The sequence below is a fragment of the Lycorma delicatula genome, chromosome 1 (assembly GCF_047948215.1).
Source record: "Lycorma delicatula isolate Av1 chromosome 1, ASM4794821v1, whole genome shotgun sequence".
NCBI lineage: Eukaryota > Metazoa > Arthropoda > Insecta > Hemiptera > Fulgoridae > Lycorma > Lycorma delicatula.
Window position 1 is genome coordinate 207,707,849 of NC_134455.1, and position 288,358 is coordinate 207,996,206.

The following is a 288,358-nucleotide window of genomic DNA, read 5'->3' on the forward strand; positions in this document are numbered from 1 at the left end:
TGTACAAGTTAAAAAAAATATTTTTTAATTGAATAACTAAGCGAAGGAACTGTATATAATCTATTCTTTACCTTCAAATAATACAAAAGTTTACAATAAGATCTATTACGTTCAGTTACAGAAAATAATACCACTTAACAATTATTATTTCATTTAAAAAATGGAGAGGAAAAATATGACAACATACATAACAGTGAGCCTGCCCCATTTAAAATTATTTTAACTTAAAAACAACAAGTTAGAGATCAGTCTGGAATAAAAATATAAGATAAATTTCTGAAGCAAAGAAAGAAATACGACATTAATTTTATGACATTTTATATGATTTTTTCATTCTTTAATTTCCCTTAGATAATTCAGACAGACCTAATTTCTGTAATCTATTTTTTAAGAAAGAGATTAAAAAACTAATATCAATCCTGATACAATAAAGGAAATAATGAAAAAATTAAAAGTACAGGAATCAGCAAAAGTTATATTTAGTCATCATATATAACTACGTATGATAAATAACTACTAAATAAAATATAAATTTAAGAATATTTTATGATAAAACAACAAAATTATTCATCACAACGGCAGCATTTATAAATATGGAAAGAAAAAAAATGGTTACAACAGAACTGACAGCAACTATATTTGAAAGCAAAACTGAATGCACTAGTAATTTAAAAATAAAAATACTTTATGTACTCCAAATCAAGATATGACACAGGCATAAATATATCTTTACGAATGAAGAAAAAATATTTTTTATTTATATATATATATATATATATATATATTTTTTTTTTAATAACACAAATTATGCTTCAAGTAAAGCTGCTCCTTAAAAAAAATCCTTAATTCCTTAAAAAAAAAAGCTTATTATTTAATAACAGAACAATAAACTATGAGTACTAAAACTGCAACAAATCTCACTTTTAATATTAAAGCATTAATCTCCACTAAAGACAATTATATCTGCACATCCATGCAATTATTTAAAAAAATAAAATAACTAAAAAAAGGAAATAATAAAATTTATAATAAATAATAATTCATTACTATAATTTACTTTCAATTATATTATAAGCTGTTTTTTCCATATTTATTTTACAACAAAGTGAAAAAAGCCTTTCACATAATCCGCAAATAAAATATATATATATATTTTATTATAATGATTTTAAATTAAATTTTTACAAATATTGTACATTATTGAAGGCACCATCTTGTTTTGCTGTTAATAGCATAAAATACCTCTGTAATGTAAAATAATTTGAATTTAATTATACAATTTGAAATATCTTCAAATAATTATTGAAAAGGGTTGTTTTATTTATCAACAATTTATAATTGTTTCAATTTAAGAACAAAGATATCAGCAGATTATCATCAAACTAATTAGAAAAAAAATTATATATGAGCATTACCAAAATTTTCAATTAGAAACACAACATAATAAAATATAATTGCCACAATCCTTCTTAAGAAAATACACTTTTATTAATTGTTTTTAAATTACGTTATTCTTTTCTTCATATAAGTAAAAATCATAATCATATAAATATTACCCGAGTTAGAAGAATATATTGTACTGTATATGCTCGTCTCTAAATTTTAAAATACATAAAATTAAAGAAATAATTATATCTGGGAAAAAAATTAAATATAAACTTTAACCAATAACAGTTAACATTAAGATAATATTAAATAAAAAAGGTACTCAAATATAATATTCATAACCATTAATTGTGATTATTATTAAAGTAATAACATTAGATAATAATGAAAGATACATAAAGAATAAGAATGAAAAGAATACCAATGGCCAATAAAGGTAAAACATGATAACGATTAAGATACATATATATGATGATTATGATGGTGGCAACTTATTACTTTTGTTATACAGTATTATACATTTCAATACAAACGGTCTGCCGCACCTTCATTTATAAAATGTTATCAGTGGTTCAAGGTGAGGTTAACTGTCATCTTGTTTCTCCACATGTTGTTCCAAATTATCCTCTTAGTTTATCCCAATACCTCCATACATTGGAAGGCCTTATGTAATATTCATTTCAGCCATGGCTTTTACATGAACTTTTCCACTTACTGTGGAATGACTCTATGTGTTCAATACTAATACCTGAAAAGTAAATTAAAAATTTAATTTCAGAAATGTTAACACAATAGCAGTTGTGCACCAAATAGCAATGGTGGCAATCAATGACTTAAAATACTACAGAAATTGTGTTTCGCATAAAAACAATATAATTTAAAATCCAACGAATATTAGGAACTAATTTTAATACAGTTAACTGTTGTTTGAACTCCCAATAACTGCTTTACATTAAGATTGATGATCTACATAATATATATTGTACAAACTACTGTCAAAAACACACCTACACTGCTTGCAATCTTATTTAATATTTAAAAAAAATAGTTACTTATTACTTAACAACCATTACAATGAGATATTAAAAAAACTGACCAGCAGAATTAACTATTCCTAGTGGACTGAAGCCAGATGTGTTAGAACCAGTGAGCAATGTGGGAGAACCGGTTAACAATGTAACCAATCCAGAGTCCTTACCACCACCTTGGCTGCTGAGGAAATGACAACATTCAACAACTTGGAAAAACAGCCTACAAACAAAAACACGTATTTCATAAACAAAGTTTAGAATACTGAAAGTGACACATTACTTACAACTAAAAATGAAAAGTAATTCAAATAGATAGAAATATTAGCAAATACTGTAAGAATAATTAAATATTAATTATTGGTTGTAATAAGTCATAAGACAAAAAAATCAGTGTTGACAGCAAATTAGTTTAAGTAGGCAAGATATATAGTCTAAACAATCTTTTTTGTGATAATTTCATTCTAAAACGTTTTTGTAATCAAACAGTTAAAATTATTAAAATTGCATTTGTATAATCCATTTGTGAATGTATCTACAATAAGCAAATATCTCTTTTAATAAGTAATTGAAGATGTAAGAAGTTTGGGTTACTACACAATAGTAACAGATGCAGGTATGCACAAATACAAAAATACTATTTCACAAAAAGATTGAATTTCTGTTCTTTTTCTAGGATCTGCCATCTTATGAAATTTAATTTTTTAAATCAAGATGCTCAAATGATACCTGATTTTTTTATAAAATCTGTCAAGAAAAATAGTAATATTTGGTAACTACATCTTTTTCCTGAGATATCAGAAATCAAAATTATGCAAGAAATGAAATAAGGTGTACACATTTTATTGTTTTAACCTTTAGATTATATTTAATAACATACTTGTAATAGACTTTATGTTGTAATAACTCAAGAAAATATTAAAAGATTTTATTTAAAAACTTAGCACCATTATTTTTAAGAATTTTGTGAACTACTAATATTATGCTAACGGAAAACTTTCTGTACTGTTATCTTAACAAATATCTGCAATCTATGAGGGAGAGTAAAAAATTATTTACACTTTTCGTTCTACAATTTATTTATAAGGTAGGGGTTCAACAAATACATCACTGACAAGGAAGTCATCTACCTTGTCAATGCACTCGGCTCAGTGCAGTTGGTTGCAAAGTCATCGCTTCCTGCATGTCTAAGTTTTGGAAAATCGGTGACCTCGCAGAGCATCCTTGAGTGGCCCAAACAGATGAAAGTCAGAGGGAGCAGATCTGAGCTGTACGGAGAATGTTTCAGTACTTCAAAATTCAACCTTTTCATGGTTTGAATGGTATGGCAAGCCATATGCGAGGAGGTGTAATCATGCAACAACAATACTCTTCGACCACATCAAAGCATTTGTTGTAAATGGCTTCAGCTTGTTTCCAACATTTAACTATAACTTGTGCTGCTGATTGCAGTGCCCTAGTCTTCCAGTGTAGGCTCTTTTGTGTCCCAAAAAATAATTAGCATAACCTTTCCAGTCAATGGCTCAATCTGAATTTTTTCTTCATCAGAGATCCCAGGTATTCCCAACTCCATACTCTGGGGTTTCGAGAAATATAATATTTAATCACTGGTGATTAAATATGTGTTGCCTTCCTTGTTAAAATGTCTGAGTAAGCATTGGCATATATTAACACATTTGAGCTTGTGTTCTGCAGCAAGCTGTCTTAGTACCAAACATGCACATACTTTATGCAAGCCAAGCTCATCATGGATGATTTAATGGGCAGAACCATGACTGATGTTCAAAGAAAAAGGCTACTTCATTAATGCAACTCAACTATTCGCCAGAACAATCTCTTGAGCTAGCTGAATCTTCTCTTCTGCGGTGGAGGTTTGACGAACTTTCTGTTCCCTCTTCAAGCGCTACACTCGCATATTTAAACAACTTTTAAACTTCTCAATTCACAAAAAAAACACTTTTATGTGATAAAAACTGACCTCACATTGTGATAAAATTCTACAATGAATTTCAACTCCTTTCACAGCCTTCGATCAGAGAAATTGCATCACTGCTGGCAGTTTGTTCTTGGAGCTAACTTCTAGGGAAGCAGATATGTTTACACTGCAACAGTGTTGAAAGGCAAATGACACAATTGGGATCAAAATTTACAAACAACTGCAGTTGTAGCAACTCTAAGCATGCATGCACAGAAGGCAATATGACAACCTTGAAGATGTGTTATGTTGAAAGTGCTAGATAATTTTTGACTCCTTATCTAATGAATTTTTCTCACTGATGGCAGATTTATGTCTCTCTCAAGCGGCAATAATCAGGTACACTACTGACATCTTTAAATCATTTTACTATCTTTTAGCCTACTGACATTCATATATGTTGGGAAGTCTGTTCAATGAATTACATACCTCTAGTAAAGTTGTATTTGATCACTACGCCAGTACATCACTAACAAAGTTATTCTTCAGTTTTGATAAGAAAAGATTTAATCCATAACTATATAATAAATTTATGGAATTTATTTAATGTCATATCAAGAGTATTTACAATCATGTAAACTGTAAGTTATTGAATAAAATGGTGAATATTTTTATTCGTATTTAAGTTATTTTGGAATAGTAAAAGTACAAACAAAAGTACATTTAATGATGGTGATGTGAAGGTAAATGCTATAAAAAAATATTCCCTGTTGTGTTTTGTATTTTGGCAATTTTGATTGCTGATATCTCAAAAACATGAAGTTGTTAAAAAAAACAAAAAAACAAACAAATCAGTTTCACCATAATTTTTATTGCAAATTTTAAATAGAAGTAATGAAATACGTGACCATAGTTATTTAAAAAAATAAATTTGGGTCTACGACAGCAAAAAGAAATTTCATACTGTCTAGTATAGATTTTTACAGTGTACACATGCATTTATGCATTTATTTCTACTGATATGTCACATTAAACTTTGTAGTATGAAATGCTAACAGACTTTTCTAACAAACTGCATACCAAATTAAAGGCTGTGTTATATTATTTTACTTTATTAAGAACTTTTTAAATGTCAAGAAACATTTTACATTTAAGAAAATTTTGGAAGAACTTAAGTTTTACTCCCTTTGAATTGTTTAAATGAGGTAATCTATAACCAAACAAAAAGTTAAGGATTATTATAACATCCATAATGTTATTATAATAATTCATATAGGGCCTAAAATACATGATAGAAGTGGATTTATTTTTCTTTTTGTACAAACCAATATGTTGGTTGTAAAATAATGAAATATCATAAAATTATTATTAAGCAATTTTCATAAACTTTAAATTAATGTGAAACTTCTGTAAAAAAATTATTTGAAATAAACTAGAGGTATATACATGTAAAATTATAATAACTATCAATGTAAAATAGAAATAGATTATAACATAGTGAATATGAATACACATATGCTGTATGTCCAAATAAAATTACATAACAGTTAAATTTCTTTCAAAGCTCACTATTTCTAAAATAATCACTGAAATGACCTAACTTTGATGGGTAAATATAAATATCTACAAGGTCTGTAAATGAAGTAATGAGACTGGTTCAGAAAAATGTTTTATTTATAATCCAATTATACATCGGCTCTTATCACCTTCGAGTTCCCTTGGGAAGCCACACAACACTTCAAAAGATTTTCATACTCTTAATAGCAGTGTTGGAACTCAGAAACTGGAATTATCCTTCAGATGGTCAGTTACATTTTGTTTAATGTTTTCTACTGTTCCAAAATGTCCTTTGAGCTGTTTCTTTTAAATCATTTACAGGAAAAGTCACAGGGACTCAAGTCAGGTGAATAAGGTGGTTGAGGAACTACAGGAATGTTTGTCTTTGCCAAAACCTCATTAATTGAGAGTGGTGTGACAAGGTACATTGTCATGATGCAGCATCCAGTTGATTTTGATGGCTGGTCTCACGTGGGCAACTCTTTTCCGCAGTCTTTCACGAATTTCTCAGTAAACATATTGATTTACAGTCTGTCCTGTAGGCAAAAACCCCTTATGAACAATGCCATTACTATAAAGAAACAAATTAGCATTGGTTTTGATTTGGTCATTTTTGCTTTTTTGGGACATGGTGAGTTTGAAGTGTGCCACTCCTTGCTCTGGTGTTTTTTCTGGGTCTTACTCAATCATCCAAGATTCATCACCAGTAATAATATTTTTTAGAAAATCAGGATCAGTTTCAATATGGCCTAGAAGATCGCAGCACACTTCCAACCTGATTTTTTCTCTTCAACAGTGAGGTTTTTTGGGACCAATTTTGCACAAATGTTTTCATGTTAAATCTGTTTGTCAAAATTTGACGGACTGTGATATGGTTCAAATTCAATTGTTCTGCAAACATTCTGACAGTTAATCGCCAATTGTACTGTATCAAGTCTCTGATTTGCTCAACATCATCGTCACTTTTTGACATTAATGATCTTTCAGAGCGTGGATTGTCCACAACTTATTCCCGGCCATCTGAAAATGCTTTACAACACCTAGAAATTTGAGTTCAGGATATAGCGTCATCTCCATATGTCCTGTTCAATTTTGAAAAAGTTTCAGTAGTATTCTCACATCACAGAGTTTAACACAAAACTTGATTGCACAACGTTGTTCATAATTAGTATTACTCATTTTTGTAATGCACAACAAAAACTTGTGGGAATAATAGACTAAAAATATTAATACCCAATAATATATCAGCTGTTCATATAACCATATGTTTACAATAGTAAACATATGATGAAGTTACATATAGTGAACACTGTGAAGTTAATAAACTTCACAGTATTGCCACTTTGGCTTCCAAAAAAAAACAAACTAGTCTCATTACTTTATTTACAGAACTTGTATATTAAGATATATTATGTTAGTTTTATATATATATATATATATATATATATTACAGAATTATATATATATATATATATATATATATATTTTACAGAATTGTTGGGTAAAAGATACATATAGTTTGAAAGTTGCATTTACTTAACCATGGTAAACCATAGAAAACTGTACCATAGAACAAAACTTATACTGTTCTACGATTTTCTTTAAATGTGAATGGTGCAGTTCTATTGTTCGAACAAGTTCTTGATAAAATAATGTAAAACAAAACCACTTTTTTATTTGATATAAATAGACTAATAAATTAATACTAGAAGATATAATTACCAAGCTTCCTTATCTTTTTTCTTTGGATACTTGATAAGCGGCAAAGGAAGATGTTCATTGGCACGCTGGGCACGTAGGAATCTATTACCATCTCTAAACTGAGATTCTAACCAACGTATAGTATCACGTACACGACCACTTGATCTTTTCTGTTCATCTAATGCAGACACAACTGAAATAAAATATCACAAAAATAAGAAAATTAATTTTTTTCATTTTTAAAAAATTTATTTAGCGATAATAAAATAAGCCACTACAGTAACTCAGAAAACTGTAGAAAAATTATTTACTGTATTCTAATTGAGAAATAATGAAGTCTATCTTTAGCACAATTCTTTTATTTTTATATTGGATTTAATCACTATTATTTATAAAGTTGAAGAAAGACTCTTCAACTCTCTTTTAAGTAATTTTAAAACAAACACTTTTAAATTCTGATAATAATTCTTCAATAACTGTTAAAAGCATAAAAATGATCATTGTTCTAATATATTCTGATACCTTTCCATGAACATCTAACAGTTATATTGTAAATTCATATAAAAGACAATTTGTTAAAATTTCAACATAAATATATGAAATACCCACCCACAGTAGGTATAAGTATGATGAATTTTCTAGCTGCAGCAAGTTGTTTGACAAGTGGGCAATGCAATGTTAGTGCTTCACAATCCAATACTAAATAAGGAGGAAGATGTGATGCTGTTTTCTTGACTTTAGTTTCAAGTTCTTTAACTTTAGCTCGTAACCACAACTGTCCCATATCTTGCATTAATTTATCGTGCTTTAATGCAACACCATCCTGTAAAAAAAAAAATGGAATAAATTTTTTGGCAATTATAAGAATTAATGAACAGATTTTTTTCTCATTTCAACAATCAATCATAGTACCTATGAAAAGTTTTTCATTAACCTGATAAATATTTTCAATCTTATTTACATTGAAGCACAGGTAGATTTGACGATTATATTATTCTCATTAACCTCAACTCATTCACACTAGAAAACCCATTCACAATAAATGACAGATATTGAACAAAAATTATTTTTTTAATAAAAGAGTTTAAAAATGTCAAGGCACTGGCACATTTAGTACAATGACAAATTGGCTGCAAAATAAGTGACTCCATAAAAAGAGGAGGGTGAACCGAACGGATCTGATGAGTTGATAAGAATTCACTTATAAATAAATGAATGGAAATGGAAGGAGAGAGGGGATATATGAGAAGCTGCTCAGAATGAGAAATGTAGCTACAGAGAACATTCGCTGTTGGCTACAGAAAGCAATGAGAAATGGAAGATGAGGTAAATGGAAGAGAATGATGAAAAAGCAGCAACAGTAGAGGGTGGAGGTATGTGAGCAGCCCTTCAATTAAGTCTTATAAAGTTTGTTGAGGGATGGTGCAGTTAACACTCTTCTGATGGGGTTATACCGTGAGAGAAAGAGGTGGGATGCATGAACAGGCGGGTAGCCGTGATTGGCAATCAGTGAATCAATTTCCTAGCCTATTCCTTTTTACAGAAGAGAGTGAGTGGTTGAACGAGAGGCAAAACGAGAGATATCAGCCCATGAACGAACTGAACCGAGCAACAGACAAACGAATGAACGGGCAAATGAATAGATTGATGGTAAAAAACATTGACAGGGGCGTTCCACAACAGACAGATGTGACATCGAATAAATCTAACCACCATCAACCTACCCCTCTCCCTACATTTGTTCGCTCATGGCTGCTATGGCATCAATCAACCAAATACCTATCACACATCTCTCTCTCACTTTCCCTCTATAGTACACAACACTGAAAGATTTCAATTATATACACTCACTTTATACTCCATAATTAACTTTTTTTTTTAATTACTAAATGCAAATATAATTACTGCTGGCACTCTCCCTAACTCTATCTTTCTGTTTCACACTAAATGATCAATTACTTGTTTTTATTACTTCATTTTTGTTCATTTTCATTTAAACTTGTGGTACACTATGGAAACATACAAACACACTTTTACACAAATGACATTCACAATATACATATAAATAAGTGTTATTTAACCTAATACAGAAGTTTATTTAAGTTATCCTAAATTGATTAATTAACTATATTATAAACATTATTATTTATTTTAAAATAAAATAAAAATAAATAAATAAAGCTAATTATAAAATAGGGGAAATAAGTATGAAAGAAAATTAAATATATATTTCTTAAACATGGTTTCCGGTGATATGAATTAAAATAATTAAAAAGTGATAACCAGCAATTAAAACAGACAAGTAAGTAGATAGTTAGTTAAAAGTTAAATAATTTAAATTTATAAGCAGGTCAAGTAAACATTATCAAGCATGCAGAAAATATATAATTTCAATCATTCAAAATGGAAATGGATTTACAAGTGTCATATAAAAAGACAATCCACAACATCCTTGGTGTAATCTTATTTAAACATCCCAAACTTATGGCTTCTCTAGTTGAGTAAAGTATACATTTTTAAGTTCGGTTATGAACTGTATCTTTATTAGCTCTATTATGCATACAGAGTTAAACCAATTTATTTTTATAAATATTCAGCTGATTAGCAATGTGTCATGTGGAAGACCTTATCATATTGCAAATGGTTATTTTGACTGTGATTATCTAAGTCTTTTCAATAACTAAAATAAAAAAAATATACTATACACATGATAATTTTGAACATACATCTGTTCTCAACAACTTCAATACACCTGATAGTTTCTGCAGGGTTCCTAGCTTTGAAAATCAAACGTTCAACTGATTGATCTAACCAGATTAAAGCAGCTTTGTGAAACAATAACTGAATGCAATTTGGCAGTTTGGTTAGCCAATGCTCACAAATTAACTTAAAGAAACTATTGGTGTGGAAATAGTCAGTAGATAATAGTAGTCTTGAAGTTGACTGCTGGTTACATTTGGAGCACCACCAGGATAATACTAGCTGTTACTTTGCCTGATGAAGCTCCATTCTGATCCCTATATAAGTGGAATGTTACCATTCATTAATTTTCTTTGACTTAATTTATTTTTATAAAATAACGTGACAGAAATTCAAACTATAGATATTCTTTTAAAGTTATTAGATCAGTGTCAGGATTTGCCTATTTATTATGCAATTTTATTAATTTTCTTACTTTATTGGAACCCCTTAACAACAATTCCTACTGGATTGATGTCAGATTGTTTATATATTTTAAATCTGTTTTTATTTACAGTAGTGTTGTAACTATCTCTTTTTTATTTTATTCTGGGTTGGTTTTTTTACTTCCATTTATTTTCATTTGTTCATATTTCTGTTTTGGTGAGGGTTCCTTTACAACCCATAGTGAATTTTCTTTTATAATATATGCACATTTATAAATCACACGTAATGTACAAAAGAAAAGCTAGAAACTTTCAAGAACTTTATTGTACTTCTGATAACTACAGAATAAAAACAAATGATCCCTGGACTTTTAATTGGTTTTAATGTCAGCTATCAACAGAGTTGTATTTCTGTACTGAACCTATGCTATTCTACAGGATCTGAATGATTTTCATATTATAAAGATTACAAATTAAGTCACAACACACATCACCCATGTTATACGTATCAAATTTAGTAATAAAAGATACCATTTTATGCTAGGATTACTTTTCCATGCAAGTGAAATTATTACTTTTCCAACTTCATTCTCTTCAAATTTTTAAGTAGCCTGAATGTGATAAAGTTGGGATATGTTCATAAAAACTACTGCACTATATTTTGAGCTAATTTACTAAAATGAGTAGTTCTTCTTTATGTTAAATTCGATGAATTTTGGTAGCATATTTAGATTTATCTAAATATTTAGAAACAAAATCATACATGGATAATATTTGGACAAATTAAATCAAATAATTTGGAATAATAAACAATGTGTTCTGGATAAATAAATAAAAAATGTTTAACCGATACACCTACTAATTTTAACAATATTTAAGTATTTAATAAAAGCAGAAGAATTATAACTAAGAGAAATATTAAAATTTGATACAAACAATTAAAACAACACCTAACAAGGAATAAAGATTACAGATAATAATAGGATGGGCAACATGTAAATATAATGAGTGTGCAAGTATGAGAGGCTGTTACTACAACCGATGTAGGGGATGAGGAGAGAGAATAAATAGGTGGTGGTTTCGAACCAAGAGTAATTGGGTTTTGAGCAAGCCATTTGCATTAATTGCTTAGAGAGGTTTGAGGAAGAAAGATGAGAGGAGGCAAAAAAGAGGGAGAGTAGGTATATACAAAGCACCCTTCCTTAATATCTACCCTCAATTTTAGTCGTATTTTAATTTTCCTTCTTGGAAATGACACGATGGCCTCCCCTCTCCATTCTGCTGACTGCCTGGGGTGAATTGGGGTGTAAAAAGCAGCAGCAGGAAGTGAATATAAAGGGTGGATAAGCAGAAGATACTAGCCGCTTAGCATTCAAATTATTCCTTTATGAATAGTACCCTTCACCCTTCCACATTACATTACATTACTTCCCTGTACAGTACTATTCACTTGCATACTTGGTGGGGTAGAGAAGAGATAAAATACAAAACTGGATGATAATATACTTATCATCTAATAGTTCAGTTTATCTTAATTCATATAAACATGACTGGCCAAGCACTTAATATCATAAACTGTACTAATAAATGACAAGTATACAGACCTAAAAACAGATAGTAAAAGAATTGTTAATAATGGGTCTTAAGTAAAGAAAGTAAACTTTCTTTACTTGTTTATCTCTAAGATATTTCAAGTATTGAAATATTGAAGTATAGTATTGAAAGCAAGAAGTAAAAATAAAATATCAATGGCCAAGCCAAATTTAATAAACAAATTTCTCTAAAGCACTAAAGTTGAGTGAATTTGCCTACTTGCTGCTGGAAATTATTAATGATATAGCAATCTGTACCACTTAAAAATAATTAAGTATGTATATGCGCTCATAAGCATTCAAACAAAATTATTTATGTATATTTTATAAATGATACTAAAGTATAATTTCAGCTAGGTATTAATAATTTAAGAGAATAACCTAAATGAAGATAAATACCAAATTTATCTGCAGCAAAAAAATACTGAAATTTAACTGACAATGTTTTTTTTTTTTGTCAAACATAATTTTTTATTTTTTAAGTTATTTTATTTAAACAGAAAATACAACTTGTTTAATAACATTTATGTAGCTCTGATAGACAATCAGTTAAAAATTATTTAATTTCAGTTTATGTGAGATAAATGTACTGTTATGACAGACACATTTAATTGTGACCGAGCAGACAATAAATGTATCATGCAATTTAGCATATACACAGTATATATTCTTGTGTGTATGTATGAACGTGTGCACATTTAAATCATGTCGTGAAAGTAGGGGAGAGTACCAATTGATGGAAAGAGAGAACAAGTGAACAATGTGGTAGAGTGTGCAGTGGAATGGAAAGTTAGAGAAGGAAGGGGTAATGTAATATTTGAAAAATGTGACCTCAACCCTCCCGCATCCATATCCAATGTACACTCCAATCTCGCCCATGAAAGGGATGGGTTGAGGGGCTAGTAGATTATTATCGCAAGTGACGCTTGCTCACTGTAACATGTGTTGAATATTTATTACCTCATTCTAAAATCACAAAAAGATACGTCATACACACACCAATGCTACATTATGCACTATTGGTTCCAGTAGCGCAGTAACAGTTTTTTTTTACAACAATGGCACCAATTATAGGCACCAATTTATAGTATAAATAATAAATATGTAAAATTAAGAGACATACTTAAATAATTTATTTCTATAACATACACATTTACAATTATAAACTATCTAATAACACTGCAATTTAGCCAAAATACTTGCCGAGTAAAAGATAACTTCAACAAAAAAGTAACTGCATTTTGGATCTTATGAAACTGATAATTGTACAATGGAAAAAAAAAAGGTACAAAGAAAGATGAAAGGAGCTGTCATTTAATGATATACCTTCATTTATGAGTTTAATGACCAAGCTAGTTTTTTACAAGTCACTTAGAAAAAAGTCAAGAATCTTACACATTTTTATATATTTTAATCACAAACAATTTGTTTCAGTCAAATACATAAAACATTTGTACGTTACCTAACTTAATTACACAACCAAAATTTAAAGTAAATCTACTGAAATTACCTATCTTCAGAATATAATTGCCACAAACCATATCTGTATAATTTAATATGAATGAATTGTGTTATTAATGAGGACAAGCACAAGATTACAAATGTATGCACATACAGTATCAACTGTTGCTTCCTAAAACTAATTTGTATACAATGAATGTACAATGTTTGGTTACTATTACAGTTAGATAATGTTTGCACCCTTAAATCTCATATGATATCAATTGTAATTTAATTTCCTTTCACAAATCTCACAAAAATACCAGTAGGTAGGTTAGGTTTTTCCTATCATGTAAGTTTATTAACATTTTATTCATCAATTTGTAAACAATATATGACCCTCATGAATAATAACATTCACAAGGATGATATTTATGTAGACTGTTATTGGTCTAAAAAAATAATTAAAAATTCATATAAACTGCAATTATACTGTGTAAAACAGATAAATGACTTCATCATCAAATTATTACTGATGTGGAAAAAAATACAGTCACGATACTTAGAAATGTCAACTTTAAAAATCTGTAAAAACAAAAACGGGTTGAGATAATGAGTAAAAAATGTTATTACTTATTTGTCAACGATCCTATATAAAAAGTGATTTTTAAATTATCTGGTGGATATTTTAATAGGACTGTATATTTTGCAATAGTGTATATGTCATGGAAAGAGTAGCATTTTAATTCTTAGAACTTTATTTTAAAAATAAATTAAGAGAAGTATATTAATAATGGGGATGTAAAGCATTTAACCTACATTAAAAAAATGTGATTTGATTGTCAGACTTCTTAATTGACAATTTTTTAATTAATTTTAATTAGTTTTTTTATAAAAGTGTACTCAATTTCCCAAGTAGCAGATTACAAAAAAAAACTGATAACAATGAAAATTAAAACTACTTATGTGAAGAAAAAAAGAAGCTGTTTGTTTTACAAACATATAATCTTTAATTTTTAAATTGATTTAAGTATTAAATATTATAAAGTTATATCAGTGCTGTAGGAAAATTTTAATAAGTCTTTATTTTAACATAAATGTTTCAACAGTTCTCTTTTAAACAAGATGCTATTTTATTTTTTAAATATAACGCTCAACAGCTGGCCATCATTATGATCTATGCACTCTTATAGTCTTAAATGAAAATTTTTCATTACTCACCATAACATGGCCAGTGCAATGCGTGCAACTTCTTGAATTTTTAATTCCCTTAATGTTTATGGTCGCTAAAAATACACCTTGCTCTTGAGTAACTTTTAAAGAAAAAAGTCACATGTGAACAAATCACATGATTTGTTCACATAAGTAAGTAAAAAGTTTACTTACATAATTTTTTATTCCACATGTCCCCATTTTTGGATATATGGTTTGGAAAGAGTTCTCTTAAAGCAATACTTACAACTAGCATAACTTATATACCGTCTTGCTGGAATCATGTAAATTTTGGTGATTGAATGAATTCTTGCCTCAAGAATGTTGTGAAAATGATTGTGTGATCACGATAGTGTTTACATGATAGCCTTGGAAAAAGATTGGTCTAATAATACCAGATGACTAGTGCAGAGCAGACTGTAACCTTCAGAAAATGCAACTTATCTAAGTATCGACTATTATGCTTATTTGTACAGACATTCAAGTGAAAATGAGTTTCATCTGACATACACTAATAGTGGATTAAGTCTTTATCACCATCCAAACAGTGCAATTTATTGACAAAGATCCATATTAGGAACCACATAAGTAAATTTTAATTTCAGAACAGTTTGAATTTTATAGGGATGAGAACTGAAGTCCTTCTATAAGATTTGATGGTTAAATATGAATCCAATGCTAATGCATGTTTAATCAAGTAATGTTTTTGTCTGCACGTTATGGCAATTTTAGCTCTATAAATATGGATGCCGCATTTTGCTGTCTCTTCAGTTTTAAACTTACTATGGACCCAATTTCTTCAAACTTTTTAACCCGCTGTATCAACAGATGGCTCCTGTCCATAATGTGAAATAATGAACAGATTGTGAAATTACCTTCATATAGTTATTACAGAGTCAACATTTTTATAAAACAATTTAACACAGAAAGCATGATATGCACCTGACCAATGTTCCATGTTTACTATATGACAATAAATTCAGCACCCTCACCCAATCAAATGAATAATCAAGCTGTTAAATTATGCTGCTTTTCTAATGTGCCCTATATAAAACTATTTTTCTTAATTATTTGTAATTTATTATAAATCCAAACTTATCTAGTCAAAAGATAGAAAATATAAATTCTTAAATATTTATGTACAACACATATTATATGTATTTATGTACGTATTGGTACAACACGTTTTTTCAAAGTTAATAAAATCAAAATTTGATGGTTTTCTAACAGAAGCTGAAAATCTTAAATAAAGCTCATAAAATTACATAAAAAATAAGGAATATTGAAACTAAAAATTTTATTTTTTAATTATTTTTTTCTGTTTGATAAAGGTTAAAAAAGAAAACAATAACTTTATCATTCAAAAAATCTAAAAATTTCATACAATTAGGGATAATATATTGATCTAACACAAGTAATTTAATGTTTTATCTAGAAACAAATAGATTTTGATAATACTTTAATTTTTATAAATTTAATGGTGTAATATACCAAAATAAATTTTTCTACAAATTAAAAACTTAAATACCTCTAAAATAAATTAGATAATCTGCTGTTTGTTTATAGGCAAATAAATGATTGAGCATTCTTTGTGCCATATTTAAGTTAAAATGCAATCCACAATATCTCAAATCTAGATATTTATAATATCAAAACTTATTTTATACATAGTAATTCTTAACAATAGAAAATGTGTTAATATTATGGATGAAAAGGAAATATAAATATAATGCGTTAATATATTGTAATGTGTGATTTTTTATATTAGCATATGAAATTAGCAAATAAAAAAAATAATAGTGAACAATAATTTTAACACTCATTATTTAAAACAGCATCAGCACATCTAAATATATAGATTATGAACTGAATGAACAGTATGGGGTGACAAGTAAAATGAGATAAAACCATTTATTTGTTTTTTCCTACTATAAAAAAAGAATAATAGCAGCAACAGTAGTGGCATACATATGATGTGATGTGACCTATTCCAACCGAGTGGTAAATTGTCTATCTTCCATCTCACTGTACTGCTGCATCCCCAATCAGCTTTCACAGTAGGGTTTCACTACAACAGAATGGTTCTAGTGGATGGGGTTGAATAATAAAAAGAGTGAAGCGAATGCGCGTATGAAGAGGCCAGAAAAAGTAGGAAAGTAGGATGAGTGTGAGATAGAAAGGGAGAAGGGAATAGAGATATCCGGGAAGTATCAAAGAAACATACAAATGAGGGTGTACTGTATGATAGAACAGGAGGGTGGCTGCACAGTGCTGCACTCTACTCAGGCTCCTCTCTATTATAAAAACATGCTGTGCTTGTGTTTGCCCTCCATTCATGAATATTTATCATCATTCTATGTGCGTGCATACGAGCATGCACCTGCACACACAAAAAAGGATAGGCAAGGGGATGTACATACAGAGAAAAGAGTAGAAACGATGTGGCATGGAACAAGAAAACAAAGCAAGACAACTAGAAAAAGCTGTTTAATATAAAGCATGTGCACGCGCGTGCACACACACACACACACACACACACACACACACACACACACACACACATACACACATTCACACAGAATCAGCAAACATAGCATCTGTTCAGTTTTTCATCTTACTGTCTTGTACAATACAAATAATATTTTATAGCAATTTTAGAATAAAAAAAACACCAAGTTAAAAAATAAAAACAATGTAACAAATCATTATAAAATATTAACAATGCACACAAAATCTAACAATTATATAAATTCAATACAAGAATTAAACTAAACTATCAACATTTCTAAGTACTCGCAAGATGAGTACACTTCAGAATTTACAGGAGTGTCTGTCTGAAATGACTAATCTAATCATTGAAACCAATTGTTTCAAAATGTTATAGATAAGTTACAACTAATTTTACGAAGTATATGGTAATAATCCTACTCTAATATTATGTCGGTTAAGAGTAGTGAAAAGAAAGAAAGGGAAGATAAAAGAAAGGGTACAACAATAAATATTCTACTAATAAATATATTTGAAGTTAATTGTAACTGAATTCCTTTTTTATTTTTATATACACTCATGAGTGCTTTGTTGTGATTGCTACTTCATTAGGTGCATTTATAAATAAGAAAATTAAACTATTATTTTTAAAAGTAATGGAAACATCAATTTTGTCCCATTTGTCACATAAAACAGATTACATACATATATATATATATATGTATATATATATATATATGTATATATATATATATATATATATATATATATATATGTATATATATATATATATATGTATATATATATATATGTATATATATATATATGTATATATATATATATATATATATATATATATATATATATATATATATATGTATATTATTCTTACTGCTAGGATGCATTTATAAAAATTATTCATCAATGATAAATAAAAGCAAATTGTATATAAATATATCCTAACATTTAAAAAAATGCTTACAGCTACCTTCAACATCAGACTACATAAAGATTTATATTTTGAGGGGTTAAAGGTCCAGCTCAGCAGATAGAACTTAGTCACTAGTGAAATTTTTTAATTTTTTTTAAAACTTCTTGGACAGGAAAACACAAGTCCCAACACAATCTCATAGGAACTGTATGTTTCCTTATTGAGCCCTGAGTCTTGATGTGGCATGGAACCAAGGTGGGGACTAATACAACTCCCAATGTACCTAACCAAGAAATAAGAATGAGGAAAGGAACATCCAATCTTTAGAGATGTTGCCTCTGATTGGGATAGTTAGTCTTGCAGGTATGCTATGCTGAAATAATCCATCAGCATAAATTGAAATAAGGCCAGCTAGAATAAATGTTTTTGGTAAACTTTTTAAAAGAGATTTTGTTACTTAGTAACAGTATGAATCCTTAACAAATGATTATTTTAATGGTATTAGTAATATAATTTTATTCCAATTTTGTTTATTTGCAATTTATTTTACACAATAACAATGGCTATTTTCAATTGGCGTACAAAAGTAAATTAGACATATATAGATGGTTTATTTACTAATTACTTTTTCATCATTTGTCATTTTTTAATCCTTTTTTATATACACATTAATTAATAATAAATAACTTAACAGAAGTTTAATTTTACTTCCTTTTCACACACGGAATCAATATTACTTACTTGTTAAGAAATAAAATTAAAATGCAGCATTAGTGAGAAAGTTCATTGCTTTTCAGGTTTGTAGTTAGTAACGTATAATTTAGATAGAACACAATTTTGATTTCAATGCTGAACTCAAAAATGGATTTCCTTAAAAAAAATTGAAATAAAACCTCCCTGGATATTTGACAAAATTGTTGATTGTTCTAGTACTTTGCAGGAGTAAAGAAAAATTAGGTAAATTACTAAAATTTATATTAATATTTGTTACTCGTTCAAGTTTCAGTTTTTAAAAATCTTCTCAGAAACCATGATTTTCTCCTCTCTAATGTAGTTAAAAAAAAAAAAGGCAAATGATAGACAGCTGACAGTTTATGAAGAACGAGGATGTTGTTTTGGCATTATAATTTAATTTGAGTTTTTTTTATGGTGTAATAGCACATCAAACATAATGCTGTGGGTACTATGTTATGTAATATTTAGAGAAAATGTGATGACTACTGTTTGTAATACTGAGGGTAAATACATAATTAAGTTTTAGATGGCAAATTAAGCTCCAACTGACTTCTAACACACAGATTTCCTTCATGTTTTCTGCATATTACATTTAGGCTGTGTTATTAACATTTGATTATGTTTACATATGATCAATAACTAATTATAAATTATGCTCACAAATTCTTAATTCATTTTCCCCATTTCATTAACATCTGTGGTCACAAGGTGATTAATTATATAACTTATAGTACACTGGATAAAAAATATATATTATAAATAAATATATACATTTTTATCAAGTAACTAAAAACAAGTTATCTGGGAATATATGTTTAAAAAAAATATCCAGTTTTCATGACAATGTTCCTACAAGACAATACAAAATAATTTTCAGTTTCTGTCCTAATTCCATCTTCTATTTGTATATATGAATTGTATAAATATACACAAAAAAAAAACTGACAATAGCGTATCAATTGATCACAGGAAAGAAAGACATCTAAGAACAGGAAATCAAACGCTCTGGATTTTATAATATTTTCGTGTTGGAATATTATATTTTTAGATTGTAAAATGAAGTTTTTGTAGCAACAATTTTCTCATTTAGCATCTTTCACATTAGTGAGACTTTTAGAAGAATAATACATCAGTAATTCAGCTTATTTGTAGGCAGACGATGTTGTAAAAATATAACTTAAAAATCATTAAAATAATATTTTTAGAAATGTATAAAGCCATACCAAATACTTAAATTTATGTGTTGCATAAATGGATATGTAGTTCATGTCCACCCACATAAATAAGCGAGTACACACACCACTTTCATTGTGATGAAAATTTTTCCACAGAGTATAATGTATATGAAAGCAAGTACACATGCACATGCAAACATGTGTATTACACAACACAGACTTTTTGTTTAATTTTACATTTGTTCAATGATTTGATTAAAAAATATTTCAACAAATGGTTTGCTATTCATGTTATACACTAGAGACAAATACTGTTTACATTTATCAGTGAATGAAATAATTATTATAATTAAACAGGTGAATTTGCTTCAAGTGTTTAAAGAGGCACAAAACGTGATTTGAATAAAGTATTAATCACAAAGACTTCTTTACATTATTGGATAATGTATAGATATTTATCCTTTGTAATATATCTACTACTTATGAACACTTAATTCCCAAAGATAAAGTAAAAAATCATTTTACATATAAATATACATATATAAAACATAACTGTTATTTCTCAAGCAGTACTCAACAAACTGAAAAAATTACTTCATGATATTATACTGCATTTTTTCAGTATTATTTCACTTGCTACCTCAATAATGAAATAATTATAATTACAATAATATAAATTTGTTGTTTTCAACAATTTAAAACAAACAAATGCAAATTATCAAATTTATCATAGAAGGGTTATACAAATTTATCATAGAAATTATAAGTAAATAAATAAATCCAAACATTCTAAAAAAAGTTAATGTGATATGATATTGTCAACACCACTAAGTCATCACTAACTGTTAATAGAAAAACAAAGGCAGTAAAGCAGAGCAGTGGCACAATCATCATATCCTTAGCTGAGCACTATTGAATTCATGATCAATGAAACTTGAAACTGTAATGTAATACAGTACCTAAACTAAAGCTTTCAATTTAATTTTGAACAGTACTAATCTTTTTTTGCAACTGAAGCTTTTCCAGTGGACAAAAACTTGTGGCAGATTATATAGTGTGTATGTGTGAGGGAAGGGAGATTTGTTTAAAACTTTTGCTCTTTTGTCTAGAATTTTATAGATGTGGGTGGTTAAATAAAAGCAAAATCATAGTATCTGATTCTCAGATTAACTGTGATCAGTTCTGTTCCTTGCAACACACAAACCAGTTCTCAGATCTTTCTTGGTACATATTTATAATATACATTTTAATTGATTATTAATAAATTTGGCTGTTCAATCATACAACATTTAATGACCAGACTCAATATAAACAAGTTGTACATACATTAAAATTAAGACCTAAACAAATGGAAACAAAATTAAAGCAATTGAATAAAACAGAAATAAATCGATTACTACAACAAACAGACATTGAACTGGTAAAGAATTAACTTTATGCGTTAAGAAGTGTCAGTAGTGTTACAATAAAATGTATTCAAGAACAAGAAATGAGGACACTGGGATTGGTTAGAAGGGGATGAAGACCCTTCCTTGAACGATGGCAGGATAAACTGTGATCTGTCACTCTCGATCTCATCCCTAGAGTATACTTGAGGTCACACTCCATTCACACAAACATACATCTCTGAATAAGAAAAAGATTAAAACATTCCTTTCTCCCTGCTCTATATCTCTCTCTTTTATGTTTCCTCTACTATATCAAATAACACATTGAGTGGTACTGCTCAATTAAGATTTAGTATATGAATGCAAATTTAGTTTTACTTTTAGCTTTGTGATATTAACTAAGAGCTGTTTGCTATTTTACTTTACAATTATTAATTTAAAATTTTTCATATACAATAAAGTGACAAATCTTTAATAGTAGGATTTTCAAACCTTTACTTTAAACTCCTTTTTCAACACAACTCAAAGCAGATTTTGGGTGCTGTGTACCAATCCATTAACGTTTTTTTAGTAATGTCAATAAGAAAAAGTGGAAGCAATCAGATATGTGTTTTAGTTGAAAATTTTGAGGAGGATAATGGGATAGAGTTTAGTGGTAAGTTTTTGTGTATTTGAAACTACAGAAGAGGTGACTGATTTTTATAATAAAATAAAATGTTGAATGATTAATTTCAATTTTTAAGATTGAAAATGGGTATATGAGGATTTGAAAAGAGAAAAAGGTGGATAATGGACTCCATTTCCCAAAGAAAAATTCAAAATATTTTTAACTAATGAAGTGGAAAAAAATGTAAATTTCTAAAGAAATTATATTAATCAGTAATACCAACCTGTTGCTAGTAATATGAATAAATAAATGAATTTATTACTCATGTAGGTCTACTTAATTTATCTGATTGCTTTGAACTTCTGATGACCTTCAGGGCAGTGTTGAAATAAAATTATTTATATAAGACATCATAATCAATCTCTTAAAAAAATTTAGTTTAAAAATATTTCTGTGCTAATGCACTATCCTCTATGTTAAAAACTAGAAGCCATATTAATTTGCAAACATATTTTACTTCCTTTTTAAAAAGCTTTTGCATGGTTGTTTTTACTAAGTTTTGCAATAAATGATTGGTTAAGCAGACCTACTGCAAGCAGTAAATTAATGTAACATTTTATATTTATTTAAACATGCAGGAAATATTTAAATAAAAAATGTCATGAACAAGGTTGCTATCTAATCTTTTATATCATTTCCTAATGGAATGCTATAGAACCCTTCTATCAGAAAATATGTAGCATTCTTTTTCCTGTTCTTTCATAATAAAAATAATTTATTAACTGTTTATATAATTCCCGAGTGTGTTGATCATATAATAAAGGTTGACCCTAAAGCGAGTTTCTTCATATTAGGACATTGTTAATTAACTTTAACATCCTACTAAATTATTTGTGATTTATTCTTTCCTTCATGATCAATACAATACCACAGATTAAGTTATTTTACAAGCTTCAATTGTGGAATAACTAAAAATATAAAGTGAAATATAGTTTTTTAATTAGTACAGTTCCAAAAAAGACTTCCTGGATTAATCCCCCAATACTAAAACACTACTGTACAATCATTTTATGACAATAACTTTCTTCAGTACTCTTGTATGAATCGTGCTTCACTGTTTAAAAACCACAACCTACATAATGATGACTGTTCCTTTTATTTCAGGATTTGAATCTCGATCAGGCTTGGAATTTTTAGTAACCAACAAAATTAATCTTCCATAAATAGCTTATTTATGCGATTAACTATTTTTTCATTATTACCTACTTAAATAAATTGATTAAATTTACTTTTAAAAATTAATAAACAAAATAAAAAGGTTTGTAGTGGTGAGGACTTATTTTCATATAGAGCTTAAAGCTGAAAATTATGATCTATCTATTGTTATTAAATAGCTTATTTTTTTTACCAAAAGAAAAATTCTAGATTTACATCATTTGAAATATACATGTGTACTGCAAAGGGGAAAAAAAATAAAAAATATAATCTCAACTGAATTTTAAGCTGCGATATATTTTTAAAAAAGATAGTAATCAGCAGCAGTGCAATTTTTAATATTTACAGTGATGAGGTGATTAAAATTTATGGCAAAAACAATATAAAAATAAAATTTATATTCACTAACAATGATTGAAATCATTTTAATTGTATGTGAAAGGAGAAAAGACATAATGTGATAACGTTTTTGATTAAACCTTTTTTAACAAACTGGTTAATCATAAAAAAGAAAACAATTGTAAGTGTACAAGCAGAAGAGATTCTTAAAGAAACCTGGTAAATACATTTTTCTTTTATTAATATAAACATTCATACTATGGATTTGCTGCATAATTCATTTGTCTCAGATACAATTCATTGTTATGTACTATTCTTTAATTATAAATAATTTTAAATAAGGATACTTAGGTAATAAAGTTTATTCATTGTAGTGATATTGCAGAATAATAAAAATTCTGCCTATTTTAAGAATAAAAATTATATGAACAACATTTAAACTTTTTATAATTTTAAATCTGGGGCCCCTGCATGAAAGGTGGAGATGCTACCATGGTGATTTAATTTTATATTTCACACATATAAGCAATAATTTAAACAATTATATCATATATTCACAATATGTACAATCACATATAATCATTATTATACTATTACGTAAAAGTACACTTTATTAGGTATAAGTTAAAGATCACATTCTTTTCATTACTTCTTATGTATTATAAACATAATATTATATAATTCCATTTTTACTTATTTTTGACTGTTTTTTTTTTTACCTAAGTATCAGGACACTTTACACAATACTTTGATAGTAATCATAATGAAAAAAGAATTTCAAAATACAATTACATAAAACAAGACATCACCTAAATGAATCTGAGAAAATAAAAAATTCTACATTGAGAAAGAGGTTTGAAAAGAAATTACCTAAATACTATCAGATCAAAGACACTGTTGGTCTTAAGCATCAGTTGAGTAAAATTCGCTAATTCACGGGGCTTAGTCTCAATCCAAATAAAACGTTTCTTACATGCTATCTTAATGAAAAAATATATTATTAAACTAATACTAAGAAACAAAAATGCGAGTATTATCAAGAAAAAAAACTGGTATTAACCATGTTATTTTAGAATTTTAAAAATATTTCCCAAGTTAATTTATTACAAACTAGCTGTTGTCTGCGGTTTCATTTGTGTGGATTTTGGATTTGTATAAATTTCCAAATTTTGATAAAATTGTACCATCAATTTAAAGGTAGATATTTTAGTGAGTGTATTGCAAATTTGTCTATTTATTGCAGTATGGATTTTGGTCTTATCAAATTGTTTCTACTGTTGGCTTTATCCTAAGAATGTTTGTACACTATGTACTACAGACTATGACCAGTGATGTTTAGTGTTCATGGACAATGTGTCCTTTTACATATATATACAAAATACTACTAAAACAACTTCCTAAAGATCAATACTGATTATTTAATTTCTACTTCACAATTTTTCTATTTCAATCTTGTCTACTGATAATGATGTAAACACTCAAGTGCCAGTTCAGCTTGTGCACTTGCTGACACAAGGTTTCATGAGTATTTGAAAACATGAGTATTAATCATGAAATTAATCAGATATTGTAATTTATTAGATAGAGAAATAAAATTTAATAAATTAATCTAATCATTTGATATTACTACAAATTTAATGAATTAAAACAAAAATATTTTAATCATATACTTATAAAATTAAATTTACCAGATTTTTTACTGTATGATATTATAATTTTTGAATTCATCAATAAATGGCACAGCAAATATAATTTGTTATCATACTCATATGTAAATACTTATGACTTTGAAACGCACTGTTGAATTACTCAAACATTGAAAACATTATTAAACAGAAAAACATAGAGTAGTTAATACACAACTTGTGTATATGCAAAAATACATTGAGAAAAAGTAACAATATTTTGCATTGAATTTAAATGATTCAACGATGAAGACAGTGAACCAGAATCATCTAGAAAACAATCATTATTCATTACATATTGAAATTTAGAACTTTTGTATAAAATTTTGATCCGCCCAAATAGGATTTTTTAAAAATGGCCTTTCTGTTCTCAAAGGAGTGTGGAAATACTAGTTTTCAAGACTGCAACACCTTTGGTTCCTGAGATATAGAATTTTTATTAAGCAATTGTCTCCTCTTTTCCCCTCCTTATAGATTGAGTTTTTTAAAATCCTTTCAGTGAATGCCTGGCTATGTTATAAAAATATGTTACCTTTAAAAATTCACCCACATAAATTAAATGGGTTGAGCTGAGCATTAGTCAGTCAGGCTCTTTCCTTTATATATATATATATGAAAACACTAAAAACTATATATTACATTAGTTTCAGTACATTTGTAGCTGTTACGATCTTATTAAACATTTTAGTATTTCCTAGAACTTCTGAGAATATTCTTTAAGTTCAACTATTCCATTAAAACAAAAGTTAAATAACTACTTTAAAAATAATAAAGAACTTAGACATTTGTTGTATACCTTTATCTCATTTTTCATTACTTTTCTAAACAAGCAATCTGAATTATCATAAATTTCAATTCTTTGATATATTATGTATTTTCATTTCGGAAGTGCAAATGATTGGTTCATAATTCCCAAATTTATGTGTTTTATATGCTAGTTTATTAATTGACTTAATACTGGCCTATATGGTATGGCTTGATTGCAAAGAGAACAGAACAAATATATTTTTAAATTAATCATTAAACTGCTATAAATGCAACCAATAAAAACAAAGATAGGTAGAATAATCTAGTCACATATGCATATAAGAGTGAATAAATATATGGCCATTCATGTAAATACTAAGGTGGAGTTGAGAAAGGAATGGAATGGGAAGATACTGAGAGGAACATCTGACCTATTCTGCATCACACTCCAGTAAACCTAAACCTAAACAAATTAGATTCATGTGCTAGTAGCACTAAAGCAAACAACTGACCAACAAACCAACCAGTACTTCACTTCACCTCTCACACTATGCAGATTTCTACATTTGTTTAATGTCATTGCTTTTAATTCTATTTTCAATTTTTAGAATGAGTCAAAATAACAATTTCCTGAAAGAAAAAGTTTCATTCTCTGAAAACTAAAAATTTATGATGAATAATGGAATGAAGTAAAAAGATTCATTACTTCAACTGAAGTATATATTACTTACTACATTTATAATGTTTCTTTAAAAATGTTGATATTTCTTTTTTTAGACTTAAATAATTTCATGTTTTAATTGATAAGAAAAACAATAGTGTTGTATAAGAAAACATTTTGGAAACCCATCTAGTCTGGTGACAATTACATACTAATAATTTATGATAAAGCAAGCAATATTTTAATTATAAAATTTACGTTCTTTTTAGAATATTATAATACAAAAAAGTATCTGTAAAAGGGTCAGAAATTATTTTTATTTCAACTGAAATTATTCAAAATTAGCATTCAAATGTACTTGAATTTCAGTCCACATTAGTCCTAATGAGTGTTTTGTAATTCTTAATATCTAAAAAATCAACTTAAAAAAAATTACACTTCAGTTATCAATCTTAAGTTGATTTTTACATATACACATCCATGAGTGATAAACAATAGTAGAACTCTATCAATTTAAGGTTTAATGGATTAACTGTCATGCACGCCAGCTGATTTCAGAAATCAGCTGTTCATCACTAAATTTTGGATTATAAAGTCAGTACCCAATGAAGAACAATCACTGAAAATTTCCAAGTCTTTTACGAGAGAAAAAAAAACACTATTTTCTATTTTTCAAGGCAATTCTTTTGACGTCAGATTTATTATTATCTATGAAAATTTATTTCATTTTGTATTTTTTTAATTGAAAGTATAAATAAAAAACAATGTATACAGAAAAATTCATTTTTAAGAGAGGTATGAAACCAGTGTCTAGATAAAAAAAAAATAAAATGTAATATAGAGAAACAATACAATATATACTATTAACTACCGAACATAAACTAAGGCTCTTTGTAAGGAATATGTATTAATTCTTTACTCTATAATTCTGGATGTATATCTTTATACAACATTACAAAAAGCAATAATGACAAAAAAGAAGAGAACAATTTTTCATTTAAAAAAAATCATCCACCTAAGTTGAAGTCAATTAAAACCTTTTTTTTATCTCCAGGACTACCATTAGGTATTGCTTCAGAGGATGAGATGAATGTTTTAGTAGTGTGTAAAAATGCCATGCCTGACCGGATTCAAACCCTGGACCTCCAGATGAAAGGCCGAGATGCTATCACTTGCACCACGAAGGCCGGCAGCAGTTAAAACCTGACTAGAATTATGACTTAAAATCCGAAGAAATCAACCTTTTGTTTTCAGTTAATTTTAATCTTGTTATAGTTATCACTACAAAATTTCTTTACACAATAACTTTTTCTTAAAGATAAGCACATTTCATGAACTGTTACAAATTCATTCCATATCAATGAAATCTTAACATTGTGCAGAGTTCAATCAAAAAAACTTCATCTAGCTACTGTTTGGTCAGGTGAGGAAGGGATTCCAGGTTAATAAATGAATTAGTAATTTCTGGATTATTTTAACATAACAATGGGGTTATTTATAAATATTTGTGGAAAAATTATGATGTTAACACCCATATATGTTCATAAAAATATATCGCATAGGATCAATTTGTTTGCACTCTCCTTAGCCCAACCAACTGTTCTACAGAATGTGCCAATCACTGAGCAGAAAGTTTTCAGGTACAATTCAATAAATTTGGATAATTAAACATATGATATGATTCTTGCATTGGTTTAATCAGAAAATTTTAAAAATTAACAGTACATGCATAAAGGGATAATAAAAAATTATAGAGTGAATGGTGACCTTGAAACAAGTTAACCAAAATATCACAAATTTTTATTAAGATAAATTATGTAGGTAATATTTATATAACTTATATAAACATTTCACTTAATAAAAATAATGCAAATTAAAACATGCTTTAATTCATCATACATAAACACAGATTTCAATTACTCTGCCACAATGAAATATCAGTTTAATTACTTGAATTTTTCAAATTTATATTCTGTGATGTTTGGTTAAATATCACCAAATATGGTGATAAACTAGAAATAAATTTACAGATTTGGGTGTAAAAACTGTACCCATGTTACATTTCATTAATTTATAGAAATCAGTTTATTATGCTGGCTTTTGTTGCTTTGCTTGCATCTATCCTTATTCTACCTAAGTGTCTAAGATAATACTCCACTCCTTTATATTGAAAAGAGCTAGGTGTTATAGAACAAGGTTTTAAAAATAACCATATAGTTTATTGTGATAAATCATTATTATCATCAGGACTTCTGATTTATGATAGGTGTATTATGTGAGTGCTGTCTCCATCCATCTCTGTCCCAAGCCTTCTCCTTCATATCCTCTTAGTTTCCAATTATCATCTCATCTATTAACTTAATACTTTTTCTTTGCTTCCTTTCTCCTTCTATAGATCCTTTCAATGCAGTTGTCAAAATTCCACTTTCTCTAACTCATTGGTTCTCAAACTTTTTCGCCCACCGCCCAGATTGAGAATAAAAAATTTTCTAGCACTGCAAAATTTTTAAACTTACCATCTCTTAAAAATAATAATTGCAATTGCTGTTTTTAAGATGCGCTCTTAAAAACAGCAATTGCAATTATTGTTTTTAAACATGGCATATCCTATTTCTGAGTTAAAACTTACATTTTAATGAGAGCAATTAAAATGCACATTTAAATTATATTTGGAAGTATTTTTATTAAAATTGCTTTCAAAAAAATTGCAATTGCATCTATATAGTTATATAACAATAGTGATAGTGTATTCAATATAACAATACAATAATTAAAACAAAACTTTCAATTGAAAAATTACACTTGCAATAATGTGAAGGATGAATCTGATGTGCTTTAACAAGCTTGTTAATATCAAGCTCAAATTTACTTTAAAAGAGCCATAAGTTGCCGCGTTCGGTAATATGCAGCTAATTTCTCTTTTTGGTTAGCAACACTGCTACAACACTAAATAAATCCATGTTCAGACAAATATGATGATGGATGCTATCAAAAATTGTTAAACAATTACCATAATTATGGATTGGCTTTTAGAACCAAAATTCTTGGTAGCCATTCTTGAATTTTATTTTTATTTCTTCGTTTGTTAGTTCCATACGTTGTTCTTCTAACTGGGATGATCCTGCTGCGTTGACATTTAAAGAAGGCTCCAACACCCAGTATGGTATGTCCAAATTTAAAATGTCCTGGACTCGTTCTTTGAGTTCTGGTCGTGGAGGTTCTCAAAGTGTTGACAGCAAACAAGCAAGTTGTCATTGTTGGAGGATACTGCTGATATATTAGGCAAGTTATTAAATTCATGTCTGCCAATATTTCTCTTGTGTAATAGCAGTTTGGCCACCAAAGCAGCAAAAACATTTTTTATTTTAATAAAGTTCAAGTTGTGGCCTTGCAGCTGGAGATTAACATCATTAAACAATGTATATGTCTGTCAAATACACAATATCATTCTTTGATGTAATGAGGTTGTTGCGCAGCTCTGTGTCCATTTTCCAGAACTATATCACAGAGTTAGACAGATGGCAAAATTGAGTCAGATAAGTACCTTTTGATGGCCAGCACACTTCTGTGTGAAGCAGCAAGTGGTTGAAATCTTCATCATTGGTAATGCAAAGCTGAATAAGTAATCAGTCATTTACTGAATTGCTTCTGATTTTATTAACTGCTCTGATAACATATTGCAGTGATGTATGCAGGTGTTCACTCAGGTTTATCGCAACTAAATGTTGGTAATGAATGATGCAATGGACAGCAAACACATCTGGAACTTTATTTTTTAAGTTTGCTTTGAAACCTTTGTGATGCCCTGTCATATCCGGAACGCTGTTGGTAGCGATTGACATAATATTCTTCAAAAGAATTTTCTTTTTGTCACAAAATATTTCCAGTGTATTATATATGGTTTCTCCCTTTGCATCAGTCTCTAAATTTTTAGCAAATAATAGTTCTTGACCTATTTTCTCATCTTTCATAAACCTCACGTATGACAACAACAATGCTTATTAGTTGGTAAAGTGGCTTTATCCAACTGAATTGAAAATTTGCAAGTCTTCAGATGATTACACATGATTCTTCAATCATCTCATCAATTCCTCTTTGTACAGAACTGTTGCTCAAAGGAATTTTTTGGATAACATCTGCCGTTGGTTTATGGATCACAGTGGTTATTACTTCTTTTACTGCTAGCAAAATTAAATCTTCCCCAATAGTGTGTGGTTTGCCTGTTTTAGCAATTAACAATGAGATATCGTACAAAGCTTGATGTTCGTCAACGTCTTGCTTGGAAGCCACTGAAAAAAGTTTTGATTTAATTGGCTGCGCTACATACTTTTCCAACTCTTGAAAATAGGCCACATCTTTGTCTTTCTTATTTGAGTGCATTATAGCCTGGATGGCTTCATCACTTCATTTGAAAAAGTTTTTTGATAAATAAGGCTCATTGGTGATGATTGATTTGTGGGATTTCCAATAAATCTGTATTTAATATATTCCTTACTGTACAGTCATTTCTTCTTTTTGCTTCCAACATGGTTTTGACTTCACAACGTGAGTTTTTCCTGATTGCACAGGAAAAAGCTAATAAAAATAAAAAATATAATTACTGCCTTTATATAGGTTTAAAATGCAACACACACCGACAGGAATAATAATGCGATAGAATTTGTACTGAGCAAGTTAGAACAAGGACCGATAATCCTGTCAATTCATGCAGGACTGGACAAATTGCGTTGTTTAACTCATACTGACCTAAAGTCATATAAAAATTCACTTAAGCATTGATGACTTACATTTTAATACGTTTGAGAAATGCTACATGATTCATAAATTAAATGGCATTTTAAACAGGAGACATAAGCTGTAATTTGGTATAAAAACATATAATATCTGATAATTGGTTTGTTATAATTTGTGTTCAAAAATTAAAAATATGTTTATTTTTTTCTACTTCAATTTTATTTTATGTTATATATGTATTTCCTGTCACTTTTTCTTCATTTCTTCATTGATAATTGAATAATAATGTTTTGTATATAATATAAGTAGTCATCAAAATGACACATTTAGCGAGTGCTACACAGAATGAAATACTTGAACTTGTATTTGTTATGCGGCAATATAACAAAGAATATAAATCGGTTTTATTTTTTTATTTCGTACTAATGCTACAGTATACACTGGTACAAAAAGTTATAGGGGCTCTATATATTGTGATAAAAAATGATAGTATTCAAACTGTTTTAACTTTGCAACACAGGGGCTTAGAGACAAATAAAAAAAATAAAATAAAGCTTAAATATATTCTACATTTTGACAGTGCACTTCAGATTTCAAAACTCTATCAAATTAAAAAAAAAGGTAATTTTATTAACAGTGAACTTCTCTTTTATGTGATATCAAACTTTTAATTTCATTAATTAGAGAAATTTTTATTTTAGCTGTAGAGAACTGTGATAAGACAAAGTGAGATGCAATTGGTAGTTTTATAATTTATACTACCATATTGTTATTGTAAGAACCCTTCCATTTTATAAAAATGGATTATGGAATGTTCAATTGGCTTATAAATTGAAACAATATGTCACAAATTGACTTACAATAGATCTTCCGTATTGCACGATATTCTAGTTTACTAAACAGCAAATACAATTGATATCTTTAAGAAATGGATATACTGAAACAAAAAAATCTGTATTTTTTATAAAACCGAATATTTAGATATTTTCTTATTAATGGGAAAAGTTGCTCTGACCCATTTAGCTGTCACACTAAACCAGTTAAGAAATCTCTTCGAGAATACATTTGTCACTTTCAACAAGTAATTCAAATTTGAAATCAATTCCAGACACAGCACTGTGTAAAAAATGCTTAAATAAAATACAAAAATCACAAGATGATACAGAAAGCAAACCGGAATGTCACGATATATTTGAGCCTCAATTTGTTATAGTAGAGTTGGTGAATAAAGCTTGTTCAGCACTTGTAATTTCTCCCGTTAAGGTTAAAAAGTTACCCAGGAAAAAATTAATATTAAGTTTATTACCAAGCATTCAAAAAATTCAAAATGAGTTTAATGTTACTCAGTATTTAGTCCATCCATCCGAACAATTTTTGCCACAAATCTGCAAAAAGAAATCCAGTCACACAATTGATGAAAATCTTATTAAATATGTCCAAGATTTTTACCAGAATGATGCCAGGCCAGAAGGATTGTGTCTTAGAAGAAGGTGACAGAAAGAAAATTAATATTCATATCTTATGTAACTTATCTTGTGTAAAAGAATTAGAATTATAATTATGTTCATATCTTATGTAAAAGAATTGTACACACACCCTTCAAAGAAAAACATAATTAAAAATTGGTTTTTCAAAATTTGCTGATTTAGGACCTTCTGTTCTGGTTGGTGGATCAGGTATCATTCTGTGTGTCACCCAACAAAATGTAAAACTCATGTTATCTGCTCTAAAAATGAAATTTGATTATAAAATTCCTTTCAACCATGGAATGTGACATAGAAAATGAAACGTGCATGCTGTCATAGTGTGGAAAATGTCCAGGCACTAATGAAGTACTCAGATTACTGCAAGAGAGCTGGGATGACTTTGATTCTGAAATTATCTTCTAACAATGAGTTTCTGTTGACCATTCTGAACTAACTACACAAATTCTTCCATTTCAAGAGTACTTAGATAAGCTTACTGAAAATTTAAATAATCAAAAAGGGCATCATCATTTTGTTGCAAAGAAACAAGCTAATTTTCTCAACATTAAAAAGGAAAACTTGTTAAGAAGGTGAATGTATTGCAATGGGTGACTTCTCTCAAAATTTTCCTTTTGTGATACAGGATGAAGTTCAATCATATCACTGGTCAAAAACTTATGCTATAGTACATCCATTTCTCATGTATTTAAAAAAAAGAAGGAAAATTACAAAATCAAAGCTTCTGTGTGATTAGTGAGTACTTGAAGCACAATGCTATATAGTACATCCATTTCTCATGTATTTAAAAAAAAGAAGGAAAATTACAAAATCAAAGCTTCTGTGTGATTAGTGAGTACTTGAAGCACAATACATCATTCTTCTGCTTACCAAAGCAAGTTATAAACAAAGTAAAAATACTGTTATCACAAGTTAAATAATTTTTTTATTTTTCTGATTTTTTTTTTTGTATTTAAATTTTACAACTAATTGTCTTGAAGTTCTGGATATAATATAATATAATATAATATAATATAATATAATATAGTATAATATAATATATATATATATATAATACAAATCCACACTTAAAGGTTGCATACTTGATTGCAATGCAAATAAGTAAAATGTATTTTCACTTGTCTAATGTCCATGATTTGTTTATAAAAATTCTTTTACTGGTGCAGAAAAAATGTACTAAGAGAGCAACAGAATTCTTTCTACAAAATAAAAGCAAGAAATATTTTAAAACCTGCAAGTGTTAAAAAAAAAGTATAAGAACGTCCTTCCTTTTTCTTTATGGCTAGTTCAATTTTTCATTTAGTTCTCTTGTTCTGATGAGTAAATCAATTGATCATTTTGTACAAGCCCCTACAAATCATTATGATGATGTTAGGTATGTTTGGGTACAAACAAGAGGAATATCCTTGTATATCAGTTTATTAAAACTGAAATGAGATAACAGCAAAATTCAAATGTAAAATTCTATAATATTGGTAAATTGGATTGTATATACTCAGGTAATAAAGAAATATTTTTATAACTAGGGTAGACAGTTAGAAATGCAAACACCCTTGTTCAACACAAATGATAAACACAATTGTACAGGATTTAGTAAATTTGAATAACTACATACACTATATTGTAACAGATAAACAATACACAATAAACGATCAGATTCAAAGCTCTGATGTGGACTGTTCACTATGCACTTGCATTTACCCAGCAATAAAAGCAATGTAAACAGTTTACACTGAGATTCAGCAACGCTAATATTGCCGTTTGACACAGTTCGCAAACTTGTATTCTTTTCATAATAATTCAGCATGCCCTCTTCAGAAAGAACATACTGTTTAAACATACCTCTCTCAATTTCCCAATTATTTCCTCTATGTTAGCATATAAAATGAGAAATTATCTGGTTGTATTATTTGCTATCATATTAATTTACATATTAATAAGACACAGCGAAGGATAAAGAATGTATGCTGTAGGTAGCATCCATTTTTTTTCTTTTAATGTAACATCTTTAGAATATAAACTATTGTTTACCTAATTCTAATAGTTGAAAAAAGTACATAAAAATGCTAGAAAATTCCTTTTATTTTTAAGAGCTGTTACATTTAATCCTACAAGAGTCGTAATAGCTAGAAATGAATTCCAACATAAAGTACATTCTGCACAATTTACCATTGTATAAAATAATAAGAATGAGTTTTGGTTGGTAATAATTTTTTTATATATACACAGTTTAATAGAACATAATTAAATAGCTTCATTCAACAAAAAATGCTACTTTTCATTGAGTAGTTAAACAATAGCATTAAGGAAAAGGAGATTTAAAGTTACATTCAGTCAATGTAATTAATAATACATTGTTTAAATGTTGGATTTTTTTTTAAGAACTTCAGTTTCTTAATATTATATAGTCCAATCTTAGTAATCTGAATTCTGGTAATCCAAACCTTCCAGTTACTGAAAGAGTTTTGAAAAATTAATTATAAACATTGTTGCACTTAAAATTATCTCTTAAAATATAAAATTAATATAAACATTGAAAATCATGGAAAAATTGTAGTTGCCGATTGTTTTCCCAAATGATAATAGCTATGTAAACGACAATGAAAACAGACATAGAAAATTAATAGTGGAAATTATAACTTTAAAACAGAAAACTAAATTCTTAAAATTAAAGACTAAGATTGTATTAAAAATAAATAGGAAAATAATTTTAAATTGTAGGCCCACAGAAAAGTTCTTAATGGAATACTTCTGGCAGTGAACTTTGATATGATGAGGAAATATAAGAAAGCCAGGCATGAAAAACAATGCAATTTAAATTTAGGTATTCAATATTAGCTTTGAGCGAGTACTTGAAATTGAGATGATGACATCATAATCAAGTATTACTGCTGCTATTATTAATTCAAAAGAGGGTTATAGGACTAGAAAAGAGTCCTATAGAAAAAGTAACAACTTTTTCTATAAAAACAGGTTTAACAAATCAAAAGAAATAAAAATTTCTTATTTTAATTTATATAATTAATTTAGATTTATTTTTTACAAAAAAAAAACAAAATTAATGTTTGATAATGTAACTTCAACAATTTATTTAGTAAGATATCTTATGAAGCCAACTGGTTAAGTGAAAACTTTTGCAAACATTGCAAACACACAGTAGCAATATCAAATTAAGTACTGTTTTTGACAGTACGTTCTTCTTCTAAGCCTACTTGTATGATTATCAGTCATCAAAAAGTATAAAAAATTATTATATAATTAAAAACATGTGACTATAATATTTTAAAAATTAAAAGAAAACAAATTAAAAATAAACTGAGTACTGAAATTAAATTTTTTTGTATTGTATTCACTAAGATATATTTATTATAATTTTAAAATAAAAAAAAAAATTTTTTTACAAATTTTAGAATAAAAAAAAAAACATTATAAAACATGATTTTTCCATAAAAATAAGAACTTCACAAATAAAAATCTGGTTTCTATTTCTTTATTTTTTGGATTGGGTGGTCAATACAGGTAAATGAAAAATTATATAACTTTTTAATCTTCTACAAATCAATTTGTAATCAGCAAAATCTTTAAAAAAAATTATAACCTACGAAAAACTTGAATAATTATGTAAGGTTGTTCAGAATATATTACTTGAAACTGTATTCAAGACAACATGAAAATGATATGAAATAAACTAAAAAATATTTTTATATAAAACTAAGAAAGTAGATTATAAGAATAGAGAAAAGATTAAAGATTGTAAGAATGATATGCATATGTCAGTATTAGCTGGTCAGTTAAAAAAAAATTCTTTTTTTAATACCATACGGAGAGAATATAACAGAAGTATTTATTTCTATTTCATAATAAACTGTAATTTTTCACGCTGAAGTATTAACTGTTGTCATGCCATAAGGGAGATACTTACTTGCAGGAGTAGACTGAAGAGTTATCAGATAAGATGAAAAAAGCAATTGATTAAATATTCTAATACCTTTTTGCTTGGGAATGGAATAAAGAAGTCAACTATAACCCAGCCAAAATCTCACTAAGGCTTAGTAGAATACAATATGTATTAATAAAAATAAAGATCTAAGCAGTTTAAAGGTTGAAATATTGCTGCTTCAAAAACAGCTAAGGAGTATTACTGGTTTAGAAATAAGAACAGCATATGAGGTCTGTTCAGAAAATAACCAAACCTTTTTTTTTAATCTTTATTATTAATTTTACAGATTAATGGTTCTTGTCTCCTACAAAGTTCTCCTCTTCCCTATTCACACACTTTTCCCGCAGTGTTTTCACTTCGTGAAGCAGTTCTGGATAGGCTAATTTGAAATGGCCTTTAAGGTCCGAGACAAATTTGCTTTAATGTCATCAACAGTCTCAAAGTGTCCTTTCATCACCAATTTTAATCTCAGAAGTAAGAAAAAATTGAGAAAAAATGTTAAAGTCTAAAAAAGGTTCGGTCAGGTGATTTTAGAATAATTAACTCAGTTTCAAATAATGGGCAGGCAGGAGTAGATTTCATAATGAACAAGAAGATAGGGAAGAGAGAAGAGTATTTCAAAATTCATAGCGATAGAATCATTGTAATAAGGATAAAATCAAAACCTAAACCGACAACGAATGTTAATGTCTGTATGCCTACAAGTGCCCATGATGATGACTATGATGATGTACAGTGTGTATACGAAGAAATTGACAAAGCAATTAAACACATAAAAGGAGATGAAAATTTAATAATAGTTGGAGATTGGAATGCAAGCATTAGAAAAGGCAAGGAAGGAAATAGTGGGTGAATACAAGCTGGGTAAAAGGAATGTATGAGGGGACAGACTTATAGAGTTTTGCATGAAGTATATTTTAGTAATTGACAACACCCAGTTTAAAAATCATAATAGAAGAATATACACATGGAAAAAGCCAGGCGATACTGCAAGGTATTAGATAATGTATTGGTTAAGCAAAGATCTAGAAATCAACTCATTGACTGCAAAACTTATGTTGGAGCAGACATTGATAGCGACCATAATTTAGTGATAATGAAATGCAGATTGGGGTTTAAAAACCTGAAGAAAAGGTGTCAGATGAATTGGTAGAACTTAGAGAAGCTTGTGGAAGGGGAGGTAAAGAAGATTTTTGAGGAAGACATCGCAAGAGGTCTGAGTTTAAGATAAGGTAGAAAATGTAGAAGAAGAATGGGAGAATGTTAAAAAGGAAATTCTTAAATCAGCAGAAGCGAACTTAGCCGGAACAAAGAAAACTGGTAGAAAACCTTGGATTTCAGACGATATATTGCAGCTGATGGATGAATGTAGAAAATATAAGAATGCTAGTGATTAAGAAAGTAAAAGCAACTATAGACAATTAAGAAATACTATGAACTAGCGAAAGAAGAGTGGATTAAAGAAAAGTGTTCAGAATGGAAAGAGAAATAAACATTGGAAAAATAGACGGTGCATATAGGAAAGTTAAGGAAAATTTTGGCGTACAGAAATTAAAATCTAATAATGTGTTAAACAAAGATGATACACCGATCTATAATACTAAAGGCAAAGTCGATAGGTGGGTGGAATATACTGAAGAGTTATATGGAGGAAATGAATTAGAAAATGGTATTATACAGGAAGAAGAGGAAGTCGAAGAGGATGGAAGGGGAGAAACAATACTGAGATCTGAATTTAAGAGAGCATTAAAAGATTTGAATGGCAGAAAGGCTCCTGGAATACATGGAATACCTGTAGAATTACGGTGTAGTGCAGGTGAGGAAGCGATTGATAGATTATATGATTTGGTGTGTAATATTTATGAAAAAGGGGAAGTTCTGTCAGACTTCAAAAAAAGAGTGTTGTAGTCATGATACCAAAGAAAGCAGGAGCAGATAATGTGAAGAATACAGAACAATTAGCTTAATTAGCCATGAATCAAAAATCTGTACAGAAGATTTGAGAGGAGAGTGGAAAAAGTGTTAGGAGAAGACCAATTTGGTTTCAGAGAAAGTATAGGGACAAGAGAAGCAATTTTAGGCCTCAGATTAATAGTAGAAGGAAGATTAAAGAAAGACAAACCAAGTGTGTTGGTTTGTTTTTCTTTAATCTTTAATCTTCACACTTGGCATTTATAGACCTAAAAAAGGCATTTGATAATGTAGACTGGAATAAAATGTTCAGCATTTAAAAAAAAATTAGGGTTCAAATACAGAGATAGAAAATGATTGCTAACATTTACAGGAACCAAACAGCAACAGCAATAATTGAAGAACATAAGAAAGAAGCCGTAATAAGAAAGGGAGTCACACAAGGATGTTCCCTATTCCTGTTACCTTCTAATCTTTACATAGAACTAGCAATTAATGATGTTAAAGAACAATTTAGATCCAGAGTAACAGTACAAGGTGAAAAGATAAAGATGCTACGATTTTCTGATGATATAGTAATTCTACTTGAGAGTAAAAAAGATTTAGAAGGAACAATGAACGGCATGGATCTCCTATGCAAGAACTATCACATGAAAATAAAGGAACAAAACGAAAGTAATGAAATGTAGTAGAAATAACAAAAATGGACCACTGAATGTGAAAATAGGAGGAGTAAACATTATGGAGGAACAAGAATTTTATTATTTGGGAAGTAGAATTACTAAAGATGGACGAAGCAAGAGCAATATAAAATGCTGAACAGCACAGGCAAATGAGCCTTCAGTCAGAAATATAATTTATTTACATCAAAAATTAGTTTAAATGTCAGGAAAAGAGTTTTGAAAGTATATGTTTGGAGCGTCGCTTTATAAACATTTATGAAACATGGTGCTATTGGAGAATGTTAAAAATCAGATGGGTGGATAAAGTGACAAATGAAGAGGTGTTGCGGCAAATCAATGAAGAAAGAAGCATTTAGAAAAATATAGTTAAAAGAAGTGACAGACTTATAAGCCACATATTAAGGCATACTGGAATAGTAGTTTTAATATTGAAGGGACAGGTAGAAGGAAAAAATTGTGAACGCAGGCAATGTTTGGAATATGTAAAACAAATTGTTAGGGATGTAGGATGAAGGGGGTATTATACTGAAAAGAGATAGGGAACTAGAATTAGATAGGGAATCTTGGAGGGCTGCATCAAACCAGTCAAATGACTGAAGACAAAAAAAAATTTATTTTACTTCATGTAATAATAAAAAATGTAGATTATTTTAACACCAAAAAATTGCATATACTTATAAGTAAAAGATAATTTTAATACAAAAATAATGTTAATAATCTATCCACAATAGGTACAACTCAAGATTGATTATAATCATTCCCTTTCATCATGCGCCTACACCAACCTAATTTTCTTCCAAATTTTCTACACCTTTTTCTTCAGCAATTTCACAGCCTTTAATCATGATTGCATCTCTTGTAATACAAAAACTTTATTACTATTTTCTTTAATGAATTTGACAACTAAATCATCTACTTCTTGAAAATGGCCTACCTGTGATCCTATGAAAGATTTCCAGGAAGTTATTGTGGTTAGTAAGGAGTCTTTCTGTTTCCATTTTTTTTTCATTGATGCAATATTTTCTGGCTGCACCACAATTAATAGACTTTTCAGCTTCACTTATTAATTATAATTTAAATTTTGTGTCAAAATTTTGGTGAAAACCTTTTACATTTCCAATCACATCTGGAGTTAAAAATTACAATAAATAATGTTTTTACAATGGGATGGTATCTTCAAGTCAAATAGTTACGAATGAAAACCATATTTATATTCACACAAGACAATAGAAAAACTCTTATGTACTGCAATGAAACCTGTTTAATGGACACCTCTATGCAAACTACAATTTCAAAATTCTGAAACCCAAGTATAAGGTTTTAATGTAACAATCTTTACGTAAAGTCACCTGCTTTTATCTTGTACGTTCTTTTTTCCTGTTTAGCCTCCAGGAATCACCATCAGGTGTTACTTCAGAGGATGATATGTATGAGTGTGAGTCTTGTTCAGTCTCAGGTCGACCATTTCTGAGATGTGTGGTTAATTGAAACCCAACCGCCAAAGAACACTGGTATCCATGATCTAGTATTCGGATCCGTATAAAAGTAACTGCCTTTACTAGGATTTGAATGTTGGAACTCTTGACTTCGAAATCGGCTGATTTGTGAAGACGCATTCACCACTAGACCAACCCCTAGAGTTTATCTTGCATGTTCTAATCCTAACGTTCATAACCCTTAACTGTATATGCAGATACATAAATAAGAGATAATCCTTGTATTGAATCACTATATCAAGATAAAAAAAAATTATCAAATTCTCAACAAAAATAAATGTTTAACTATTATTTGAAGAAAAATTGAAATAAATGAAATTAAAAACAGTTTCATGAAAATGGGAAAATTAAAAACACTCTTGTTATATACTCATTAAATCACCTCTTTTTTTAAAGTTTGAAAATGAAATTCTATATTTTAAATTTACCTAATTCTAATTTAAAAAAATTTTATGAAAGTAAGAATTTCTTAACTAGGTACTTTTATTAATAATAATCATCTGAAGGTAGTAATTACTATAGATATAAACTGTAAAATTGTCATTTCCCCATCATGAATATAGAAATGAAAATAAACTACAAAATAACTTAAAAGCCTAGTCAAATCCAAATGCAAGTTGGTCCTGTATATAAACCGACCCCCATTTTCAAAGAGAAAATTAAGAATAAACCATCAACTTACATTTAGGCAAATACAGTATTTCATAAAAATAAATTACTACATCAACTGTTCAAATTATTCACAAACAGCCTAGCACAGTTCAGCTCTGTGAAATTCCAATGAGATTACATTCATCAATATTTTTAGGTTTTTCTTCATTATTTTAATGGCAAACATAACTATTTGTAAACGTTTATTAACATTCTGACTTCTAGGAATACATTAATTAGATTAGTTCCTATAAAAAAAGGTTTAGAAGATTCATACAGGTGATCTAACTGGCCATGGATATGGTCCAGAACAACCCAATTAACCACTTAGGAAATGTTCATATAATGATTGAAAAAACAATAAAAATGAGATAAAGCTCCATCAAGTTGAAAATACTTGATTGAAGTGCAATTAGTTGGACGTCTAATAAAAGTTGTGGTAGCGCTACTAAAAAAAATTTACATAACCATTAACCTGCGAGTCTACAACAAAAATGTGAAGTCTGATCAGAACATTGCCTATCATCACATCAAATATTTATTAAAAACACTGGAAATTACTCTAAAAGATTCAGTAATATTCAAGAATATTGTTATCATTACAGAAATTTGTGTTTCTTATATTTGTTTACACAGTTATGTTTATACTTGTATAGGTTTATTCTTGGTATTGTTTATACTATCATACAAACATTTTACCTCCAAGAATACCTATGAGGACAAAACATTATTTTCTATTAATCTCTGACAATTATTCAGCAGGTAATTTTATAACCACTATTATGAAGATGTTGAATAGGTTCACAATGATAAGGCTACAAGCCAAAATGATGTCTGTATCCATATCATATTTCTGCCAATATTCATATGCTAATAGTAGTAACATACAAAGTGAAATTTACAATTGTCTGCAATCTTCAGTATTACTAGTTTGACTTCCCTGTACCAAATATCTATTCATGATAATTTTTCCTGCATTCTGATGCAATGTAAATGATCTTTTTTTGCTGTTTCCACTGAATATTTATATACATTTCCACTAGGAATTTTCTAAATGGTGATAATATTCCTTAATTTGTGTAATATTATGATAACCATAAAGGAAATGAATATTTTTCTCGTTTAATATGATATGGCTTGTTCCTTTTAGTAATACCCTACTATTATAAACAGTTTTCAAAAAACAAAATTACAAAGGCAAACTCACTAGTGAACATTTCTTATCCATAATCAATTTTATATTGAAAGTTAACTTATCAATAAAAAAACAATATGTTTAATAGCAGGATTTTATCAGTCACTACCACAGTAGTGAAACATCACCGAAATACTGTAGAAAATAATACTGCTAATTCCATGCAGAATTATAGTGTCTCTAGCAGCAAAATAAGGTACTAATAAATCTGTGATAAAATCAATCTAAGCAGACAAACAAACATCCATCATCCTTTTGCTGGTATTATGTTCTTATTTACTCTTATGACCATGTGTACTATATCGATTCTTTTCTACACAAATTTGTTCTGAGTTTAAAAAATACCCTAAAAGATTTGAAGCAAAACGTTTTTTAATTTTCTGCATTTTTTTGTAGTCTAGAATAGCCAGAATTGACTTAAGATTGCCTCATAAAAGAGAGTGCTTTTCAGTAGTGTGTTTTGGAGTAAGAATTAATTCACAGTTAGTGTTTCACAGTTCTTAGCCCCATAAAATTGTCTATTAACAGGTCTAGTGTAAAATAATGGTTCTTTGTATCAAATGAAGTTGGGCAAATGTCACATGGAAGTTTGCAGATACTGACAGGAAGAGGTGGGATACAGCTGAGCAAATCATTTTGGAATATTTGTTTATATCTAAAAAGAAAATTTTATATTTTGTAAATGACTGATGAACCATAAGAGTAAGAAAGCAAAGTCACAATTATTGGTAAGAAAGTACACATCCAGCTAGAAAGCTACAACTGCAACATTTGGTTTCAGTTATGATGGATTCCTTTTCTGACCTGTAAATAAGAAAAAAATATTGAGACACATACCTGTTTTGACTGAGACTCAGTTGTATTGGATATATTGGTAACCGAGGCAGTTGTGACTGTAGCAGGAACAGTAGAATAAACATTTTCTGAGGATGTTATGGTTGTTGGTTCATCTGTCATCTTACTTGCACTAGAAACCTGTACATCAGTATGTTCAGTTGAAAACCAGTCATTTTCTTTATCGAACTGTAAACTAGTTGTCTCTTTTTCATCAGCCAATCTAATCCCAAGTTTAACTAACTTGCATATTCGTAAGTATGTCTGGAAAAAGATTAATTCATTATAAATGCAATTTTTCAAATGGATCTAATCAAGCCCTAACCATGCAAGGCCTAAATCTGAGTAACCTACATCTCAGCTGTACTGATGTACACATGTTGTTAGAATACTAGTATTGAGGATTGTAAGTGGCTTGACTTTAAGTGATGTGAATTTGATGTCTATTGTAATCACTTTGGACTCTCTCTTGTTCACTAAGTGATATGTTGATAGCAATGTTAGCAGGCTGCAGAGAAAAAATTAATACAATAAAAAACTGTTACAAAAAAGTTAAAAAAAGATGTAAATAACAAAAGTGGCTTACAAATATGGTAAAGGTACAGAAAATCAATCAGCCAGCTGATCACAATAAATTCTCATAAGAAACTACGTGTTGTAATAAAACACTCTAAAGGAAATATTACTTTCATTCAGAGGTCCCAGGTTCAAATCCAAGGCAGGCATGGCATTTTCACACATTACAAAAATTGTCATTCATCTCATCCTCTGAAGCCAATACCTAACGGTGGTCCTGGAGGTTAAAAAAAATTACACAAAAATAAAATAAGCTTCATTTATGCAAAAAATGGTGAGAGACCATCAATGATTGGCATGATTAGGTGACAATACTTTTATTTATTTAGTCATTAAATTGGAACAAAAAAAATTTTATATATTAAAAAATAAAATGTTTTAATTTTTTAAATTTAAATTTAACTTTAAAATTAATTTTAATTCAGTTTAACTTCTTTTTATTTAATTTTATTACTTGAACTTATTAAATTTGGTAATTTTCAAAATTCAAATTGATCTATCATACAAGAGGTATTACCATTTCAAATATTTGAGTTACAACCCCTGGGCCACGCCCAAGAAGGGTTTCAAATTCCACTTCTTGTCAAAAGATAAAATAGTTGAGACTGATCCTTATCCTGAAAGTTACAGTATTCTATCTGGAACGATTTTAAAGTTGCTGAGGAGTTTCCATGCTTCTGACTCATTTTGTGTAAGTGAAATGAGTTTTGCTATTTTGCTAGCTATATGAAAAATGAGATTAAGCTCAGATGAACATTTTATAATCTGTCATATCAACTGAGAATGCTCAATAGCATCATCATCATCACATTCTTCAAATTTCTATTCTATGAATCTCACAAGGGCTTTCTTTTGGGGAGACACTTGGTGTAGTCTTACAACCGTTTGGTTGGTAAAATAGTAAAACATTGTGTAGTAAAACAAAACATAATTGGCTTAAAATGCAACAGTTGCAGAGATTTACTCATCCACTGCAAAATGCAAATAACTTCAATTAGCAAGCTAAAAAACTATAAAAACACTAATAATCAATATTTTACACCTAAGGCATTTTTTCCAAGACGCAAGTTTGTAATATTTTACATTTATCTAACAATACCAAATATAGCTCTCCAAAAGAAATTTTTCTACAGTTATAGATTGAAGATCAATATTTCTCTATGTAAGAGTGAAAAAGACATGAATTTGATTTCTAGAAATGGTAAATATCTTCAATGTTAACAAAAAAAAAAAACTACTTGATGATTCTGATTCCTCATACATCATTCAGATGGTACAAATCAAAATTTTCTGCAATAAAAAATATAGAATTAATTAAAATATATTTTTTACAGATCTATAACACAGTGTTGAGTATATTTTTTCTGATATCTTCTTATTTAACTCTTAATACTGAAAATATTTACATTGAGATTAATTAATTAGAAATGTATTTTCTTTTAAAAAAGGTGATAATTACATTTGAAGGCTTGGAAAGGAGACATTTAACTGTATATAAAATGAAAAACCATATGAGAAAAAAAGAAAAAAATTGGTTTGATAATCCTACCTTTATAAAAAGTATAATGTACTAATTTTCATTAAAATCAAATAGTAGATATTGTAACTGGTTGAACCAACGTGAAAAGATCTCAAAACAAACAAAAATCTACATTAATTGGGCTACTAGGAAGAGACAAATGGTTAAAAGGCTAGTAACTAGGAAAGGATAAGAAATGAATATGTATTTCAAGTAAGTTATAAATATCAAATTTTTGGACATGTGAACATATTTGAATTCTATTAGTGGAATGAAATTCAATCTTCCTGTCTACGAGAATGATTATTGTGGTTATTCTACATAAATAATTTATGTTGATGACATTATTTATTAAATAAATGCAAAACTTTGTGTAAAATCATTATTTCTCATCAATCTGACTTTTCTAAAAAGAATTCTTAGACTTAACTGAAATACAAGTTCACAACAAACTACACTCTACATGTTCAAATACAATTATACCTCAACTAATATTTGAAGAAACAGTAGATGATACTGGAAATTTAGCTAATAAGGACTTTGTCTACTACATGTTACACTCTGGATATTTTACAAACTCTGGTTCCTACAGCTAGGGAAAAAGTAGCGCTCTACCTGAGAGATTGAGTTAGCTCCAGTTACTTATAAAAAGAAGAAATCATAAGTAACAACTTTGGTTGTAAAAGGAGAAATTGGAAGGGAACTCCAGCTGACACCGAAGATTCCAGTTCTGCAGTGATGAAATAATTACCACTTTTGCTTTTGATTTTAATGTTTTTCAACTCGTGGAGTACAAGGAAGTTAAATATTTATAGTAGCCTTGATTTCATTTTGTTTTAGATAAGATAATGTTGAAAAGGTAGTACATCAAGAAGCAGAGGAAACTAGATCTGTTTTGAATTTACAAAGCTTCTAAATAAGATCTTAATGTTTAACTAAAACATGTGCAAAATACCAGTAAACATGGCTCACAAAGTAAGTGAGAAGGATGGTCCAACATTTCATTTATCTACAGAAAATGCTGATCTGCAAAACATTTCTGAGATCTACCTACAAAAAGGAAGATTTGATGATTCTACTCATGAGTGAGCAGAAAAGAAGCCTAAGAACATAAAATGTAAATAACACTTGAAAAAGGAGAAAATAAAGACCATGCTCCAGCTGAAAGTAAGCAACTGGAGTTGTAAATAAAGAGCTAAGTGCTTACTTTTCCATTTATTAAGCAGGTAGTGATGGTTGAAAAAATGGTCGTACTACTGACAATTTCAGAAGACTGTGCCCTGGTTTGAAAAATATAACTTTTAAAAATTATACCTACGTTAGCTTTAAAATTCAATAAAGCATAACCGAGATTCAAACACAGGCATAAAATATGTACTCCGAGGTGCTTGATGAGCAACTTATGAGAAGATGTTTTTACCTAAGAGGAAAAAGAAGGAAGTGAGAATCCCTAAATCTCTGGTTATAACATGTTATGAGAAACCCAACAGCAAAATGATTTGTTTTCATTGTTAAAACCTAGTTTACTCTAAAAGCTGATTTTTTGTTATTGTAACATTAACATATTTTTTGTGAAAAACACAAATGGGAATAAGACTGTGTATAATACACATATTCATAAAAGAACAATCTAAAAATAATCTAAATAAAAAATGTATGCAAACCTCTTGCTCACGAGATATTCTTTCTAATACTATCTTTTTCCATACTAATTTTGAGTGAGCTGAAGAAAGAGCAGGTATTCCTCGTAATGATAAATCTTCTGGTAAAGGTAACTTTTCAATTTCATCAAAATTATAAGCATCAGACTCACCAGTTTTTACCTCTGATTTGCTATTGTCACCTGTAAAAGAAATAATTCCCTGATAACAATAAAGTAAAAAAATTCAGCAAATTTTAAATGTATATATTGCCATAAAATATTTCATTTAAAGTTGACTTAATGATTTATTTTCCACATATTACATAGTCTAGGAATCATTTTTCCTGGAGGGAGACTATTATTGTATCTCATTCGATACATCTAATCAGATATTGTAGTTACTGGAGAACCTCTTAAGCTTTAAGTAGTAGATAGATATACTACAGGGTACATGTAATTGTTACGATGGTATGTGTCACCACAAAAGATGAACAATATCTGTTATGTCTTCATTAATAAAACTTTCTGGAAGTAAAAAATTCCTTTAGTTGGATTTCTGGATGAAAGCCCCTCAAAAAGAGGTAATTGGAGAATAAAATCAAAATATACTGAAATGCTTAAATTTAGAGCATGAGACATTTAAAAAATTAAATAAGGGTGGTAGGCTAATTAATTTATACAGAGAAATGGGTATTTTTAAAGATTATATGGTGCAAAAATTAGTGAAATAAGATAGGAAGAAAGCAGGATTTTTTTCAGGAGGTACAGAATAATTAACACAATTATGTAGGAATAACAAGAGATTAAGATGATAGGACGCGTTGTACGAGGTGCTACCCAAAAGTTTAGGGAATTTGAATTTCATGCGTCAACCATTGCTGGTACGACCTGCTGCCGCTAGATGTGGCTATACTCTTTGTGAATCAGTGTTCCAACATCTGTGATGGTGTGCGGCTGCATTGTTGACTTTTGTGCGGTTGTGTAACATTGTGTTTTACTACTTCGGCGAAGTTCTAAATGGCAGATTTTAAAGAGCAAAGAACCTGTATCAAATTTTGCTTCATGCTTAAAAAAACTGGTGCAGAAACCCATCACATGCTTGTGGAAGCATTTGGTGACAATGCTATGAGTAAAAGTAAAACTTTTTTGTGGTACAAATGATTCAAAGATGGATGAACGACAGTCGATAATGAGCGTTCAGAAGACCATCAACAAGCGCAACACCAGAAAACATTGCAAAAGTGCGAGAGACTATTATTGTTGCAGATCGTAGACAAACAATCCATGATGTTTGTGCAATCGTACAAATGTCATATGGGTCTGTGCAACGCATCTGATCGGACAATTTGAACATGAAATGCATTGCTGCAAAATTCGTACCGAGACTGTTACAGAACTGATTCTGGTCGCTGTTAACAGTGACCAGAAACAAAATCGCGTAGCTTCTGTAGTGAATTGAAAAATTTAGCTAGAGATGACCCTAATTTCATCTCCAACATCATAACCGGTGATGAGACATGGGTGTACGGGTATGACCCTGAATCTAAGTAGCAGTTGTCGCAGTGGAAGTTGCCAAGTTCACCACGGCCAAAAAATGCACGCCAAGTTCACAACAATGTGAAGTCCATGATGATTGTTTTTTTCGACATCAAAGGCATTATCCATAAGGAATTTGTTCCTCTTGGTCAAACTGTCAATGGGATGATGTTCTATTGTGAAGTTTTGAAGCGGTTACGTGAAAGCATTAGCTGCAAACGTTCAGATCTGTGGGATAACAACAGCTGGGTTCTGCACCATGACAATGCGCCCGCGCACACATCGCTAGCCGTTTGGAATTTCTTGGCTTCTAAAAAGATGGTAGTGATTCCCCACCCACCCTATTCACCTCACCTGATTTTTGCAAACAATTGTAACTGGGGATAAAAGATGTTGCTTCACGTATGATCTGCAAATGAAGCGTCGATCTGTTGCTTGCTTGAGTCCTGGAGCACAAAGACCGGTGGAGTCGGGCAGCAAAAATCAACAGTGAAAACGATGTTGATTGATTGCATTCTTTGATTCAAAGAGCCTCATTTATCATGAACTTGTCCCAACTGGTCAAACCATAAATTCTAAATTTTATTTGAAAGTAATGAAACGCCTGATGCATTGCATTCATCAAATCTGGCCTGTGTACCAGGATCCGGGCAGCTGGACAATCTTGCATGACAATGCCCCGGCACACATGGCATCAGTCTTAACATGTTATTACGCTGCAAATCAAATCAGTGTCTTATCCCACCCACCCTATTCACCCAACTTGGCTCCAAGAGACTTGACTATTTTCTGTACCTGAAACTCAAGTTGAAGATGAAAGGCCACTTTTTCGACAAAATTCTGGCCATTCAAAGGGCTTGCACCGAGCAGTTGAAGGCAAGCCCATAAAGCGATTTCTCCAGAGCATTTGACGAGCTCTACTGGCACTGCAATGAATGTATAACTAGAGAAGGGTTCTAAGTAGAGGGCTGATGAGAGAATTCGTTTATCTTTAAATCTGTATTTTTATTTAATTTATTTCAGGAACTTTTCAGACATACTGTGCATTTACAGCAACCTCTTCTCTTCAACATACAATTAAGAAACATAAACGTTATTAAAAGATGATCTAGTCAAATACGTAAAAGATGATTACAAATATAACATTAATGGGAAATTCTACTGCCATAACAATTAAAGTAGGGGAACAAAGAGATTACAGAATGGTCAGTAATTATGGAGCACACCGATTCAAAGAATGGATGGGATTTATTTCAAAGAAGGAAAGACAGACTTGTAGAATTTTGTGCTAAGAATAAGTTTGTAAATACTAAACCCATTTTAAAAATCATAAAAGAATATTCTGATACTTATTATAAAAGACAATATAGGACTACTTACAAGGGAAATTATAAGATAAACTAAATTACAGTCAGAAATTTGAAGAATAAATTATGGATTATAAAACATATCCTGTAGCAAATTACAGTTTATTAATGACAAAATGTAGGTTAGTTTACAAAACTGAAGCATTAATTGTAGTCAAAGAGGTGGGGATACAGTCATACTAAAAGAATAAAGAGAAGTTAAAATGTGAAAAAAAAATTCATGAAGAACAAGAATAGACTCGGTAAAAAAGACAGGAACAGAGACTTTAGATACCTTGGAAGTACACAAAAAAGTAAGATGATAAAATGATTAAACAGAGAACAGTATAAAAATAAGAAATGAAATTAATAGGTAGAAAGTGCTAAGTAGTACAGGAATACTGCTAAATGGACAGGCAATATATACAAAATTGAATAAAATTCAGATATGTAGATTTTTTATATTAGAAAATAATAGAAATTGAAAGAGAAATGAGGGTTAAATACACAATATAAATGACAATATAGACAAGACCCACTGTTAGGGAAACAGAAGGGCTAAAATGTGGCAGGACGTCTAATAGGAAAAAATATATATTTAGAGAAGTTCTACAATACTATCAGAGGTATCAAAATATTTATTTAGGAATTAGAAAAAGTTCTCAAAAGTATTAATAAAAAATTTAATATTAGGTGTGAAGAGAAAATTTTGCATGATTAAATAATCATACTAAATTTAAAATGTGTTATGTTGTTTGTGATTTCCTATTTTTAATAAAACATTTCTGGATAGCACTTTCTGCTATAGTCTTCAGCCAGCAATCTTAAAACATTTTGGAAAGCAACAAATTCACTCAAGGCATGACTGGTAAATATACCACATGTGTAAATATGAAACCGGAATTTTTCTATAGAAAGTACACGTTTATTGTATGAAAACAATAAAAAATATTTTATTTGAAACATTGTCCATTGCTAGCTATACATTTTTCCCAATTCTCTGACAATTTATGAATTCCAAACCAAAAACACTGTTGCTCTTTTGAGGCAAAGCAGTCATTGAGCCATTTTCGTACATTTTCATAAGAAGTGAAGTGCTGCTCAGCAAGTACATGTCTCATCGATGCAAAGAAATAGTAGTCGGATGGAGCCCAGTCTGGTGAGTAAGCCGCATGCGAAAGTATTTCCCAACTGAATGCCTCAATTGTTTCCTTGACTGGTTTTGCTGTGTGTGATAATGAATTATCATGAAGCAAATCACTTGGTGCTGCTTTTTGATATTCTGGTCGTTTTTCATGCAATGCTTGATTCAAATCGATCATTTATTGTCGGTAGCAATCAGTATGGTTTCACCAGGCTTTAGCAGCTCATAATAGATCACATCTTCTGATCTCACCAAACACAAAGCATTGTCTTCTTTCCATAGCAATTTGGCCTTGAAATCGATGTCTAGGGTTCACCAAGAGTTACTCATGATATTTTACGCTTAGGATTCTCAAAATATATCCACTTTTCATCACCTGTCACAATTCGATGGAGAAATTACTTTCTTTTGTACCTGGTGAGCAGCATTTCGCAAGTGGTTTTTCAGTTTTCTTGCTATCTTTCATTCAGTTCATGTGAAACCCATTTTCCCATCTTCTGGATCTTTCCCATAGCTTTCAAACGTATGGAGATGGCTTCTCGTGTTACATTTAATTGATCTGCGAGTTGTTGCGTCATCCTCATCCAACAATGCTTGGAATTCACTGTCTTCAAACTTTTTCAGTGGTCTTGCACATTCTTTATTTCTCACATCAAAATCGCACTTTTGAATTTTTTTTAAACCACTCAAAGCACTGTGATTTACCACGAGCATGCTCACCATAAGCTTCAACAAGCATTCCATGCAATTCTGCAGCAGTTTTCTTTAAATGGTAACAGAAAATGAATGGTGTCTGCAAATTGTAGTTTGTAGGTACAAAACTTGATGTTCAATGCTAATTAAAACTATGCTGTTGTATGAAACTTGTATTATTGTGAGTTGAAAATCTTTGTCAGCTATCAAAGAAAGAAAATAGCGCCAATGATGTGATTTGATGATAACTACATTGACAGCTATGGCCATCTGTGGGTAAATTCTGGTTTCATATTTACACACCTGCTTAACACCATGTTCACCAGAAATGCCTCAGTGCAAATGATGAACATGAAAATATGTTGGATAAATACAACATAACAGGATCAGTATAATGGACCAGGGTAATGAATTTCTTCCACTTAAGGAAGAAAGAGAAAATAATAATATGAAAAGAAGAATCAAGAAGGAACTAAAAGGGATTCTTTCTCAAACTAAAAGGTCCGTTTAATAATCTGTTCTGTATAATATAGACAATGGCATCTCCAAAAGCTGTGTTCGACTTCAACCAGAAGGGTTATCTAACTGAAATAAGAATTTACAGTAAAACTAAAGGGCATGGACAATGAAAATTATTACGCTTCAACAGTTAAAAGGAACAGGTGGATATTGATTCTGCAGGCCAGGGGTTATAAATACTGCCAGGAACAAACAGAGAGGGGCAGTAGTTCGGCGAGTTCATAAGTGATAACACATCAGTAGTTTTGCAAGGCTGTGTTTGGGATGGTTATAATAAACGATAACAAAGTAGTTTCACAAGCCCGAGTTACGAAGTAGTGGTGACAACGACATCAGTATGCGACTGGTAGCAAAGAATGAGAAGTACGTAACGAGCATTCCATTGTGGACAGTGGGTGAATGAAGGAATTAGTTCGGTGAGTTACTGGTAAACAGTAGTTAAAGTGACAGTATTCTACTCATTCATAAACTTGTAGTGTAGTTCTATTGTAAACAATAAAAGTAATAATATTTATAGAAAACTGAATTGTATAAAGTTAGACTTTTATAGTGCTGTTAATGCAATATCATGTTCTTGCGGCCTATAACATTTTTTTAGTAAATTAGACTGTATTCTGGTTTTTATAATTTCACAGTCTTAAAAAAAATCTTTTTCTTTTTGAATTACTATTTTGTATGTCATACATTTATTATTAATGTTATTATTTATTATTGTCTTTTTTTATTTTATTTTCTGTTTTTAAAGTATTAAATTGTATTTATAAGAAATTTTTAGTTTGTAGTATCTCAATATCCTGGACAAACTGTGAACATGTGACAACATTTTTGCAAATTTTTTAAACAAGACAGAGTGCATTTAGTGCATTATCATGCGAGAAATTTTCATGAATAGTCCTCTTATAAGTATAGCTATTGCATTTTAAAATTAACTTTAAGAAAATAACATAACGCTTAAATAATATCCTCTGTTAACCACACTACATCATAATAAAAGTTCATGGAACACAATTCTGGTGAAAAAATTAAAAAATTTAGTATTTAATTAAATTTGCGCTTTTTTTGTCTTTTCTAATATGGGGGCTTCCATTGAGATAAGCCGAGTCTTTGATTGGGAGACTTTGGGACTGGGACATTGGCTATTAAGTACAATTCATGTGTGTAAAACTTTTGTAGAAAATACTACTAACACTCACAAAAGGCACAATAATCTGAAATTTCATAAATGCTATTTTAAATTGTTTTTAGTAGAGTGAATTTTTGTTGAAAACTGTTGTTAAAAGATCTAGAAGTTTGTAATTATTTTACTGTAAGTTTTAATGATATTCAAAGTTGGAGTGTGGTATTTTGGTTCGATTAAAAATATTTATTTACATTCTCATCTATTCCCAGGGGGGAGGGGTTTAGCCTCAAGTAGATTTATGCTTGGTGCTATCAATTCCATTTTCATTACCACTAGGTATTAATGTTTTTTTTTTTTCATCCTATATCTATCAAACAAACCCTCATTTACTTCTTACTTTCTCTAATTATATTATAATTACTTTATAAAATGTATTAATACATAATTCATTGGATACTTATTAAATAACTGATTTACACAACCTAATCAGCTACAGTAAAAGAAATTCTCACTGGAAAGCAATTTCGTACCATTGAAACACATCTTCAGCTAACAAACATTTAAAAAAGTCTGTACATGACTATACTTAATTTATGTGTCATACATATCATCCTCATCTAATTGGGCCATGGGGGTTATTTATTGTTCACTAGTTGAACAGATTGCAATATACACATTAGGAATAATAAAAAATAATAAATATTTAAAACATGTTGTTCTTAGAAGAAATAATGAGAAACTAATGGAAATTGAAAAAAAATAAAAAACAACAATTGGATTCAGGATTCTGGAGGTCTATTTATTTAATTTGTGTAAAGCAGATCATGCAACCAGCTTAAATATTTTTATGGTTAAAGTTTAGCAGAACAGGCTGGTAATAGTTGGGAAATATTACACATTGATAAACATCAATGAATTAGGTAGATAGGGGCATTCTAGTGAAACAAACAATTGTAAAGGATACAAGTAATGCTGCTGAAGGGCATCATTGAATCTGAGCAAAAGGTTCACAAAGAACACATAAGTCTTCAGATGTTCTGGTTAAGTGTGTTTTGAGAAAGTAGAGAATGTTCATGTGGAAGTTGTTGGATGTAGATTAGAAAGGAGAAACAGTAACTAGAAGCAACTAACTATGGTTAAGATGCAGCTAAAGTTTCTCCATGAGGATAAACCTTTACATCATTCTGGAAGTTTATAATAATAAATTAATTAGAGGAAAAATGTATAATATATTGGTTTAAATATCTGGCTGACAACAGATATGTTAGAATTAAATATTATTTTTTTGAACTGTAAAGGCATTTCTAACATTTATGATTTAGAATATGCTACAATTTTCAGTAATTGTAGTACCTTAGTTTTCAGTGAAATATGGGTGGTAGTTGAAAAATTATATTCATTAATTGTAATGTTTTTCAAAAAGAAACAAATAAATGAAATGTAAAGTTAGTGGTGGTTTGTTAATGTTGATTAGTAAACAATTATTGGCAGTTCATTGCTCAGTATTTTGTTCATGGAAATAGGAATTTTAGGCTATTAATTGGATTAGTTTTTGAACCAAGTTATGTTTTGAAGTACTTCAGTTGGAATTATTTTTAAGAAAATAGCTGATTTCATTTAAACTTATTGTAGGACACGGTTTTGTTGTCTATTGCAGGTTCCTAAATCAATTGGTAGAGGATGCTTTTTTCAATTTTCTTATTTGCAGGTAAAAAGGGGTGATATATTTAAAGATTCAAAAGGGAGAAAAAGCTACTTGATATAATGGAAAACAATTTATTTTGTTGATAAATGGTTGGAGTTCCTAAATCAATTGGTAGAGGATGCTTTTTTCAATTTTCTTATTTGCAGGTAAAAAGGGGTGATATATTTAAAGATTCAAAAGGGAGAAAAAGCTACTTGATATAATGGAAAACAATTTATTTTGTTGATAAATGGTTGGAGTATAAATGATAACCTGAACAATGTCACTTTTTTCAGAGTGAATGATCGCAATGCAATAGAGGCTAATTTGGGTTAATCTTAACTGTTCTGTTAATCATTATACAAATGATTTGGGTGTATCAAACTTTATTTTATGCTCAATCATCTTTAATTCTTAAAACTGATTAAGTTCTTTAATGTAATTACTGACAATTTTTTCTTTTGCTTGATCAATTTGATTTGTACCTTTTTGAAAGGGATGGTAGGAACAGAATTATGTCTTATGTTCATATCATGTAAATAAATATGAATTGATATACAAAAACTATATAATGGAGTTCACAGATTCACAAATTTAATTGATACTCTTGATGTAAATAGAGGTTATGATAGCCTCTTAAATGTGATAAGAAAGGGGCAACTGGTTCTGATATAACTTCTATGCCAATTGACAATTTTTAAAAATAAACCTTTGATCAGAAGTGTAACCAACTCAAGAGAATTATAAAGAAGAAATATAAGCAGGCTATAAAATTATTGGTAGTTATTTATGGAAGAAGAAAAATTATAATACATTTTAAAATTAAAGTAGATTAAATATGTAAAAAAAAAAAAAAATTCTGGAGTATCGTAAGAACATTACGAGAACAACTGTTTATAGTTAAGACTACCAGATCAATTGCACACCTTTTTAGACAAAGAAATGGATGTTTGTAGAACTCTAAAATAATAAAATCAAATATTAAATGGGTAGAAGAAAAAAATGAGGGGTGATAGTATACAAGGCCCTTCCACTGATATGGAAAAAAAACTATATTTTGAACAAAAAATAATTAGAGAGAAATTGCCTGAAGAATGTCTTGTATAAAGATGGTTTTTTTATACACAAAAAAACAAATTTGATGGATCTGTGTAATTTTTTGAGTATCACATTAATTAACACAACTATAAAGATTTTTACATAGATGAACATAATGGCCTGCATTAAATGCTGTGTTACCCAAATTCCAGGGTAGTCTTTGGAAAGGTAATATCTATATCAATAATCAATAATAATGCTTTTATTTATCATAAATCTACCTCCCCACCCACCAGAGCAGCTGCTATTAAGACAAAAAGTTTGCAATATTTATTGAACTTTGTGTCAGCATTTGATTCAGTGTCTGATTATTGACAGTACAAAAACTATAGTATTATTTAGAAGTTTTTATGACAAAGCAAGTTTGTTTACAAGAATAAATGGTGACCGATTTTATTTATTTTATTATTTATATTCAGAATATAAATAAAAGGGATTTTACAGGAAGATCTGGTCAATCTCCTTCTTTTTGAATTGTACATTTACAATAATCAAAATTTTTTTATAGCTGGATTTCTAAGACATACATGTGGACAGCAGGAATGATATATTAATACTGCTTTCACATATAATATTTTAATTTTGGCCAGTATAACTTTTGACGTTAAAAAATAAACTTAAATGTCTGAAGGAATATTCAGCAAAATGAAATTTGAAAGAAAATACCACAAAAACTAAAATACTTCTTTATTACAAAGGTAGATAAAAAATTTTAACGTTTTATAATGAAGTAAAGACTAGATAATAGTTATAAATATTTAGGAGTAGATTACAGTGGTTCTGGAAGGTTTGGCTGAATTTTTTTTAAAATTATTTTTATCATACAAGTGAAAAAATAATAAAAAGAATACAATACAGTATCAACCAAAGAAAAAAAAGAAAATTAGATCAATGCACCAATGAGAATTCAAAAATCAAGTCATATTACAGGATTAGCAATCACCTATGATGTCCTGCAATATCTTATTTAATAAATTCTTAGAAACACTAATAGATTGAACACTAACATCTTCAGGCAGTAGGTTCCAAAGATTAACCACTCTTACAGAGAAAAATGCTGCTTTATAGAAGTATAAAATCTTTCCTTAGTAAGCTTAAATGTGTGACCATGAGTCCAATGGTCAAATTTTTTTATAAAGAATGGATCTGAAGTTGAATAATGCCCATTTAAAATCTTGACGTTTTGATGACAACTTTGAAGTGCTCCAATGTGGTAAGATCCAGGGAATGAAGGCAATTGTCATACAGCATTTGTTTCAAAATGGGAAATAGTTGCGCATCTTTCGAGTGCAAGTGATCAATATCTACCAAAAACTGAAAATTCCAGACTGCAGCAGTGAATTCCAATTTGGGAAGAACAAAACTAATGAAAAGTTTACAAAATAAATTATTTTTCCTTGGTTGAAAAGCTTTCAAGATCAGCTACAAAAATAGATTAGCTTGTTTAATAAGTTGGCGAATGTGAAATGCCATTTTTTAGAAACGGTAACGCTAGATCTTTAGCCAAACAAGTAGTAATCACAAACCTTACAAATAGTAATTATGGAGGATGTTATTCCATCAAAGGAGTAAAACTTAATGAGACATTCAATCATAGTATCCACTCTTCAGACTGTTTTGAAGTACAGTCTAGATCAAATTTAATGTTGGCATGTGATAGATCCAAATTGTACATTTTACTATCGTCTGCATACATACCAAAGCAAGACATCAATCCATTAATGATATCACAAATACAGATTATAAACATAATCAGGGCAATACGTGTTCCTTGAGGAAGTCCACTGGCAACTCAGAATTTATGCATCTTAGCTGTGGGTAATTTGAGAAAGAAGACAACTGATTAAGAATCCCTTAATCCATTGGCAGACATAGCTGCAAATTCCAATTTGTGGAGTTGTTTAGCCTGACGGACTCTGTTGAAAGCCTACTCAAAGTCCTGGAAAATAACATCTATTGAGTGTTGCTTGTCAATTACTCAAGCCCAATCATACAGAGTGGTCAACAGATTGGATACAATAGATCTACCATGAAGGAAACTGTTGTCAGTGCGGAATAATAGCATGACTCAAAATAAAATCTGTTATTTGCTTTGCAACAACTTCCATAATTTTACTTAATGAAGACTGTATACTTATTGGTCAGACTGCTTATCACCTGCTAATATAGTTTGCAGGCAATAAGCACTCTCCTTTCCTTATGTAAATTGGAATAACAGCTGAGGTGCATCAAGAAGTTGGAGTAATTGCCACTCTTGATAGATCTGTTAATCCAAGTTGTGAGAGGTAGCAAGAACCTAAGAATAGGTTACAGTATAAGTGACTGTAAGTACTCAACCAGGCCAAAGGTTGAGTTGGCGTACCCATAATCCAAGAGTTTTCACATAAATTCCTCATTGTATTCAACTGAGGAAATTGTCTCATCTAATCTTGTCTCTGGAGGTAACAATGAAAGGTCCAAGAGATTCAATAGAAAACACCTTAGAAAACTCATCAGCACGATCAAATCTTCTTTTTATTTGACAAAGTCAAACAACTGAGCATTCATCAATGTTGTTTAAATTGCACTCTATTTTTATTGCAGAAATGCAATTAATAATTTCATAGAATTTAGACCAGACCAGCTCATCATCCGTTGTGTCAGTTAGAAATTAGTCTGGTCTTTTTCAACATGTTATTTATGAGAACATAATTTCCTCTTTTAAAGTGAAGCCACGATTGGCCAGTTGCAGATACTGATAGGACAACATTCTGCATATGCATCATGATGACAATATGACTGCTCAGTCCAAAAACTGTAAAAATTTAATCTTGTTAATGAGATCTGCATGACCTATTAATAGAAGGCCAAGCATGTTGACTTGTTAAACAGATCATGACTGTTATTAAGAGAAAAGTCAGTATTAATAATATCATATCATAATATAATATCATATCAAAAATTTTGATATGATATTATTATTAAATATCATTAAATTAAGGTGAACTTTCCACCAAGCATCTTGAAGCAGTGTTTAATATAAACACAGAATCCTCCTCCTCATTTATGAGCAGGATTGATGTGAAACAAGCTATATGTTAATGATGCAATGCTGTCAATGATGTCTGCATTAATTCATGATTTGGTTATCAGTATAACAGTTGGTTTTATTAATTGGACTGTAACCAGAAGTTCATTGAATTTAGTGCAAAGAGAAAAGATATCAGTATAGGAAAACATAAAATCTATAGTAACTTCCCTGTTAAACCTACTTACTTTTTTTGATTGAGATACAATACGAAGAGTAAAAACTTAAAAATAATTAAAATTCTATTTGCTGCTATCCAACTGAGCCTACAACTGTTGTTGTATGCAAGATATTGTCAAAGAAAATAAAAGGTGTAAGAGAGTTGGTTATAGGAATATGAAGTGTGATTGGAAAGTTTTAAACACGTGCCACCACTGATCAACAGGATCGGGGTAGATCTGCCCGTGGGTGTGGAAAGGGGAAGCTTGTTTTGTCACTGAAATGTCCTGAAAGGATCACTGCGATATCTTTGTTCAGTAGAGAGTGGCATCCTGGTAAGTGAAGATGTGTTTTTCGTTCTTGGCGGATCATTGATTTTGCAAAGTGGATGAAAAACAGAACAATGAGTTTAAGACAAATTTTGTCTAAAAACCAGGAAATAAGCTTCAGAGACTTATGAACTTTTCAAGGATAAATGTCTGATGTAAAAGTCAAATGTTTTTATCTGTTTTTTCAACAGATTCAAAGACTGTCGTGAATCAGGCTAAGATGATCCCTAGTCTGCTTTCCTCTTCAAAAATAAAAAAAAAAAAAAACTGTGAAAGTTTGTGTGTATCAGTGCGCTCTGACCATAAACTTAAAATTAGGGAGATAACTGATGAATTAAGTTTCTATACAGTTCAGCCAATTTTAACTGAAGATTGGAACATGCGTCCAGTGTCTGAGAAATTCATTTCTAAATTGTTACCAAACCAGCAGAACACACTGACTTAAAGGGTCCCAAGAACTGATTAATTAGACCAAAGCTAACGCAGATTTATTAATAGGATAATTACAGGCGACAAATCATGGGTTAACAGGTATGACCCAGAAACAAAGGGACAATACTCACAGGAAGAGTCCAAGTTTGCCACAACTGAAAAAGTCTGTCGAATGTGAAGACAATGTTGGTGGTATTCTTTGATTATTCTAAAAGTATCCTGCATCTTGAATTTAACCTTAGGGGGCAGAAAGTCAACCAGGCATACTAAGAAAGTGTTCTTCAGTGTTCACCAGAGTACAGGCCACATTTTTGTGGCCTGTACTCTGGTGAGACAAGAATGGGTCCTCCACCACCACAACATACTGGCTCATCAAACTTTTTAGCCAAATTTCAAATTCCTGTGCTTCCTCAACCTCCCTATCCCCTGATTTAGCCCCTGCTGACTACCTGTTTCCTAAATTGAAATTTTTTCTGAAAGGGAACCAATTGACTTTAAGACATCCAGGCAAATAAGAGGGTTCTTACATTATTAAACACGAAAATTTCTAGGAATGCTTCCAAATTAAAACACTGTTGGAATCTGTGTGTTCAGTCAGAAGGGGTCTACTTTGAAGGAGATCAATCACAATAGCCTGTACCATTTTGAAATTACAAGTCCAGTTTTAAAGCTTTCCAATCACATCTTGCATTACAGAAAATGTGGCCCAAGTTCATAGGAGAATAAAATGGTTTTGTGAATAGTTTGATTGTTGAAATGTAAGGTTCAGAAGTTTGCGGTATGAGTAACTTGAAGGTAATAATATTGCTCAGGTATATTTTTAGAAATGTTTATTACTAATGAATAAAACCAACCCCGAATTAGATATATGTGTTAACTATCATATACTGTGTATCAAAGTCTTATTAAAATAGAAATCCTACTCCTACTATTTTTTTTACACATTAATCTGATCTCATGTTTATTTTGGATAAAATTAAATGGTCAAAAGTAGGTCATAATAATTTTGATAATATATATGGTTGATGTGAGCAGATAGAGAATGCTAGGCTTAATGGCAGAAAAATTTTTCTGAAACAAGTTAGTTTAGGGAATATATATCATACGGTTACATGTGTGAACGTTGAAAGTGTTATCAAATTTAAATTATTGTTACTAATTAATAATATTTAGAAACAATATAATGGTCAAAGTTCTGATGGGTTACAGGTTTATTATAAAGTAAGCAAACTTGTCGGGCTGGGTTTTCTGGGTAATTTTGGTTTGTTTAATGTAAATAAAAATGTTATAAGAAATGTTTGTCACTGAAATGGTATACAAGAAATATTTTTAGATTGAAATCATTTATTGTAAAAGGATGCTTATTTGTAAAACAAGCAACTTTAATTGCATATATTTAATATCTGCAGATAAATAAAATTGTACTTATCTAACTAATTGAACAATGCTCAAGCAAGATACAGTGGGAATTACATTTTATTCACTAGCTGATTTATCTTTTATAATTTTCTTTAGAACCTAATAATACTTACTATTCATATTTGAGTTCATTGGCAACTTCTGCTGCTGTTGCTGTGTTGTTTGTATGCTGACGGAAGAAGAAATGTTAACATTTTTTATGAAAACAGGCATAGGTACTTGGATCAGATGATTTAAAAAAGTTGCTGTACGATTAATTAGAAGTTTACAAGCTTGACTACAGCATCGTAACACCTCCATGTTATTTGATAACCAATCAAAACATACCTGTAACATATCAAAACAGCAAATTGTGAGAAAAATCTTTTATTCAAGGAGCTAAATAAATTGTTTTCAGGACTTCAAATTGTTTGTTGTTCAAAACTGTTTTAATAATCAAGATAGATAAGTTACTTTGAAATAAATAATTCTATTAAATACGAATTAAACTTATGATATTTGTCAAAAAATCTATTTTAAATTATAAACTAGAAAAAAATTCTTTTTTTCTAGTCAAAGTCTACCTCTACAGTTTATTTAAGTGAACTAAAGAAGATGAACTTCATACAGTGGCAAATCTGGTGAACAGGCTGAGTATAGTGGGACTTATTAGTTATTTAATTCATGTTTGCTATGTTGTTAGGCTAAGTGTAAACAAACATGATCAATGCAACTGAATTGTACGTTAACTCTGCCTTTCTCAATGATTGCAAATTTTTAATAACATTTACAGAGTTTGTATTGGTTGTTTCTTTAACCCCTTATCGGTTTTTGATGAAATAACTCGTCATCCACTTTTTTGCTGAAAAGTGCCTCTGACGAATGTAATTTTGAATTGATCTGTTTTATTCTGTTTATTTGACACGTTACTGCCAAGTGTGCTCAGGTATATATTTTTAAATTTATATTTAAAAATAATGCATCTTTTTTTTAACTTTGAGACCACCATTAGGTATTGCTTCAGAGGATGAGATGAATGATTTGTAGCATGTGTGAAAATGCCATGCCTGACCGGAATTCGAACCCGGGATTTCTGAATAAAAGGCCAAGAAACTACCATCGTGCTACAGAGGCTGGAATTTTTACTCTAATTTAACGGTGAAGCGCTAATAGCATATCGGTTCTTTATTCTATATGTCTTGTTTCGTAAGCTTCTGAACAGCTGTTAACAAGCATTATTTTCGTTGTTTTGATCATTCCTTAAGTTGTACAAGTGCTAGTTTTATTATTTCTTTGTGTTATTGTTTACTTTTATAATTTTACTATTATTTTTGTAGAGTTTTCAGTCATACTTTTATTTCCAACTGTTTGTGTCTGTGAATGTATGTAAATAAGAAATAATACTTGTTTATTATAACCTAACTTTAGCAATTTTTTTTTGTGAGCAAATGTGTGTGTTTATCACGTATAAATGATATAATTGAACTTTTAAATCTTATTTTTTAAATTGCATGATAAGAAAAGTATATAAATAAATCCTTCATTTTTGACATATTTCATTGCACAGATTAAAAATATATAAAAAAAGAATGGGCAAAATGACAAATGTTTGGTAAAAACAAAAGGGGTAAATAATACAATTTTCTGCTACAATAAAGACCCGTTAAGGGACTAATAGTTGCTTTACTGTCATTTCATATCTACATCCTAAGAGAACATATACAGTAAAACAGCAGAAGTAGAGGTTCTTTTATATGTTGACAATTCATTATATTTTTTCTTCATATGTTTTGATATTTTACAGCGAATCCTGGTAACTTCAGTAAAAAACCATATGAATGATAATCTTCATTTTATTTTTTAATTGCGTGAATTTTTTGTTATAAACTACTATACACGGTTAAACTTGATGTAGGCTATTAGTATTCTTTTAGTGTTATCTGATATAAGAAAAAATGATATTTCAGTGTCTTTAAAAAGTTTATACCTTCGTACATTTATTTTTAAAAAACAAACTCATTTCTTTTTATCACAATTTTATTTTACTTATTTACAGTTTTATAATCAGTGAAGTTTTCAATAAAAATATTTTCCCATTTCTATATTAAGGAAACTATTATTTTGTAAATAAAAAAAACCCAAATTATTACATATTTGAAACAACCTACTAACAGGTACACTTATTTTTTATTGTTTTTTTTTTCATTTTTTTATAACTTAAAAATTTATTTACATGATTGTAATATTAAATAAAAACATTGAAACTGTAAAACTATTATTATGATGCTCCTAAACTTTCTTGATCTTTCAACCAGAAAATGATCACAAACTTGTTAATTGGATGGACTGGATTGATGAAAGTTCTTGTCTTTTCTTCATCTACTTAGAAGATGTAACAATTATTCAGGTTTTGCATAATACTAATTTTGGATTGTTATTAATAATTTTCTAATAAATATGCTGCTTTTTATTTGAAAGAGATCTATATTTACAAAATATTCAAAGAAGTAGCAATAAAAATAAAATATATTGAAATAAAAATATGGTCATATACATAGAAACTCAGAACTATAGCAGAAATACTGAAACATAAGCCTACCAATGTGAATTTTTCTGTTTCATTAAAGACATCTGATAGCACTTTTGAATTTTTTTAATTCTTTGAAATTCAGAATATGATAAGGCATCTCACAAACCAATCTCATGTCTTGAATGAATGAAATTGTACATGTTCAGATACTGGCAGTTGCCAGTCTCAGAACATGTTGATTGAATGAAAGAAAGTTGTATAAGAAACTGTATAAATCAAGTTGTATGAGTTTAAAACTGAGAGTAGTGATCAATGTTTATGAAGTTTACACATAAATGTTTTAAATTACATATCCAATCCAATTTTTGCATGTAATATAAGCAATTTATAACGTAGTTATGTTGTCAGATTTTGCTTGCGCATCCTAGATGAAATTGATAAAGTCAACTCTTTTGTATAAAAAAAAAAATTTAAGTGGCAGTCTTCCATATCTCTGTTACTTTTATTATCAGAATTGTTAGATTTAGGATACAGAAAACCCTCATGAAGTACAAGAACAATAACGAGAAAACATAAACTTCAATATGTAATGTGCATTGGCTGAAGTTGAAATGATCAGAGCATTCTTTTTTGCTACGTTTACAGTGACTACAGCAACATACCTTGACATTTTAAGAGTTATGTAATCTAAAAAATTGAATAACAACTAAACATTTCCTTCCAGAAAGGTATTACATTGATGGTTAATTGCTTAGGACTACACATACAACTGAATTGACCATGGTGGATAGATTCCTTGGCTACCTCAATCCCTTGCAATTACATTCCTGGATTTCTTTATTTGGGGGTTTGTCAAAGATGGGATGTATGTAACAAAGATTTGTGATATTGATAAACTAAATAGATGAATCAGTGAATTTTAGTAAAATAATTGCTGAAATGGTTATACAATACATGGCGTGAAATTAAATACTGTCTGTATGAACACATGGAGCTCATTTAGAAGTTACTTTAGGTGGTAAAATATTGTATAAATAAAAGTATTTAATAGGGCCTATTAAAAACAACACACATGAGTACTTTACTTTGTTTTCTTCTATTCTTTCAAAGAAAACCAGGGTTTCCCCAAATCCAATGCTTGGTGAATTTCAACTTGATGATCATGTCTTGTCATCCATGTCATCTCTTGAAACTGCCACAAAGAGATCAAAATTTCAAGATCAGAAAGCCATAATAAATGTAACCATGAATCAAGATGAATTCCATTCCTTATAAAAAGAAAAATAACACTAACATCAAAATCCCCAAAATTAATAATTAATAGAGAAGATAGAATTTCAAAATAAACTTAACACAACTACAAATTGGACGATGTCACTAAAAATTTAATTTAACTTGCCGAAGAAATTGCACCCTTAAACTTTCACAAAAAACACATGCCTGGTGGAACAAAGAATGTGAAAATGCAATTAAAGAAAGACTTCTAGCACGGAAAAAAAAGAACGCAAACAAACTCAAGAAAATCTAGAAAAGTACAAAAATTAAGAAAAATAGCAACCAAACATTAACAAAAATTAGAAGAAAACAAATAATGAAAATGGAAGAAAAATTCAAGAAAAACGATACAAGACTATTTTACAGGGCATTTAAGAATAAAATCAATGGTTACTTAGCTCCTTAGTTTTTACAAGAGAGTTTTTACTAGACTTGAACAACAAGGAAAATGAGATCCTGGCTGAATATTTAAAAGAAGTTATTAAACTGTGAAAAACCTAAAGAAAATCTGATCTTAAGCTTCACAAAACAATCCTGATTCTAATCCACCAGACAACAAAGAAATTAAAAATATGGTCAGCTCCCTCAACAAAGATGAAAAATTTCAGATTATTGGCTTGTCGCATTAATTCATTTATTAAATAAAAAAGGCACTAAAACTGATGTTAATAGCTATACAGGAATCTCATAAACACCTGTCATGTAAAAAATATTTTCCAAACTACTTCTTAACAAGAGATCGATTCAAAGCTTGGCAAATATAAAGATGGGTTCAAAATAAATAGATCTTGTACAGAACAAATCTTCAGCCTAAAAATGATATAAAAATATTACAACACAAGGCCAAAAGACATCTTTATTTCAGTCACTGATTTTCAAAAGGTTTACGATTCAGTAGAGTGAACCATATTTAACACATTAAGAATACAACGTTGACCAAAAAGTCATAATTTAATTAAACTCACTTTAACCAACACTGTCAAGTTTCTAGGTAAAATCAGTGAATCATTCCAAGTAAAATTCCAAGACAAGATGGTTTCACGAATGCTTTTCAACTTGGTTTTGGATAAAATAATGAAAACCATCTAGGAAAATAATGACAAATGCAGAAATAGGAACAAAGGATCAGAACGCAAAGATTGAATGTCTAGCTTTTGGCAATGACTCAGCACTCTTTGCAGAATCAGAATGAGCAGTTAACAAAATTACCAATTGAAAGAAGTAGCAGCTGAAAAAATAGGATTGAGATCTCCTCTTCACAGACAGAAATGATGACAAGTGCCAGTAAATATCCCAAAAATACAATAGAAACAAAGTATGGGAAAATTAAGATCACGGACTATTTTAAATATCTTGGAAAAATAATTATTAATGAACAGATAAACTAGTGACTGAGACCAAAAAAAAACAAATTAGAAAAACTAAACTTTTACACAAAAAGTATTTACAATTCAAAGAACCTTTTTATAAATGCAAAATTAAGGCATTTTAGCACAGTTATAACACCAGTAATATATTATATGGCATGGAAACTATAAACATAATTGGAATAGAAAATCTACTCAAAATAAAAAGAATTAACGGTCCAAGAAGAGCAAAAGGCCACAGATTGTGATCAAATAGAGATATACAATAAAATTGAAGACCTGGAAGTAACAATAAGAAAATGAACTATAATTCTACGGTTACCTGATCCAAATGAACCAATCAAGGCTAAACAAACACATTTTCAACAAACTCTGGAATTATAAAGGTTAAGGTGGTTATGTTAAACAGATAAAAGAGTTAAAAAAGTTCAACATAACAGAGAATGAGTGTCTATATCAGAAAGAATTAAATTTTTTAATTAATGGTTCCTGTAGGTGAAACTCCCTCTATGAATCATGAGACCTTACCGATGGTGAGGGGCTTGAGTGCTCAGTGATACAGAGTAGTTGGACCAAAGGTGCAATCATATCAAACAGGTATCTCTTGAAAGCCAGACTAAGGAATGATTCCTGAAAGAGGGCAGCAGCTCTTTCAGTACTTGTTAAGGGTATAGGTCAAGAGGACTTAAACGGCTATATCAACATCAATCTTCTGAGAACTCGCAGCTGAAAGTAATGGAAAACTAGCTATTTTTTCCAAGAAAATTTAGCTCTCTGCATTTTCATGTAACAACGATAAAGGCACCTTCCTTGGTAAAATATTTTGGAGGTTTACTAGTCCCCCATTCGGATCTTCGAGTGGGGACTACTAAGCAAGGGGTTGGACCGTGGAATGTTAGAAGTCTTAAAAAGGTTGGTAGGTTAGAAAATTTAAAGAGGCAAATGGATAGGTTAAATGTAGATGTAGTAGGAATTAGAGAGGTTTGGTGGGAAGAGGAAAATAACTTTTGGTTAGGTTAAAATCAAAAGTCATTTGATTTTATAATAATTAACTCAGCTTCAAATAAAGGGCAGGCAGGAGTAGGTTTTATAATGAACAAGAAGATATGGAAGAGAGTAGAGTATTTCAAAATGCATAGCGATAGAATCAGTGTAATAAGGATAAAATCAAAACCTAAGCCAACAATGATTGTTAACATCTATATTCCTACAAGTACCCATGATGATGATGTAGAGTGTATATACGAAGAAATCGACAAAGCACTTAAACATATAAAAGGGGATGAAAATTTAATAATAGTTGGAGATTGGAATGCAAGCATTGGAAAAGGCAAGGAAGGAAATATTGTGAGTGAATATGGGCTGGGCAAAAGGAATGAAAGAGGGGGCTGACTTACTGAGTTTTGCACGAAGTATAATTTAGTAACTGCCAACACCCAGTTTAAAAATCATAATAGAAGAATGTACACATGAAAAAAGCTGGGCGATAGTGCAAGGTATCAGATAGATTATATCATGATTAAACAAAGATTTAGACATCAACTCTCTGACTGCAAAGCTTATCCTGGAGGAAATATTGATAGCGGCCATAATTTAGTGATAATGAAATATAGATTGGGGTTTAAAAACCTGAAGAAAAGGTATCAGATGAATTGGTGAAATTTAGAGAAGCTTGAGGAAGAGGAAGTAAAGAAGATTTTTAAGGAGGACATCGCAAGAGGTCTGAGTAAAAAAGGTAAGGTAGAAAATGGAGAAGAAATATGGGAGAATGTTAAAAAGGAAATTCTTAAATCAGCAAAAGTAAACTTAGGTTCAACTTAGAACTGGTAGTAAACCTTGGATATCAAAGGATATATTGGAGCTGATTAATGAACATAGAAAGTATAAGAATGCTAGTGATCAAGAAGGTAAAAGGAACTATTGAAAATTAAGAAATACTATAAACAAGTGAAAATTAGTGAAAGTAAAGTGTTCAGAAGTGGAGAGAGAAATGATCACTGGTAAAATAGAGAGCATAAAGGAAAGTTAAAGAGAATTTTGTGGGTCATTTCTACAGTGGGTCATTTCAAACTAGTGACTGAGACCAAAAAAAAAACAAATTAGAAAAACTAAACTTTTACACAAAAAATATTTACAATTCAAAGAACCTTTTTATAAATGCAAAATTAAGGCATTTTAGCACAGTTATAACACCAGTAATATATTATACGGCATGGAAACTATAAACATAATTGGTCATTACGTATGTTCTATATATCTGTTAAACAGAGATGTACACTGATTTATAATACGAAAGGAAAGGTTGATAGCTGGGTGTAATATATTGAAGTGTTATATGAAGGAAATGAATTAGAAACTGTTGTTATATATAGAGGAAGAAGAAGAGATTGAAGAGGATGAAAAGGGAGATACAATATGGAGATCTGAATTTTATGAGAGCATTAAAAGATTTGAATGGCAGAATGACTCATGGGATAGACAGGATACCTGAAGAATTACTGTGCAGTGCTGGTGAGGAAGCGATAGATTATTCAAACTGGTGTGTAATATTTACAAAAAAGGGGAAGTTCTGTTAGACTTCAAAAAGAGTGTTATTATCATGATACCAAAGAAACCAGGAGCAGATAAATGTGAAGAATACAGAACAATTAGCTTAACTACTCATGCATAAAAAATCTTAACTAGAATTCTGTACAGAAGAATTGAGAGGAGAGTGGAAGAAGTGTTAGAAGACCAATTTAGTTTCAGGAAAAGTATAGGGACAAGGGAATTTTAGCATTCGAATTAATAGTAGAAGGAAGAAGAAACAAACTAACATATTTGACATTTGTAGACTTAAAAAAGGCATTTGGTAACTTACACTGGAATAAAGTGTTCGCATTTAAAAAAATTTAGGATTCAAGTATAGAGATAGAAGAACAATTGCTAACATTTACAGGAACATAACTGCAACAATAATAATCGAAGAACATAAGAAAGAAACCGAAATAAAGAAGGGAGTCCGACAAGGAAGTTCCCTATCTCCATTGATGTTAAAGAACAATTTAGATCTGGAGTAACAGTGCAAGGTGAAAAGATATAGATGTTACGATTTGCCAATTATATAGTATTTCTTGCTGAGCGTAAAAAAGATTTAAAGAAACAGCGAATGGCATGGATAAGGTTCTATGCAAGAACTACTGTATAAAAATAAACAAGAACAAAAAGAAAGTAATCCAAATGTAGTAGAAATAATGTAGTTGGACCATTGAATATAAAAATAGGAAGAGAAAAGATTACGGAGGTAGAAGAATGTTGTTATTTAGGAAGTAGAATTACTAAAGATGGACGAAGCCGGAGCGATATAAAATCTGAATAGCATAGGCGAAATAAGCTTTCAGTCAAAATTATAATTTTACTTACACCAAAAATTAATTTAAAAGCCAGGAAAACATTTTTGAAAGCATATGTTTGGAGTGTAGCTTTATATGGAAGTGAAACTTGGACGATTGAAGTACCCGAGAAGAAAAAATTAGCTTTTGAAATGTGGTGCTATATGAGAATGTTAAAAATCAAATGGATGGATAAAGTGTCGAAGAGGTGTTGCAACAAACTGATGAAGAGAGAAGCATTTGGAAAAATATAGTTTAAAGAAGAGACAGACTTGTAGGCCACATATTAAGACATCCTGGAATAGTTGCTTTAATATTGGAGGGACATGTAGATGGGAAAATTGTACAGGTAAGCAACATTTGGAATATTAAAACAAATTGTTAGGGATGTTGATTGTAAGGGATATACCAAATGAAACAACTGGAACTAGGTAGGGAATCTTGAAGAGCTGCATCAAACCAGTCAAATAATTGAAAACAAAAAAAAAGTAGGTAAAAAAAGAAAAAACTCAACAAAGGATGGACTAAATAAAGAACTAAACAGTCCAAAATAATGAACTTCTGGAAGAAAAAGGAAACTACATGAAATGATATTTACGTGCTCCTTGAAGGTCTATCTGCAGAGAAAAACATCCTAAAAATCATTCATATACAAGAAAAACATTTTTAAGTGTCAGTATATCACACATAATTCACTTTTTCAGTGAAGAAAGGCCAGGTTTTGACTATGTTTCATATTGAAAAAGTTAAGATTAAACCAGAACCATAAAAAGCTTAAGTAATGAAGTTAAAAAAAAAAAAACTGTTAAAAACTTGAATTTAATAAACTTTTTTAAAAATAAATTTGAAATACATAAAAAAATTAAAATGTTTTAATTATCTATTCAATCTCAAATGCAGGTTCAGGGCTTTTGTACATAGTACATGTAAGTAAAACAAGTAATGTTATTGCTGTGATTAGTGGCAGTAATGGTCAAATCAAGTCTTGTCCCATCCAATACAATTTTAATTTTTTTTGATGTCGTAAAATTATTGCTTTAAAAACTATCATACACAGTATATAATATAATATCAGTATACATTATATACTGATATTATATCTTAACTATTATATATATATATATAACAAGTTTCTGTCTTCAGTAAATGGTTATTCAGTGTAGGAAAATAGTACAAACTACAAACCTTAATTGTTTGAAAAAGATATCCTTGATGCATCAAACTGTGAATGTGTTGAAAAGTTGCATTTTCTTTTTCTAAGTGATTCCACAGTGATGTAGACACCTGCATAGCTATTTCAGTATTAGTATTGAAGTTGGAATTTTTATTAGACTCAGAATCATCATTTTCATCCAGTCCATTCTCACTACCATCTTTTCCATTTGGTAACACTTCTGCTTCACTATCATCACTATTATGTTCATCAAACACTAGTTCTTCTTCACTAATATCAGAGTCTGTACTACTGACATATACAACATCATCACCTACAACAAAATTTTATTGCAACTCATGAATTGTTTACTCTCAAGTCCTGTAATCACATAATTAATTAAATTTTTATTTCCAGTAAGATTTAAAAAAAAAAAAAGACTTGTTATTACAATCATATATAATTATATAAATCAGGATGTTGGTTCTCTTTGTCAGTTATTGTTATATACAACATCATCACCTACAACAAAATTTTATTGCAACTCATGAATTGTTTACTCTCAAGTCCTGTAATCACATAATTAATTAAATTTTTATTTCCAGTAAGATTTAAAAAAAAAAAAAAGACCTGTTATTACAATCATATATAATTATATAAATCAGGATGTTGGTTCTCTTTGTCAGTTATTGTTGTAACACATTTACTGCTAGTTCTGTCAAAGAAATCATTCTATTATGCTAATAATAAAAAATAACCTTAATATCTACTTTACATGATTATACTATTAGTTTAACAAAAAATCCCTTTCGGTATGGCAGAAGGCAGAGATAGGTATCACTGGTGCTAAGCAGAGGATAAAAAAGATTTCCACCTTAAAGTTAAGAAAAACTTCAAATTACTCATTACGACAATGGTCACATGTTTAGCATATGACACCCGATCTTCTTACAATTCCAGCAACAATTTGGTCATCCCTTGCCATAAGGGTTGGTCATATCAAAAATTGTTTCAGATAGTTTAAAGTTTTAGGTAATGTTTAAGAGGAGTAATGACCACTTTAAACTGATTCGATACTGTGCCTATTAAGATAGGTATGATTTTTTCTGTCTTCAAAACCTGTTGGTTGGTGATATCAAAAAACTTTACTTAGATAAGTTTTAGGCACTTATCTAAAGAATAGTAGAACTTTAAACAAATTCAATATTTTACTTAACAGCAAAGTTATAATGACATTTTGTTTTTTTAAAGCCCTCCTAATTCTACCCCCATGGTCCAATTTTGCCCATTAATGAACTCAACCAAGATTTTTGCTGTTATATTTTATGCATCAATTTGAAAGTGATTGGCGGAAAATTACAGCACTTATCATGTCTGCAAGAAAGTGAAATATATATATATATATATATATATATATATATATATAAATGTATATGTAAGCTTTTGAACTGACGATGATTTTGAGGTCTGGGGCATGTGAAATGCGAATATAAGTCAAAATTTTCCAGAAGTCGAATCATGGTACCTATTACAATAGGTAGCTTTCTTATGAAATATACCTAATAAGGCACAATAGTAAATAAACTATATGTAGTTGGGGGTCTGTGAATAAAAATAAACTTACTATCTATCAAACTATTAGTATGTTAAATAATCCATCCATCCTGTGCTAGGCAATAATTGCCATTTCGTTTTTATTGTAAATAAGCCACTGCATATCTATTTCCATTACTGTTAATCATTACAAAGCTGAGACCACTGAAGTCATGTTCATTAAAACAAATTAATTTCTACAAAGATCTAAACCTTTTTCAGCATCCTACAAATAGGTTGAACATATTGAATGATCCCTGTCTAATAATTACTAACAGTAATTTGATACAGAATTATTATTAAAAATAACATGAATATTTAACTATTTATAAAACACTCACACAGGCATATACAAAACAAGCATGATATAAACACATAAATGTAAATGATTATGTTTTAGATATGTAAATATTACTAACTTTAAAACTATACAAGGTTGAAAAGTTCATAAAATGAATGAAAGAAAATTTTGATTTAAATGCTGTAAGATAAAAAAGCAACTTTGTAATGTTAATAAAAAAAAAAATTTCAATGAATGAATGTGTGTAGTAAACAATAGATTTACCAGTTCTTACAGCAAACAAAAGAATTATAAATAATATGATTGCATTCCACAAAGTTTATTGAGTCAACCAAAAACATGCATGTACAACCTAAGCTTGATAAGGACATAAACACTGATGGGTAAAGTTAACAAAAAACACACAGCTCGTATTTGCCAAAAGAAATTGGACTTTAATTATGTAAAACAACTGAACACAACCTTAAATTAAATGAAATTAGGAAATAAACATAACTTAATTTTATATAAGAAATATCAGCATATCAGTAATAATAATATTAAATGAGATTTGCCAAAAATATACTTAAAAAAAACAAAACATCAATAAACATAGTAAAACTGGAAAACTATTGCATTACTAACAAATGCTGTAATATTGAAAATTAGCAATGAACAAATGTCATTAACTTAGAAAAATAAATTACAGTAAATCTTAATTGGCACTCGCCTTTCCTGATTTATGAACAACAAACTTAGCATTAAATAATTCAAACATGTAATTCTAGTTTAATGTAGAAAAAAGGCCACAATAATATTATAGTACAAAAAGAGTTAATTACAATAATCAAATTAAAATAAATAAACATATAAATAGAGTTCCTTTACTAGTAAGCTTTCTTGAAAATATAAAATTACAAAGAAGTCCTAAAACATAACGGCACATCAGGAGTAATTTGCTTTAGGTTAATTTACGAGAAGTATTATGAACACAGTTCATGCGTAGAAAAAATTAATCTCGGCGATCAACAAGTACAAGATTAAATTATGGAGTTAATTACCATAACAACAAATTGCAATAATAAAGCACGTAAAATAGGTAAGCCACCTATCAGGATTGCACTCAAGTGAATAAATGGTTTTGTAAACTAAACTTGAAAATGAAATTTGAAAGGCATAAGGTAAAACGAACTGAATGTTCCACAAATTTTAGTGATAAAATAACTGTTTAACATAATAAATAATGAAAATTGAACTTGCCTGTAGCACATAAATATTAGCAAGAGACGAACTTGTGAATGAAGGTAAATGAATACATACAGTAATCCTGGGCATAGCCTGCAGTGGTGTATCAGGAATGCAGGGGTGAGACGTGATTTAGAGGTTGAGCAGGACGAGGCGTCTCAAAAATGTAGCAACGAGTTTGGAGAGATTCTGCATCAATGAAAATGTAATCAGCAGCTCGAGAAGATTCAGCGTCGATAGAAATGGCAGTTTGTAGTAATTGAAGCACTTTCAGCATAGAAGTAATATACAGAATTTGAAGATTAAACTTGACAAAGAAACGAGGCAAAAACAAAACATAGAGATCGGTGAAATAAAGGAACCACTGACGGGTAGAACTAGAGATAATTTTGACAGAGAAATACCGCAACGTGTATGCGAGTAAGAATGCGATGAAGATATTAGCACAAAGTTGGAGAGCGAAAAGTCATAGACGACTCTACATGGTGAAGGTCTGATCTACTCTGACGAAAAGATGGCGTGAACAAAAAGAGGGGGAAACCAAGCCTAGACAGTGGACAGGAGAGAGTGTGTGTTGGCAACAAGAGTAGAGAAAACGTGAGGAATTCGAGAACGAAGACATAACAAAAATAATTTACAAGCAAGCAGACCACTAAAGAGTCACGTAAGGCTGATAAAATAAATTCTGAATACGCAAGTTGAAGAAATGACATCAGAACCGACAAAGAGAAATAGACTTCTAGAAACTATGACAATATTGAAATTGGTTGAGAATAAAAAACACTAAGCCTAATATATACATTAAGACTAAACAGCAATGAAATAATGCGTGATAGAAATAAGCTAACACCAATATGATGATGCAACAGTCAGTCAAGCTGGAGCCTGAGAGAAATGATATCGAAAACAAACCCAAACAACCTATTTTAAAATTATACGTAGATAAGCCTTTCAAAAAATGCAAAAATAACAATTATCAAGCCTGTAAACTACAAGACTCGACCATAACCTTGAATTCATTGGAATAAAACGACTTTACGCAAATGGCGTAAACAAACACGTTTCCCATGCACACGGTGTATACATACATGTATACATATATAGTACAGAATGAGTAAAATTTGTATGATTTGTTTTAAAACATTTTCCTGGATAAAAAACAGCGTTCTTGAATAGTAGAAAAAACTATTTTTTCTTTCCCTACATTTTCATACCAAACAGGTATTCCAATCATAGATATAATGTTTGCCCTTGTCATCACACCTTTCCACCTTATCAATATCAGAAGAAAAATATATATATATATATTTGATACTTTTAGCCTAAGACTGGTTTTTGAGATTTAAAATATTTTTTAAAATCTAATCACAAACTTAACAACACATTTGTTCTGTCAGGAATAATAGACAAAATGTGATACATTTACATATAAATAATAAATATATAATTGGACAGCAATAGTGCTGTTGTCCAGGGTTTGAGAATTTATGACTGGCAAGGATTTTTTTTAATTTTAGACCAATATGTTCGACATTGTGTTTTTAAACATTTTCTTACGGCTGTCCATCTCTCAGTTGACAGTTGACCTTGGAGCAAGCGCTGATGTCGATTTTGACAGAGGCATGGCTACTGGTCTCGCCACAACTTTTTACTTAATGTACTAAGTAAACTTTTCACTAAGTTTTAGTGTACTTAAAAAAAAAAACAAAACTGTAATGACTAATTATCATAATCTACACTTGGGCTGGTTGGAGCTAATTTAGATATACAAAGAAAATACAAAGTTTTTTAATAACATAATCAAGATTTGTTGAACTTCTTTCAAAATAAAAGTCAATTTAGTTACTTGTAAATAGTTTCAATAAAAATTTAAGGTTTCATGTAATGTTTTTTACACTTCAAAAATAATATTTAGATAAAAACTTCAATAAAATTAGAAAAAGAGTGGATTAATGAATACACAATTAAAACATTTTTTGTTCAACCATTGTGTTTATATATAATTTAACATTTCCAAAGTACTGCTCAAAAAGAAAAACTGTGATTTCATCCTTTTTCATTCCAGTATAATAAATTGACATTTTCACTGCTTCACTTCTATGCCTAACTTTGCGAGTAATGTGAGCCCTTTCCACTTGCTACACCTGCAATTCTATGGTCTTATTAACCTCTAACTTTTGAGCATTAAGGCAATTTAAGAATTATTCTATTGTTACACTAAAATGTTAAAAAAGTCAAATTTTTATTATTGGTGCAAATAATTTTTATTATATGGCTTCTACATACAGTTTTTCAGCGAATTTTTTTAATTTTAATTAAGAAATTTGATATTTCTCAACATATAGGCTTACCATACATCTGGGATAAGCCCGGGCAGTCCTGGTTTTTTAGTGCTGTCCGGAGTTTGAGAATTTTATGACTGGCAAGGATTTTTTTAATTTTAGACCTACATGTTCGACATCGTGTTTTTAAACATTTTCTTACGGCTGTCCATCTCTCAGCTGACCTTGGAGTAAGCGCTGATGTTGATTTTGACAGAGGCATGGCTACTGGTCTCGCCACAACGTTTTACTTAGTGATTTAGTAACACAACAGGGACAATGTGTTTATGTTGTTTTCATGTGAAGTAATTAATCTACACATTTTGATAATTTTATCTCTATCTGTTTTTTGTCTCATTGTTAAGCAATGGGGAAAAGAAAATGTGTGTTAAATGTTAATCTGCAACAAGATTACAAATTTTTGAAATTATATAATGACAGTAACAATGAATGTATTTATTGCACACTTTGTAGTGGGCAATTTTCTGTATAAGGAAAAGGTGATTATTTTCTATATAAAGGAAAAGGTGATACTGAAGACCATGTGAAAACAGCTAATCATAGGGGTGATATTAATGCTATTGCTTCAGCAAACATAAGAGTTTTTTTAAAGCCAAAGATGGGAATAACAATAACAGTGATCTGGAAAAAATATGGTAAGCCAATAATTGTGAATTTTTTCTTAATTAAAAAAAAAAAAAAAAAAAAAAAATTAATTGTGGGTTAAATCTTTTTCATAATTATGTTTGTGATATTTGTTGATTAGTATAGTATACATTTTCCTCAATTATATTTTACATTTTTAACATCTCACAATAATACAATAAGTACAGCAACAACAGAAATATTACAATTTTGATTTCCTATTAATTATATTGTTTATAATTTTACATAGGCTTTTAAAATTAGGTCTGCTATAAGTGAAGATGAGGTACATTGACAATTTTATATATGCTTATTTATATAGAATACAAATTTATCTTAACTAGAAAAAAAGACTCAATGAATGAGGATGCTTATAATAATAACTGTGAAGCAGAAAACTTATTAAGGATGAAATATATAAAAGTTATTTAAGTCTTGGACAGAAATAACAGCACAATCCTCAATCTTTTTTTTTTGAGATTAAATAATTTAAGCACAAATGTCATCTTGTGTGGAGCATGCTATACACCACTGTATAATAACAGGTGAAATGAATTTACACAGTAACAGTATAATGTCCACTACTCGTAACTATATATGTATATATAAGCTTCAAGACAACCCTTCACTCTATATATACCTTGAAACTGTGCTTTTAAATAAAGTAAAACATCTTAATTAGACAGTTAATATGAAAAGTAATATCGGGTAAGAAGTACCTTCACTCAAATCTGAAGATCCTTCAGAACTACCTCGTCGCCGTCTTCTTCTTCTTCTACGTCTTCTCCTAGACAAGCCATTGGCATTTACATTATTAGCATCTAACAGAGGTACTGGAGGTGATGGTACTTTGGGTGGTGGTAACACTTTTTCTAATTGTTGTAAGGCTTGCTGTAGAAGTTGTGATATAACAGCAAGCTGGAGGGCTATTACTCTCATGAACTCTTCACTGCCTGCAACAGAACAAAATACCCATCATATACATATTATTAAGTATAATAGCTTAAGTAGTACTATCCTACTGTTTTTTTTTTCTGTTATAGATATGTATATGAACTTTATATACCTTTCTTTTCCAAGTGATGCATACACATTAACAGAATTATAAAAATTTTAAAAATCATATCCTCAGTTAAAAAATTTGGCTGCTCATTTAAATGTGATCTGTTTTGTACAATAACCTCTAGATCATCTATCTCCTGCTGATGTTGAGTAGTATTATTTGTAACATTTGCTGCATCCACATCTAAGAAACACTTAGGCAAATCTATCAACAATTCATCACACACCTGGAAAGAACAAATTAAAATACATTAGTAGGAATGCAGCAACTCAGAAATTTTATAGGTAAAAATTGTGATTACAAGCACAGCTAATAAAAAAAAAAAAAAATAATAATATTCACTTTATTCATTACGAAACCTTAAACATCAAGGTAGCACGAAAATGCAAAACACATCTCCATTGATGGTGTTCACTAGGAATACACATTTTACTAAGATGTCTTACTTTAAATTACAAAATTTGATGCTTCATTTTAATAACTCAACAGATATATACGAAATGCACTTAAGATAAATGTTTTGGTTATATAGACAAATAATATTAATCTGATCTAATTTATCTATTTCATTTTATTAAAAATATTTGTATAAAAATTTACTTATGAAAGAAAATTTAACCAAAAATACATTTTGTTTGTACAGAAATATTTCCAGTTTTTCTTTTAATCTTAAGTAAGCAAAATTTATGCTGATGCATTTTCCTTCTCACAAGAAACAAAATAAAAATAAAATTAAATGATCAACTTCTTTATTTTTTAACTTGATACATTTTGCCCATCACTACTGTAATATCTACACGTTCCTGTAAAATGAAGTCAAAATCTGCAAAATAGTAATTTCATATACAATGAAAATATTCTTCCTTTCAAGTCATTTTCTGAAATTTAGAAATAGAAGGAAGTAAGTAAGGGATAACAATTTAAGATACTTGCTACAACAATCTAAACTTGTTTATGAATTTGGCCACTGGAACCATAGATCTGAGGTAGCCCTAAGATTTATTACCTATATACTACCAGATATTGTTGTGATTAAAGAGGGCTTCTTCTCAGCAAGATAGGTTGCTTTTCCACAATTCACCCTTAAAGTCGAAAGCACATATGCCTTTCTTTTTTAGTACAAATTTTGCACAGTATGTCTCTAAATATCATAATTATAACTTCTTCTGAAGATGCAGTGGATTTTGTCTCCTAAGGAGCAAGTTCTGTTTCTTCTCTATTGTTTCAACTAATCCTTTATTATGGGGTGTAACAAGCTTCTAATTTCCAGTCACTGAGAATAATTTTATTGATTTTGTTTATCAATATTTGGTAGTCACCTCATTTGAGAATCTGTAGTACATGTTCAAATAAGCATCACGTAGTGCTTGTTTTCAAATGTTCAACAAAAATCATTCAGGATTTAGCAATCCATAAATAACCCTGGAATGAATGAAGTGAAGAGTTGTCAAGAACAGCATCAACTTAATTGTGATTGGAGACCACCCCAAAACATTGAGGCGGTAAGGCAGTCTTTTTTGTGATTTCCTCTACACTTGGCATGCAAGCATGCAGCTACCCTTTTCTTTTTTTTTTTTTTACAAAGGCTTGACAAAATGGATGTTGGGGATGTGTGGTTTCAGCAGGATGAAGCCATGACACACACAGTACGAACTGCAATGCATGTTTTGCGAGAAAACTTCCCTGTGTGCATGATCTCAGAGGGGCTATCTTCACTGGCTGGTGCGCTCACTCGATGATTATTTTTTATGTGGACTATTTTTTATGGAGGTATCTAAAGGACCCTTGCTGAACTGAAGGAGAATATTCACTGAGCAACAGCAAACATATCCCTTGCTATGCTGGAAAGAGTCGACCAACACTTTTGAATTATGGTGTATCACCAATGGGGGAGTGCCACTTGTTGGATACAATTTCAAAACAGTGTAAATTTCCAATGTAGTAGCATATGGTGAAAAAATAATTACAATGATACCTATAACACATCTTTGTTTTTATTGACCTTTCAAATCAGCAAATCATGCTGCCGTATTCTGTATGAAAAAAATAGAATATAATGTAGACTGAAATTGTGAGATAGAAAGTTGTTTATTTAAAAATTAACAAATTGATTCTATTTTAAAAACTACCCAGTGTTTTTGTCACACTGAATAAAGTTGTGCCATTAAGAAATAATTCTTGCACATTATCTTAGGTCTTTTTATGTTTACAATAAATCTAACATACTAACCTTATGAAGAGGCACGAGCGATGTTTTACTACAAAACCAAACACGTGTTAAGTATAAAAGCCGAGCAATTAAACGACTAACTGGAGCAGCTGATTCAACAATACCAGCTCTTCCTCCACCTTCCAACCAGCGTGCTGTTTTGTCTAGTGCATGCAACAGATTACCTTCTGCACCTTCAAAAGTATGAGGGCAACACATACATCGCATATAATGGTAAACAGCATCCAAAGAATAATTCTGGGTTCCAGCCAATGTACCTAACTGATTAAATGGCATACCAGCTTCAGGTTTTAACATCAAAGCCTGGAAAGAATCACAATAACTACATATATTTGGTGAACTATAGAATTATTGTAAAATTGAAATGTGTATGGTTATAAAATTAAAAATGGTCATAAGAATTGAAAAACAAGGAGCACGAACCCTGAACACAATCATAATGTTTAAACTTCAAACACATTTTTAATATGTAACATATGAATATTGTAATATAAAACATAAAATAACAGATTATTTCACATTCTTTGGAAAATAAATATTAGCATAAAATACACTCGATAACTGGCAATGAAGCAAGTCTGGTATACTGTACTCTAGCTCACTGCTGTGGAAACACACTTCCACCCAGAAATAAACAAAAACCACTCCACTTAATAAATTCTTTTGAATTCAGAGTAAATACGTTCTGTCATTATATATCACTATGAAGACAACTGTGTAAAATGTTTATGATAGTGATATATCATTCTGCTCTTTAAACTGAAATTACTTGTTTAAAAATCTAGTAGACACTGATATTATGCTTTATTATTATTCAAAAATCAACAAAAAAAAAAAAACATGATTGTGTTGACGAGAAGATAATTTTTATTTCCAGTTTTGTGCAAACTGTACAAATTTCGATTTCCAGATTTCAATGGAAATATCCATTATGACCATCCCTTCATCCATTTTGATTAGTTTTGGCATGACGTCTGTATGTATCTCACGTAACTCAAAAATTATTAGCCATAGAATGTTGAAATTTTGGATTAAGAACTGGTGTAACATTTAGTTACACCCCCCTTTTAGTTACCTTCCCTTTTGATTGCAATAGACTGAACAAAGTGTCCAAAAAAAAAACCAAAATCCCCAAAAATTGGATTTTGGACTTTATCTTAACTGCGTAATAAGCCCTCGTTGAGAGCTTTTCAACAATATATCTTAAATGGTATTTATTTTCATTGGTTACAGAGTTATAGCCAAATAAAATGTTAATGAAATATTTGGATCTCAGGGGAAGGCACATCAGTTCAAATCAGACTTCATCACTTTTTTTTTAATTTAAATATATTGATTTTATATTTTTTATTTTAAATATATTATTAATAAATCAATAATTACAAACCTCTAATTGTAAAATTTTTTACAATAAATAATAATTCAATAATAACAAAAAAAAAGAAAAAAATATCAGAAGTTATTAATGAAATAAAATTTAATGTACTGTTAATTTAAAAAAAAAATGAGTAATGTAATTAAATAGGCGTATAAGGAAGTCCACATCAGATTTTTAAAAGAGCTTTTCTGTCTTAATTAGTTAATATTCATTTATTTCTAACACCATAATGTAATTTTCATTAATGACTTTTAAATTCTTTCTTTATTTTTTTGTTAACAGTTTTATGGATTTTTACCACTTCATTTTTATTTTACACTTAATTCTGTATTTTATATGATTTGATCAATATTTTGGTCCAATTTCCCTCGATCGTTCCAGGTAAATCCTGAAACAGTTCTTTTTAGGTAAATTTCAAAAGAAACCTACCTATTGTAATGGGTACCATGATTCGACATCCGGAAAATTTCAACATATCTTCGCATTTCACATCCCCCCAGACCCCAAAACCACCGTCAGCTCAAAAGTTTAGATATATATCCTTACTAATATTATACTTCGTACACATATTCTCAAAGGTATTGCGAAGAACATAGGGCACTCTTTAGTTAAAAAAAAAAAAAAAAAAAAAAAAAAAAAATTTTTTCAGGAAGGTAAAAAAATTTATATTGGTAGGTATGATCATCCGACAAAAAATTTGACCTAATTCTACGCCATCTGGCATTCCAGTAAGTAAATAAAATCAAGTGCCAATCCAACACTGTAATACCGACTGTCAAGTCACTATTCAATTGAGTATAGTGCTTCTGCTGTTTTGAATCCTTCTATATTTATTGCTATTCTTCTGTCACTTCTAAGCAATACTAAAACTTTTCCAGTTTTTGAGGTTAGGTGCCTGTTTATTGTTTTACTTCTAACGCTATTTTCAGTTTTTACTCTGTTTTTTTTTCTAAAATGCCTCAGAAGTGCAAATCTAATCTGTCCAGGGATTCATCACAGGCCCGGGTGGCAAAAGTTGCTCAAACTCAAGAATCTTCCGCTCATGAAGAATTAAAACAACAACATGCGAGGCGACAATGTGCTTTGAGGGCTGGTGAAACAACTTCTAACAGACAAGAAAGGTTAAATGACCAAGCTACCTTGAGCAGCTGAAACGCCAATTCAAACACAAATTCATTTAGAAAGACAAGCTGAATAGCAGGTAGCTATAAGAACTCCAGAACAATCGCAGGTGAGAAATGCAGTTCACGCAGAAATGTAAATCGCATGCCATCGAAATTTCATGTGTAACAATTGGTCTTGTATTTAATAATTCTGGATTTCAATATGATCCTTCACTTGAATACCATAAGCATTCTTTAATTGGTATTCGGCTCAATGAATAGAAAATGTCAGCATTGCGATGCTTTGAAATGGAAAGATGAAACTGCTGGAATGTGCTGTTCCAGTGGTAAAGTTTCCCTTCCTTTACTTGGTGAACCAGAGGAGCCTTTGAAAACTCTATATTTAAGTGTTACAGATGAGTCGAAGCAATTTTTAAGTAAAATCGGAAAGTATAACTCTAGCTTCCAAATGACATCCTTTGGAGTAGATGAAGTGATAAGTGATAAGAATGCCCGGATTTTCACCAACTTTTACTGTACAAGGACAGATATATCATCAAATTGGATGGATCACTTCTTCCAGCAGATAATGAACAGCATAAATTTTTGCAGGACTATTTTATGGGTGATGAAGAAAATGATGAAGTAAACCATCATTGTCAGTATATTGAAGGAGTCAAAAGAGATATAGTATTGAAGATTCAATGAATGTTACACAGCCACAATTTGTTGGTAAATACCTTTAAAAGTACAATAGAAAACTGGCCTCCAGATAATTACATAGTGGTCACTCATGCTGATCGGACTCCACATGGCGAACATGAGAGGCATTATAATGCGCCGATGATCAATGAAATTGCTGTTTTGGTTACTGGTGACCCATGCTCTCCATGAGACATAGTGTTACAGGCACATGCTAATACACTGAAACACGTAGCCGATACTCATAAATTTTATGATGCTTTGCAGTACCCGTTAATTTTCAGTAAAGGTGAGCCAGGATATCATTTCAATATTCCAGTCATTAATCCAACAACAAGACAGCCAGTTCCCAATAAAAAAGTTTCCTGCATGAATTTTTATGCGTTATCACATGATGCTTCGAGAGCACGACTGCAATCTCCTTTCGCGGTCAAGGCAATTTCATCAATTCTTGGTAGATATGTACATTAAAGTAGAGAGTGAACGCCTTCGTTACATTTCTATAAACCAGACGAAATTACAGGCTGAAAATTACATTCATCTACAAGATGTGATTAGCGCAGATAGAAATATTAGACCTAATGACATATGCAAGATGGTTATTCTGCCTTCTACTTTTGTGAACAGTCCCCGTTATCTGCATGAAGACACTCAAGACACTTCCGCTTATGTACGAACTTAAGGCAGGCCTGACCTCTTTGTAACTTTTACCTGTAATCCTTCATGGCAGGATGTAACTAAAGAGCCCGGGCAAAAGGCCACTGATTGACATGACATAGTTGCTCACGTATTTTGTTTAAAGGTTCACCGTGAGCGAAGCCGCGGGTAAAAGCTATATATATATATAAAATATATTTCACTTTCTTGTGAACACGATAACTGCCGTAATTTTCCGCCAATCACTTTCAAATTGATACATAAAATATAACGACCCAAAATCTTGGTTGAATTCAATAATGGGCAAAGTCGGACCATGGGGATGGAAATGGGAGAGGACTTTTTTGGGAAAAAAAAAAAAAAGAAAAAAAAAAAAAAAAAAAAAAAAAAAAAAAAAAAAAAAAAAAAAAAATCGCTATAACTTTCCTATTAAGTAAAATATTGAATTTGTTTAAAGTTCCTACTATTCTTTGGATAAGGGCCTAAAACTTATCAGAGTAAAGTTTTTTGGATATCACCCAGATATTGACCCAGCAGGTGGAAAAAATGGGGTTTTGAAGATAAAAAAAATCATATTTCCCTTAACAGTAACAGTCGATACTCTTCCTATTACGGGAGGAAAACCTATGATTTTTTAAGGGAGGGAAACCGATGATTCGATAATCATTGGTTTAAAGTGGTCGCTAGTCCTCTAAACATTACCTAAAATTTTTGATATGACCAACCCTTATGACAAGGGATGACCGAAATACTGCTGGAATTGTAAGAAGATGGGGGGTTTGTTGTATGCTAAATATGCTTGTTGTATGTGAAACTTTTTTTCACATGCAACCATTGTTGTATTGAGTAAATTTGAAGTTTTTCTTACTTTAAGGTACAAATCTTTTTTATTCCCTACTTAGCACCGGTGAAATCTACCTCCGCCTTCCGACATGACGAAAGAGACTTTTTAATCCATAGATAACATACCTACCCATTACTGATTTGATTGGTCTATTAATTATTATATACTGATCAGAATATAATATTTACTTAATTTATATTCTAAAACCTAGAATGCTCAGGGACAAAGCAAAGTTCTTTATGTGATTCACACACTGCAAGAGAATATTTAGATAATGAATTTGATAACAAATTTTTATTAAATAGCATAATTAGTGAATCTAAATTAAAATCCATTATTTTAATTTATTTTCCAAAGCATTCTTTCAATTGAGTGACGGAGACTAACACATTTGTTCAAAATTAATTTTAAAACATACCAGAAGTCTCTTGAACATATTTTCTGTGTTCCACTAAAAAATAGTACCTTGTTTTGTAAAAGAAGGCAAAATGATTTTTATGGTGTTTATCTTATTATTGACAAATGTCATAATTAATATACATAACCATAATTCAGGCACAATGTTTAAACAAATTAACATGTGATGAATTAATCATAAAAATAGCTTAATAGAAAGGAAACATTAGCTACATAATGGATAATCCATATGTCATGAACTTCACTTTGGTTCAATGTACCACCAGTTCAAACATACGTTTTGATTTAGTTTATCCAAAAAGTGCTTGCTATCCTCATTATAACTCCAGGGTTAGAAACCAACCACTTGTTCAAGCAAAAATTTTCTGGGAGCATTGTATATAACATAAATATCTCAGAAAAGAGATGAGACCCTTTTAAGTAGCGAGTTGCCATTACTCCCTGCTAAATATCACCCAAATAAACATATTAGCAGGGATTAACAATGGTTCATAATCTAATTAAGATAAAGAACAATTTAAAAATCATGTCTACATTGTGGACCTGTGAAATTGGGGTAAGTAAGAAGTACTATCTTTTTATCAATAATTTCTTTTTGACAGTAAGAAGAAATATAAAATATCCACCATCACAGATAAAAATAAAATTCAAATCAAAGAGTTATTACTACTATTTAGAGAAAACAGCTCCAAAAGTATGTGTCCTATTAGTAACAAGTTCACTTCTTGCAAGATAGAAACTTATTGACTACCACTCATAGAAAAATAGCAACAGTAGTCTAACAAAATATTAAATTCCTAGTACATCATATACATGGGAGAATCAACACCACTGATATGATGCTATATATCTACATTCATGAAAGCTGATACTCTAGCATTAAAAGAAGGTATCACTGATAAAATAATTTTAAATCCTTTCATTTTGAATAACACAATAAGGAAAATAATACAATACCAAGATATCTACACAATGTAAAAATTGTAAACAGCTGGTTGGAGAATAGTTGACTATGAAGGAAATTCCAGAAGATTCCAGGGGTACTGCTAGTTTCTGGAAAATATCAGACAGGAAGAAATCAAAGTGTAATGATTCAAAAAAGGACTTCCAAGAACTTTGTGAAGCTACAAGGAGAATGGCTCTCAAAGCCTGTAGTTAAGCTTGATCCACACAAACAAAGAATGTTATAAAAAAATTTAGTTTTACATGGAACTGAATACATATGCATATATTTTTTAAGAAATACATAGGCTTACTTGTAATAAATAAAAAAAAAATGAATTATTTTCTACAAGCTTTATTCTGATTCAAATCCAATCATTTTTTTCAGGGTTTTTATATTGTTAATATTTTTCTTTTTAATTTCTTAAGATTATTTCTAAACTTTTTCTACAGTTTATTATTTACTGATGAAAATATTTCAATATTTTACCACTTGTTGAGAGTAAGCACATTTTTTTATAATTATAGGACAAGAATTAAATTTATTACAAACACTTTAACAAACATAACCTATAAAAATAAAGCTTGACCATTTAAGGAATTCTAATATATAAAGTAGCACATCTTATAAGGGTAGAGAACTTCCAGGGTAAAAAAAAAAATTATGAATTTTTCAATTCATTCTGTAATTCTGGGTAAATTTAGTCCATTTTTAAATCTATGTAAATAGTGATAAGATTAACATAAACAATTAGTTGGTAAACAATAATTCTATAAAATATTAACTTTTTGAAAGAGAAAAAAATAAAAGCCTACTTTTTTTTAGCTAAATAGGAGGGAAATCTCTCTCATTACGGCTCGTGAACCTGTGTCGTTCATGGCCACGCTAGTAATGTACATACTGCATTGTTGTCTGTAAGGTGTCATGTTGTAGTAACTTTGATTATGTGTAAGTTATTACATTACAAAATGAATAGGAAAATTAATGTTGCCGCCGATTTTGAAATTCGTGAAGTCATATGTTTTTTAAACCATCATATCATTAAGCCGTCTAAGATTCATAGGCAGTTGGTTGCTGTGTATGGTCACAGTGTAATGAATGAAAGAAATGTTTGAAAATGGTATGAAAAGTTTTGAAATAACAGAATTAATGTGCATGATGAACGTTTAGGGAGGCCCTCGATAATCACCAAGGACTTGTTGAAACACGTCAATGATGAAATCAGAAAAGATTGTTGCTCAATGATTTCTGAACTGACCCTTCTTTTTCCTGATGTTTCAAGATCTGTTATCAGTTGCATTGTTCATGACCATCTCGGCTTCAGAAAGGTTTGTGCACGTTAGGTGCCACAGGTCTTAACGGAACGTCACAAAAAAATCCAAATGGGATCGGCTTTGGAATTTTTGATGTGCTACACAGAAAAAGGTGATGAGTTCCTTAATTCAATTGTTACCAGCAATGAAACATGGAATTCATACTACACGGCAGAGAGAAAACGGCAGTCAAGTGAATGGGGTCATCCTCAATCACCAACCACCAACAAAGGTCAAGCCAAAGCTATTTGGATGCAAACTGAAGGCCACAGTTCTGGGATCAGTTTGGCATACTACTGATTGATTTCATGCCACGTGGAATGACTATAAATGCAGAAGCCTACTGCAAAACTCTACGTAAGTTATGGCACACCATTCAAAATCGGTGATGTGGGCAGCTGACCGACGACGTTGTCCTAATGCATGATAATGCAAGTCCGACATGTGATTTACTGAGAACATTAGGATGGGAAATTTACAATCACCCACAAAAAAAAAATAAAAAATAAAAATATAGTCCAGACATAACTCCTGATTACCATTTGTTTGGGAAATTTAAAGAATTTTTGTGTGATAAAAAATTTGCAGATGACGAACTTAAAAATGCTGTTAATCAGTGGCTAAATGGACTGGTAGCAGTAGAATATACAGGGGTATATTGAAGCTGATGTATTGCTATGATAAATGTCTTAATTTATGTGGCGATTATACAGAGAGGTAGTATAAGATAAGAAGTTTAAGAGAAATAAAAAATATTTATGAAGTTTGCAGAATAAATTGTTTTACAATGAAACAGTTTTTACTTTGGAGAAAACCTCTCGTATATAAATTTGATTGTATATGGTCTATTTTTTGTGTAATAAGCAATATCCTGTCAGTATAAGCAATATTTCTCAAACTTAAAAAAAAATCTTGTGAATATACTATTTTAAATTGTACACAAAACTATAAACATCAATCTATGTAATTAAAAGTAGTATCATTATAAATCCATTTATATATGAGGTTCGGCCATAAATTTTGCACATATATGTGTAGCAAAGGAATGAAAAGAAATATTGAAATGAAATAAAAAATGAAGAAAAGTTCAGTATCTTAGCTACAAAATACATTATTTATTTTTCAATATAATCCCTGTTATCCTGATACTCTTTTTCCTGTGTGACAATTTTTTGCATTCCGTCACTGAAAAATTCTGAGTGATCTTACTCGTATCCAAGTGCTTCCACTACCTCATTGTCAGTGGTGTAATGATTACCTTTCAGATCCCTCTTCAGATGAAGGAAAAAGTGGAAGTCGCATGGAGCCAAATCCAGCAAGTACGGCAGATGCAGAATAAGCTCAAACTTCAGCTTGTGGAGAGCCAACAGAGTTTGCATGGTACACATCATATACAAATTTTATGGTAACCAATTGGTCAATGATATGGTCTACTCATTCTTTAGATATGCCTAACTGAATAGCGATGAATTACTGGGCGATTCGTCGATCACCTTGAAGCAAATCATCCACCTCCTTTCAATGTTTTTAGTCACAGAAACTGGTCGTCTGCTGTGAGGTACACTGTCAATTGTCACTTTACCAGGTTCACATTCACAAAATTTTAACGCCCACCTATTCACAGCAGTCCTGTCAACAGTTTCACTACTGTAAATCACTTTTAACGATGAAAAATATTTGTAGGATTCACATTTTCTGCTGTTAAAAATTCCATCACTGCGTGCTGTTTTAATCATGTTGACATATTGGCTGTAATCAACTCCATTTTAACTGCTACTGAAAACAAACCAGTAAACTGATTTCAATGCATTATTGCAGGTTTTTAAAGGGGGATTTTAGCTCTCATGTGCTGCCACGCCCAACTTGACCTTCTGGTGCCTATGGTGACCTGTCACCATGCAGCACGGTAATGTGCAAAATTTATTAGCCAATCCTCATAAATATTAAGTCATTAATTTCAATTATGACCAGTATGTAATACTTATGAATAAAAGAGCTCATCATCAATGACTCCAGATTATCTACATTCTATTACTTCTTAATTAGTTACGAAATAAATCATTTATTACACACTGGTTTCATTACTTCTTGGTTAAAAAAGAAAAACTGGAAAAACCAAAAATTCATCAACTATTTATCCAATTAAAAATTTCTGAACAGTAAGGAACTAAATAATTTAGAGTACGTATATTATCTAAATATATCATACTCAAAAATTTCAAAATTATACTTTTTTTATCAATCATACAATTTTTTTTTATGCAAACACATTCTAATTAAAGTGCAGGTGCTCAACTTAAAAAAGATTCCACCACTCAGTAGTTTATACTAAATGTAGTATGAGGTGTGTGAGAAAAGTAATGAGGCTGGTAACACTGCGAGCGATCTGGCAATGCTGTGTCTAACGGTCTGTGCTAGACCGGTTTGTCCATCCCTTCCACACGCTCAGTACAAGTTTCAACTCTGTTCAGCCAACACATTATTTTTGACAGCACAATCAGTGAAGTTGTGTTTTTGTTGTGTAAATTACCCCCTACACCCTAAATCCCTAACAATTTGTTTTACATAATCCAAATGTTGTCTACCTGCACAATTTTTCCCATCTACATGTCCCTCCAATATTAAAGCGATTATTCCAAGATGCCTTAATATGTGGCTTATAAGTCTTTTAACTATATTTTTCCAAATGCTTCTTTCTTCATTAATTTGCCGCAACACCTCTTCATTTGTCATTTTATCCACCCGTCTGATTTTTAACATTCTCCTTCATATTATATTAGTCAAAAAGATGGAACAATGTGAGTAGTTGGCATTCTCAGTCTAAAACATTTTTTTTCTCAGCATATTTACTAATAATTTAGAAGAATGTGAAAAAGTTAAATTCCAAGACTAACTGGAAAATAAAAATATTTTAATTATTCTGGTTTCCAGAGGGATAAAACATACATAATTTGTTTTTCTTGTTTTTATTATGGCAGCTGCAGTTTCAATATTATAACAATTAAAAATAAAATTCAATGCCACAGCAAGCAGTGTTTTTGTTTACATGTGATGTTTATGTTACAATGTATTCTTCTTATTTATGTTTTTGATTGAATACACTTTTTCTTTTTTCTTTTTTACTTCTAACTAAATGAAGATAAATGATAGTATAGTCTAAAACAATGGTAGCGAGTACAGATTGAAGTGTAATACTTGTGAATGAGAATGGAAAACAAATAACCGAGTCAACAGTAGTAAAATATGATTAAAACAAACCACGTGACTATTAGGAAGGAATAATTCAATCGATTCAGAAAATGTAGATATAAATGATTATGACACTGGAAAAGTGCAAAAAGCACATGTAATATTATAAATAACTGTACAGACACAGACATGAATTTAAGCTTCTGATCAACCTCCTGATATTTTGTTTCAAAAGAGACATGACACTTATCAAAGTAACATTTCTATTGGCTTTGAAAAAAACAGAAAATAAATATTAAGATTCCATTCATCCAGAAGTAGATGTCTGTCAAAATCTCCTTGACAAGTAGTCTTTGGAATATTTATCAATATCAAAAGAAATTTATAATTACGCCAGTTCTTCAAAATAATCCAGAAAATAAAATAAAATGTTAATGAAGGACCAATACATGTCATCTTTATATTTTTATATTAAAATGGTAACATCTGTCATTTAATAATTTACAGTATTTACCATTTTTCAGATAAAACCAGCTACCCTTTTGCAACCTCATATTAATTTTAAGACTTCTCTAATTGCAGCTGTGATTGCAACAGATGGATTATTGTAATCTATAAGACACTGCCACATGAAGTGCGCATACTATTAAATGAACTTTCTGTACATGTTGCAAAGAAGATTCCAGATTCTCATTTTGTAGAACAGAGAAAACCAACCTCATCATAAAAGACTGTTTGTACAGAAGAAATATGGTATTAAATGTAAGAGGAGGTTTATTTTTCAGTAACCTAGAGGTAAGGGAATGTCAATTTGGAAAATAATTTCATTATAGATAAAAAAATCCAAAAAAAAAATCACTATATTAGATAAAATATAATAACCTAAATAATTTAATTCTAAATATTTAAAAATAACATATAATTGCTGTTCTAAGGTTAGAGCCATTACCAATTAATAGGTAGTGCCATTTTTATTTATAAAAATAGCCCTTTGTACTGTAAAGGTTCAAAAACCTAATTTTTTAATAAATATTAATAAATTTTTTAATAAAAATATTGGTTGCTAAGGAGGACAAATGTTTATTGAAAGTAAAAATCCAATATGAACACCTTGCAGAATGATCATTTGCATATACAATTCTGTTTGTATTCTTAAGTGTGTTGACTTTCAGATGATAATTTATACAATATTACTTCTGTATACCATCTAACACTAAGATGGCATGGAATAATTTACTCTGTTATAAAAAAATACAACCAGGAGGATTCCAAAATTCTTACTCCTCAATTAAGAGGACTCTCTCTGGATCTACCACCTCCATTATGAACCAATATGTAAATAAAAAATGTTCCTTTTCTATCAAGTGATACCACAAGATAAGTTTGGTTGAACAGGTACAAAATGCTTTTAGAAGGTTCTTTGATTCTGAACAGGATAATGTCATTAATTCTTAGCGAAAATATCATTAAATTGATTTTTAAGTTTTAATTGGTGCAATATACATCAGTATATTAAAGTAAACGTATGGTAAGCAAGTTCAGAGCTTATAAATGCACAAATCTTCTTTTGGGGAAGTACGTAAATAAGATACAATAATGATATTTCAAGTTGTAGATTTTACAGCTGAAGCTTGTGATTTTTATTCAATTTTTTCTTTTTTTCATTTAAAAACTTTTTTTGCCAATATTAATCTAATGGTAAAATAGTAAGTTTACATTCTGCTTATTTAATATGGTTTTGAAAAGTTTGGGGTACTCACTTCCTACAAAAGATAGTCTTCGCAGGGAAATATCATTCATAATGTACAATGCATTTAAAAAAAAGATGTATGAATTAGTTACATCAAACCTGTGTTACCTCTATAATTACTTTACATTTAAATTTTAGTTGTGATTTTTTTTTGTACTTGCATTAATATAATAATATTTCTAAATAATGTGAATAATTTTTTCAATAAACAAATAAGAGAAATTAAAAATTTTACTGAACAACAACCGGTTTGGTCCTACATTTGAATATTTAAAGAAAAAAATAATTTCAATATGCTGGTAACATGAAAACATCAGAAAGAAGAAAGCTAAAATCATTATCTATTTACCTGGGTGTAGTAATGAGCTGGTAGTCCAAAATCCCATCCAGGTTGCAAATCTAACAGATATCTGCAAAGATCACCTAAGTAAATAAGACACCGATGAGCAACATTTTCTGCCCAGTCTAAATTGCTATTACTTTCAGAATTACATTCACCAGTACCTGCACCTGATACAGCCTTTGTTCTCCCGTTTACAGATGCAGTACTACTTTTACCTGTTTTAAATCAATAAAAGAAGTTTAAAATGAAATATTAATCAGTTTATTATACTAAGTTAAAACATTTCAACTCAACGATAAACTGGGTAAGTTTACAGACTTGTTTTATTTATCTTCATTTTACTCACAAGAAATAATCATTCCATTCAGAAATCTTTTTTATTCATTTATGTAGATAGTCAAACAGAAGCAAGCAATAATTTCATAAATTGAAATCTCATGCATAGAAAAACTGCACTTAATTAAATTTCTGAATAACAGATTGAAAAGTTTTCTAGAAATTTTTTCTAGAAATGTTATGATGCAATCTGTAATTATCTAGATGAACTGTTAAACTGGTCTTAAAGACAACACCAAACAATGTTTTGAAAAGATTAACTAATCAACATTACATAAAGTAAATAAAAAAATAAAATTAAGTAAATTAGATCTTACAAAGAAACACTAGAAGCAGCCTCTCTTCATACTTATGAGCAGCCAAGTATAGAATGTCAATCTTATTGCAGTGAATAGCTAGCATGCTCGCCATTTACTGCAATAAGCTGTGAGCACATTTTTAGAGCAACTACTCCTATGATTTTTATATTTTCTTACAGAAGCAGTCAGCTCAGCAGACTCCACATGTAATGATTTTTTCTCTCTCTGAATTCACTAATATTAATAATCTTTAATCTCTTGTTCTCCCACAAGAGACTATCCTTTGCATACAATATGATGAAACTATTTGAAGTCACTTGTTGAATATGAACAAGTATAAAATATTTTATTTTTTAAGGGAAGTTTTGGATTCAAGAAAGAAGTACAAGTGAGAGGTACTGTAAGTTAAGGTGTGTAGCTGATATTCTATTTAAAAATTTACCTGTCTATCTTTGATTACCTTATTTTTAAGTGTAAAACAACTTATTTTTAATTATTATATATTAATATTATTATTATGAATGCATTGAACTGTTTCACTGTTCAATTAAAGGAATTGTATGTAAAGGAATTATAGTAAAGTAATATTAAAGGAATTCCTGTAAAGGAATTACTGAATATTTTGACATTAAATATCTGAAGGCAGAAAGGATAATTTGGGTTAATGAATTTTATGGAGCATATTAAATGGTTTTATTAACTTTGTTTTATTTGAAACTTTACTGAAGAAATAGAAATTAATAATTTGTAAATAAATTTGAAGGTAATTTAATAAGTGGATTTTTTTTGCAAGGCATCAATGCAGTGGAGGCTATCCTCTCAGAAGGGCATGTTTATGTATTAAATTTGGTTAATCAAGTATGTAAGGTTTATAAAATTTTTAGTTTAATTTAGTTGAAACAAGTTTGTAAATTAAAATAGGAATAGATTATTAGAACATCTTGTACAATTTTTTCTTAATAGTAATTGGAAAAGTTAATCAGAGATTTTTAATAGTAGAATGACAAGTACAAAAAAAAATTCAAAAAATTATGTTAGTTATAGTCAAGGGTAAGAAAATATTATTGATGTTCTCAAGATAATTTTGTAAAGACAAATGATGTTACTAATTACTTAGTGATTTTAATTTTATTTAAAACAGTATAGCAAAAAGCAAAATTTAATGGGGGAATAGGCTTTTATTAATACAAATGGTTTTTCTGTGTGGATTATCTATATCAAGATTTTAAAGTGGATAATGAAATCTACTCTGTCCATATGGAGTTTGTAGTTATGATGATTTTTGAATAGAACAAAGGAAATGATCACATCTTTTCTCTTTGCTTGAAATTAAGTTAGACATTCAAAGTAAAAATAGCTACCACCATAAGTTACAAATAGCTATAAATTCTGAAGAAAAAACTAATTCATGTGAAATTAAAAAGACTATTCAGATTATAACCCTCTCTCGTGGAAATTTAAGTATAAAAATGTACGGTTTGATAAACTTTGTCAGAAAATCTGTAAATATTTTTTTTTTACTTATCTTAAGAAGGATAAAATTAGTGATTTATTGGAACATAAATTATATTTGAAATACAATAGGTAAAGAAATATTTATTATATTAAAAATTTTATTAAGAAAGATACTTATGTAACTGGGGTAATGACAGCTACAGAGTAAATAGAATATCTTGTTAAACTGCACAGAAATCATATTGAATTTGCAATATTCAATATGCTGAGCCATATTTATATAAAGAAAAATAAATCTTTTGTCGTGGAAAGATTACAAATTACCCTCCATAAAGCCAAAAATGGGAGGGTGCTAAGCCTAGATTTCACTTCTGTAGAATTCTTCAAAAATACACTGCACGAATTCCTGGTTGAATGCTTATTAAATTTTAATAGAATATTTGTATAAGCTGAGAGAACTTAATTCATCAATTGAATTAATAGTGAAAAATATAATGTAATGAAGTTTAAATTGTTGGGGTATTTCTTTTAATATAGTTTGTAAGAAAAAGAGACCACGCTAATAAAGATACTTGAAGATTTTCAAGCAGGCTTTAGAAAACACTTTTCCACGTTAGGTATATATAAGACAAAGAGCACCAGTACTGTTTTACTGTGCTGTGGCAGTGATGACAAGGATTTGCATAATTTTTTGGTAGTGTGTCTTATATTGGGAAGAGTTTAGGACAAAGCTTTTTTAAAAGGGAAGCTGTTTCTGGATTAGAAATAATTCATTAACCTTTTCAGATCAGGAAGCCAGTAAAATGGCTCTGTGCGGTGACAGTTTGAAAACGCTGTTACAAAATCATTTTATGTGGGATCTAAGTCGGTTATTTTTTTTTATATTCACAAAGGAATCAGTTTTATTATACAATTTGAACTATGGTTATACGAAGTAAAATGTTTTATTTGGATAAGAAAGAATATGACCATTTTTTTCTCAGAAATGTGCTTGTGTGTGTGTGTGACTAGTGTATTATAATTGCTATGAGGGTTACGGATTTATTTATTATTTACAAAAATAGCTAATTATATTAGCAACATAACGATGTATTGAAACACATATTAAATTATGTTATACAGCACACACAAAATAAAAAGGAATTTGTGGTCATAAATGTGTCACTTTTATTTGAGGCCTAATAAATCTTTTCTGACAAAAGATATCGGCATCAATCAAACACATACAGATTCGTAATGAATAACAGTATACAGTAAAAATGTTTTTTTGTCAATCTGAATAGCCTTTTAAGTGGTGGGGATTTTTATAAAACGTAGTTTTCTGAATCTCTTTCATTTATACTAACATATGTTACTTTATTGTGTGAGTGAGTACGAGTGAACTGCAGTAAGTAACTTACTATCGCAAACCGGCGTTCCGTTGGTAATATATTATTTCATTATTTTTTTCACATATTGGGCGTTTTTTTTAAATTTGTGATTTTTTTTATTTGCCGTAATTTTTTTTTTTATCGAGACAATGAATGACGAACAGATTAGCTTTGCTCTTGACGAAGGACTTTCAGATTATGACGAAAATGACAGTGACGACCTTGAGGGCTTGGACGACATCAAAAATACTGAAATTAGGAGTATCGATTTTTCGGAACTGCATCTCCTGAATTTTAGTAGCGACGATGATGATCCAGGTCATTCGATTAGTGATACTGATACAGAACAAAAATAAATGTAGCCGGTTCAGTTCTACATCCACATGCTGAAGGAAACGGTAATATATTTCATGAAATCCATTATCGTTCTCCAGTGCAGTTGGATGTTGAAATGCAACCAGCTGTTGATTTTCCTCTCCAAGATGAGGAACTTGACACGGCGGAGTTACAAGAAAATCCAACTGACCGGGCCCAAAATGACGAAACAGTTACAGATGACAAAGGTTACGAGTTGGAAGGTCGTCTGCCGGTTCTTGGAAATCCCTGGTTAGTTTGTACTGATAGGTGTAAATATGAGTTTGCCTTTTACGGGTCCGGAACCAGATGCATTTGTAAAGAATCCCGACCTTTTGGCTAAATCCGCTCCTCATAAGAGAGGTCGGCCTAAGAAGCGTCGAAGGAATTTACAGAATGTGCCTGAATATATTCATGATCCCCATATTCATGGGCAGACGCCGTTTGCCGTATTTATGTTGTTTCTTGGGGCTATCCTTGAAAAAGTAACATCAGAAACTAATCTGTATTTTCAAAGCCGTAAACCTGATAGACCATTACCTAAGGACAGAATTCAAGGTGACGTTAGTCTTGACCAGATGAAACGTTTCTTTGCAATCATCCTGGAAATGGGTCATACTGTAAGACACACTTTACAAGAATACTGGTCAACTGACAAGGTTTCCCATATCGCTTGGTTTGGGAATACATTACCGAGAACTGTCTTTCTTCATATTTTGAAGTATTTACACTTCACTAACCAGGATCCACCAACAGAATCAGAAATGCAAACTGGTAACTATGACCGTCTCTGGAGAGTGCGCGAAATATTTGAAATTGCACGTCAGAAATCTCGTGAACTCTGTAATCCACGACAACAAATCGTAGTTGATGAGGTTTTATGCGCCTACAAGGGTAGAGTCTTGTTTCGGCAGTATATACCTAGTAAATGAAAGCGCTTTGGGATAAAGGTTTACAGACTTTGCGATAATTCTGGGTACACATTCGATATGAGTGTATATCTCGGGAGACAACGAGAGGAACTAAATGTAAACGAAACGATTACTGAACGTACAGTTATCAATCTAATTGCAGGTTATGAAAATTGTGGATATCATTTGTATATGGACAATTTTTTTTCATCCCTGCAATTATATAGACGACTGAAAGATGTGGGAATTCTAGCTTGTGGAACAGCTCGATCCAATCGTGCTGGAATGCCAGCTGAATTCACACGAAACAGACGTAAACAATTAGGTTTGACCAGACCCGGTTAGCCTGTCGTACGACACTGGATGGAATATCTTGTATTCTATTCAATGACAAGCGAATGGTAACACTTCTGTCTTCTATTCATGGGCCTGCTGAAGAGGGTAAATACAGTGTAACAATTCGCGGTACAGAAAATGTCGTTAGACCTGTAATGATTGTAGATTACAATAATTACATGGGGGCTGTTGATCTATCTGATCGTCTGTCTTCAAGCTATTACTTACATAGGCGCATGACAAAATGGATGAAAAAACTTTTTTCCACATTTTTGATATGCTCCTTGTCAATGCTTATACGGCTTACAAGTCAGTCAATAAGATGGAGAAGAACCAATCCTTCAGATGGTTTCGAAATGAGGTTTTGAAAGGGCTTGTTTCATCATCTCCTACAGGATTTTCTGCACGAGGATCTTATGTAAGAAATCGTGAATTGTTACGTCTTGAAAGTTGTGAAGCAAGACATTTTCCTAAACGTGAGGGAACAAACAGTTTTAGACAATGCGTTGTGTGCTGGGCAAACGGCATTCGGGTAAGATCAGTCTGGAGGTGTGTGGCTTGTGAGGTACCACTCTGTATAGACGGATGCTTTCTCGTATATCACACACGCCAAAATATCACCAACTAGGGGTAAGTGCTTTTTATTTATAAGTTTATTACTTCATTTAATTGTTTAGGTTATTTATTATTTGTCATCTATTTCGTTCTTTTGTTTTTTTGGGGAATCTCCTATACAGCGATTTTTTTATGTGTTGGTGTAAAAACTAGTGCGCGCTCGTAATTTCTTATTTATATATTATATATATAATATATATTACGATTTTATATACATAGTAACATAAAAAATACCTGTTGTTTGTACCGAATAGCTTGTAATTACTGGGGTAATTATTATGCGTTTCATGAACACTATTGTACCCCCCTCGGCGTGTAACAGCAATACTCTGTTGTAAAAAAAATTTTTTCACGTAATAAATGCTCTTAGGAAGTCTTATAATTTTTAAAATAAATTTAACATTATATGTAATGCTAAGAAAAAATAAATAACTATAACAATTTCTCGAAACTGATATGCTAATTAATCTGTGATTTATGACACGGGTTTTTCATCATATTTTGCCCAACTTTTAACCGATTTTCTTGAAAGTATTTTTTTTTAAATCAGCAAACTATGTTTCATAAACACAAATAAAAAAAAAAAAAAAATTTTGCTAATAAAAAACGCGGTAGAAATGCGCAAAAAAAAATTATGCAATTAAATTATTGTAATTTTTGTACGGTTTCAATTTTTTTGTTGTTACAGGCATAAAAAATATCCAATTGTAAGGTTTTTTTTTTTGTCAGAATCTGTTAAATCTCGTTAATATACTGCAATTTTTTGAAATTTTTTTCACAAGAGGGTAGCATAAGACTATGAAGGGAAGGAATCAGATACCAACATATTTTTGCGGAGCGCTAAGAAGCGTGGAGCATTGTGATGGGAAAAGGTTAAATGGGGAAAATTTGTCTTTGTTAATTATAATAGATTTGATTTTTTGTAAAGGGAGAAGTTATAAGGGAATTTAATTTTTAAGATGAGCGAGATCAATAAATGTGTTAATTTTTTTCAGTATAATATTTATGTTTAGTATAAATAAAGAGAATAAATTTAAAATTACAGTTTGTGGTATCTAAAAGGAATACTGAAACTAGTTTGTTTGTAATAGTCTTTGCTTAATTTGTAACTCAAAAGTACAGGTTATACTTGTAAAGGCATTGTTATTTCTGTTATTCCACTCACAATTGATCAAGCTGCTGGTATTTAGGTTTTGTTTTGTTTTGTTTTACAAAGAAAATGGTATTTTTGTAATATTTTTTTTTAAATGTAAATAAAGATTATAATTATTTATGAGTACTGAAATGTAATGAATCTTTTTTTAATAAGTTAACCCATCAAACACTTTTTTTTTTGAGAGCATGTGCTTCTGTCAGTCAGGCAGTTTATAAGTCCACAAATGAAATAGAAATTCTCCTTTGATTTTTTTAAAAATTAAATGCTACACTGAAAATATTGGTTTAATGAATCAGTAAGTAAAAATTCATTACTAATAATTCTTTTAATTTTACTTTTGATGTAATCTAAAAGTTGTAACCCAGAAGCAATATTTCTATTACATTATCACGACTTATTATGATAGTTATTATTATTATAATGCAAGTCCTACAATACAAATTAACATATTTGCAGTGAAACAAATAGCCAGTGGGAACACTGTAAGAGAACCTTCACCATTAAATTATTTATTACAATTCAAATTTAACTAATAAACTGATTCAAAGAATAGTATTAAAAGAGTTATTTAAAAGAACACAGTTTAATATTTTTCTAAATAATAAGCATCTTTGTCTGATATAAATTTAAACGTATAAAATATTTATTTCTAATAAAAAGGGAGATTAAGAAAATATTATGAAAATTAAAAAATGCAATGAAAACTTAAAACCTTTTTTCAGCCCTTCATCAAGCTGTAACACAGGATTATCGATTATTCCTCTAAGATCAAGGCCACAATCAAATTGCAGTCTAGATAACAAATGGTGGTACTGTCCAATTCCAGCTAGTACATGGTGATGAACTAATGCTGCTTCATCAGGCATCCAACCCATACTGCTTCCCTGCAAATAAAAATAAAATGGTTTAAATGAACTAACAAAAAAACATGCACATATAATATAAAAAAAAAAAATAATAAGCTATACCAACCAATAAATAAATTAACCCATTGAATCTTTGAATGTGCATGTACAAGGTGTTAACTTTCAGTTTAAAAATCCAATTAACATTTTTTTTTTTTTAGGACGAAAACCCTTTTGAATTAACATCACTTAGACACAATATATTTGTTGTAAATAACTAACTGTTAAAAACTGATAATTAAAATTAATTAAAAACTAAAACCCAGCAACGTAAAAATAATCTTAAAAGGAAAAAAACTGTAGCATATGCTAAAAGTAAAATAATAACAAAGAGTTATTTCAAACTATTTATCTCAAGTAAGATAATAAAATTACTATCTGCTTTACAGCAAATGGCATAGATAGCTGAAACATACTATAGTAATTCAAATATTTGAACAAAAATAGACAACCCTAAGAAATTGTAAAATATAAGATTACTTTGTTTTATCCCCTAGAATAGTTTGCATGTTAGCCCCTAGTTTAAATTTTTGATGCAATGCTGCATTAACATACAATCCACAAGGATGTGGTAAACTGATAGTTGGCAGTTGTAGCAAGCACAAAGGGTACATCTGTTTGCATCATCAGATATCCATGAGTGAGCCTAGTGTGGCCTATTCACAAACAACAAATAATAACCTCATCTTGATGGTTATTTCTGCATGAGGAGCTCCATGGTGATACAGTGTTCTTAATATGATGAAGTTTATTGTAGCATCTCATTCACTTTGCCACTCATCATAAACCAACACCCACTTAAGAACAGACAAGATCGTTCAAAACATAATTGGTCAAAGCTGTGATTTCTGGAAACAAGCCTCTTTGCCGTATTATCAGCACACTCATTGTCCGAAATTCCAATATAACTTGGAATCCAGCAGAAGCTCACCGGTTATTAAGTCTAGTCATTTACAAAATAACACACTGAATCTCATAGACAACAAGGTGACTGGAGTACACGTCAGTAACTGCCTGTAAGGCACTCATGGAATCAGAGTAAATAAGTAAATGTTGAGATGTTGGGCTAATTATATTTAAGGCCTTATTAATAGCAAAACAGCTCGGTGATGAAAATATTGGTGAAGCTGGGTGGGAGGCCAAACATGTACGTTCTGTTCCCAACCACAAAAGCACAACCAACACAATTAAAGTTTTTAGAGCCATCTGTATAAACTGTACAGGGTTGTTAGTAATATTTTATTTGAAAATTTCACGATTTTTAAGACATTTAAAAGAAAATATTCCATGATTTTCCAGATATATATTTATAACGAAAAGAGACTTAATTTAAAGAAAATTATAAATCAATAATTTGGTGTTGTTTATGTACATATTTTATTCTGAAAATAACAAAATTTATTATAACTAACAGTAAAAATATATAAAATATAAAGAATAATACAGTATTCTGTTGATTTTTAGTTAAATAAAATTATTTTGAAATTAAAGATATTTCTTGATCAATTAAATTTAACTTTTATTGAAATCTTCCATAATTTTTCTTTTTTTTTGCTTCTAATTCTTGGGCAATAGTTTGATCCTTTTATCTTCTTTTTCTTTTTCTAATGATTCTTTTTGATTTTTTAATGACTTTATATCGCGCGTAAGCATTTCTTGCACTTTGAATCATCCTTATATTAATATTTTAAATTCCATCTGCAGCCTTTATTGCACTGTAAAATCATCTCATGTTGACTAGCAAAGTTTCAGTTTGATTTTCAATGACACACTGCTTATTAACAGAGAAACCTCTTTCAATCTGAGAGTTTCCGTGAAAAATCAAGAGTGTCATTTGAATAACTAATCTTAATGCCTTGAATTCATTTATATCATTCCTGAGTACAACACAACAAAATTCATCCAGTCTTGATGTTTTGTCCTTCAAGAACTTTTGGGTATTTTCTTTAAAACTAATATTGCCTATAATGTTTTTAAAATTGGTGTCAACATTTTCATTCTCAACACTAGTCAAGTGTTTTTTTTCCATAAAAATTTCAATAGCGCTTTTTAAGAGAGACAAATAGACTTTTTCATTACTTATTATAATATTTGGATCACAAAAGCTTGCTGCCTTAACAACCTTATATTTAATAACAGATTTTTCTATTATTTTTTCCACAAAATTCCTAAAAATAAAAACAGTCTTTTAAATAATAAAATATCTTTACGATTAATATTTTTATTTATTTTTTCAACTCCAATTGAGTACTATAACCTATATTTATTTAATTGATGGGTATAAAATTATCATTTAGTTTGAGTCAATTTTTGAGATTACTGAACTTTCGATCACTTCTCTTTTAATGAATCTACTCCATTAGGTTTACAAGAATGTTGTTCAATTCAGTATACAAATACAGGGAACATAGGCTCATCAGTTTCGAATTTTCATAAAAAGAGCTGTACCTCATTAGCTAAAACAATAAAAAAGCACAATTTTGCTTCAATTTATCTACTAAATGATTTCCATAATTTTAAAACTATTTGATGTAATTTTTCTTTTTTTACACTTTCTAAATATTGCTTAAGGTTAGGTATGATAAGTTTTGCACGTTGGGGGACTCGTATATTTTCAACACATTTTGTTGAACAAAATTCTAAAGGAAATATTGTAGAACTAGTAAACTCGGTATAATCTGATTTTCATGCAGAAGAATTATTGAAAACATTATAGATTGCTCTAAGAAACTGTCAATATATACTGTCTTGAAACCATTGTGAACAGTATGAATACCACAGCTTCCAGTATCAGATAAATTAAAATGTTCACCTTGTTCATCTTTCAAATCTTTTGTCAACTGATTTAGAAATTTAAAATTAATATTTGGCCCATCAATTGCTATGTTAATTTATTTAAATCAATACCTTTTAATTGGCTTTTAAATCCATTAGTAAGATCAGAGGTTTTGGTATGTCCAAGGAACGCTGAACCAATATAGCGTGTTTCTGGGCTATGCGATAGTTTAGACCAAAATCTTACCCTTGTATCTTGCTGCTCTTTCTGAGATATTGAATTTAAGACTCGTCGAAGCTTACGCAAAAATGATGGCTATCTCTAATTTCATCTAGCAATTTACTTTGAAAATAAGGACCTAAACCATATGTTATGGTGTAAGCTATTTTAGTACGTGATAATTTCATCGCTGCAGCAATCTCAGAATTGGGAAACATCAACTTCATAACATCTACTGATTTTCCAGCAGCTGATTGGGTTAAATGGTTATAAAGTGTTAAAGCAACAAATAATTTCAGCTTTTGTTGTTTCATTCCTGGGTGTACAAAATGACACAGTCAAAGTTTTGGTATTATTTTGAGTTAATTCTGTCTTATTAGTAACATTTTTGGTTAAATTTAATTCTGCATTAACAACATTTTCTGCTGGTATCTCTTTTTGTTGAGGATTAAAAGCTTCATTAGAGAAAAAAATTCTTTGATTAATTGTATTTAGTATAGCTTTTTATGTTTTAAACTCTTTTTATGACTAATTATTGCATGTTTTGTCATATTACTCAAAGAAAAAGATTTTTTGCAATATTTGCAAAAAGTATCATAAATACTTTTATCACACTTATCAAGCCAAGGTTTGTACTCTTTATTTTCAAGCCATAATGGATTGAACTTAGTTTTAGCCATGGTTTCTGCAATGCATTATTATTTGAATAATATATATTATTTTGTATAATTTTCATTAATAGATAAAAAAAATTAATTTAACTTTCATAATTTTTGACACGCGGATAAAAAAGCATGAAAATATTAGCTGTTAGGCTTATTTAACTCTCATTATGTGTGGAGATGATTGTGTTGTGATTTGTATAAACAAATCACAACAAAGTTATTTATGCAACAAGGGCGTGAAGTAACTTTTCATGCACAAGCTTAATTCTGCGCACGAGCCTACTAAGTTCATGCACAAGTTTAATTCTGCGCACGAGCCTACTAAGTTCACGCACATGTTATATACATAACTTTTTATAATTTTGTGCGCAAAAGTATGACAGATAATTGCATTTAAATAAAATTATAGAGAGTCAAAATACTTCAAACTTTTGAATAAAATTTAAATTGATATATAAATTGCTTAACTTGTAATGAGTTTTAATTAAAGGTAGTGAGTGACATGTACAAGAAAAATGTTAATGTGTAAAAATATTACTTCTGTACAATACTTCTGAACACTAATGCCAGAAAGTGGAGTTCTGCCACTGGGCACAATAATCAGAAGTACTACTTTTGCGAACGTGATTATAAAAAGATATTTTAAAATTTCCAGAAACTTCTCAAATTTTCATGATTTTCAGACCCAAATGAAATCCCATGAGTTACCAGGTTTTCCAGACTTTCCAGTCATGCAAACAACCCTGCTGTAACATCAGGATTCAGGTTATTTATAATAAAATTTATTTAAAAATAACCAAATCTGTGTTCTTTTTATTATACTGACAAAGATCAAAGCATTAATTAATGAGAGAAGGCTGCCAAGGGGAGGCAATAACATGGAGCAACAGTAAGAACTGGAGGTAATTATATATTTAGAGCTGAGAAAAGGTGCTGTGCTCTGATGTGGAGCAGTAGATCTCACCTGTTCCTGGTATTGATTAACATGCTGGTTAGAGAATATCACATCATAGGTTGAACGAGGTTAAGCTTTAATCCAAGTGCATATCATTTGCTTCAGTCTAATCCAGAGAAATGGCTCACCCACAGTCCACAGGGCTTCAGCAAAAAGCACTCGTAACAAGACAGATGAATGAATGATGGACTGTATCGAGCATCTTTATAACGGTGGCCTGCACCAATGAATAAGCTACGCAGCTTTAGTCAAGCGGGAATGGACAAGAGCTCAATAAAAGTGCAATATGTAGAAATGTATGTATGTAGAAAATGAAAGTGTAGTTTGATTTGACATCTTGATTAGGATCACAAAAACATTGACTTTTAAAAAAATTATAAAACAATATTTATTAATAGGGCTTATAATAGAGAAAAATTAAGAGCGATACCCATACACTACATGCAATCCAATAACACTTAAGATCTACTTCCTTGGCATGGATCCAACGAGCAGTGAGGAAAGAAAGGATTAAGGGATAGGAATTTTATTTTATCATCCACATGTCCGAGTTTTGGAGATATAAAAAATGTAACAGTTATCACCACAATGATGGCAGTGAACAGACTTTAAACATTGGACACGGATAGGATGGATCAACTGCACGGCAAAAATAAGAGAATTTGAAGAACAGTGCTACAGATACTGGGGCATAGGGCATGTGTTGGCGAACTGTAGAGGGATGGATAGATCCCAGTTATGTTTTAATTGCGGGAAGACTGAACACAGAAGGGCACAGTGTGAAGAGCCATCAGTATGCACTTTTTGTGGTAAGGGGTCCACAGGTCATTGGCATATAAGGCACCAAAATGAAGTTCTTACAATTCAACATGAATAGAAGTACATCGGTGATGTACCTCTGCTGGGAGGTGGCGGATGTAATACTAATGTTGGCACCAAACGTCTCAAGGGTGGCGGGGGAAATATGGAAAGTAGACCAGCTAACGGATGCAGCGATAATATTCCTGGCTGCCAATAGAACGACAGCTCCAAGTGGATTGGCAGAGGGCTTTGTGTGGGCTGACCTAGGTGGAGTGGTAGTATTTTCCTGCTATCACTCCTCGAACACAAGCATAGAGAATTTTGTAACATTTCTTGATGAGTTAGACAAAGAAATTGAGAGGCATAGAGAAAGGAGTATATTATTGGAGGAAACTTTAATGTAAAGTCTCCCAAATTCTCAGGAGGAGCAAGCAACGTGCAAGGTCTATACCCTAGTGATAAGATCAATGCATGGGGTCTGGTGTGTGGTGGAGAGGAAGCGACGTTTGAGCGGAGGGAGTCTCAATCATATATACAGTTGGCGTTTGTGACAGAAGAACATATTAGTTTCTCTCAAGGTTAGAAGGTAATGGACTTAGAGAGCCACTCTGATCATTTGTTTATTACATTTGATATGAGTGCGAAGGTAGGACAAGAGAAGAATCAGAGGGTAGTAATATCCAAACGATGCTGTGCACAGTTTGCCAGAAGGATACAACCTAGACTTGTAGGAGTGAACTTGCCAGAGGAGCTGACAGAAGTAGTATCTGATGTATGTTTATGGTCCAGAGTTGGAGTACACATACTAGTGAGATGTCACGTGTATTGGTGGAACCAAGAGTTAAATCAATTGCACCAAGCAATCCTGGATGTTAAGGAGGGTCTTTCAGTGAGAGTTTAGAAGGAATGATCAAGAATGTAGTAGAGAGGAACAAAAGAATTATACGAAAGCCAGAGATGTATATAGAACAGCGATTAAGAAAGCCAAAAGGAATAGCTGGAAGGACTTATGTGAGAGCATGGATCAAGACCCCTGGGGAAGAGGTTTCCTGTTAGTGACCGGAAGGCTGGGCTACAGGCTTCCTGCAGTGACTGAGGAACGGGTGCGAGACTGCATTAAGAGTTTTGCTTCTGATGCAGCAAGAGCCAGAAAGGGAAGAAATAGCAGTGGATAAAATAAATTTGAAATGCACAACCTGATAAGTGCGGCAAAGAAAATGAAACTGCATAAGAACCTGGGTCTGGACAGCATCCCTGTGGAGATCTTCTGGATCCTAGTGGAGGTAGCCCCAAAGAAGTACTTGATGTGATGAATAATATGTTGAGCAATAAACATATTCCCGAAAGCTGGAAGGAAGCACAACTGTTGCTGATTAAAAAACCCGGCACAGAAAAAGCACCTGAGTTCTATAAACCATTGCAAGCCATGTCATTCATCGTTGACATGGCTTGTCATTCAAGGTGGGACACGTCAAGTAAGGGTAGTTGGACGTACCAGCTGATAATAGAAGTAGGTCCATGGGTTGGGAGAGGATTCGGCGAGCTAAATCTTTGATTCACCCAATTCCTGACCGGCCGTGGTATGTTCAGAGTATACCTGCATAATAGGAGGAGGGCAGAAGATGACACCTGCCCTTATGGTGGCAAAAGAGATACTCCGGAGCATGTTGCCTTCGAGTGCTGGAGGTGGATCGTGCAAGGGGAAGACAGGAAGGCTCTAAACACATAGAATATAGTAATCTACAATGCTCACAAGACCAAAAAACTTTGATAATATCAAAATATATAACAGGGATATTGAGGGAGAAAAAGCAGGAAGTGAGGGGAGGATAGACAGCCAGCTATAGTGTCGCGATTTGTCTGTACTTGCATGGATGGACAGCGGTGATGAAACAGTGGGACTCTTGAAACCCTGAGCTGTTAAGACAGAGTCCCGGCAGGGGTTTTCCTGTTTGAGGTAGGTGCAAAGGACAGACCCGGCTTCCAGGGTGGGACAACTGGGGTTTGGAGGCAAAAGCAACCCTCAGGGTCATGTTTATGTTTAAGTGTGGGTCTAGCCCTGGGAGGAAGGGGCAAAAAGGAATAGGAATAAGAGTATATTAGTCCCAATATCCAAGTATTGAATGTTCATCCTACCCAGAATTCCTAGGGAGATGTCATTTTGTGATGGACCAGCTCAAATGCAACAGAGGCTGCTTATCCCTTAGATACTAAACAGTTAAGTTAGGATAAGGGTTTGCTCTACTGCCCACCCTCAGAATTGAGATGGGTGGAAGATTCCAACCAATCATTCTATCAGATCCTCACTGATGGGGAAATTATAACATATTTCCTAATATTAACTATAAAATATCTGAATTTTCATAAGAAAGCTTTTTCAAACATAGAAAGTTAATTTTTTTAATAGAAAATTGTTTAAGTATATTACAGGACTCTGGAAGAATCAGTCTGTACTAAAAACTCTAATTCTTAATACATTTTCAATATTTTGATCACATCACAATCTGTGAACCAATTATGTGAAATGGTCAGTAACAATGTGTAGCAAGAGACTGTGCATCTAGTTAGTGCAGTATAATCAAAACCAAAAATTAATAAATAAAAATAAAATATTATTGTTAAAAATAATTTTTTTAAATATCATGCTGTCCAAGAAGGTAAACTTTTTTATTTTAAATAAATTATCCATTTCATTATCCATGACTAATTGAATTACTGTAAAACGTATTCAAAGGTGGTTCCAAGACAATTGACTCAAAATCACAGTCATTCAAATTCATGTTTATAAAGATATTAAACAATGATTTTAAGAAGGTAATAATTTTTTTAGATTACATAATTTGTAATATAACTTGGATTCATCATTTTGAGCTACCAGTTTAGGAACAATGAGTGGATGAAGAATGGCTAGACAGCAAGGTAACAATTAATTACTACTGGAAGTTCATAGAAAGAAGGGAAAAGTGCCTAAACATAATGGGAATTATGTCAAAAGGGATTCAATTATCATTGAATAAATAATAATTTTTCTTGACATCTGTCTCTCATTATTGAACAATCTTAGATTAACATTTTTGTTCAAGACCAAACATACACTACAGTTGTCTTTTTGTTCAAGATCAAAATAAACAAAAGAATAAGTCAAGTAAACAACCTAAAAAAATAAATTTTCTTTCTAGAATGCATTTTTATTTGATATATGCGTATGTATGTATATATATATATATAAAAATTACCTTTCTTAGTCGTTTAGCAGTTGAAATAACTTCATAATAACCTTTCCTCCATAATAATTCCTCCGCTTTACGTCCATATCCTGACTTGTCACAAAATATTAACCGTTCACAACAATCCCTTAATCTCACCTGCAAAGAAAACAGAATATCAATAAGTAAAAAACTCACTTATTTAACAGCCCATACATTTTTATCATCATGCAACTGTCACACTAAAAAAATTAAATAGACATTGGCTCCATTTATTTTCAGGTTTTATATAAATGAAACCAAATCAGGAAAACTGATGTGAATACAAGATTTATGAGCAAACTCAAGGGAAAATTCTTAGGGAGATTTGAAAATTCAAGTATTTCACATAATAAAAGAATGGTTAACTGTGTGCTTGGGAAGGATTTTTCTCAAAAAATATTTTCTTGGGACATGGATTTGCATCCTCATCTTTAAGACCTAGTGTACTTCCTAATTTATTCAGTAAATTCCAGAAAAATGGGGTTCAGTAAAATTTTCTCAACAACTTTCTTAAAGCCGATCCTACTTATTTTGTTACAAATATCTTTAAGTCTCTTCCCTAACCTTGATATTTATGGTTAAATTATGATAAAGAAACTAAGAAACTGATCTACCGATACCAAGGTAACAATTCAATACTACTGGAATAAGAAAGTTCATAGAAAGAAGGGACAAGTGCCTAAATATAATGGGGATTATGGTCAAAAGGGATTCAATTATCATTGAATAAATAATAAATTTTCTAGACATCTGTCTCTCATTATTGAGAGACAATCACATTAGGACCTAATGTGATAGGTCCTTAACATCTCATTACACAATGCTCATTGTGCGTGCACACACAAATTTCTGGCAATTTATTTCACAAGCTTAAAATGCTACATTTTGGAAAGTATTTATTAGAATTTTCTGTTCAAGTATACTTAAGACTTATCCACTAAAATGTCTTATTTACTAATGTTTTAGTAAATCTGTAAGATTGACTTATAGTCTTTACTGTAATGTCACATCACAGCTTGTACAAAAAAAACTCCACAAATGCTTCAAATATAGTTAGCCGATTAGAAATTAACATTATTCATACCTCCCAAACCTGGAATTACCTGACTGTGGGTAATAAATTCCAACAACTATTACAATCATAAACCTTTATGAAGCAGTATAACAAGCATTTTCAATCATAGCAACCAAACAATCATAAAATATATATGACTTTATCCAACAAACTCTTTTCTCAAAGTATAATTAACAATTCTAAGGGCATTATGAAGTATATCCAGAAAGTGAGTTGTTTAATATTTTAGTAAGGGATTGATTTCATTCTTATTTGTTTGTCTAGATAGTATGCTTCTTAAGTGTTTATAATGTTTAAGAAACTGAGACACACCCGCCATGTGTGAAATTCAGTCTGTGATCTTTTTCTTAAATACAAGAAATATTAACCTGATTGAAATTTATCCTCGGATTTGTGACACTTATGGAAGAAACGCAATGAGTAAATTCCATGTGAATATTTGTGTAACTATTTAATGAAGGACATGATAATAACGGCAACCATCATTAATTATTGATGATTTGGTGGGTGCGATTGATGACAAGATTAAAGAGAACAGATGTCCATCACATTTCTTCGTATGATTTTTCAGAAATTTTTTGAGTGTTTCTGCATGAAATTGCGTCTGAAAAATGGAATTAATAGAAATTGTTTGCAAGCTGAATATTTAAGATGCTAATGGAAAATCACAAATTGAAATAATTGGGTCAGCATTGGAATCTTTTGCTTGGTACACGACTTCTTGTAACATTAATCACTGCAGATGAGACATGGGTGGGTGTCATGTAACACCGGAAATGAAACTACCTATGTAATGGTGACACACTTCATCAACCAGGAAGACAATTTGCAAGCCTCTGTTTTTCAGTAGGAGGATCATATGCACAGTGTTTTGAAACAAAAAAAAAGTTTTGCTTGTTGGTTTTTTGCCTCTGAGTTTTACAATTGATAGAAAAAATTACTGAAAATTGCTGAAAAAATGTGACATGCAATCCAGATGTCGCTTGCACAGCTGGGGTATTGTGTTTATTTACAAAACAGTTCCATGACATCTACAAGGTTAAACAATTCTTAGCATACAGCAACATACAATGAAGCTCTCTCTCTCTCTCTCTCTCTCTATATATATATATATATATATATATATATATATATATATAAAACTTCTGGTCCCCTGGCTATAAGTGCCTCAACAAAAGTAGGAACTACGAAGAAACATAGAGCAAGATTTGTACTTCAAACAGTAATAAATATTTCATGCAAGTATGTTCTTAATCTCTTTTAATAGCTCTTTAGAATTTATTTTTTGAATAATCTTTTGTATGTATACCATAGCATTTCAAGATGTCTTATTACATCACAAATAAGTACATATGAAATCTAAAAAATGCTTAATATGTAGACATCACGAAAATTAATAAAAGAGAAATACCAACCCGTTGGGTATCAGCAACCCGTGTAAAAAGATTACCCACATTGTTTGCTCTTGCTCGGATATCATCGAGATTGTGTACTGCATCTGAGATGTTCCTAAAATAAATAAAATGAAAAATCCTATTATATCATTATTAGTGTAAAATTTAAAAATAAATTAATCTAAATATTAGCAAAAAGTAAGAGTTAATAGAAATTATACTATTTTATTTAAAAAGAAATTTCTTAACACAAAAGAAGAAAATCATCAAAAACTAGACACTTTTGGAGAAAATTGGTTAAACGTAGGCAAATATGAGAATAAGATTAAATTCACACTCGCTTAGTATTACATTTTATATCAAACTAATTCCCTATCCAAGGGCAGTTTCATCACAAACTCTTCCAAAATAAATTATTTTTACAACTATTATATGCAACCTCATACACTGTACAATTAAAGGAAAAATTATATAAAAGGTGAAATTATAAGTAATGAAAAACTGTAATTAAAATTCAAATGCTTTTATTTGCATTTTATTGAAAAAGGGATAAGAACAGAAATCTGCACTCAAATGAGAAAATCGTTACTTGAATTTCATTCAAAGAAATAATTTTTGAGTTAATTTATTATTCAAATGATTTCAGAATTTAACTTAATGCAAAAACTTCTTGTAATGAACATTCCATGAATTCTTCCTTTTATCTTCTATCTTGAGGAGTTTTGTTGAATCTTTCTACAGAAACTATATCTGTTGTATGGAAGAAATCACTTCATCATGTGGTATTACTTTAGGAATGCAAGATAATGACATTACATATACATTATATGATGATCTTTCAGATATTTCGAAAAAAAAATTTGTTTAGTTGATCACTTTATAGTTTATAATTTTTGTTTAGTTTGTTTGTTTAGGACTAGCTCCTACAATCCAGAATCACAGATTTAAATTAATCAACTAAGTAATTAACCAATTAGTTACCAATACTGAGTTGAAACAATGTATATAATCCACTATTCTACAACAGAAAGGAGTATTAGCTGCATTCCATCAATCACAATCTCTCTTACGGCTGAAACACATGTAAGTACCTGGAGTTCAAGAAGTACCAATCACAATTGTTTTCTCTGACAGAAGTAATGGTACTTCAGGAGTAATCATGGAACATCCAGTCCCTGTTGTGAACAGAGTAAGTGGCTGAATATCACTTGTTTTCTGGTGAGATTGACATGATATGAAAAAAACATATATTTGGCTCAGTGGAAAGCATTTCACTCTTCCATTTCCAAATATGTAAAGTACGAGATGCTTGTTACTCCTGAGAATGATTATCATTTTCTTGAGCGACTTAAATTATTCATGTCAGGTCACTTATAATCATAATAGTTATGGTACTTTACAAACTATCAATTGGAAAATCCTTAAGTGCTTTGAACATTCCTTTTACATTTCAATATTTTATAAAATGCTTCCTCCTCTATGAATCATGAGACCTTGCCGTTGGTGAGGGGGCTTGAGTGCTCAGGGATACAGAGTAGCTGGACCGAAGGTGCAACCATATCGAAGAGGTATCTGTTGAGAGCCAGACTAAGGAATGATTCCTGAAAGAGGGCTAGTCGTTAGGGGCGTGAGTCACAATGACTTAAACGGCCATATCAACATCACTCAGTCCTCTGAGTACTGCGCAGCTGAAAGCAATGGAAAACTACAGCTGTTTTTTTTCCAAGAAAATGTGGCTCTCTGCATTTTCACATCACAATAATGGAGGCGCCTTCCTTGGTAAAATAGTCCCCCGTTCGGATCTCCGGGTGGGGACTACTAAGGAAGGGGTCACCAGAAAACTAAAAAATAACATTCTACGAGTCGGAGCGTGGAATGTTAGAAGCTTAAAAAAGACTGGTAGGGTAGAAAATTTAAAAAGGGAAATGGATAGGGTAAATGTCGATATAGTAGGAATTAGTGAGGTTCGGTGGGAAGAGGAAGTGACTTTTGGTCAGGTGATGTTAGAGTAATTAACTCAGCGTCAAATAATGGGCAGGCAGGAGTAGGTTTTGTGATGAACAAGAAGATAGGGAGGAGAGTGGAGTATTTCAAGACGCATAGCGATAGAATCATTGTAATAAGGATAAAATCAAAACCTAAACCGACAACGATTGTTAACGTCTATATGCCTACAAGCGCCCATGATGATGATGAGGTAGAGTGTGTATACGAAGAGATTGATGAAGCAATTAAACACGTAAAAGGAGATGAAAATTTAATAATAGTTGGAGATTGGAATGCAAGCATTGGAAAAGGCAAGGAAGGAAATATAGTGGGTAAATACGGGCTGGGCAAAAGGAATGAAAGAGGGGACCGACTTATAGAGTTTTGCACGAAGTATAATTTAGTAATTGCCAACACCCAATTTTAAAATCATAATAGAAGAATATACACTTGGAAAAAGCCAGGCGATACTGCAAGGTATCAGATAGATTATATCATGGTTAAGCAAAGATTTAGAAATCAACTCGTTGACTGCAAAACTTACCCTGGAGCAGACATTGATAGCGACCATAAATTTGGTGATAATGAAATGTAGATTGGGGTTTAAAAACCTGAAGAAAAAAGGTGTAAAGAAGATTTTTGAGGAGGACATCGCAAGAGGTCTGAGTAAAAAAGATAAGGTAGAAAATGTAGAAGAAGAATGGGAGAATGTTAAAAAGGAAATTCTTAAATCAGCAGAAGCAAACTTAGGCGGAATAAAGAGAACTGGTAGAAAAACAGGCTGTGTCATACGCCTTTTTTATATCGAAGAAGATAGCGACGAGGTGCTGGCGATTGAGGAAAGCGTTTTGTATGGCTATTTCTAGTGACACTAGATGGTCAATGGAAGATTGTCCTTGTCGGAAACCACACAGTTCTGGAGATAGAAAGCCATGTTTCTCCAAGTACCATGTAAGCCTGCGGTTTACCATTCTCTCCATTATTTTACACAAAACGCTTGTTAATGAAATAGGGCGGTAGCTTGAGGGGTTGGTTTTGTCTTTACCAGGTTTTAGTACTGGTATAATAAATGCTTCTGACCAGCCGGGTGGGAAGACTTGTTCGGAAAATAAACCGTTGAAAATATTCAAAAGTTGTTGTAGTGCTGAATTAGGAAGGTGTGAAAGCATGGAAAGGCGAATGTTGTCCGGTCCAGGGGAACTGTCCCGTGAGTTTTTAAGTGCATGTAACAATTCCTTAAATACGAATGGAGTGTTTAATTCACCAACCGAATCACCAATGTTTAACGATAATACTTCTATTTGTATCTTGTACCTTTGAAAATCGTTATTATATGATGAGGTAAGAGACACCGAGCGGAAAGATTTTGCTAGACTATTTGCCACTGCCGAAGGAGATGAAAGGAGATGAAATAAGACCGAGAATAGATTGTTTCGGTGATCCGAAAATTGCACGAATTTTCTTCCATACAGTAGATGTGGGAGTAGTGCGTGAGATAGTGCTCACGTATTTCGTCAATGAATTCCTCTTAGCGTTCAAGAATACCCGATGGCACACCGCTCTAGCCCTGCGGTATAAATTTAGATGTTCTGCTATAGGCCTACGATTAAATTTGCATAGTGCCTGCTGTCGATTCCTAATAGCATTTTTGCAATCATCGTTCCACCATGGAACGAAAGGACGTCTAGGATTACCCGATGTTTGTGGGATATATCTGTTGGCATTCTCAAGTATCATGGACGTAAAAGAGGAACATTGGTCGAGGATGTTCGCTCCATCGTCATACTGCAATTGGAATGCTTTATGGTATCCACTCCAATCTGCCTTTTCAACAATCCATCTCCGTGGCCTTCTTTTAATCTCGCAGTCTACACCGAAACCAATAATAATTGGTCTATGATCACTGCCGTGAAAGTCATCACAAACAGACCAATTAAAATGAGGGAGTAAATTCGGCGAGCATATGGAGAGATCAATGTTAGATACAGTACCAGATGATGACATGAATGTGTGTGATCCATGATTCAGTAGACAAAGGTCCAAGTCTTGTCTCACTCTGTTTATCATATTTCCTCGAGTGGAGCAGAAGATTGAGCCCCATGAAATATGATGGGCATTGAAGTCTCCTACTATTAACGATGGAGATGGTATTTGCGTGAGATTTGAGACATCTAGAGCACTGAACTCAGTGTTCGGTGAGAGATAGTGTAGAAGTTGCAGATATGCAATTTGAAGGGGATAGAGACCTTTACTGCAATAGCAGGAATGACAGTGGATAGTTGAATTCTTGTAGCCGACACCCCATTCTTCATGAAAATCGCCACTCCACCACTCTCCCTACTGTCTACTAGGCAGTCGTATCTTTCACAGAAGTATCCTCCGAGTGTAATTGGGTCATGTTGTAGAAGGTGAGTTTCTTGGAAACACATGATTAGTGGATCATGTGCGTGCGCCAGTACTCTAATGTCTTCAATGCGGGACTGAATACCTCGAACATTCCACTGAATAATGTTCATAAGTGTAAAAAAAATAAATAAAAAAATTAAATAATTAAATTTCAGAAATTATATAAAAATTAGCTGTACGTGATTCGGTTTTTATTTTTTGTATTTTTTTATTTTAAGGAACTCTGATACCCTAGTGTCGGGTGGTTCTTCAACCATATCCTCAAGTATATGAGGTGATGGTGAAGGAGATTTATTTGAGTGGGATGCTGCAGTTGACATCCCAGAGGAGATACTTATGTGGGTTCCCTTTACGGGGAGCTTATTAGGTGACTTACTGCCAGCTGTGATAGTCGCTACTCGTGTCGGTAAGACTTTGGGAACAGGAACTTTCGTATGTATCACACTGTTAGATTCACTAACTGGGACGGAGGACTTTTTATTCATTTTTGTCAACTCTGAGATAGTGGCTGTAAGTGAAGCTACTTGATCAGAAAGCATCTGAACAAGTTTTTTAAGCTCATTGCAGGATCCGCACTGCTGATTATTAACATTTGTAGGAATTTGTTCAGATGTAGCGGTGACAAAAGATACATCTGGTTTAACCAGGTTCCGTGAATTGTTTATCTTTTTATATTCTCTACGTGCAGCCGGGAAAGATAGTTTTTGCTCCGTACAGATTTTGAGAATTGCCTTTTCTTCTTTAAAAGTTGGGCAATCTCGGGAGCGGGCTGTATGTGGACCACTGCAGTTTGCACATTTTTCACTTTCTTCGCAGTTAGTGTCGTTGTGACCTTCTTTACCACATCAAGCACAGATCTCAGTTTTCGTGCAAGATGTTGCAGTGTGACCACAACCTTGGCATCTGAAACATCGCCGTGGGTTGGGTATGAATGGTCGTACCCGAACCGAGAGGTAACCCACTTTAATCTTCTCTGGTGGAACAGGGAGATTGAATGTTAGTATAAGAGAGGTTGTCGGTTCTTCTGTTCAGTTCTGCCGTTTCACTTCAACAACATGGTGGCAAAGCTCATCAACTATTTCAGAGATATCTATATCTAAGAGGTCTCGACAAAAAATTACACCCCGGCTCGTATTTAACGTTTTGTGGCTTTCTGCACTTATATTTATACCACCCATATTACGGAGATGTAAGATAGATCGACTCTGTTCATCGTTGAATGTTTCGATCAGAATCGATCCGTCACGTAGTTTCCTGATATTCTTCGGGGAGCCACTTGCACCTGTTATGGTTTTGTTTATTAAGAAAGGTGAAACCTTTTGAAGGGAGCCACCTTCCTGACTATTTCTGAGAACAACGAATCTAATATTTTTAGAATTCGATTCTAATAAGTAATGGTTCTCTTCAGTAGGACTTTTATCCTCGTCAGACAAAGCTGACCGAGGTCTCTTCACAAGACTGGATTTGGTTGGTTTTTCAGATGGACCACCAACCATCATTGTGTTTATTATTGTAACTGAAATTTTGGTCCCATGAGTACCGGTGAAAAATGGACCACTCCAGGAGAGCGCATGCGTACTGGAGCTAGAGCTAAATACAACTGGGTTCGCCCTGGTGCCCAGAGGACATCGTTCGAGACTCACTACGTAGAGCCATTCACCCATCGGTACGATTTGTTCCCACCTTGGGTTACGGTTGCGTTTCGTAAGATTCGCAACACCACCAAGTGTAAATGTAAGAAATATCAGTGTAGGTTGTTGTTGTGTAATTGTGTATGTTGTAATTTATGTAGTGTTCTTGGTGTAGTATATGTGTATAATGTAAAGTGTTCTGCAGCTCATTGTATAGTGGGAAGAAAAGCTGCAGAGGCTAGGCCCGTGGGGACGCCAACCCCTAAAGTCTTAAAGAATAAGACTCCCCGTCGGGGAAAGCTACCAATATAAGTGTCGAATCTAGAACAGTGAGAACCCTCATTACGTTTGACAAACACAATGCGATGAAAAATAAACAAAAATGATGAAATAAACCTGAAAATTTGGTAAATGCAGACTGCTTATGAAGTAATAAGACCATTCCTCTTTGCCGAGCCAACAGCAATTAGCGCCAGTTATCTAGACTTGTTACAGGAATATGTAGTTCAACAAACTGAACATCAGCAACCCAACATTTATGTTCAACGTGGTAAAACACTACACTGGAGTTTACATGTTAGGGACATGAACAATTTCCTCAATATTAGATTGGCTGCAATGAACCATTTCCCTGGCCAGCTCGATTTCTTTGATTGGGGGTTTGTCCATGACAAGGTGTACACAATTGTTAGCCGTGAGGTGTAGTGCCGTTTTGGATGAGCAAACATCACTGTCAACAGGATGGCGACTGCACAGCTGAGGGCATGGATTCTATGCAGCCGTGAGGTGTAGCAGCATCTCAACAACGGTAGAAAGAAAATACATATCATGCGGGACTCTGCAATGGAGCTAAGTGAGAGTAGGAGGTCTGTCAGCCTCTGCCTTGTAGACCAGACCAGAGTCTGTAAATTAACCTAAGTCTGGGTTATGAACTAAGTTAGTAGTTCACTAAGGGAACTAGGACTAAATTTCGTTGTTATGAACAACATTTTGGTGGTACGTTATTTTTAAATTTGCCTTGAATCTATGAGACATTTACAATAAAGTGGCTCACTAAAAGTAGAACTAGGTGTGTGGTTCGTGCTTCCGTGAACTCGGTTAGCTAGTTCAGAGGGCAATGATGTTCTTCTGGACATCTTGACGTTCAAGATGTCCAGACGAGGCCTACAGCGAAGGCAAAAGCTGAGTTTAAGAATCACTGACATAAATGTCTACTGAGGCATTGGTGGCATCCCAGTGAGGCCTGGCTTATTATTGTGAAATGTAAAAAGTTAGAGGGCAAAATATGACTTCTGTTAAAGCCCATCAGGCTATGAACAGGGAGAGCGGTGACCGGAAGTGTCACAAGGTGGGTGTCTTCCCTACGGGGTTGGGATGTACACAATTGCTGTCAACATCAATGAACTAAAAAAAAATCGAAAGTCTGATTAATGGAATAACTCCAGATATTTTTCACAATGTGCCTGACATTTTATGCAGCACCACAAAAGGTGCTCATGTGGAACTTGTTTGAAGTTAATGTCTGTTGTAGACACAAAACTGTTTGAAATGCCCTGTTCAATAGAAAAACATGCATCTATAAGTACATTCCTTTGTTATTTTATTGTTAACACCTAAAATAAAATGAATAATTTGTCAATAAACAGTATATGTCAATAGATCACAGATGACTGCCTTATGTTTTTAGCAAAATTCCACTTTTTCAATAAAAAGTTGACAAAAATATAGTAGGATTAAAACTTTATGCTCCTAAAAATGATGTGTATGGTTTTCTTGTTTATGAATGAGTAACATTCCAAAACTGTTAAGCTATCAAGAAATCACAATACAACACAAAGTTCTAATCTAACTTTGAAGAATGCAAATTTTTGGGTCTCATACATGGGTTAAACAATTATGAGACTTAGAATTCTCGTTTAAAAATTCTTGATTAATGATGTGTCATTGGTAACACCATTTGCAGGATGTATTGAATATTACGCTTAAATTCAAAGTAAAGCTTTGTAGAAATCTCAGTTGTACTCTAATTTGGTTGGGAATTACTCTGTGAGATGATTGGCTTTGAGAATATTGGATTTCATCCATAATAACTTTTTCTGAGTTATAGGTGCATTTCAATCTAGTTCTGCGGTAAAAATTGCAGTAGAGAATAGCGAGTCTTCTTTATACCAATGGCAGGACCAGGAAGTAAGAGCTTAAATGGAAATCATCACTGTGTGATCAATCAGTCTACGAAGTTACTTTATTTTCATTTGACAGACTATTTAAATTTCTAACATCTATAAGCTTACTGACTAAATTTTAATTGTGCATTTTAGTTGTTATTCATGGTTATAAGATTACTTACATTTATACATCATTATTTGCAGGATACATATGATGAAATGTTTCATGCAATGAGACTTTTTAATTTAAGTCTGTATAATTGTCAGAATAATAACAAATACACGTTTATTACTTCAAAAACATAAATAAAAATTCTTAAATTTTACATCCTATTATGCTTTTCAGATGAATGCATGTACCAAAATTTCACTCTATTCAATTTCTTATTCAAGCTTTTTATATTGCATTGCAGTTACTGCATTAATGAATTTAGATTCAACATTTTTTCCTACGCTGCAGTTTAATGTAAATGAAATAGTTCAAAGAGAAAAATGTTTTGTTGCCATTAAGGAAAAATACACTTATACACAATAACACAGTAAACATGTTATTTTATACCGTTAACATTCCCCATATTAACAATACAAGCATTATTGCTTATAATTATGGACATAAATTATAAATATAATCAACCAAACTTAACCTACACTCGCTAACCTCAACTAATTAACAGTACTGTTTTGATTTAAATAATAAATAATTACAATAATTACTGAATTTATTATTTAAATATTCAAAACATTACTATTAATTACTAAAATTGGCAATTTTAGTAAACAAACAAGTGAGCGTAGGTTAAGTTTGGTTAGATTATAAAATAAATTAATATAAATGGTCATATCTGGATATTGGGTTATTTCTCCGACCTGGTTATTATTAATATCAATATTTCTTGCTGCATTCAGTTATCTCTCCAGATGAAAAACTTGCAAACTTTTGGGGGGCTAAATGAAAAAGTACCAATTTTGATTTTTTTATTTGGAAACGTGCACATTCCCACCTAATTAAACGAAAACAATACGTAGAAAAGTTATTGGAATATATATGAAATTAAAATTGCAAGATTCATGTATTATCACAGTCATAGAATTAAGTAACTATTATTAATTCATGATATCAATTGTGGAGCTCAAGATGAATAATCAATAAGCACAGCGATGTGGCTTAAGATTTGCATGTTGTTAATAAGGCTACGTGAAATGACAAACAAAATTAATTATGGAGTTTCCGAATAGAAATTTCCTTTATCTCTGTTAATATTCAATCATGGAGTTTTATACATTATCTCCCATTCAGGAAATTAATAATAAAGAAAGGCCATTGAATTTCTCAGAAATAAAAAAATTCTGCATTTCACGAGAGTTTGTAAAAAAAAACCACCAAATGAATTTAAAGTTGCATAGTAAAATTAATCGATGGATGTGTAAGAGACAAAGTTGTCGCAGTGAAATACCACTGAAGAAAAATACGTGTCTTGAAAACACTAACTTAACATATGAAAAGGTGATTTTGCTTATTTATTCTTGGGCAAATGAATATACCACAACATAGTTCTGCAGAAAAGAATTAGATATGGAAACAAAAGCAATAACAAACTGGAAGAATTATTTTAGAGAAGTTTGCACTAATCATCTTTTAAAAAATCTGAAGAAAATCGACGGTCGTAAAAGGAAATCGATGAGTCATGTCTTTCACAACTAAAATATAATAGAGAAAGGATGCTGCCAACACAGTGAATTTTTGATGGGATTTGTCAGAAAGCGGCAAATATTTCATGTACATAGTTACCAATCGTACCAATGAGACATTGATTGCTAGCATAAAATGTACAGAAAAAGGAATTACAATTATTTCAGATATGTGGAAACCATAAGATGTCATTTTTAAAATGGAGGGTTTGATAATTATTATCATCATCATACTGAAAATTCTGTTGATTCCACAACAGGAGTGGATACCCAAAGGATTTAAAGTAAGTGGGAGGCTTGTGCGAAGTGCTGTAATAGAAGAACGTGGTACGCATCGGCAGCTTCTGGATTCTTATTTATGCAAGTTCTTATGGCATCAAAGATATAAAAAAGGAAGACCAATTTGAAGTGATTTTAGAGCATATCAGTGAATTTTTTCCAGTGAAATAATTTCTGTAATCGACTAATATTTATTGATTTTTGCTATGATAAGAATAATGAAATTTTCTATTTTGTTTAATTATCTGTTTAAAATATTTATTATTGTTTTATTGTTCAGTTGTTATTATTATTTGAATGATACTGTTTGAATACTAAATTCCCCTATAACAAATTTTTCTTTCAATATATTTTGTTTACATTGAATTTTTATTTTTTATTTTGAAACTGGTATATTCCCACCTAATTCTTACTGGATATTAAAAATACATCGATTTTTGGACATTTGGTTAAAATTAAGTGTTTTTTTTTTTTGAGGGGGGGAATTCTGAAAAAAATCCAAAGATTGCATGTGAAGGAAAGAGAATTTGAAAAACAAGGAACATATTGCATTGACATTTCTTCTCTTTTTGAAAAAGGATTGCCAATTTCTGGACTATTAAAGGAATAGGTATTTTATTTTTAATGCAAACTCCAGTAACGGGAAAGATTTTCTGCCAGTGTTGATTGGACAAAAAAAGTTACTCACCTATTAGATGAAAAACTTTCAGCTGAAAATGAAAGTACTGATTCATTAGATAAAAAATTTGAAAGGGTTGTTCTAAAAGAGATTTACAATTGTGGCAAGATGAGTCTGAATTTCAGAATGCTTCCAAACAAAAGCTTAGTTCATACAAAATAAATTAGTGCTGAATTTTAAAAAGATAAAAGAACAAATTACAGTTTTACTTACATTTGGTAATCACTAATTACAGCTTCTTGAATAGGGAAATCTAAAACACCTACGGCTTTCGAAAACACTGCTCTTCAAGGATTATTAGTTTCCTATTTCGGTAAAAAAAAAAAAAGGAATGCCTGGATGGATCAAAATATTTTTTTAGGAGCCTGATTTTCAATAAATTTTAATACAAGTTTCTAAATGAAAGAAAACTATCTCAGAATTCATCTTAATTGATAATGCTCTAATGCTCCATCACAGCAGTTGGGAAGTTACCGTGCCATGATGTCATTTTATTTCTCAAAGTAATATTTCTATTACCAAATATCACTAATTTTAGCCACCCTATGAACAATAGATCATTGAGACAATCACATCTATAAACAAATAAAGCTTATGTATATGCTGAGAGAAGATAGTAAAAAATGTAACAAATTGAAGACTTTTTGAAAAAATTAACGTACGAGAAGCCATTAATTGGGATACTGGATACTTTGTGTGAAATTACAATAGAAACCCTAAAAATCCATGGAAAAACATTTCTTTTGAAGATACAGAAACCGTTTGTGAAATAGTACTACAGTTAAGGGTGGCTTGAATATTTTTATATAAAAAATAAAGGATGAGAAAACATAACCGAACAAGAAATTAAGCAATGGCTAGATTCTGACATCAAAGAAAAAATGGCTGATGATTACATGGAAGAATGGTGGACCACCAGGTAACAATTGACAGATAGCGGGAGGGAAGCCAAAGCTGATAAAAAAAGTAATGCAGTTGGATGGTCTCATTATAAGCATTATATGCTATCTAGAAAGCAGCCTGAAGTAATGCCAAGCAATATTTTATTTCTCAAAAGATGGATCATATTGTGCAGCAAAGAAAAGGAGTTACAAAAACAAAGAAGTAAAAAAAAAAGTTTATATTAATTTAGTACAGCCTACAATTATTAAACACATAGCAATTACATATTAATTAAACATATTAAAAAGTATCTTTCTACAATATAATAATTAAATCTGGCTTTTTAATATTGGTGGCTTAATACCTTTATTTTTTAATTTCTAATAATCTAAGACATCTAAGGTTACTGTGGATCTACAGTAACATTTTTATAGTTAAATTTATTTTAAAATTATACTGGGAAAAAGCATAAGCAGCAATACTGTTTTTATTTAAGATTAATGTATTTTAAGATAACTAGAAATAAAATATTTTAGTTGAAATGTAATCATGAGTTTAAAACAGTTCTTTCTTTCCAATAGAGAACAATAGATAATATGAATAATATAAAACCAGCCTTTTTTCATATTCAAGGTCCTAATATAGGTTTTCTGTAAATGACCAGCCAATATTTATCCAATTGCTTGTCAGTTCTTTTCCTTTTATTATTATTGTCACGTTAATACTATTATCAGATATTATTTACATTTAAATCATTACTGAACTGCTAGCTTAAACCTAACAAACTGTTTTAAGTCAGAATCATCCAATGGATAAGAATCAAAATTACTGGATTGTTCAAATTTTCACAGCAAAGTTTTACAACCTATGTCAGTTTGCTCTTGAAAAAATTATCAAGCTAGTTTCAAAGTCAGAATCATTAAATACAAAAATAAAATATCTGTCACAGTTTTGTTGGTGTCAGATCAATATTCCCAATTTTACACAAAAAATAACTGATAATCTTATTTTTATATAAAACAAAGGATAAAAATAATATCAGTCACATAAAACAAAGTAATAATAGCCACAGAATATGTAAACAATGACTCTAACCTTATCCTAAATTTAGATGTGTTCATCTTTATTTAAAGTTTTAAATAATATTCAACAGTATGAAGGAAAAAATTGAGAACCTAACAAATAAACAAGATTGATACTATAAACTATATTATGTGTATATGAAATATTAAATTTTTAATGTAATTAACATGATTTGCTGGTTGTATAAACGGTTTTGATCAATGTAAAAAATCTACATCCACAATACACAGCTTTGGTTTCCAAATGTTACAAAAACCATAATCATGTGGTTGAGATAAAACCAGGTGATAAAATTTAACAGCAATAGTATCCATGAGCTGTTTACAAATTCAAAGTTGCTTTAAGTTTTAGATAGGGGACAGTAGAAACATTACTACTATTGTGGTCAGTTAAAATAATAATTAGCATTTATAATTCCCTTTATATATTATTCAATAACTGGGCAGCAACTAGAACTCTCTCCCAGATTTCATATTAACTAAAACGTTAAATATTTAACACTTGAAATTGGTCTATGACAAAAACAGAATAACATTTTTTAACAAAGCTTCATGTTTTACACTAACATTTTTCACAATGCAAATCATATTTTTTTGAACCCTACAGTGAATAAAAAATCTGCCTGAAATTTAATTCAAATACCACTTTTATTAATCCTACAATACTAAAGTTATGCTACATGCTACAAGCTTTACTTCATCTAGTGAACATTACTAACTCAAAAAAAAAGTGATAAGGGAAAAAATTATATAATTTCGTAACATGAAGCAATTAATATTCACCTCTTAAACACTAAAATTTGACAAATATTCTTCAATACCGAACACAACAAATGTTTTTGCAACCTTCAAATAACTGCGCAACTGAAAGTAAAGAAACGTTGTAAGGTTAAAACTTATGAGAACGAACATGTAGGATCAATGCAGCCTACATGTAGATTTTAAATATGAATTACTTACCTAAAAAGACGTTTCGTCAAGTCCACAGTTTCATTTCTTACATCCGAGATCGGGTTGTAGCTTTTCTTCATGCTGTCAACTCATCTTCATTAAGAATAATTCAACTAAGGTTTCTACCATTTCTTCATACGTTGTGCAAGAAAATACTATCACCTTCAACGGCCATGTTTGATGTAACTGATGCCAAATCAAGAAACCAGTACTATCGTGTTGTAATGTATAATTTGTTGTAATAATTGTCATTTTTAAAATTTAAAAAATAACTTGAAAAAAATTATACAAAAAGAAACTAATTTTACGAAAATTAATATTATTTAGGGAAAATGTATTTTTGTATTAGCTGTTTTTTCCCATTTTTTTGTTGGCGGTTTTATTCGTTTATGTGTTGTGTTCTGTTGATACTAATCCGCAATACTACTGGGTGAAGTGAATAAAAATCAGTAACTACGTTAACTGGCTGCTTTTTAAGAAATTTCTTATGATTGGGAAAATAAGTAATCAGAAATTACTGTACTTTTATCTTATCAAGTATTTCCTTTTCTTATAAATAATAACTGATAACCACACTCAAATACTGATCCTGTGTAATTAATTTCTTAAAAGGGTGTGAATAAAAGGCAGGCAATACTTACTCTTATAAGAGATTACTGATCAATTTTCAAGGTACCTCCAGACCAACCTTAAATCAATTATAAATGTTTGTATGTGGGAAAAATTACAAAAACAGACGGTATATCAGTCCAAGTCAATGCAAAGAGCTATTCCGTCTTGAAGAAGAAACTGTTAGTCATTTATGTGATCTTTTTTTTACCAGAAGTAAATGAGAAAAGGGTTGGAGCCTTGTCATCAAAGCAGAAAATGGAAATATTTCTTCCATATCTTGCAGACCCAAGCTTTCAGATTGGAGTGGAGGAGGATTTCAGTGTTCACCAAACGACAGTAAGTAAAATGCTTGATTATGTTTTGGACAAAATAACTGCAAAAGCAAGTGACTAGATTCATTTCTCACAAAATTTTCAGGATTTAATGAAACCAAATTTACATGGAGTTCATGGTTTCAAATGCCATGTGTGATAGGTGTTGTAGATTGCACCCTCATTGAAATTAAAAAAATTGACACAGTGCAGATAACTTGTGGTGCACACAAGAAGATAACCAGTGTCAACGATTCATGGCCTGACAGCACCCATGATAGTTGTATATGGAAAACACCAGAGATTATGATGAAATATAGTGGAGCTGCTTGTCTTTTGGAAGATAGTGGGTACATTATTAAGCCATAGCTGCTTATGCCATTCAGAAATCCTGAAAGTAATGAAAAAAAAAACTTCCAATAAACAACTAAGCAAAGAATGAGTAATAATTGAGAGAGTTTTCGTGCAAGTGAGGCGGTGGTTCCCATTGTTGGAAAACCTGGTTTGAGTAAAACTGGAAAAAGTTCCAAAAATCTTTCTTGCGTCATTTAACACAATTTTGGAAAACTGATGAATGACATATATGAAATAACAGATGAAGGTATTCATGCTGATGAAGAAATTGTGGAAAAAGATGAAGCAGAGGAAGAGTCAGATAGAGAAATAAAAAGAAGAGGAGAGCAGAAGAGAACTGAACTAATGGGTGTACTTACAGAATTAATTAATAATTGGAATAAAAAAACTAATTTTTAATCCTCTTGTCCAATGTGTCTTTAATTTATCCTTTTCTTTTGATTAAAATAAATAATTATTAATGTTATTTAAAGAATTATTAGTAAAAAAATGATAAATAAATAAAGATAAAAAAAAATGGGTATTATTAAAAATATAATTAATAAATAAATAGAAATTTAATACAAATACAAAATTTTATTGGACGATCCAGACATCTCTCATACATATATGTATATGGCTCATACATATACGTATCTCCTACATATGTGGTGAAGTCCAGCGCATAATGTATGCACTTCAGTTATTATTTTTTTAATAATTAATTTATTTATCTGATTTCATTTATTAATTCATTTATTTTTTCCATTGATAGGATGTGATAAAAGAAAAGGGAGTACGTTAAAAAATATTACAACTATTAAAAAAATAAACGTCAAATTGTTTACCAATTTTGTCACTGGAGATGCAAATAAAGTACTGTCATTTTCCTTGCCAGCTTCCACTTCTTTTTGCAATTTTTTGAACTCCAATAATTCTTTCTGCAATTTGATTTCTTTTATTTTAATTTGAATTCTGATGAGTTGTAATTGTTCATTTAGAACAATTCTCTGTAATTCATTATTTGACAAGGGTGCCATTTTATTAGTGTCACTTGTTTTTCGTTTCAAAGTTGGTTCGGCATTATGCACAATAGTTAAAGGTAGTACTGGTGTTTCATATTCTTTTGAATGGGGTTTTCTTTTTGATCTTCGATGTCCAGCATTTACTGCAGCTGGTACTTGTTTGAAATTGGGATTTTCATATCTTCTAAAAGGCCTAAGAAATCCTTCTCCCAATTTAGTAACTTATGGCTTTGTTGCCTGTTTTCTGCTTGTATGTTTTCTTTTTAATTTCATGCTTCATATTGCTAAGCATTTTCTTTATTTTTCCCTGTGACATTTTCTTTCCTATAGACGTTCAAATTCTTGCAAAAGAATTTTTGCAAAATTTTTGCCCATGCTCTTTCTTTAGCAAAAATAAATTTAGAGGCCAAAGAGTTATTTAAAACAACTAAGATTTCTCAATATGTTTTTTAACATTGACCTAGCATCGGCAATATTGGTGTCATCTGAAACCAGCGAAAATTATGTTTATTCTTCACTCGACTTGTTCAACATTAGTGAATAAAATGGGTTACGTGATATAAAGAGTTAACATGATCAAATGAGATTATCATAGACAGACATGAATCATGTTCATATAAATAAAAATGCATAGGTATCACTTTCTTAATATTAAGTAAAAATTATACTTTAAGTACACTACACAAAGATACTTTTGACTGTTATTTTCTTTTAAATAAAAGAATTCTTTATTCATCTACTTTTAAGAAATTACTGATCTGAATCAGTAATACCTTTTGTTAATCAGGTATTACTGATAATCCACCTTAATTTTAAATTTCAAAATGAAAAAAATATTAATCTACAAAAAGAAATTGTTTTTAATTTTATGCCAGCAAGCAAAAGCGTTTCATGTTTTTTGTTATGTTCTTGGGGTGTGAGGCGTGTATCAATGTACTTTATTCATATTACCTTGTATTCCTCGTAAATTCTGTATGTGCGGCAGATTTTCGAATAATTTATAACTGAAATAATATATTACGCTATTATCACTTTTGTGAGTTTTATATTCAGTTAATAATTGCGATCAGAAGTTACAGTTTTGATCAAAAACTTATTCAAATTCAGTGTGTTTTTTGTATATGCTAAATGTTTTTTTATTGATTTTTTTTCAAATAGTAATGGTAATGTTAATAGTAGCCAAAATTTCCACTGACAAATCCTGTGGAATTCACAAATCAATTTGATAACTGCAAAAAGTAGAAAATAAATATCAGTATGTACAATCAACTATATTAGAGAGAAAAAATTGATAAAAACTTTTACATTAAATAGGTATCCAGAAGAAGCAATATATAAAACAATTATCTATATTTATAAAATAAAAAAAATAATGTAATTTTGCTGTAAGTAATCCAAACTAAAACGTTGACTTGCAAGGTAGCCTACATTTCCAACTCTGTGTGTGGAAGAGTGGGGACAATGCTTCATCCTATTTATTTGTGATGGTTAGTTGAGTGACAAGTTTAGGAGTTTTAACTGCATTGTAATTTAAAACTTTTCTTTCAGCTTGGACTGATCTCTTATCTGATCAAGAAATATCACCTATCGTTGAAAACAAAATGTTTGTAATAAAAATTGGATCTTTCTAAGCAGTGTATTTCAACTTTAAAATAAATATAATTTTTTCCAACCTTCTAAAGTGGATGTAAAGAGAAATACTTAAGCCCACATTATTATTGTGGAATAGCATACATACAGAATCAACATCTGCTACACTTACATATTTGCTGGCACAGCAGTGAACATGTAAGGCATTTTCTTAATTATTTTGTTTCAGTAACTATATGAATAATTCTTTCTTTGTTATTGTTTTTATTTTTTAATCCACAATTACTTTTTACTGTGAATGAATTTCTCTTATGAAATTAAGCATAAATAATTTTATGTTTTTGTTTTTTTTTTTTACCTTCACACAGGCCAGTCAACAGAACACGTTGGGAAGAACAGTTCAACAGTGTTAACAGTAAACAACAGTTTGAGAAAACTTTGTATGCTGACTGATGTGCACTAATACATATAAGTAATCGGTATTATATTATAATATTATGTGCTCTTAATATGTAATAAGAAAAATCGAAACCTTAAAATTAAAATTAGGACAAAAAACTGTCATAAAATAAAATTAATGTAATTTTAACAATTCTTTATTTATTTATTTTTTTATTTCGTCCAGTAATAAGAAAAAGTTTAAATTAAAACTGGAAAAGATGACAGCAAAAATGTCCCCCACAGCAAGCAAAATCTTATTAAAAAAATCCCTTTTGGCACATCGGAAGGCGAAGGTAGGTTTCACTGGTGCTAAGTAGGGGATAAAAAAGATATCCACCGTAAAGTTAAGAAAAACCTCAAATTTACTCAATGCGACAATGGATGCATGTGACAAAAGGTTTCACATACGACAAGCATGTTTAGCATATGACAAGCCCCATCTTCTTCCAATCCCAGTAACATTTTGGTCATCCCTTGCCATAAGGGTTGGTCACATCAAAAATTGTTTCAGACAAAACTTTTAGGTAATGTTTAAAGGACTAATTACCACTCTAAACCAATTCAATACTGTGCCTATTAAGGGAGGTATGATTTTTTTTGTCTTTGAAACCCCATTTTTTTTAACCCCCTGGGTCAATGTTTGGTGATATCAAAAAAACTTTACCCTGATAAGTTTTAGGCCCTTATCCAAAGAATAGTAGGAACTCTAAACCAATTCGATATTTTACTTAATAAGAAAGTTATAGCGATATTTTTTTTTTCGAAAAAGCCCCCCCCCAAGGTTTGATTTTGGCTATTAATGAACTCGACCAAGATTTTGGAATGAATTATTTTTAAGGAACAATTTGAAAGTGATTGGCGCAAAATTACGGCAGTTTTCTGTTCATAAGAAAGTGAAATATATACATATAAACTTTTGAGTTGATGGTGGTTTTGGGGTTGGGAGGATGTGAAACACAAAAATATGTTGAAATTTTCCAGAAGTCAAATCATGGTACCCATTACACTAGGTAGTTTTCTTATGAAATTTACCTAAATGTATAGTTTAATTTTGTTTCAAAATCTTTTATTTTATATCTCTAAAAATTAACATTATCTTGATATCTAATTACAATATCTATACATCTTAGAAAAGATGTCATAGTTTTTTTTTATGTAGTTGTATAAAAATTTCTTAAATAAAAAAATTAAAAATCTGAAACTCAGAATCCTATCATTATAACTAAACGTGCAGTGAGTAATCAGCAGAGATAAAATAAATCCTTATATTTCATAGTTGGAAGCTATAACAGTTAGTGAATATCACTTTCAACTTGGAGCCATTTCTGAGTAAACTTCATTTAAAGATTTTTAAGTGGTTTTCAAGTAGCTTATTTGTATATTTATGGTCACAGCAACAGCAGCTGAGTGATGAGCATTCAAATCTCATGATCAAGAGGGTTCAGAATCTTGATTTTGAACTTCCATGTTGTTTTTTAGCTTTTATTTTCACCTTACATATACACAAATGTAGATGATTTTTTATTATATAGCATTATTTATTTTATGATTTTTTTTTTTATTGACTTTTTGAAGAAAACTACAGTATTACGTTTGGTTGCACAGTAGGATTGAGGGGTGAAATTGAATTCTTTTTATGTTTTGAGGTATGAGAAGTATGAAAATACCATCCACTTAAAATGTATTTTGCTGTATGTATATATTTGTATAGGGCCTGTGTACAAAATTTGTAGCTTGAAAATCTCAAAAACTAGTAGATTTTATTGAAATTACCTAAATACAGTATACCTAATACTGTAATAGTGTATCTGAAGTTGTGCATATGAAAATTTGATGAAGATGGCTAAGTTGTTTTTGAGTTATGCTCACTGTAAGGTTGACAATGGTGTATTTTTCATACATGCTTAAGCAGTGAGTTAAAGTGATGACTGAGTTTAAACTTGATGCTTGTATGTAGGGTTTACTCAGTCATCAAATGGATATAGTGTTTCTGACTGTGAAATAATGAGGGCACCAGAATCAAAAAGTCAGTCTTGTGCAGAACTGCGCAAGAGTTTTTTTTCTAAATTCTGATAGATATTATTATTGCAAATACTGTCTAATAAAAAAATCACCTGTGTTAATAAATAGCTAAGGAAAAAAATAAAAGTTTAAAAAACGATAATCAAGAGGTTGAAACTCTTGATAGGGTGAGTCTCCTTACTATTTGGTTGCTTCCACTTCTGTGACCATAGATTTACAAATAATTTACTTGAATCACTCAGAAATCTTTAAATGGAGTTTATTCAAAAATGATGACAAGCTGCTTTGGGATTAAAATCGTGGCTTCTCTCATATAACCCTGAAAAGGTGCATCAATAAATTTCATTATTAGCTGACCACTTGTCCTTGTTAGATATTATTCATATGAGTTTATAGACAAAAATAGTGTCTTTATAGCAGTTATGGACTTAGTCCATAACTGTCCTTTCTTTCCTTGTATTCAAGATTGATCAACTTGTCAAAGTATTTTACTTTTAATTTCTTTGTTGAACACATGAAAACAATGGTTTACTCTAGATTTAGGAGCATTATGTTATCAACTGAGCATTTATGAATTCCACTGATGTCACTGTAGAACCATCTTTACAATTTACTTTGGTTCAAATTTTGACATCATCAGCAAACTACAAAATCTTTGAGGGAATTCCAGCAGTAATGTTGTTTACGTAAAGATCGAGAAACAGAGGAACCAAGTTTGAATTTGGGGAATACTGGATACAGTACTAAACATACCAGAAATCCTGTTAGTATCATGAAGTTTGTTAGAAGTTCTATAGTAAGAGTCTGCAGAACTGGACGGACGGAGATGTCAACGAACTATGTTTACAGTTCTAAACATGATCTAACCTAAAAGTGAAATGAAAATGACAAAAAAAAAGAAAAAAGTAAGCATGAAAACATTATATTTCAGTTCAGTTAGATTTGTAATGAAGAATACTTTCAAAAAATATCTCAAATTTTGTTAGACAACATTTTTTTTTCCATTTGATGAACCGCGGGACTTGAATATGTAATTTTTTTCATTATTTTAAGGTGACTTTACGAATCACGCCGCTAGATAGCAGTACTTGATAGTACTAGGTACCGTACAAAAACTTGATAATGTACTTGAAATAAAATTTAAAAGAAAATATACTACAGCTTGTTTTAATAGCAAATGCTCTTATGTGAATGAAAGTACTGATGATGAAACAATTTTTTTAATACCTATCACTTCTTTAAAAAAAAAATAAAAGTATTGGTTTAAAAGAGATTATATTAGTTTTATTAAAAAAGGAATAAATAAAACAGAAATAGATTCGATTGGTAAAGTTTTTATTCTACAATTAGAACTATTTGATTTATTTGATGGAGAAATACAAAAAAGTTCATTTAATCTTATATAATTATTATATGATATAATTGTAAATGAATGTTTGTTTGTTTGTCCGTTTTGCATTCCTATACCATTCATCTGATTGCGATGAAACTTCCGTGAGTTGTGTGCATGCCCGCGAAGCTTTCTGAATAGTTTGTGCCTGCTTGGTGGCACTGGGGGTTGAGATATTTCAAAAAATTGTATTTATGGTCCGATTTGGCTCATATTCATAACATATATTAGTTATGTGAAAATAAATATTTTTTGCAGAAAATGGACCCGCTAGGTGGCGCTGGGGTTGAGGTATTTTGAAAAATTGTATTTATGATATGATTTGGCTCATATTCAGAATATTAATTAGTTACGTCAAAAGAAATATGTTTGTGAAAGGAAAAAGAAAAAAGCAAAAAAGGGTAAAAGAAAAAGAGGTGAAGAGGGAAGGGGAAAGAGGGAAAAAGGAATGGTTAAATTTTGTGATGTTCTGTAATGTTCAGTTTTTAATGTTTCATCAAACTTTCATATTTGTTCATTTAATCTATATATATATATATATACTCAAATCCTGCAATAGTGAAGCGTTGCCAGGTCAGATAGTAACAATATAAAAAAGTGTGTCCACAGATGGTAAAAATCAAGGGTTACACTTACAAAGTAATAAGTGCAATATTACATCATGGATCTTCGATTGAGTTCCACGCAATAAGCAAAAAATTGAAACATTTTTTATAAAACTTACCGGCTTGATTTCATTTATTAAACAACAAATAATCATAAGAAATGTGATATGGATTACATATAAATGAAATTGGGCTGGTAAGAGCTTTGTAACAAATTTTTATATTTTTTGCTTATTATATGGAATGCTTAAACATTGTTTATTATCTATTATTGTATATCTATTGTCTATTACATATTTTTAACAAGTATTTCTTTTTTTAAATTATAAATTAAGAACAGATTTTGAGAATATAAATTTAGTATCTTACCTTTTTTGATATCAGTATCATTTTGTTAAAAACAGTTTTATTTATATTACAGAAATCTTTGTTTTTTTCAGCAGAAGAAACAATATCTGTGATACTCATACCATACGGTTTACAATTTCATTGTATTTCTTTTTGAATTTTTTTGGATTTTAACTAACTGCTCAGAATGGTAGGACTCTACTTGAATATCATAATGCTGTACTTTTAATACAAAATCGAACAAGATTTAGTAGAAGTAAGTTATGAGGAACCTTGTCAAAAGTCTTCTGAAAGTTAAAATGATGCCTACCTTTGGCCTCTGGACCTACAAAAAGTACAGTGATCTTGTTTGAAAAATATGATTTTATATACGTCTATGATTCAACAAAACAAAAAGCTGTAACATCAACGTCAGGAAGAAAAAATACCATCCCATTCCTAACACAATTATTATCTAACACAATCATAAAGATTTGAGTAGTCATCCGCATGAAAATCAAAAGCAGACCGCTCAGAATTTGATGAAACTAGTTCTCAGCTGTTATAGAAATATCAAGGATTGTAATATTCATTAAGAATCACAAAACAATCAGCTCTGGAGCAAAAATAACCGCAATGTTAGAGACACAATATCAACAATATTTTTACCACTCTCTGGAATGTGGAAATTAAACTGCTTCATGTTAAGGTCATTCATTAAATGGAACAGTAGTTAGCTTTCTTTTTGGCATAGAGCTCATCATTAGGTTTAATAAAACATATTCATATCTACACAATAAGATTTAATATCAATATGGTCAGCTACCTGTTTACAATAGGACTCATGTACTACTGAACAGGTCAGGACTAAAATAACAATTACCCACCAGGAAATTACTGCTATATTCCATTTCTTACTTCAAACACAAACTAAATCACTTCCATGAAAACTTTGAATTGAAGACCGAACAGTGACCAACGAACTACTCTTACAAAAATTATTAACAAAATTTCCTATTGCAAACCCGACAGTCACCTTTGGGCTATGAAGTGGTCTCTCGTGAAGCTGATGTGGGTTTCTTTCTGCCCAATATCGGCAATTGTGTTTGTTGACGAAGCCATTCAGATGAAAATGGGCTTTGTCACTCATTAACAATAACAAATTTTCATTTTCTTCAAAAATGGTAAGCATTTGTCGACAAAATTGTAATCGCTGCTTGAAATCTTGCTCGTTTAACTGCTGCACGACGGCTATCTTGTAAGGATGGAAATGCAGGTCTGTATGCAGAATTCGTCTTACCGTACTTGTGCTCATTTGAAGCGCTGCTGAATGCCTCTGAATAGAGCGGCGTGAGATTCTGACAATGGCTTCCCTTACTCGTTCGATGTTCTCCGGAGTGCTAGCAGTTCGTCGGGGACCCGGTGGTTTTTTCTTCAATATTGAACCACTTGTTCGAAGATTGTTTACCCATCGCAATATTGTGTTACGAGAAGGGACACTTGCATTATGATGGATAATAAACTAACGGCGGAAATCTCGCTGAACAGCAGTTACGGATTCGTCACTTCGCACAAAACTGTCATACGCGTACAGGCGTTGGTCTAGCGTCCACGGCTCCATCTCAATGACTAAAATGTAAATGCTATGAACAAAGGAAACTTCAGACATCAGCCACGTGCCCCTCCCACCACGAACGCCCGAGTACAACCCACTTCAAAAACATCCGGTTCCCGTGTATGACTCTGTATAACAAAGCAGAGTTTGTGTCTGTTCCCTGCGGTAATTCTTCGTAACAATTCTACTGAACTGATGTGAAACATTTTACACTGTTTTAGAACCTACTCATCCTGAGCATCACAGGCTTTATTATAATTATGTAATTCCTGAATGCTGCCAAATTTGTCTCCTTTGATACCCCTTCATGACAATACGATTAATGATATAAATAAAGTCTAATTGAGTAAAAATTGTTTTCTAGCTTGGGGTGATTTTAATGGCTCATTTACCTTCAATACTGCAAAGAGAAAGCCAAGTTACTCATTTTCCCACATGCTATGCATTTTGATTAATTTATTTTTATTTTTTCTAAAAGGTAAACTTATCCATTACTCACAGAAGTACCACATTTCACTTGATGTGGCCATATATTACCATTACACACAGAGGCAGTAGATATTATTTCCAGAAAAAGTATATAACACTCAGAAAATGTATACTTGGGTAAGAATTACCCAGGTAAAAATTTGATAACCCACCGGCTTGGTCTAGTGGTGAACGTGTCTTCCCAAATCAGCTGATTTGGAAGTCGAGAGTTCCAGTGTTCAAGTCCAAGTAAAGTCAGTTATTTTTACATGGATTTGAATGTTAGATCATGGATACCAGTGTCCTTTGGTGGTTGGGTTTCAATTAACCACACATCTCAGGAATGGTCGAACTGAGACTGACTGTACAGGACTTCATTTACACTCATATATATCATCTTCATTCATTCTTCGAAGTATTATCTGAAAGGTAATTACTGGAGGCTAAACAGGAAAAAGAAAGAAAGGTAAAAACTTGAAATCATAAAATGTTTATTGCTACCAAGAAACATGACTTTCTGAAAAAGGAAGATTTGAATATCCCAGCTTTTCAACTTTGAATTCAACTGAGCTAGAGGCATTTAGAGGGCAAAGAAGACTGAACCATAGGGACAATATTATGTGCTTTTGTTTTTCAGAAGGTACAATTGTTTAGAGCAAATATCCACCCATTCTATGTGAAGTGCATGATCAGCATGAATGCATTCGAGCTATAAATTTTGCAACATTTATAAGACAATATTTTTGAAAATTTTTTTTTTTCAGTTATCTTTAAAATGGTTGTTAGTTTAATATCTACCTGTTGGTTATTGCTCTTCACTAAATTTAATTTAATGATGTCAATATAGTAGATATTGATATTAAAGTGTAAATGTATTAATACTAAAAAAAAACATACTTCATCAAGGTAAAGCTAAGTATTATGGCTAGAATAAAAAGAATATGCCAAAGTGTATTTTAAAGAAAAAGACAACTATAAGTCAATCAGATTTATTGGATCAAGTTTACAAATCCCACAGTGGATGTATATTTATTGTTACATTACAGTACAAACAACTGTGGGAGTCGCAAACAGTTTATTATATAAGTAATTTGTTTATAAATATATCAGTTGAATAGCTTATTTCTTAATTTATAAATAGATAAATAAATAAATAATTAACAAACAAATAAATAATACTAAAGCTATGAAAGGTACAAATAATTTTATATATAAACAATTAATTCAATGAGCTTAAATTTAAATCCATTTAATTTTTACATATATAAAATTTTCAGATAATTTTATCACTTATTGACATTGCTAAATGATTATAATTATCCATGTAAAATAGATATTACCAAATGAGATATTTTTTAAATCAAATTTTATTGGTAAAGTTATTGTTTTTTTAATGTTACTTATATAAGAGAGAAGAGTATTAATTAACATTATATGTACAACTCTGAATTGGAACTAAATTTTATTAAAAACCACTTAAGAAGTAAGTATGTTATTACACGCACAGATGCACACACATTTAATTATTTATTTTTGTAAATAATCACAGTTAATTTAATAATTTATGTGATTTGAATTAAGTAGCTAAATCCTCCAAAATATAATACCTATTAGCTTTATAAATTTCTTTCCTAATAATGTAGTTTATGGTTTTTGAGAAAGGAGTAAACTAAACAACCTTTGCACCAACAGTATAAAATATTGGTGCCACCAAGGAAAATTAATAAAGTTATATTTTGGAAAATAAGAATGGTCATAAACAGACAAAGAGATTTTCTTTTATTTCATACATTTTGCTCTGTTATTACTTTGTGAACTTTATACACAATTTATTTATAATTACGATAGATGTACATCATAATTAATACAGTCCTTCTTAATGTTAATATACTCCTTAATGTGTTTATTCTTCAACTAATTTTAATCCCTTACACTCCTTATTATGTTAAATTATTTATGATCTAAAATTTGATATAAAAACATATCTCAGAGGCTATTCATAATACTGTTTTATAACTTATAGAATACCTTTTTTTTTAGTTGATATGAATATATAACTTATTAACTGCAGAAACATTTGTTTTATATTTAAATTAATGTCAATAAAAAAAAATATCTCTGGTAATAAAGCATATGTAAATATAACTGCCAAAATGGCATACCCGTTACTCCATTTTGGTATCTAATAAACAGTACTTAGAAAATTTATTTATTCTCTATATGCTAGTGCATAGGTATCTAAATCTATATAAATAAAAAATACAATAACTGAGTTTTATTAAAACTCAGGAAATATTTCAAAACTTGTTTTTATGTTTATTTACTTATAACTTGACAATTCTGTCATTAAATTTTCTTATTATTCTTATCAGTAAAAACTTGAAAATCAAAGTTGTGATTTATGGAATCATTTACAATACATAAAAAATTCAGTTGAATAAAAACAATACTTTCTTGATTTTACATATTAAGTAAAATAATATATAAACTAATTACTTGTACCAGAACTTAACTGCAATCAGAATTAAATTATTAATTTAATTTAAAATATTTGATAATTTAAGAGTTCTGAAATATAAATGTCTGAAATAAATTAAAAAATAAAGTAATTTTATGTGCATTATGGGCTGCTAGGTCTAGATATCAATAAACATAGTATTAAATTACTGACATGACCAAGCTTGTGAGTAACATGACTAAATATGAAGTAGTCAAGTGATTATGTATGTGTTGTAAGGGTAATGGATGTTGTCAGAAAACAGTCATAAATAAAATCTGTGTTAACTCAGCAACTAAATTACTTTAAATTTTATAAAATTAAAACAAATTATTTATTATTTCAAATATTTATATCTAAAAGTAAAGTTAGTGAATATCCAATTTTAGATATAAAATGGGCCACAAGTAAATAGTATCAAATTAAACCTTACCAACTATAGATTTGCCCAAAATAATTCCATTTAATCAAACTGTAAATTATAATTATTTTACTTCTAATTAACTAAAGGTGAAATAATGAGTAAATAATGCTACTTATACCATATTTAAAAAAATATTATGTAACAATTCTAAGCTGTTATAATTAATATGTAGTAATTTTTCTTGCTACCAATGTTAAAAATAGATTTACATAAAAATGACTATCCAATTTATACTTCAATAAAAGTGTACTTTTCATTATGTACAGCTCAATAAACCTAATTGTAAATTAATAGAAAAATTATTTTAAATGAAATTAATACTTTCAATTTTTTAAAAGCAAATGCTGAAATTTATAAATATTTAATAATTAAGATATAAAAACACAAAAAGCAGCAACACTGTTACTGAATATAATATGGGTGAGTAAATCTTACATTCATTGAAAGGTTTTTATTATTGTATGTAACAATAATTTCATTAATTTTTAAATATTTTTGTGTAAATAAAATAAATAAATTTTTTATTCTGTTGAACATTTTTTGAATTATTTGGTGTTTTATTATACTTACAAATACTTCCAAGTATACTGATTTTCTGAAACAAAATTACTTAAGTGTATACTTATTTAAACAATTTAACACATTTTTTATTGCAAAAATTTCTTGCTGTAAATAGATCTTACTTTGTTTTTGATCATGGGGTTTGTTTACTCTACTATCCATGGTATCAAGGCTGAGTAATATAAAATGGTGTGTGTTATAGCATTAGTTTCCTCATACATAGAAGATAGAGTATGACAAGAATGACAGGCATGTTGAAATACTTATTTTAAGCTATAAATTCCTTTTACTTATCCTCCTGCTGAATCTATCTAAAATTTGCTTGCTTTTGTTTTGTCCTCTACTTTTATTCTAAAATATATAATACTTTAATCTGTTAACACTGTTTAATTTTTTAATCTTTACTAATAAATTCTTTAAAATATAGTACTTTAATTTTGTTTTCAAAATAGTAAAATGATATTACAGCAACCTTATTATCCAAATTTTCTTATAATTGTTAGTTATTTTATTAACTTTAAAAATTAAATATTAGAAGATACGCGTTTTGTTTATTCATTTGGTTTAAACATACATTTATTCTATATAATATGCTTTATTATTATATGATAAATAGCAATGCATAATTTTAGAGATGAAAACATCAGATTTAAGTACAACTGTGTATCTTAAAATTTGAACTTATTAATTATCTGTAATTTAAAAAAACGTTTTGCAGCTGTACAAAGTTGATATATACATACCATGTATTGTGGTCCATAAAAACCCTTTGGTTTTTAACAAAAAAATAACTGTTTTTAGTTGACTTTGTGTAATTTTTCACTCACGGACTCTATCTAATAGTTAATATTAATTATTAGTAATATTCTGTTGATACTACAATAAACCATGCTACTATTTTTTTCTTATGAATGAGTTCCAGATAACTAAGTTGTTTTAGACTTCCTTCATTCTAAAATGGAATGATTCTGTTCATTCTTTTCATTCTAAAATGGAATGATTCAAGTTTTGTTCACTTTTAGTTACAGTCTGAAATGACTACAAAGGAAAATGTCTAACTGTGTTATTTACCAATAAATGTTTAAGTACTTAAACTTACAGTTAAATTTATGTGTTAAAATATAAATTTATTTTTTTTTAAGACAATGGGTTGTGACAATGAAAATAAATTTTCAAAGTTCTGTTGACTTTGTTAAAAAAAAATAAATACTTGAAAACATAAGGTTTTCTACATTTTTAAAATTATAAACTGATTTACTTCCAACATTTCAAATCTCTGCAATAATTTTTTCTTTATAAATCTTAAATGAAAATCTGGGTTCTTCATAAATTTTAAAACTGAGTAATTTGAATTTTCAGTGATTTGAAAATATTTTTTATTGGAAATAATGGTTTTTTTAATGACTATTAAAGGTTTTACACTTCATTCTATTATTCATTGTTGAAATATAATTACTGAACAACATCCACATCTTGTAAGACAGTACTACTTGAGAGCATTTTTTGATCTTTATTTTAAGGAAATCTGTAATTCTGATTTATTTTCTGAAATAAATCATATTTTAAATTATAATATTTATGTTTTTGAGTGTGCCATGAGCAGTAATGTAAATAAATGAATGTACATAATCTATAAATTACATTTTGTTTTTCTTGCCAATAGTTTATATTTAACTACTGGCAATAGTTTATATCTACTATGCTGGCCTCCGTGGTATGAATGGTAGCATCTCAGCCTTTCATCCTGGAGATCCCAGGTTCGAATCCCAGTCAGGCATGGCATTTTTCGTACGCTAAAAAATTCCATTTCCATATCCTATGCATAAGCTTCAAGCTTATGTGGTGACATCAAGCAAAAAAAAAAAAAAAAAATTCACTGACTTCTATAAACTAAAATATTGTCTGTGTTTCTGTCACTGAATATAAGATTGCAGTTTTATAAGACTGGTACAAATAAATAATAAAGTTAAATATTTTATATTTTTATTTAACAGAAAGATGTATTCTTTGCCGTAACTTCTATGACTGACTCAATAGACTGATTTTGAAATCAATGTTACAGTATCCATTACATGAAATATATGTGCATATATTTCCATGCTATATTACATATTTAATGTATATCTGAACTTATCTATTATAAACATTTGTTTATTACAAATGAACGCCCATGTTACTACAAAAAAGATTACAATCTAATATTTTAAATTTATCACTATGATACTGCAAATACAAGAAATTGCTTATAAACGTGTGATTATTTAATTTTTATAAAAACTACATGAGTTACTGCATGTTTATTGGCAAGCTTAATCAATTATTCATGACAGTTTTATGAGTACACAAATTGAAATTATGATACCTATATTGTTTTTATAAATCATTTCCAGTATTTAGTTATTAATAAATATTTTAATTAAATACTGTAATTATACAATTACATTTACAGCATCTTACATTTGTTACCTTTAAGTTACAATATCAGTAACACAATATATTTCATTATAGAATTTTCATGATCATCACATTCTGATTTAAATAAAAATATATATTTGTTCATTAACAACTGGTATCACAAATCACATTATTTGTAGATAATATCTTCCAAGACTTAGGCACTCTTCATAATTTTCTTGAGTTTTTCTAACTGTATCTTCACTACTGATTTTCAGTCATCATCAATATTTATTGTTTTCATCATTTCATCGACTTTATACCACGGGAATTTAGGTACAGGATCTGAAAAAAAATTATATATATGAGTGGATAAACAAAGTAAAAGTAATAGAGTGAAATGTGAAAATTAAAACAAAATATTTGTCAATTATTGAGTGGAGACATTTTCCTATTCCTCTGTTGAGAGAAGATATTGTAAACCATCTTACAGAAAGAGGTACAGGCTTAATTTATTGCCTTATATCTGTTATTCTTTCTTATACTTAATATGTAAAGCATCTGAAGTAAAAAAGTCATCAGTTGTAATTCCTTCTCTTTAGTAGTATTGCTTGTTATAAATCAGATCTTGTGGTGAACAGAGAAAATGTAGGTGTCACATATAGTGCTGAATGTCTCCTGTAATTTGGTTGGCTTAGCATATTTATATGTAGCAGTATATTCAGCTTAATGGGGAAGGTAACAAAATCACTTCACTCTTCATTTTTCCTCGTAAGCTATTACAGGTAAGGATATTTGTCACTCTAGAATGGTTAGGTCATTTTTCGATGTTGATTTTGGCTAATGTTTCATGTCATGTATAGAACTGTTTTTCTTTTTTTAAGGCAGATAACACATGTGGACAAAACAAACATACATATTATAATATCTAAAATATTTTATAAAATTATATAGCGATTATTTATTTATTTATTAATATGCATTACATAAAGTAAATCATTTAGCATTCAATCATTCGAGTAGAAAAATGTTAAATCTGTTACACATATTTACATTTATTTTCATTATTAAACTCGCACCATGTAATAATAATAACATTCGCTAATAAAACTTATCACTAAAATAAAAAAAAATCTTTGATATTTGTTTTGTGTTTATTCTACTTATTATTTAACCTTAACTTCCAATCTCATTTTAAAATTCAAATAATTTATATGGTAAATTAAAAGCAGAATGGGACATAATAATAAGGATAGGTGCTAAGGAGACAATCCATTGATTTTTACTTCCTTATACGAAGTAAAGGAAGTATTGTAATTGCAAAAAATTTCAGTTTTCAGATTTCCGTGGAAATATCCATTTTGACCATTCCTGAATCCATTTTGACTAGTTTCGGCGTGATGTCTGTAGATACATACATATGTATGTACATGTCTTGCATAACTCAAAAACGATTAGCTGTTGGATGTTGAAATTTTGGATTTAAGATTATTATAACATCTAGTTGAGCACCTCCCCTTTTGATTGCAATTGATGGAACCAAGCGTGTCCAAGAAAGACCAAAATCCCAAGAATTTGAATTTTGGGCTATTTCTTAACTGCAGTAATAAGCTCTCATTGAGAGCTTTTCAATGATATATCATAAGTGGCACTTATGTTCACTGGTTCCAGAGTTAGAGTCAAATAAAATTTTAATTAATGAAATATTTGGATTTTACAAGGGAAGGCACATTGTTTGTTATAACATCGGTTCAAATCAGATTTCATCTTTTCTTTTTTTTAATTTTTTTAAAATTTTATTTAAATTTATTGATTTATTGATAATTAATAACCTGTGATTGTAAACAAATTTTTACAATAAATAATTATTCAATAATAATAATAAAAAAAAGATATGAAAAAACAGAAGTTATTAGTGAAATAAAATTTTATTTACTTTTAAAAATGTGTGTAAGTAATTTAATAGGCATTATTACATATGTTAATTATATATGTAATAGATTTGGTGAAATATCTGATTATTTAATATTAATTGAAAATTATAATTTAGATTTTGTAATTTAATTTTACTTTTTTCACTTTTGGATTTTCTAGTTTAATTTTATTTAATTATTTTGGTATTTATGTTTAATTGTATCTACATTAAAGTTAACTACAGAGTGACTGAAAAATTGTCACAAATGGCCCTCACAAGAACAACATGTATACTGAGGCATACATGCCTGATCTCGAATAAGTTGCAAAAAACTTTAACTTTTAGTTTATTACTTCTCTTATATTGTTAAACAATAGTCTCCCTAAGTCGGAGTTGATTATCATTTCATTTATTTGTTTTTTGTTTCCAATTACTGAATCGCTCTTTGGTTTTATATAATTCTTCAAATTTTAATTTGTGTACACATTCTCTAGTTTTCAAATTTTCTTTCTTTTTATATTCATCATCTCTTTTAATCTTTTTATTCTTTCCTTGGTCTTAATGTTTTCTTCCTCTTTATATCTATCATCTTCTCTTAATCATTTTATTCTTTCTTTGGTTTAAACATTTTCTTCCTCATCATATTCATCTTCTTGTCATTTCTTTAAGATGTATTTCTTCATGCTATTTTTCTTTTTCCTGTATGATTTTTCACCAAATAATCCAATAATAAAAACAGAGTATTTTACACCATAAGGTTGAAATTAACATTTGTAACCAGTATACAGGGGTTCACTAAATGGAATAGTTTAATTATTATTAACTTTTATTTATACGACACACCAGAAATATGAAACTTTTGTTAATCAGTAACTCATGAAAATATGAATAATATTGATCTAGTAATATGAGTAATAAAGGGACTTTTACTTTATCCTAATATTTCATGTAAGATTGTTTAATTAAAAGTTGTATAAATATTTGATGTTAATAAAAACTAATATTTCAGCAATTGTGTAACTGTCAAGTTTATTAAAGAATTGGAGGATCGTATTTCATTTTCAAATGAAATAAGTTTAAATGAAGTGCAGCAAAAAATGTGTATATGTAATTTAATAGGCATACAAGGAAGTCATGTTGTGTCCACATCAGATTTTTTAAATTTGTTACATCAGATTACCAATTTATAGGAAACATTGGGTCACTTTTAATTATGCTTTCTTTTTCCATTTCAATCTGAGTGATTTAAGAAGATCCTACAGACAGTCAGGTAGCCTCTGTCATTAAAGATGTTTATTAGAATAAGATTATCTACTCAAATAGAAACTGTTGGATCATATAATTTTGCATTTGACCTGAATATAATCAGATAAGGGACTGTATGTATTCATACACGTAAAGAAAATAACTATAACTATGAATGCCATTAATCAGAAAATGTTTTGTAAATATTTGTAAAATTGAGGAATAATACTGATTGATGGTAAGTCACTTGTAGAGTTATATTTTAAATGTATTTTTACATGGCTATTTTTTATTAAAAAAAATCTGCTGTAGATTTTCTCACTTCCCAGCTGAAATATCTTTACCCCACAGAAAATGCACATGTACTAAAATTATACAATGAAAATCATGGTAACAAAATGTTTTTAACCTCGGGTCTCTTTTCATGAGCAGAGGCTTGCTGTCTGAAAACTGTTACAACGGTTTTGCACCCTTATTGTTTAGACAATTCACACCCTTTTCATGGGGATTCAGAAGATTTGGCGCATGATTTGTTTGAGCACCTGCCTCATCGAAAAGAGTGGCAACGACTCCTGGTCGCAAGTACCTGTTACTAGCAAAGAGGCAATTACCCTTAGTCCTGCTCGTGCTCTTTTAGAGCATGGGCATAATTTGTAACTGTGTGTTGATCTTTGATTTCACACATTTGAGCCAGTAGTGGTGCAAAGAGTGAGAGGAGACTACAAAAGGTGTCCAGCTGCCTGTGGCTTGCTGCAGGTAGTTGTCACACTCTTGTGGGCTTGTGTCCAATATCTCTAAATAGAAGGAACACAGTGAGCATTTTGTTCGTATACTGTTAGGTCAGGGCATCTCCAAACATGACAGATGTTAGTGAGGTAGGTCGAAAGCCTATCCGGAGGAGGGAGCCGGAGCTTTTTTCTTTGACCTCCTTGAACACTGGTTCTGACAACGATAGTTCAGAAATAGATATAGGGATGACCACCTGGGTGAGCATGAACCCATTTATTGAAGAGTTTTTGCAAGCCGGGGGAAGGCCTGGCAGCTCTGCTTTGTTAGCTCGTGATGTTTTGGCGGAAATGGGTGGCTTGCGTTCCTATTTAGCAAACCCCAAATGTACTAGTGCAGCTACCAAGAGGAGATTATTGTCTTGGCTTGAATTCTTCTGAGCGGCTTTCACAGCTCTCATCGAGGGTTTCGAAAATCTTGCCTCAAGGCCTAAAGAAATAATTGTAGCTCAGAAACCGGCCCTGGTCCCGATACAACCGCGTAGGTATGCTGAGGTGGTCAGGGGCAGATGAAATCAGCCAGTCCTCTAAGAAACCTGAGGTTGCATTTTTTAATAGGGTGGAGGGCTTGACCAGCAGTCAGCTGAAGAAAGACCTCCAGATTGCCCTTCGGGGTGACCGGAAAGGTCTTAAAATCAGGAATATTCAAGAGACCGGCAAGGGATTAGGTGTGGTAGCGGATGATACAGAGACTATTCAGGCAATTAGAGATTCCACAGCGGTTAAGCGATTGAATGTGAAAATAGACTTGAAGAGAACACGTAAGCCACGTATTATAGTCTATGATATTGACCGTAACCTGACCAACGAAGATGTCTTGTCCCTCATTAGGGAGCAGAACTCTGATCTGGATGAAGCTGCCTTCACGTTGGACTTTAAAACGGGTAGGTGTGATACCCAGAAATATCACGGAGCCTTTGATGTAAGTTCTGATCTCTTTCAAAAATTTATGTCTACAGGCAGACTATTTATCAATTTAGGGTCCTGCCAAGTAAAAGAATACGTGGATATCCAAAGATGTCTCAGGTACTGCAGATGTAGTCACAGGGCTAAATTTTGTAATTTTGCCTTGATGTGTGCCCATTGTGGCAAGGAGGGCCACAAGCGTGAGGATTGTTCGCATAGGTCCAAGGCTCTGACCTGTGCTAACTGTAAGAGGTTGCACAAAAATCATGAGCACCCAGTTGTTAGTAAGGAGTGTGGCTGTTACGTAAGGGCTGTTGTGCTGTTCTTTAAATACTTAGATGGTTAGGTTCAGTCAACTAAATTCTCAGGGTGCTTATGTAGTCCAGGTTGAGTTAGGTGAGATTATAGACAGATGGAGCCTCGATGTTGTCCTTCTGCAGCACCCACATGTAATTAGGGATGATCTGCCAGGCTTTCATGATGTTGTCGTCAGACTTGCCATTCGCGGACAGAACCTTACAGTTGTTATTTCATATTTCCAATATAGGGATCCCACTGAGAAACACCTAGGAGATGGGGTAGGATCTTTCGTATTGTACGTAATGGTCCAATCCTTATTGGTGCCGACGTTAATGCGAAGTCGCTTTTCTGGCACAGTGGGATCACTGATCATGGTGGTGGCTTAATTGACAGTTTCATCGCGCAGCACAATTTTGATTTCTTTAATCTTGCAGACCAGTTGGCCGCTTACGTCGGTACGGTTAACGGACGAAGGGCCTTTTCAGGTACAAATATTGACATCACCTTTGGTTGGGACATCCTTGGCAGGGTCCTTGCTAGTCTGTCGTCGACGACTGTTCTAGGATCATCGGTTGATACTATTTGAAATAGTGGATGAGCTGTGCGATGGCCATGAGGGACACTTTCTGTTTACCGGGGGCGCTTCCTGCATAGGAGGGCGGACTGGCCGAAATTCCCCTCTTTGTTGGAGTACAGACTGGAGATTTTTTCTCGAGACTTTGACAGCCTGCCATTAGATGTTCTGCCAGAAAATTTCACTTCTGGGGTGGTGGGGGCGACTGAAGCTGCCATTCCTAGAGGCACTGGCCGGCAACGTATATCTGGTTCGTGGTCTCGAAATTTGACAGCAATGGAGGAGTCTGTGAATCGACTCAAAAGGGCTGTGCAACGAGAGGGTGATCCCGATCGACGTGCAGCCCTAACTGCAGATTACTGCAGAGCGAGGGCTAGGTACTTTCATAGCATTAGTTCCTCTAAGCGTAATTCATGGCGCTACTTCGTTCAGGAGCAAGGGAATAGAGATCTTGGGGCGTTGTGTATAGAGCCCTTGGACATAAGCGCAGGAAAGTTGTCCTCTTGTCAGCCTTATCAACCCGCGAGGGTGTGGTAATTGATAAGGACCGTGTCCTTAACATTTTGCTGAGTGATTTGCTCCCGAATGATACTATGTTGGGTGAGGTTTCATACCACCGACGTTTCAGACGAGAAGTCGCGATTTTTGAGACCGACTCACAATCTTCAAAGATCACTGGGACGGAAGTGCGCCAGCTAATCTGTAGTATGCCACGGAACATGGCTCCCGGATATGATTGTATCACAATGGAGCTCCTCGTCTGAGCGTTTCCAGTAGTCCTTGGTCCTCTAACTAGAATATATGATAGGTTGCTCTTCGCCGGCCACTTTCCGGCGTGTTGGAAGCGTGGAGACTTGGTGTTGTTGTTCAAGGTGGCGACAAAGATCCTACTGTTAGTTCTACTTACCGTCCACTAACGCTCTTACCCGTGATTGGTAAGGTTTTTGAGAAAGCCCTATATTTGCGTATTAATGTTAGATTGGCCACTGATCATTTGCTAATGGACAATCAATATGGTTTCCGACCGGGCAAGAGCACTGAGGATGCCATACTAAAGGTGATGGATGTAGCTTCCTCTAGTCCATGTAAATATCTATTAGGGATGTTACTGGACATTTCCGGGGCATTTAACAATTTATGGTGGCTCAGTGCCCTGTTTCAGATGCAGAAGTGTTAACTGTACACGAAATGAACGAGAAGTGCTCTCAAGTTATTTCAGCTACCGGACCGTTTCCCTGCGTGACGGCGGCTCGGAGGTTAGTAAAACCTTAATTAAAGGATGCCCTCAGGGCAGTGTTCAGAATCCCCTTCTTTTGATCATAGAATTCGATTCGATGTTGCGTTTAAGGTTGCCATGTGGTTGTCGTGTCGTCGCTTATGCTGACGACGCGCTGCTACTGATTGAAGGGGATTCGCGTAACGAGGTAGAGTTTCGAGCTGCTCATGCTTGTGCTACATTCCGACTGTGGAGTCTTCAACGTAAGATGATTTTCAGCCTAGAGAAAACCACAATGATGTTGCTTAAGGGCCGATTGGCTGCTACTCGACGAATCCTGGTCCGGATGGCTGGTCTCCCCAATCGGAACGTTACGACTAAAAAATACCTGGGTGTTATCCTTGATCAGAATTTTCGGTTCAAGGAACATCTGCAGTATGTAGCAAAAAACGCCGCTGATATTTTTTATGGAATCTCTAGAGTCATTCATCCCCATTGGGGGTTGAATTACTGTACTATGCGTATCCTTTACACAGGTGTCAGCGAAGCTATTATGTTGTATTCTGCGCCTGTCTGGGCTCACCGCATGACTTTTTGGTATTGCGCGGACATTTTACTGCGGGCCCAGAGACTTTTCTTGTTGGCTGTTATAGACGGTTAAAGAACAGTCTCGAGGGAGGCAGTCTGTGTTATAGCCGGAGTCAAATCAATAGATATCTTGGTTAATGAGCGTAAGGAACGCTACATTTCAAAAGTAAATAAACTATTGACGTCAGAACGAAAGCAGGAGATTGAAGACCGTGACCTTGCGTCTTGGCAGGTCAGGTGGGCTAAAGCCACCGGGTTGGTTTAGTGGTGAACGCGTCTTCCCAAATCAGCTGATTTGGAAGTGGAGAGTTCCAGCGTTCAAGTCCTAGTATAGCCAGCTATTTTTACACGGATTTGAATACTAGATCGTGGATACCGGTGTTCTTTGGTGGTTGGGTTTCAAATAACCACACATCTCACGTATGGTTGAATTGAGATTGTACAAGACTACACTTCACTCACACTCATACACATCATCCTCATTCATCCTCTGAAGTATTATCTAAACGGTAGTTACCGGAGGCTGAACAGGAAAAAGAAAGAAAAGAGGTCAGGTGGGCTAACCAGGTATGGCTTGGCTAACCAGGTATGGCGTGGTGTCAGAATTGTCAAAAGAGCTGAACCGGTGGGCCGAACTGCCATGCCAGGCGTACAGCCGGTAGGCGGGGATGCCCATTAGAGTCTAAAGACACTCCCCTGGGCGGCGTTATACTAGCAAGTCGGTCCGGCCCAAGGGTGATGAGAGGGGGGGAAAAAAAGGAAAAAAAAGTCAGGTGGGATGAATTCCCCGTCAGGTTGTTACACGCATGGTATATTTCCTATAATGTCTGATTTTGAGGCGATTGGATGGGTCTCCTCCAATCCGTATATCACACAGTTTCTCTCCAGGCATGGTGCCTTTCGGGCGAATTTGCCTAGGTTTCGTTTGGTGGATTCGAGTCAGTGCCCGAATTGTGGACCACGTCCTCTACGTCTGTCTCCGATACGAGGTCGAAGTTCACGAGCTGTTAGGGAACTTGAGTGAATAAATTCCTTTCTGGATCTCCGTATTAACTGAATGATCCGTGAGGAGCCAGCCTAAAACCAGCCTGTAGTGGCTGGTTTTCTTCCCGTCCTTGCGGTGTGTAGGTCTGTAGAGGGAGTTTAATCTGGTTACTCGATCGTGGTAGAATCCCGTGTGGCTAGGGTTCCGGCTTAGGGATTGGATTAGTTGGAGATAGGCGCATTGGCATCGTGCCACGGTTATATTGTTATATTTGTGATTCGCTTTGGGGCTTCCGCTGGTGGGGGTGGCCGCGCTGCCGGGGTATGTTAACCCGTGTGACCGGGGGCGTGGCTTCCCTCCGCGGGTGGCGGTCGTGATCGTGACTTGGTAATGCCACGCGAGACACCATGATCGGACCGGTTGGAAGTGCAGTGTTTGTCTCCGGCTCCTGCGCTGACCGGAATGAGGTTGCGTTCCCCTTGTTGGGTGACCTAAATTTGTCGATTTAATTGGGTGTAGGTCTGAATCTCTATGTTTCGTAAGACATAATTTTGATTGGTATGAGTATAGCACTGATTTAACTTTAAACTCGTTCGTTTTCTGAGGCATTCACATTCACGAACGGTGCTGTCAAATCTGGACCAGGCGCGGGGTTCGCGCTTCCACGGTTTCGGTCAGTTATTTTGATGGAATCATGTTAGGTTGTGTGTGAAGATGTCTGTTTGAGGCCTACGTGAAGTCAAAATTTGATTTGTATTTTACTGATACAAATGTTTGCCAAGACACTTACATCGGTGGCATCCCGACCGAGGCCTGGCTGATGACTGAGATGTAATCAGTTAGAGGGTCTAAAGATGACATCTGGTAAAGCCCCTCAGGGCTTGGAATGGAGGGGATGGTGTGGTGACCGGTAACCTCAGAAAATGGGTGTCTTCCCCCTTTGGGGTTGGGATGACAAAATGTTTTACTGTCATCATTATTTTGATAATATTACATATTTATATAAAGGCTGCATCAGGCAGTATCATAGATTTTTTCATTCATCAATTGAATGAATTCCAACTTACAACTTAATGCAGAACAAATATCAATAAACTTCCAAAACTTCACCATAATTTGACAACTCCAATCACTGTTTATCACCTGCTATCATCATAGCTGCTAAGATTAGCTATGATGCTTAGGACATAAATCTAAATCCAGTTAATAGTGTAAGTTTCTTGTAATTCATTTGAATCTTAGAGATGCTGGTGTACTTTGGTTATTAACTTCATTAGTGTTTAATAATTGTCATTATTATAGGAATGGTCAGCCTGAGACTGAACACAACCAATTATCAAACTTTTAATTGAGCAATTTTTACAGTCTCTTATGATAATAAGATACGCTAATATGATATCAACATAAATTAAAAATAGAAATTATTGCGGAAATAAGTTTGTTATAAAGGTTTTTCCATGGCCTACAAAACTTAACACAATAATTATAAATTTACTGAAGATCTTTCATTGTAGTTTTTGTTACTATATATGGTATAGTAAACAGCAGCAGCACATGTACAACCCTCCAGGTCAGTCTAGTGGTGAACTCAACATTGCAAATCTTTTGAAGTTGAGAGTTCTAAGGTTCAGATCCTAGTAAAGACAGTTTCTTTTATACGGATTTGAATACTAGGTTGTGGATACCAGTTTCTTTGGTGGTTGGGTTTCAATTAACCACACAACTCAGGAATAGTTGACCTGAAACTGTTCAAGACTACAGTTCATTTACAGAGGCTACAGAGGCTAGACAGAAAAGAAAAGAGAGAAAAAATTATATACAGTTTGTTTTCTGTTGTATTAACAATTATGTGATTAAATTTACACAGTTCTGAAATTTGCTTGATTCTGGAAAACAGTAATATGAATAAAGATATACAGTGCTTTAAATTTTAAAAAGTATGAGTGGTTCTAAAAAATTTAGTATTGGAAAAAATTATTGAGTCATCATTGTTACTGATTGCAGGAAACTTTTACAATACAACTATTGATAAATTCATAAGTAATTACAACTCATTTTATCAAAAGTTATGGTAAACTTTATATCAACAGCTTTTTCTGATGATATTTCTGATATGTCTGAGAAATTTCCTGAGAGCATTGAGGTGTGGTCATGGTAGCAGATAGAAACAACATTTACCATAGAAAGGGAATAGTGAGCCTCAGCAATCATACTGAGGGATAAAAGTTAATAAAAAATTAAAAATAACCACTAGGAAGTAAAATAACTATCTGTAGAATTTTTAGCATTTTTAATGAACATATTTAAGAAAACATATTTAATGAGCATTTTAAGAAAAATTATTTTAACAATATTTAAGAAAATATGATGAAAAAAATTTATGAAAACATGCAGAGCAAATTATGTTTTTACAAACCTCTAAGTAGAAGATCTCGTTCTACTCTGAGTGGTCGACCTCTCCTCTTTGTTGTAGTTACTGTACGATTAACACACATCATTCCATAAACCCTAATTCCAGGCACGCTTGCATATGTTGGTTGATCATGACTCATTGGTCCCTCTAAAACAAATATGTTTAAATACACTTAATAATGCAGTTTAAAATTTTGTTTTATAAAAATAACTTACGTAATGATTTGGAATTATTCATATCTGTTTGAGTAATAAAAATTATTTTTACAGGAAATAATTTTTTTGTTGCCATTTTTTTATTTAAACTTGGATTTTTTTAATATTATGGTCTATGATCTGAAAAATTATAACAAAATTATAAAGAAAAAGTCTGTTCAAATTACATGAATGAGAAATACTTGCAATTTTTACTTTTGCATCAATTTTTCATCAACACTTATTAATTCTTATTATATATTGTTGATAAATCCTGTTATTTATGTCAGCGGGTAATTAATGAAGTGTTTTATCATTTGAAAATAACTTTAACAGTTTTTAACAAATCTTATATAAACCAGATATCATTGTTCTCTATCCTCTAAGGACTTAAGACAGTGCTTAACTGCTAATTTACCTTTACCCTCAGTTTTCCCTTAGTATTATTGTGATTCATGATTAAATAAAAATAAATCAACCAAAAATAACTAATTAACTAAATAAATTAACAAAAAAAAAAAAATTACTAATTTATATTTAATTATTTTGTTTAGGCATTTATACTAACCTAGAACACTGGTATCAGGACATCTACAGATAACAAGGTAATGTGATTTGCCAGTTCTGATGTTCTGCAATGCTAACAGCGACCAATCCCTTGGTGATCTGCATAGACGCATGTCGGATACAGGTTCACATGTTTTGACTAAAGTGAGAATCTAAAACATAAATTGCTTTAAGTTATTAATTTTTCAATAACTCTTCGGATTTCTAGTGAAAAAAAATGTTATTTGAGTATTTTATAACTTAATATAGAAGGTATTAAAATTTAAATATTGCACTCTTTCACTGATTCTATTCAGTACATAGTATATGAAAAGATGAAGATTTCAGCTAAATTCTATTAAACTTTTTAATATGCTTCTTTTATTAAGCTTTTCATGGTTTTTTTAGGTTAATTCTTTAAAGTATCCAATTAATTGTTATTTAGGCTTAAGTTTATTGAAATTATGTATGTTACTCGTATTTTATTGTTATTTATAACAGTGATGATGGTGATAGTGTAAGCGGCGATCAAAAGTCGTGAATGTGAAAGGCCGTTTGCTGAGAGTCAGGACATAATCTTTAAAGAATGAGAATAGTAGAAACAGTACATAAAAGACAGTCTGTCCGGTCTTCTGTCATATCAGTCGGTCTGTTTATTAGTTGAGTGGTGCTTTGGGTAGATTCCTCTCTCTTGCCATCTCTTCTTTTACAAAGGATTATCACTTTTTTCTATCTGGCACTCTATCTCTCTCCATCATCTTTCTGTTCATTACATCATTATGAGGCCGTTACTTGGAACATAAAAAAGCAGACCGGCTGACATGCCGTTAGTTACTACTAGATTGCTCCTCTATCATTCTTTCTTCTTGAAGTTTTATTTTTCCATTTTTCTTTTTCTTTCATCTCTAATCTCAAGGTTATAGAAAAAAATATCTCTTACTTTAATTTCGAATTTTTTTCTGAAAAAAGTCGAAGAAAAGTAATTTCACTACTCAGTTTCTAATAGTATTTATGATATAATCTCCGTCTCTCTACTTGACCGACTTCACTCAAGTAGATAATTGAAACTTTTCGAATTTACGCCTTTCTTGCACAAACCTACAACAGTTCTTCAATCGAAATTATGATTATTATATAAGTGTTCCGTATAGACATCTTACTCTCGTTTGTCTATTGAACCGATTAAATTAATAATTGCCAAAGAAAATCAATTAATCGCGACTGTATTATAAAAAAAAAAAAAAGGCTGGACAATTCGAAAAAAAAATTGATCAAAAGAATGTAGCTTTTAATTTATTGTAAAACGTATATTACAGCAAATCTTGAATATTCAGCTTACGTATATTCATTAAGATTACTTAAAGGAAACTACGTATTATATATAACAGTAAGAAATATTTGCATAAGCAAACAGAAAAAATATTGTAAACTGGAATTTCTTGAATATTAAATTAAAAACTGATTAGCATTAATGATAGATATTAATTACTAAATATTAATAATATGTATTATCATTACTAATTAAAGCTAATAAATGATCTGAGTTAAACAACTTTATAAAAAGTAGACTATCTTAATTAACTGGATATAAAATATTACCTTGCCCTTCGGATCAGTGCTCAATTCAGTGGTGTGTAGATCATCAGAATTCAGACTAGCAGAGCACGGTTCTCTATATCTGGAAGGACACGCGCATAGCGGTTGGGTGTAATTTAGCCTTACATAAACTGCGTTGCAGACCTGAAAAAAAAATATATGTGAAATATACCAACTTAATAAACTGTATGAAAAATACCCACGGTTTGATTTTTATTATTTAATATTTACTGTCCTACTGTTTCTAACGATTTTAAGAATCGATTACTCTTAAAATTCAGTATTTAACAAGTAATAATTTCTAAATTATTTTCGTGCTGATGGTCTTAAAAATGTTTGTTTTTTGAAGGCTATTTTGCTTTTCAAAATCTTAACCGATTTTGTAATTGGTTTTAAATTCTTTTTTTTTTTGCTAGCGTTTTTTTTATAAGTTCGTTAAAACGTTTCTTTAAATTTCAATCGATATTTTGAAAGATCGTTTTTGAAAATTCATTTTCAGTTGAAATTAAGTTGCATTTCATGGTTAGTTGTTACAAACATTTTGGTAGCTTAACAAAATCGTTCGTTATGGATAAATGTAAATCTATGACTCATCGCTTTAAGAAGATAATTTTCTGAAATTGATTACTTTTTTTTTACCACCAAAGCAGTATGTTACTGACTGTCGGTAACAACGCCTTTTATTCTGTAATATTGTGATCATTGGTATGTTCTATCTTCACATCAACAAAACAAATTTAGAAATTTTTTTATGATACATTTAGAATCAACCACAGGTTGCGTTTCTCAATTTCAATAATATATATATATATATATGTTTTTTTCAATTTTATTAATTTCTGAATGATTATTTTTACAAAAGTAAAAAGATAAAAATTAACGTTTCACAAAATTCCACTCTTTTGAACGTTTTGTAAAAATTCCATTTTTATGATTAAAAATTTGTAACATTATTTTTAAATTAGTTTTCTTAGCGCGATCGAAAGTGTGAATTCAACATTGTCAATGAACAATAAAGAAAATTTTGCGAATAAGTTCATATCGGTTGGCGTAGAATCATCTGAATTCTGAATTAATATTAGTTTGTACTCTTTATCAAAATTCTATTTTAACCTAATATTATATTTAATGTCGAAATTTAAATTCATTAATCTGTAAAACGAATGGATTTAAATGTAAAAAAAAACAAAAAAAATTAAATGAGACACACCAGTTGCAACATCACTAAAGGAGGTGGTATAAAATATTCAAAAATATTTTCTGGAATCGCCAGAAAACTTTATTCAGAAAGTGATTCCACATTAAATTAAAAAAAACAAAACAAAACTAAATTTATTCTTTTTTAAACTAATTTCAACACCAATAAGTTGAAAGACCAGTTAATTAAAAAAACAAAAACAAATTAAACATTTTTTTTCATTAAAAATTGAAAATGTGAGTATAAGAGGATTGAAATTACTGTTGTAAACTTGAAGATGGGATAATTTGTAGCTTAATTGATGTAGCTGTACCAAGATGATGAAAAGAACTTCTTTTAGTAAACTTTTTCTGACAACTGAAAACTCTCAGCGTATTTGAGTGATTTAATAAGTTTTACTCGGGAGTGGTGTGGACCTATTTATCATAAATGTCATCAGTTTTATTACAGATATGTTATATATATATTTTCTGGAAACATGATTTCTTTTTTATATTTGTATAGTTTTTTTAACTTCTACAGTACCGAAGATAACCTTATTAGCTCAGTATTTGCATCATCACTAATAAGTTCACATAAAACCAGAAATCAATTAAGGATTGTAATTGATTTTCAGTAAAGAGCTCCGTTTCTTGTCTTGTTTTATTTATTAGCGTAAAACAAAAATGGGCTTTCATTAGTAATATAAATGTTGAAAATAAGATTGAATGATGAAATTATTAAACTATAATTTACATGAACTCAATAATGCGGGTTATTATTATTCGTATGAAAAAAAGGTATCGACAGTAATTCGATTTTCACTATTAAAAATTAACGGTAAAAATAAATAAAAGTAAATATCAAAACAGGACTAACTAAACAGGATAATATAAATTATAGAATTTGTAAATAAAGTCATTTTTAAAGAAAAACAGTAGAAATAATTTTGGTTTTTTGCGAGGTTCACTTATTTAACGACCTGTTTATTAACAGTAAATTATTTTTAACTATCTTTAAAGAATGGAGTTCTCCATTTTTATCTGATAAAACTTTTTTTCTGTTTGGTAGTACAATAAATTAGAATCATTGGACTCATTAACAAAACTTTTATGGATTATATGTTTTTCAGAGGTAGTTGAAGTCATTACCAAATGGCATCGATCTCATTCGGTCAAAAATTGGCCTATTTTTAACTGGTCAGTGAAGTATTATATCGATAGTTTTACGAGGGCTATTCAGAAAGTAAGGAACGTTTTGGAATTTAAAAATACCAAGTACAAGAAAAACTTTTTATTATATACATGTGAAAGAGGAACTAAAATACTACTTTTCAACATAATCACCATACAAATTCAGACACTTATCATAACGGTGGACAAGCTTTGAAATTCCTGTGTCATAGAATTCTGCCGCCTGTGATCTCAACCACTCAGTGACGCGTACTTGAAAATTTGTGGTAGCCTAGCTTCTGCGAAACAATTTCAAACAATAAAGTCCGTGAAACTTGTGGGAAACATAGAGAAAGCTCAGTTATTGTGAAACGGCGGTTTTCACGAATCTTTTCGTCAACTTTGGAGACCAGATCGTCAGTCACAATGCTCGGATGTTCACTCTTCTCTTTATCGTGAACGTTTGTTCGGCCATTTTTAAACCGAATGCACCACTTCCTGACAGAACTTTCACTCATTACGTATTTCCGGTACACTTCACACAGTTACCGATGAATTTCTATTGGTTTTAAGTTGTTTGCCAACAAAAAACGAATTACAGACCGCACCTCACAACTGGCGGGATTTTCGATTGCAGCACACATTTCAAATTTGTATAAAAAAAAAATGGGCAGTTCGGAGATGTTCCCGTTGTCACGGCTGGACGCTGACTGAGGTGCCGACACGAGCACACCAATATATACGCGATTGGCGTGCGCCTGGCGGCGTCAGGTGGAAACGTTTCTTACTTTCTGAATAGTCCTCGTATAAGTATCGGCCTTTTTATATCTTCCTTCTTTTTCCTGTTTAGCCTCTGGTTATTACCGTTCAGATAATACTTCAGAGGATGAATGAGGATGATATGTATGAGTGTAAATGAATGTAGTTTTGTACATTCTCAGTTCGACCATTCCTGAGATGTGTGGTTAATTGAAATCCAACCACCAAAGAACACCGGTATCTACGATCTAGTATTCAAATCCGTGTAAAAATAACTGGTTTTACTAGGACTTGAACGCTGGAACTCTTGACTTCCAAATCAGCTGATTTGGGAAGAAACGTTCACCACTAGATCAATCCGGTGGGTTTCGGCCTATTATAAGTCTATAAGTATTATCACGTGAATACGTCCTATTGTGAATAAGTTTTATTATTATTCTAAGTTATTTTTTTGTGTTACTATATATGCTATTTTCATTACCTAAAAATTAACTCTCTTTTTTTGTTTAGCTTCCGGAACCACCGTAAGGTATTACTTCAGAAAATGAGTGAGGATGATATGTATGAATATAAATGAAATGAAGTGTTGTACAGTCTCAGGTCAACCATTTTTGATGATGTGTAGTTAATTGAAATCCAACGACCAAAGAACTCCGGTATCCACGATCTAGTATTCAAATCCGTATAAAATTAACTGCCTTTACAAGAATTTGAACCTTAGAACTCTCGATTTCAAAATCAGCTGATTTGCGATGACGAGTTTAACCACAAGACCGACTCGGTGGGTCACACAAAGATTAACTACTTAAGTAAAATGTACTTTTTCCAACAATGAAGTATTCTTGTAAAAAAATAAATATTGTTCTATAAAATTTATATAAATAGAAACGGAGATTCATTTACAAACTTAAATACCAAATTTTGTTTTAATCTAATTATTTCTTTTACGTCATTACTATTATTTATCTATTCTTTTGTTAATTGTACAACTGCGTCTATTAAAAATGATTAATTCTATCTGAATAAAACTGCCACCATTATTTGGTTTATAATGTATAAAAATGCAGTAAAAAATTATTAATGAATTAAAAAAATAGCGTGGAATATATTACTTTTTTTTTCATAACAATAAAAAAAAGAAGAGAGAAAGAAAGAAAAAGAGAAAAAGGATTTATTTACATAAAAAATGAGGTTCATTTGTTTTAAAATAAAAATAAGTTATCTTTAAAATTCCAAATTTCCAGTTACGTACATTTTTTAATTTGATAAGTCTCCGAATTTGATTTCAGCATGTAAAAATGTATTTGTAAGAATATAGACTTAGCGGGACAGAAAATAAGCCTGATTGATGAATTTAGAATTTTACAAAATTCGTATTTTTGGTTCTCCATTGAAAAATTTAAAAATATATTAGAAAAGAATGGCACTGGGAGATCCTGTTTTAGGCAAAGATGAAATTCCGTGGAGATTAAATGGCAATTATGGTTCATATTGCACAATAACTGTTAGTTATTCCATTTACTGCTGAAATAAAAAAATAAAAATGTATGTTAATTATTACATTTTTATAATTACGATATTTGGGTATTAAGATTTCATTGTTGCTGTTATTATAAATATTTAAAATAGACAGTTATTTTGATAACTTTATTGTATCAAGTTAGTAATTTTTCAAACAAATTATTATTTTATGTTGATTAAAACGTCAGCATAAAATTTTGGCTTAAATCTTTACAAAAATTAAATAACTAAATATTTAGATATACGTACAACTCACGTAAACCAAATATTTATTACGACGATATGAATTATTTAAATTTAAAAGAAATATTTTCACAAAGCAACTATTCGTATTTTTGTGCTTTTATAAAATATTATAAGAGAAATTTTAAAATATATCGTCGACCTCTGTAGCTGAGTGATATTTCATCAGCCTTTCATCTTCAAGGTCCCAGATTTGAATCACAGTTAAGCATTAGAAAAAAAAAATGGGATTAATCCAGAGTTTAACGTTGTAATGTGCTATAGATCCATAAAAGATAGTATTTATTCTTATTTTAATTCTATAACAGAGAGTGTTCGAATGGTTATTTGGAAAGTTTTTAAGTTCAGTACACTTGTTTCATTTATTAGTGAAATTATATCTTTATCATAAGAAGAGAATATGACCGTAAGAAGAAGTAGTCGTTTGAGGTAATTATTCTAACAATTTCATTCTAATTACGAGAATAATGAAGCAAAGAAACAGTTATTCTGTACGGTTAATGAAATAAATTAGAAAACAAGGATACGCTTAAAAAAAATCTTAAAATCTAAAACTAGATGGCTATTTCGACTGTTTTAAAATCATGATTAGTAGGAAATAGTGTTAAAACATTAAATAAATAAATGAACAGATAATTGAAATAATAATAAATATTTATTATTAACAAGTAACAAATACCTAGAAAACAGTGTAAAACAAGTATTTTATAATTATTTTTTTATATGAAAGTACTGGTTTTGTTGTTTCTTATGCATTGTTTATTTTCTAGTTAGTACTTATTATTATTTGTCATTTAAATTACTTTTTAATTAATTACTCTATTAAAAAAAAAACTTTTTACACTATTTCATTATTTATTTTTGATCATTATTTAACAATCGAAATGTCCATCAAGTTTTAGATTTTAGGTAAATTTTTTGAAAAATATTTTTAAGTGTTGCTGTTGTTTCCAAATGCATTTGTTTTGCAATTAAAACAAAATTTTTTAAAGTTTGTTTATGTAAACGAATAAAAAAGGTAGTTATAGAAAACGTGCACTGCTGTCTTTAGTGTTTATATATATATATATATGAACTACATATGTTTAAGTTTACCATTAAGTCTAAAACGTTTCTTCCTGATATAAAAATATAAGTTTCATAATTTTCAGATATTTATTACTAGTGTTTACAATTGTGATAGTCTGGTAGAGCTTGGAATGAATAATTAATATGAAATAGTTTTATTTCCCATTATTAGTAAACAGAAAGACAGTCTATGTCGCAATAGTTTATTTAAAAACGAAAATTATAAAGTTTTCTTCAACATTTAAAAATTGACATGGGTCACAGACCGTAATTTTTGTTTAATTTAAAAAAAAATTCATTACATCAAATTCAGTACTTATTTAATCTACAGTTGAATTTCTATAATAAAAAAATATTTTTAGACTCCTGCATGTGGGAAAATTTGTTAGTAAAATGTTTGAGTCAATATATGCAGGGGGTTGAGTAAATAATTTTCTGGGGTCAATTTCTCAAAATTTTTGAACATAACCCCGTTTTATATTAAGCTCAGCACGTGAATGCATGCTTATCTTACTATTTACAAAAAAAAATCTTGTCCCAAAATTCCCCCTTCCCCCAAAATCGAAAAGTCCCTATTTTATTTATTGCATATATTTTAAGTGATTCCCAAAACTGTGCGCCGTGGAGCCTCGGGGAACCGCGGCCTCTTCACAGGGGCGCCGCGAAATATCGCTTCATAATTAATCGAACCAAAACATTTACATTTGGCCTAACTAAACAAAAAACAACGTGAGAAACTAAAAATATCTAGAATTTTTGTGTGCCGGCCTCCGTGGCGCGAGTGGTAGCGCCTTGGCCTTTTACCCGGGTCCTGGGTTCGATTTCCGGTCAGGCATGGCATTTTTCACACACGCTACAAAGCATTCATCTCATCTTCTGCGGGGAAAATATTGCGGTGTGGTGTTTGTCTTTACTTGATCCTGTATAAAAGTAAAGACGCCGGCGCAGAACATTCTAGCAAATGCAAACCGGAAACGCTGCGGCTTCTCGATCGCGCTAGAAATGTCAAGGTGCGTAGACCCTTCGCGACAGATTTGGACTGTTCTGGAAGATTTTGCGGAAAGCATATAAGCAAGCGTTACCGGCTCTACTCAGTAAGTCGGTTTATAATCTAAGTCTAGTGAAATTAAACTCAGCGTTTCATATAAATAAACAGCGATATAAATTAGTTCATGTAGCGTAGTTAGTGTTATAGTAATACTTCTTGTTTTTTGTATTTGATAAATAATTTTGTGATTTTTTGCTCTTGTATCTTTAATGATGGACCTATTTCTGAACAGTAATAAACGTAGTAGTGCAGATAAAGAAAGTATGTCTTCAACCAGTGGCAGGACTGCGAAGAAACGAAAATATCGTAAATATGACGGTTATTTAGAGTTTGGTTTTACGTAACAAATTTTTATTGACATAGAGGCAGCATTTCCTTCTTTGTGTTGGAGTTCTGTCCTCTATGAGTTGGAACGCCGCAATTTTCCCATAGCCCTGCAGGCCGTAGTACGTGACTACTTGTCTGATCGCACGGCTCTGTTTAAGGATGCGCACCTAGTTGTGGAAAAGTCCGTCACCAGGGGAAACCCGCAGGGCTCCGTTCTCCGTCCCTTGCTGTGGAACCTGGTATTCGACGGATTTTTGGGACGACATTCCCGGAAGGGGTCACGCTCAGCTTTCGCCGATGACTATCTCCAGTTAGTTCGTGACAACTCACGACAACAGCTAGAAGATCGAGCGCAGGCAGCTTTGTCAACCGTAGAGGGTTGGATGAACATTCAAAATTTAAAGATTTCTGTGCCGAAGACGAAGTTTATGCTTCTCAATGGTGCAGACAAATTATCATACAGTTGTAACCCCCGTATTAAGTATAAAGGCTGTGTAATCAGCCGAGTTCGAGTTCATAAATACCTAGGTGTTTTCTTTGATGAGAAGATTCTATTTAGCAACCACATTAGGCAAGTAGCGGCGGACGCCGACTTTATGATCCACAAGCTTAGAAGGATTGCTCGAAAGGATTACGGGCTGTCGGGCTGTCATTTGTATATGGTGTACCGAGGTGTCTTTGAAAGTATGACATCTTACGTGCCGTCCGTTTGGGCGCTTAGGTTGGAAAGAAATCGAGCACTTATTGAAAATTTAAGGAGTGCCCAGCGCAGAGCCTTAATTGTATGCACTGGTGTTTTTAAAACGACCTCCTACGAGGCTACCACTGTATTGGGAAAGGCTCTCCCAATCGATTTAGTGGTGAAAGTTCGGGCGGGCATGTGAAAATTGTGAAGAGACATGGAGGCCGAGGTATTTGGGATGCGGCTTCGGGCCGGGCCTGTACCGGAGCGGAACGGTGATCTCAATGCACCAGTTCTAAATTTCGAACAGTTGCCATCTCCCGCCTACAGAGGAGGTTTATGTAAATTTAAACCAATCTTTGTTTCGGTTCCGCCTGGCAGCTGATGAGCTGTCCGTCTGCGGGGAGGTCCAGTCGAACGAACACATGATCTTCGACTGCCCAGTTCTTGTTGGTGGGGGGGGGGGGGGACTGAACTCAGGCCACCCTGGAACTTAGAGGTCAAGGGGAAAATTGGCCACTCTCAAGTGGCGAGTCAATGTGGCGAGAGCCGCATTGTCGGACCGTGTGGGAGTTTAGTTGATGTTTTGATTACTTGCTATGTTCAACCGAGATCAGTAGTTTGCTTAAGGAAAAATACTCCTACTGAGCTTCTGTAGGAAGCTAAACGAGAGATATAGCTGGCTACCAGCCAGATTAAGGCTCCAAGCGCTTTAATGATGGATAGGCACCTGCTGGTATTCAGCGGCCTAGGCGTGGCAGCGAATTGATGTCTTTGACGAGATAAATTTAATTATTGATAGTCATATATGTTTTAGTAGTTGACAGGGTGCGCCTACCCTATTTAGTGATATATGACAAGTGGGCAGTGGGACACGCATGCGATTGGTGTATGGTACCGTGGTTTTTCCTCTCACGCTTTTAGGTTAACTCTAGGAGCTAGTTAGAACACTGGACGCTAAACTGTTTCGGGGCTCAGTAGTCGTTTGTGGCACAGACATTCGATCTTATATTTTAGGGCGACAGCATGGGATGCTGGCGGGAGAAATGCCAATCGAACCAATATTTACGTCAATAAAAGAGAAATCCAAGCAGAGCTCTAGATCCATTCAGCACTTTTATATTTTAGCCTATCCGCCCAAGCAGGGGCCGCGTATAGCATAATAGCCTCGCACACGCATGTATACAGTATGCTCATGGTCTTAAATTTAAGACCCCCAATCAGGATTGACCACACGTTGAATACCGAAGAAGGCATTGCAGGCCTTTCGCGATGTATTAAAGGTGCTTCTTAAATCGCAGTTTCTCAGCAAGGAACACCTCGAGGTACATTTGAACCTGAACATACTTTATACGCTGACCTGCCATCGAAACACGGACACACCGACTCACTGCCAAACGGCCTTATACGTCAATAGAAACTAATGGTTAAAAGAGACCACAATATGTACAGTGTGTGAAAGTTTTGGCAGCGGAGTGTATGCTTCCAAGTAAATTGAAGCGCCATTTAGAAGCTAATCACCACAGCAAGATTGGCAAACCTCGTGATTTTTTCCCAGGAAGTTAAAACAACTGAAACAAGAAAAATACATTTTTAAGACTGCATCGATATCAAACAACTCTTTGCTAGCATCTTACAAGGTGGCTTACAGAATCGTGAAATGCCAGAAGCCTCATACCATCGCAGAAGAACTTATTCTACCGGCTGCTGTAGATATGGTGAACATCATGGTTGGTGAGCCTGCTGGAAAGCTGGTTTTAAAAGTACCTTTGTTCAATGACACAATTAGTCGGACCATATAACATATGGCGGAGGATATAAACGATCAATAAATTGAAAAAAGTACAGGAGTGGAATTTGATTGCAGGTAGATGAGGCTACGGATAATAATAATAATAATGATGCCCTGAGGTAGGTAATCCCCACGTCCGGAACACAACATCTACGTTCCACGTCCAGGGCGGTAACAGCCGTACTTATGTACAATACATATAGCTGGCTAACGGGGCTCCGAGTAAATTCCTCGGATATGCTTTTCTTTTGACCTGTTTCCACCTTCAGGTCCCCTCATGGATTGGATTTTTCGGCTACCTGCAGGATATGAAAAATTTATTGATTAGGATGTGGACATATACCAGACTTAGAGCTGGCGATGTGGCGGCCACGGTCAAAGTTATTTGCAGGTGTAACGGAGACCTTTCGTCGTCCACATGCCCCCCGCGATGGCAAGCATGTAGCTAAGGTGCCCATGTTCGGAGCATGGGAGACCTGAAAGCTTCGGTGTGTAGGGGCCTGGAGTCAGTGCAGAGACTGCGCATCCGCTCTCTGCCAGGACATATGCCGGTTCCACCGGAGTACCGGAACGGACCTCCAGGGTTGGTAGCCCTGGAGTGGGGGTGTACCCCGGCGGCTAGCCTTACTGCAGAAGGGATTATTTGTTCATGGAAACTGAACAACTAAACGTGGCAGAGGGTTCACGCAAACATCCTCGTTAAAACCGGCCGTTTCGCCTGAAGCAAAACGGAGAAAAAGTGCGGAAACTAAAAGGATTGAGATTGAGGCTAGAAAAAGCTTACAAAAAGCTTTTTTTAAAAGTAGTAATGTACCGAAACCCAAATATTTGGTCATTACAAAGGAGGATGGAAATTTCTCGAGGGTGAGTCCTTTTCTCATCGCTCGGGAGATAACCAAATGCGCTGGTGGCCCTGTAAAAGAAATAAGGAAGACCTTCATGGGACTTCATGTTGAGACTGTAAATCATGTCCAGTCTCTGGGGCTTAAAATGATTGGAGAACTGGCTGTACATGTCAAACCCCACAGTACGCTCAACACCTCAAGAGGTGTGGTCGTCTGTCGGGATCTTCTAAATTGCACGGAGCAAGAAATTGTTGAGGAGTTGTCATCACAGGGAGTAATTGAGTGTCGCCGATTGAACATGAGGAGGAATGGCGAAGTCCTACCTTCAGCCTCTCATGTTCTCACATTTAACCGACCTACCTTGCCGGAGAAGATTAGAGCGGGGATACATCGATTGGATGTGCGGGCATTTATCCCGCAACCTATGCGATGCTTCAAGTGCCAACGTTTTGGCCACACCGCTATCAAATGTGAGAGAACGCAAATATGCGTGTGCGGCGAAGAGGTGCATGAAGGAGAGCCGTGTAAAGAGCCCCCTACATGCATCAATTGCAAGGGACAGCATTCATGTAGATCCAGGAATTGTCCTGTCTACAAAGAAGAAGTAGCTGTGCACAGCTACTTCTTCTTCTTCTTCTTCTGCAGGGTTTTAACTTCCTGCAGGAAGTTAAAACCCTGCAGAAAGTCAGCTACATCGAAGCCAAAAAGATTGTTAACGCCCGCAAACCTAGAGCAACAACATCTTATGCTCAGGCTGCGGCTACTGTTCCTGCTCCTGCTCCGATTGCTGTAGATGAGGCTCAAATTATAAATAAACTTGCGCCTACTTTGGCTAACATGATTGAGAGGATCATCGAAAACAAGATGAAACCTTTTGGCAATAAAGAATTTGTTAAGCCAAAGATAGTGGTACAGCCTGCTGAAGATAAATCGATAAAAGTGAAAGTTGCTCCTCCAGAAAAGAAAACGGACACCAAACCAGAATGTCAAATCCGTCTCAGCGAGATTCTTGATGAAAAGAAAAAGGTGATACCTACAGAGACTGTTATGGAGGCTCCCAAGCCTCCTGTAACTGAAGTGACCTCTAAGCCTCAGAGGCCACAAAAAATCACACAGGGGGCAGGGGGGCGAGTGTCCCCCCTCCCACAGGCGGTGACCGGTGCGACCCCCGTGTTGGCGAGCGGCCAGGTTGCCGCCTCTCAATCGGCGCCTGAAACCGGCGCCGATCCATGCCCGTCGTCGTCGGCGGCTTCGGTGGTCTCCGATACGGAGACCGGAAGCCTTACAGGCGACGACCTTCTCCGCGAACACGATGCTGTTCGTAGGATGGAGAAGAAAAGGAAAAAAGGATGGCCGAAAGGAAAACCCAGACAATAATTTAATTAAAAATTAGCGAGTCGATTGTACAATTGAACATCAATGGATGTTTTTCAAACATCCATGAGCTCCAACGCTTGGTACATGACGTAGACCGATTTGTATATGTCTGCAAGAAACGCATTTCCGCCGAAATGAAAATTTTAAATTAAAAGGATTCGATATATTTCGGCGAGATCAACCGCGAAATGTAAGAGTTAGAGGTGGAGTCGCTATATTAACATCGACTAGAGTTACCACCGAAGCGGTTGTTCACATCGACTAGAGCTACCACCGAAGCGGTTGTTCTAAACACAAACCTACAAGCGGTAGCCGTTAGAATGAAGCGTCCGCTCCAGGTCACTGTCTGCAGCATATGCTTGCCGTATTTTGATTGGAATAAGGATGACATAGCAAGACTAATTTCCGAGCTTCCCCCACCTGTTTTACTGGTGGGTGACTTTAATGCTCATAATTCTCTTTGGGGATCAGATCGAGTAGATCCCCGTGGAAGAGAACTGGAAGGGTTCCTGATGAATTCAGAACTTATTATTTTAAACGACAGATCAGGAACCTTTTTCAATGCCAGAGATGGATCGACGTCCTGTATAGATCTTGCACTTATAAGCGGATCGATAGCACCGAGGTATAGCTTCCATGTCATAGACGATCTGCATGGAAGCGATCATTTCCCGGTGCAAATTGTAACTGATGTTACAAGAACAATATATCCCATCCCTAAAAGATGGTTATTTGAAAAGGCAGACTGGTCGAGCTTCACAGCTAGAACGATACTCCCGGAAACAACTGGAATTATCGGAGACGATGTCGACGCCATAACAAATGCAATAATTGAGTCGGCATCGAGATATATTCCCAAAACATCTGGGAAACTTACGAAAAAACCCATTCCATGGTGGAACGATGAAATAAGTGAAGCTATAAAAAGAAAGAAAAGGGCGTATAACGCCTTTAAGAAGCGTCCTAGCATAGAAAATCTTGTTGCCTTTAAGAAATACAGAGTGTATGCAAAACGTCTTATGATAGACTCGAAAAAACGATCCTGGCAGCAATACGTGTTATCCATCGACAAAACTACTACTGCATCAGATGTTTGGAGGAAAGTGAAGGCGATTTGTGGGCGTAATGATTTTGCTCCCATAACTAGCCTTCAAGATGAAGATGAAATAAAAGACACTCCATATGAAATTGCAGAGCTGTTATCCAATCACTTCGAAAAGGCCAGCAGAACGGCCAACTACGAGGAAGGTTTTCGAACCAAAAAAGAAGAACTCGAAGGTCTACTAAATTTTAGAACTGAGTATAATTACTCATATAATGTACCATTTAAAATGGAAGAATTCGCGAAAGCGTTGGAAAAAGCAGGTAACACAGCTGCTGGTCCGTATGAAATCCATTATAATATGATCAGGCAGCTGAATACCACTGCAAAAAGCAGATTATTAGAACTTTATAATAAAATATGGCGGGATGGAACGTACCCGCAGCAGTGGAAAAAAGCTCATGTTGTTCCAGTACCAAAGAAAAATAAAAATTTAACAGACCCCAATAGCTATCGTCCTATTTCTTTGACGTGTGCTATGGGAAAAATACTGGAAAAAATTATTAATAATCGACTGGTCTGGGTTTTGGAAAAAGAAAACCTGATATTACCGTATCAAGCAAGTTTTCGGCAATACCATTCTACCACTGATCAAATGATCAGCTTAGAGGACATTATATATAACAGCTTTATTAAAAGGAAACATTGTGTCGGAGTCTTCTTTGATCTTCAAAAGGCTTTCGATATGACCTGGCGTCATGGTATAATGCTCCAGATACATGAATGGGGCATTCGTGGCAATCTGCCTATACTGCTCAGCAACTACATGAATGACCGTACCTTCCAAGTACGCGTCAACAATGAATATTCATGTGAAAGAATCTTGGAAAATGGCATACCGCAGGGCTCGCCGTTGAGCGGTACCTTGTTTACCATTGCCATTAATAAATTGATACTAGCCATTCCAGTAGAAATCAGCAAAAGCGTCTATGTTGATGATCTGGCAATTGTGTATGCCAGCAACAAGACTGCTATGGTGAGGTACAAATTGCAACGAGCGATCAATGCTCTAAATGAAGTTGCAAGGAATAACGGATTCCAATTCTCACCAGAGAAAACGTGCTGTGTACACTTTTGTAGGAAGAGAATTCCTCATCAAAGTCCTGCGTTGACAATTGACGATAATCCAATACAATATAAAGATAGCGTAAGATATTTAGGACTAGTATTGGATAAATCCCTTACATGGGGATTACATATACAGGACTTGAGTGATAGATGCAAAAGAGCCCTAAACATTATAAAATGTTTATCGAATTTAAATTGGGGCTCAGACAAAGAGACATTATTGAGATTGTATAAAGCATTGGTTCAATCTAAACTAGACTACGGATGTATCGTATATTCATCCGCTAGAAAGTCGCACTTAAGAAAGTTAGACATAGTTCATAATAGCGGAATAAGATATGCAACAGGCGCTTTCCGCACAAGTCCGGCGGCTAGTCTGATGTCTGAAGCCGGAATAACGCCACTACATTATATAAGAGAGATCCTTTTGTTAAGATATGCAGCAAATGTATGAGCTTTCCCTGCTCATATAAATAATAAATTGTTTACGAATCATCCTATGGCTGCAGTATATGAACATCGTGCTACCTATTCCAGACCAACCGGAATTAGGTACCACGAATTAAGAAGAAAATATGAAATTGCTATACCAGAGACACTAGCAATTTCTGCTAGAGAAATACTGCCATGGCTCTTGCCAGCGGTAAATACAAGTTTGGATCTCTCTCAAGGAGAAATAAAAAAGAAACCAGCAGTGATCATCCAACGGGAATTTTTGGCAACCGTCAGTAGTTACGAAGAACATATTAGAATTTATACTGAGTGTTCTAAAACCGAACATGGTGTTGGATGCTCAATATATGTAAATGAAGAAGCCCACTTTTGGAAACTGCCAGATGTGGCCAGTGTCTACACGGCAGAACTCACTGCAATTCAGCAAGCTCTTCGCTACACTGAACACTATTGCGAAGAGAGAGTGCTAATATGTTCCGATTCATTAAGTGCACTCGTCGCAATTCGGAACAAGAACATTAAGGATGTCCTAATTGCAAACATCCTGTCCATTTTATACGTTCTAAAACAACGAGGACAGCGATGCGTATTTGTATGGACTCCGGGGCATGCTGGTATTACAGGTAATGAAATTGCAGACGAAGCTGCCAGAAAGGCAACAGTCTGCGATGATTTGGATGCATTTCCTGTAAGAGTGGCAGATGTTAAAAACCGTCTAACAAACATAGTAAGAAATAAGTGGAACGCTGAATGGAGGAGTTTAAATACAAAATTAAACTCAGTAAAAACTTCTCCTTATAAATGGAAAAGCGACTTTAAGTTGACTCGCCGTGAACAAGTAGCGGTGACCAGACTTAGAATCGGTCACACGCGATTTACAAATTCATATATGTTAACCGGCGAAGTGAGACCAATGTGCGGTGTTTGTAATAAAACACTGACAATCAAGCATCTAATAGAAGAGTGTACCATATATGAGGACCTCAGAAAGAGGTTCCGTCTTACAAATAATATTAGAGCTGATCTGGATAATGGAAATGAAGAAAATATAGTTGCATTTTTACACGCCAGTGGACTTCTTAAATGTCTATAAAATGGAAGTTTAAAGCTGTGGTAAAAGATACTCTAAGCGGTAGTTTTATATATACATATAAGGGAGTCTCGAAGCGTGGCACGTATAGTGACGGGAGGTAGCCCTCTGGCCTAGGCCATTTTGGCTCACCTGCATTCAAGAGCAGTGAGTCGGGGTGTGTCCGATGATGGCATGGGGGACCCTCAAGGGTGGATTGAGGGCGCGAGGCTATGGGTGTACGCCGTGCATGCCTATGGCCTGATATAAGAAGGATTCAACTGCCACGGCACCCTGGCACGACTGATATACTGCTCAACGGCGGTTCTGGTCACCCCAAGGGTGCTTAAACAAACTATAAATGAGACTTCGTAGAAGAAAGAAAGAAAGATATGGTATTGATAAGTTTAATTTTAATTTTAATTTCATGGTCTTTTGAGAACCTTTCTCAAATTTTAATATTGGGGCCCTTTACACCCCGTAAGTGTTTGTGATTGTCCTTGTCTTTTATGTTTTAATGTTTATTGTGAAGTTTGTGTTTTTAAATAAAATGTAAGGGCCCTTTACACCCTTACATATGACGATCCTGATGGAGATAATAATTTCTTTTAAAGAATGTGACGAGGGCTAATGACCTTAGCAGTCGATGCCCGTAAAAATTCAGTTAAAAAAAAAAAATAAATAAAAAATAATAATGATGATGCTCATTTGATATACTATGTACGGTTTATAGATGGTAATAATGTTAAAGAAGACCTTCTGTTTTGTAAAAAATGTCATTACAGGAGCGAAGGCTAAGGATCTGTTCGAGTTCTTGATACATTCATATCTGAAAATAATTTGAGTTGGCCTAAGTGCGTTGGTATCTGTACTGATGGAGCTCGCTCCATGTCTGTCTGCTATGGAGGATTACAGGCACTTATTCGAAGAAAATTACCAAATGCACAGTGCATTTGGACAAGGTCCACAGTGAACCTTGCATTATTCATAGAAAAGCGGCTTGCGTCCAAGCATTTGAGTCCTGCACTGAATCAGGTGTTAGAATGTGTGGTGAATGTGGTAAATATTTTACAATCTCGTTCACTGAAAGCAAGATTTAAAAAAAAAAACTGTGTGAGAATGTGGGAGCCGAATACTCGTCTTTGCTGTACTATAGCAGTGCACCATGGCTCTCTCGTGGTAATGTTTTATCACATACCTCTGAATTGCAGCAAGAAATTTTTATTTTCCTTAAAGAGGAAGGATACAAAGATGGAGAAGATTTAGCTGATGCCGATATTTTTACTGGCATATTTATGCGACATTTTTGAAAAGCTTATTCCCTTAATCTCTCTGCAGGGAAAAAATGCACCTTTTGAAATCAACGGAAAAAATATCAGCTTTTATAAAAACACTCAAACTACGGAGAAGAAAATTGAATGAAGATGCAGGCAAAGATTGTTTATTAATATTGCAGCAGTTTTTGACGTAAATGAACTTGATCTTTCTCAAGATGTAAAAACCATGTTTGAAGGGCACTTATCACAGCTAATTATCTGCTTTGAAATATACTTTCAAAATGAAAATTTCGATAGCTTTGCGTGGATTCATGATCCATTTAACATTAGTATTCCGTCTGAATTTACTTCTGCGGAAGAAGAGATTCTTATCGAGCTTATCTTGCGACAACAGTTTGAAAGCAAAATTTGGTAGCATTGAATTGACAGAATTTTGGATTTCAATAAAAGATGAATATCTCCTTTTAAGTGATAAGGCTCAGCGGATTTTAATTCCATTTTCGACGTCGTATTTCTGCGAAGCTAAGTTTTTGGCGGTCGCTGTAATAAAAAGCAAGTGTAGAGCAAAAATCAGCGTTGGAAAGGAAACGAGGATGGCCGTATCCAGTTTAATTTCACGATTTGAGAAAATGTGCAGTGATTTGCAGGCTCATCCATCACATTAATTATTAATTTAATGTTAATAAAGTAAAAAAAATTGTTTTGTAATGAAGATACACGAGTTTTATTTATTTTATCTCTTACTTACGAGTAGTCATATATTAAATTAGTGTAGGGCGCCATGGAAAAATTTTAATTGAAAAAGGGCATCGCGATTCGGAAAAGTTTGGGAACCACTGTTTTAACCGAATATTTTTTATATCTTCCTTGCCATAATGGTAGTGCAAGTGACCCCCCCCCAAAAAAAAAAATACTTTGTGGCAATACTGCGGGTGGGGAGCTGATCGAAGTTTAAAAATACCAATTTTTTCAGCTTTTAAAACTTTTTTTGGTGTATTTTCATGTATCATTATTTTTACAATATAAGCGAATAAATAACCAATGCCAAGAAAATATTACAATTTTGTTGTCAGCTTTTCATTTAACTTTGAAATTTTTTTTAATAGATTTTATTTCATGCAATAGTATTTTCTTCTTTTTTTTATGCATCACCTCCATCCCCATGTGCATCCTTTCCTTCCGAGAGGACAGAAGAGCCAGACAAGACAGAGTGGGAACAAGTACAACAGAACAGCCTTTGTCTGCTGCACGTAAATTAAAAATCAACCTAACTACCCTAACACGGACTATGAATCGATAAAAATGGCTGATTTTCCTAAAAGCAGACATTTATCCCGCCTTCAAGGAAAGGAATCAATTATTAATTATTTTAATGGAAAAGTTATTCAAGGACAAACAAGATTTTTTTTAAAATAATAATAAAGGCACAGATTTCAATATACTTTCGAAAGCAAAAAAAATTTGAAGTAATTGTAATTACTTTTCATATTTTGTTGCTTTTTCTTTTAAAAAGTATTTGTTTGTAAGTAATGTTAAATGCAATGTCACAGACTGTTTTGAAAAGTTTAAGGTGAAAAGAGAAAAAGAAAGCTTTTAAAGAAATATCAGTCAAATAAGTACTGGTGTAAATGTGAAATTTTAATCACCTTAAATGAAATTAAGCAGACAGAATACATAAATATACTTCTATCAAACTCAGTTCCTAGCATATGAGAAATAATTTCGTTTACTTCATTTTTACCGTTAAAATATACTTGTAAATGTACGCATACGAGTTGAAAGTATAATAAAGTTAATTTAAACTACCTTAACTCCAAGTTCAAATAATTACATTTGTATAACCTGTACATACAGGTTATACAAATAATAATTGGTTATACATTTGTATAATTACCTGTACAACAGGGGGTGTATATTTTACAGATTACCTAATAAGAATAATTAATAATAAATGATAATCATTTCAATGGTTAGTTTGATCACTACACTATCAAAATCAACTGCAGTTCAATGTTTAGAGAGCATTAGGGTGGCCTCCTTAGGTAATGTGAGAGAAGAGCCACTTTCTTTCTCCATCACAAGAATACCCTATCTAATAACGATTTATACATCAGCTAATTAGAGTTATATAACAGAATTATCAATATAAATTTATCATTATTTATGAATGGTAATCGTAAAATTCTACATCTTCTTTTGAGGAACAATAAGTTATTTATACGAAAAGAAAGAGTTTTTCGAATATTTTATCTAAACACAGTTTTTATATTTCAAATCCATTATAAAAATATCAAACGCGTCAGGTCTCCAACATTACAGAAAAAAGGAAAAATAGATTATTTTAACAATCCATTCTGAAATCATTGCTCTACTTTTAAACATGCAATTACAATATCTTTGAATTTTTTAACTAAAGTTAATTAAAACATCTGCAAGCATGCATGCGTGTATCAAAATAACGCCTGCATATTCAGTATGTGAATATGTAGGCGTTATTTTTTTGTAGCAAACAAATTAGCCTACTCGTAGGTATAAAATAAACAGTAATTTGAATAATTCTCATTTAATTTAATCTATTTATTTAATCTGTCAGATGTTTGTTAGGAAATTTGGATTATAAAAAGAGCGAAATATTCACAATAAGCTCATCTACAACAAATTCTGTTTTTGTTACTCGTTAGGAAATGAAACTTAGACTACAAAAACGTGGCCTATATATGCTTTACTTATGGTAAAATGTTTTATTACTTTTACTTATGGTAATATGTTTTATTTATGTTTTACTTTTCTGGTAATGTTTTATTTAAAATTTACTAAAATTATGTTAATTCTTTTAAAATTTTACTGAATTTGAATAGGTTAAGTCGATGTGAATTTTGTAGAAGAATAATAATTAATAACTAAATGGTTGAGTTTAATAATGACATTTTTATTTAGAGATTCTGTTTTGATAAAAAAATTAATATAAAAATTTTGTGGTTGTTATATAAAAAAAAATTATTATATTTTATAATCATTAATTTATCACAAAAATTTATAAATATTCAAGGTTATATTTAAGAAAATGCACATTTATCTTCAAAAATCATTTTAAAAATATTTACATTAAAATTCGTGCAAAACTTAAACCATTGTATTAAATCAGAATAAACAAAAGGATCATTATATTAAAGTCTACCATCAGTTATGGGGCATTATTTACTGCTTTTATGTGATCTTAAAATTAAGGTCGATAGAAAAAAAGCTACAAATATTTTTATTAAGAAAAAAGGAAAAATATATGAATATTATTCATAAAAGAAAGGACAATGTATTGACAATGTAAGATGTAAAAGTAAAATGGTAAAGGATATTTCGAAGAACAAAAAGAGATAGAAAAGAGGTGGAATAGTGTGAGAGAGTGAGAGAGAGAAGGAAACTAATCTCCTCATCATCATTAAGGTAAGATTGTAAGGAAAAAGTAACCATTTTCTTAACCATTGAGTCTGTTAAGAAAGAAATAAAAGTGATCTCTTAAATTCGTGTTGGAGTCTATTCTCCGGAAGAAGAAACAAAGAACCTAAATTTAGTTCCAGACAAAAAGTGTAGTTTTGACAAGTAATAAAGGGAAAAAATAGAAGAAACAATGATAACCACTTTGAAAACTACACTGTAAGCGGTTAATAATCAATAGCATTATTATTTGAAAATCTTCTCTTCCACTTGATAGGCTTACAAATTCTTTCGGCTGTGGTTGGTTAAATATTTTAGAAAAAAAAATTACGCAATTCTACGCAAGAAGACCGAATTTTCGTTATTTTATTTTATTTCCACGTTCACAGTTGCAGTATCATAACCACGCTTCTAACGAGTCCCGCTCAAATATTTTCGACATTAAATTGAGCGTAACTCAAGAACGGCAGAACCAATCTTCATGAAATTTTTACATGCACAATTTCATATTCAATACTACAGCATAACTAAATTTTAATGAAATTGATCTAGCCAGCGGTTTTGGAGATTTTTGAGCAACAAATTTTTATATGTAGGCCTACAAATAAATAAATATATAAGGAAACCATAATTTAAATGAATGGTATTTTCGTACTTTTCTTTCCTCAAAAAATTTATTTTTACCACCTCTCTCAGCATGCGATCGAAAATACTATTATACTTTTCTTCGAAAAGTCTGTAAGAAACATTCTCATTTAAAAATCGGGAAAAGTTTTAAACGCGATTTAAGCATAATTTTAAGATATTTTTAGATTTGATATGAGTACCTTCTTGGGCCATTCCACACACATTTTACTTAAAATAAACGGTAAAAACGCATTTTTCCATTTTTTTGAAAATATAAATACTTTATCAAAATATACGAAGAAGGAAATGAAGATCTCTTTTTAAGGAACCACAACTTCGGAAGTACAGAATTCATATAAAGTACTAGGAGATACATTAAGCAAATAATACGGAAAAAAGAGAAATACAGATTAATGAAATACGAAAGTAGGCTTTACTGGGGTCTATAGAATGTTCTGACAAGTATTTTTGTATCTAGAAATTAAAAATAAAATTTTTAATGAAATAATAAAATAAAAAAACAGTTCTGCAAATTTTTATCCTTTCTGGAACTGACAAGCGGATAATTTTAAGAGAGAAAATTCTGATTGTGTTTGAAAATCCAATTGTACAAGGATTATTTGGACGTATATAAGAGAAAATACGTGGTAAAAATAGGAAGAATAAATTCCACCGTGACTATCTTTCTAGGATTAAGAGTAAGAAGAATAATTGAGAGGCAATAATGAGAAAACCTGATGTTGAGCGTATAAATATGATTGAAAAAAAATTTTTACCGTGCAAACGTTTGCGTAGTCGCTTGGTAATACATTAAAGATTTCTATTCAAGCCTTATCCTTATGTGATGCGAGTAAATTCTAATTAACTTTAAATCGAATTCATTTAAAAACAATAAAAATGCAATAGTGTGTTTTGTTTCATTAATAATTCATGAGGAAATTAATTATCGGTTCTCAGTCCAAATTATCGGCTACACTTAAAATATTGCTGACGACTTCAAAAAAATACTATTAGAAGCACTTTCCTTGAGAAAATGGTTACATTTATATTAAATATTAAACATTTTTATTAATATTAAATTATTTTAAAGAACTTACCTGTTGTACAGCGCACTCTGGTAGGAGGTATATGTGCTGGTTGTGGGGATAGTAATGGTATTTCGTAGGTTTAGTCGCCGTACCGGTTGAACCGGGTAACCTTAAAGTCTCCTAAAACAAAAAAAAGAAGAAAAATATTAGATTTAATTATGTGAACCACCGGGTTGGTCTAGTGGTGAACGCGTCTTCCCAAATCAGCTGATTTGGAAGTTCCAGCGTTCAAGTCCTAGTAAAGCCAGATATTTTTACAAAGATTTGAATACTAGATCGTGGATGCCGGTGTTCTTTGGTGGTTGGGTTCCAATTAACCACACATCTCAGGAATGGTCGAACTGAGAATGTACAAGGCTACATTTCATTTACACTCATACATATCATCCTCATTCATCCTCTGAAGTATTATCTAAACGGTAGTTACCGGAGGCTAAACAGGAAAAAGGAAGAAAAGATTTAATTATGTGACGAGAGATTCCATTTCTTAAGAAAAACGAAAATAGCAAAATTGAATGCTGTTAATAAAAATCTCTGAATATGTTATAAAAATGGCGATTTGTCGTAAGTGCGCAATGAAGATGATTTACAACTTTCTTAAGATCAAATTAGATAACTTGTGATGCAGTTTCTATTCGTATTTATTCATAAAATTTGATATTTTAAGTACGGTGTAAAATTATTTTATTTCAAATACGATAAGACTTTTATTGTAGTTAACAAATAACGGTATATAATTTAAGAAAATTATATTATATTCGCGTAAAATTTATTTTATGCGAATATTCTTCTAGATATTGAGGTTGTATAAGTTGGTGCTGCATGAGAACAGTCTGTGAATTATAATTTTACAATATGTTGTTGTAAGAAATGTACTGTAATACGGTGACAGAATTATTATATAGAAGTGATGGACTTATAGATGCAAATAAAACGTCTAATTAGGTTCATCAGTAGTGAAAGGCAAAAAATAATCGAATGTATTTGTAATACTTCATTTCATTCCTTATTTCACTGTCAATCACTCCCACTGGTATTTTAATATACTTTTTCGTTTTGAAATAGGCATGAATAAACAAACTTAAAACGTACGTATATTTTGATTTGTCATTCATCGAGAACTGTTTTTAATCGTAATTAATTTTAATTATTACCGCTCTATTTCTGACAGGCTTCTATTTCTAATTCATACGGATTTTGAAACTGTATATGTTGAATATATATAACTCATTTAGATGTTGACTTGAGGGGAAACAAAAGAAAAGAACGGACAGCAAATGAAAGAAGAAAGGTAACTGACCTCTTATGTGGAGCAGCAGAACGACATCTTTTTAGAATAATATTTTACAAATACTTTTGAATATAAACCTTAGTAAATTTTTATTTAAAACGTTAAAGAATCGAAACCTAATTACTAGTTTTAGTTACGATTAACTTGTATTACAATCGGTTCAAACTAATATAAGCTCCTCGTAAGTCACTTTCATTTAATCCTAAATTAGGTTCGGTGAAAGATCCCACCTTTTCAGGTGTGTCCGATAGATGATTCATAAAGATTATTATATTTTGGAGTTTATATGACAAGTAGACACGCCTCAGTATTACACTTACGTAAGACCTTTTTAAAGAATATACGAGTGCTTATAATAGGTTGAACAATATACATGTTTTATATATATATAATCATAATTTTGTTTAATCAACAACTACGAGTATTGAAAATACGGTACTATATTATATACCTTAAAATATTTTCTTTTAGAGCTTCAAACCCACGAAACGAAAAAGTTTAAATAACTGGTTCCTACGAGATCGACTGTTGTAACTTAATGTGAACCTAACAGTGTGATAAAGAACTGTAAATAGAAAGGCAACAATTTTTCTCTTTAGAATAAGAAAGCGATGAAATTCACGTAATGTAGTCACTTTCAGAATAATCTTTATGTACAATTTAATAAATCTTATATGACGCTTATTTTTATTTCTATTTCAAATAACTACGTGACTAAATCATATTAATAAGTTTTGAGATTTTACTTAGAATACTAATAAAAATTTTAAAAATACTAAGTTTTACTTAAAATGCCAATGAAGTCAAATAATTCTAAAACTATTATAGGAATATTGGATACTTCACCTTGCATTTAGTTATGTAAATGTAATACTATTGGTGTAATATGCCAATTCTTTTTTCTTTTTTTTGTCTTCAGTCATTTGACTGGTTTGATGCAGCTCTCCAAGATTCCCTATCTAGTAATATGTCAATAATACTCACCAAGTAATAAAAGGAAATTAAATTTTCCTTTAATACCTTTTAACTGCAGTTTACATTTTTACAATATTTTAAACTATTTAAACATTTATTATTAAAAATTATTTAGCCCTATGTTAATGTATGATATTGGTATTATGAAATAATTTAGATTGTTTAAGCAATCTAAATTGGTTAATGTGCTACTTTCCTTGAATTTTTATCATCATTCATTCTTTTTTAAGGACTTTAAAACATATATATTTAAATTTCATTTGTTGTATACGAATCTGGAACAATAAATGTACATGATGAATATGACCCAGGTAATTAATCATTCTGTCTTTTGGGTAGAAATTTTTACTTTCCCGTCTAGATAGCGCTATATCTCTAGAAGGGAAAGTATTGTAATCGGTCCAATTTGGGCGTATGCGGTTTTCACCGGATCTTGAAATTTTGACACCAAAGGAACCCAAAAAAACCGGATGGAAATTTTCAGGATGTTAATGTTCGTATGTATGTGTGTGTGTGTTCGGTGTTGGCCTCTAAATCACCTTTTATATATCCAGAACTACTGGACCGATTTTACCCAAACTTGGTCAGAATATGTCTATATATGGGGCATTCATGCCATTCAATTTTCAACTGAAAAGGTCAAGGAGGCGAGGCTGTAGAGCAAGGTCACCTTCAGTATTTCGAGATTTCGCCTAATTAAGGTCATATTTTTATTAGGCAAATTTATGAACAATTAAAATATAACAATATTAGTAAAAAAAAAATGTTTGTAAAATCGTAACCCCACTACAAAAAACTCTGTTGTAGTCGATTAGACTGCTATGTTGTGACGTCACAGGTGAGGTAGAATTTAATAAATTAATCATTTTTTAAGTGTAAAAAAGTTAGACGGTCTGGTCTGGCTGGGTCTCGAACTCAATGGCCCGGTTGACTCGGTACCTGGTGCGTTAAATCTCGCGGTTATATCGGTCTGCTGACGTACAAGCGAAATTTATTGTACGTTAGTTGTGAAATTATATTAGTTTAGTTAGTGCCGACCGTCGTCGTAATTACAGCCGCTCCCGCGCGAATTAAATACGGCATGTGCGCGCGCTTTAGTTAAAATCATTGAATTAAATAAACGAAACAATATTATATTTAAATAAAATGATAAATATTTTTAATTAAATTGGGCGTTGGGCGTGTACGTGTGTGTAAGCCGAGCATCAGAAACAACCCACAGTGTTGTCAGCTTTTTTACCACATAAAAACATACTTCAGGATAACAGGAAAAGATTCGAAAAGTTTACTGATAATACATTAAAGCTAGTATATAAATCTAATATGAAATACACCGGCTGTCTTTTATCCAGATCCTTTAACAAATTTCCCACATTTTTCACCGGATCTTATTAAACGAGAACAAGTATAATATATCAAATTAATCCTACTTCATTATTAAAAAGGTTTATAAAGTGTTTTGGTGCAATAAACAATAAATCGGATCATTTTAAAAATTATTTATTATATTGGCTCATAAGGTGGAAACAAGCTGGATTGTCCAACACCGAAATCATTTAATTACACTAAAGCTTATTATGTCGTGTTTTTTCTGAAGATTTTAAGATCATTAAAATAGGTTTTAAACGATTAATGTCAAACCTATTTACGTGAACGTAATGGTAATAAAAATAATTTTATTTTATTTTAACGTTTATTCAGATACTTAAAACATTTATTCAAAGTATAAATAAAGATACAATTTCCAGAGATAGTGATGGTAGTATAGGTCACAATATATAGTAGGCTAGTATATAATAGAGCGGTAAGATGGTCTAATAGATTATGAGCCGTCGCGTCATGGGAAATTGCATCCTCGAACCCCGTTTAAACTCTGGTGATATTATTTTTATATAATGAGTAGAAATTACCAAAACAACTGTCGGTGAGAACAAAGTGGAGGAAGTTAAGTGACGATAATTTAACAGATATTTTCCTATGTTCATTATTTGGAGTGTTGGGAAGTTAAAGAAAAATGTTTTCACGACCTACCGGAAGAATTTATTTTAATAATTTACTAGCGTGAAAGCTTATTTTCCTTTTGTTTTTCTCTTTTATTTTATTTTCTTCCTTTTATTTTTTATTATTTACGTTTGAAAAATCTTCGGTATAGAAGGTCTTAATATTTTGCAGATATTAGTTTTATCTTTTTAAGATTATTTTTGGATTTATTCTCAATTTAATACTATTTCATATGAGATGTTAGTGTAGACAACACTTTATTTTTTTATACTTTTCATTTTTTTAATTAATAAAATTTATAAAAACTGGAAGTTAACATTTAAGTTATTGTTGAATTCGGAAGAGAATTAATGTATAAAAATTATTAGAATAATTTCCAAAATACTAATGATAACGTTTTGTAGAAAGGGAAATATAGGACTTTTAAAAATTCATAAAGAGATTGTTTGCGGGTTATTCAACTTACGTGTTTTTTTACTCTCGAAGTATTAATTTCCCTCGGAGGAAAATTTATTCCTATTAGCGTTAACAGAAAATGATTAGCTTCTTTTGGTTTTGTCGTACTTGTTGCTTTATCTATTTTAAAAAAAAATCTACTATCCTGTGAAGATGGATCAAGTTACAATTAGATTTTAATTTTCATGTATCAAAATATAATTTTTGCTGCTAATGTCTTTGTCGCTTTGTTACATAATCTGTGTAAATATTTATTTAAATACTAAATAAAATACTAGTAGTAATGAAAATTAGCATAAGATATAACTAACGTTGATTATTGGTTATTCTTTTTATTAAAAAAAAAAAAAAAAAAAAAAAAATACAAGATAGAGATCAGTAAATAATTACAAAAATCAGTTGATCAAAGAGTAGCAGATTTGAATATACACAATATGGCATTCATTCACACGATTTTATTTGCAATATTATTGTTCAAATTGATATGCAGGAATGTGTTGATGTGACTAATGGAAGTTAAGTGTTCTTATTGCAAGTACATCCAATGAAGGGACATCCTTGTCACTTCTCAGTGACTGCTTTCTAATTAAAAATAAAGTGCAGCATTTTTGTTTATCAGTCGTTGTCAATAGTTAATGAATCACCTGACGAAGCATATTTTTTACATAATTCACGAAGAGGTTAAAGCTAACGGTGGATGAAATGATACTTTTGATAATTTTTTCGACGTTCAACAATTTTGCGAATATATATTTTAAGTTTTTTATAATGATTACATTTCAAACTCTTCTATAATTAATTCAGTTCTGTAGAAGGTTTTGGAACTAAATTTGGTAAAAAATAATTTATTATTAAAGTATATGTGAGCCCAGTTACAAAATTTCCGAATTGATTTATCTTAAGAGTTAAAAAGGTAAATATACTTTAGAATTCTGTATGCAGTTAAATTTTGATTATTAATTAGCTACCCACCTTTGTACAACCTTTTTCACTTTTAAATTTTAATCTCAAAAATTTGCTTAATTAGCTAACCGTGGTTGTTTTACGATCTGGCTCAACAACTTATTTCATATTTTCATCAAAAAATTCCTTCCTTTCTAATTATAGTCTTAAAATTCCTGCATTTTAAATTTTTAAATACAAACTTTTTAAAATGCCCTATAAAGCCACACTTTAAATTCTCCGTTCATTAAATTTGATAATTTAAAAAAAAAATTAATTTTGATAATAAATAGTGATATAATTAAAGTAGCTTTTTTGCAGCAGGATGTGTTTTTTAAGCTGCAATGAACTTAATTTTACTTATGTTTAACTAAATGTAATTTTTAAGGTAAGTAATTTATGATGAGATAAATAATATTCGAAGAAATCAATTGCGGATGAGTACATTAACAACCTATTTCATAAAAATTTATTTTTAAGAAGTTAGATTTTTCTTTTTTCTTGTTATTAAAGGGTGAGTAATTTCGTATGATGCTAAAATATACACATAATTGTTTCGGTGATGCCTTATAATTAATTTTGACCGATATAAAATTTCCAAATCTTAACACAGAAATTGAAAAAAAAAAAGCTGGAACCTTTATAAATTATATGTGTGGCATTAAAAAAACATTAGGATGAATTTAGGAGTTGATAGAATTCATAAAAAAAATTACGTAAATAGGCAGCGGATCTTATCGGCCAGATGTCTCAACTTGTAAAAATGGATTCCGTTTGTTTTAAATACGCTAGCAAAAGACTATTTTAAAAACACGTTAACATTTTAAAATTTCTTAAGCTAAGAAATCATAAATCGTCCGTAATTATAATTTTATTTTCTTCCTACATCAAAACACAAAATAGCATAAGTACCACCTGTACATTAATTTTTAAATCGCTGTTACACCAGATGCAAAACAAGATTTTCAGAAGTGCATTAACTAATTTGTAATCAACCTTTGCAAATAAATTAGAAAAAAGATAGTGATTTGCTAAAACTAAAGCTAGACTGTACGCTATCTTAGTTAAATAGCGTTAAGAAAATTAAAATTAAAGGCTACTTTCCACATTTCAATTTAAAACAGATTTAATTAATTTTTTTTTAACAATATTTTATTGCTTTTTTCTGTAAATATGTCCCTTTTTTATTTATGATATTTCTCAAATAATAGGCGAAGTACTTAAATTTGATACTTGAACATAAGTCGATAAAATAATAATCATTTGACTGCTTTTACAATATACTTCTCTATTCCTATCTCCTCTGCTGCTATATCTAAATGAATCTGCGACATTACTTTCTTTATTGATTATGTTCTTTGACTTCCTTTAAATTATTATTCTTTTTAATTCTTTCTAAAAATAACTAAGATTGGATACATGTCTCATCAACATTTTCATCAAACATCAACACTACAAAATATTTTACATCCTCTCTTATTACAAATGTGGTTTTGTTCTTTCCTAGCCGACATGTTTATTTGCAACAGTGTGCAATACACAGTGTTTCATTTTAATCGCCCCAGGCGACTTTCTCGTAAAATAAGCACATACAAAAAAATTACCAAAACAAACGTTACTCAGATTGGAGAGGGAAACCTCATGGTGATCTTGAATTTTACTTTGAACTTCACCTTGATCTTATTTAAAGGTTAACACGGTTTTTTCAAACGGATTGACCTTTTTTTGACCCCGCCAATGAAAAGAAGAGAAAATTTTACATTAAAATATGTGGTCACACATATGACCTTGGATCTTTTTTGAAGGCCATAGTCTAACCATTAGAAAAAGTGTTATATGATAGTGTAAAGTCATTTTTATGTCCTCACCTATAGTTTTCGTGACAAATGGCCCGGAATATAAATATTTCAGGAATATTGTATGACCTTCAAAAACGTGTAACTCGTATAACACTGTCACCGTATAACACTATATCTGATGATTAGTCGTATGACCTTCAAAATAAGTTCAAGATCATAAGTGTGACTACATATTTCAATGTAAAATTTTCTGCTATTTTCTTTGGCGGGGTCAAAAATAGGTCATTCCGTTTGAAAAAGATAGTGTTAACCTTGAAATAACGGTCAAGATCAAATTGAAGGTTACCATGAGGTGTCCCCCTTCAATCTGAGGAACGTTTGTTTAAGTCTTTAAATTGCCTGGGGAGATTAAAATGGAACACTATATATTATAGATATTTAAAAAAATCAATTAATAATCTGTAAAAAATCAATTAAAAAATCTACGTTTGATACTAACAAATTTAATTTTGCTGTGTTCTTTACTTCTCCCATGTTTTGTAATTTTGCTACTTCATAATTGCTCAAATTCTGTTTTGTAAACTTTATTGTTGATTATAGTCAGAGTGTGTAGTTACTAAATTTAGTAATTAAAATGTAATTGAAGTTTCTTATTTTTAGTTACGGTACTTGACCCGTACAAGTGTTGAGCAAGAACTTAACATTTAATCAAGTATTTTTAGAACAATTTTATTGATTTTTCTGAAAATATTGGAGTCGGTTTCACTACCACTATAATTAATTGCTGATCATTATTAAATACTCGTAGTCATTTATTCGAAGGGTCGGTATTATTCTAATGGCACAATATTTCAAGCCCGGGTAGCTCCGTTAGCTAGTTATTTACGGTTGATGACTGAAAAAAATAACGCACTAAGATACTTATAACATTAGGCTGAACAAAAGAGTCTATTTTTTACGACCTAATGAGCATGTCAAAATTAAGTACGTGAGCTAAGCCTTAAAATAATTGTACTTCATTTCTTTTGGTAACAATTTTTTATGTGTAGATATTTAAAAAAAATAAAATTAGATCAAGTATTTGAAATAGTTAAATGAATTATTTAGATGAAGTTGTAATGAAAATATAAGGGCTACCGGATGCATAGTTTTTTTAAAGACCGAACAAAAAGACGAGATGTGTAAAGAAGGTAAAATGACGAACACCTTTTTTCGCTTTCACCCAAATAACACATTTTAAAAATGTTTAAATAAAATAAAATTTTATAATTGAAAGCCAAAAAATACAAACGTTAAAAGTTAATTGTAATTAATGTAAGATATTTAAATAAAATAATACTTACAGTTCTTGAACATAACCTACAAAACGATTAAAATCACTTATTACAAGATATCTTTTAAATCTTGTTAAAATAAAAGATCAAAGGAAAAATTCTTTTACCTTTCAGGGGGAATATAGTATAAAACTTTTTTACATTTAGTTTAAAGAAAATTTCGTGAATTCGTCGTAGTTCAACGATGAGTTTGATTTTTCCACATGCATTTTAACCAATGAAATCAGTAATTCATTTAAAGTGTCGTGAACCAGTAATCCATATGTTAATGCAATAATCTGAATAAAAAATTGATTTAGACCTGGCAAGAAGCTTGAAAGTTATCAGAAATATATATGTACTAAAAATGAAGTGGCATTGTGCTAGTTGTGATATGCGTTTGTAATTATGACATATTTCTAAAATAAATAAATGTATTTTCCATCAGTGTTAGATTTTTAAGTCTTAAATAAGGTAATTTTCTATCGGTTAAAATTTTTATGTCCTAAATAAAAAAAGGTATAAAATAAAATAAAAATATCGGGCGTGAATAAATAAGTTTTCTTAGTGATCATTTAGAATAATTGCGGTAAAAAAAGTGTGGGAAAACGTGAAGAAAGATTAACTGTAGATTTGCTGATGGAGATCTGGCACGCTAATGACTACCGAGCATGTTAAAACCTCCCGTTTCACTTTCCTTATTATTATGTTAATGAATTTTGGTTATTAACCATTAATGAAGAGGAGGACATTTTATATTTGGTTTATTATCAGAGTAAGCAAGAAACTCATCTCTGAAATAAATCTACTACAAATATTTACACAAATAAAAATGTTATATTGCTTAATAACAGGACAACATACTGTTCATTTGTGAGATTTTGAGAGGTATTTAGCTGTAAATGCAACTCACGTTTCAATGATAAAATCAGATTTTTTTTCTTTATGTTTTACCTACTAATGTAATCCGTGGAAAGGTTACTAATTACTCGATTATCGGCTGCTATTTTGCCTACTAAAGTAGGTATTTATTATTAAATACCTACTTCTTTCGGTTGTGTGATTATCTTTTAATACATCTAAAATTATATATATATATAAAATTTTTATATATATATATAAAAAAATTAAATTATTTTGACTTTTCTGTTATTTTATATCACGCACTAATAAAATCATTTATATTTATATTAAAATGACATGTTTAGGTATTAAAAAAAATAACTGTAAACATTTAAAAACTAACTAAATATGCAAATTACTTTATGTAGAATTACTTCCTATTTACTTTCAGGTTTATAATAGATATGCATTAATCATATTAAGGAATTAATAATCAAAATTAAAAATAGAACTAAATTTAAAGATTTAAACTTGAAGTTAACATTTCGTAGCGATTTGATTTGATATTCTTGAAAAGAGAGGGTTCTACATAACGTAATGGATATAATTTAATGGAAAAATTTGACCGATTTACTAAATATTTAATTTAAAAATATTGTGTAATACTATTTTCTTTAAAATACATCAATTCAATGCTATTTCTACTGTAATTCCTTAATGACATTCCCTCCTTCACTTTTTAAAAAGTTTCAGTCATTTAGAAAAGAATGTGATTTGTTTTACTAGTAAAATAAATTACAAATATTTAATACTGCAGTAGATTTGTGGTTTAATCGCACTGATGGTGGATACTTGATATGCAGATCTGTTTTGGAAAGAGTTCCCTTTCAAAAAAATCTATAGGTACAATTTTTTTGGAGATGTGATTTTAAAGAAAGAAATCGGTCAGGTTTAAAGTTACATCTTAGAACAGAAGAAGTTTATTGAGGTGTATGTGGAAGTTTTTTACGTTTTTGTCGACAAATACTGGTATTTATTTTTGTTTTGATTTTCATGTATGTGAATTATGAGGCTGCTGTTACTGAGACAACTAAATGTATGAAAGGATTACGTCACTCCATTAAAAAAACTGATGGATTTTTGCTCTTTTATTAGAAAAAAAATGTATAAAGCTTCTGAATACAGTCTTATAGTATTATTAAAAATATTCTTCCTGAAACGGAAGTTGTTTTATTAAGATAATTACTCATAAATAATCAAAGTGACGAGATTAAATTAAATTTAGAGATGTTGTTTTCCCTCAAAGCATTGAATAGATAATGATATTACTACTTCACGCTTCACTTCGTATTTTCAAAACTATAATCTTTGGGAATAATTCTTTTCCAAAAACGTATATAAATCTTGAAAATTACATGGTTTTAATAAACAATAAATAAAATTTCTGTAGACTATTTTAATTACATAACCGGTTGATATTGTAGTACAATTCAGTCAAGAAAAAATTAATTAATATATTACGATTATTCAAAAACCTAAGGATACGGTTTTGATAAACAGCAAGAAGCCCGCTTTGTTACTTTACATAATTGTTTTCTACAGTCCATAGCAAATATATTAATTTGATATATATTTACTACTACGGAATTCTTAATATTTTGGTAAATAGGTAAGATTAAGGTTGAGTACTCTAGAAATTACTAACTACAAAATAAAAGATTATTAGAGGATTGTGAACTAAAAATAGTAAGTTTACTTGTTATCTAATTTCGGTACTATATGGAGGCCAAGGTCGGATAAAAATAGCGAATATGATAACCGGTTTTGTGTTTTACCCATACGTTCACGCAATTACACTTACAAAAACGCACTCATTTATTTGATTAAACTTATTTAAATCTGCGAACGATATCAGTTTCCATCTTAAACAACAATGATCAATTATCATAAGGAAATTACAAACTTATAAATATATAATTTTTTACAGTTTATACAGTAGCTTGTTTTTAAAAATTAATGTAGTGTTATTAAACTTATATTCTAACTTATACTATATACTAACTTATACTTGTGCATATACACGAGTTTATATTTAATAAGAAGAAAAAATCTAAATTGAGGTTAATCCATTTTATTACTAAATTTCCTCAAATTGTCGCATTATTAGATCATTAAAATTTTATTTCTTAATCAATTTCACCGAACAGGTTTTTCGATTAATAAACCGGACAAATTATTAATTATCTAAAGGTAATCTTTGATGATACATACATTAAAAATGAAAAGCTACTATGAAATCTTAAAAAAAATTAACACTACTTGGTCGGTCTGAGAATAATTATATAAATACAATTTTAAATAGAATAAATAAATTAACATATTTTTAATATTTTTTTCACACATAAAACGATAAGAAATTAATTCTTTTGGAAAGTAGAGGTACATATGTCAGCTTGTAATTTTTTAATGTTGGGTGACATAACTGTAATAATTGACACAACTCTTATTTTGGATCAATATCAGTGGGCAAGAGAAATTGGAAAGGAATTCTTTTCGATACATTCAACATAGTTGTTCGTTTACGAGGATGTTTGTAATAAAAATCGAATTGTAAAAAAAGATACTACAATTTCATCGATTTTATAGAACAGAAATTTTTAATTTTTTCTGTAAAAAAGTATTAAAAATATAAAAGTGTTAATTCATTTTTAGCAGTCATTTGTTTTTATATTGACTTTTTTTGGCGTTTTTATTTTCAAGAGCTCTAGGCTGTATGTTTACCGTAATTCGTTCAATTTACCCCAGCCAGTAACCAATTCAGATTACAGTCCATTACTTCCTATGCGTTTTTTTCTTTACAGTTAAAATCCAACTAAAAATGTTAATATCGGTCCGGTAATGACTTCTGAAAACTTTTATAATGAGCTCAGTAAATCTTTTAGAATAATTAAGATTTAAATTTCGAAAATTTCCTTACAGGGCAATACAAATAAGAAAATGTAAGTTTTATATTTATAATCCAACCTTATATTAACGATTAAAAATGTAGGCCTATTGTTGTCGATCTTTTCATCAAAAATGCTATCGTTTACAATCACGGAAAGAGCTTTAATTAATTCTCATGGTATTCATTATATAAAAACAGTTAGAAGAATTTAGTGAAGGTAAGGATTTCAGTGTTTTATAACGTTGAACAGGAAATATTTATATTGTTATTTTCCTTTTTTAAATTAACTAGTGTATGTGTGAGTATTTTTATAATAATTAACGTAAAATAGAATTATAATACGGAGTCATATAAGAAGTAGCGGCGCTGACAAGAATTTTAATCTAATTATAAAATACAACTTACAAATGTCAAATAATAAATGGAATTACTTTCAGAAAATTATGTGATGTAATATTATGATGTTATAATAATTATTAAAAAGAAATGGTAACGTGAAAAAAAAGGTATACAGAAAAAGAGAAAGGAGAAATAATGACCTCAGGCTGCGCAGCTTGTAACGCTGTAAACGTGTTAATATATTATAATAACAGATATTAGTGTTACATTATTCTACTATTAGTAATGATTCTTCAAACATCATCGTGATGCATCAAGAAATTAGTTTATAAAAATAGTAATAAACAAAGGTAGGGCTTTTTGTTTAACCTATTTTAAAGTTCGATTTATACGTTCGACTTCCATCTTCTTTCCACGAAGTCATACGAAAATGTAAGCACAGGTACACCCTTCTCATTTCTTCTCATCATCCTTTCATGTGTCAGTTAATAAACGATTTAAAAGGGTAAAGTAAAACTTTCAAGAATGCTTTGAGTTTCGTTAATATATTACTACTAAGAATGTTGAAAATGTCAAAGAGGTTTTAAACGGAATTAAACCGCGAGTCTGGGAAGTACAATTTTTACAGAAGAATCTATTTATTCTTTTCGCGTAAATATGAATGTAGAATAAAAATAAGCACAAATAAAACGTGAAGTAGATGTAATTATATATATAATTTTTAGAATTCTTAAAATGAATAGTTTTTTTAAAGACTGATAAAACCGGAGATTTACTTCATAAGTTGATGAAGTTTTGATTTCTATCTATAGCACACTGAAAGAAGAGATTGGTTAATGATTGAAAAATGTTCTTTTTGTTTGTTGAAAGCGTAGGTATAATATAAATTTGTAGGTGTAATATAAATTAATATTGATTACTACGAGTTTCCCATAAAAAAATATGGTGAATGCTTTGTTTGTTGTATGTTTCACATTTTTATTTTATGTATTGGCGCAGAGCGGACAAATGGTAGTGCGCCGAGTGGCTGCGCGCAGCACACGAACGATTTTCTAAAGTTATATTTTTATTTTAGGGAAAACATTGGTGTTAGAATAGTGTTAAAAAATCAAAACTCAAGAAGCAGCTAAAAATGTTTAAGATTTTGGAGCTTTTCATTGTAATGGTTTTTGTTGTTGTTAGTACGCTAAATTCATGAACGTTATTTAGTTACAATTGGCAAAAACATATAACAAAATCATGTGTAATGAAACATAAACCACGTAAAATTTTTGCGGTGGGCCCTAGGCCCGCCTTTTTTCTGATATTAATTACCATTATAAATAAAGTATTGATGTAAAAATAAAAAGATGAATATTTTTACTTTTTTGTAGCAAGCATAGGAAGCGGGAAGTACTGTCAATCAGTCGAAAATAGAAACTGACGTAAGGTCTTATTCAAAATCTACTCCTTTTTGAATGCACGAAATACTTCGTTTATTTCAGTTTGCAATCGAGAATTAATTTTTGGAGAAAAAAGAAGTTACTTGAGATCTATTGCCGACACCAGTTGCCTCTACCATGCCGATCATTCCAGGAGTAAATCGTTAATTGAATTATGATCAGCCAACAAAACCTGTCATATTACGAAACATTAAATGGATTTTAATGTTGAATCTGGAAAAAGTAACATCTCAGAGCAGCTGCTAGTCAACAACTGATTGCTAGAATTTTTAGTAATTCCTTGTGTGTAGTGGTTTTATGGTTGTCGAATTTTTTATATTCTTTAATTCAGAAGAATCTGAATGCTTTTCAAAGGAATTCTGATAAATATAAATTTAAATTATTGATGAATTGGTAATTTGTTTTAAAATATGTTTTTTACAAACGTTACAAGAATTAAAAAATTTTAAGTAAAAGAGTTTTGATGAAAAGTTTTGGTTTGACAACCGATTTCGTGAATATTTACACGTTATAAAATTACGCTAAGAAATAAAGTTCCATGATTAATCTAAAATGACATTGATTGAAAGTTGTTAAATTACTCAATACAGAAAAAAATCAAGATAAACTATGCAAAACATGGTTCACTAGAACGGTGTTCCGATTAACTGATCTGTTATCTGACTTTATATTTAATCCGTTAATGTTGCAGGGAGTTTACGAATGTTTTAAATCAAATAATTATGAAGAACATTTTCCGAGTTTGTATTTAGTTGACAAACTCGAATTAGCTGACGACGACGTTAAAATCTAAATAAAGCAGGATGCCAGTAATCAGTAACAATAAAAATGGTGTTCAAGAAGAATATTGATTATGGAAGAGGATTTTCTAAAAAGCGAGTCACAACGAATCGGTATAATCTCTTGATATGGCCGTACTGAACACCTAGAGAAGCCTTCTGGTAGAGATAATTGAGTTCTTGCAAGTTTAACGTTATTATTGGAAAAAATAGATCTCTGAAAATCAATATTTCATACATGTTTTTGTTTTTTCCATCCAGTTTTCCAGATACTACAGGGTCTTGGTGCGTGTGTGTAGGCAAATGCAATCACTTCTACTGGTTTGCCAGGCCTGACGTAGCTGCAGAAGAAGTGCAGAGTAAGTGTAAATGTACCGGTAAACAGGTAGTCTACAACAGACTTAGATCGACCACTCCTGAGACGTGTGATTAATTGAAACCTTTCAACCTTTCATAACCCTTTCATAACACCGGTATCCACAATCTTGCATCAAATCCATATAAAAGCAACTGCCTTTATAATCTTTCATATATATTAAACTTAAAATAAAATTTCAGAAAAAAAACTGTAAAAAGAAAAAACTATTCAATTCTTCTTTAAATTTTGATTACTTAAATCAACCCAAGTTAAAAATGAACAACTAACACCAACTTATTAATTTTAAAATTTTATACCAACTTCAAAAATCGAAATAGAATTGAGTATTATTCTTATTACTTTTTTTGAATTGGAGTTTTTAAAGTTTATGTAAATATTTGTTAGTTTTATTTAAATAAAAGAGTTTATAAAAGTTGTTAAAAAAAAGAAAACGAGAGAAATTTGCTTCTAGCTAAAAATATGAAAACGAAAGCAGACTCAAGTAGCTGTTACGAAGTGCGAATTAAAACTGCTTAAATTATTATAGGTATTATTGTTTTTACCTCAAATTCTCCTAATTTTCTTCAATTTACAATGAAAATATTTTTCGAGAGTGACTTCAGGATGAACGTGTATTTATTATTATGCTACAAAAAACTCCAACAGGCTGTCATGTAAAGATAGTTTTAAATAAGAACTATGTCTTCAAATTGTCTTAGTAATCATAGAGGTTTTTAAACATCTTTAAGTAAAATTATCTAGTGGAAAATTATTATATTAGATTAGTAGTCAAAAACGTCTGTAAAATAAAAACAAAATAATCGAAATTGATGCGTCTGGTAATAATATTTATACATAAAATAAATACATGTCAATTGTGGTGTGAATTTCCACGCTTTCTTTCATAAAAAAAAGCTTAATTTCTATTTTTCAAATTTCAATGTTTACCATCAGGTCAATATTCTAATTATGTACTTTTTAGTTTGCGTATCGATAACAACAGGATATAAAGAAAGTTGGGTCTTCACCACTATATAATAACGTTTTTTTATCTATGTGTGTTTTCCACGTCATTAACAGTTATTGGAAAGGATTTTGACCAATTATTAATTTAGGTCTGCATGCATTAGTACCAGTAATACTGATTAAAAAATAAAAGAAATATATCCAAAATGTTCTTATAATAATGTAACCTAGTAAAAATAATATGTACAGTATATGTAATTTCAGACTGTAATTAGAGTTTAATTTAGAAAAATTTCATTTAATTAATAAAATTCGTCTCCTAAAAGGAAAATTCGAGAAAGTCCTCTTTGAAAAAAAAAATGGTCCCGAAAAACTAAAAAATTCTAGTTATTATGGACGATTTTGACTTGTGGTTGGCAAATGATCTAATTTTCCAAGTAAGAGCAGATGGGAATATTTATTTTTGAAAATTAAAACAGTATTTTAGTTTAAAAAAATGTAAAACAAATATTATTATGAGGAAGACGGAGACTATGAAAAACTTGTAAATGCGACTACCGGCGGTATAGTTTTTACAAGTACTGATTTGGTCATGTTCGCACATTATATTACTGATATTGTAAAATATACTGCAATATTATACATTACTGATCGTAATAATTACTTAATATTATTCTTATTCTTTCTGCAAGTGTATAGTTAAGATTCGTGTAAGTTATCAATAATCCAGTATAAACTGTTTTAATGTAGTACCCTCTTCGTAAAATAATTCATATCCGCTTCTAACTTTAATTAATTTTTTATTTATTTTAATTTTTACAAGATCTATAATTGTAAAAATAATTGAATAGATTAACTCTTTCATCAACATAAAAAGAAGTACTAACTTTACTGAATTTTTCAGTTATAGTCTTTAAATCTATACTGTTCATTATTTTGATTTCGCTTAACTCACACGTTTCGCTAATTTTTGCTTTTCGTTCTCTTATGAAATCTCATTTGAATAACAAGAAACGTTATCAGACTCTACAGTGAACTTTATTTTTTAACTTCCTCATTTATATAATTTAGATTAATTGACGGGATAAACGAGAAACCGCAAATATTTATAACAATCTCCATTATCTGAGGTCAAGAGCATGTAGTCATATGTATGACCTGCAGCATGTTTGATGCGCCAATTTGATTGCTGCCGACTATCTTTTAAAGCTTTGGTTTACTTATCTCAAGTAGATGTTTTGTATGTAAATGAAACATGTTTGAATAAGGCTTAATATGGTATTCCCTTTTTTTAGAACACGTAAAAAAATTTAATAAAAACAGGTTCTATATGAAATCATTAGATCTAAACAGGCAATAACCTGTAAAAACAAATTTATACATTTTTCTCGGACTTTTAACATTAGAAATAAGTAATTTTGTTTAAAGTATCAAAAAATTATCTTCTTTTTTATAAAAAAACATAACATTTCGCTAACATCAAAAATTTAGACGTAGTTAAAGGAGATTCAGTTAAAAATATAATAAAATTATAAACAGCTTTTTAACGTTAAAAATAATCAGATGTAATTTGACACGAGTCGTTGAAATTACAGTGTTAACTCACGGATAACTCACTTCGGGTAATAACAGTACCAAACAACAAATGCGTATTCCGTTTATGTCGCCCCTAAAATAATCATGACTTAGGTTTTAGGATCATCAAGCATAAAGTAAAAAATGATAAATTACCGGAAGAGGTCCACGGAAGAGGACCGGAAGAGGTTCACGTTATAAAGTGGATATGATACTTCAACTTAATGCGGACCATACCTGAGATTTTGTGATGGTAAGGTTAACAATTTGAAGGTAAAAAAAGATGAAATAAAAAAGGCTGCCCTGAGACGAAATAGAAACGGTGGTATGACTAAATAACAAAAAAAAAATCGTACTCTATAATAAAAAAATAAAAAAAAAATAAATAAATAATGTAATGTAACATAATAATAAAACAAATATAATAATAATAATTCCGCTCTCTACCAGGACATATGCCGGTTCCACCGGAATACCGGATCGGACCTCTAAGATTAGTAGCCCTGAAGTGGGGGTGTACCCCGGCGGCTAGCCTTGCTACAGAAGGGATAATATATAATGCAGAACCTTGAACAACTCAACGTGGCAGAGGGTGCTCGTAAACACCCTCGTTTTGAAACAGCTGATTCGCAAGAAGCGAAGTGTAGTAAAGAGACTGAGAGAATTATAAAAGATTTGAAGAAAGCTTTGTTTGGCAACAATTCGCTCAAACCAAGACATTTGGTTATCATGAGAGAGAATGGAAACTTCCAGAAAGTCAGTCCAATCTTAATCGCTCGAGAAATTACAAATTGTGCTGGTGGTTCTGTCAAAGATATTCGCAAAGCTTTTAACGATTTATATATCGAACCGTAAATGACAGTCAAAACATAAAGGCTCAGGCTTTAAAGAAGATCGGTGAGTTTCCTGTGGCTGTTCAACCACATAGTACGCTTAACTCATCGAAAGGAGTGGATGTTTGCCGTGACTTTCTTAATTGCACCGATGAAGAAATAGTAGAGGAAATGTCGAGTCTAGGAGTGATTCAATGCCTCAGGTTAACCACGAGAAGAAATGGTGAGGTTCTTCCTTCAGCGTCGCATGTATTGACCATCAAATAGACCCCAATCTGCCTGAGAAAGTACGTGCTGGCATACATTGTCTAGATGTACGCGCATTCATCCCGCAATCTATGATGCCAACGTTAAATGTCAACGTTTCGGATACACTGCGGTCAGATGTGAAAGGCAAGAAATCTACGTGTGTGGAATGGAAACACATGAAGGCGATCCGTGTAATCCTCCAGTTTCCATTAACTGCAAAGTGTACCGCAACTGTTGATCAAGAAACTGCATGGTGTAAAAATTGGAAACAGCCATTCGGGAAGATAAAATGCTGCAAAAGGCAAGCTATCCTGAAGCGAGGAAAACTTTTAGGAATAGAACACCTCGACCGACGACAACTTATGCAGAAGCAGGTACTGCCCCTTTGTCATTTAAAGTAAACGTGGAGCAGTTGCTTACTACGCTTGCACAAAGTCTTGCTACCATGACAGAGAAAATCATTGACACTAAAATTGAATCCAGTCAGCGAAAGGAACCATTAAAATCCGTGAAGACTGATCCCCAGATGGATATCGCTGATACTAGGATCGAATCTTCTCAACGAAAAGTAGCAGCAGAATCCGCCATTATGCAACCATCAATCGGTGTTGTATGTAAGGATAAGGAGACATCTGACAAAGCCGAAAGCATCACTCCTTCGACCACTCATAAGGCAAAGAAGGGTGTGGCAAGGGCACAGAATAAGTCTGAGACTAGTGCAATGCAGGTGCAAGTAACAATAGAGAAAGCACCAGATATAGATGCTACAGAACCCGCACCTATGAAATTTCCAAAAGTTCAGAGGATACCTACGGAGAGGGCGAGTACTTCAGTGACCCCAAGTTCACCTTTGGAGATTGAATCAAGTACTTTCAATCTCCAAGCAAATACGAAAATGTACCACTGGAGATCGCATCAAGTTTAGATTTAATAACAACCATGTTAACCCCTCTGTCTACGTTGTCATTATCTGATGTCAGTCGTAGAACGTCATTGGTATCTGAAAGGGAGGAAGATGCCATGTCTGAGGCCTCAAAAACTTTTTCAACAGAATTTGAAGACGTAAGGAGAATGGAAAAAAGGTGTAAGAAAAGATGACTGAAAGGAAAGCCTAAGAGGTAAAAAAATGCAATATGTTCAAGAATCAAGCTTTTACGTTTTGTATTTTCGTATTTGTACTGTATTTCTGTATTTGTTTAAGTTTGTAATTAAGAATTAATTAACAGTGTTTAGTTTCATATGAAATGTGAAAGAATTAAATCTAATTCTTCTCTTTTTTTTTGAAGTGGAAAGGGGCTAATGACCAAAGTAGTCAATGCCCCTAATACCTCAACAACAAAAAAAAAAAAAATAGTAATAATAATAAACGATGCAAATATCTCAGATCTAAGATTGAGGTCAGCAGGATGTGGGGCATGAAGACAAAGATAGTGCCGATAGTTGTGGGGGCCCTTGGAATGATCCCTAAGGATCAGGGACAAGAGTTGAAAAAAGTTTCAGGGAACTTACGAGGACATTCAATACATAGCACCTGATGGTGCAGTTCAAGGACATAGGAGAGCGCTGGATTGAAAATTGCATTTTTTATTTCTATTACCGTCTGTTTTATAGCACTTGTATGGTGGAAATGTGCGGGTGTGTTTTCATGGTGTGTATGTGTGTGCACCCGCACGTGTGCGTTTGTGAGGCGTGATTTAACCTCTCAGGAAAGAAATGTTTGTGGTCATTCCCTTAAGCGCGCTCTTGTTGCGCGCCGGAGAGTGACCACCCTCTACCGAACTTAGTAGCTTCATAAGTCCGTGAAAGAATAATAATAATAATTTTATCTTAAATTTATAAGCCTATAAATGAAAGATTATTAGAGATTTTTATTATAGTGTAATTAATTTACTTGAGGGAGTAGTCTGCAGTTTTGATTTTATGTGGCGTAAATCATTGAACAGTTTTACATTTCAGAAAGGTTAAAAATATAGATGTAATAAACGATTACAGTTTCCGTAATGTAAACCTAGTCAAAAATAATAACATGTCATCATCAATCACTTATACCATCATATCACGCACTTATACAACTTACTGTAGTATTAAACAACATAATTAAGCGCACTTTAATGAACAGCCATTATAAAACAGTAGGCTTTTAATGCGTAAATAAAATATTGCAATTCTTTTTATTAATTTTAAATAAATACGGAACTGATGAACTCCTAAATAATTTTAAAATTATTCTTCATTCATCTAAATTTTAATAGATGGATCTATGATAAATAGTACCCAGTTTAAAATAACTGCTTTAGAAATGTTTAATGCAATTAGTTTTCTATTTATTTTTTTATATATTCTAGATTCACTTTGAAAGGAGAATAGAATATCTATAAATACAATCCAATTGATCTATTAAAACATCCGTAGATTTAATGAATCGAACGCTTTTATAAAAAAAATAAATAAATAAATAAAAAAAATTAAGCATGTCATTCATTCTTGGTCCTTAACTGAAATGATTGATAGTTAATGTGATATAAATTTTACGCACGAGATCAAATTTAAGACCGGTGATGGCCAGAGTGAGTTCCATGGATTCTTTGGACGAGACACTATTAGAAAAATAAATGGGCAACATCGTTTTACTTGTATTTATGTGAGCAATATCAAATTTCATATTTTTTGAGGTAGTCTGTTAAAACTATTTTCGACTTGTAATTAGGCGGTATAGAACTCAGGAGTGCTGGATTCCAAGAAGATTGTATTTGGTGTAAAGCTATTTTGAAATTCAAATATTTAAAGTTATGTTTTTATATTAATAAATAAATCAGTATAAGAAGGCAAAAAAACTTATAATTAATCCTGGAACATCTCTACACTAGTCATATTTTCCGAAAAAAAAGAATTTTTGGGGCAAACAAGGCATGATTCAAAGATCATTTTATGTACGAGTACAATTTTTCTTCATTTTTATACATACATATTATAAATACGCTTGATTAAAACGACAATATATAAATAAACATAAAGATATAATTTTAATATATTTTTTATATGTATACTCGTGTATATATATATATATATTAGCTCTACCCGCGACGCTTCGCTGTGGCACATTGTGGTTGCATGGATGAGAAATGAGAAACAAAACAAAGCTTCATAGAAGTTTAATTTTGCAATACTTGTGGATATACAATATTTATTGTTTTTCCACTGTCTGCGTAGATATAAAGGCTATCTGGTTTGCCGACACGCAACATACAGTTGCCCATGTGAGAAGCAATCCGCATCTAAATCTAAACCACACAATTCTAAAGATTGACCTTGACCTTTATTGATTGTGATTGCAAATGCCAATCGAATTGGGAATTGCAATCTTTTAAATTAAAATGGTGTATCGGTCGGGATTATGGGTATTCGAGGAATAAGAACATCTTCACCTTTGAAAGACCCCGTTAAAATCGTTGCTTCCACTACGTTATTCATCAATTTCTTAACTGCAAATCGCGTGCCGTTGCAGAGTTTTGGTTGATTAATATTCCGCAACAGGATAATTGTCATTTTTTGATCGAACCGTTGCTAGAATCAATCTAATGAGGAATGTTTTCCCAGTTCCTCCTGGCGCATCCAAGAAGAAGGTCCCCCCAACTCCGTCATTTATCATTTGCATTATGCGATCATAAATGCCTTTCTGTTCACGAGTTAATTTGGGAATGTTTGATTGGACATATGACTGAAGATCACCAATTTTGTAACTCTGTTCACGGCGTAAATCCACATCAAATGAAGCAATCGCAGCTCGGGTGGGTGCTGGCATTCCCAATTGACTAAGAACTTTATTTGCAATAGCTAAGCACTTGATAAATATCTTCAATATTTATCAATGCTTCGTAGTAAATGCCTTCTGTAAATTCCATGGTCATTGGTATTTTCTAGGCGTACTCTATACAAAATATCCTCAGCCATATGCGATCGATATTTTTCCCATACTCTGTGGGAGATGAAGGGAAGCAAGCGGTCAATATAATTGCGAATAATGCGCGAATTTGGTTTGGATGTGCAGTGTTGCACGCGTGAGTTTTTGAAGCGTACACAAACGAACTTAACATTTTTATATATAAAGATTTGTGGGCTGCGAAAAAAGCCCTTAAGTCGTGCAAAAAAACATCATTTTAAATGCTTACAAAAGCAGAGTAATGCTTACAAATTACAGAATAATCAAATGGCGTTGATTTCAGATGTTAATAAACTGCTAACGTAAGTAGAAGTTGTGCTGCTTCAGTGTACAACGTGGTTCTCGAGTATGAATCTACTAATGAATTACGGTCTCCAAAGAAAACAAAACCCCGCAGGTCAATTGAGAAACGGGTGAGGTTTTGATAAAAACGCGATTCGTAAAAAAATTACACGAATTTGAATTATTTAGAAATAGTTTAGCGGTGTATTATGTCCTTTGGAAGAGAATTCGGTTATTGTCTTCGACAACGCTTCTTACCATTAAACGAAAAGAATTCCAGCCGTGTTATAGAAAAACAATGATATCAAAATGTAGCTTAGTTCAAAAAGAATAATTTTTGAAGAGGTTTAAGTTAATGTTCAATCATTGCAAAGGGTTTCGCGTATTAAAGGTAATTATAGTCCGTATAAAATTGGTTTGACACACAACGCCATATTGGTAAGTCGTGTTTTTATTCGGCTCCTAACGAATATGTTTGCCGGCCTCCGTGGCGCGAGTGGTAACGTCTCGGACTTTAATCCGGTAGTTCCGGGTTGGAATCCCGGTCAGGCATGGCATTTTCATACGCTATAAATCATTCATATCATCATCTAAAGCAATGCATAACGGTGGTTTTGGAGGTTAGAAAAAACTAAAAAAAAACGAATACTTAGTTGTGTGGGTTCAGTGTTACTATTTGTGAATTTTGTTCTTTGCTTTTACATAGCAAAGAACGCTAAATGACCAAAAAACGATTGTTTGGTCATATATATGTAAAAAAATAACCTAACAAAGGATTTTTTGGTCATTACGTAGGGTTATTATTTTCTGTATATTTGGTTATTTCGACTTTTTTTGTTTGCATAATCTTAAGTCTGTCTGGGACTTAAGAATATAATTTAAGAATATAATTCAAAGAAATTTGGTCTTTGTGTTTGACAGCGGCCATCTTGCATTGATCTTTGTTTTCCTTTGTTTACATTTCGAAATTAAAAATAGATAGATAGATTTATTAAAAATAGATGAAAAGAATCTTTGATGCGGGTTATATATCGTGCTAAAATTTGAGCTCAATCGGTGCAGAACATTTTGAGTTTTTGAAGCCGTACACAAACGAACTTAACATTTATATATATATATATATATATATATATATATATATATACACACACACACACACACACGAGTATACGAGTGTATATATACATATATATATATATATAAAAGAACATATCCTAACTGACTGATTCATCAACGCCCAGCAAAAACTGAAAATAAATTGATGAAAATTTGTATACGTGTTCTTCTTACGGTGTAATTGCACACTAAGAAAGGATTTTTTGAAATTCCAAGTTTAAATGGTTGAAATGGAGTAAAAATGAAATCTATAATTTTTTTAATTTCTAGGTAACAAATGAAAATATGAATTTGATACTTGGTGTGTCTAATCTTCATGAGAATATCTAAAAACTAATTTCTAGTTTTCTTCAAATTCCGAGTTTGGAGGGTCAAAATGGATTTGACTTTTTTTCAACCCGGATATTTTTTAATTTCTCGGTAAAAAATTAAGAGAGATATTAATTAATTTGATTTTTGGTGTATGTAATTTTCATGTAAACATCTAACACTAATTTTAGATTTTTCGAAAGTCAACCTTGAAAATGGCGAAAAAAAGTAAATAAATTTGAAAAATGATTGAAAATTTTCCCCATTTCCGACTATACTAAAAGAAATATTCACTAGATAGGGGTTTGTAAATTCTCTTCAGATAAATATTTAAAAACCATTTTTGGTTTTTTTTTAATATCAATTTTTTAGGAGGTGGGACGGTATACGGGGCTCAGTCTCAACCAAGCCATTTTTTCTGCATGTGCGACGCGGTTGGCTGCACCTACCTCCGGTTAGTTAACTAAAAAACGTAAAATAAAAGTAATTAAACTTTTTCAAAAAAAAGAGAAACGTTTCGGCCTTTCATCCGGAGGTCCCGGGTTCGAATCCCGGTCGGGCATGGCATTTTCACACACACACTACAAATCATTCATCTCATTCTCTGAAGCAATATCTAACGGTGGTCCCGGAAATTTCCTTCAAAATTCCTTAGTTATTACTGAGGATTTTAATCTGATTTTGATTCATTATCGCAAAAATTTTAAATGTTGCAGACATGCACCTTTCTGTTTCGCGGCTATAATGAAGCTTTTTTTTATTCAACTAACTGATAGAATAAAATTAAAAAAACAATATCCTTTCTTTTTACTTCGACTACTACTAAAACCATATAAAAATATCAGCTTATCTTTTTGATAATCCAGGATTATCAATCCAGGTTATTACAGGGATCATTACAGGGAAACGGGAGTTCTTTAATATTTTTAAGAAACTCTGTTTCAACTTTCATGGCTTTTATTCCAAGAGGAAATAAAACAACAAACAACTTAGATCCTAAATAACGTATATATAAAAATGTTGATAATCTGTCTACATTGGCCCTTGGCATAAATTTATTGCACTGCCTCTTAATGCCTTCTGTTCTCAGAAATATCACTATTTCTAGGGATGTATCGGTTTTTCTTTTAAAACTTACTATAGATTTATAATTTTAGCAGTATGAATTTATGAGTTAGTAACGTTATAAGTGTTTACTCCATCCTCCATACATTTATCCTTCATTGAGGAGTTTTGACAGGTATATAAAGATAGTTAAATTAATTTATAAAAGAGCTTTGTTTATGGTCTGTTTTCCTGTAGAATCGTTTCTAAAGTTTTAGCACATTTCATAGCAAAGCTTTCACAAGTCAGTTATGTATAATTTAATTCTGTACACAAACAGACTACAAATGTTAGTCGCAAAACATTGAACTGGGTTGTTTGCTGCTTGAAAGGGAGCAAAGTTATTTTTACTCGCGGGAGCGTTTAAACATAATTTTTGGTTTATCAACATACTGTTACAGTTTTAATAAGATTATTTGAGATTTATCATATTACATTTTTTAACATTAACGGTGTTATTAAGGTCATTCATTATCAGACCTGCAATAATATACATATATATATATATGTATATATATGTGTGTGTGTGTGTGTGTGTGTGTGTGTGTCTTAACCTTAAGTTGTGTGATCTTATATTTTTTATGTGTAAAGTGTTGTACGAAACAAATGCCAAGTCTCTGCTAAGAATTAGAACTACAGTCCTACTTACAATAAACACATATATTTGACAACAGGATATTAAGGTAATCAATTTATTATGTTACGGATAGTGCATTTTGATAAATTTTTATTTTAACGATTGATTCAGCGCGCGTACACGCTTTAGAACAAACAGCCTAAATATTAACATACTGAACCTACAATTAAGTCGGACATTCAAATGTAATCGCAGCATTTAATTGAATTCCAATCAAGGATCTGTAATAAAAAGATCTTTATAACAACTGATCTGGGGCGACCCAAACCGCTTAAAACAAGTAATTACTATTTAAAATTCCATAAAAAAACTTTTCTTGTTTATTATTCAAAATTTAAAAATAATTATGGAATATTTAAACTGTCAAGTTAATTATAATAAGTTTTTTTTTTAATTATTATTTTTCTTCTTAGCAATTATTATTTCAATAAAGATTTCATTATTAACTACTGCAATAGGTGGACAATTATTTGGACAAAGGAAATAGTTCAGAAAAAAGAATACAATGAATGTTATTCTTGCACTTATAGAAGTAATAAGAATTGAAAATAATGTAAATGACCACGGAAATAAGGATGAGGACAAACAGGAAGCGGATAAGGAAGCTAGTTTTACTAGAATGCCCATCCTGTTATTTAACATTGGAAATTATAATTGTTGTATATTTCCGTTTCATTTTTCTATCATCATCATTATAATTTTTTATTTTGTTTTTTTGGATGGACAAACAAAAATTAGGTTACAAATATTCAACCTAAAAACACTTATAGCTAAATTAGAGGAAGTAGCTTAAAAGTGCGATTAAAAATGAAGAAAAACTTGTTATTAAACAATAATTTTAATTAATATAAAAATTAACGTTAAAAGCACTTTCAAATGATAAAGAAAATTGGAATTCCTAATGAATGAAAATTTATTATAGAGTAGTACCGACTTGAATGACTTAAAATACATTCAAACAACAAATTCATAACAGTTTTATTTTCCAATCCCAGTGCTCCAGTAGATGGTTACTTTTGTGGTATATTTGTTCGATTATATTCCTGTAACATACTTCGTAGCAATAGTACATTTACTGTATTATAGGAACTTCAGAATAGCTGCATCGATCTTCATAGAATAGGAACATCACTTTCACCGTTTATATGTGTATCTGGCGGATGGCAGATGTAATTTATCTTAAACCGGTCACTGAAAAGTATTTGAAATTCATCAAGAATAAACTCAAATTGAACAAGTTGAAAAGAAGATTTCAAAAATAACTATATTTTAGGTTCCGTTCTAACCTTAATACAATTTTTATATTTATTCTCCTGAATCTTGACCTCATCTTCAGGAGGCATAAAACATTTTAATGGCTTTTAATTTTTAGTAATTTTTTGAATGACTGGTAGTACTGGTATATAATATGTACAGTTTTCAAGAGATTACAGCACACACCATACACAGATTACTGGCGGGTGGAAAATTTAACTTGCCTGCAAGCAGCACAATTTTAAAAAACGGCATTCTGCAGTGGCCAATAAAAAAGAGTGCCTGTGGCTGGTAAGTTGTAAATAAAATACATAATTACTTATGTTTTCTATTTTTGTTGTGATATGTGTTTATTAAAAAAATGAAAGAGAATGGTTTTATCAAAAATTGGTACCGCAAGATTTTTTTGGGCATTTTTACCTGTTACAGAATGGTAAATATGTTATAGATTCGCAATAATAAGAGAAAAAGTAATCAAACAATTTTTCAGGGCTGAGGAAATTATAATAATTTTAGGAATGAAATTTTCATTTTATTTGCCATGAATATATTAGTAAATGTGATATAAATTTGACATTTTTTTTACAAATTTATTAAAAAGGAGATGAAAGTAACAAAAAAATTTAAAAGAATTTTAATTCAATAATTAGAACTTGGTATAGGATAAAAAGATTCCTATGTCGTTATAGATAAAAAAAAAAATAATAATAATAATTGGATTAAGAATATGCGGATTTAAAAAAATTAAATAATTAGGTGATAACGTTCATTCTCTTCCTTAGTACATATTTTATTTATACTTTCCAAATTTTGTTGAAATAATTTAATTAACAATGAATACTACGTAGAAACTATCCAAGTCGGTTGTTTTTCAAAATTAAAATTCTAATTGTTTATTACATACTTTGAATATCGGTCCAAGTAATACGCATTAACTAAAATATCTGCGTCTGTATTACTTAAAATGAATTCAGTCAATTCGACTAATTCTTTATATACATTCTCTTCTCAAATATAAGACTGTGGTCAAACATGACCGCAGAAATTTTGACAATTTTTTGTTCAAAACATTCATTGCGATATGGTAGTGCGCAGCGAATCGGATGAGTTATTATTCACCATTACTGCACACTAATTGCAGATGGAAATAAGCAATGGAGTGTAAATTTATTAGCATATCATTTTGACAAGAGAAACAAAAAATAGTAAAGAAAAAGAAGTAATGAAACGTCTATTTCATTTGTTAGTATAAAAAAAAAAATATTAAAATAAAATATACTCTTATTTAAAATGTATAGCGTAATAAATACATTAAAAGGAGGAAAATAATGCCATTTCAATTAATTAGAAACAAAATATTAATCATTTTCTTTATAAAATTCACCTGTGCTAATGAACGCTACATATAAAACGGCTTTCTTTACGGTAGTCACCTAGGTTCATGGAAACATGGGATTAAATAATTTCCTTTACAAAATTAATCTATGTTAATAGAAAGACGGTTTTGAATAATCTTCTTTGCAATATTCATCTAAAATTTCATTTGAGAATAATAAAAGAGGTGGGTGTCCTTAATGACAACATATAAATAATTATTTTATATTAATTTATTACATTTATATATAACAATTGAGTTTATTTACAATAATCCATTAGTAATTCTGACAACGTTTCTAAATCTTATTGTATACTGGTTGTTGCTATGTATCCGATTGTTCCAATCTGGTTGATATAAAAACGTTACGACAAAATAAAATTTTTGTATATATACTCATTATGAAAGAAATCAGGTAATCATTAAAGATGAAAGTCAAGAACGGTTAACTTTCATTGAATTTATCATGTTGATTGGCTAAATGAATGATTACTCACTATATTTTTCCAAATATTTATTCCTTAATCACAATACTTTAAATATATGAAATTCAATCGAACAACAATTGTCATGCACTTGTGTACTTTTTCTTTTGTGGAAAAGGAATAGATACAATATTTATTGCTCGAGAAATGAAATTATGGGTGAGTATCGTAAAAATTATTCAGTACCGTCTTTCTATTAACATAGATTCATTTAAAGAAAATTATTTAATCCCTCGTTTCCATGAACCTAGATGATTACCGTAAAGAAAGTCATTGTATATGGTTTTCATTAACATACATGAATTTTATAAAGAAAATAATATGATTTTGTTTCTATTATTATTAAATGAAATCATTTTTCTGACTATAGAGCGTACATTATTTTATCAATTTTAAATAAAGAATATTTAGAATGTTTTTATTTTTTTTAAATTTTAGTCATCATTTCCTTATATGAATGAAACTATACAATTTAAAAATGAATTTATAACAAGAATTCTGTGATTGTTCACAGGATAACCCTAAAATATGTAAACGATTATAATTTTCTGTCATAAATGAAATTAAACAGAAATTTTTCAGTAACGAATAATAAAGAGCTCAAAACCCGACAAGAAAAAATAGATAATGAAAGTTTTGAAGAAAACAAGTGAGTTTAAAAAATCAGGATGAGTTACTAAGTGAACAACGGGAGAGTAGATTTATTTAAAACATTCGAAGATACTATTTCTGATAAAGATTATTATCAGACATAGTAGCTTCAAATTCAAAAAGCAACTTAAAGATATACTAAAACATGATACGAGAAATTCCTGGAAAATCAGACAGGTGGAAGTTCTAATTGGATCAGGCGGCTAATTACAGACGTAGATCTTTGGCTAAATAGGGGTCATGGCGAAATGAATTTCTTCATGATACAAATGTTAACAGGCCATGGAACTTTCGGGTATTATTTGCATAGGTTCGACAGACGTAGTTCCCACTGCTGGACGTATTGTAGTAGGGTGTATACTGCGGAACATACAATCTTCGAGTGTAAGGAATGGCGCGTTTTACGTAGACAGGCTGGCCTGCATGAGGTCCAGCCAGAGATTTTAATAGGTTTTATTTTGACATCAGATGAAGATCGGAGGGCTTTTAATTCGTTTGGCACTATGGTGCTACGCAACAAAGTCGAGGATGGGCGCTGGCGTGGATTTTAGAGTTAGGGAAGGGCGGATAGCCCTGGTCGTGAGAACCGGCATGCCGAGGTGTGTCGGTTACGATGATATACTCGGGACTCCGGGGTCCTCAGGCTGGGATGGCGCAAAATAAAAGACCCAGACTCAGCTGCTGGGTTGGGGAGCCGGGAGCGACTTGGTCAAGCCCGGTTCTCCCTGCTCAGTGGTTAGAGGCATGAGGGATTAAAAAGTATAGACCGCGACCCTGTCTCCGGGGAGGGGCTCGGGAACGACATAGTCGGGTCCGGTACACTTCTTCTCGGAGATTAGAGGTAGGTGTTAAAAAAGATTCACCGGGGGGCTGAACTGCCATGCCGGACGTACTGTCGGTAGGTGGGGAGGCCCTCTTAGAGTTGAAGGATGCTCTCCTGGGCTGAGCTTTACTTGATCGTATGTCCGACTCAAGGGAGTAAGGAATAACGAAAAAAACGGAAAAAAACGCTAGTAGGGCTAACAGAAAAATCAGAACAACTCGAAGCTAGATTTTAATGCGATCATTTACATCATTTGCAAATTATATTCAATGTTCGGTAAACTTTTAATCAGACAGTTCTTCAAAAACTACTCTGAACGTTATGGAACCGACTTGAATGGACACCGTCAAGGAATCAAGTGAACATAGTAGCACAAGAAGCATGTTAACAATCAACAACACTCACGCTTATACGTTTGAAATCGTGTCTCTTTGAAACAACTAATTTTATATTGAAAACAATTAATTCGTTAAAATATTTTCACCACATTTTCATCCGCAATGAAAGTGTATGCAAATTTTCAGCTCGCCAGCTTATCAGGAAATAAAAATCAAAAAAAGAAATCAGGAAATAAAAATTGTTTAATAGGTTTTTACTGTCCCGCCGCCGACAGAACAACAGATATGAAGAATGAATGAGTAAAATAAAAGCAGAGAAAAATAATCACAAAAATTATTCGGAAGGAAATTGTTACAGAGTTGCAGTTGTAACCTCCTGCAAATAAAGGAAACATTTAAAAACTTTTTTCGGGAGGAAGTAACTAAATTACAAAGCAGGCTAACCTCTGTTCTTGATGAGGAATGGTCTTGTGATTCTTACACAAATTACCTTATTTTTCTTTCAAATATTCCGTAGTTGCATTACACGGTTAAATAGGGAAAATAAGTTTTATTCTACATTGACCCTTAATTTTAGCGATTTTATTCTTTTTCGCTCTATTTAGAATTTAATTATTTATATAACTCATATTCTAAATACTTATTTTCTAAATTATTATTTTTTTTTGAAGTTGTCTTCAAATACAAAACTTGCAATGATATGACTTTTAAATTAAAATGTTATTCTTGCTGCTTTCTGTAGCCTTTCACATTCTATAGCCTATCCGAAACTGATACATGCAGAACGCCTGTAAGGGTTCAGCACTTCTGAAAGAAAAATGTACGCATATTTTTCGTAATAATTTTTTTTAATAAATAAACATAATACCAATGGATTTATAAGTGGTTAATTTTGTCATTGATTAATTATTACATCGCTTTTGTGACGGTGCAAGAATGTCTTTCAAGACTAATTAAACGTAATGTATGATTATTGGATAATGTATTATTTAATCAAGTTTACTTAGTAATAAAAAAGATTTTAAATCCAGTTATAAAATTCTTATCTTAAGATAATTTTTATCTTATTGGCTTTGAAGTATGATGATGACCTTGAAAATAAATAAAACTACTAAAATATAATGTATTATTCTATTAGCCTGTATTGTGACAGTGTTACGATTTATTAATTCGAAAAGAAATTTGAAACATTTACTCCATTATTATTATGTTGATTATATAAATGCAACCGACTAAACAATTATTACATTGCGATAATTGACTTAAATTTCTGACTTCATTTGGGAGGATCTCCATTTAGAGTTATTTTTTACGTACTTAATTTTCAAGATCGCAGATATTTTAGGTTAAAATGTTAAGCAATATTAGATATAGTTTAAACGTAAAATGTTAAATATTCCGGTAATAAATGAAAATGTTTTATCAAAAGTATCGTAAATTTGGAGGTTTATCTTAGTTATAGTTCAAGCATATTTTATTGTTTTATTTTTAATTGTTTTTGGGTTACTCCGTTGTGTTGGCAGTTCCATTTCCTGCATTACTGGCATATTGTCTGCTGTCTGTAGTCTAGTGGGTCATAACGCAGGATGTGGTCCGCTAATAGTCTATTTACACTTAAGTGCTTGAAAAGTCCTTGGCTTACTCTCTCTTTTTTTATTTAACATTTAATCTGATATTAACGTGGAAAAATTTAACCCATTTTTCTTTACTATTCAAATATCGTATTTACATCTTTTAGGCCTAAATATAAAATCAATTTTTGATATATTCCTTTTAAAGCCTTATAATATAGAATTGTATAATAAGACTACGTTTACATTTCAAATAAATGTTGCTTGTTCTGGAAAATAGATTATTTTTTATATGTTTAGTGGCAAGGGAAATGGATCTGACTTGATAATTTGCTAACAAATAATAGAATGAGTGAAGTAAAATCTTCTATTTTGCTCCATTCTCCAGTATTTTGGCTTTTATCTTGTCATTATCGACCGTTTTCCAGATATTTTTGTTTTAGGTTAGGGAGAGGGAGTTTTTTTATAGCGAAATAATCCTCCTGACACCAAGGTACAAGGGAATGATGTAAATGAAGGTTTTACTTATTTTACGTAAATAAATATTTTACTAATGATGTAAATAAGAGTTTACTTATTTCCTTCCACCAGTCAATTTAAGTATATTAACATACAGTCTCATTACTACTGTCATAAGTGTTAATGTGTTCAGTGGTAATCGATGCATTAACAAGTTTAAGGTAGAATATATCAAATTAACACAATTTTTATCCTCCACTATAATTCGAGTATATATAATTGGATTTTCTCTAAACATTCCTTTATGTAAGGGAAAAACACTAATGAATATAATATTCTATTACTTATGAACCAACATATTTTTCATAATTATTTTGTTAAATGTGTTCTTTTTTATCCACGTGTGTTGGAAAAATTATTTTTTAAAGTGGGTTTCTAGTTTTTCCTGAAACTGTTGGGCGGGAAAAACAATAAAATTATTGTTGTGTTAAAATGAACATTTTATTGTTGACATTAAAAAGATTTTTAAAACTCATTTAATTGGTTTTGCCTCTGCCTTTCTTCCGGAAGATTCTGGATCAAATCGTTGTCAGACTTGGCATTTTCATCCAGTAGAAAATTCATCTTTTATCAGTAATCATAATTATGTTAGGTTGTAGCCTAAAATAAATAAAGTAGCCTAGGATTTCTGGGTACAAAATCACATTTCCATTTATTTCTCACTGATGACTTTTATGTAATGTCGGAAAAGAATTTTATTTTAATAATTACCAGTACCATTTTAATATACTTCTGTTTTGAGTTTGTAATTTTTTTTTTAGATAAATTACATTTTTAAAAGTTTGATTTATATTCTCGGATGATTTATGTAATTTTATTAAAAAAATTTCATAAATTTACTAAAAAAAAGTCTGTGAATATTTTAAAATTCAAATGAAATAAGATTTACATTTCTTCAAATTAGTCCTACCAGTTAGTAACCAGTTTAATTAAAGAATTATATATCTAAACATATTACATGTATCCCGTAAAATACATTTGCATTAAATATAATATATAAATATTTTAATATTAATTTATATATATATATATATATATCAATAAGCACACCCACAATTTTAACAGTTTAATCACTTACTTGAAGGGATTATTAAGAGGAAACACTATTCATAAATCTTTAAATAATAAACCATTTCATTTGTTTTGGATATTTGGAGTAAGCAAATGCACTAGCAAATAGTAAGCGTACTAAAAATAATCGGTTAGTTAAATTTAGTATTGAAAGTAAAGAATAAGCATCTCTAAAATTATCATGTAGAAACAGTCTGCATTTATATGCTGGTATTTTTGTACAGGTGTGGCACTCATAGATCGTGTAACGTAACAGTATTATTCCTGGTAACATTGGCAGCGTGCGGAAACATAAATATGTTTACACATCCTAGAACTCTAATAATGATAAGATAAATTATTAAATAAATAAACAAAGCTTACTGAAACAAGGTATCTTTTTAAATTCATTATGTTTTGAGTTCAATGTAACTAACACCTGAATTTTCTGTAGTAAATACAACTCGCATTGAATCTGATTACAACGACATGTATATTCAATCGAGGTAGTTACGATAATAGTAGAGGAACTGGTTACAGTACACAGAAATACGCACGCAGGCATGCATGCTTTAGGACTAAGGACGTTATCATGCTCTGTTTCCTGTATGAGAGAAAGTACTTTCACGTAACAATGACATCTCTAACTGAAATTACCAAAAAATGTAAATTAATCTCTAATTTTTTGTGTTTTATTTTTTTTCTATTGTAATGCTGTCGTCTGGAGTACAAGTTTAAGATGTTATTTATTTACGTGCTAATAACAAAAATGTCTTCTATTTTCATAGTAGTTTACAAACCTTTGGATTAGTTAGTCACTTTTGTGTTAAATTCATAACAGTTAAAATTTTAAAAGAATGACTAGAATTGAAAGTAAATAAAATAACTAGCTGATTTTACGATGTGGTTGACAATACAAATTTAATAAGTAGCCATTTTTCAATTAAAAACTTGCCATTTATAGTGTAGTGAAGAATTGTTAATATTAAATAACAGCCAGAGTTAAGTATAGTATAGTACTTTTGGGTAGCATTAGCAAATCAATTTTGGGTTTAGGAGATTCTAATCTGGACTTTATTTGAGGGCTTAATTAAAAATACGGTTGAAATGTTATCTTTAACTGTTTCTTCATTTTATATTTAGTTATAGCTCATTTAAAGTTTCTGAATTATAGACTTCATCATAATTACGTTAGCCTGTAGCCCAATATAAATAAATTAGCCTAGGTTTTGATAATTCATAACCTAGAGTGAAGGTGCCGCTAGTAGGATTGAAATCACTTGAATTTTGTTGGGTTTGACATATGGATGTGTGACAATATAATCGTATTCATTTCGGTGAAAAACGTAATGGGAAATTACTTCACTTCTTACCTTAACTAAAATGCCTGGCATGAAATGCTTATTATTCATGGAAAACGTCTATATCACTTTCTGGTTCTCTCATTTCGGTTGATAATCTCGCAACCTTTTACATATAGCAACCGTTTACGCATAACAAAGAATCTTGCAGTTTTCTTGCTATTTATTATAGTTGATAAAAGTAAAACTTTATCAAAGTATTTTAGCCAGTTTACTTAAATACATTAACTATATATTTTTTAATTCATTGTAAATTTTAAATATAAAGAAAATTTACATTAAAAATATCTTTAATTCCTTAGATGATTTGTTAATGTGATGTTCTTCTGGAGCCCGAAATAGAAAAATTGTAAAACATTCCTCTTAGCACCTTAAGCCAACCGTAAAAACGATGTCTTGATAAAATGGCAAATAATTTAAAGCAGTTATGCTGAATTAATATTTCTGTGAACAAGAACGTTTTAAAAATACAAATATATTTATTTTATACCTCGTGTTTATAAAATTATGCAAATATTTTAAGTTTTTTTTTTTTTGTTAGAATAATTAAAGACGGTGTTGAATAAATATAATTCTGAATCTGAAATAAATATTTCCTTTTATGATAAAAAAAATTACATTTTTATGAATTTATGTCATAAGTTGCACTTTTTGACGGTCAATTATTAGAAAATAAGATAAATTAGTTAAAATTTTTGGCAAAAAAATTCTTTTTATTTTTCAGAATAATAATTATATTACAATTCATCAAGATTGAATGAGTTTAAACAATAACTTAACGGGTCAATCTGCGTCTAAGGAGTATCAGCTTTTAATATCAGTTAATATCAGCTCTTCATCAGAGGAAATTCTATTTAAAATGTTAGCATTAATTATTCGAATGGAAATAAAATCTGGTAATAGAACAGTCATAAAAATTTATAATTAACAAACTCACATATAAAAAAAACTGAATTTAAAAATAATAATATTCAATTTCATTCAGTCTCTGGTTGTTTTGTTTTTTAGTTTGGCGCAGACTTCTAACATTCGGTATTTAAATAAAAATTGAATAGCTTTTTATCTTTTTACTCTTTAGAGAGTATTTGAAATAAATTTTTTTTTTTAAATAAAAAAACGTTATTATATTTCGTTTATCTTGGTCAGATTGAACATTGCGTAGTGGTAATTTACTTATTTTTTATAGTTTATATTCCTTTGTTGATTTTCTTAGTACTGTATCATCCAAAAATAGTTTTTTCTCTAATAATGATGCACGGGTCTATCGTGTAGAGTTATACAATCTAATTAACTATATTTAGTTTTCTGTATCCGGTAATTATTTTTTTCTTCTTTAATAATAAGTTGCAGAAAGTCGTTAACTTGGAATTTTTTTTTTGGGTAGAGATTACAAAAATCTATTTTTCTTATATCTTAAAATTGAAGCGTAAATCAAAGTAAAAAATAGAACAAAAGAAATATTAATTGACTTTCAAAAAAATATGTTATTTAAATCGTTCTGTTAATTCTTTTAAAGAAAAATTAATAAATAATATTCGTTCTACATATTTTAGACATCTTCATTATTCTAAATGAACAATCTTTGTCAGTACAGTTTGCTGTTAATCAGATAGAGGTTAGTCGAGACTGAAGGATTGCATCTTTTGATAATTATTAACAATGAAACCGTTAAGTCAGCAAAACCATATACATTGTGTATAATAAAAATACTTCATCTTGTTTATTCCTGCACGAATGAAAATCTGCTTGTTCTCATCAGTAAGTTATGATTCGGTTACGAATGAATTACCAAATTTCTTCGATCTCAACGACACTTCACCGATTGTATTTCATTATATTAATATGACCGCATTAAAAATAACAATCATTCTAGATACTCTTCATATTTTACTGTAATGAATTTAAATGAAGGCTATAAAAATATCTTGGAAGATTTTTTTTTTAAGAACAAATTACTACTTCAATGATTTTATTTTTCGTTATTAAAAAAAATAAGTAGTATTATTTTATCTTTTAAGTTAGTTTTTTCTTTTTTTTATAAACCTTCATGAAAGGAAAATAAATTTTGATTTGCAATTCTACTTTTCTGATAAAGAACTATTTTTTTTTTTTTTAACCAGTTTTATTTATGCAATACTATTAGCTATTTTATAGAGTAATGTTTAATACTTTATGTAAACGCTTTTAATTGAATAAAGAAAAAAAATGTCAGAATTTTTAATTAAAAGCAAAAAAAGTAAACCCATTTTTATGAAACAGAAACTTTTTGTAAAACTTTGTTTATTTTGCTTATTATAATACATAAATAAATTTGTTACAAACTAACCTTAATATTGAAGAGTAGAAATATAAAATTAACTATTACGGTATTTCTAACTCTGTAATGACGTAAAATTGAAGTTGATCGAATTAATTGTATAGTTTTTCTCAGCTTAAAATTTGATTTGGTAGTGTATTATATTGTCTTGTTGTACATAAATATATTCACTCGTTAATAATATCTTCAGAGCATATGTAGGTGGGTGACATGCGATAACTTGTCTAGTATCCAGATGAACAATATACTTTGTATATCTGTTGACATATTTATAAAACTGCTTCTGAATTAATACTTTCTACTTGTGCTGAAAGTATGTCCTCGATATTCATTTTTCCGCTTAGTTATGTGATAGATTCAAAACCGCACAGAATGCGAACAGTTAGTCGCACTACCGCGAAGGTTTATTTTGTATTGATTTCAATACTACATCGGGTCTCGTAATTTTGTTAGGTTTAGTGAACCGATATAACAGTGAGGTTAGGATTCTTCTGTTATGATCTGTCACCCTCGCTAATAATGAGAGCATAACACCACTTGTTCTATTGTAAAGGTAATATGGTAGCGACAAAAAAGTAGAGAATTGCATTCTTTAATAAAAGTTGTAGGTGATGGTAGTACATATAAAACGTTATATCGCAACAATCTGTCAATGTTCTTCCCTGTGTTTTGCCTCTTCCATTTTTACTTTGCAATCATCATTCTAGAAATAATAGTCACGACTATCTTTACAACGATTTACTAGCACAGGACAACAAAAAGAGTAGAAATAAATCGACATTATTGCTTAGAAGTATTGTACTCCTTTCTTTTTTAGATAAAATGGAAAAAGAGATTATCTCTCAGTAGGTATCTGCCTTTTTCAACAGCTATGTCGATATTTTAAAATTATTTCCCTTTTTAAAATAAACAATATAGAATTATTCTTATGACTGAAATTTCAAGTTAAATAATCTTATTGCACATTTCCTGCAGTGGAAGCATATCGCTAAAAAAAAAGAAAGAAAAAAGGTCAAGTTAAATTTTTTTAAAAATCAGTCGTACGCACGAGTTCTCGCCTTTTTCTAAATTGACTAACAAACCTACATAATTCGGGAAATTTTAAATGACATCAATAAATAGCGTATATTTTTTATAAAAAAATTTTAAGCATGAGATCGATTTTTTATTTCTCACTTCAAACGGGCAGCAAAACAATAAATGTTTAATATTAAACATAATAATATTTTGATGAATTTGTAAAAATCTAATAAAATCTTGATTTTTTCTATAAATAATCTTTTCAAATATATTCGATGTCAGCAATAGCGAAATCATTCTCAGACGAATGTGAAACAGTTACTTTTGAAAACCTGACAAATATTTTTTTAAATTACAAAGCTGAATTTCAAAAACAGTTATGAGATCTGCTTGGCAGCTAGAGTTAATTTCTGTGTTTACGCTCGGTTTTACTACTAAAACTTTACTAGGTACGCATAGCGTAACCCACCGGGTTGGTCTAGTGGTGAACGAGTCTTCCTAAATCAGCTGATTTGGAAGTGGAGAGTTCCATCGTTCAAGTTCTAGTAAAGACTTAGTTTTATACGGATTTGAATACTATCGTGGATACCGGCGTTTTTTGGTGGTTTTTTTCCACCCTACCCTCCGGGCCGGATCCACAACAAAGCAAAGCACAGCTCAGGGAGTTGTCTCAAACGGGCCTCCCCGTCCGCCTGTCATAAATCTAGTCCAACAGATCAGCCCGTCGGTTAGATCTTTTCATTGCTGGTCTCTAACCCCTGGGCTGGGTATCCAAGCCTGACTATGTCATTCCTGGACCCCACCCCAGAAGCCGAGACTCGGTCTTGACGCCAATGCCTCTAGTGAGAGTATTCTGTGCAGGGCACTCACACCGGGTCTCGGTCTTTTTCGCGAAGGGATGAGAGAGTCCCAGTGCCTCATCACTGCCGCCCATCGGTGCAAGCACAGACGAACGGCAGCTCCGCAGGGGGCTGTCTCTCAACCCATTTGATGGTTGGATTTCAATTAACCACACATCTTGTTGTGTAATGCCGTGGGAAGACTCAGCAGCCAGAATCAATTCCACAGAGCCCGCAATTTTACACGGAGTGATCTCATGAAGTCTCTCTCACATGTCGATTGTACTCGGATGCCATTTTTATTGCAGCTCTCTTGGCAACCTCATCGGCCCGTTCGTTCCCGAGGATGCTGCAATGGCCAAGGACCCATACCAGTATCACAGTCTTATTGATCCTTAATAGGATATCATGAATAATCTGGATGATGGATTCAGAACGTTTGCAGCTCAATCTCTCAAGTACACTCCTAGAGTCTGTAATTACTAGGAAGTTGTCATCGCTACGGGTTTCGATAACTTTCAAGGCGGAGTAAATCGCAAAGGCCTCGCAAAAGAACACAGAAGAACAAGCATTAAGTTTATATAATATCTCGGTGTCAGGAAGAAGAACAGAACAGCCACATCCATCGGCCGAGACAGACCCGTCTGTGTAGGTAAGAGTGTACCCATTGTACGTCTTTGCCATGTTGTTAAATTGGTCTCTAACAGATTGGAAACCTGTGTTCCGTTTAGGATTTCCGGATTGTATGTATACGATCTCTGGAGACGCCCGTAACCAAGGGGCACCACATCCTATTTCCTTTTCAAGGATCTTCGAGGCAGGCAGATCTAGTTCTTGGAGATAGCGAAGCAGCCTGAGGCTGAAAGACTGCGGTAAGGACGTCCTTCCTTCAAGTAGCGAAGTGCGAGCGTGTCTGGTCATTTGCCTGAGCAATTGATCGCGTGTGTGATTGTCTTGTATTTCCTCCTGTAACTCAATGGGAGTTGATCGGATTCCATCAGTAGGCTTGATACAAGGGAAGTGGTGAATGTTCCTATTGATATGCGAATGCAGGTGTTGTGCAAGGTGTCAAGTATGCCCTTAATTGTCTCTTTCTCAGAGTCATATAGTACAGACCCGTATTCTAACTTCGAAAGCACAATGCTTCTGTACGTGTTCGGGATGATGGATTTATCCGCACCCCAGTTGCAAGATGAAATGAGTTTAAGGACATTCATTTTTCTTAGATATTCAGCCTTGATGAACTTAGTTTGGCTCAAAAAGGTCAGTTTCTCATCAAAAGCTACAACAAGAAGCTTAATCTCGTTTGTTCCCTTTATCTCGTCTTCGCGTAAGTGCAGTCTCACCAAGTCTTTGCATCCGACTGATTGCCTAGAGAAAAAAATTAATTTAGACTTGGTTACCGACAATTTGAAACCACTACATTGTACCCATCTGTGCACCGAGTTCAATGAATTCTGCATTGTTTTCCTCGTAGTTCCAATTTTTTACCTCTGCAGGTGATAGTGATATTATCAGCGAAGATACATTTCTTAACTGACAGAGTGATAACTTCAGCCACCCCATTGATAGCAACCAAGAAGAGCAGTACACTTAGGACAGATATCTGTGGGACTCCGTTTTCAATTTTGAAGATCTTTGAAAGGAAAGGACTCTTTTATCTCTAACACGGATTATCGGTTTACTCAGAAAATTGGCTATAAAGCGCAACATATTCCCGTTAACATCATTCTGTAACAAGGTAGCAACTATCCTATCTCTCCAAGCCATTTCATAAGCCTTTTCAACGTCTAAGGTTACAGCAAGGAGGTGTTCCTTGGAGGCGGATGACTCACACACATCTGTCTGTATAGATACTAGGTGGTCCAAGGTAGATCTCTTTTCTCTGAATCCGTATTGATATTGGGAGAAGAATTAGATTCTCTCCAGATGCCATTTCAGTTTGTTACTTATCACCTTCTCCATCACCTTGCAAAGGGGCACGTTAGAGCAATCGGAGGGTAGTTCTCTGCTGAAGTGATGTCACTATTGGGCTTAGCCACAGGGAGACTACAGTCTCCCTCTAGACGTCCGGAAACACTCCTTCCTCCAAGATAATGTTGAACAGGTGTAAAAGGTGCTGAAGATCCACATTAGAGAATTCCCGTATGAAGGCATACAGTATTCCATCAGGTCCAGGGCTAGAAAACTTTACACGTGCAAGTACATCTCATAATTCACTCAAGGTGAGAGGGGCGTTCAGATCTTGGTTGATGTTGTTATTCCGTCAAAGTATATTCTCTGAACTGAATTCAGGGCTTTTTTAATCCTCAGAAAATTGTTATCAAGGTTTGAGTCACTCTAGTTTCGTGAAAACATGTCACCCAGAATATTCCCAATGTCGTAAGAGTTGTGTGTGAATTACGTAACTATTCTCAATCAGATCATGTACATGATTGGTCTTATACGTTCCCTTGATTTTGTACCATACCTCACTTATAGGACTGTGTCTATTATACGAGTCTAGAAAATTGCACCACGCTAGACGTTTATTATCTTTATATGTTCTTCCAGCCTTCGAGCGTCGTTTTTTATATTCGACAAAGGTTGCCTCATTCCGATGCAGTTTGTATATATTAAAAGCATTCTTTGACGCCTGAATCGCTAATCTGCATTCTTTGTTCCACCAGGGTATACGTTTTTTACCAATGAATCCAGACGTTTTGGGTACACTGAGTTCAGCAGCACGCATCACAAGATCGGCAAAGTCTTTAACGAATTCATTTATTTGAGCTCCGTTACCTGTCAAATGTAAATCTTCAACGTTTTCAGTAACCAGTTCCTTAAATCTGTTCCAGTTAGTGTGCAGCAGTAGCCACCTAGGGTTTGCTCTGTTTGGAATACCGGTTACACTGCAGTGTTACACTGCCAATGGTTTTGGCACTTGCCTAACTACGTCCGTCAGTTCCTCTACAGTAAAGTCCCGACTGCTAGGGATATAGATATTACATACTGTAAACGTTCCAGGAGCAAGCGTCAAAGTCACAGCTACAGCTTCAAGGCTAGTATGCAGTTGAATTTCTCTATAAGCTAAGTTAATCATTAATGAAGATGGCTACACCACCGCTGGCGTGGGAGACATCCAACCTATTTTTGAGAACGACATTGTAACCTTTCAGAACTACGTAGTGGTTATCCTTAAAATTAGTTTCTTGGAGGCATTTCAGAGAAGGACTGAGTCGATTGATTAGAAACTGTAAATTTTTTCTCTGGGGGTGGAGTCCATTGATATTTCATTGTAGGATTGGATGACAGAGATGGTGAATTTTGTCTGTATATAAGTTCTCCGCAAGGGCGACTAAACACTAATATCAGCGGGCTACCGTCGAGAGGTAACTCGGCGGTGCTGTCGTTAGAATCCTCATCAGACATGCTCCTAGCTTCAGCAGCTTCAATTATTCAGTAGTCGAGACATGACGCGCCAATTTATTTATTACAGGCGTGAACCTATTTTTAATACTTCTTTCTGGTACTTTCAGGTACGTTTCCCGAAGCATACATATCAGTTCCATCTTATTAGATGTGTAATCTCGTGATAACGCTAGTACTGCTGAGTTACCCCTGCAGCGTTCCAGGAAGCTTTTGAAGTCTACGTTATTCAAGACATAAGCATTATCCTTGGCTTGCAACATCTCTGCTACGGGTTCCAGGCCCGCGTCAAGCCTGACATCATCCTTTTTTGGCTTCTTGAATCTTGTTTTACTGACAGGTCTCTGGCTAGGAAGATCGTTCGACGCCTCTACTGCATTCCCAATGTCTCCCTGATTATCGTCTGTGCTAGAGTTGGTGGACAGTGCCCTCTTCTGCGCCTTACTCGGAGCACCTGGAGGTTGGCAAAGGTTAGGAAAACCGGTCTCAAAATCTGGTTTGTACTTCCTTGAGATGTTCCTAGGCTGCACGTGTTTCCCTCTTGCAGGTTGAAATTTTTCGCTACATGCCCTGGTTGTTTACAGAGGAAGCAAAAGACAGCATCGGCCGAGCGATACATCCAGCACTGTGAATTATCGTAGGTTAGGTCCATGGTGCTTAGTAACTTTGTAAGATATTCAGGGTGTACGTATACATGGCTACGTAAACTCAGGACATGTTCGTAGCCCAGTTCTGGGATAACAACATGCAGGGAGGTAATAGCCGACCCAAGGCGGATGCCAGAACGCTTATGTTCTTCCTTTAATACCTCATTCCAGATAACTGGGCACACATTAGAGAGGAATACTCTTTTGAATTTAGTTAACAAAGAGCGAATCTCCAGGAGGTAGTTCCCAACATTAACTTTATTGTGTTTCTCGGTAATTGATTTGACATGATCACTGTTCGCCAGGTAGATACACACCCGGTTCATAAGAGGCCTTTGAGCATATAAGATGCTCTTAGGAGTAACCAGTTTACCAATGGCCACGATATATGAAATAATCGGAATATCTCCTATGGCATCCAGTACGATGCTTGAGTCTTGCTAGGGTAAGTCAGTTTCTGGGCCACGGTGGTGTAACTTCCTGATCTCTTCATCTTTCCAGTAAGACGGGTGTCATTCTTTGAGTAATCAGCTTCATTCAACTGGTCACCATGTTTACTCAAGATTGTCTGTGGTTCACTTCTGTCAGGTATCTTCTCACAAACGTTTTACAAATCTTTTCTTGGTCGGCCACACTCATAACCATACCCCCGTACTCAGACGAAGCAGCACAGTTAAGATATTTGTTTACGATGATCAGCTGGGCCGAACGTCGAAAAAGTTAAATATTTGTCTTCTAGAAAATGTTTTATTTTTAAAGTAATATTCTTGGTTTATTGATTTAATTGAAATTCCATTTTTTTCCGGTACTTAAGCACGTAAAAATTAGTTTTCTAGAAATTTAATTTTGCAGTAAGGTGCTACTTTAAAACTACGAATAACTGTATAGACAAAAATAAAACAATTTTATAAAAGTAAAAAATAAGATATAAGAAGAAATAATAGAACAACAGTAAAAGCAATGAAAATAATTACAAAGGTAAGTAGAAAGAAGTGTTGATAATAACGATTAAGGTTACATTAATTTTGATTTTAATAAGGAAATGTATTACAGAAATTATAGATTATAACATGTTTAAAGAGTCCATTAAAGAGAGGGATATATGCCATTTTTATACGCTTGTAATTTATTAATAAACGAAATGGGGAATTGCTGGAGAACAATTTTAGAACTAATTTTTTTCTAACAGTTTTCATAATTTTCGTTGAATAAAATTTATTGTAGCTCCTAGGTAGAAAGTATAAAGTTCTACAGCGAGTTTAGAATTAATATAACCTTATATTACCTATTAAAGTTAACCAACTATGAAGAATAGTTTTGTGAACATAATACGTCCAACTAAATTACATTTAGAGAAAAAAAATTGTTACCTGGACTTTTATAAGTGGAAATGGCAAAGGGGCTTATAATAAACGTAAAAAAAAATAAATGCGTGAGTGGAGGTAGAGGAGGGATGATTTGGGGGGCTGAAAAAAAAAATTTTCCAATACAAAAATTGTAGATCATGCAAAAGTCTACAACTTTTCTAGAGGTCACCTTTTTAACATAACCTCAAAATTTCCGAGAAACATGGAAAAAATCTCCTTTTTTTGTTTTTTACTGTTCATTTCCACAAAAATAAATTAATTTTAACGAAACTTGGTGAAAGTATACCTTTCTGTGTCTTAAATAACCACAAATTTTTTTGATGTTAATTTTCACCGGAAATCGCAATAATACCATCTTCACCCCTTTTACATCCCCCTAAATCTACCCATCACCATTCCCGCTTCCTTTCATGACCTCATTTATCTTTTTTTTACGTTTATTATAAGCCCCTTTACCATTTCCACTTATAAAAGTCCAGTAACAATTTTTTCCCCTCTAAATGAACATATTATAATTTACAAAATTTATAATTTTTCAAAATTTTACAAGTTTTATAATTTACAAAATTCGTATATAAATATCGTAAATAATAGCAAGTAAATAAATAAATAAATTAATTGCTGACAGTTGACCATAAATAGCTTTTACTTTGACAGCTTGTTCAGTTAAGCTATGAATAATACTCGTATACGTAACGTTTTGGGAGGATGATGACTAAAAAATTGAATTATTACATGACATAGTTTAATTGCTCAAATCGTCTCCTCTAAATATTTTTACACTGTATATAACAAATGTTTAATATTTTTTGCGAAAAAAAGTTCAAGAAATTAAATCTAATAACCATAGACATGAGTGTAAAAGTAATTTAATATTTACAAGAATAACCTTTATAATTTTTAAAAATCTGATGTGGATACCACATGACTCCCTTGAACGCCTATTAAATTATATATACACATTTTTTTTTTAAATGAAAAGTACATAAAATTTTACTTCACTAATAACTTCTGATTTTTTTCATATTTTTTTTTTTTTATTGTTATTATTGAATTATTATTTATGGTAATTTTTTTTACAATCAGAGGTTAATAATTATTAATAAATCAATATTTTATATTAAAAAAAAAGTTAAAAAAAAAGGAGATGAAGTCTGATTCGAACCGATGTGCCTTATCCTTCTAAGATCCAAATATTTAATTAATTAAAATTTTATTTAGTTATAACTCTGGAACCAGTGAAAATACCACTTACGATATATCGTTGAAAAGCTCTCAATGAGGGCTTATTACTGCGCTTAAGAGATAGTCTAAAATCCAAATTCTTTTGGATTTTAGATTGCAATGAAAAGGGAAACACTTTTGGTTCAGTCGATTGCAATGAAAAGGGAAAGTGCACAACCAGATGTTACAACAGTCCTAAATCCAAAATTTCAACATTCTATGGTTAATCGATTTTGAGTTATGCGAGATATATACGTACATACGTACGTAGAGACATCAAGCCGAAACTAGTCAAAATGGATTCAGGGATGGCCAAAATATTCCCGTTGAAATCTGAAAACAGAAATTTTTCGCGATCCTTTACTTCGTACAGGAAGTAAAAATATTCACTATCTACAATTTTTTGCAAATATTGAGTAGATATAAATAAAACCGACCTGACTATGGATTATAACATGCCAGCGAGCGGAAAGGGAGCACAGAAAACACCATCTGGTGATAGAAATTTAGGGCTACTTATTTTTATGAAAAAGCCATGAAAAGATATGATTATTTTATCAGTTCTTTATTCCGTTGATTTTATAGTAGTCTAATAGAATTATCAAACAGTACGAACTGGGAAAAAAACAGTACTAACTTGTGGATTGAGTGATCGGTTAATTCGTTTCAACTATCAGTTTAATTTCAAGTAAATGTCATCAGCATGGCGTTAAGTCATAGTGAATGGTTTTAAAACATGCATTAGTGAATCTGCAAGTAATCATATTATTTTTTTCATCTACAGAGTAATTGAGTCTTTTCGATATTACATTTTATCAGTGGTAGGATTATAGATGGCAAAAGATTAAATAAACTTACATTTAATAAGCTTACAGTTAGGTTACGTAGGTCAGAGACAGTAGTCGATAAGTGTATTTATTCTCTTAACATATGTTCCATCCTTTGACAGAAACACGTTTATTCATTCCGTGTTATTCGTTTTTGGTAGTATAAACCTTCGGTAGAGTAGATTAAAATTACGATAAAGGGTGGTTATATGAGAAAACAAAGGAAAATAATCCTATTCAAAATTGTTTTGGATGGATTGATTATGTCACTTTTTAAAACTAGATTTGCAAGATAATTTGCGATTTAAAAAAATATAAATTAAAATAATTTAAAACTAAGAGGGCGTGAAATAAAAAAAAATAAAGAACCAATAACATAAAAATCATTAAGAAAATCTAAATAATAATTTGAAAATCATAGTGGACAGCTAAAAGTTAAAAACAAATTTACAACGTACTCGTATAAAGTAGTATATTTTCTTTTATTCAACTAAACCCCCATGCAAAAGATCAGTAATTCGACTTCGTTAGAAGATTTTATCATGACTTATTAATTCTTACAAAATGCTGGTCGTTATATCACCCAAGGTAATAATATTTTAAATATTTCAGGATTATTTCACGATTACTTAATATTTGTCAAACAATCCTGTCGTAAAGTGTAATTTTTTTTATGCAGGAACAGTTCATTTTACATAAAATTCTAGATGTGTAGCATTTTATAGGCTTATTTTACTACAGGGTATCGTAATCTTTCTTAACCTGCAAAGTTCTCTTAAACACGTCGTATATTTATACTGTATTCTATTATCTAAGCCCGCTATTCGTTAAAAAATCGCTGTTCTCTGTTTTCTATTATTAGTGTTAATGAATATTCATAAAGACTAATAGACCGTTGTGTTACCTACTGTTACTTTATGAATGACTTCATTACCTGCGTACAACTAATTTATAATAACTTGTATTTTAATGTCTTAGAATTGACAACTTTACATCTTAAAAATCTTCTCTTCCGTTTATACACCAAAAAAATTATTATTATTCTTTTTTTTTGGCAATAGAGAGTTCAAATTTATTGTTAAGCAAGAATTCTTAAAAACGGCATTACAAGTTAGAATTTTTTTTGTTAAATTGTTATTTATAGCTATTAACTTTTTTAAAGAATAACAAATAATAGAGCATGAATCTGCAATGGAAGAAATTTCCTTACTTAGTTTACCTAATTAAGCTAATTTATTCCAGAGTGTTGCGAACTTGTATTTCATGAAAACAGTGTTTTCAGTCATTCCTAGTTGAACATTTTTCTTTGTACTTATTGAAACAAAGAAGAGGCTATTACAAAAACCTAAATTTAATGGGTACTACGTCTTTAAATCATCATCCAACCCTTTTCTTTTTTTCATCCTTTTACGACAAAATAAAGGAAAAACGTGTAATATATATTTATCAATCCAAGTTTTGTTTAGACCTACATAACAGTTTATTGAGTTTTCAGGTAAATAATAAATTTAAAAAAAAGTGATATTAAAATGATCTATTTTGGCCACATACCTACTTTTAAATGAACCTTTTAATTCAATTACAAAACAATTATCTCGTTTCCATTTATTATTATTGATTAATTTATTTTAAAGTTGTATTATTAATAATAAATAGAAAATAAATATCTAATAATTTTTAATATTTTAAATTCAGTCTTTTTTTAAAATTAATGTGTAGAAATAAAAAAAGAAGACAAAATTACTAGAGGACTTCGACGAGTAAAAAAAATTAACCACTACACCAAAAAATTAACACTTTAACCACCACTATCTTGTTATTTAGAAGTTCATAAAGGAAATACCATATATTCGAAATTTTTTTTTCATTCAAATTTTATGAAGCCACTTAACACAAATAGGTAGTATCTAGATTCAACTCTTCTGCAGAGTCTGGATCGTTTAATTATAACAGATGTAACCCAACAACTGCTGGTTTAAGTCATAATTTCTTGAATATTTGGAGGTGTAAATGATCGGCAAGCCACGAAGACTACAAATTGCTTAAATTTTTTTTTTAAGTGTTGGTATTATTTTATAGGGCGCTGTAAATTATACGTTTGTGTTTCGAGCAATTTGTATTTTATGCAAATCTGTGACAGAATATAAACTGAAATTTTCTGTTGTTGATTTCCATGACTTTATGGTAAGATACCTAATTATAATAAGGTTACGATGCTTGCTTGGATAAATGTGCCGAGCAAACTTTCAAAACCGACTGATTTTTACGACCTACATGTATCAGAGGAAGAGTTATAGTTACAATCCTTTTGTGGTCTTTACGATCAATACTTATACACCTGTTGAATATTTACGTATACATACACTCATCTACACATAAACACACGCGCACATTATTTATCGGCTTGATATATTTAATGTAATACATATTCTCTTTACCATGTTTTTATTTTGTAGAATTTATTTTTATACATACATACTTGAAAACTTGATACTACGTGATCAAATATAGCAGAAACATATACTAGTTGATATTTTATTTAAAACAGCGAGGATACATTGGTTAAAATTTAAATTTCTTCTGTAAGTATTAACTATTTAAAAATGTATATTTAATTATAAACTAAAAACCAGATTTTGTGGAAATAGAAATCTACATGGCTAAGGAAAAACAAATTAACTTAAAATTTACAATAAATCGTTAATTATTATTATTTATCTGTCCTATTTGACCTAACGTAATTTTTTTATATTGGTGCTGAATTTTTAAAGGATTCTTTGATCCTTATCAAAGCGGTGTAGCGGTTGCCAATAGTTTGTATATTCACTTGGTGCTGGCTTCTAAATCGGTTCATTTTGCGTTCAATTCTTATCAAGGGTTTAGCATTTTTATCTCACATATTGCATACAAATAAATATTGCATTCGAATATGCAGATCACAATAGCAGACTAAATTTAATGGTAACTGTAAAGTCATCATTATATAATTCATTCGATTCAAGACTCTTTAAATTAGTTACATTAATCGTAAGGTGAGTCACAATCTGATTAGTAATATTTATTATAACGGTTGTATTACAATTGTTAATATTTTGCAGTTGTTTTGATATTTATTGTGAAATTAAATATCATTTTATTTTTTCTTCTTACGGATTTTGGTATTTATAAAAATGACTTATTAAAATAAATTATTTTTCTAATGATATCTAAAAACATCCTACCGTATGTAATAAAATAAAAGTAGCGTTAAGGAAAATAATTCTATTACAAATGAATAGCACCCGATGAAAGTTGTTGTCTGAAATTAAAGCCACATACATCGTAAGTGCAAGTTAATAAGAATTAAAACATAAGTTAATTTAAAACCTGTTTTATTTGGTTAATGTGAATTTAATATGTTCAATAAACCTTGCAGCTTTGCAAGTTTTAAAATAAAAGAACATAAATTTCAGTAAATTCCTTTACATCAGTTTAAGAACATATATCATAATGCGATTTTAACCAATAACTTTTCTTCGAAAATTATATGCTCATATTAAAAAAAAAAGTTTCAGAAAAATTTCTGCCTTCCAGTTCAAGGGGTTATTAGATTCAGTGATTTGCAAAACAGTTAGTTGCTTTCAACAGTTGCAAAAGTTTTCTTCTTTACGTTTTAAAAAAGTAATGACAATTCAACGGAATATAGATAACTAACTTTTAGAAGAGGGTAGTGGTTTGATATAGTTATTCTATATAATAAAAATATAGTATTATGTTCTTATATATGAATTTCTATTATTTTAGCGTGTGCTATAGAATATACCATGCGAACATGAAGATAAAAGTTATTAAAACAATTGTATCGTATATGAATATTCTTACAATTCAATAAAATTAAAAATTCTTAGAATAATGATAATCACTACTCCACCTTCTTAAAAAAAAATTCCGTAAGTAAATTTATTCGATAAAATAAAATCCAACCCAACAGATCTATCCCAAACATACAGAGTATAATACTACCATTTTCAAATATGAAATCATATTTCGTAATTCCTCATATTTCAGATAAATACTTTGTCTTTCCTTTTGAAGTAAATGATAGATATAACTAAAGATTAGTTTTTAATTGAGCCTTTTTATCATTTCAGTAAAATCAAAAATTGCACTGAAATAAATATTTTAGATTGCAAGCGTAGAATTGTAATCTGGAGAAGATAACGTTATAATAATTTTTGTATTATATTATAAGGTAACGTGTTATAGATAAAATACTTCTCAATATTTATTTATTCATATTACAAAAGAAGAAAGAAATACGTTAGAAAAGATGTAATTTGATCCCTGGTGTCGTATATTGATATATATCACACAGAGAATTCACACAAAATTCTTTGAAAGTACGGTATTTATTTAAAGAAGAAAAAATAGGCGTGAAAAAATGTTGTCTGTGTAGAATTTAGTGGATACCATACCTGATGTAATATGTTAAAATGTATGATGAGTACAATACGCAATGAATAACGGCCTACTGTAATATAAAGATTTCCTAGGGTCGTTCACCGGCTACCGGCCGTCAAAATTTGCATGATGAGAAATAGAGAGTGATATTGCATATGCGTACGAGTTATTTATAACACGTATGTTGATGTTATACACAACAAACTAATAGTACGTAGCTGGGAAGAATGAGTGAATAAGCCCTCATCTACATACCCACATGAGATATTGGCCGTAAGTACTTTTCATTTCACTGCATAAAGGAACGTAAATGTTTGTGGTTGTGTATATTAACTGAAAAAATACACAAGAGAGGAGTGCGCTTATTAATAATGTAATACGAGACTTTTATAGATGATGTTGAAGTCAACGCACTAATTATCTTCTTGCCCATCAGGTGCTGCTGCTACTTTTTTACTATGTTGGAATAAAAAAAAATGGAGATTCAAAAAAAAAAAAATGATAAATAAAACTAACAATTTCAGTTATTGGTTCAATATGGATCTATTTAATACGCTCACTAATATTAACTATTTATATCCATATAACTAGAAAATTTAGTGAACTACAGTGGACTTTAGTGAAAATTGTACTGAATGAATGGAAAAGTTATGATCATTCTAGGAAAAATACAAAATCATGAATAAAAAAAAATTACAGCCTAGCATGTATAACTTCTCCACAGGGTTATCAGGATAATCAGAAGAGGTATCACTTTACTGAACTTGCATAGGAAGATAATTTACGATAAGATCATAATTATAGAGAAATTACTTCCGAATTATGTAACCACCAAGGAAAGTGATTATCATACTGTATAACAACTGAGAATGGTCATAGACTATTGGAAATTCCGCTGAGATAACCAAAGAGGAGATATGTTCCGAGTTTTTTTAAGTGGACAAACAGGTGACTTCTACCGAAGCAGTGACCGTGTTGAAGCTGCATATAAACTTTAGGATAATTGGACCAAATCTGTAAAAAAAAATTTGAGTTGTTTGCTGATAAGGAGTAAAACAAAAAATTATCTTTGTTTAATAAAAAACATTTTCCGAGTTTATAGAGAACAAAAAATTTATTTTCATTAAAGTATCTTTTTTTATCAGACAGTGAAAGAGTTATATGGGATAAAATAAATATAGTTTTTAATCAAATTTAAGCTTAACCTTAAGTCTTTGCGTGTAGGTCATAAAATACAGTAAAATTTAAGCTTAATCTTAACTCTTTGTGTGTAGGTCATAAAATACAGTAATAAATAACGATAGAACCATAAAACTGCAATAAAAAGGTTTCAAACAACCAGCAATTTAGGGCGGATACGATAAAATCTTTAAAGATTAATTATTATGATATAAATAAATTTTTATACGTTTGTATTTATAATTAACACCCATAAAGTAATTTAGTACACCATTATCCCATAATGATATGACAATTAATAAGTAATCGTAAATAAAATTTCAATGCTTTCTAGAAGCTTGAACAATATTTAATAAATAGGGTAAAGTATCATAAGCAGTGTGATTATTATGAAAAAATCTGTTTGGGAATTATAATACTTTTAATTAATTCTAATAATTCCATTTGATATCTTAAGAACTGAATTTGTACGTAGTCCGGATAATTATTATTTTTAGACTTACGGTTGTAAAATAATCAATAAATAAATTTTTCTTAAATATAATTTATTATGCATAGTAACATTGTAAGTTTTTTGAATCTCTTTATATTGAAAAGTTGAAATTTGAATAGAAATTATTTTTTATACATATTTGAACTAACAAGTTTGTTATAATGATGTTTATTGGCGTGTAAAAAGAAAAAAAATCAATATTATTATTTTTATTTGTCTGCAATAGAAAATGTTTTTATTGTATTAAATTTACTTATTCGAGTTGAACTACTTGCTTAAGTTAACATACACAAATATATAGAGGCATGCACGTGCACGCACGTGAAAACAGAAACTCACAAACCGACTTATATTGATATTGATGCTTGCATACACCGCATTTTATCACTCAATTTTCCGTCTCTTTTTTCTCCGTGGTTATGCGGTTGAGTAGGTTAAGGTAAAGAAAGTATCTTGTCCACCAAACTAATGTCACGTAAAGCAAATAGAAGGAATTAAATTCTTGTTTTCCCTTTTTCTCTACACGCAAAAATTCATATCTATAGCAACATTTATAGAGAGAAAATTGCTGAAAGATTTCTGTAAATAAAGTAATATTTATTTAGAACAATCACTGTACAAGTGATAACTTTTTTTTAATAGTAATTAGATCGGTTATAGTGAAACAATGGTATTAACCTACATTTCTTTATAATAGATTATGCAGTCCTTTATTTTAAATTTCTTTTATAGAATATAGATAATAGAATCCATTTATTCATTTAAACATTTTGTTTTACGTTTCTTATTTTCTAATAGTTTTAAATATTATATAAAAAATTGAATTTGGAAAACCTGAGTGGTACATTAAAAATGATGGTAATGAGATCGAATGTTATTCTGTACAATAAAACAGGTATTGTAAAAATCAGTAAAGATTATGTTTCGAGTGAATTATGGAAGGATTATTAAATTTTCGCTTAGAGTATATTCTGTATACTTCTGTAGAGTATTCGCTCTGTATTTCATTGATTCTAAATATCATTAATGTTTGCGAATTAAATCTATTTTAATAGTTTTATAATTCAAAACGAAATTTTTATGTTTATCCACACATAGTTCGTGTTTAGAATTTGTAATAAGTGTTTGCTAAAAGTATAATACGTTACGTTTTGTGCTGGAAAGTAAATTTATCCACTCATTTTATGTTCATCTTCAATATAACATGTGCAAAAGATAAAATATATCTTAAAAAATATGGATCTAAAGTATATTTGTGTAAATGACATTACATAGAGTAATTGTCAGGTTGTGGGTCACATAGGAAATATAATTGCCATAACGTGGAAGATACAGATGCTGTAATTTTAAGGAGACGAGATGTGAAACTTTATTATTTATTTATAAGGAGCAAAGGTTATTCGGACAAGTTACAATTTGACAATAGTTCTGGCATTTCAGGTGGTAGTATCTGCCCTTATCAAAGATTATTTCATTTTATCAGTGTTAAAATTAAATAAAATTAACTATTTCTATATAAATATATATAGAAATAGACCGGAAATGAAGGAACCAACTGAAGCGTGGTTATTCATTTCAATCCTCTTATTATCAATCGGTGGATGACATACAATGTAATAATAACGTATAAATAATTATATATAACTGTGTTGTAATGCTATGATAAATGTTAAATAGGTTACGAGTATAAGCGTAACAAAAACTGTTCATAAAGTTAACTTGCTTTATTTCAGTTAATAATTTTGAATGAAAATCGAGTAATATTACCAATATTACCAATATTAGTAATAAAATCCAAAAATTCAATAAGTTATATTTTTATTATACACTGTTACATAGTTACAGTATATGCTAAGCAACCCTTTTGAATGTAGATATCAAGTATTTGTTACGTTAATGTTTTCTTTTGATAATACAACATATTTGAAACGACTGATCATCAATCTTGCAGTTAATGTTTTCAGAAAGCCACAAGTACGGCTTCACCGATGAAAAACTCGTTGAAGCTGAAAAATCCGTACTATATAGTGAGGTTAAACGGTATTTAAGGACATTTTTGTTTATATTTTTTATAAACTTATTTACAATGAATACAATTAGTTTTAGATTTCCCCAGTTCAGTTAACCAGCAATCTGATATCTAAAGTTGTTTCGTGCAGTCACTTTTAGATTAGTTTAAATTTGAAGAACTGACCATACATTACATACGAGTACATTGTGTTATTAATAAAACAGAATAAAACATCGTGTTATTAATAAAAGAGTATTATGTGTAATCAGTGTAACTGATGATATTTATTTATGATATTCTACCAAAAGAGAGTTGAATTATAATACTAGAAAAGATCAAGGTAAACAATTGCCTTCTTAATGTAAAACATATTGTATAAACATTCTATACAACCGATTCATTTATTAAGATAAATGTAAACCTACCTACGATTACTATTAGTACAAAATTATGATTAGTTGGAAGTGATTCAGGTAGACCGAATATACCATTCCCTGAAATATTATTATTATTGTTAACGTAACTATCTATTACTAATTTTTACTAAATTCTTAACATTTACAAACAATCTAGTACTATTCTACTAATCTAATATATTTAATCTACTTAAATAAAGTGTTCATAATCTATTAAAGTAATAACTTAAAGTATTTTAAAACTTTTAAAGAGTTTATGATAATCGTAATAACATTTCAATATATTTTTTTTTTCATAATAAATTACTAATAGCAAAGTTTATCAAACTTTATCGCAGACGTAGAGTTACTCGTATTTTACGTATAATACTTCACGGTTTTTTTCTGAACATTTTTGGATATTATACGTATTTAATAAAAAAAATTCAAGAAATTAGTAGTTTATTAACTTAGCAAATCATTCTGGATTCTCAAAGAGTGAATTTAATCTGAAATTCAGCGATTGAGCTTTTACAAAAATATAAATTTTTCAACTTTTCTACTAAAAAGCTCTACTCTAATTCGCATAATAAAAATTAAGTAGAAAAAATGGAAATGTTTTAATTTTAAGAATATCATCTTATTTCATGCAAATTATATTACACGATGAAGTTTTGATTTTAATCGGTACCTGTTTGAAAAGAAGGAACTTCAGCAGACTGTGACGTAGACTTCAGATAACAGTAACGTATGAGATTAATATAATCGATATAAAAATGAAAATGTCTACCGGAACGCGATGCCCTGATTTTCTGAATATACAGTCACGATTTTTATTGTAGGTATTTGCTTGTTTTCAATCTGCACGAAGTGCATTTTAAAATAGAAACTAACCAGTGCATAAATAAATAAATAAACACTTGATTTAATTTCTATAAAAAATATTGGACTTTTAAAACAATTTTTTGTTTGTTTTGATACTTATTTAATGTTTTTGTTATTTCAAGATTTGACTTAATATTTTGTTAACTCCAACATAGACCTTTTATCTTTCTTTTTATAGGGACGTATTACTCACAGGAGTAAAAAAAAAAATACATTTTAATATATCATACGTAAATATAAGAAGATAATACTAAAAAACTTTACTGTTTGATAATTTATTTTTTATAAATAATGACTAACATCTTTTTAGATGTTAACGCTTTGTTAACTAGCTATTTATTTTTATTTGTTTTTAATTTTTTAATCTTTTAGTTCTCAAATGTTTGTTTTTTTTGCGTATTTTTAAACATGATTTTTACAATAAAGGTTAAAATCGAGACCAAGAATATCATGGTCTTTGAAAAATACGTTAGCAAAAGGTATTTTATTTTTTACGAGAAGCATACTTTTTCAATTTAAATAAAAGTTATGTGTAAATATTATGTCGGTCGGTAAATACAATGTGAATCCTGTATGATCATTTAACTAGAGTTAGTGCCATCTTTCAAACAAGATCGTCGACTGATTTAACATTAAACCAATTTTATTGTAAAATAACAGTGAAAAATGGGTTAATACTGACTGATATGCAGGTAGTATTACTCTGCCTGCATAAATCTGGATGGAGAAAACCGAATGAACCGGTTAAGTTATGCTAATTTCTCTCTGCAACTTACTGAAATGATGCATCATGTAATCTAATATTGCATGAATTTATTCTAACGTAATTTAGTTATGATCAAGGTTAATGAATTGAATCTATTTAATATAAAAACAATCGAATTCCTTTTCAACTATTTTCTAAGCAGTAAGTAATTTTCTAAGTACTAAGCTTCAAACTTATGCTCTAATTTTATTTTAATCATATTCAGATATTATCAAATGCTATTAATTATTCTCTACCATCGATTTCTGAGAAAGAAGAAAAATATCTACATACAAGAATGATAATTTAAAATACATCTTTTATACATTGCACGTTAAATTTATTTAAACTTACACGATAACATTTTATTAACTCATAATAATCTTTCTAACAGTATATACCGGGTACATATTACTTTTATACAAGGATTTGTGGTTATAATTATATGCATTTGTAAAACAGTTATATATATATTTTTTAAATTAATTTATTCGTAATACTACAGTGAGTAAGAATAATTCTAAAGTTTATAGAAACGTATGAAATTAGAATTACAATATCGACAATATTTCTTTTTTTTATCTAATATTAAAGATATTCCCTATTTACCGTTGATCTGAATAGTAGTTTTTCAAGAGATGAAAAATTTTTAAAAAGTAGGCCTATAGAAAGAAATGAACTATAATTTTCTCATTATCTGTCGAGGAGAAAACACTTTTCAATAATTTTAGAATAGAAATAAAAGTGCTGAATAAAAAGAAATAAATTTTGTGTGATGGGAGTATTAAGGTATTGCGGTTTGTAGCTCACCTCGAGCCTGTCTTTTATTGTTGAATGTTGTCTATGTCTCGTTGAAATATCATCAAGGACATCATGACGAGAATATCACAAGATCATTTAGTTTAACACGTTAACTTCCTAACAAGTTAATAATTACGGAGGATAAGAAGAGTAACTGTTCATAAATAGCTAACAAATAATATCGAATAAGTTAATTATTGTAAGGTAGATAAAACCCAGGTATTTATAGTCAGTCTATTAAAAAATGAAGCAAGAATAATAATAAAACTAAAGAAAAGGAATTTACTAATCTCAGCCTGAATTAGAAAGTCTTTGTTAAAGACTCAGTGTAAAAGTAAAATAAAAAGTACAAAACCTCTTTAGATGTTCATAATTCAGAAATTTAATAGGAATCATGAAAACAACATGTTTTCTTTAACAGTCACTCTCGTTAAAGTGAATGAAGGATTTTTACTTTTACACGGAAACATGAGGATAAATCTTCATTATAGGTTTTAGATAAATATTATACAGCTCATTTGACATCAGTTTCACATCTGTCAAGGTTGATTGACGTCTTACTTCAAATAACGGCTTCTTACTATAACTATTTCAAACTGAATGGTATATATTTATTGAGTGAAGATATTTTACCCGATATGAAAATGTTGAAATTATATTACCGCACAACCGACTACTAAATCAGATATTTTGCAGTTAACTTGTAAGGACTAACTAGTTCTAAGGCACTGTAATTGCAATTCAAAAATTAAAATAAACAAATAACATGAACCCTAAAATCAAATTAAAAATAAATATAACATTTTTTTATGATCCTGGATCTTACATGATTAGAGAACAGCTGATATAAAATCCGATCGTTGATGATGTTACCACAATTACTTTCCTGCAGCAGTAATATAATATTATTTATTGGTTTTATTTTAACAGAGTTTTTAATTTAAGAAATAGGAATGTAAGAAATTGTTTATTTACATTTTAATTTTTTATTTACCTTCTAAAAAGTTTTGTTTTTTGTATGAGAGGAGGTACGTACCAAGCGGTATAAATTTCAGTTTCAAAAAAAGATTCTTAGGATACAAAACAAAGAAAAGGTGCACTTAGTTTAAAACTGGTCTCATAAGCCCATTCAGAAATATTTGTTTCGGTTCCGCTTGGCAGCTGATGAGCTGTGCGTCTGCGGAGAGGTCCAGTCGAACGAACACATGACTCCCCAGACTGGCCCAGGGGCCCAGAACTTAGGCCACCCTGGAACTTAGATGTCAAAGGGAAAATTGGCTACTCATAAGCTGCGAGTCAGTGTGGCGAGAGCCGCACTGTTGGACCGAGTGGGCGTTCTTTGATGCCGTTGCTTTGTTCAATCGGCATCAGTAGTTTATTTAAGGTAAAAAATTCTACCTACCTCGCTGCTGTGGGAAGCTACCCGAGAATTATGGCTGGCTACCAGCCAACTAAAGCTTCAAGCGCTTTAAAATGGTGGACAGATACTTGCTGGCGTTCAGCGACCTAGGCGTCGCACCGAATTGCTGTCTTGACGATATAAATTTATTTATTGAAGTCATATATACTTTAGTAGTTGACGGGGTGCGCCTACCGATTTTAGTTATATACAAGTGAGCTGTCGGGACACGTAAGCCGTCGGTGTGGACCGCGCTTAGTCCGCTTATGCTGTTAGGTAAGCTCTAGGAGATATTAGGACACTGGTCGCTAACTTGTTTCGAGGCTCAGTAGCCGTTTGTGGCACAGAAATTCGGTCTTATGCTTTAGTGCGACCGAAAGAGGTGTGGTGGTGGCAGAAATGCCAAGCAAACCAACCCATTGGGTAAAAAAAAAATCCTTTAGACATTTTCTAAAGGCCTAATTTCGTTTTAATTAAAAATTTAAGGTTTTAGCTTATTTCATTTGTTATCAGTAAACTTAATATTAAAGAAAAACTATACTTCAGTGAGGCTAAATGACGGGCGTAAATTGCAAGCTTATTGCGTAGAAATAATCCGGTATCACCCACATTATTCAGAATAACAACCTAGTATGTGAGTTATGAAATAAAAACATCGTATGAGTTTTTAAACTTCAGTGTAGATTGCTGGCTATTGTTTTAGCTGTGATTGTTTTGTTTGATTAGGATTTGTTATAATTCTGGGTCGAAAATTTTATTACTTTATTATTCTTTTAAAATTTAAGAGGAAATAAGGAATTTTATGTTTTATTCAAACATAAAAGATATAATTTATGATATATATATAAAGTACTCGTTTATATATATATATATATATATATATATATATATATATATATATATAAACAAAAGAATGTAAAGTTTAACTTTTGAATCATATTAACTACAAATAAAACTACATTTTGAGCTATACAATTATGTTTTATTTGGTTATTTAATTTCTCAGTATTTCTGTAAGTAATGAATTTTTATGTATCGCCATGAATATGCAATTACGTAAATGTTAATGTACTGCACAACGATATCTCCCGCTCGTATAAAACAATGGAGAAACGTAACGGGTAGATGACTATCCGTTAACGACGTAATATTATAAACAGGTTACATTTACAAGTTTATTTATTTACTCCGGTGCAGTTATTAATGGAAAGGTCAGTATGAAAAGAAATAATGTAGCGACTTTTTTCACTTTAAACTGATACCGGAGTGCAATAATCATAAGGAGGAGCGAAGAAATATATATATATATATGTATGCGCTAAATAAGTGATACAGGAAAAGATGTATCAGAGGAACAAATAGACGGTCAGGAGAGAAAGAGAACGCTTACGAGTACAACGAAGTGAAGTTTTTTTGACACAAGTAAAAAGAAACAGAAAAATAAAGAGAAGTAGAAAATTATGATAAGATTCTTGGCGGCTGAGTTAGATGAGAGATATTCCCATGGAAATCAGCACTGCTCTTTTCATCGTCCACTTCAAATAACGGTAAAAAGATGCGGAGACACTATTGCACCCACCATTACCTTCTGTAATATACGAACAACAGTATCTGTCATCTCGTATCAGGTAGCAAATATTTAACCGTAAAACATTTCCCTATTAAATATATTTTACTAACACTTTGCGATACATTTTTGTGTGGGTTTTAGACATGTTTTTTCTGCTAATATGATTTGTAGGGCATGAATGTCGGTGAGAATATGTGAAAAATTAAATGAATATTCATTACTTACGGCTGGTGTAATTATACAGTTCTTATGAACACATACGACCGACACACTGATCCATCTTTATATACGTGAATGAGATAACATCTAAAAAATTTCTCATACATAATCTCAACAAAGTTATGCGAAGTCTTCTCCAGGTCATTAGTGTTTCCTGGCATATTGATGTTACGTAATATATTATAAAATAAACGTTATGACATTAGTGTTTACTCGTTAGTAATATATAATTCAAAACGTAAAAACATTAACACTTAGTGATTTTAAAAAAGTCACTGAAATACTTTTAAAGAGAAGAAAATTTACGTAAATTAAAAATGAATATTAAAAAGTGCTAGAAACAAATTTTAGTTTTAAATAAATGATTTAATTATAGAATTAATCTTAAGATTGAAAAATACCTAATGAATGCTATTTGTATAAAAATTGTTAACGGGAATACAGAGAAGCTTTTTTCCTTGATTATTGTAAAGTGCCTACGTTTGTAAAAAAAACAAAAAAAAAACAAGCTGAGTGTGTAAATATTATTACCATTATCGCTTTGAAAATACTATTTTTTTTCTAAACGATTTAATCTAACTTAAATTCTCGCTAACCTAAATGAATTCGGTTAATTTAGAAGAAAAAACAAACTACGCAAGTTACGGGCTGTGTTTGATTTTTAATTTCCGTTCGCAAGAGAAAATGGGATTCTATTATTTTATAGTAAACAGAATGAAGAAAAAATTACATGTCATTATTATATCTTATTTAATGAACGATGACCATCAGAGATGGTCGATTTTACGTCAGTAATGAATAAACCCGATTGATATTTGAATTTGTAAAAATTTTAATTTAATAGATTATATTAGATATTATGCGTAAAGTTCATTTTAACTTCATAAAATTTAGTTATTAATATACTCATAGTTATTAAAAATAACTATTTAAATGTATAGTTAATATTTTTGAGATCATTCTTTGGGCATAGTTGATTAAAATGTTAATATTTGGCAAGTAATCTCTTTCAGTTCAGTCTTTCAATGTAGAGTTCAATGCCTTTTTTGTTAGTGAAAATTTTAAAATTTTTAGAATTTTTATATTACAGAATCTAATTTAGCAATTTAAACCGGCTTTGAATTATTAGGAAAATTCAATTTCTCTAATTAAATTTCGGGCCTCATTAAAATTTTCCACTTTTTTTTACTACAGTAAAGACTAATATCTATGCGGAAATGTATTTAAAATATAACTCTTTCCGTTCACAAATTTAACTGAAAAAAATTGATTAAAGGAGAAGAAACTGACTTGTGAAAAAGTAATTTGTGGAAGAAAAGGTAACAATTTCTGAGATTTTAATCTAAGCTTACTATCAATTATCAGCACTACGGAGCTAAGATATCAGCTTAATCAGATTATCAGCTAAACTAAGATATCAATTATCAGATTATCAGCTTTCGTTGTATAGTAAATCCATTGCTTGTTTGGGGATTAACTTCAATGAATCCACTGAAGAATTCGTATATCGAAAAAATTGTCTCCTCGATAAAAGACGAAAGAAAAGAAAGTATTCATAATTTTTCGATTGCGTTTCCCAGTGATAATTTATTGAACGAATATTTACAATTTTCTTATTTAATTTTAGAAGTTATTTAACGTTAAGAGGTATAATAATATTTTATTAACACTATAAGAATTAGGGATTTTATTATACTAATAAAGTATTCACACACTAAAAATATATTTATATTACCTTTATTTCTTGATCTAGAAGTTATGCATTATCAAAAAATAAATTGATTTAGTTTGAGAATGTTTTTCTTTTGACACTATTTTAACAATTTGTTATACTGTTAACATGCATGTAAACATATGAACACATTAAAACATATTTGTCGCAATAATTGAAATGGGAAACTATTTGGCTTATTAACACTTGGTAAAGCTGTTTTAGGACAATTTTTCTTGAGAATTTTCAGGGCTATCTTATTTCTTACGCTACGTAGCCTATAATCGTTTTCCTGTGTGTGTGTGTGTGTGTGTGTGTGTGTGTGCGCGCGCGCTTATATAAATAAAATAAAAACATTATATGTATATATATAAAATGTTTTTATTTTTTTAACTTTATATATATGTAGCCCACCGGGGTGGACTTGTGGTAAATTCGTCGTTGCAAATCACTTGTTTAACAGTTGTTATTTGAAGTCGAAGGTTCTGAGGTTTAAACCCTAGTACGATTAGTTACTTTTATATGGATTTGTTAATAGAATTGGATACCGGTGTACTTTGGTGGTTGGGATCCAATTAACTAAAAGTCTCATGTATGGTCGGGCTGAGTCTGTTCAAGACTATACATCTTATTTACGTCATAAGTATCATCCTCATCCCATTGGACAGGGGGGGGGGGGTTGCTTATTGTTCACTAGTTGAACAGATTGCAATCTAAACATTAGGAAAATTAAAAAAAAGTAGAAAAAATATGCTTTTTTATTTTTATAAACTACATATAGGTACGAAATACATATACCACATAGGTATATATATATGTAAACATACAAGAAATATTTTTCAGTTTTCCATAACTAAAGAGGAGGTTACTGCATTATCTTTATTATTCATTTGTACATTCGTAATTTACGATAAATTACAATTTTAAACATTGTAATTTAATAAATCTGTAAAAAGCAAAGTGGTGTTTTTTATCTTTAATATAACTTATAACGGACTGTAAGGTAAGTTAGTTGGGTAATCACTCTTTTTCAGCTCTGGTTGGTCAAGGAGGACAGAAAAATTGTTGAGATACACACGATGAAATGGAGTTCATAGATCGCCCAATTTTTGTAGTGATTAGCGTTTAACTTACCGTTATCAACTGATCCTGTTTTTAATTTCCAGTACTTAAATTTCATCATTCATACAATTTTTAAAAATATTCTCATTAGATAAACTTACAATTAATAAAAAATTATAATAAAAGAATTTGACAATTAAAATTTACTTTTATAAGCTTCTACTTAACTTTAAACTTTTATAACTAAAGAAAAACTTTGACGACATCGGTAAGTGTGAAATTTTGTTAAAGAGACAGTAGATGGATGTGTTTATTTGGCAATAAAACTAACATTTCATTCTATAATAGTATTAGTAAATCTTTTATCACAAGTGGCAATATTTCTAACATTCAGTTAAAGCTTACGCATTTAAAAAAGAATTCTTAATAGTTACTCTTCGCAAAGAGTAGATTATTCTTACTTTTTATATGCGTGTATTCTTAAGAATATATGTATCACACACACACACACACACACACACACACACACACACACACACACACACACACACACACACACACACACACACACACACACACACATACATACAGACATACATACACACACACACACACACACACATACACGCACGCACGCACACACACACACACACACACACACACACACACACACACACACACACACACACACACACACACAGAGATATATGTATATATATGTGAACGATTATAGACTACGTAGCATAAGAAATAAGATTGGCCCTGAAAATTCTCAAGAAAATTTGTCCTAAGACAGCTTTACCAAGATATTAATAAGCCAAATCGTTTTCCGTTTCATTTAATAAGTTTAATGTAAGCTTGAATGAGTTCATATGTTTATATACATATTTATTATTCACAGTACAACATATTGTAAAAATAATATCAAAAGAGAAACATTTTCAAACTAAACCATCAATCTATTTTCTTATAATACGTAACTTCTTCTGGATCAAGAAATATCGGTAATGTAAATATATTTCTAGTCTGAGAATATTTTATTAGTGTAATAAAATAAGTATTTTTCACAAAAAGAAAATGAAGTAAACTATGCAATTTATAATATAATGGGATAGATACAGTGGTACGAGGATATATTATGAAGAATAAACATAAAACTGTAAAAGCAGCTCCTTTGGAATGAATATTAAACTCTTGAAAAAATTTGTAATCAACTTTATCGCAATGATAAATTCACATTGTAAAGAAAAAGTTATTTTTTAATAGGGCAATTACTAGATAGGTGCCATTACGAGATAGAAAAGTGAAAAAAAAAATTAAAAAGTAAATAGTTAATAATTTGTGGAAAAAAATATAGAACTGAAAATTTGTAAAATATGAATAATGCATAAAATAACTTTTGTTAATCTCATCAGTTGGGTTGGACGATTTTTTCATTCTTCTCTATGGTTTTTAAAAATCATCAAATCTTAATTGTCTATGTATGGTTACTAAAATTTAGTTACTATTATGTCTAACGTTAGATCAACATTAAAATGTAGTTAAGAGAAAAAAGTAATGAAAAGGAAAAGTTAGCAGCAAACACGCTTATAATAAAAAATATAAGTACAGTGGTGATCATGTCATCATCATTATTGTCACATGGTTATCATTTAATCCGTTCGTAAGTAATTATTCAATTCCACATACACACGCGCGTCTAAATATATTTTTGAAACGCTCGTTTAAAAAACTGTATCTTCATAAACAAACTCTTTCTTTATTAAAAATAATATATTTTACCTTGAAGAACTGTAGCATTAAGGCAAAACTAAATAAATTACGTTTCTGGATTCGAAAAACGGGAATTTGAATGTAAACTATTTTATTTATTTTTAGTTTATAACGGTATTAATAGCTAAAGAAACAAGCAATAACTGAACTGTTTTCTTTGGAGATCGGATGATTTTTATCACTATAATTAACTTGTTCAAGACAAATAATTATTACACACGTTTATTATTATGAATAGAAAATCTATATTAACAATGTCAGACAATGAAGAGGGTTCATTTGTGTTAAGACAGACGATTAAATGGAAATTACCTGATTCTGAATAACTTGCACGCAATCAGGAGTAAAATACGAAGGATCAGTGGCCTCTAACATCTTTGTTTATATTCTACTCTACCGTTTCTGTTCATGCTTGTATGTGTTGTGAGTGTGTGTGTGTGTGTGTGTTATAGGCACACATATGCACTTCTGACCGCTTGTTCATGCACACAACTATGGTTGTATTATTTTATTTATTAGCGGGACATAATTCATCCTTGAGTATATGTAGCGTATTCGTAGATTAACTAAATGTATTAAAACGCACGCAATATTAACATTTCCAGTTAATCAGGGATGTCACTATCTTTCTTAATTTTTTTAATAGTATGTGAAGAATAGTTATACGTTTTGGTAATGAATACGAAATAATATAGATTTTTTATTTACAGTATAGAAGTGGGTATTAGAAAAAAATCAGATTGAACATTGTTTGACGAGTAGTTATAAAATCGAAAATGAGATATTTACACTCAGGGTATAGCAATAGAAAAAAGTATAGTAAATCTTCAATTATTTCTTCTTAATTCAATGGGGAAGAATTTGAAGAAGGTTGGGTAATAGGAGGGGAGGTTGATACTACTCGAAAATAAGTTATAAAAATCTTGCTTAGGTTGGTGTAATCTTATTTATGCTTCATAAATAGAATGCCGTTCGTTAATAACGACGTAACGCACCACTAACTCGAAGAGTTCAACGTTTTTTTCTCACATTTGCTTACGGTAAAAATTAATTTTTTTCTTTATAAAGTTAATGTTTTAGTATATTCATATCATGTACTAGCATTTTCAGTTCTGTTAGAAATTTATGATCTTACTAGGCTATGATTTGATTTAATTATTTTTTCCTGCTGATATTACTTGCGGTAAGTTTTGATACTGTTTTGATGAACTACATTGTTCTGATATCATATGTGGTAAAAAATAAACAAATTTTTGTTTTGTTGTTGGATACATCCGTAATCGCCGTTAAAAATGGTATGCATGAAGAACTGTAATAACTAAATCTATATACTACGTATTTATCAATATTTATCTTTAAAATAATGAACTGTAAAAGTTGAAAATTAGCAGGTTGAAATTTTTGTGTTTATATTTAATGAAAGTATATTTATTGGCGATACGTGGGTGTATTTAGTAATAAAGATCAGTTTCTTGGTCCTTCTTTTCTCTACGACTCGTTACATTTATTCGAGAAGTAACATGAAATATACATGGAAGTGCTAGTTGCGTAAAAAGAAATAAATTAGAAAAAATTATGTTTCTTCATAATTTGGAAATCGAGCGTGACCGAACGAAATGAGAAATTGAATTAAGAATCGAGAAGCGGGGGCGGTTGTCTTAGATTGTTTCCCCGTTTATGCCCTTTCTTTCCTTAGGCTTCTTCCTCTATGGAATTCTATCATCCTTATTGCTCTGAGTTTCCTCCAGGTTCACTGTCTTTCGGATGAGACGGTTAATGTTTGTGCACGAGTGAATGTGAAAAAGATGATGGAAAGTGATCCATCCTGCAGATTGTTCCTTCAACTGTACGCTCTTTCTTTCTCCGTCTTATCATCTTCGTACTGTAACTCTATCTCTTTTCTTCTTCTCTCCTGCTGATGTTTGTCCGTATTAGCCGGCACGACTTTTGTAAAAAAATTGAATTCCATCTCAGTTGTTACATGCGCCAGGTAATGCGATTTTTCATGGTACGCCCATTGTATATTGTACATCCCTTTTCTGTCTGGTAACTCAGTACACCGTTCACAACGGACTACTCTATGGGTTTGGTAAAATAAAATGTAAAATTATATTTATAAAAAAAAGAATGATTGGAATAATACAAAATACACAAAATGCGTTTTTAGGAGATAAAAGACTTATTACACGGTTAAAAATACATTTCTAATAAAAATGTATACAATAAAGCATACAACCACACTTTATACTATCTTTTGCGTTTAATCGACATCTGTGAAGGCTAAAATAATTTTGTTAGGTTTTCACCTAAAATAAAACCTGAAATATTGTAATTTTAATATAAGATTCTGTAAATGGAAAAAAAATGCATAGTAATTTCTAGTAATCGGTACTGGTATATACAATAGTGGTAATGTTATAATGGTACGTATTATTGCAAAAAAATTATAGATACTAATCTAATAATAAGAATAATTAGTTTACTTCTTAATAAACTCATCAATTAAAAGTTTTATATTCCTCACATACATAGATTTTGTCGTTTTGTATTTAATGATAAATAATTAAAGGATATAATTACAAACGGGTTAATGAATATGCTGCTTTTGTGAATATTCACACAATTTATTCGTTAACAAAACATTATATTTCTATGTATAGTAACAAGGCTATGTAAATAAAAAATTACCACTGTTATTTTACTTAATTAAAATTGTAGTATATTATTAGTAATTTACAAACAAAGGTCTAGAGTTGATTAAAAAGCAACAAAAAATATATCAAAGCAAATGTTCATGTGAAAATGTTAAGAATGTTATACGTAAACACTTTCATTTGAAACGAATACGAAATTAATACTTAACATATTTAAGTACTAATTACACCCTCCCAAACCAATTAATTTAAATCTGAGTTTAATTTTTTTACTTTATCCTATATTTCCCCCTTTTTTGGAGGAAAAAATCAGATTACATGATTTTAATGTAAAATAAAAATATTTGATAATTTCCTGAGCAAAATACAACACTAGTTACAGCTTCTCGTCTGGAAAATAAAGGCTATTAAACTTTAATTAACAATTGTTAAAAAGATTGTCAGGTTCTTCGAAAATTATTTTTAAAAGTTGTAGAAAATTTGATTTAGTTAGATATAAAAGTATATCTACTATAAGGATGAGAGTTAAAAGGATTCGGTTTTTGGTTGATAAATTAATTCGCCACAGAAGTTTGAAACTTGTGCATGGGAATGTGGAAATGTAATTTTTTAGCGTATGAAAAATACCATGTCTGACCAGGATTCGAACCCGGTACCTCCGGATGAAAGGCCGAAACGCTACCACTCCTCCAGAAAATCGGCAAATTTGATTGCTTAATTTGATGTCATGTAGATAAGCCATAGAGGTAATACATCTTCGTCAACACTATTTTGGATATTAGCAGTGCTAACGATATAATGAGTGACAACTCTGATGTTAAATCAAGACAGTATTGAAAACTTTCTAACATACTAGAAGGTTTTGGAATGAAGACTGTTATATTATAATTTTATATATATATAAATGTACGTATATATACATTTCAGGCTGTTGGTAATTTGTATTAATAAATCATCATATTATAAAGTAAATATTAATTTCTATCAGATAATCAGTCAATAATCGAGTCCTGTAAGTTAAACTGCATCAAAAGAATATAAATTCAGAAGACAGTGACTGTATAGAGACAATATGAACAGTCTCTTTTTATTTACGATTGGTACAGTTTAGAATCGTTTTAGAGAAAATACGATTTCGTTTTTTTCTTATAGGGTTTAAACATAGGGTATATAACACTCATAAATATAACGCATTTTTAACGGTCACAAAAATCGTATAATTAATATTTAACTTACTGAAAGAAAGCAGGAAGTATTGGTTAAAGGAACTGTAAATAATAATTAAAACGATCCAGAACATAAGACAATTACCGTATTTTTTGAATAACATAATCTTTTTAAACAATGTTATTTATTAATAAAAAGAAAAAGTGGGTTAGGCATGTTTATTAAATTAAAAACTTTATTTTTCCTTGCTGAGCAATTATGTTTAGTACAAGTGTAATCTAAAACACACTTGTTCTGTAGAAATATCCCATTCCATTAAATGAAAGTAAGTGATTTATTATTACTATCTTTTTTATTTTGATTATTTAATTCTCCTCGGAAGCCGAAGGATTGCGCTTGAAAATATAATTCAAAAATTTATCTTTTGTTTTGCTCAATCCTAAGATCGCTTAAGAGCAACCGTCCAAATGATTTTTCTTTCAATTCCTTCATACTCCGAAAGCCTTTATGTTAATCTCGGCTTTCCAATAGATCTCTTTCCTTCAAAATAGTCTTCCATTATTGTTTTTAAAACAACATTTTGGACACAACTTATTAGCACGAATGTTGACAACATCTTTAGTAAGATGTTGCCTACTACGATTTCAACTTCGGCCAGCCATAATTTTCTATTTATTTTATCATAAAACCAGTCTATCAGAAAATATTATCATGATTTCACCCGGTAATGATAGCTGCGTCATAAGTCCCAAGACTGGTTTGATGTTTCCGAAGCCATGTAAAATCTGATCTTTCCGAAGCTTATGTAAAAATCTGTTGAACAGTAAAACGGTGTATTAAATCTAGGGTAACAGGGTATAAGCCATTTTTTTCTATATTATTAGAAATATGTCGGTTAAAATCGACATTACTCAATATACTGAAAAAAAAAAATCATATGTTTAATTGTTTATAAAAGAACATGTTGTGAGTGATTCATAATCGACGCCCAGCAAAAACTAGTGAAGATAGATTGATAAAAATTTGTGTACACCTTCATCTTACACTATAAGTGTACATTAATAAAGGCATTTTTTGAAATTTTGAGTTTGAAGAGTTAAAATAAAGTAACAATAAATTTATTGTTTTTTTTTTTTAATATCTCGGTAACGAATGAAGATATCAATCGGATTTTTGGTGTATGTAATCTTAATGTAAATATCTAAAAAACAGTTTTCCTGATTTTTTGAAATTTCGAATTAAAAAGATTAAATGGATTTAATTTTTTTTTTTTAAACCTGACCTTTTTTTAATTTCTCGGTAACAAATGAAGATTTCAACTGGATTTTTAGTAATCTTAATGTAAATATTTAAAAAGCGATTTCTAATTTTTTGAAATTCCGAGTTTAAAGGGTTAAAATGAATTATTAGTTTTCTTTTTTTGAAACCGACTATCTTTATAATTTTTCGGTAACTAAATTTGGCCTTGCAAATACTATTCATATAAATATCTAAAAAGCATTTTCGGATGTTTTTCAATTTCGATTTTTGTGCCGTGTGACGGTCACGGCGCAGCGGCTCAACCAATACAGCCCCTACCAATGTTATTGTATGTTCAATGCGACTGGCTGCACCTGTCTGTGGTTACGGTTACTTGACTAAAAAACCAATAACAGAATTAAAAAAAATGAAAAAAATGAGGAACGAAGTACAGTCACTTCCTATTGGTGTTTGTCGGGTAACACTAAGAACCGGGAAAAATACATTTTTACCAGTCTTTCGCACGGAAAACCACTAAACTACTCTTTTTAAGATGGAGGCCAACTATTTTGAAATCCTCATTCTCTAGATCACACGAAGTTTCGGGTCCTGAACCGACTAAACTATTGATCTGAAGGAATATACTGATTTTTTTAATAAAGTGAACACGTTTTAATTTTTATTTATCAATTTTTATTATTCTCATAACTATGAGTTTAATGAACACAGGGGATCCGGGGGGCAGAACCCATTGCTCCCTCCCTGAAAGGGCGATCGAAGCGAACCCTGACCGGCTAAACATCCTCTGATCACGACGGGAAACGCAAGTAACCATAGAGCGCGAGCAAAGCCGCGACGGTGATGCTAGTATATATATAAATCACAGTAATTATGAGATATATTTACACAATTAAAGGCTAGGTTATATCCTTGATATTCTGATTACAATTAAAGGTTCTAACCAGAGGAAAGATATATATAGAGCCGTTGTAAGCACAAGTTAGATTAGTTTATAAGTGGAGGTTATTAAATCTTACCTATCTCTCAATTCTAAATTCGTTAGTCGAGTTAGTTAAAGGATTTAATTTTTAATCCTTTCTTATGACATACATGTTAACATTACGATGTAAAACCTTAAAATTTACTGCTAGATGAAATAGACGCGGTACTACTCTATTCGGGGTAGGCTAATTAAATAAAACAAACATAGGTTAGTAAAAGTTCTATCCATTTTTATGAATACGGAATTAATTTGTTCTAATTGATATTAAGATATGCAGAATTATAGTATATATATATATATATATATATTACCCTTATATAAATATATAAGGGTAATAAGAAGTTAAAACAAGATATTTCATAGAGAAATTCTGAAATCGATTAAAATTTATGCAAAAAAACGTTAAAATTATAGTCAATTAATTAATTCAATTTTAATTCAGACTACTTCATGGAAATTACTCGTTCATACACTAGCTACATATTTGTTTATTCTGGTTTTAGATGACTTTCAAACTTCGGATAATATATTTTTTTTATTAATAATGTAAATGCAAATTAAATCTGTTTTGTAGAGAATATGTTTTGAAAGTAAAATGTTAAAAATGTAATTTAAATGATAATCATCTTCCATAAAAATTTATAAGCCGTTTCAAATTTTTATTAAATACTAATCTTCTCATTAATTTGTTTTTGTGTCTGGATTTAGTGAAAAATCGTCAGTCAAGTTTAACTAACAATATTAATCCTTTTGAAATCCATTATGACACTTTCTAGTTTTTTGTTTTCCTCATATTATTTACGCGTCGCGTCGCCTAAAATATTCTTGTGTGATACTTTCTACATTTTTATATTATTAAGATATAATGTGTCTTGTTTTGTTATCATGAACATGGAACTCTTCTGTATTATAAATCCTTATACGTAACTGTTTTACTTTCCGTAACATTTGTCGAGCATCAATTTAACATTCACATGATCATTTGTACGGTCAATAATTTTATTATTCTACAGACGATAATTTATTATGAAGTATTAGTTAAATTTATACAGTACAGTAGATGTAATGACAATTGTAATTGAAGTATGTTATTTATTTTGAGTTTCCATTAGACGTGTTACATCTTTTAATAAAGTTTTTATATGAAATAAATAATACCGTATGCATTTGTTTTTTATCGTCTTGTATCTATGAAAATGTTTTCGATTACTTTTATGTCGTTTTCTTTATGTATGGTAATTTTATATAGATTAAGATATTATTATGTATAGATCTAAATTTAGAAAGATCGCGCATCGAGATATTAAGAACTATGCGTGTAAATTCTAAAACTTTTGTAATTAAAATGAATTTTTCTTAAATTTCTAATAATTTTACTAATTTAAATTTTCGGAAAATTAAATTACTAAAACGTGTTTGTTGGTAATTAAAACGTCAACAATCTTTGCATTATTATCATGAAATCATCATCAGTAATTGATCCTTCTTCTCATATCTGAGATCTGGTGATCCGATTTATATCCTGTTCTAAATTTCCCGCCAGTATCTCACGGTCCTCTGCCATTCCAATTGATGTGCCTAACATTCCTTCAATCGGTTCCTCAATTTGGTTCAGCCATTTTTTCGGTGGTCTTCCGTGTGACCTCCTGCACTTGATTTTTTATTGTACGATTAGCTTCTCAAGTGTTTTGCCGGGCTTATGGACTATAGGGCCGAAAAAGCGGAGGATGCGATGGAAGCATATTGCGGAGAACCTCCTCTTTGTACCCAGCTCTTTATAATCGAGGTGTTCGTCCTATTTTCCGTTGTTATACTTAAGCGAATAATTTTTATGAAATCCTGAACACCTGAATACTATATTACATCAAGTTGAAACTTTAATTTTAAAGTCAGATATGTTTAGATTAAGATATGTTTTTCCGTCTTGTATATTCATAAAATACAGTAAATAATATTTTTAACAACACATATTTTAAGGAAAGGGTTATTGAATATAATAATTTAATAAGATATTATCATTAATAATTTAATAAGATATTTCATTATCATTCGGTAGAAATTTTTGTTGTAAGAACGAATAAAATATTCTTTTATGAAAGTCTAAGTAAAAGTATTGAATAATAAATTCATCCCGAAATAATATCCTGAAAAATATTATTATACATTTCCAAAAGAGAATGGAACAAAAAAGGGTCAAGAATCCAGGAGGCATAAGAATTATTAAAGGAAGATAATCGATTTTTCAGACGTTAAATTAACGTTTTAACTTGATCTAATATATTTTTCAGGTTTTATAAAAAATTATTACGAATTAATTAAGGAATAATAGCTTAAGAGAGACAATATTTATGTCATTAATACACATTAGATGGTTTGTTAAATAGAATTATGGGTTTTTTAAATGCCCATGTTTAAGATATTACTTTGTGTTGAATTAGATATTTAATTTAGAAAAATACTTCTGATTTATGTATTTTCTATTTATTTCGTAAAAGAAAGTTAAATTACGCAAATCCTGTTTATAAATAACGTTGATGAAAGTCATATTTTCTTTATGAGCAAGATGTTTATGAAGCAGATGAATTGCCTATATGGCTGAAGGATTTACTCTTTTTCATCATAACATTCCGATAATTCTTTCATTAGAAATATCAAATTTGAGGATCAATGTTCTGATTTATCAAGTACCTGATGAGAAGTTTTTGATTAGAAATAATTTTAGAAATTCTCACGTGCAACTCTTATTTTTTTCAATGAAATTTTATCAAAATTATAAAGAAATCTGTGTCTCATTTAGTTTGGAAAACGTAAATTGTTCCAATAATGTACACCAGTGATATAAAATTTAAAACAAAAGAGGATATTTTTTCCACACTTAATGAGTTTGTTATTAAGCGTCTAATTTTCTTATAGGTCTTATCTTTCGACTATAAAATTAAAAATGAAACAAAAATTGAAATTCCGCATGATTTTCTATTATTTTACAGTATAGCTCCAAAATATATATACAATCTGGGGAAGCAGAGTAAAACGCTTTCTCTGTAAAAGCATAGAGAGAAAAAGAAGAAAGTTATAAAAACTAACGATAAGTAAATGAGAATTTATTTTTATAAATAATTATATTCTGGTGGAAGTATGAAATTTATTATTCCTTAAAATACTATTTTTTTTTGTGATTACTCTTATTTTCTTAGGGTAAATTTTTCAAAATTTTGAGGATGAAAATAATCAGTTATATGTAGTGATAAATTAGACAAAGAATGCGAGACCGTTTATTTAACAGATAATACTAATTCCTAAGTGAATTTAATCTAGGAGACGAAAATAATGAGTTAAATAAAGAATTTTTGACCGATATTTTTTTATGGGATATAAGCCTAGGAACAGATCAATAAATACAAATGTTTATGCGGGAAAAGACCCTGCTTTAAAGTTATTAAAATCAATACATGATATTGAACCGATAAATGATTATAACCGGCCAATGTATAATAATAATGATTTAATAACAAATGTTAGTAAAAACAAAATTAAGCGTAATAGGAAAAATAGGGCCGATAGGAAAAAGAAAAATAATTTATGTAATAATATTTTAGGAAATTAAAGAACAAGATAATACAACTAATAATTATAAAAATAATAAGGATAAAAAAGGAAGTATAATAATACTGCTAGTAATAAGTTGATAAAAGTAGTGATATTAGATTTTACAAATATTTTAAGCAAAATAAAACAGATGTTAGAAATAGGCTGCCAAATATTAATAAAAATCATTAATGAAAATGAAGTTAATAATTTAGAGAAGAAAAATGTAAATAGTTGTATATAGCCAAATATTATAGACAATAAAAATAAATATATTAAGAAGAATAAGCGCAATATTAATAAATGTAGTAAAGAAAATATTGGTAGAAATAAGTTACTAATTACAAGTTATGATTATGATATTAATATAATAAGCATACTAATTATAATAAAAAGGAGAAGAAAGCTAGGAGTAATAATAATAACTGTATATTGCCAAATATTACTGACGAAGAAAATAGTAATGAACTTAATAAATATATTAAAAGGAAGTATAGATATAGGAAAGGAAATAAAATAAATAATATTGAAATATTGCCAAATAATGATAAATTAATAGGAAGAAAATTAATATAAATAATAAAAATAAGTTGCAGAAAAATAATAATAATTTTATAAATGAAAATAATAATGCTAATTTATTGCCAAATAACAATAAAGAGTGTTGAAATAAATGACGATATTAATGAAATAATTACAGAGGATGTTATTTAATAAGTTGCCAAAAATCAGTGATATTGTATATAAAGAAAATAATAAAAATATCAGCGTGAAAAATAATATTGAGGGAATATTGAAGTTAATGAAATAATAAAAAATGGTAACGATAAAAATTATGATTATAATAAATTAGAAATGAATATTGAAACTAATAAAATGTTGCCAAATAATAAATGCGATATTAAGAGAAGTAAAAGTAGCGGCATTATGAATAAAATTAAGAGTAAAAAATTAAGAAACATATAAAAGGTAAAAATAATTAAAATGTTAGAAATAGTATTATAAATAAACATAAAGAAAATGTTAGTAATAATTTTAATATGATTAGATGTATAAAGAATTTGGATATGTTAGATATTAGGACCGATAAAAAGAATTGGAAGAAGCAAAAGAAATAGTTAAAATAAATAAATCTAGGATACTGGACTGGTAAGGAAATAAAATAATTAGTTGATGAATTAAAGAAAAAATTAGAATGTAAAATAATTACGAAGGAGAATTATTACCGATTATTGAATTTTTAAATACCTTTAAGTATTCAGGCAATTAGATATTACTAAAATAATATGGATTAATTTTATGAAGAATTTGTATGTATTAAAATAAAATAATTATTTGAAGAAAATAAAAATAAAATAAAATTGAAGGAATTATACTATGTAATGAAATCATTTTATTATATAATAAATAATATATAAAATATATGTTATATTAAATTAATAATAATTATAACTTGTATAATTATTTTATATACATAATATGTATACCTTGTATACTTGACTAAACCTCCACCAACCAGGGGTGGAGATTTAGTCGGTAGTGCGCAGGTATACATACGCCTTTGGTTATAACTGGCGGAACCTGTTAGCGAGCCCGATACTGCTGAGGCGCCCGTTAATGGGATTCCTCCACCTCTTTAAAAAAAAAAACACAAAAAGCTAGGAACGCTACATTCAAGTATTATACAAAAGAACTATTTAATGAAGTTGAAAAGATATCTAAATATTATAATAATAGATTACTATTAGAGCCTAAACTAAATAATATAAAGAATTTGAAAAAAATGATAAGAATTAATTATTAAAAGATTTGTAAAAATACTATCATGTATTTTCTTGAATTACCAATAGTGGAAGAAACGAACTATAATTTGTATAAATTGATATCCATTCCTATTAAAAGAGACTTAGAGTATGTAATTATTATAATATAAATTGTTATTGTATTATATGTTAAAATATTTATTAGGAAAATACCTATGTCGGATAATAATCAACCCCAGGATGTTTTATTTGGTAAGTAGTTATGCTACAGTAAAATTCATATCAATAAATACTAAGTGCTTCATATCAATAAATACTAAGAAATCCACCGTGTGATGGCATGCAATGCAGCTGTATCCTTTGTTAAGCGTAAAGAATAATTATTCAGTTTTACATAGACTTTCATGATGTAACGTTCTCGTAGTAGATTCGTTTGATGCACATCGTCGTTCTATTTAATTCATCATTAGCATGTGCAAAATGATGTAAAACTGTTTAAATGTATATTAAATAATTAACAATTAATTATTAACAGGTTAAAGGGATATTAATTGTAATAATATTCACTGTATAAAAATAAAGTTCTTTTTTTAAAAACAGAACTCGTTGAGTTTGAAACTTAACTTACATCAATAACAATACATTATTATACTAACAATACATTACTATACAATACATTAGTACTAACAATACATTATACATTATTATTATATTAACAATACATAAATTATAGACAAATTATTAATAATTTGAGGAAATATTGGCGATGAACTCTTCAAATTAGAACTTGTAAACCCTTTAGTCGTTTTTGCTGTAGAGAATCCCGCCATTAGAAATCATCTGTCCTGTACTTTTTCTTATTTATAAAAAAGTATTTTATATTCTTATAGTCGTGTTGATTTGTTAAAGACCGACTACTGAATAGTGTTTTTTTTTTAGTTTTAACATTTTTTTCTTACTTTTGACATTCTACTTTTTCAAATAATGACTATTAATGAGATACATGTGACATTTTTATCCGTAATATTTATTATATTGTTGAAATATGCCCGAATAAAAATTTCTTCTTAATACACTACTGAGAATAGGCCTAGATTCTCTTACGGTGTAAAAAAAAATTAGAATGAAGAAATATAGAACTGATGTTATTACGACTATTTATATGATTATTAAACTGTTGTCGTTTTGTATACCGAGCAAAAATCAAGCGAATAGAATTATGACGAAGAATTTTTTTACTGAACTTTATATCTCGGAAGTCCCAATAAAAAAAATAGTAGTAAAGACGAAAGACTGGACCGCAGAATTTGTTGAAATCTAACAGTCAAAAAAAAGAGATCAAAAAGAAAATTTAATAGGTGTCGTAATAGAAGTCTAGTGGGGAAAATAAATTTTCTAGCAAAGTAGAACGTAAATAATAATAATAATAAAAAATAATAATGAAAGTGAAGCATTTATTTTGTCTCTCTACTCAGGAGTCATAAAAATGGTGTTACAATACAGTTATAAAGTGTACAATACTGAATGACCAATTTTTTTTATCGTATCGAGCACGATGAAGTGAAGGATATGAATACAAAATGATTTAATTTGATTTTTATGATTCCAGCAAACAATATCAAATTATGAAATAAAATGTAAATAATAGTGTAAATTGTAGAATTGTAAAGGATCAAAATCGGTATGCATTACCATACAATGAATTTTATCCAAATCGTGTAAGCTGAGATGCACATAAAAGTTGGTATATCATCCAAACAAAATGTTTTCGATAATTTACAGTCTGGTTTACAAGTCTGTAAAAATAAAATATCAACTTTCCGACTTCTAATATATTTTAGTTTTTGTAAAGTGATTTTTGAGAAATCACAGGGATTTTTTTACGTTAACACTGAATATAATTTATGTTTGTTATCGTTTAAACATATGGATAGTCAGACTTTTCAGATAAAGGTATCAAAACGAATTAGATATTAGTATAATCACGGTTAGCTGAGTGTTTTTAAATCATTGCTTATACAGGCGAAAGAACTTTTCTATGAAGTGAAAATCATTTTTTCATAATTTGTTTGGGTTTTACGTTCAGTAAAAATAAAGTGACTGCCCATGGAAAATATTTTTATAGTTGTAAAACTCATATACGAAATTTGACGAAAATCTAGAAAGTTCTCGGTCTTACGATTAAGAAAATGAGACCTGCCTAAGTACTACCTACCATGTAGTAGAACGCAGAAAATTTATGTCGCCTTTTAGTCTTTGAATAAACTCTCTCACGATACTTCTTGAATTTAGATTCGAAACACCTACCTGTAAGTTAAAATTTAACGAAGATAATTTGTATCAAAAATGACATCAATGTTTTTTTAAAACATGTTAATCTGTAATACTCTTGGTTAACTTTTATCATAAAATGTTATTTTCGACAAAATGTTCAAGGTAATTTTTTTAGCGATTTAAAAAGAAACGGTGACAAGAACATCAGTATTACTTATAATCAAATTTTAAAGTTATATTCTAAAACAGATATAAGGTAACATTAATAACTACACCGTTTCACTAGCAGCGTCACAGAGAACGATGATGTAGTTGATCACAGTAACAAAAGGATGAGTGATTCATTGTTTTGGGCATCATTTTTGATTATCTTTACTGCCATCACAACCAGTGCGTATGATTCCCTCGTCATTGGCAGGTTGCTGAAGTTATCCATAAAGTTAAAAATGTAACTGGCTAAGCCGAATACGAATCAATACTTCCGCTAAAACTCTATTTTATCTAAAGTTGAGACGTCCTCCTTTTCCACTGATAATTACAAAATGTAAAAATGACGTTGCTATCTTTCTAACAAGTACAAACATAAGAACTGAATTTAACATGCAATTCCTGTAGCCGAAAATTTCTTTCATTAAGTGTAATTTTGTTATAAGTAATAATGACTATCTTTTTTTTATTCATGTCAAATTTATTATTAAAAGTATAATTAGATAACATAAACCATTACATACCTCTTCTAACTTTGGTGGTCGTTCTCTTCTACTGGGATAATAATTTATAGCCATAGGATCTCTAGGAGATGGACCTGGTACACTGTTACTTTTTTCTGATTCTGTTTTTGTTTCTTCCTCTCCTAATACTTCCATAAGTAATACGGATAACACGATCAAACTCCACTTCCGCATTGTATTTTCAATAAAGTGTACAGTTCTGCAACAGAAAAATAATTCAGCACGTTAATGAATGGTAGAGTGTTACTTGTAGTAGGATGAACATAATAAGCATTATGTTAAATCACTGCATTTAAAATTAATATATATATATATATATATTCAGTACAGAAAAAAAAAGTTTACGTTCATTTACAATTACTGATGAATGATGATAATGAATTTTGTTGCTTGAGAAAAATGTATACTTGACCAGGATTCGAACCCGGGACGTCGAAAGGCCGAAAAGCTATTTATATGTATATGTGCCGATCCGGAGTGGTATATATATGTGTGCCGATATATTATAAGAGTAGTCTTAATGTATTTTGTTCAAAATGACTTAAAGTTAATGATGTAACTCGGCATCTTTTAGCTAACTGTCCGTGAGTCATTCTAATTACGGTAATGGTGATGGAGATGTAATAATTTTTATTTTGTGTTAATTGCTCTATAACACTTAAATGTTGACCCAGCAATCTCTAGAGAGACGATAAACGCACCCACAAGATGAATCATTTTTATTAAGAGAAAAATAAGGAAATGAGTTAATTTTGTATTAAGGATGTAAAAAAAAAATATTCATGGGAGTTGATCTCATTCTTCCCTTGCAGATTATTCTATAACAAATTTGAGTTATCCATTTTTTGTTATAAGCCATTATAATCTTATCTTCTTATATTGTGATGTTTTATTAATTTTCAATTTATGCTGTGAGGAAGAAATAAAATTTCATACAGGTAAAACAACAATTTCTCATTTTGAAAAGCTCATACTTTATTAATCCAGTAAATAATTTATTAAGATTTTAGTAATAAAATACGACCTCATTTTTATTCAGTACCGAACAAAGGTTCTTGAAAACTTAATTTAAAATTACTCTACCGTTTAAAAAAGCTATTCTTAGATTCTTAAGTAATAATTGTACTGCACGAAGTATAAATTGTATTGCAGATTTCTCTAACAGGCCAATCCGTTAGACTCCGATACATTTTCTATTCTAATACGACAGATAAAAGTGAAAAATGGCTACTAGCGTTTCAGTTTATGTGATTAAACATTGTAATACAAAACAATTTTATCAAACAGGCTAATCTTTTTAGTCCTTATTATTAAATTTAAAAAAAATCTGGTTAAGAAAAAATCAATGTGAGAACAATCTTTACTCAAATATAGCTAACGTATAGTAAAAACAGAATGATTTTTTAATTTAAAAAAATCCTTTAAAAATAACGATTTTGTTAATAATAAAATATTTTTATCAGAAATTCCCACTAAGGTTTTAGCTAGAATAATTTGAAATTATTATCAATTAACACTTGTAATTAATTATTAATAACATAGAATATAAATTTTATGTTTTTATGTTATTTTTGGTCCCTTTCTTTTAATTTCTAACTTCTAATTTTCAATGCTAATATAAAATAGTTAAAAAAAGTATTATTCTCTCAAATTAACATGTGATATAAGGCGATAAACATGAAAACGGTCTATAATAATATTTTACGTTCTTACTAATTTAAAAAAATAAATAAATATTCAATTTAAAACAATTTTTTCATGGTGTTTTAAAAACTTAGAACCACTTACACAGTTTATAAAATTTTTTGAGTCCTAAATATTTTATTTGTCTTACTTTACTAAAGTTTATTTTGTTAACGGTGAAAGGCTGTGAACGTACAGTTAATTAATTCTCATTTATTTTTAAAATAATCACACTGCTTCCCAAGTTTCTTTGTATTGGTCGGTGATCGGTGGGCTGTTTTATTGTTTATGATGAATAAACGCAAGTAGTAACCGTGGCATAGCTGCGAAGAGGAAGGAGAAATATTAGGAAGGAGGGTATTCTGCAGAAGGCTTTCAATATGTGCAAATAAGCGGTCAGATTAATTAATTATAAACTGCATCGTCCGTACCGACTGATCAGAGGTAACCAAGTTACCGTGACGAAGTTCTGTTAACCGATTGTCGAGAAGAACGGGCACGTTTCATCGGCTTTGAACTCCATGATTATTCCTTACTGAATGTTATTTATTAATTATTTTTCCTACCGTCTCTTCTTTCATACCGGATTTTTTTTTCTTTCTCATCTCTCCTTTATCAAACAATTCAACGTACATAATTAAAAACCTTATATTACTTCACGGCGTTGTAGTGGTGATTTACAATATATTTTTATTTATTTTAAAATAAATATTTTTTCATCAGGATATTTTTATATATATTCTTTATTTTATTTAACGATTACATTTTTATAAGATAGGATTTAAGCTAAGCTATACTGTAGTAGCGTCTTTTGTGCTATCTCTAGCAAACAATTCCTAAGATAATGTGGTTAACTGAATCCAAAGATCAAAATATTACAGTAATAAGGTTGTTAAATGTCCTACAGAATTACTGAACAACCTTCCTAACAGTTATTCTGTAATGCTCTTTGAAATTTCATGCTCAAAATTCTTAAAAACATATTTGAACGTTCAGTAGGTAAAGAAAAAAGTTGATTTAAGTAAATAATAGCATCAGTATTATTACTGTAATAGATGTTTTATTGTACTTTATTCAAGAAACTGTATGTTTAAATCTATGTTACTCGTTTTTGGGGCTTAGCGATTACTGATTCCCAGCGACGAGTTAGTTACTTGTATAATATATATTTTTTTATTACTGTCCCCATTGTTCAACTTTTGACATTAAACGTTGCTATCTTTCTAGTATGATTTCAAATGACTGCTCTAATATTATTACAGTTATAGTGCATTGTATAGATACAAAGACATATAATCGGCTTGTTGTACTTATTCCCTTTTTCTTTATGAAACAGCCGCTTAAAAATGATTGTACAATAGGTCAGTTATTAATGTTGAGACGACGAAATAAGCGAAATGGAATTCAGAAAAAAACCAAGATTAAGATTATTGTAAACGAAGAAAAAATCAATACTGAAACTTAATTTTCCTTATATATATATATATATATATATATTTTTTTTTAAATTCTTTTACCATATTCTTATTACGCATTTCACATAATAGTATTAAAAAAACTCAGTCTATATTATATATTATACTGATATATTTTATGTAAAGTAAAATGTTATAACACATTTTTTATGAAATTGGATACGTAGCATTTCTCACTTCTGTGATCTTTCTAACTTAAGTTTTAAATAGAGAACGATTGTAACCAAAGTTACGTGCGTTCTAGGTTATTAAGAGTTGGTTCTAGCTTATTCTAGTGTTTAGTTTAGAAATAAAGCTGTTTACACAAATTTAAATAAATTGTAAATTTGTCATTTTATGGTAAAAGAATACATAATACACATAAGATATGAAGGTTGGAGTTATTTTATTTACATAGCATGAGTTTTGGTACAAATTTTATTATTAATTTTAAAAAAAATCTGATGTGAACACCACATGACTTCCTTGTACGCCTATTAAATTATATACACATTTAAAAAAAAAATGAAAATCCATAAAATTTTATTTCATTAATAGCTTCTGATATTTTTTCATAATTTTTTTTTTATTCTTATTATTAAATTATTTATCGTAAAACATTTTTACAATCAGAGGTTAATAATTATTAATAAATTAATATAGTTAAATTAAAAAAAAAAGTTAAAAAGAAAGGAGGTGAAGAACTGATGTGCCTTGTAAAATCAAAATATTTCATTAATTAAAGTTTTATTTGGCTATAGCTCTGGAACCAATGAAAATAAGACCACTTATGATATATTGAAAATCTCTCAATGAGGGCTTATTATTGCAGTTAAAAAAAAGTCCAAAAATCTAGATTTTTTGGGGATTTTGGGCTTTTTTGGACACTTTTGGTTCAGTCGATTGTAATCAAAGGGGAAGATGTACAACTAGATGTTATAACAGTCCTAAATCCAAAATTTCAATTACTACGGCTAATCGTTTATGAGTTATGCGAGATACATATGTACATACAGACGTCACGACGAAATTAGTCAAAACGGATTCAGGGATGGTCAAAATGGATATTTCTGTTAAAATCTGGAAACCTAATTTTTCGCGATCACAATACTTCCTTTACTTCGTACATTGAAGTAAATATTATTTAACATTGTTTATTCCCATCTAAGTTACGTCCACTCATCCATATTTATCCTACACCTATGTATTATTTTTTTTTAAATCAATAGGAACCTAAATCAACAGGACTGGTAACAGTTTGCACAATCACCTTATCAAACAACAGTGATATCATTAAAATTATATCAAGCCGATACAAATGATAAGGATGCATCTTTAGAGGTATATAATTGATCAAAAAAATATTTAATTTAGATTAACTTAAGTTGACAAAATAATTTATCATTAAAAAAAAAGTCTTTAATTATTTAGTGTAATAACACAGAGATTTTGAAAAAAATTATAATAATCCTTCGGTACTCGAAAAAAATCTACATAAAATATATTATTTCTTCAAAATTTTTTATCGAGTTTTTTAAAACTATTTAGTGCAGTCTAAATTAAACTAAATTTAAACTAATTGGATAAAACAAGTTGAAATCACTAGATTGCTTCCAGTGACTTATTTTCCGAAAATGTGGTAAAGATGTAGGGCACATGACCATATTTTGAAGCTTGTTAGAAAAATACAAGAAATGAAAGTCCTTAAAACAATTAAGGAACAAAATCTACATTTGCTTTTTTAGTTATATATCTATACCTAATCTTTTTCCAAAAAAAGTAGTAGGTTAGTGGGTTGTATTTATTTATGCACTTTCAGCTTATTGACTATTAGAAAAAGTAAAAATTAGCTCATAAGGATCTAAATTAAATTAAATGAAATCACAAGAATTCAGAATATAAAAATGAATTGGTTGAGAATGCTAGCGTACACGCACACAACATACGTAAATCTTCATATTTAAAAAAAATATATATATACACACACACTTATTAATGTAGTCCATTTTAGATGGCTGATGCGTACTAGTTTTCTTCTTATAAGGAATAAGGCTAGTGAAAACATGTTTCAGCTTAATGAGAGAAGGACAAGGACACAACAAAGTTATTCAAAGTTTTGGTCTTTATTATTCAACTACGAATTTTTTTTTGTTAGAAATTTCTTAATTCCCTAACATGTACGTGCAGACGTACAAATACAGTGTGTATATGTACATATACAGAATTATTCAAAAGAGAGAGAATTAACTGAGAAAAATTAATTCTCTCTAAATGCGTTTTTTTTAGCAGTTTTTATTTTTATACGGTACATCTATTCTGGTCTTTCAAACTACCTCCTCAAGATTATCTTTCGTGTACTAAACGTGTAATTAGTTGCTCTTTATTCATCAGTAACAGATAAGAATGTTTAATTTTCATCTTAACTTTCATAATATTTGTTGTTTTGTTTTAAGAGATCTAACACGGAGGAATCTATAAAAAAATATTCAGCACTAAACAGAGGAATTGACTGCTTATTATCAACCTTAGAGATACATCACTATTTAATGAAAATTTAAGTACAGACAGCAAGCAGTGATCTACTTATCGTGGTTTAATGATAAATCTAGCCTGGTAATATAAATAGTATCAAAATTTAGGTTCATCAGCTTAAAGGAAGAATACAAAGCATTGATTTTTTACTTACCATCTAGTCAGTTTGTTCAGCATCCAATTCTACGATTTGGCATAAAATTATTTGATTATAGTATTTTGCGGGTAGTAGCAACGGCTATTAAGTTAAGCTAATAATTTTTTATGATCCAAACTTACTCTATAATGTGTTTAGCGTAAGAGCTATCCTAGCTTTTGTTTGTAGAAATGAGATTTTACTGCAGAGAGTGCAATTGTCTTGAGTGCAGTAATGTACCGGGTGACTCATTTGTTTGTCTTCACCAGTATTTATATATACGTTATCGTCTACAGTGTTTTTGTCAACTGCGATATAATTTTAAATATAGCCGCCATGTATTTAATTCTAAATAATTCGATTCAGTTGGCATCAAATGAAAACATGAAAAGTAAAATCACATCATAAATCATACATAAAACATCAAAACATATAATTTGTTCGCCTAACTTTCGAGACAGTTCATTACAACGTTTGTAATGAAGTTTGTTTATTTCAGGATAGCTCTTAAATGGAATAACGTATGCCTGAAAATATTGTCTCTCGATCAGAGATGTAGATAAAACAGATAAAAATACATAATTTAATAGTCTACAGTGCTTAGTGAGTGATGGATTATGCAAAACTTTGCGTACTTGATTATATTTCTGTATTAAATTTTAGTTTTTAGAAAGAAACATTATTACACTTTTTCAATTCTTATTTTATTGTAGAAATTAAAAGGACAAAACACAAACGCGTTCCTAGATTTCTTTTTTGATGTAGTTAGGGTTGCAAAGGTAAATCGAAGCAGAAGTTTCTTTATCATCGCATATATATATATATAAAGTTTGTTTGTAAGGTGGTAAAAGTAGTAAGACATTCTTTCTTTTTATTGTTGTTAAAAGATACCCAAGATGAAACCTTGGGTTTCATCTTGGGTATCTTTATACATAATTTTCATATGAATTTATCAACAGATACGTACACTAAAAATCTTTAAAAAACCTGGTATTAGAGTTATAATTTAATATAAAATAAATTAAAGCGATTAGCAGTTAAGCGAATAAAATTACCCAGCTTTTTTCTGTTAAAATATATTGGAGGATTGTAAACAAAATAGTTAAAAATAATAAAGTTAAAATCTGTTTTTATTATTACATCACGAATGAAATGGACTGATAATGAATCTATGTAAATGATGATACACACTAATTGAATTAAGTCTGACAAACTTGTTGGTTTGTTACGAGTATACGAATTTTTTTATCATTGTTCAGAAAAATTGCGCACTATTGTTATTTGTATTCTTCGGAGTATCCTCTTTCGTGTAATTATTTGTTATACGATTTAAATGCAGCAAAAGAAAAATGTTGAGCATTTACAATAATTTCTATCAGAGCAAACCGCATCTATAAGTTAAAACTAACAATTATTATTTAGGAAGATTTATAGAAGAAAGAAGGAAGTTCTAAAAATGAAACTAACTATTTTTATAAATCTCAGTTAAATATTATTTTTGAAAAACAACTATCATGGAGTATATTCAACATGCATGAAAAAATTAATATTAACCGAACGATTGCTCAGGTAATTTCAGATACCGGCAAATTTTATAGTAGTACGGCCAGAATTCTTTGAATGAGTAGATAGATGTTCCATAAATAAATTTGTTTAAAGTAAAATAAATAAAACGTTGTATTAAAAATAAAAATTATTTTATATTAAAAAATAAAAATAAAAAGTGGCGCCTCTTCCAGAACTAATATGAAAAAATTAAATCACAAATACAACCCAGTACGAGACGCTTCCGTACTAGCCAAACGATTCAAATTTCTTAAAAAAAAAGATAATTACAATTAATTAATACTAATTAGATGTAATATTTTAATACATATAATGTCTTATGAAAGAAGTAGTGGAAGAAAATTATTTAAACTGCTGAATAAAATAAATCAGAATATTCTGAAAAGTTTTGAATACGAAAATTAACAGCTGAATAAATTTTAGAATTATTTAGGTAATATTATAATAACTATGATGAATAACTCAATGTAAGAAACTTCTCAGATATCTTGTTATATAAAAATGTAATTTTTCTGTGAAGTAGATAACAAGATTAGTTATAAACAAAAGGATGTAAATGATGAAAGAGGATTGAAATGAATCGCAGTAAAATCTTCTTGCTTGATGTAATTTAATTTTATTCAACTAGAAACACGTTAGCTATTTTACTGATTAAAAATACTAAGTTAGTACTGTTCGTGACTAACTGTTTTATAGAAGAAAAAAAGAAAATACTTCTCCAGTATTATAGAGATAGAACAGTTAATATATCGAGTTAGTTCTTCGTAAAAAAAAGATAATAAAAGAAAGTTGAAACGAAAATCAAAATGAAGGAAAATTAGGAAAGATAGAATTCAATAACCAGTACTAATTGAATTTTCACGATCTGCTTCCGCTGTTCAGTAGCTAACTGTAAATCACAGTGCCCGCACCAGGAATAATAACAATAAAAATCAAGACGACTATTCGACTGTTTGAGGCTTAAATTTATCGTATCAATCCCCCACTATAACAAAAGAAAAAAAAATCTTGAGTGAATGGAATCATTGATCCGATAGATTGATCCGACGATTTAAGATCCAATTATCGATATTATGACCGATTTGTTTATTGTCCTCTCAAGGTCACAACTGTCAGATAAAAAATCCGCAATCAGAGGTCTACTTGTAGCTGTGCTTATTTACAATAAAATATCTTTAAAAAATCCTTTTTTTTATTCAAAAAAGAACGATCTACAATAAAAGAAAAAAAAAACATAATTCAATACCGCAAGGAATACAATTTACTGTTCAGTTAACATCGTACGGTAACAATAAGCCCGTCATTTGCGGCAATAAATAATCACAGAAATAAATAAAATAAACGGCGCATTGGCGTTAAATTGATTTTTATTGTAATGCAATCCAATTTTGTAAATTAGCTGAATGATTCTCTGGAGATAAGAATTTCTAAAAAAAGGGACTTTAAATGTTTGTTCGGAATTGAGGTTTCTTTTATTAATAAACTGTTAATAATAACTGTTGTGAATTGTTTGGTAGTAATTTTAGGAAAATATGACTCTTAAATTATTTGTATCTGAACCACTTTTAAAGAGAAAATAATATAATTTTAATCACACGTATTTTCCAGGAATGAAAATTTACAATTCTTTCTATCATCAGTTATCGAGCAGGTAACATGTTTATCGATATAAAATTAAAATTTAATAGATTAGAAAGATTTATTAGATAGTAGTTCTTTTTTTGCGAGTTGCTTTAATCGGTCAGAAAACTCAAAAATATACCTCACCACCAGAAGGACCCTCATCTTAACCATCGAGGCTGTCGGTTAACTCTAAAAAAATATTTTAGACAGCGCTTAATATAATGACTAAAAAATTATATCCATAAGATTCCATAACAGATTGAATGTTTAACGATTTAAATCTCGTTGAATGCGTAGCGACTGTAAATGTTTTGATGAACAAAAAATTCAACAACGAAAAAAATTATTAAGTTGAATATTTCGATATTCAATCATACTATATATCACAAAATCGATAGGTTTAATCTCCTACGAAGTAAACAATCACATATAATTTTTGAACTATTACGACGTGTAGACGGTACCGTTCAATTTTCAGTTCAATAGAACGATAAACTATAATAATGGTTGTAATAGTGACAATATTGATTGACCTATATGCCAACAAAAAAGTATTGGCTTGTCATGTTCCTGTGTTCATTTATAGCATAATTTTCAACACATTGTACTATATACATATTTAATAACAGTACATATTTCAGCTGATTAAAAGAGTGCATTGTTCCTTTCGTCCTTTATTTTCTTCAACAATACCTTTTTTGTATTTATGATGTATAATTCTTTTTTTTGACAGATGTTTCAATAATACTGTCTAACGTACTTTACCGGTAGCCAATAGATCGGCGTACGATATATTTTTAATATATACAGGCATGGTTGTACGTGAAGAGATCGAATTTGACGGTATATTCACAGTGTATTTTACGCTGTGATCGTACTAAAGAATTTTTTTATGCACGAACAGTATAATGAAGTCGTAGAACTACTTTATCTTTCCAGTCTCCTTCTGTCTACGCTTCATTGAATGAAAATGTTACCTAATTATAATTGACATTTAATAACATATTCGGTTTAAATAAATGAAAAAAAATAATTATACTCAGTTATTTTTATTCTGGACACAATTTAAATTACTTACAGATTTATGTTAAAAATGACCACATTTATCAAATTTATTATTTACATAAATATTTTCACTAGTAGATATATACTTCTCTTGTTCAAACTATTTACATTTACCGATGTGCTTGTTTTTAACTAAGTCGTATGAATAAGTACCTCGCTTAATAACCAGCGCTAAAATAATTTTCATTTCGCAAAGCGATGCAAATTATCTCCTACGAAGAAAGAAGGGTCAATTGTCAAAGTCAGAGTACTCTCGTGTCTTCAAGGTAAGAACTTTCTTAAAGCGGATGAGGTAAACAATTCATATTCGATAATTGCAAAAGAAACGTGCCTAAAATGAAAAGACAGAGCAAACGGGTTGGAAATTATTATGATATTAGTTATCTTAATTATTTTATTATTTATCTATTATATATTCTATAAAAAGAAAAAAAACTGTTTTGCATTAATTCCACGAACAAGATATGAAGTTAGTACGAAATTGATTCTGTGCTATTTACTGTGTTTTAGGATATCATAAATCATAGTTAAAAAGCCTCAACAGCATTTTGGGATATTTACATGATAAATTTATTTCGAAAAAAATTAAAATCAAGCTCTGCCTTTTAGATATAGGTCGTAAAACTATTTTGTCGATTATTATGATTCATTAACAGAAATACAATAAAAAGAGATTACCAATCGATGGGTGTAAAATATTAGAAAGATTTATGAATTTCTGTTTTTAGAGCTGGGGTGTTAATATCTTTGAAAAGGGCTTTAAATAATTCCTACCTTAGTAACAATTTTTTTAAAGAAAAAATATTTTCAATAGCTGAAAGTTAGATTAACCTATAACTAGATAAATTATTTTCTAACATGTTTGTCTCCCTGGTAAAATTATAAAATGATTCGGTGAAAATGTAGTTAGATACTTGTATATTCATCTAGATATTTGTATATTGTTATTGATATAATGTACAATCTTCATTTTAAATGTGTGTGTCTGTGTGTGCAATCGATATACCAAATTCACCTTTTTCACGTGAGAAGTAACAACAGATAATTTGACGGAAGTTTAAGAAATTCTGTTGCTTGCTTATATATTAAAAAAAAACAAAAAAAACTAAAAGTTTTTAGAACTGACTAAATGAATGGAGGTTCGAACCACATCGGGACAGAACACATCTGAAAAAATATAGGTTCGCTTTGAAAATGAAAACCAGTAGTACGGTATGATCGTGACTGCATTAAATAGGTACGGCCCGTGAGAACAATGTGCATAAAATCGCGTACCGATGACTAAACTGCTGGAAAGAAGGTACACAACAAGGGAACGAAACAACATTAAGAATAAGAACAAACAAGTCTCGTCTCTCTCTCTCTCTCTCTTTTATGTATCTATTTACATATCGGTACATCTTCATTTCTTCAAGATTTTCTCTTTTTAATTCTACTTATGTTCATAACATTCTATACATTTCTTTGTAGTTCTTGAACCAAATACTCTTTCTGTTTGTACAAATATAACGATTTCTAAAAAATGCAGCTTTTTCTGTATATTATAATATCCCTACATTTCAAAGTCAGAGGTCAGGTAGATAATAGTATGATCTAGTTATGGTTTTAAACACTGGACACGAGTTTGTAAAGAATGAATATATAAAGGCTTGAAACCAGTGAAAAAGAAGTTTTGGAGTAAAGTTTAGACTAGTACAGCCAGTAGTCTAAACTACTGGCTGTTTTCCATTAGGGTCAATTAAAGAGATCTTTAAGGATATACCACGTGAGTAGTTTCCTCTTAAAAAACACGCACTTTAATAACAATTAGAAACTTAAAATAAGAACAGCTTCGGTATTTTTTATGTGGCAGATGGCTTGAATCTACGTTAAATGCCTAAAATATGGCAAACCAAGACTAAAAAAGAAACATTATTCAGTGTCGTAACGTGAATTACAAACTGAAGTACTTTTTTAATAGTATAGTAATATTTATTAGTGAACGAGAAGTTTAACTTTTTAATAAAATAATCCGCTTCTAGTGTGATGAAAAGTTTTTCAAAGCTTTTTCCTGGTAAAGAAAGATTATATTCCAAAATGAAGTCAATTCGATAATGTTTATATATATATATATATATATATATATATGCTTACTTTTTAACTTCTCGTAAAATTCAAAAAGAAGATAAGTAATTATTCATTTGCTGTGTTAATGATTGCTGTGTTAATTAATTCATTAATTTGTGTTTGCTCCTTGATTAAGTCATCATGTAATGTTGATGCTTTCCATCAATATTAACATTATTTATGTTAATTAGGCAGTTAGTGTTTGATTTTTAAAGTTTATCAAATAAAATAATTTTGGAATCCTACAAATTCGTATAGAAGATTGCAGTCCTCTGACTTCATATTTAAAATTTTTAAATTGTTCATTTCTTTATTCGGAGTGTTGAAGTCCCCTTCACTTCTCCAATCTCAGTATGAAAACGTAAGTTAATTTTCTTTTTTGTTAACATTAGGAAAGCCGATTCAATTTTAATCAACTCACAGACTGTGAAAAACATAGATCTACACACCTCCTTTGTGAACCTCTCGAGTAATAAGTAAATTTTAAATTGAAAAAAAAAAAAATTAATTAATTTTGTCAATGCTAATGATAATGAAATTCAGTTAATGAATTTCTAGGTTTAACAACAAATATAGAAATTTTAAGTATAAAGTTACTGGATTCTACAGTGAACGAAGTGGTTAAATTTCGCACGAAAATATTAAAACTTCATTTAGAACGAGGCAAAGCAATATTACTGCTGAAATCAGTTTGGCAATGGTAAAAATGACAGCCACCTAATTTCAGTTAAGAAATTTTAAATATGTTTAAAACCACTAATTAAACTTGATCTTTGATGCTAAAAATTAAAGGATTTACTAAAGAGCTACCGTGCAAGCTAACCACATTCTTTTTTATTGTCTTGTATTATTACTATTATTATTTTTATTATTGTTATTCCATAACTACTAGTATCTGGTTCACGATTAGTCTCTAATAATTATGAAACTTTCACAAATATTTAGGTAGTTTATCTTATGAACACTCGTCATTTCATTTCATTTTTATTTTATTTATTGTTTACAAGAACGTGCAAATGGTAATATATAATATTTTAACTATTTTTCTCGGTTTCAGTTGAAATGATCGATACATTTAATTTATGACATATACAAGAAGTATAAAAAGATTTTTTTACAAATCATTTTTCAAAAAAGTATTGCATATACTTTTAAACAGTGTTAACTGTTTGTATGAAGTAGCATTAATAGTCAACAAATTTTCTTCTTTTCATGCAGGCATATATATTGTGATAAATAGTTTTACTCAAAGAATAGAGAAGAAGAGTTTGATACCATGTTTATTAAAATTAGTACAGTATTTTTGGAATTCTTGATCAAAAATAGGGCACAACTGCTGAGTAAGTATAAAATTATGACTATGAATTCCAACAAAACAAAAAAGAATAATAAATCAATTTTTTTTTTTATTTAATTTTCTTGACGTTAATTATATCTTATATATAAAGCTGAAAGTTTGTTTGTTTGTTTGTTTTCGGATCACGCGAGAACCAGCCAACCGATTACTTACAAATTTTCAGAATACATTCCTGTTATCCCAGGACAGGTTTTAAGTCGTAGATCGAGACCCTAGCCTCCTTGGGGATGAAGTTCTGAATTAAATTGTTCATTAAATTAAAAAAAATAATCTTTTTATTTCGTTGTTATATTTCTGCCAGTCTCTATTACAACAGAAATAAGTTGTGAAGTTTTCCTCGTTACTACTATCTGTCTTATAATTTAGTTTCTTTTCCAGGTTCTATAAAGCCTGAATACTTTAATTCAGTATTATTCTCACAAAAATGAGGGCAACGAACACTGCAGGGGTCCAGGGAACGGAGCCCTCTGACTAAAGGGGAATGGCGTGCGAAGCGAGCTCTGCGGCCCTGGGTTAAACCCCATAACCCCTGGAGGCATCAGGATCCCTATGATCGGCTTTGGGAATCGCCTGGGTTAACCTGGACCCCGGGAGTCGACCTGGCCAAACGGTCGGGTGAGCAAAACAAGCCCCTACCGCTAGATATATAAAATAACAATTACTATTTCTTATATAATACTTACCAAAAAACACCTAAATTTCATTATTCAATGTTAATGATTGATTTAAGAAGTTTTAGAATATTTTTCCTAAATAAAATTATTTAATTTCCTGGGAAATCATGTAATAACTTCAAGAATAACAGTAATACACTAATAATTGCTTATTTAAGGTACACAAATGAAAATTCAGTAATATAATTTACTAAATTACCTAAGGATTAGCGTGAAATAAGTATTTATTCTTTAAAAGGAGAAGGAATTAATTAGCTATCGTTAGATTAGACATACGTAAAGTAGTTATAATAGAAAATCAACTTATTATCAATTACTGTACCAAAATTTTAATTTTACCACATATGGAATGGAATGGAATGCAAAGTTAGCGGGATTTTATAGATTCTCCCTTCGGATCGCAGAACCTGAACAGAGTCCCTTGCTGCTGGATGATTCAATCGGGCGTGTTTTTAAAAGGTTTATTTTAAGTGACGGGTCTAATTTTTCAAATTTTGTCTTATTTAATATTTAGTATTTTTAAGGACGGATTTAATTGCATTCCAATCCGTTGTTAAACCAGCGTTATCAAACCCATTTTATGGGCCGACCGCGGAAGGCTAGGCTTATGAAACCTGTCCTCCCGACGTAATTCCCCTTCAGACCGTCCACTGAAGTCCTTTCGGTGCTAACGCTTCATAGGCTAGCAGGAATACGCCACAACGGGGCACTAACTATATGGAGGAAGCAATGCGCCCCCTTTTCCGGAGGAGTCGCAATTGCTGATTTATGTTAATTTATATGTAAGTTTTAAAGGAAGGGTTGTGTAGAAGCATCTGCTTCTGTTGCTGGGCTCTTTTCCGGACTCCAGTCCGTGATGTTAGGAGGAGTAGAGGGTCTTCCTTCTTCTTCTCCCTCTTCTTCTTCCGATGACTTACCACATATAAATATGGTATTACATTTTATGAATATTAATAATTAATGTTTTATTTAGTATTATTTCAATTTTTTTTTTGATTAATTAGAATGAACAATTATATTAAATTAATGACAAGTCATAATTTTATAAGTTTTCTTTCTTTAGTGGTAAAGAATTTAAATTTTGATTCGGATTAATTCGTTCATTCCTCTACTCTGTAAAGGGAGTGTACATAAATCAGTCTTGAATAAAAATATATCTATTCTCCATTGTATAAAGTAAAGGGGGTGTATTTTAGCGAGATATATTTAATTTCTAGTAAAGGCGACAGGAAATCGCTTCATTTCCTAATTTCCCTGTTGTGGCGTGAAATTTTGGTAATTCTTGAGAAGGCCTGCATCATTTTTCTATTTTTGAAAGTAGAAGGGTTTCCTAGATACGAAAAAAACTACTCGTAGAAAAACGTGGAAAGATATAGATCAGAGTTATTAACTTTGATGATGCGAAAAAGTTGAAATTACATTCTACAATAAAGTGGTTACTTTAATTTTAAAATATACCATTCTTCAAACTTTGTATCTCGAAAAAATAGTACCCATTATCATCACTAGGAACTCTAGTGTAGCACTGACGTACTATTGTAAAAGAAATATATTTAAACAAAATTATAAATATTTTAAATTACGTTGTTTGTGTAAGCCGTGCATCAGAAAAACGTCGCGTGATGGAAAAAGCAACTGTGTTGTCAGCTTTTAACTTCCTTGTAAAGTAAAGGAAGTATTGTGATCGCGAAAACTTTCGGTTTTCAGATTTCAACGGAAATATCCATTTTGACCATCCCTGAATCCATTTTGACTAGTTTCGACGTGACGTCTGTTCGTACGTGCATATGTATTTCGCATAAATCAAAAACGATCAGCCGTAGAATGTTGAAATTTTGAATGTAGGACTATTGTAACATCTGATTGTGCACCTCCCTTTTTGATTGCAATCGACTGAACCAAAATTGTTCAAAAAAGCCCATAATCAAAAAAAATATATATTTGGACTTTTTCTTAACTGCAGTAATAAGCCCTCATTGAGAGCTTTTCAACGATCTATCATAAGTGGTACTTATTTTCATTGGTTCCAGAGTTATAGCCAAATAAAATTTTAATTAATGATATATTTGGTCTTACAAGCGGAAGGCACACCGGTTCGAATTTCTTTTTTTCATCTCTTTTCTTTTTTTTTCTTTTTTTAAATTTAAATATAATGTCTTACTAATTTATTAATCTCTGATTGTAAAAAAACATTTTACAATAAATAATAATTCAATAATAACAATAAAAAAATATATATACTAAAAAAATATTAGAAGTTATTAATGAAATACAATTTTATGTACTTTTCATTTAAAATATGTGTATATGTAATTTAATAGGCGTACAAGTAAATCATGTGGTGTCTACATCAGATTTGGTCAAACAACTGATAATTAGTTTTTGTTTTCATTTTGTTGTTGGTTATATCATAATAATTAAAAAAAAAAAATAATATTAGATAGATATAATACTTACATTTATTTAAAAAGTAATAAAGGGCATTTTACTCTATCCTAATATTTCAGGTAAGACTGTTAAATTAATAATAATTGTATAAATATTTCATGTTAATAAAAAAAAACTAATATTTTAGGAATTTTGTAACTTGTTCACTTTATTAAAGAACTGGAGGATCATATCTCAATTTCAAATGAAATAATTTTAAATAATGTGCAGAAAAAAATGTGTATATGTAATTTAATAGGCGTACAAGGAAGTCATGTGGTGTCCACTTCAGAATTTTTCGTCTTATTTATACTTCACAAATATAATAATTTGTTTAAGACATTTTTCTATCAATTTTTATTACCTTAAATAAACTGGATAAATTAAAAAATTTATATGTATTTTAATACATAATTGAAAAACAATATTTTCATCTTGTTTTTAAAATGAAGTGTAAATTATGTAAAAAGATAATTTGTGTTAATTGTAAATGTAAGTGTATGTTAATAGTACTTTCTTTTTATTCCCTTGTTCACAAAAGTTTTCATTAATTAACTTCGTAAAATTTGATTAAAATTTCAATTGCGTCTCAGTGTTGAAACAAAAAAAACTACATTGGGAAGAAATCGACGCAAAGTAATTTAATAAAATTAAAATTTAAAATATCAAATAACTGTGCATTCGAATTTGTAGGTAGTGAGCCTACTGAGTTATAAGGTGATAGGATATTTGCTATTGATTTCTTCAACGTCTGTTGAATAATGCTAAGCGAACTTGTTTCACTATCAATGTTATTTTATAAATCCAGTCATGCGAACAAGACCAATCAGTCTCCTACTTCGTCAATTTTCCTCCTACTTTGTCATAAAAACATTTAAATACACTGCTGCACTGCTTAAATAAATAATAATGTCTCTGTAATCGTATCGCGTGTAAAAGCTCAGTTTAAATTATTGAAGCTACGCAAATTAATTTTTTCAGACCCACGTTTGGGTGTAAACAATTTTAAGTAGTCTTTGAGGATAATCTACAATATATTCGTACTTAAGGGTAAAATCCTTTGTATCAAAAAAATAAGAGGAATACAATTCTTTAAAATTATAATAAATATGATTTTCTTACAATTCGAAAGTTTTGAACAAAACAGGTTTATTATTAACATTCTATTCAGTTTTTCAACTGCAATGTAGCGGGCAATTTTCTGAGAATAAAAATTATATATAAGAAATATGTATAAGATATTCAGATGGCGTATGTGCGTTTCATTAAAAAAGTTTCACACTTTTTACTTTCGTTTTAAAAGTTTTTTTATTATTATATTTTAATATTGCTCTGTTATTCTCACTTCTTTAGTATTTATTTTGAGGGAAGTTTGAAGCGGAATTTTAAATCATAGAGGAAACACATTTGAAAGATTTTAGTTTCTTTTTATACTAAATTTAAAAAAAATCATTAAAATGAAGGTTCATAAAATTCGTAACATTGTTGTTAATTTCATTCTTATTAAAAAAAGATTTAACTTGACCAAGTCGATGGACATCGTACGGTAAAAGGCATCCAGTATAGCAAATGGAGCTATTTCTTTTATGTTACTGAGTAATAATAATAATAATAATTGTCGGTGTGTATAACGGTAAGAGGTTTTATTTTATGTGTCTTCTGTAATATTATTTATACGAGATATAACAGTGTGGAAAAGTATGTCATCATGCAATTGTGTGTTATGTGTTTGTGTAAATGTGTATATATGCGTGCGCACATACGGGTGCATTTGTTTGTTGTACGATTTTAGTGTACTGTATAATAATGAATGACCGACAAAATAAAAACTTAGATTTTTTTAGAGTCGTTCATGACTTTCCAATTTCATATTACATCAAGGTTGTTCAGTATAATTACTTATGAAATACAAAATTATAGCTTTTAAATTACCTTATACAAATTTATACCTTGTAGTTTTTAGTTTACGGAGAAAAATTAAGTTTTATCGGTGCCTCAGTACAAAAATAGATTGTATATTAAGAAAATGATAAAGACAAGTATCAAGTACCCAAATTTAGATCCGGAATGCATTAGCCCGGATCCAGTGTGGAAAACTTCCTTAAATAACGTGCGGATGTTACTTGTAGGGAAAATTTCATTTCCAACTGGAAATCTTTTCACCTGCATTAAACTGTAGGCTCCGATTTAGATAAAATTCTGTTACTTGCATTTTCTTTATAGTATTTAAATTTATTATATTTGATTTAGTTTCAAGAAGAGAAAATCTTCCTTTATTTATTATTGTTATTATTATGGCTGTTGTTGTTATGCTGTAGTTCAAACAAATACCTTTCAGTACATGTTCAGTTACTGTGTTTCCGTACTCGTTAACTGGAGAAGAGGTGATGGTGTTTAGCGGCTTTTTGGAAGGACAGAATATTGTGTTATTTTGCGTTTTTATTATGGATAAATCAAGTAACTTTTTATTTTTACTTATAACCGTCTTCATAGTAAGTTTGGATTTATTTCTGTAAATTCCGATTTAAAATTAATCCATTATTGCGTAGTGAAGCAATTTTTCTGTCATACATTACTTTTTTATTAATTACTTATTTTCACCATTATTGAAATTCGTATATTTCATGTAATATCCGAAAAGTTCAAGGTTCGAATCATAGGTGATTTAGAATCTTTTTACGCATTGATATGCACCTTTCATTAAAATATACGACAAATTTAAGTGGGTGTCAGTCAGTAGTTATGTGCTTTATTATAATTTCTTTAAAATCATTTTTACATTTTAATACATTTTCTTTGAACTTATATATTTTTTTCTACTTCTTAATATTTAAGAATTTTCTTGAGGAAAAGGAAATATTTCCTCCGTTTTGGAAACATTTACTATATTCCCATAATTGTTTCTTTCATTAAATTTTTATAAGTTACATTAGTATACATTTTGTTAAATAATTGTAATTTTCAAACTATTATCAAAAAGAAAAAAGTACTTTCTTATCGATAATTGTGGAAGAAAGAGCTCACAAGAGTGTATTTGGGTTCGTGGGTGTATGGGCAGTTAAATATGGAGTGTTGGATACAAGGCTTAATGGCATTGGATGAGCTAACAATAAAAATATTTCTACATTGTAAAATACAATAATTTTTATTATTTTAAAATGTTAAATTTATTATTTTAATGTTAAATTTTTTATACTTAATTATCATAAAATACTTTTTTTCATAGCGTATAACGAAGAGACCTAATACGAGTATATAGATTTATCTCATCTCATTGAACATTAGCGGGTGATTTCCTTTTAATGAATATTTAAATGAATTATGTTATGTTATTTTCCAAACATTTAAAAAAATATCTTTATGATCAATTTAAAATATTAAGTAATTTTTGAATATTGTAACTATACTGATATGAGTTACTTCCTACACACAGTATGCTTTAATACAGTCTAACATGAAATAATAGTATATTATTTTGTTTGAATTAACTGTTTGCGTCCTTACTTATTTACTTAATTACTTATTTCCTTACTTATTTACTTAATTTCCGGAGGGCCTAGCTGGCCCTCCCTAGCTGGCCCGGAGGGATTGCTCTCGCGGGCGGCGTCTCGGAATGGGATTATTAGGTGTCCAAAATTGATTACCTCTTCTGTAAAAATATTTTATTTGAATGATGAAAATTAATATAGCGAAAGTTAAATTAGGAAATTAACTCTAGAAATTGATACTAACGAATCGAATCGGGATTTCCACTAGTGATCTGTACATTCCGGTGTCTACTTTTTGGTTATAGTTCATTATTTTATGAAGAAAAACAATTACATAAATAAAAAAAAAAAAAAATAATAAATATATTGTTAATATGTATTTCGCATATATATCGATGTATATGTGATATATAGATATACAATATAACAAGTATACACCTGACCACTACGAGACATGTACTAACGAATCGGGATTATCCGCTAGTGATCGGAACATTCCGGTGCTAAGCTAAAGGGGATGGACACACACACACAGCCACCCACCCAACACACACACACACACACACACACACACACACACACACACATACACACACACACATACACACACACACACACACACACACACACAGCGAGAGAGAGAGAGAGAGAGAGAATGAGAGAGAGAGAGACATACATACAAATACCCTTTAGTAGAGTAGGATTTGAGTATTTTATTTATTTAATCAGACCTTTTATATGACTAGATTAAAGGTGCTGGTATATTTAAGATCATACAAATTTTTCTTGTGCCTGTTTATTCAGAAGTCCAACCGCTGATTAAAAAAATTGACGATCATATAACTATGCGTGTAAAATTCGACGTAGCATAATTTCAGTGATATTGCTTCAGCCGGAACGTTAACAGTATGAAGTCACTGATTCTTAAATTAACCTTCTACAAAAAGATAACAGTTGTTAAATAAGAAAGTCTCCTTTTGTAACATAATGAGAAAAAAATTACTAAGTCGTTCATTTTATTTTTATTAATAATGAATCAATTTAATAATAACAATAATAAATAGTTCATTTTATTATTTTTTATTATTATTGCCATTATTCGTAAAATATCATAATGAATTTACAAAAATACCTGAATCCAGCGGTGTACTTTAGGTAAAAATTTATTATATCATTATGAATATCCTCTTGGATATTATTGAACATAAAACTATTAAAGTAGAAGAATGAAATCTATTAGACCTACAGTTTTAATTTTATATGCACAGAGAAATCGATATAGGTATTTAGGTGAAGTATAATGTGAATTAATTATAAAATTCAAAATTTTCTGTTATTAAATACTGTTTAAAGATCATACTCTTATTTACAAGCACTTCTGTAAATAACACGTTGTGTGGGTATGAGTACACACACACACACACCCACGATTGTTTAAAATAGTTTAATTAAACATATTTTCATAAAATAAAAAAGGATATATTTTACATTTAAATATTTCTGTATATATTTTACTGATTTTGTTTCTTTTACTGTATTTCCTAATATGTTTTGAAAATTAACCTTTTTCTTCTTCTGAAAAAAAAATTGAATAAAATTAATAGCTTTTATTTTAAGTTTTAATCATTTCCTGTCTTTCAACAGACCGTAGTTTTTTGTTAACAATCTTAAAAGTTACCGAATGTATAACGCAGAGAATACAACAAAAATGATACCTTCTTTAATTTTTATATCCCGTCTTATGTTCATGTTCTGCGTATGCACGTAATTCAATCTATATAATTTGAAGTAATGGTAGGCACCAAAACCTCAAAATTTCGGAACTTCATCATTACTTTTTATTTTAAATATCAGTTACATTCGTAACTAAATTAAAAATCTTATTTGAATCCGCTGTTTCATTATAAAGTTGAATTAAAAGAATCCTGTTTTATAAAATTTGTGGTAATTTAAGGTAATATTCCAACCTCTAAAACGAAAAGAGTAATGGTTGTTTATCAATAAAATTATCCGTAGACTATTGATTGTAAATTTTAGGTGTGAATTACCTGTCAATAACTAAACGATGCTGTAAAATATGAAATCGTAAAAGGTCTTTTTTATTAAATAAAAAAAATTTCCGTAAAGATATTCTGAATAGTTTTTACTTAATAAGAAAAAATAAATGCTTTTTGTCAACGATTAAAAGTTATTCATAAAGATTTATTTTCTTAAAGAAAAAAGTTATAATAACATAAATATATATTTCAATAATTCATTACAATCAAGAACTTTGTAAATAGATATTTTATAATTTCTGTAATGTAGTCAATCTGAATTGAGCTGAATTAGAAAGATACTTTTAAATTGTACTTTTGAGTCCATACTTTTGAATTGTAGTTGAATTAGAGAGATATTTTTAAAGAAGAAATAATGTCTGGGAGAAAGTTGCCAACATTTTTTCTAAATGAAAATGAAAATAATGAACATTTTTTAGAATTGAGCACAAAACCAAACAAATGATAAATAATGCAAAATGAGATAATAAATAGTTGAGTAGATAGGCACTAAGGAGAAAAAAATGTATTTTTAACAAATTAAATGAAAATAGATTTGAAACATTTAATGAGGAATATAGTCATTTTTTTCCATTTACAGATTATTTTATTCATGTAGTGTTTAAATAAAAGTATGTTTAGTAAGAAGTAATAAATAACGATTATGCTTTGTACACTTGCTAATGTATTACGAATTTTTAAATAGTTCAGAAAGCAGTTAGGTGCATAGGAAAAGAATTATGAATAATACTAACGTTACATTATTTAATTATTCCAATGAGCTATCTGTACAACAGCTTCTCTCATAAGCAGCTATTATTTATACCTTACTTGTGTAGTCACCACCACTGCTGATTAAATGTCGTCTTCGACGTGCTGTAATATTTTTAGTGAGTTGACAACTACTGTAACTTCGTGAATATAACTATAAAAGCATTAAATATTTACTACGTAATAACTTATTAAGGTATGGTATTATTTTTTCACAATAATGAATAATCATGCATAAGTAAAATCATGATTTAAATGATTTAATAATTTTACAAGCTTTCATGAAATACTTAAAAAGAATGGTAATTGAATTATTAGTATCAGTTTCTTCAAACTTCTCAAAATTAAGTCTACTTTTGCAGTAAAGCAATATGAATTAAATGAAACAAAAAAAAATGATTCCTAACCTTGAAAAAATTCTTACTACTTCAAAAGAACAAGTAAGAGATTTTTAATTTAATTTTTTTTCTTAAATTTTTTTATTTCAATATCTCTTAGAAATTTTATTAAAATACATAACATACGATAACCATAATAACAAACCCTTGAAAATATTATTGAAAATTGACCCTTTTTAAATATAGCACAGATATCGATATTGGAAAAAAATTTGTCACAAGTTATTTCTTTTTGCTTATGGGTTACAAAGCTTAATAAAGAAATAACTGTATTATTGTTACGATATAGACCAATAGAGCATTCCATAAAACATTGGCCTAGTTGAATGGTGTCACAAACAGAGCGAGAAGTAAAAGTAAAAATATTGACCGTTTGAATAGATACAGACTGTATCTAAGTATCATATGATAGTGTGTATCTCGATACTTGTAATTTTTATAACATACTTACAGTTCGCAATATAATACTATGAAATAAAATCACTACCTTACGGCTAACAAATATATATGTTAACTTTTAGTCTTACTGAAGTACGGATTTAATGTACACTTACTGGAACGAAAAACAGTAATTTTTCTACTACCATCTTCTTCAACATTTAAATGAAATCTGTAGTCGGCCTATTAAAAAACAGTATATTTTTTATAATATTACTGTTACCACTATTACGGAAGCTAAGGATGTCAAAATAGGGTGAATAAAGAGATCGCGTTAGATGTTAAATAAATCGAATATAATTTTTTCTGCTAATTGAAATTATTTACAATATATTAAGAATACGTGATTATTTTTTTATTAACAGGTAAATTAATAAATCCTCCATTTTTGATGACGCGTCATGGTGGAAAAACATGGAAGAAACCAGGACCTGCTGAGAGAGACGAAATTGTTTAATTATTTACACAATTTATTTTAATTTTTCTTTTTTAATAATATTTTATTTATATTTAATAATATACATATATTTTTTGAAGTGCCAACTAATTACCGCTGTGAAAGTTTTCCAGTTAGTTGTAAGAATACAAAATATACATGTTATTAATTATATTTTTATCTATTAGCCTGTACGATACCAATAAAGAGAATTAACAACTAATAAAATATTTGAGCCTAATAGATTATTAAAATGAATAAACCCTTTGTTTTAAATGAATAATGTGCCATTTTTTAATAGCTTATGAGGGAAATACAAAACTTCATTATTTGACATATGACATCTTATACATTAACATAAACAATTAAAACAAAAATAATATAAAAAACGTGAGAAAAAGTAGTCACGTATAAATATACGTGACTAGTACGTATAAAAGCTGGTACGATGTAGCTTTCAAAATAATCAACGAAACAAAAGTTACACCTGAACTGTGATAATTAATAAATAAACGTAACACGTTCAATTGCAAAAATTTCTAGAATGGGCAAACGAGACAGATTTAAAATTTAATGGACTAAAAAATACATACCAAACAAATACAGATTCGGTATCTACTAACCACCTTACTGAAAAAAAGTACAAATAAAGAAAAATGTGAATAACTTAAATATTCAAGATATACAAAAAAATTACATCTTAAAACGCTTGAAAAGTGTGAAACACTTAGAAACACACATTACCGATGTACCGACGAGCATATTTAATTCAATTCTAATGTTTGTCATCTAAATATATATGTATATAACCAACGGAAATTGAACCACAGAACAATAACATCAGCACATAACATCAGTGGTGTTACTGATAATAGCTGCAGATGCAGTCAAATATTTTTTTAATTTTCTTAAAAAAGTTCATAAAGTTAAAATGCGATTCTGCTCTTTCATAGTTATTAATATTCTTTTATGAAATTAACAATAAGTTTAAATCATTAATTAATAATGAAACTGACAGTTTTTTAATGGAATATATATTTTTGTTATAATATGCGAAAATGTTTGTCAACTTCGCTATTAGGTTTTCTCAAATTTTATTCTGTTTAATAACGATTTTCTTACACATAAAATGGTGATTGAAGATATTATGTTTTTTTAAAAATTCTCTCTTGACCTTTCCTTCTTATACGTATTACATCATTGTAAGGATTTGTAGAACGTAATTTATTTAATTTTCATTTTGAATAAAAAAAAAAATTCTGTACAGTTGTATCTGTTGAGAATTTACTACAAAGTATTAGGTTACAACAAGAAGTATAGCATTATTGGAATTATTAAGGATGAGTTATAAGATAAAGAATGGAGAAAATACAATAATTCTTGAAGTTATAAAAACTTTGTGAGCAGACTTATTCGACCTGAATTAATCTCTTTGCCTACGTGATAGATTGACCTAGATTATTGGTTAATTGGACGGACAAACGAAGGGGATCATATCTGTTAAATATTTGCTATACACTTTATGAAAGTATAAAGGTAATCGTCGGTTTGTAATTCCAGTGGTATTAATAAAACAGAAAAAAATTATTTGTTTAATAGTTACATTTGAATTTATTTTCCTGTATGAACAGAGCATACGTATGTGTTGTATAAAACCTTTTAAAAATATCAAACTCGATGTTTTTCAACAAGATCTGGGACGAGTAATTAAATATGGTACTTATCTGGATACGTACATTGGGATAGATATTGTAGTTAATTTATAAAAATCTTTTGCAACACAATAATCACTCACAACGTCCCTCCCAAAAATATTCCATAAAATCCTTGAAAAAGGAAAGGAAAATCTTCATATATGAGTGCAGGAAGCTCACCTAACATGAGCTTTCCTAACTTTCAGTTTGTATATGCTTAACTGGTGAATAGTGTATAATTAAAGTGAATGAGTATGTATTGATAATAATAATAATAATAATAATAATAATAATAATAATAATAATAATGATGATATAGGTGTTGAATAACATCCAATTAATCCAATTATTAATTTAATTAATAGTCCGATTAATTATTTTTTTTAATTTAAAAACTATTAAAAAAGGCGAAAGCTAAGGAAAGGTGCTCCAAAATAATAAGAGAAGGAATTTTTTTTTAGGCTTATGTAAATGATATGTTTATTCGTATTCAGGAAGTTTGTAGGATACCATATCGGAAGATTTTAGTTTAAAGTATTACTTATTGTGCAAGAGTGTACATAACGATACGAAATAGTTTAGAATACTTTTTTATTTGTATCTCTTCGTGTAAAACAAACCGTTGTGGTTTCACTTGAACTGTATTAAGAACAGATTTCTTTATTTAACTGTTGCCTTATCCTGTTATGACTTAATACATTTTTTATTGAAACTTTAACTATATTTATTTTTTCTATCTTGATTTCATTACCGCTAAATTTTACGTGACTGAAAACATTTAGATGATTTTAAACTGATAATGATATGTTTGTAAACTAGGATGTTGGTTTCATTTTCTGATCTTTTTAAAAATCTTTCTAACAGAAGCACTCTAATTAATGGGGTAAATCTTTACGATAGATGATTTTAACTACTTTAATATGATATATGTACTTATTGTATTTTACATCACGTTCACATTTTTTTAAAATGGTAAAATCAAAGTGTAAAATACAGGAAAAGTTATTTGATTTATAACAAATTAATGAAAGAAAATTTACTGAATTCTAATAATTGAGAGAAGTATTAAACGGAAAAAAAATAGTTTATTCATTTCCGAATTATTTATCCATCTATTAACAAAATTAAATGCTGCGAAAACGCCTGACATAAATATTTTTCGGTATATAATTATGAAACAGATGTTTTAAAAATTATTGCTCATTTTCATAAAATTCAATTAAAATAATAAAAATCATAATTGTTTCATTACGTTAATTACTTTCTTGTACGAAGTAAAGGAAATATTGCGATCGCCAAAAGTTTCAGTTTTCAGATATCAACGGAAATATCCATTTTGACCGTGCCTGAATACATTTTAACTAGTTTCGGCGTGACGTCTTTACGTACGTACGTATGTATGTACGTCCGTACGTATTTATCTCGCATAACTCAAAAATGATTTAGCCCTAGAATGTTGAAATTTTGGATTTAGGACTGTTGTAACATCTAATTATGCACCTCCCCTTTTGTTTGCAATCGACTGGATCAAAACTGTCAAAAAAGCCCAAAATCGCAAAAAAATGGATTTTAGACTTTTTCTTAACTTGGATCACATTGAGAGTTTTTCAAAAATATATCATAAGTGGTACTTATTTTCATTGGTTGCAGAGTTGCCAAATAAAATTTTATTTAATGAAATATTTGCTTTTATAAGGGGAAGGCACATCGGTTCGAATGGTACTTCTTTTCCTTCTTTTTTTAACTCTTTTTTAATTTAAATATACTGATTTATATTTAACTGAATTATTAGCCTCTGATTATAAAAAAAAAATATGAAAAAAATCAGACATTATTAGTGAAATAAAATCATATGTCCTTTTAAAAATGTGTACATGTAATTTAATAGGCTTACAAGGAAGTCATATGGTGTCCACATCAGATATTGTGAAACATCTGATTATTTAATATTAATTGAAAGTTATAATTTAGAATCGAATTAACATTTTTTGTACCTTTATTTTAATAAAGAAGTTAATTTTAAACTTTTTTTCATTTAAAAAAAATGTTTGTATGTTATTTTAATAGGCGTATAAAGAAGTTATGTGGTATACACATCAGATTTTTAAGTAGGATATAATGACAAATTTATTACAAAATATCAGTGGGGTTAATTAAATTTTTTTGTAAGAAAAAAAAATATTGAACTTTTCCACAGTAACTCAAACTAACTTGTAAGAAATTGTTTATTTTGGATAATATATATTTTTTTCATTTATTTCCGCAAATAATTGTGGGTAGGGTTGAGTATTGGATTTTAAATATGTTATTTATTTTTATGAAATTCATTAACACAGATCAGTAATCAATTTTGTTTAAAATAAATTCTATCTTTAGAAATATTTGCGGTATTTAATATCTCATTCGTTGATTTTGTTTCATTTTTAAAAAGGAAACTAAACTCTTAATTAGAACCATCAAAATTGTTTCATTAAAAAAATGCATAAACATGTATTTTAAAAGTATGTTTTTAAATTCGATTATCGGTATCTACTAATACGAGAGAAGTGTTTTAATTTAAAACGGATCCAACAATATTAACTTTCTACTTTATTTAGTTTAAGACTGAAACCGATATTATTAAGAATATAGATTAGATTAATTGTTTTCATATTGTAATTCACATACATTACATTTTATAAATGATGATAATAGTGTGTTATAAAATAATTGATATATATATAGTGACATGAGTTTTTATTATTATTATAATTTTTTTTTTTACTTAATAAGAATCATACTAAAAATTAAGAAATTATTATTGATATAAAATTGCCAAGAGAAACGCTCAAGGTCGTTTGCAAGATTAAAAATCTGCAATTAGTGCGAATTTTGATTGTCAAACAATCATCATCACTGTTATGCACAGGATGTAGAAACGTTAATGACAAAATGCATATAAAAGAAATATTAAGAGCAAACAAAATTAGGAAGAATAAAAAAAAAAATCGTTTTATTTTTTATAACTCTAGTAAAAACATACTTTTTTAATGTTTTTTAAGTATAATCTTCTGTTCTAGTCATGTATTATATTTATATGCTGTTTTTATTTGCTAATTTTAGGTTTCATTATATATTTATCTTTATTTTTTTGTAATTCCCCTGAATGTACTACTGATGACTTTTTCAAGATGTAGATCTAAATTTTTAGATTTCTCTTTTTTTTGTAAAATTTTATAGCGTATAGCTGGAAAAAAATTATAAATCAACACTAGAATTACTATCAGAATAAGATTATTAGAAAAAAACATCTCCGTATTTATTCCTATTATTTGTATTAAGTAATAAAATTAATTAAATTGAATTAATTT

General features: G+C 30.5%; 2 protein-coding genes across 2 annotated transcripts; both read right to left on the reverse strand.

The window, feature by feature from the left end:
• Nucleotides 1-455: 455 nt before the first annotated feature.
• Smg5 (Smg5 nonsense mediated mRNA decay factor) lies at nt 456-126,629 on the reverse strand. The gene is made up of 16 exons (XM_075371220.1): nt 126,458-126,629; nt 112,720-112,813; nt 110,218-110,346; nt 101,373-101,544; nt 93,835-94,043; nt 81,190-81,492; nt 78,963-79,185; nt 78,616-78,849; nt 71,845-72,146; nt 62,251-62,464; nt 47,614-47,792; nt 43,858-44,118; nt 8,197-8,410; nt 7,609-7,780; nt 2,483-2,637; nt 456-2,134 (listed from the first exon to the last, which is right to left on the reverse strand). Exons 1-16 carry the CDS (start codon nt 126,526-126,528, stop codon nt 2,067-2,069), a joined length of 3,000 nt encoding a protein of 999 aa, XP_075227335.1. The 5' UTR covers nt 126,529-126,629; the 3' UTR covers nt 456-2,066.
• Nucleotides 126,630-143,160: 16,531 nt separating this feature from the next.
• Nucleotides 143,161-259,298, reverse strand: dsx-c73A (doublesex cognate 73A). Its single transcript, XM_075354296.1, has 6 exons — nt 259,125-259,298; nt 178,463-178,570; nt 156,330-156,470; nt 154,753-154,903; nt 153,994-154,137; nt 143,161-143,408 (listed from the first exon to the last, which is right to left on the reverse strand). The coding sequence occupies exons 1-6, from the start codon at nt 259,296-259,298 to the stop codon at nt 143,338-143,340; spliced, it is 789 nt and encodes a 262-aa protein (XP_075210411.1). The 3' UTR covers nt 143,161-143,337.
• Nucleotides 259,299-288,358: the final 29,060 nt, after the last annotated feature.

What these genes read in the sequence shown, in the direction of transcription:
- Smg5 (XM_075371220.1), bottom strand. Translation starts at nt 126,528, where the DNA reads ATGAAGAAAAGCTACAACCCGATCTCGGATGTAAGAAATGAAACTGTG. An exon ending in TTGACGAAACGTCTTTTTAG is followed by an intron (nt 112,814 to 126,457) that starts GTAAGTAATTCA and finishes TATTTATTTTAG; the next exon opens with GAACATCTCAGATGCAGTAC. An exon ending in CTGCTAAACGACTAAGAAAG is followed by an intron (nt 101,545 to 110,217) that starts GTAATTTTTATA and finishes TTTTATTTGCAG; the next exon opens with GGAAGCAGTATGGGTTGGAT.
- dsx-c73A (XM_075354296.1), bottom strand. Translation starts at nt 259,298, where the DNA reads ATGCGGAAGTGGAGTTTGATCGTGTTATCCGTATTACTTATGGAAGTA. An exon ending in TCCTGATACCAGTGTTCTAG is followed by an intron (nt 154,138 to 154,752) that starts GTTAGTATAAAT and finishes TATTTGTTTTAG; the next exon opens with AGGGACCAATGAGTCATGAT. An exon ending in ACGAGATCTTCTACTTAGAG is followed by an intron (nt 143,409 to 153,993) that starts GTTTGTAAAAAC and finishes ATTTTTTTTCAG; the next exon opens with ATCCTGTACCTAAATTCCCG.